Source organism: Myotis yumanensis, unplaced genomic scaffold, assembly GCF_028538775.1.
Source record: "Myotis yumanensis isolate MYYU_CA2020_CCGP unplaced genomic scaffold, mMyoYum1.0.hap1 SCAF_12, whole genome shotgun sequence".
Classification (NCBI taxonomy): domain Eukaryota; kingdom Metazoa; phylum Chordata; class Mammalia; order Chiroptera; family Vespertilionidae; genus Myotis; species Myotis yumanensis.
In genome coordinates, this window is record NW_027223763.1 from 26529281 (window position 1) to 26772445 (window position 243165).

The following is a 243165-nucleotide window of genomic DNA, read 5'->3' on the forward strand; positions in this document are numbered from 1 at the left end:
CAGCAAATTCCAACTCTAGCCTCACACATGGCCTGGTTAGAAATCTCTTTACACTTCACTCTAATTAAAAACAAAACAAAAACTTCCCTTACTCAGATTTAAGCCTAAACTACCGTCCAGACCCAAGGTTTTGGAGCTGTTTTTTGAGTTCTACTTTCCCTGCCCAGCAAATGCTGCTAGCTGTGTAAAACCTCAGAGAGGTACCTATAAACCAGTCCTCGTCGTCATGTCTTTGTCGTCTGGCAAAGTGTGAAAAGGGGGAAGCGGAAAGGCAGCCCAGAACACCTGTGGCCATTATGAAACCCACAGCCACCTCCCAGCCCTGCGTGGTTTTTATCCTGAACGTGCAGCATCTGTCAGCCACAGATGAAAACCCAGCAACAGAGGACCCAGAACGAGAGCTCGGATGAGTTGACTGAGGAATTAGAAGGATTTTGTAATAAGCCCATTAATTCTATCGGATTGAATTATCTTCCAGCTCCACACGGCCAAAGACAGCCGTGCTTGTCTGACATTTACACGGCTTTTATGGCTGCCTGGAGCAGGGATGCAGGCCTGCCCAGAGCGGGGAGGGGCTAGAGACCAGGCCTGGGACTCTGATCCATCACTTAGAGCTGAAAGGAGTCTTGACCAAACCAGTAAGCCCCCTGAGTCTCAACTACGTCAGCTGTAAAAGGCTTTCCCCAGGACCGCATTCGATTATGCGTTTTACCCTGAGTTCAGTCTGTAAAGAAGCGTGCAATAGTTCATGTTATCACCAATTTGGGAGAAAAGGAAAAGCAAACCTTGGTGGTTGAGGGAAGGTCACTTATTTCAATTTTCTTCATAACGTGAATGGAAACTCACCCGTCCCTCTTAATCTTGGTCCTTTGACTTAAGTCTGACCAAGGGAAGGGATGGTTTCAGCATCTAGGCTTGGAGGAGCTTGCAGAGGGACCCAATGAGATGCAACCTCATTGATGCCTTAGGGCAGTGATCGGCAAACCGCGGTTCTCGAGCCACATGCGGCTCTTTGGCCCTTTGAGTGTGGCTCTTCCACAAAATACCGACTTCTGCGCATGGGCCACGAAGTTTCAATCGCACTGTACGTGCGCGCCTGCGTGGTTTACCGACCACAGCTTAGGATCATATCTGAGACAGCCCTGCATTTCTCTGCATTCTATGAGGAACATCTTAATTACTCCTGCTGGACACCGAACAATCAAAACCGCCAACACCTCTTGGAAGGCAGAGTCTTGTCTTAAATGGTTTTCTTTGTTTTCACATTCATTGAATATAAAAATAAACGCTAATAGTCTTGCAATAATGTTAAATAATAAAGAAGAGACATTACAAAGTGGGATCTCAACTATGTAAAAACTATCTATGTGTAGAAGAAAAGACTTGATGAAAATGTTAATAGTGGTTTATGTGAGAGAATAGATAATGAATTTTATTCTGCTTTTCTGTATTTCCTAAAAATTTAAAAGGGCTCATCAATGATTCTTATAATAAAAGAAGATCCTATTCGAAAGTATTTTAATGCCCTAAAGGAAAAATCCATTTACATATTTTCACAAAAGCTTTATATGCAACTTCAATAAAAATTAACGACGGTATAATACTGAAAGAATTTGAAAATAAGATTTTTTTATGAATAGAGACTCCAAGTAACTCAATAAGTGCAATACAGATGAAAGTACATTAAAATACGTTTTTTACACCATAAAAATATCTGTGTGATCAGAAAAACATTGTTTCTGAAAATAGTACAATTATAACAAGGCATATTTGATACATTTAAAAGCACAACATGAATGTAAAAGTATTTGGGCAGCCTCCTAGGGTTTGTTATAATAGGGTTTAACTTACATTTATTTAGGCTCAAAAACATCAGCCTTGCTCAAGCACTGTGCAAAGTTGGGTTCCGTGGAGCTGTCATTTGGCAGGAAGTCTTGAATGTTTGTTACCTGAGGAAAGGGTTCAGTGGTTAGACATTAGGTAAAGCTTGGTTTTACATATTCAATGAGTCTCATCCTTGCCCCCCTTCTTGGAGCCTCAGATATACTAATTTTCATTATGAATCTCCAACGGGGGTGTGCAATATGTAGCGTTTGCTCAAAACATTTGACCAGAAAATCCTTTTTAGCCCCCACAAAGGGCACGTCACATTGAGACATGTGGTGTCACAGGCATGCGAAGATTTTATCTTTTCAATTTTTATTTTTGAGCCCACGGAGCAGAGTGAATCTCCATTGTCACAAAAGGGGTGTCTTATGAATTTGAAGCACACGTACAGATCCTCATAAACCACCTAATGAGTCATGTCACATGGAACCGAAGCCCAGTTCCCACCGCCGGGTCACATCTCATTCCAAGTGAGAAGCTCGCAGAAGCTGGGCTCTGAGGAGACAGCAGGAGACCAGAAAGGGCTCGTGAGCTTCCTCACAAAGGCAGTGCTTTGGCCTCCTTTGTGAAATGTCTGAGGAATGACACGCAGCCCTGCAACCCCTCCCACCCCCAGCACACAGACGCACACCCTCGGCTGGCATGCGAGGCGGCGTGCTTAGAAAGGGGACTAAAACCCAAACCACAAAACCCCACATTCCTTTTGAGGGCTGTGTGTGTACACACCCTGGCCCTTTGACCCCCTTTCCTTTCTGAACAGGGGTTTTCGAGGCTTTGAGTCAGGAGTCCTGGACTAAGATGCAGCTCTGCCTTGTCCCAGCCGCGTGATTTCAGCACGTACCCTCTCGGGGGCTCAGTTTCTTTATCTGTAAAATGGAGCTAGTGAACCCTGGATGGCAGTGAGGATAAAACAGGATACAAATGCTACGAGGCATTGGAAACACGAGACTTGGTTATACCATTGCAAGCGGAAACAGCCCCCTTTCTGTTTCTGAGATGGTGGGGAAAGTGAGAAAAAATAGGGGACGGGCTGGGAAAACTAATGGATGTTCCTTAAGCATCCCCAACTCCTCTCAGAGTCCCTGGTCCCTTCCCCACCTCTCCACTTCATCTTTGCGTTTCACCAAACAAAAGGCTCCCATTCTTTCTAAAGAAAACGAAGGCAGGAAAAGACAGGACACATGAAATAAATTACCTAGAACACTATCCATAGCCTTTTCCAGTTCTGATAAAATGTTTATGCCACTGAAAAATCCACTCAATTGAGCACTTTCTTTAAACATATGCCAAAAAGAAAAAGAAAAAAGCATTTGATTAGAAATATCCAAATCAGCCATTAAAACTTCTGAAGAAAAAAGTCCAATAACAATTAACCACAGCACTGAGTACTAACAGGCCAGAATCTGGGAAAAGTTGCCATAATTCTAAGGCAGGCAGAACCGCATTACGAAGTGTATCAAAATGGCAGAAAGAGTAGGAAGACCGGCATTGCATAATGTAGATTCCAAGTGGTTGTTTAAAAATGTTAATTATAGAAAGAAGGAACACTATTTCCATAATTTTGGAATGGCGAAAGCCTTTGTAAGAATGCCTCAAAGACAGAAACCATAAAGAAAACCGTTGCTTTATTTTACTATGAATTAGAAAACCATAAACACCTCATACATTGCCAGTGGGAATTTTAAATGATGCAGCCACTTTGGAAAACAGTCTGGCAGTTGATCAAAATGTTAGTTACCACATGATCCAGAAATTCCATTCCTAGGTATATACCCGAGAGAAATGAAATGTTTGTATAAAAACTTGTACATGAATGTTCATGACAGCATTATCATAATGGCCCAAAAGTGGAAACAATCCACATGTCTATCAACTGATAAATGGATAAAAAATTGGGTATTCCCCTACCATGTGATAATATCCAACCATAGAAAGAAATGAAGTACTGACACATGCTACAACAGGAATAAGCCAAGGAAGCATTATGCTGAGTGAAAGGAGGCAATCGTAAGAGACCACATACTGGTATGTATGTTCATGTATAGGCAGAATGGGCTAATCTTATTAGTCTATCCTGAATAGAAGTACAAATAGGTTAGTGGTATCAGGAGTTGGGGTCTGGGGAAATGAAGAGTGACTACTAATGAGTTTGAGGTTTCTTTCTGGGGTGATGAACATGTTCTGAAATTAGATGGTGGTGAGGGTTTCATAACTCCGTGAGTATACTAAAATCCACTAAAATGTATACTTTAAAAGGGTGAATTTTGTGGTATGTGAATTATTTCTCAATAAAGCTATTATTTAAAAAACATAGAGCTGTTATTAAGAAATAAAATGGCAAAGTTAATGACAAATGAAAAAAAATTGTAACATTTCACAGATGATTCATATCTATAATACACAAGGAGTTCTTATATAAAATTTGAAAATAAATAGGTTATTTTAGAAATTGGCAAAAGCTAAGATACGCATTTCATAGGAAAAGCAGCACAAAAGGTCAATAAACATTTTTCTGTTTATGCTCATTTTGGAATTTTGACGTTACCACGATCATTAGACCTGTTGCTAGATGTTCCCAGCGTGTTAATACTGAAGTTTATGCTTTACTATGTTGTATTGTGAGAAGGGTCCTTAAGCTTTATCAGAGCGCCAGTGTGTCTAGGGCACAAAAAGAGTCAGGAATCCCTGAACTAGGGGAAACAGGTAAATAAATATGGCATATCCGTATAATGAGATTCTACGCAGCCATGAAAATGAACTGTGTAGGTGAGGAGGTAAAGCAATGGGAATTCTCGTACAGCAGGAGAGAGTGGAAATGGGTGTAACCATTTTGGAGACTATTTGTCTAATGCTGAACATATGCAGACCCCATGACGTAGCAGTTGCATTCCTGAGCATATGTACAGCAGAGATGCATACATATATTTACCAAAAGACACCTAAAGGATGTTCATAGCAGCTGTGAGAGCCCAAACCTGGACGCAACCCCCATGTCCACCAACAGTAGAATGGATAAATCAATTGTGATATGTTCATACAAAGGAATACTACACGGTAGCAAGTGTGTATGCACTGTTGCTATATGCTAAAACATGAATAAATCCCTTTCATATTCTACTGAGTGAAAGAATATAGACATAAGAATAAATCCTGTATAATCCAAAGGTTCAAAACCCAGGCTAGACTCATTAAAAATTAGAAGTCAGGATAGTGGGTACTTTTGAGGGAGTGGGTACGTTTTAGGAGAGGATCAGAAGGTTTTTTGGGGGGATGCTGGTAAATGACCTATTATTTTATATTGGTACTGAATATAAAAGTAGATTCAATTTATGGAAAACACTTTGAGGTTTAGACTTATAATTTTTTTTGCATATTTCTGTTTTTATCTTCTGCTTTAGTCAAAAGTGTACTTAAACTGATACGGTAGGAGAATTTTAATGACATGAAAAGGAATTCATGTTGTCACATTATATTAAAAATACAGGTTGATACAGGTGCAAATTGTGTGAACAGTAAGCTACCATGTTTTTTCTCCTTGAGGTTCACCATGCATGTATGATTGTAAATGCATAACAAAACGTATCTTTAGGAGAATATACAAATACTAGTAAATGATGGGAGTAAGTGCTCGGGAGAGAGGAACTGGAAGAGAGATTTCTTTTTTAACTTTGGCCCTTTTGTCCCTTTTGAAGTTTTAACTGTGTATTTGTATTGCCAATTCAGTGCATAAACAAATTAATGATAATGCAGATTACAAACCTATCTGATTTCATTTTTGTGAAAATAAAGACCTGGCACTATCAATATCAAAATGATAATTGTGCTTACCTCTGGGTAAGGGGATTAAAATGATTTTTTTTAAATTTTATTTTAAAAACGTGCCTGTATTTTTTGAGTCTTGTAGTGTGGACGTGTATTTATTTTGAGAAAAGTCATGAAACTTTTTTTGCAATTCCGTTTTTATCACTGTTATTGAAGTATAATGTGCAAACAGTAAAATGCACGGATTTTTAAGTGTAGAGTACAGAGTTTTGCAAAGGGACTTACGATGCACTCCTGTCATCACCAGTGGTAGGAATCAATCAAGATGTAGAAAGCTTCCATCCCCTAGAAAGTCCCTCCATGCCCTGCGCAGGCGGCCTTCCCTCTCCCAGGAGGCAGCATTGCTCGAGATTCTATCACGGCAACTTAGTTTTGTCTGCTCTAGAAGTTCATAGAAATGGAGTTACACCCTATGTACTCTTTTTGTGCCTGGCTTCTTTCACTCCACATAATGCGTTTGAGATTGATTTATGCTTTGTGTATATCAGTAATTCATTATAATTTTTCTTAATGAAGAGTACATACTTGCTGCTTTCCGATCGAGACGCAATCATCTACGCACAGAATAATCCTCCACAGCCTCTCCATGCCTGCTGCAGGCTGGGGAGGTCGTGCAGCCTGCATATCCTGGGAGGAGAGACAACAGCCACCCCCACCCCAGGCCTGGCCTGCCTCCTCCCCCTCCTGGCGGCAGCGCCCGTCTCAGGTGAGAGCCACCCTGCTCGTTGCCATTGTTCTGCCAGTGACAGCCTCCCAGGCAAATGGAAAGCCGTCAACCTGAGGGCTGTCAACTGCAGACAAGAATTCCTTTCTTTGTCAGGCTGGGTGGTCTCCGTGGCTTCGCCATCAACCTGCACAAAAGATGATAAGCATCATGTGCACTTGCAGAACCACACTGCCACCACCCAACAGCTCTAACCGCACTCCTTTGTGAGGCCAGGACCAGGCAAATGTGGCTCCCCTGGCCTGTGGATAAATCATCAAGGCCCAGCCCAGCAACGGCATCCAGAGGACGTTTTGTCCACCCGACCCCACCACCTGCATGTTTCCTGAAATGTATTTGTCCCCAAATCTTAGTCATGGACACTAGAGGATCCCTTAGCACCTGGTCCAACCCTCCGGGGCTTCAAAAAGGGTCCAGACACAGGCAGGGACTTGTCCAAGGTCATACCACACAAGGATTGGGGCAAGGACAAGAACCCCTGCTAGGAGAGCCTTCTTTGGAATCCTAAGGTACTTGTGTTAATAAATGATCCACACACACACCCCACCCCTCCCTTAATAGCATGATGTAAAGCGTAATTTCTAACTTTCCAATAAAAAAGGAGTGTGTGTGTGTGTGTGTGTGTGTGTGTAAAGCTACCTACTTGGTGGATCTCCCTTCCTTGCCTTTGTGGCTAGGCTACCAGGACGATTTCATTTCATTTCATTTCATTTCCATTTCATTTCATTATAGAATAGTTTGGTGCCCTCTACTGGTTATCAGTAACAGCAACAACAGTTACCCTTTCCCTGAACCTCCAGTGCAGGATATTCAACATGCATCATTATTTCTAATTTCGAATCCAAAGAACAGACCGGTAGAGTAGGCAATTTTGTAGAAGAGGAAATTGAGGCTCATAGAGATTCAATTGTCTGCCCAAAGTTGTAGCCCAGTGGGACTCCAAATTCTTCCCACTTCCTCGAGTCAATGTAGCACTTCCCTCTTAAAACGACTTATAGATAACCTCAAGCCCTAGCCAGTTTGGCTCAGTGGGTAGAGTGTTGGCCTGCAGACTGAAGGGTCCCAGGTTCAATTCCGGTCAGGGGCATATGCCTGGGTTGTGGGCTCAATCCCCAGTAGGGGACCTGCAGGAGGCAGCCCATCAATGATTCTCTCTCATCATTGATGTTTCTACCTCTCTCTTCCTCTCTGAAATCAATAAAAATATATTTTTTTAAAAAGATAACCTCAAAATATGCCACGAAGTAGGCATTAACGCCCCTATTTAACACATGGGGAGGCCTGGGCTGGGACATCAGTGACTTGCCTGGGGCCACAGGGCCAGAAAATGCTGTTCCTAGTCACTGTGCCGGCTGCTGCTCAGGAGAGGCACGTGCAAGGTCTGCAAGAAACTTCTTTCTTGACAGCCTTTATCCAGAAGAGGAATTGGGAAGCGGCAGTGTTCCCAGTCAGAGGAACACAGTGTTCCCACCTGGGAATTCTCTGGGACTTTCTCTGTTCCAGGCCTTATGTGGTAAGGAGGTTCCAAGAGACTCAGGGACAAAGAAAACATATTTTCTGCTCACAGGTAACTCGCATCATGATTCACAGAATTCAACAGATGCTGTGCAATTAGTCCCTGGTGTGTGTGTGTGTGTGTGTGTGTGTGTGTGAGTGTGTGTGTGCGTGCGCGCGCGCGCACACACGCATGCACATGCAAATGAGTGAGTGAATGATTGCATGAATGAATGAATGAAGTGGCCCAGAGGTGGTCTAGGGTTAGGATTAATGCAGAGGCTGGGCAGGTCAGGGTGGTCGGGCTGGTATACTATTAAGTGATCAATTTCGACTTATTGTGAGAAATCTGTTCCTAGTAGTGACAGCAGTCCATAGACAGAAGCTGCTTCTGTGGGTGTGAGCTCCCATCCCAGGGATAAGCAAGCAGAGCTAGGAAAATCACACAACAGAGATGTTGTAGAGGGATTTCAATCAAGCTTGCATGTTGTTTTTTGAGCGCCAGTGTTAACCTTTAGAAAGTGGAAGGTTTCATATAAAAACCCAGATTTCTAGCTGCTCCTCTAACAAAATGGAAGGCTTAGCCTCATTGGACCTGCCTCAGCCCAGTCACAGCTGCCTCCTCAGCTCCCTATTGTTGCCCCCGGCAACAAGGATGACTGGTGACACCATTTCTCATTGCACATATGCTCTGTTTCCTTATTTTATTATAAAAACAAAAGTAAAAACATTTTTCTTATTACATCTTTGTCAAAAAGGAAAAATAAAAGACCAAGTCATTTGTTGTAAGGAAAATAGGCTCAACATATTTATCTGTGGAAGTGAAACTATTTCTGTATGTTTAAAAGGCCAGTGCCCAGCTAGCTTCACTTGTTTTCATTGCAAACGTGGGCCCCATGACAACCTGAATTTGCTTCCCTGCAGGGTCTTTGGTGCGTTCCTGTCCCAGAAGCGTGGACCTTGGGTGAGACTCTCATCCTGTTGCCACTTCTGTCTTCAACTCCGGAGAGACGTGGGGCCACGAGAGAAGGCCATGAGTGTAGACCTGGGCCTGGTGATCTGAAGGGAGAAGAAACCCGGCCCAGTGAGACCGCTGTGAATCTCCAACTCAGTGAGAACACAAAAGCCTGCAGCCCACCTCTGTGCCCGCCGCCCCACAAGTCCTTTGGAGATGTGGTACCTGATCATGAACCTTCTGCACTGGCCTTCCTCCCAGCACTTTCTTCCCATGATAGGGTTCCTAGCCCTTCCCTCCAATCTGGCCACACCCTGGCTCAAATTCCCTCGGTGGTGTGGGCACAGGCTCCAGATGTGGTCCGAACAGCCCCAAACAGTGAGACGAACACCTCCCTCAGCTCAGACACTGCTTTCGTTCTTGTCGCCTTGAACAGGTTACTTAACATCTCCATGCCTTCGTTGTCTCATCTATAAACTGAGATGAGTGAAAATACTCATTAAGTAGTTATAAAAATTAGATAAATACATTTAAAATGCTTTCAAAACCACGAGCACAATATAAGTGCTTGCTATTATTATTGTTACTATTGTTAGTGCAGTAAGTAATGGCTAAAGCTAGACAGCAGTGGAATAGGCTGTTCTGAAGTGGAGTATTCTTTACCACTGCAGGTGTATAAGCAGAACCAAGGTGGCTGCAGGGTTCAGCTTTGGACCTTGAATTTTCAGTACTGGTGAAACATCCAACTAGGCTTGGTCAGTATTATCATTCTATTTAATTCCACGGACATTTACTGAACAGCTACCCTGTGCCAGACATTGTGCTAAGTCCCGGAGATGTGAGGTAAATCAGACGGTCCCAGCTCTCAAGGACCTGAGAACCTAGTAAGGATAGCAGGTAAGTGCCACAGCACCAGCACATATGAGGTTCATAGGCAGCCAGAGGAGGAAGTCAGGGCAGGCTTCTCGGAAGAGGCAGTAAGAAACAAGGTCCCCTGGGCTGTATTTATGATCTGGGGGATGCAGAGTGTGGGAGATCCAGGAGTGACAAAGGGTTTTGGGTTCCAGTGCTGACAGTCATTTTTTCTAGGCCCTGTCCATAGTTGAATCATTTGGACCCTCCCACCCCTTATTGCTTTTGGAGAGAAAGTTCTTGTGAGTCTTTAAGATGTTTCCTAAATCCCTTTGCACACACGCAGACATTTTATTGATCAAATTTCCAATATGGTGTTTTTTTCCTTAATCCCTTTATCTTTTGGTTCACGGAGATTGAAATCTAAGTTTCTCCAGGAGTGTTTGCCTGGTCAATCACAGCAAAAAGAGACTGCATTTCCTGGATTACTAAATCAATACAGCTTAAGTCAACAGGATCAGACTAATTTCTGTGTTTCTGCATCCTTGTCCCAGACAGTTTCCCCCTTGGCGTGCTCCTTCTCACCAGATGTTCTCCTATTATGAACTGATGCCAACTGTGTTCAAAGTGACCACATTAAGGGGGACAGCCTCAGGGAATCAGGGTGAAAATGGAAATAAAAAAAGAAAGCCACACACATGTGCTATTTACTAGATAATAAAGACAAATATGTTCACATCCTGTCATCTCGGCATGAATAACCCCAGTAATGCTCTTAGACAGGAGGCCTGTCAGGAAACACTGCCAAGTTTCTCTTTCCCCTTCCTGGCTTCCATTCTTACCTGCCTGCTGCTCCTCACGCTTGGGTCCCGGCTTTCCATTCTTCCTGTGCTTTGTTAAGCACCCCTCTTTCAGCCAGGATCACAGTTGGTCTGGGAGATGAGAGAGGTACAAAGCAGGAAGATAGATGTAGTCACAGGTTTTCCCCGAGACTGTACACGGGGAGAGGCAAGAATGCATCCACGGGCCCATTCTCCTTGCCTGTTTTCCTTTTGTGCCTCATGGAGATGACTCAGGCTGCTGCCCTCTGGGCAAGCCCCACAGCCTCTGTCACCCTGTGAGAGGTACAGATCAGGGCATGCTCTCTTTTTCCTTTCTCTAAAGGCGCCTCGTTTTTGGCTTGGTTGAGGCGTCAGCTAACAATTCAGACCCAGTTACACGAAACTTTCTAACAAAGGCCAGGAAGCTAGAGGAGAGGGAGTTACCTATAAGAGGAGACCCAGCAGGTTGTCAAGAGTTACAAAACCAGGGCTTGTACAGCATCTCAGCTGTGCTTTGTTGGGGAGGAGGCTCTCGGGGCTGATTATTCTCAAAAGGTTACTCTGGGGAAGAACTGTTACCTTGTTCTTTAGAAATATTGCATAGCCCCAGAGACTCTTGGAGCTGCATAGAGTCTAAAAGGGTCACATGGGGTTCTGGCTCTCAAACTTGGTGCCCATTAGAAGTATGTAGGGGTAAAGGGGTGAGGGTAGGGAGGGTACTTTACGGAATTCCGACGCCCAGATCCCATCCCGGACCAATGATATCGGAGTCTCTCTGGGGGTAGGGCCTAAGCACACGCTGGCTCAACTCCTCGGATGCTGCCAGTGTGCTGCCAAGTTTGAGAACCTGTGAGCGGGACCCTTACTATTCATTGTGGTTAGTGGAGCTACAGCACACCAGGGAGCTTGTTAGCAATGCACATTCTTGAGGTTCCACCACAGACCTACTCAATCAGAATCTGCAGTTTAACAAGCTCACCAGGTGACTCGTATGTGCTTAACGTTTGAGAAGCAGTTACTTTTCTGGAAGCATTGGGCAATCTGGCAATAGTGGGCCCAAATTCTGTCTTGACAACTACCCATGGGGTCTGTGTAGTGGCTGACTCTTTTAAGAGGTGCCCTCTCTCTGGTTTGCTCAAGTCCCACACCTGACCAGGTTCATTAACTTCCACTGATCGCCTGGGCCCATTCACCACTATCTAGTTCCAGAACATTTTCATTACCCCAAAAAGAAAGCCTATATTCATAGGCAGTCATTCCCCAGTCCCCTCTTCCCTCAGCCCCTGGCAATCACTAATTGGCTGTCACTGTGAGTTTGCTTATTCATATAGTTCATATAAGAGGAATGCATAATGTTTTCAAGGGTTATCCATGTTCTAACATATACCGTACTTTCTTCCTTTTATGGCTGAATAATATTCCTTTGTATGGATATACCACATTTTGTTTATCCATCCACCATTTGATAGATATTAGGGTAATTTCAAACTTTTGTTTTTTGTTTGAACTCTGTTGTCAATTCTTTTGGGTTTATACCCAGTTGTGGAATTGCTGACTCATGTGGTATTTCTATGTTTAACTTTTTTGAAGAATAGCCAAACGTTTTATATAGCAGCATTTTATATTCCCTCCAACAATGCGTGAGGGTTCTAATTGGTCCACATCTTTGTCAACGTACTATTTTGTTTTTCTTAGTTCTAGTCATCCTATTGGGTGTAAAGTGGTTTCTCATTGTGCTTTTGATTTGCACTTCCCTAATAACTAAGATGAGTATCTTTTTATGTGTTCATCGGTTATTTGTATATCTTCTTTAGAAAAATGTCTACTTAAGCCCTTTGCTCGTTTAAAAACTGGGCTATTTGCCTTTTTGTTAGTGGGCTGTAACAGTTATTTATATAGGGTGTCCCCCCAAAATGTATATAACCTTTAACAGCTGATAACTTACTTAATTTTGAAAATTAAATATTAATAAACACTGACTTGGTAATCATTCAAAGTGTGTATACATTTTTGGGGACACCCTGTATATTCTGAATACTAGCCCCTTTTCAGATATATGATTTGCAAATATTTCTGCCATTTGTAAGTTGCCTTTTCACTTTCTTGATAGTGTTCTTTAATGCCCAAGTTTTCAACTTAGCCAGCTTATAGAATTTTTTATTTCCTTGCTTGTGCTTTTGGTGTTACATATAATTTGAGATTTTATCACCTGGACAAGATAGAGAGGGAGAAAGAGGGATCTGAGGGGAAAGGCAATAAGAATGGCTTGACATTTCTATCTCCAGTTCAACCAGTAGATCTGAACATTTATCTGCTTTATATAGGTTCTTCAGAATATATGTTAGTATTAACCCACCAGCCATATTCACCAGACCTTGCTCCTTCAGATTACCACTTGTTCCGATCGATGGCACACGCACTTTCTGAGCAGCATTTCAAAACGTACAAAGTGGAAAATTGGGTCTCTGAATGGTTTGCCTCAAAACAAGGAAAGTTCTAGTGGGACAGTATCCACAAATTATCTGAAAGATGGGGGAAATGTGTAGCTAGCGATGGACATTACTTTGAATAAAGCACTTTTGATTTTTCTCTTAAAATTGTGTTTTCTTTGGATTACAAAATCCGTATTATTAACCGGTTAATAATTAATCTGCATTTTTAACCAGTTGATAGCTAATCCGTATTATTAACCGGTTAATAAATAATCCACAATATTAATTGGTTAATAATTAATCCACATTATTAACTGGTTAATAATTAATCCACATTAACCATAATAATGTGGATTTTGTAATCAAAGAAAGCACAATAATTTCAAGAGAAACATCAAAAGTGCTTTATTCAAAGTAATGTCCATCGCTAGCTACACATTTCCCCCATCTTTCAGGTAATTTGTGGCTACCATCCCAACAGAACTTTTCTTGTTTTGAGGCAGACCATTCAGAGACCCAATTTTCCACTTCTTCGTATGTTTTGAAGTGCTGCTCAGAAAGTGTGTATGCCATCGATCAGAACAAGTGGTAACCTGAAGGAGCAATACAACAAAATAGCATACATATCAAATCGCATATATATCAACATCTGTGTAACTCCATCTATTGAAAAAAAATCCGCATTATTAACCGGTACACCTCGTATACCAACCTTGGTACCAGGCGCTGCATTTGCCTGAGCTCACACAAGTGAGCGTTTGAACGCAGGTGTTCTCCTCTCAAACCTAAGGCTCTGTCCAAAGGAAAGTCAGATCCATCATCTCTGGGTCTCTCTTGATTGACACATTATTACTACCAGCTGCTATCATTTTTGGAAGCTTACTGTGCCAGGCATTGTTTTGAAAGCCTACATCTAATCTTCCCAACAACCGGGAAGGGGTTCCGTAGTTATCCTCATTTTACTACTGAATTCAGGTTAAATAACTTGTTCAAGATCACGCAGATGGTGTCAGAGTAGGACTTAACCTAGGTCTGACTCCAAAGCCTATCTTCTAAACCACCAAGCGAAACTGTTACTTTAAAGATGACCAAGTCCCGAAGAAAACGATCTCGGCACCGCTTTCCCCCGGTTTATAAAACGGCAGCTATTCCCGGTCCCCGCCAGCGCGCAGACTCCGCCGCCGCCCCTCCCTCCGCCCTCCCATCGCGCAGGCGCGCTTCCCGCCGGGGCTGCTCGGGGGCGCCTGCGCGTGCGCGTGCGCACGGCCGGAGACCAGGTTCGCTGAGATTGGCGATGGCGGCGGCCGAGGAAACTTCACCGCAGCCGGCGGCTTCGGAACAGCCGGCGGAGCTGCCTGCCTCCGTGCGGGCGAGCATCGAGCGGAAGCGGCAGCGGGCGCTGATGCTGCGCCAGGCACGGCTGGCGGCCCGGCCCTACCCGGCGACGGCGGTTGCGGCTACCGGAGGTTTGGGTCCTGGCGGCGCTGCCCTCTCCCTCTTCTGGGGGACCGGGTGCCGGGTCCCTTGTGTGGCGTCGAGCCCCCTCGCGTCTGCGCGCACACCCTCCCGCTGTCCTGGGTCGGGGGGGTCCGCTAGGGTCTTGTCGAAGCGAGCAGTCCCGGCCCACGGGAAGTCCCGGCTCCCTGACTCCCAGCTGCGGGCTGGCCTCGCTGACCCCGGGCCGGCCTCGCTGTCCGCGGGCTGCCCTCGCTGCCCCCGGGCCGCGGTCCTTAGCGTGGGAAAGCCGCTGCACTCGCCGGCAGGTGGGCGCGCCAGTGCCCGTCAGCGCCTCGGCTGCCCCTGTCTGTTCTCTTCCTGCAGCTCCCAGGTACCAGAGGCGGTCCTTTGTAAAACTCTTAGACCTTCACCGTGTCAGTAACCTGCACCTGCTCCCGCATCCGTCCGCAAAGGGCGGCTGAGGGCACTTTCCGTACCCAGCCGAGGGCTTGCAGGGCGCCAAAAGGAGCCGACGGACATTAGCGACCCTCTTTGTGGGGCTCACCGAGGAGCACCTGTTGCGCTTCACGTGTTTCAAATGAGCTAATGTGATTTCCAGAGCTAACCGGGAAAATAGGGCAAAGTTTGGAATCTGTTTTAATGAAGTGGTCGTTGAGGACCAGAAAAGGAAAGGGGTTGGTTCGGGTTCATCCCAGTAAGTGCGCAGGCTAATTAGCTCTAGAACTCGGGGAATCTGACACGGGGATCGGGTCCTCTCCACCCCTCCAGCCGCCTCTGCTGCACTGGGCATCTCTCGCCCTGGTGTTGGGCTTGGAGGTGCTCAGGCAAGTCCAGGATTCGAACCAAGGCTGGCTGCTGCTAGTGCTGGGCCTAGGGTCACTCAGTGAGAGGTACCAGGCATTGAGGCCAGATGTTGCTTGTTTAAGAGATTTTAGGGAAGTCCAAAGCACGAGCCAGGCCCTAGCCAGTTTGGCTCAGTGGATAGGGCGTAGCCTGTGGACTGACAGGTCCCAGGTTTGATTCTGGTCAAGGGCACATACCTCAGTTGCTGGTTTGATCCCCAGCCCTGGGCTGCAAATGGGAGGCAACCAATCGTTATGTCCATCCACATCCGCTGTTTCTCTGTCTCTTCCCCTCCCTTCCACTCTCTAAAAATCAATGGAAAAATGTCCTCAGGTGAGGATTAACAACAACAACAAAAAGCATGAGCCATGACAAACCATTCAGATGGAAAAGCCACTGGAAACACCTTGAGTGGGCTCATAAGTTGTGTGGGGCAGGGCCTCAGAATCACAAGGGCTGGGCAGTCAGTATGAGCCAGGTTGATGGAGACTCAGATATGGCTCAGGCCTGGGAGGTGGGGGTGCGGGTCTCAGAAAAGGAACCATGGCCTCTGCTAGCACTTTTTGTTGTTGTTAATCCTCATGTGAGGATATTTTTTTTATTGATTTTTAGGGAGAGTGGAAGAGAGAGGGACAGACAGCGAGAAACATCGATGAGAAAAACACATCGATTGGTTACCTACTGCACAAGCCCTGACCAGGGCCCGGGCTGAGCCTGCAACCAAGGTATGTGCCCTTGACAGGAATCGAACCCGGGACCATTCAGTCCACAGGCCGATGCTCTAGCCATTGAGCCAAACCGGCTAGGGCGCACTTTTGTCTGGCAGAAAGCTTTACCCCTGGCTCTGGCCCTGATGCCAGACAATTCATTTCCTCCTCCTCTGTCCCTGGTTCCTTTCAAGTTGCTGCCCTAGCACTGAAGCTCAGGGAGAGTGAGTCCGAGTAAGTCTGTGCATGGGCCCTTTGAGAAGAATTGCCTGGGACTCCAGCAACCCTTCATCTTGTTCAGCCACAATCCCTGCTGGTTTTTACAGCCATAAGTTATGGGGACTTCTCTTCCTGGCACTATAACCCTGGGCTTGGGGCCTGGTGTGGGTCTGGCACCTCTCATTCCTAAGGGAGGACTTCCACAATTGAGATAATTTTCATCTGCCACACATGGGTGTGGGACCAGCCCTTTCTGAGTCTCTGCCCCTCCTACCAGTGTTACATGGCTGCTTCTTTAAATCCCTAGTTGTAGGATTTCCATTCAGCTAAATTTTAGGCAATTCTGAATGATGGTTTTCCTATAGTTTAGTTGTAATTTTTATGTGTTTGTGGGAGGATTCAAGTACCACATTTATCTACATAACCATCTTGACCAGAAATCTCTTTCAAGGTGCTATTTGTTTATTATTTATTTTTTAAATCTGCACTTGAGGGATATGCCTTTATTGATTTTAATGAGAATAAGGGGTGGGAGGGGGGAGAGAGAAAGAGAGAGAGAAAAACATTGATGTGAGAGAAACATTGATCGGTTGCCTCCTGTATGGGCCCCCACCCAACTGGGGACTGAACCTTTTACCCAGGCATATGCCGAAACTGGGAATCGAATCTGTGATCTTTCAGAGTATGGAAGGATGCTCCAACCAACTGAGCCCCACTGGCCAGGGCCCTGGGTGTTATTTTTTAATTGTAATTGTACATTCCTGTGCATGTTCTACATATATAATCAGATCATCTGTGAATAAAGACTGTTTTACTTCTTTCCAACCTTTATGCCTGTTTTGTTTTCTTGTCATATTGCACTAGCTGGAACCTTTAATGTTGGATAGAAGTGGTTATAGTGGACATTCCTTGTCTTGTTTGATACATATTAAATTTAAGGAAAATTTCTGTTTATGCAGAAGGGAGCATATGGGCTTACCTAGCTCACTTGTTGACCACTTTTACTTTTTTTTTTTATAGGCATGGCTAACATAAAAGCTGCCCCAAAGATAATTGATACACATGGAGGCTTCATTCTGGAAGAGGAAGGAGAAGAAGAACATACAGTTGGAAAAGTTGTTCATGAACCAGGTAAAATGTGTTTTCAGAAAATAGGAATCTCAGTGGGTCATTTAAAAAATACTAGTGTATATTTTTATTGATTTCAGAGGGGAAGGGAGAGAGAGATAGAAACATTAAAGATGAGAGAGAATCATTGATCGGCTGCCTCTTGCAGTGGGAATCAAGCCCACAACTTGGACAGGTGCCCTGACCAGGAATCGAACCTTGACCTCTTGAATTCATAAGTGGACACTCAACCACTGCGCCACACCAGCCGGGCTAGGTTGGTAATTTTGGGTAATGTGTATAATTCTTTGCAAATTGATGTTAAATAATTATCTTACACATGTTTTGGGTTCAAAAATACTTGATGAATTGATAGGGATTTTCCCCCTGATGTTATTTCCTTTTTCTTCTATCAAACATTTTTTTTAGTAAGTATAAGATTACTTAAATTTTATTTTGTCTTTTATGTAAATGGTGTCAGGCATAAAATACATGTCAAGAAGCTAACAAAATAGGAAAATGTATTCTAGTCACAAAAAAGAAAACTTAAAGAATTGAGAATTGATCTTTTTTTTTTTTAGGACCTGTTATGGAATTTGATTATGCAATATGTGAAGAATGTAGTAGAGAATTTATGGATTCTTATCTTATGAATCACTTTGATTTGCCAACTTGCGATAACTGCAGGTAATTACTTTATTTCAGACAATGTTCTCAATTGCTAAAGTTGAATGTTAACATACAGGCATAGGGTAAAATAGTTCATTTGAATTTAATATTTTATTTAGTAATGATTTTTATTTGGATAGTTCCCTAACATTTCTATGGTTTCCATTTTGCCAAAGAAATACAGGAAGTCTGTGCTTAACAAAATTAATATGTCACATAAATTGGAATGCCCCAGGTTCTGCCATAGTTTTTTTTTTCTTTCTGCTGGCCATTTCTCAGTAGCAGGTTCCTAACCCTTCTCTAAGGATCTCCATTTCTTGTCTCAGTGTATGTTGATGCCTTGGTCTGAGAACTGGGGCTGTTAATGAGAGAGAGGAGGAGACTAAAAGCTGCCCAGTCACTCTCCCAGTTCTTTCCATTCATTTTTTACTCTTCTGAACAGTCAGGGAAGAAAAGAGATGAGGAAAAATCACATTTTTCTGTCATTCTTTTTCTTCTTCTGGCCTTTATCCTCTTTTTATATCACCCCAGAATAATTCTTCTTTCCAAATGGTTCTGCTCCCTGCTGTTTACCTCAGCCAAGTCCTGTGTTGGTTTCTTTCACACCTAAGATCCTATCTTGGAATCTTACTTAGCTCTCTTATCTGTTTCCTACTCCTAATTCTTTTACCTGTAGCCCTAGATTAACTCCTCACCTGCTGGGAGGACCTGCCTTTTCAGCATCCCTGATACAGATATTGGGAGCCATCACCATTGACTTTTGTAGGTAGAATCCTTGGAAGATGGAGAGAATGGAGTTGTTTCTGGTTTCATGATCACATCGGTGACTGGATATGTCCTGGCACCCATTGGAATATAAATGATAAAATCTGTTCCCATTGACACACAGTGTCATTAGTGCCCACAGTGGTTAAGGTCCACATTATTGCTACTCTCCTTGAAGTATCAACAGCTTTTGGAAACTGAATTCGCACTTATAATCTATTTCCATGAGAAAATGAAAGCAACTGATGTACCAATTTAAAGAAAATTAGTGGTAAAAATATATTTGTAAAATTTACACATAATTAGGAACACAGTCCTCCATTTTGTTTCCTTTCAACATCTTTCAGGATTATAATTCAGTACAGTGTAGTTTACCTGTCTCCTCCTTCAGTTGAGACTTACAAATTACTTAGCTTTCTTAAAGGTATTTCCAGTTTTAAGTCTCCCTCCCTGACCTGTACCTCCCCTTCAGTGTTCATTACTTCAGTAAAGGCCAACTTCTTTCATTGGCTAGTTCTCTGCTATCCCGTGTTTAATTCCAAATGTATTTGGCTCCATGTTCAAATTATATTCCCATCCTTTTTCCCACTATTACCTTAGACTAGGCCCCCATCAGCTTTTGCCCGGACCACTGTAGTAGTGATCTTTTAACTGGTCTCTTCTCCCCACTTTTGCATTGTTAGTCTCTTCTCCATATAGCCTTTTATTCAAAACTCTTTGTTTTATTAATCCTCATCTGAGGATATTTCTTTCCATTGATTTTTTTTTTTTTAAGAGAGAGTGGAGAGGGGAATGGGAGAGAGAGAGAGAGAGAAAAAAAAAATCAATTGGTTGCCTCCCACACGCTTCCTGACCAGGGCCAGGGATGGAACCTGCAGCCCAGGTACATGCCCTTGACCAGGAATTGTACCCCCAACCCTTTGGTCGGGAGGCCTACACTCTAATTACTGAGCAAAACTGGCCAGGGCTCAAAACTCTTTAATGGTTCCTTATCCATTTGGAATAAAATTGTCTTCATCATTGCTTAGAAGGTCACTGCCTATCTCTGACCTTATCTCTCATCACTGCTCACCATCATGCACTTTAAGCTTTCTAGCCACAGTGGCCCTCTTGCTGTGAGCTCCAGTTGCCAAGCAAACTCTTGTGTTGGAGCCTTTGCATTTGCTCTTCTCTCTGCCAGAAATGTTCTTTCTCTGGCTACTCAGAATGTTCTGCCTTGTTAAGGGCTCTACTCAAAGAGTCCCCTTATCAGTGACTTTCTCTGAATACCCACTCTACCTGAAAGTCCTTTCTCTACCTTCTTATATTCCTTCATAGCACTTTTATCTGTCACTGTGTTTGCTTATTGACTGTCTTTTCCTTCACTGGGATGTAAACTTCATGAAAACAAGGCTTTGTTTTATTCTTTGCTGTATTCCTCATGCCTCAGACAATACCTGGCAGGTAGATAGGGAACAAATGAATGAGAGGAACTATGTAATTGACTGTCTCCACTTTTGCCTTGACTTTGAAAAGCTCAGAGCCAACTGGACACTTAATTGTGTTGGGGCAGATGGACCTTGCATATTTATTTTCCTTATCACCTGTCCATCCTGACTTTATGCTTTAATTTATATTTTCTTACTTATTGAGTCTTAGTTCTCATTTATATTTGCTGTACTCTAATGAGTTATTTAAAAATCTGTGGAAAAGAGGGACTTTAAGTAGAAAAGAAATTCTTAACATTTTCAATAATATGGATTTGTTGCTAATATAGCTTCTCAGAATATGTAAAGGATAAAGCATTTTTTTCTGTTAGAATTTTTGTGCTGCCCATTTGACTATGAGAGCTGCAGGGAAAAGTATTTTATATGTTCCTTTTGGTATGCATACCCCTAGGTTGTTGGGCTCTTTGAAAATTTAGTTTATTTTAATAGCTAACTTATATAATGGACTTAATTTGTTTTCAGAGATGCTGATGATAAACACAAACTTATAACTAAAACAGAAGCAAAACAAGAATACCTTCTGAAAGACTGTGATTTAGAAAAAAGAGAACCACCTCTTAAATTTATTGTGAAGAAGAATCCTCGTCATTCACAATGGGGTGATATGAAACTCTACTTAAAACTACAGGTATCTAATGAGTTCTATTCAGTCGTTTTATTCCCTGGGACAGGTGAAGTTTTAACAAGCAACTAGTTCTAATTAGTTTAGTTTTTGCTTTTAGAATTAAGAAGATCCTTTGCATTTTGTTGCTTTGCATGTGAATCACAGTTACTCATAATGACAATAGCATGTTTTCTTATTTTGCTTTTTGGTGCAGCAGTTTGGAGCAAATGTATTATCATTGAGTAATGTTAGGAGTACAGTTGGGAAACTAAAAAAGCTTGGAGTGAGAGGCAGATCCTGTATTCCTGCCACCTTCTGGCCCGAAAGTCTTTTTTTTTAAAATTCAGGGAGTTCACAGATGCCTGAAATCTATTGGGAAATACTCATCTGAAACCCTTTCAGGTGTCCAAGGAACTCTAGTATATTCCAGAGCGGATTTTCTCAACCCCTCTTGCTGCCATTGTGGTACAGGTGTACCAAGACATTGAATAGTCTTAGTTCCTGGGGCTGCAATAGTGCCCAGGCTGGGTGCCTTAAGTAACAGGCAGCCTCCTGTATGTACCCCAGAATGGTACAAATACTGTCGTATTCTTTTTGAGGCATTAATTCAGAACAATTTGAATTAAAATATACTAGAAAGTCCTAATATCTTTAAATAAAATTAAGCCACATGTAAAACCAAACACACACTGAATTTCACTGAACATAAGACAACTATCGATTAGAAGATTTACTATTTTATGTACTATCAGAAATGAAAAAGTGCTCATTAAACTGACTCAGTACTTCCTTATCCTTGGTGTTTTTATTTTATACTTACTGAAATAGTGCCTTTACACTTATTATACATTTTTGCTATATATCATGCTTATGTGTACATAGAAAGGAAAATGCAAGTACAACAGCTTTATTAAGGTATCCTAAATTTCTTTACATTGAGTGTCCAATTGTTCTGAACCACTTTTTAAAAATATATGTTTTTATTGATATCAGAGAGGAAGGGAGAGGGAGAGATAGAAATATCAATGATGAGAGAATCATCGATTGGCTGCCTCCTGCACGGCCCCTACTGGGTGGGGATTGAGCCGGCAACCCAGGCATGTGCCCTGACAGGGAATCGAACCCTCACCTCTTGGTTCATAGGTCCAAGCTCAACTGCTAAGCCACGCCGGCCGGGCCTGAACCACTTTTGACTCAGAATTGTTAAAGTACTGTTAAGCACATGGTGATGCAACATTTTTAGAGGGTTAATTGTGGAAAATGTGATGTTTTAGAACGTTTGAAATAAGAGTATATCACTTTTTATGTTAAGAAGAGATTTGAGTTTGGCTACATTGATTGATATTTTGGTCCCCTTAACATATTGTAAGAGATATTCTGAGCATAATTCTAAGTGTATATATTTTTCTCCTAAGTATGAATAAATTTTATAAAGAGTAAAGGTACATAATCTAACGTATTAAAAGTAGAATAAAGACTTTTAAGGTCACTCAGCTACCAAAGATTTAAAAAAATGCATATTCTAAAGATCAGAAGTTAGTCAAGTAGATGGAAACTATTATTAATTCAGGAGAAGAGTGGTAGTGATTGATTTCTTGTGGTGGGAGATTTTTGGAGGTTACCTCCTACTTAGATCTGATGTGACTAATTGATAAGTAAATAAGTAAATTTTGGGGGGTGAGTTTATCAAAACTCATCAGACCCCTGATTTATATGTCCTTATGTTGATTCAAGTGAAAAAGCTGAATGAGTCAGAGAAGCAGTTACAGTCAGAGGATAACTTTCCTATTTATAATCGAGGTTAGCATACATTTCCTGAGGGTCTCATAGGTTTAGATAGAGGTATTAATAGAGTTGTTTCTTATCAATATTTAAAATTCAAATAAATATTTATAAAATTGTAATTGAGTTAGATCATTCTTTGGTGCCGTGGATTTAATAATTATAACTATAATTTACAACTCTGAATCACAACTAATTTAAATATGAATTCTGTATTATAGATTGTGAAGAGGGCTCTTGAAGTTTGGGGTAGTCAGGAAGCATTAGAAGAAGCAAAGGAAGTTCGACAGAAAAACCGAGAGAAAATGAAACAGAAGAAGTTTGATAAAAAAGTAAAAGGTAAGTGGGTATATTTATATCCCAAAAGACTATGTTTTTTCCTGTTTAAAGATGTAATGTCAGCAGTAGATTGGAATGCTACTATGTCATACGTACATTGAAAAAGACTTAAAGTATGCTCTCAGGAGGTTGGTGTTTGGCACTCTGAGTCCAAGCCTCACAGTATTGCAATTCTAAAAAGCATGTAAACCCTCATTTTAATGTGAATAATGTTTTTATATAAGATCAGGGATGTATCCCTGTCAAAGATTTGGCAACAGTTCAATCTTAAATATAACTCAAAGAGTTATTAAAAACAAATATATCCATTAGCAAGCCTCTCTAATTGCTGAAAATGAAAAAGTCATGGTTAAGTCTTATCTAATTTGGCAGCTAAAAGGAACCTATCTAATATCAGCTAGTTTAATCCCTTTTATTTTATCTATATATATAAAAGGCTACTATGCTAAGGGTCCCTCTGCCGCTCCGACCAATCTCTATGACACGTATTGACCACCAGGGGGCAGATGCTCAACGCAGGAGCTGCTGAGCTGCAGTGACTTGGCAGCGAGGCTCTTGCCTGATGCAGCCCAAAACCAGAGAGGAGGGAGCCTGATTCCTTGCGGGGCCGTGCGATTCCACCTTTGGCCATGGGTTATATTGTTGCTGGGGCACTGTCGGCCCTGAATCTAGTTTACTACACACTTGCATTTGTGTTTCACACCCTGTGCGACAGCAACTTTGCAGAGTGCTCTCTCGCACTCCGGGATCCCTCGGGGGATGTCAGAGAGCTGTTTCTGCCCGATACCCACAGGCCAGGCTGAGGGACCCCATCTGCTGGAGGGACCCCGATCATTCCGCAGATGCCGGGGAGGGACTGCAGGAGGTTGGCTCCAGGGCGTGTCTGGCCCATCTTGCCCAGTCCTGCCCCGCCAGCCACCTTCTAATTAATTTCCTTTCAATGTGCATGAATCCATCCCCCAGGTCACTAGCATATGAATAAAAAACTTAGAAAGGTAGAATGACCTGTTACATAATTATGAGTGTTAGGACCAGGCTTTTATGACTGAAAGTCTGCATTGGCACATTAATTTCTCTGTCCATACATCTGCCTGTCCATGTGACTATCCATTCTGTTGTCCACCTATCTCTGTTTATTTGTCCGTGCATCCATCTGTGTATGCATATGTGCATAAGTCTTCATCCCTCTCTCCATTCATCAGTGTATCCAATAATTAACGTGTCAGCTGTGTTCTAGGCACTGTGCTGATATAAATGTTGGAGTCACAGTTTGTCAGAAGAAAAAGACCAGCAAATTTAAAATCATAATAGAGTGTGAAACGTACTGTGATAATGGTGAACATAGGTTGCTATAAGAGAACAAAGAGCACTTTTTGCTGTATCACAGAATCCTTAAAATACCTTAAAAAGCAGGCAGAAATGTTTTCATACAGTATTCGTAAGAACCATAGGGTGTAAAGTGTATATAGATAGCATGTATTTTATGTGTCTACAGGGTTATACATATACTATATTGATTCATATGAAATTAGTCTCTTAGCCATAAAAAATAATTTTGCTTATGTCTTTAGAATTTAGGCTTTGAGGGTGAATAAAGATGGCTAAGATATCTTAAAAACAAACCAAAAAAAAAAAAAAAAAAAAGCTGAATGTAAGCTGCCTTGTTTCTTCTTATTGTGAGGACATTTCCCTCATTTTCATTATAGGAGTAATTCATTTCAGTGCAGAAAAGTTAGAAAACTACAAAGAACTGTCCCATGATTCTGCTACCGTGAGGCAATTAGTAACATTTCAATGTCTGTTTTTCCAATTCTTTTCAATTCATAGACACCTTAGAAATATTTTTTTCATAAAAAATGGAAGCACTGTTGACATTTGTGAAGTTTATCATAACTTTATCAGAACAAATAACCTCATTATAAACATCCTTATATACATTTTTATATAGATTACAGTTAACTTAAAATATCAATTTGGCCCTAGCTGGTTTTGCTCAGTGGGTAGAGCATCAGTCTGAGGACTGAAGGGTCCAATTACAGTCAAGGACACATACCTTGGTTGCAGGCTTGATCCCTGCTTCTGGTTGGGGTGAGTGCAAGAGGCAACCAATTGATGTGTCTCGCACATCGATGTTTCTCTGTGTCTCTCCCTGTCCCTTCCCTTCCACTCTCTCTAAAAATTAATGGAAAATACTCTTGCATGAGGATTAACAACAACAACAAAAAATCAATTCCCGAATCAGAGGGTAAGGTAAGCATACTTTTATGGCTTTGAGAGAGATTTCCTATAGCAAACTATGCCATATAAGAGCATTTCACAGACGAATCTTCCCCAAATTAGTCCCTGCTGTACCAGTCTTCAAAAATACCTGCAAAGACTAATTGAGTGGATTTGGAATGACTTCTTTTATCTTTTTGATGTTTTACCCTAGCCCTTTCTCTCTTCGACATCAAGGAGAGCCTAGAAAGATAAAGTAACAAAAGGCATCTTGAGGGATAGAAAGAGGGGGCATGTTTATAAACTAATTACATATTAGTCTAGGATTTTTGTTAATCCCAGTTACCTGAATCCTCTCAAGTCTTCCTTCTGCTGCCTCTTTAAACCCTTTCCTGATGCTATTTTATTTTAGTGCAGACAGTAATATATGGATAAAGGAATTAGAAATTTGTATCTGCAAAGAGATGGAATATTTTTTTAAATTAAATCTTTATTATTCAGATTATTACAGTTGTTCCTCTTTTTCCCTCCCATAGCTCCCCTCCACCCAGTTCCCCCCCCCCCCCCGCCCTCACCCCCCCCCACTGTCCTCATCCATAGGTGCACGATTATTGTCCAGTCTCTTCCCGCATCCCCCACACCCCTTTCCTCCCCAAGAATAGTCAGTCCACTCCCTTTCTATGCCCCTGATTCTATTATAATCACCAGTTTATTCTGTTCATCAGATTATTTATTCACTTGATTTTTATATTCACTTGTTGATAGATGTGTATTTGTTGTTCATAATTTGTATCTTTACCTTTTTCTTTTTCTTCCTCTTCTTAAAGGATACCTTTCAGCATTTCATATAATACTGGTTTGGTGGTGATGAACTCCTTTAGCTTTTCCTTATCTGTGAAGCTCTTTATCTGACCTTCAATTCTGAATGATAGCTTTGCTGGATAAAGTAATCTTGGTTGTAGGTTCTTGGCATTCATCACTTTGAATATTTCTTGCCACTCCCTTCTGGCCTGCAAAGTTTCTGTTGAGAAATCAGCTGACAGTCGTATGGAAACTCAGGTAACTGAGTTTCTTTCTCTTGCTGCTTTTAAGATTTTCTCTTTGTCTTTTGCTCTTGGCATTTTAATTATGATGTGTCTTGGTGTGGTCCTCTTTGGATTCCTTTTGTTTGGGGTTCTCTGCGCTTCCTGGACTTGTAAGTTTGTTTCTTTCATCAGGTAGGGGAAGTTTTCTGTCATTATTTCTTCAAATAGGTTTTCAATATCTTGCTCTCTCTCTTCTTCTGGCACCCCTATAATTTGGATGTTGGTACGCTGGAAGCTGTCCCAGAGGCTCCTTACGCTATCTTCGTATTTTTGGATTCTTTTTTCATTTTGCTTTTCCGGTTGGGTATTTTTCGCTTCTTCGTATTTCAAATCTTTGACTTGATTCTTGTGATCCTCTAGTCTGCTATTGGAACTCTGCATAATATCCTTTATTTCAGTCAGTGTATGCTTAATTTCTAGTTGGTCCTTTATCATAACCTCGAGGGTCTCAATAGATTTCTTGAGGGTCTCACTACATTTATCGGCGTTTTCTAGAAAGTTCTTGAAAAACCTTAAAAGTGTGGTTTTGAACTCTATATCCAGTAGTTTGCTTTCCTCCATTTCTGTCATTTGTGTCCTGTTTCTTTGTCTCCAAATTTTTTATGCTTCCCTCTGTTGGTAGAGTGGCTTTGTGTGCTAGGTGTCCTATAGGGCCCAGTGGCTCAGCCTCCCCAATTACCTGAGGTGGACACTCTTGGTGCACCCTTTTGTGAGCTTTGTGCAGAGTCTTGTTGTAGTTAAGCCTTGATTGTTGTAGGTATCACTGAGAGGAATTGACCTCCAGGCCTATGGCTGTGAGAATCTGCTGTGTCTACAGTGGGAGAACTTCTGTGCTGAAGACACCCTTATGGGGCAAGACTTGCTTCAGTGGGGCTTTGGTGCTCACTGAGTCTGCCCCCTGAGTGCGTCCCTTATGAATCTGAGGAGTTGTAATCTGGATGGTCTCACTCTGTCCACTGGGTACACTGGCTCTTGGATCTCTAAGGAGGTGCTAATTTAGCCTTTGCCTGAGGCTACCCAGCAGGAGCTATGAAGAGATCTGCAAATTCCCCTTCCTTGTTTGGGGTTTGGAAGTGCCCAAATGAGGCCCAGCTGTGAAGCAATGCAAGCTGCTGTGGGGCCTTGGGCCTTCTCTTGGAAGTTCTGGGTCTGTCTGGCCCAGCTGCAGTTTGTTAGGTAATTTTCAGCTTGCAAAGGACCAGGGCATTCATATGCAAAAGCCTCTGCTGCAGCTTGGGTGGGGCGGAGTCTCAGGGGATCAACAGGGCGGAGTAAGCAGCTATGGCTGATCCTCAGCCCTGCCCTAAAGGGCCCCTCATCTCAGTGTCTCGGTAATTGCTTCAAGTACCTTTGAGAGAAAGCCGCCCTCGAGTTCCGAGTTCTGCCTGCTGCCAGACAGTACAGTTTCTCCCCGTATGAGTCTAGGTCCCCAGAGACTCACCCGGAACTGGAGTTGCAGTCGGGGGCTTGTGGCTCCCTCCCGATTAAAAAAGACAGCCGCGTCCTCAGTTGCCAACCCTTGCCGTGTGCGCCTTCGTACCTCTGCACTCCACCTCCGCAGCTCCTGAGTCTCAGTGTGCTTTTCTCTTTCCTTCTAGTTGTAGAATTTCCACTCAGCCAGCCTTCCTGTAGTTCTGGATGATGTCCGTTTTGTCTTTTAGTTGTATTTTTGAAGTGGTTGTGGGAGGCAGCAATTTCCGGTGTTTACCTATGCCGCCATTTTGGTTTCCTCTCGAGACAGAATATTTTGAAAAGGAGTGCGATCTGTAATGTTTTTCTTCTGTCTGTAATGTTTTTCTTAGGTACTATTTCTGTAGTTTGGTCAAGATGTCACCTAAAGTTGACTAAATTTTTATAATTTGACTAATAAAATATTATGGTATCTGTTTTATTTAATTTTTTTTCTATAAAAAGTTTTATTAAGGTAATTTAAACATTAGTATGGATAGAATATTTCTTTTGAGATATACACAATTTTCATATATATATACATATATATGTATGTATGTATATATATATATTTAAAGTAAACTCCCATATTATTGACTCTTTTCTCACCATGTTAAGTTGCTATTAATCACCAGATAAACCTACTATGGATTTTCCTCAACCTAGAAGAGTTTGTATCTGTGCTGAATTTTTTCTTAGATCCCTTAAGGCTGGTTTCTTTAATTCATTTCTTGTTTGGGTGAAGCATGTCTTTTTGTTTTGTTTTTGTTTTTAGCATTACAGCCTGACAGGTGTTTATTGTCCATTTTGTCAAATAACAAAGTGAAACATGTGATGCATTACAAATAAACTAATGATTCGTAATCTTGGTTCATGGGCTATTATATTTTACCCGATGTTAACATTTATGATTACTTTAAGACTTTTAAATTAGAGAATTTTTGAGACATTATCTGTATATTGCAATGTGTGTTTACCACCAAAAGTCAAATCTGTCACCATATATTTGACCCCCTTTAACCTTTCACTACCCTCCCAACCCTTTTCCCATACTGGTAACCACCATACTGTGGTTTGTGTATGAGTTTTTGTTCTTCATGTTTGTTCATTTGTTGCTTTTAGTTTTATATCTCTCATATTAGTGATATCATGTGGTTCTTGACTTTTTTCTGTCTGACTTTATTTTTATTGTTTAAAGTATTACATATACTAATAGTATTACATATATGTTCTTTCCCCCCCCCATCCCCCCCATTCCCCAGAACATGCCCTCACCCTCCTAGTGTCTGTGTCTGTTGGTTATGCTTATATGCATGCATACAAGTCCTTTGGTTGATCTCTTACTCCTCCCCCTACCCCTCCCTCACCGTCCCACTGAAGTTTGACAGTCTGTTTGATGCTTCTCTGTCTCTCTCTCTATTTTTGTCCATCAGTTTATGTTGTTCATTATATTCCACAAATGAGTGAGATCATGTGATAGTTATCATTCTCTGATTGGCTTATTTCGCTTAGCATAATGCTCTCCAGGTCCATCCATGCTGTTGCGAATGGTAAGAGTTCTTTCTTTTCTTACAGCAGCGTAGTATTCCATAGTGTAGTAATCCATTCATCTGCTGATGGTCACTTAGGCTGTTTCCAAATCTTAGCTATTGTAAATTGTGCTGCTATGAATATAGGGGTGTATATGTCCTTTCTGATTGGTGTTTCTGGTTTCTCGGGATATATTCCTAGAAGTGGTATTACTGGCTCAAATGGGAGTTCCATTTTTAATTTTTTGAGGAAACGCCATACTGTTCTCCACAGTGGCTGCACCAGTCTGCATTCCCACCAGCAGTGCATCAGGGTTCCTTTTTCTCCGCATCCTCGCCAGCCTTTGTCATTTGTTGATTTGTTGATGATGGCCATTCTGATAGGTGTGAGATGGTATCTCATTGTCATTTTGATTTGCATCTCTCGGATGATTAGTGACTTTGAGCATGTTTTCATATGTCTTTTAGCCTTCTGTATGTCCACTTTTGAAAGGTGTCTATTTAAGGCCTTGGCCCATTTTTTTATTGGATTGTTTATCTTTTTGTTAAGATGTATGAGTTCCCTATAAATTTTGGAGAGTAGGCCCTTAACGGATATAACATTGGCAAATATGTTCTCCCATGCAGTGGGCTTTCTTGTTGTTTTGTTGATGGTTTCTTTTGCTGTGCAGAAGCTTTTTATTTTGATGTAGTCCCATTTGTTTATTTTCTCCTTAGTTTCCATTGCCCTAGGACAGTGATGGCGAACCTTTTGAGCTCGGCATGTCAGCATTTTGAAAAACCCTAACTTAACTCTGGTGCCGTGTCACATATAGAAATTTTTTGATATTTGCAACCATAGTAAAACAAAGATTTATATTTTTGATATTTATTTTATATATTTAAATGCCATTTAACAAAGAAAAATCAACCAAAAAAAATGAGTTCGCGTGTCACCTCTGACACGCATGTCATAGGTTCGCCATCACTGCCCTAGGAGCTGTGTCGGTAAACATATTGCTATGATGTATATCTGATATTTTGCTGTCTATGGATTCTTCTAAGATTTTTATGGTTTCCCATCTTACGTTTAAGTCCTTTATCCATTTCGAGGTTATTTTTGTGTATGGTGTAAGTTGGATGGTCTAGTTTCATTTTTTTGCATGTATCTGACCAATTTTCCCAACAACATTTATTGAAGAAACTGTCTTGATTCCATTGTATGCTCTTGCCTCCTTTGTCAAATATTAATTGAGCATAATGGCTTGGGTCTATTTCTCTGTTCTCTGTTCTGTTCTATTGGTCTATATGTCTGTTCTTGTGCCAATACCAGACAATTTTGAGAATAGTGGCTTTGTAATATAGCTTAATATCTGGTATTGTGATCCCTCCAACTTTGTTCTTCTTTCTCAAGATTGCTGCAGCTATTCGGGGTCTGTTTTTCTTCCAGGTGAATATTTGGTATATGCTGTTGGTATCTTAATGGGGATTGCATTGAATCTGTAGATTGCTTTGGGTAGTATGGACATTTTAATGATGTTGATTCTATCAATCCATGAACACAGTATGTTCTTCTATTTGTTTATGTTTTCCTTTCTTTTTTTCAAGGTCCTGTAGTTTTCCGAGTACAGGTCTTTTATCTCCTTTGATAAGTTTATTCCTAGGTATCTTAATTTTTTTGGTGCAATGGTAAATGGGATTTTTTTGTTTGTTTCTCATTCTTTGAGTTTATTATTGGTGTATAAAAAGCCATAGATTTCTGGGTGTTAATTTTGTATCCTGCTACATTGCCAATCATTTATTATATCTAGTAGTTTTTTGATGGAGTCTTTAGGGTTTTCTATGTACAATATCATGTCCTCTGTGAAAAATGACAGTTAAACTTCTTCTTTTCCAATTTGGATGCCTTTTATTTCTTCTTCTTGTCTGATTGCTATGGCTATCACTTCCAGTACTATGTCAAACAGGAGTGGTGAAGGTGGGCATCCCTGTCTTGTTCCTGTTCTTAGGGGAAATGGTTTTAGTTTTTTTGCCCATTGAGTATGATGTTGGCTGTAGGTTTGTCATATATGGCTTTTATTATGTTGAGGTATGATCCCTCTAGTCCCACCTTGCTGAGAATTTTTTTCAAGAAAGGGTGTTGGATTTTTTCAAATGCTTTTTCTGCATCAATTGATATGATTATATGGTTTTTATCCCTTAATTTGTTTATGTGATGTATCACGTTTATGGATATGCAGATATTGTACCATCCTTGCATCTCTGGAATAAATCCCACTTGGCCATGGTGTATTATCTTTCTAATGTAATACTGGATCTGATTTGCTAGAATTTTGTTGAGGATTTTGGCATCTATGTTCACGGGGATATTGGCCTGTAATTCTCTTTCTTTTTAGTGTCTTTATCTGGTTTTGGGATTAGGGTAATGCTGGCTTCATAGAAAGAGCTTGGAAGTGTTCCTTCCTCTTAAATTTTTTGGAATAGTCTGAGGAGGAGAGGTTTTAGTTCTTCTTTGAATGTTTGGTAATACTCTCCTGTGAAGCTGTCTGGCCCAGGGCTTTTGTTTGCTGGAAGTTTTTTGATTACTGCTGCAATTTCCTCTATAGTTATCAGCTTATTCAGATTTTTTGATTCTTCCTGATTGAGTTTTAGAAGGTCATATTTTTCTAGGAATATGTCCATTTCTTCTAGGTTGACCAGTTTGTTAGAATCGAGTTGCTCATAGTATTTTTTTTTTTACAATCCTTTGTATTACTATGGGGTCTGTTGTTATTTTGCCTCTTTCATTTCTGATCTTGTTTATTTGGGTCATCTCTCTTTGCTTCTTGGTGAGCCTAGCTAGGGGTTCATCAATTTTTTTTTTAAAGGTCTCACACATTTATTACTGAACCAACCTACTATTGTAGAAAAAAAAAATCAACAGAGCGAAATCACAAGTCCATTAATTTTCCAATTAAAATGCCCCAACTGTCCAGACAGTAGCATCTTTCCAATCATTTAAAGGTGTAGGCAACCTGGATGTGAATCATCTCTCATGTGTGATTTCTCATAGGTCCAGTTTGGTTCTTCTCTAATGTCTCCTCTTCAAGTTGTACCTGGTTTTATTACCAGTTTTCATCTGAATCCATTGGGAAATTGGCCGATTTTGCTCTTGTTTCTTGGTCAGGAACCTCTTGATCCTGAAAATCTTGTGGGAAGACATGGTGAAGGAGAAGAGAACGCATGCACTTTTCTTGTTGTTCTCTTTCTAATTCTTTAAGTTGTAGAGTCAGTTCATTTATTACCAGTTTTCTTATTTTTTGAGGTAGGCCTGTAATGCTATGAACTTCCCTCTCAGGACTGCTTTCACTGTGTCCCATAGATTTTGGATTGTTGTGTTTTCATTGTCATTAGTTTCCAGGATGTTTTTTATTTCTTCTTTGATCTCTTTGATAACCCAATCATTGTTTCATAACATGCTACTTAGCCTCCAAGTGTTTGACTGTTTGTGATTGTTTTTATTGTAGTTTATTTCTAATATTATGCTATTGTGATCTGAGAAAATGCTTGATATGATTTCAATCTTCTTGAATTTGAAGAGACTTTGCCTGTGTCCCAATATGTGGTTTATCTTTGAAAATGTCCCATGTGACAAGAATGTATATTCTATAGCTTTGGGTTGGAATGTTATGAAGATGTCTATTAAGTCCATCTGATCTAATGAGTCATTTATGATTACTGTTTCTTTGCTGATTTTTTGTTTAGAAGATTTATCCAGTGATGACAATGGGGTATTGAAGTCCCCTACTATAGATTATATTGCTGTCAGTCTCTCCCTTGAAATCTCCCAGAAGTTTTTCTTATGTATTTGGGTGCTCCTGCATCGGTTGCATACATGTTTACTAGAGTTATATTCTCTTGTTGTATCAATCCCTTTAGTATTAAGAAGTGGCCTTCCTTATCTCTTGTTATGGCTTTCACTTTGAGGTTTATTTTGTCCGTTATAAGTATTGCTACCCCAGGCTTTTCTTCATTTTCATTTGCCTGAAAAATATTTTTCCATCCCTTCATTTTCAGTCCGTGTGAGTCCCTGGTTCTGAGGTGGGTCTCTTGTAGACAGCATAGATATGGGTCCTGTTTTCTTACCCATTCAGCCACTTTATGTCTTTTGATTGGAGCATTTAGTCCATTTACGTTTAAGGTTATTATTGATAGGTACTTGTTCGTAGTCATTTTTATTCTTTATGCCTGTTTTCCTTCTTCCCTTTCTATTTCTTCTTTTTACAGCATTCCCTTTAGCATTTTTTGCATTGCTGGCTTGGTAGTGATACACTCTCGTAGCTTTCTTTTTGTCTGAAAAGCTCCTGATTTCCCCTTCAATTTTGAATGATAGCCTTGCTGGATAGAGTATTCTTGGATTCAGTCCCTTGCTTTGCATTACTTTGCATACTTCATTCCATTCCCTTCTGGCATGATGTGTTTCTGTTGAGAAATCATTTGGTAATCTAATAGGAGATCGTTTGTAGGTAACTCCCTGTCTCGCTCTTGTAGCCTTTAAGATTCACTCTTTATCTTTAACGTTTGCCATTGTAATTACAATGTGTCTTGAGATGGCTCTTTTTGGGTTCATCTTGTTTGGGACTCTCTGTGCTTGTGTAACTTGTGTTCTTCCCCATATCAGGGAAGTTTTCTGTCATTTTTTCAGATAGGTTCTCTAATCCTTGCTGCTCTTCTTGTCCTTCTGGCACCTCTCTTATACATATGTTACTTAATTTTATGTTGTCCCAAAGCTCACTTAGGCTCTCCTCTTGCATTTTAATTTTTTTCTCCAGTTGCTGTTCAGATTGGGCTTGTTTCTCTGTCCTATCTTCTACCTCACTAATTTGGTCCTCTGCTTCTCTTAGTCTACTGTTAAAACCTTTCATTGTGTTTTTTATTGTTGCTATGTCACTTTTGATTTCCTCTTGATTCTTACATAGATGGTTGATTTTCTCGTCCATCTGGTTTACGAATTGTGTAACCATTATGCTGAATTCTTTTTTCTGACATACTGCATGCCTCTGTTTCATTTAGTCCCTTTGCGGGGAGGAGTGGTCCTCCTTTTCTTTCCTTTGGGGGTTGCTTCTTGTCTCTCCATTTTTTGCTATCGCTGAAGGGTCCAGGTGCCGAGCTGCACGGGGCTTGAGCTGCTGTGGCGAGCTTGGTGGGACATTGTGCACCCGAGATTCATGGGTGAGCTTGGGGGCCTGGGGGGCATGGATGCTGTGGGTTGGTGGGAGCTGTGTGCATGCTGACAGGGGCTGGCTCAGGGCTGGGGAGGCGCAGCTGCACACACCGGCAATCAAGGGCTGTCTTGGGATGCATGGGACCTGGGCCACCATTGCGGGTAGGTGGGAGGTGAATGCACTCCAGGACTTACAGGAGCCTGAGGCTGGGATGGCTGGAGTCACAATGTCCATGGATTTGCAGCTGTGGTCTTTGTCCAGAGTGGCTGTAGAGTCTCTGTTTTCGTCTGAGACCAGTCTGGGTGATGGTGAGGCTGGGCTCCTAGTCACAGCAGTTCTGCCCTTCAAGATGGTATGGTTTTTGTGCCAGTGCCGGCCACCTGGGAGTGCTTGCAGTGGTAGCAGGGCCTCCCCGTCTAAGAGAGCCTGGTCCGCCAGCACCTGAAAGTCTTGCAGGATCTGTCCTTCACACTCTCTCTCTCTCTCTCTCTCTCTCACACACACACACACCACATGTCCACACATTCCCCTTTCGCTCCCTCACTATCTCACTCTCTCTCCCTCACTGCTGCCCTGCCGGCCCCCATCTTCGACCCTCTCAAAGCATGGCTTTTGAGGAAATTTTTTCAAGTGATTATATGAGTGGTGTATTTTCCAAGTCCCTGCAAATCTAAGAATGTTCTGTTTCTTTTGCATATGGAAACCTAAGTTCTCTTGTTGTATGACATGACTCCACTGTCTTCTGGTATTTGATGTGCATTGGTCAGTGTGATGCCTTCTTCAATTACGGCTTCTTGTTGAGTTGTTTAGAGGTTGGTGCATATATATGTTCCTGCTCTCCTGACTAGGCTACAAAGGGCTGACAGTGGAGCACACATTGTAGAGACTGGAAACAAGGAGCTTACTATGAAGTTTGCTCAGAAGTCTCAGAACAGAGAGGAATAGAAGCAAGTCTAACAGTTTTTTGTTGAAAAGAAATTGGAACCTGGTTCCCTCTCAGTCTTCTGATTCTGATCCACAAAGAAGCTGATCCAAAGTTTACTTCTTTATGGAAAGGTAAGAGATTACATTACCTGCTTTTAGAATATGACCTACTTCAGTAGTTTGAGAAAGAATTGATCTTACTACAAAAGAAAATTAAAAGTATAAATAGTATAAGCCAGTGGTCGGCAAACTGCGGCTCGCGAGCCACATGCGGCTCTTTGGCCCCTTGAGTGTGGCCACAAAGTTTCAATCGCACTGTACGTGCGTGCCCGCACATGGTATTTTGTGGAAGACTCACACTCAAGGGGCTGCAGTTTGCTGACCACTGGTATAAGCTATATGTAAATATAGAGAAAGTTAGACAACAAAAGAATTTTGCCAGCAAATTCAAATTGTTGTAGATCTCAGATTCAAGGAGGCAGAAGTAGAAATGATGGCATTACTGCTACTCAGCGTGAGTGAGTCTTGAGGTGGCTCTTTTGGGTTCATCTTGTTTGGGACTCTCTGTGGTTCTGGGTGCGTAAGTGGAATGTTCTCTTACAAAATCAAAGCTGCATATGTTGTTTCGTCATTTCCTCCTTTCTGGTTCTGGGTGCATAAGTGGATTTCAAAAAAGGCACTCTGTGTTGGCCTTGATATTGGGTGGGAACTTTCATTGGTGCTCTTGTTTGGGACTCATCTTGTTTGGGACTCTCTCTGGTTCTGGGTGCGTAAGTGGAATGTTCTCTTACAAAATCAAAGCTGCATATGTTTCATCATTTCCTCCTCTCTGGTTCTGGGTGCGTAAGTGGATTTCAAAAAAGGCACTATGTGTTGGCCTTGATATTGGGTGGGAACTTTCATTGGTGCAAATACACAGAGCATGGTTTCTTTACACAAATAAGGCAGAGAAGGCTTTTCCTTAAAGTTATACTCAGCTTTCTCTTATTTAGTACTGGTAGAGGTTAGCCTTCTTAAAACAAAAAAGAAAATTAATTTTCACTCTTTGTTACTATGCACTATCCCTCCCCCCCACCCCCCCAAAAAAAGAGGTGGGTGGTTAAATTTCATTTGGGGCCCCTTCTAAGTTTGTGGACATTTTACATTTTGGGCCTATGGTTATATATAATTTACTAGAGGCCCGGTGCATGGGTTTGTGCACCAGTGGGGTCCCTTGGCCTAGCCTGCGGGGATTGGGCTGAAAACCTGCTCACCAACATCCCCCAGGGGTCCCAGATTACAAGAGGGCAGTTCTCGGGTGATGCACCCCGCAATCGGGCTCCCTCCTCTTTTCTCCCAATATTATGTCACTTACTCTCGGTATCTGTCTCGCTTCTTTCATCTCACTTTACCCTAGGTTTGGCAGTGACCAACGACTTGTGAGCATTTAGCTACAAAATGCAATTATTTAGCAAACAGGATTTACTTAGCCTGGAATCTAGTCAGCCTAGTGCAGGACCCTGCTCAATGTCAGGCTCCCACCCAGGCCCTTCTGCCCAGGCAGAGTCCTATGGCAGCGGGAACCTCCTCCTTCCCACCTGAGCTGCTCCTTTGCCTCCTTCCCTCCCTAGAGGTTGCCCACTGGCGCTACTGTCTGCCTGGAAGGAGGTAAGCTGCGGCCGATTTCCCAGCTGAGAGTGGTAGCAGGAAAATTTGCTGCCTCCACTGGAAATCGATATTAAGTGGATGGGCTGGCATGGGTGGCAGACATCGGGGCCACAGCCAGTAGGTCTCATCATTTAGCTAATTGAGTTGAAAAGTTTCTGTTAAGGGCCAGACCCACGACCTCTGCAATGGACAAGAGGCCCGGTGGGGAGCCAGACCCGAAGTGGGGAGCCAATGAGCTATAGAGACCCGGTGCATGGATTTGTGCATCGGTGGGGTCCCTCAGCCTGGCCTGTGGGAATCGGGCTGAAACTGGCTGACATCCCCCGAGGGGTCCCAGATTGCGAGAGGGCGGTTCTCAGGTGATGCACCCCGGAATCGGGCTCCCTCCTCTTTGGTTCTGGGTGCGTAACCCAAGAATTGCAGTTGCCAAGTCACTGCAGCTTAGCAGCTCCTGTGTTGAGCGTGTGCCCCTTGGTGGTCAGTGCGTGTCATAGCTACCGGTCGGACAGTCGCTTAGGCTTTTGTATGTATAGATGACTGTCTTTGGCCATCTCTCAGGAGAATGAAGGACACAATTCCCTGTTACTCTTCTTCAGTTTATGGAGGATAGAATAAAATCAAAGCTGCATATGTTGTTTCATCATTTCCTGGTGATTTTTCCCCCTCTAGCTAACAAGGGGTACCCCTACCTATGTTAAAACTTCCCACCTTCCCATCAAGTCTTTAAAAGCACCTGGCCGCCCTTAGCCAGCTAAGTTTACCTCCTAAGCAACACTCTTTCTTTGAATACAGGCTGCCTCTTTTACAAAAGGTATTAAACCAAATAAAAGGCAAGTCTTAGAGTGGCAGAAAGTAAATTTTTCATTGAAACAAGGGAAAACTCATTTTGGTAAAAAGTACAAACAGTCCCTAAGGATATCAGTAGCAAGTATTTTAATACATTAGCAAGTGAGGCAGTCCACAGCTTTCTGTGCTGTGAACTCTAAGCCCGGGGACTAGGAGGTTGTCACACCGTAAACCACTCTTGTTCTCCAGCTTCAGCTCGGCTTTCAATGCTGCTAGGCTTGTTCCCGCTTGTCCCCCCGCAAGGTTTCCTCAGCTCCCAAGTCCTATCACTTCTTTCTCTCCTCTTCTAGTCTCAGACCTTTCTGCCTTCTCATTCTCAGCAGTCAGTAGTTGATTTCTACTTTCCAAAGTTTTAAGTTGTTTAAATGAATGTGAAAAACATATTAATCTTATTTAAACAAGTTTTTATTTCACATGTTGTTCGCCATATATGCTTTTTTCTCTCCACAAGTATATTTTGAACTATTTAAGAATTACTTGTAGACACTGTAATTCTTATTGAGTATGTCAACATGTTATCTCCTAAAAACAATGACATTCTCTGCATAACTAAAAACGATCACACCCAGTAAATTTAACATTAATATAATGCTGTTATCTAGTGTATGTATCTTTCCCCCACTGTTCCAGTGCCTTTACCAGCTTTTTAGTTGTTGGATCTAGGCCCATTCAAGGATGATGCATATCTATAGTCTTAGTTCCTCAGTCTTTTTATCTTTCATGATATTGACATTTTTTAAAACTAAGAGTTGACAATTTCATTTTTACATTTCACAATACAAGTAACATAAACTGATAGAGGCTCCCTCTTTGGAGAGTCCAGGCCACTTGGTGTGCAGAATGTCCCTCCATTTGGGTTTATTCGCAGTTTGTTTCCTCATAATTAGATTCAGGTGGAACGGTTTTGGTAGGAACGCTTCCTAGGTGATATGTCGAGTGCATCACATCAGCACACATACCAGTTCTCTAAGAGAGTGCTACTCAGTTTGATTGCTTGGTTAAGGCAGCATCTGCCAGATTTCTTCAGCCACCCTTTTCCCTGCAGGGTGACTTTTTGACACTATGTGAACATCTTGTTCCTTAAATTTCACTCAGTGGTTTTAGTACATGGAATGATTCTTGCCTGAGTCAGTTATTATTAGGGTGCATGTAAATGGCGATTTTCTACTTGTTATTCTTTCTATAATTGCTATTTGACTTCTTTTGGAAAAGAGCATTTTTTAGTATCATTTGGATTCATGGATTCTTACTCTCAAACCAGTGTTATAATCCATATTTCTATCATTTATTTTGATGCTTGTCTCATATTTGGCCAGTGGAAGCCCCTTCAAGGTAGCTCCTGTTTTTTATTTTTATTTGTAAATAATTTCAAACTTACATAAAATTGTTAAGAATAGTACAAAGGAATACCTATATATCCTTTACTCCAGTTTACCTATTCTTAACACTTATGCCATTTGCTTCATTATTTGCATTCTATATACGTGTTTTTTTCTGTACCCTTTGAGTAGGTTGTATACATCATCACTCTACTCTTAAATACTATAGTATTACCTAATAGGAATGTTCTCTTACAAAATCAAAGTATAATGTTGATGTTTTTATCTAATCCGTCATCCATATTCTAGTTTTGTTAGCTGACCCAATAACGTCCTATATGATTTTTCGTTCTAGTACAGGATCCAGTCTAGCATCAGGTATTGGCTTTAGGTACCATGTCTAATTTTTTTTTATTCTACACCATTTCCACAGGCTTTATCCTTTATGACAATGTCATTTTTTAAGTCTCTTCTCTCCCCAAGCCCTGACTTCTTTAGAAATACTAATGTGTTTCATTTGGGACTTTTCTCATTTGTCCTGATGGTTAGATTCTGGTTTTGCATTTCAGGGATAGCACATAAATGATGTGTCTTTCTCAGGGCATCACATCTGGAGGCATGGTGGTGTTAATATTTATTTTTGATTTGATAAGCATAAACAAACAAAAATAAAATTGTAAGGCTTGCAAATATCGTTAACACTTCCCCCTAGAGTTTAGCAACTATCCATGGATGGTTCTTGCCTGAGCCAGTCTTGAGTATGATGATTGCAAAAATTTTCTAACTTTAGCACTCCCTCTGAATTTAACCAGCATCCTTTCCCCCATTTGTTTATTATTGGTAGGGGTTAATTCCTATTCTTCACAAGAGGTTCATTTCTGTCAATTATTTTGGTGCTCAAATTGTCCCAGATTTGGGCCAATAGGAGTATTATTGGTTTTTTTAAATCCTCACCTGAAGACATGTTTTTATCAATTTAGAGAGGAGGCAGGGAAGGAGAGAAAAACATTGATTGGTTGCCTCCCATATGCGTCCTGACCAGGGATTGAACCAGCAACTTAGCCATGTGCTCTGACCAGGAATCTGAACCGGCAACCTTTTGATGGCACTACAACCAACTGAGTCACCTGGCCAGGGCAGGAGTACCTTCAGACTAGCTCTGAGTCCTTTTGACATGTCTTTATAATTTGTTGAGTACTCCTTTCTGCTTTCTACACAAAACACATGTATATTCATTATATTTTTATGTTTGCCCATATACACATATATGAAAATTAAAACCTTGAGTTCACATTGATAAACCCCAATCAAAAAATATAGGGTTCATTCTATTTTCCTGACAGTGAGAAACATGATTCCCATTATCCTTACGATAGCTGATTAATGCCCCGTATGTAACTAATCTCCCATCACTGTTGCTGCCTCCTCGATAGGGAGATCCTCCTTACCTTTCTTGGGCTGCCCCCCTACCATGGATGCCTGCTTATTTGCTCCACTTAATAATGGTTTTAGGACTGGATTGTTCCAGGAAGGAAAAGAAGGGCAAGAAAATGACAAACATCAGTTTTTTAGTACTTTGTTATTTTCTACCATATTTTCCTAGAAATATCTAGTAAATACTAAAGGTATGACCAATCATGGCTACTAAGCTAGATTTGGGTTAAGTATTCTTTTTTTTTTTTTAATATATTTTATTGATTTTTTACGGAGAGGAAAGGAGAGGGATAGAGAGTTAGAAACATCGATGAGAGAGAAACATCGATCAGCTGCCTCCTGCATACTCCCTACTGGGGATGTGCCCGAAACCAAGGTACATGCCCTTGACCGGAATCAAACCTGGGACCCTTGAGTCCGCAGTCTGATGCTCTATCCACTGAGCCAAACCAGTTAGGGCAGGGTTAAGTATTCTTTTAGTGTTAATATTTTCCTTCTCTCTCTCTCTCTCCCCCCCTAAATTCACATAATGCTCAAATTTAGGCAGAGGTTAGCTTAGCAGTGATTGGGATGCAGTCAGATTTTGAGAGATTTTCTGTGGGGCGGGAAAGGGACAGTGGCCGGGATACCTTACACCAGAGCAAAGTTGAAAAGCAGGTATTGGTACTCAAACAGGAAACATTTTCCTGTCATCTGAAACCATGAGACAGCTGTGAAGTTCTGGTTAGTTTATCATTTGTTATTTATAAACTGCCCGAAGATAAAGTAATAAAAGGTCTAGAGGGCATTTCAGATGTCTAGAAAAATTAGGGTTCTTCAAAGTATGAGATAATAGGATAACAGGAATCAAGCTTAGATTTTGGGTGAACATAAACTATCTTAAGGTGTGTACGCTGAAGCTTAAAAATCGTCTCAGATCAAGTGCTTTTCGTACGGGAGGGATGAAAAGGCAGCACAGCTGTGGTTAACAATACGGACCTGAGCTAGACTGTCTCTGCCATCAGCTGTTTGACCTATGGCACACGTTATGTAACTGCTCTGTGCCTCAGTTTTCTCATCTATAGAATTGGGATGGTAGTTGTACTTATTTCAAAGGATTGGGAGGATTAAATGTATTTTATACAGTGCATAGAGCACTGCCTGATACATAGCTCTATAAATGTTTGCTTATGCTCATGATATGATAAAGACTGAAAATACAAAGACTCAGGTAGCATTTTGATATTACTTATTACAGATCTAAAATGGAGTAAAGAAAATGTGTGATTACTTGGTGCATGTTGATCTTTATGGTTGACATAAAAGATAACTATCATACTCTCCCTTAGGTTGTGCTACTGTCAGTGCTGGGCTTGATGGATCATTGGTTAGAATAGAAAAAAAGTAAACAACTAGAGACTGAAGTTATTAGAGGAAGAGACAGACTCCCCTTTGCTGCTGTGGCAACCTGTCTTCCATAGTCAGTTGCTTGAACAAATCCTGTTCTTTTACTCACCTTCTTAATTTGTTGTGTGGGGTTTTTTTTTTTGCTCTCTCTCTAACCCACACACTCCATTTCTGAATCTATTTCATACTACTCCAGAGGCATGAATGATTTAACAGGTCAACCTGGTGAGGTAAGTTTGTATAATCAATTTTGATTTGTTAAAGTTAAGGCAAACCATATTTTGTTTAAACATACCTAAACACCTGATGGATTTTAGCTGAATAGCACTACTGAAAAACTGTCATTTTGCCCAGCCGGCGTATGGCTCAGTGGTGGTGTTGACCTATGAACCAGGAGGTCATGGTTTGATTCCCGGCCAGGGCACATGAGGACTGTGGACTTGGCTTGATCTCCAGTGGGGCATACAGGAGGCAGCCGATCAATGACTCTCTCATCATTGATGTTTCTATCTCCCTCTCTGAAATAAAAAATATATTAAACACACACACAAAAACCTGTGTTTTTTTTTTTTTTCCTCTCTTCTCCCTTTAGAATTACGGCGCGCAGTAAGAAGCAGTGTATGGAAAAGGGAAGTGGTTGCTCACCAACATGAGTATGGACCAGAAGAAAACCTAGAAGATGACATGTACCGGAAGATTTGTACTATATGTGGCCATGAATTGACGTATGAGAAAATGTGATTTGTAGTTAAATGATCTGTTTTACAGAGTTTCAGGTTTAGATATAAGAAATTTACATTGGTCTTATTCAAAATTCACAAAAATATGTCTTTATAGGTGAAACAGTTGTATAAATAATGCTTCAGTACTAAGTATGTATGTTATGGCTTAAGAGCAAGTGTCAGTTAAGGTCTAGCACGTCTTGTTGTGGCTAAATACCGGGTCTGATAATTTTTTCTGGAATAGGGATGGGAGCTGAGTGGTACAGTATGTTTAAAAGTGTTAGGTGATAGCTAAAGTTCAGAAATATGAAACCAAGGCAAACCTTCTATTGGGGGTAGGAGGATGAGTTTTAGTAAAGGCAAAAGCTGGCTACACTGGGTTCTTATTCCAAGAAACAGGAATGGTGGTAAACCCTGCCAAGTCAGCAAAAAAAGGAGCTACTACTGGGACAAGTCCTGGTTAATAACAGGAATAAAGAATGAATTGTAGGGGTCTGATCATGTTTTCTGTATTTGTAGGGTTTACTATAGGCCCTAATATTAGTTGCTACATAGCCCTGTTTAAATATGGATTAAAATGGAAAAACAACCAGGAAGGTAATTATAGTAAGTTTGTCATTACTTGCTAACATTTACTGAGCACTTACCATGTGCCAGGAAACCATTATGCTAAGTGCCTTACAGATATTCTAATTAAATCCTGGGAGGGAAGACGGCTTGCTTCTTTGCTTATTTAGCACTTGGAAAGGAAATGATAACCAAAAACCTGACCAAGAAAGGTAAAAGTCAAAACAAAACAAGTCAAACCCAGAGGCTTGACTATAATTACTAATTATTCTCTTTATAAGTATTTAATACAGAAATGTTAAATATACTTTTTTGTGTTTTTTTTTTTTTTTAATATGCTATGCTAAATATTACAGCTCAATAAAAATTGTTTCTGAACGGGCAGAAGACCTTCCTGGGACAAAAAAAAAAAAAAAAAAAAAGCTTCCAGCTTGATGACAACAGAGTAACTAGGAGTTCAGGCTGCTGACAACAGCATTACTGCATTGGGAGATAAGGAGCCCTTGAGCCACATGGATTTAGGTTCAGATTCACTTACTAGCTGTGGACCTTGGGTAAGTTACTTGGACTTGGGCCGATTTTATCTGGGCATAACAACACATCTCTTAAAAACTTACGAGGATTGAATATGGTGAATCTGTAGAATGTGGAACATAACAGCCACTCGTTAATGAGCACATATTGACATCAAGACCAATAGTTATAGATTTGTCTGAGATATAGTCCTAGTCACTGTTTTTCATCATTTTAAGACAATCCTGGTATCCAGTTACTAATGACAGCCAGGTCTGCTCTGGTTAGGTTGGCAAGTTCACTAAATATTTTTCTAGTAAAAGCAAACAAACTTATCTTCATAGGAACTGCTTCCTGAGTAATTCCTGGAAGGGAAATTTAGAATCGGGGAAAACAAAAGTATATGTTCACTTTGACAAAAGATGGTAAATGGCATCTGAGTAGACTATATTCTATAGTCACTAAATGTATGGTAAACCAAAGAGGTCATATGTTAATAAGAATGAATGCACTGTAAACTTATGATAGGTTATCTTTTTAAAACTTATTCTGTGTTGCACAAATGCTCAAAAATACTACCATTTGTTTGTGTTTTTGTTTTTATAGATTTCAGAGAGGAAGAGATAGAAACATCAATGAGAATCATTGATTAGCTGCCTCCTACATGCCCCCTACTGGGGATCGAGCCCGCAACCCGGGCATGTGCCCTTGGCTGGAATCGAACCTGGGACCCTTCAGTCTGCAGGCCAACGCTCTAGCTACTGAGCCAAACCAGCTAGGACCAGTTGGGTTTATTAAATTTTTTCCAAGGTTTAATGAAAAAAATCAAAATGCTAGATAATCCCTTAAATTTGTATGTTATTTTACAGTGCAATCTCATTATCTTAGTTAAGTCTCAACACCATATAGGAAACAGACTCAGAAATAAGTTATTTGGACCAGGTTCTATAGAAACAAAATCCAAACCTAAATCTAATCCCAGGTATAGAGTTTTAGCTAATGTAGCTACTTCTGGAGGAAATGACCAGGACCTCTAAGATAATGGTTTCCAAACTACTTGTCTGCGCATTAGAATTGCACAAAAGCCTTAAAAACTATGGATGGTATGTGTTGCATCCCCCCGCCCCGAAATTGTGATTGATTTTAAAAATAACTGCTGAAGGTTGCCAGGTGACTTATGTTCAGACAGATTTAGGAACTGCTACTCTAAATAACTTTTTAAATACAACTATTTTAAGGGAAAACTTCAAATGGAGGTAAGTACACCTTCAGTAAGAAATCACTAATTTTAAAGTAGACTGAGATGATAAATCATGAAATACCAAAATATAAAAAACATATTTTTAGTTTTATTTTAGCCATGTTAGGTTATCCATAAGCTGTGAAAAGCTATGCTACTTGGTAATAAACCCATTGTTTCTATATACTACTTTGTAAGCTTGACCTCTAGGGTTCACATACCTCAAATCAGTTATCTTTTGTGCCTTAAGAAGAAAAAATGTCAATCAGAAAAGTTGTATCTGTCACATATAATACATCCTATGGTCATCGATCGTCACATTGTCATTAGGGAATATTTTTTTAGGGGTAATTACAGGCAACCAATGTCATATTCTTCACTGTCCTCCCTCTGTTTCCTTTAGAAAGTGAAAGGAGCTACATGAAAGCAAGCATTCAAACCATCCGAAATAAGACAAATTAGACTTTAAAAAAAATCTTGACATGAAAGGAAAAAGGACCCTTAGGCCTGTAGGGCACAGAACTGCTGGAACACAGCCAGGATGTGAGGGTCTAATTCAGCAGTGAAGAGCAGGTTCTCCAGGGTCACCATGTACTGCTGGATTATTTGGTGATGCTGTGGACACAAAAGGAGCATATAAGCAATCTTCCAGAATATTCCTCTCAGCAGCCCACCCACGTTGTGAAATGATGGGAATAACGGGCCCCTGAAAAGCCCCAACATTTGTAGAGGGAAATGAGGATGTTCAATAACTTTTAAAAAATGCAGTTCTGACCAGCTTCTATATAAATGCATTCATGCCTCATTAGCGATGCCTGCTGCTATCACTATTAGACTAGGTTAAGCTGGGTCTCTCTAATGAGAACAAAACAATATGACTTTAATAAAAGTAGCCCAGATAGGGATTGACCTAGGATGATTTTTTTAAAAGGTGGTATATGTTACAAATAGGAGTAGCACAGTTGCTACTGTTTAAAACCATGGTTCTGAAATGTAAGAAAAATTTTGGAATCTCTTTGTAAAAGAAAAACATTAATAGAGATTAATAGAGAATTACCCAGTGATCTATTAATCTTTTTAAAATAGCTAATCTTTTAAAAATAGCTCATTTGTCCTATTGGAAATCACTGACTTACTAAGCCTATGTTAGAAAATGAAATCTTTTCTATGTGTACCTATATAACTTGAATATACTCAGAGATCCCAAAAGAACTAGGGGTTGTTTTAATTGGCAATAACTAAATCTAGAGAGAATTTTTATTTGGAGATTTTAAAGAACTTTTTTTCCTTTTATGACTTCTAATTCAATAACTTTTCTAGAATAAATGAGGATTTGGGCTGTTAGTTTTGGAAGACACAGAATTAGTTCCACTCTCCTACCAAGCTTTAATGTAACCTTGCTTTTCTAAGGGCACTGTTATCATCAGATTTAAGGACCTTTGTTAATATAATTACTATTCCCTGAACATTTGTTCTCTGCATTTTGTATTAAGCTAGGCTTTCTAGCAGAGAATGGCAATTAGGAGTTGGTGATAACAACCAATTTAAGCCTAAATATTCTGAGCAACAGTAGGAGCAAATGGAGAGGAACTGAAGTACTTATGGGTATTATATAACCTTCTGACAAATTTTATGATTTTTAAAAATGTAGTATCTTTGCAGCTGAGAATAGTGATATTTATTATCTAATCAGATTCTCACAAACCTGTAAGAAGATCTGCTGGAGCCTCTCTATACAGTTTTTATACCACGGTGTTAATATGCTGGTCCCGTCCGTCTCACATCGTACTAAATGCTCAGTCAAGATCATGATAAAGCGCTGGAAAGGGGTTACAGAGTTAGAGGTGTTAAGAGTGAAATTAATTCTTCAGAAACAATCACACTTTTGACCAAGAGACCGTAAAGGTGCTCTCTGTTCTGCTGTCTTTATGATATGTAACTTTCATAATTCAACAAATACTGTTTACAAAGGCACACCAGTAATAATGTGAGTTAGTACATCCTCTTTGACAATATGTAAAGACCTTTAATGTCTAGATTACTTAGGACATAATCAGAAATGTTAAAGAGGAATCTATGCACAAAAATGTTTATCAAGAAGAAAAACAGTCATTAAATGATCAATGATTGGGCATAATGAGAGAAGTATTTAACATAAACATTCTCAGTTTTTAAAGCCTGGAAAAATGCTCATGCAAGAATGCTGAGTAAGTAACACAATTTGGAGATATACATGGTTAACCCCAAGTGCTCAGCTTTTATTTCCTTTGTATTTTTAACTTTTATAACTACAAATAACATTTTTTAAACTAAAGGAATATATATTTCTTTTTACATATCAATGACCCAAGCCAAAATACCTGAAATATGACAAGGAAGAGGTTCTTTTGTTCACTCTGGGCGGATTCCACTTTTTCCTGCAGTCTTTCTATTTGCTCTTCAAGAGCCCCATCTTTCCTGTCACTGCTTCTGTCATCATCATCACTTCTCTACAGAAAGCAAAGGAACAAAAGGAAAATGCCATTTAGAATGCTACTGTATTAAATCCCATCAAGTAAGGGAAATACTTTATTCTGTCTGATCAAATACTATTTGGAGACTTGTATTCTATTTTTTAAAGTATGTTTTTATTGATTTTTTTAGAGAGATAGAAACATTGGCGGCTGCCTCCTGCACGGCCCCCCCAGGGATTGAGCCCACAAACTGGGAATGTGCCCTGATGGAAATCAAACTGGTGACTTCTTCATTCATAGGTTGATGCTCAACCACTGAGCCACATTGGCTGGGCTGAAGGCTTGTGTTCTATAGGGAAAGTACTCACCCCGCCCCCAGACATCCCAAAGTCCTAGGACCAGAGAAATTGAGTGGCACTTGAATAATAGCAGTGGGAGTGTTTGCTATTATTAAACAGGAGTTATGCCTTTTACAAGATAATCCAATCGGAGGAAATGTTTATCAAATTTTTCCTCTAGTCAAGATGAAAACAACTTTGAGCTCCTGGAAAATGTACTTGATTCTTGTTATTCATCATAGCTATGCTTTCTGAAGTAGCTGTGAGTCCAGAATTACTACTGAACCATTGCTCTTAGAGGGTTACATTCTTGGGGAGCCTCTTGTCACATGTTCATCAAATAATTAATATATAGCTTTGTTTTATGTGTTTCTTTTTAAAGATATCTAAATCTTGCCCTAGCCAGTTTTGTGCAATGGTTAGAACGTCGGTCTGTAAACCTGATTCCCGGCCCCAGTTGGGGTACATGTGGGAGGCAACCAATCAATCAATGGGTCTCTCTCTCCCTTCCACTCTCTAAAACCAACGGAAAAAAGAGGATTAACAACAAAAATACATAAATCTTACAAATAATTATATACAATATATTGATTTCAGAGAGGAAAGGAGAGAATCGTTGATCAGCTGCCTGCTACATGCCCCACACCAGGGATCAATCCCGCAACCTGGGCATGTGCTCTGACTGGAAATTGAGCCATGACCTTCTGGTTCATAGGTTGACCCTCTGAGCCATGCTGGCTAGGCTATAGTATTTCTCTATACAGAAACACTAGCTGAGAAGGATTTAACATTTTCCTGACTCTTAGTAATATGACTAAATTTCTTAGGCTTTCAGCCTCTCGGAATGCTGACCACTTCCCCGCCCTCCACTCCCCCCACCCCCCCCCATCCCCGCACATTAATCTTCACCTGAGGATATTTTTTCTGTTGATTTTTAGAGAGGAGAGGTTTTAATAAACCAGTCATCATCTTGTAAGTCCATAAATTTAGCTATTTTTCCATAGCTTTATCACACACTACAGATAATACTTTTTGATGGAGCTTCCTCATATACAGATTGGTAAATTTCCTCTTCCTTTTTCTGGGTGTACATTGTTGATTCATGAACATTGGATTCACAACCAACAGCACTGTAAGTCATGCCTGGACAAAGCTAATCTAACCCATGTATTTTCCCCATCAGGCACATCATGGCCTCCTTGTACTTAGGAACACTAGACAGCCCTTCAGTCCTATGCTGGGGACCATTTTAAACAGTGAAATAACCAAAACGCCAGCATAGAAGGAAAACAAAAAGTACAAATAACGTGGCACTAAATAACACCATCAAGAGGACACTTTAAAATAGGAGAACTGAAACAAGGCAGAATTGAGTTGTTCAGTCTCAGCTGGGAACAAGCCCACTGGGCAACTTGGAATGTCCACTGCTCTGCATATGTCTGCCATGATCAGGAAAGCACCGTGAGTATTGAGATTATAAATAAGTTTTAGTGAGTAGGTGAGTTTGTAAAAATAGAAGCTCCAAATAAGGACAGAAAATGTATTCTTATAACTCTGCTATTTATTCAACAAAGTAGATGACCAATAAAAACCGACAGTGCTTTCCAGTCATTAATAAATCTCTATCTGCCCATTTGAGCAGTAACAGAAAGGTAGCTTGCTAATCTTTCACCCTCTAATGGGACACACAAAAACTGGCAGGCCCTTACATAGCTCAAGAGGCTCATCCTTGTAATAGTTGATAAATGGCTGTCTGACAGGCAATTCACAGCAGACTGTTTAAGACTCTGCTGGCAATGATGTGCTCAATATACTTCTGTTAAGCTTTAACAGTTGCCTTCTAACTTACCCTGATGAACTTAAAGAGTATTCACCAAGGTTATTTTTGTTTGTTTTTAAAGGCAGAAGTCATGATTTTACAGATTAAGGGAATAGGCTCAGATGTTACATGGCTTTCCCAGTGTCACAGCCATCAAGTGGCAGAGCCAGAAACTGACTCCAGGTGTGTTACATTCCAAGATCCTTTTAGCAAGAAGGTAGGCAGCACCAAATTTGGAAAGCCCATTTCTTTCCAGGTAACACTCTATTGGTGAGCCCCGTCTATGAGAGCCTCTTCTATTCCCCAAACAAAATGATCAGAACCTCCTCACTCTGCTTTTATCTCTAACACACCTGTTTTGGGGTCTGCCGAATTTTGAATATTTTCAAAGAGTTTCTGGTGTACGTTGACCTTTTATGAGTAGAAACAAGACTTACCCGTTTGTGCTGTCTTGCGAGTTTTTCTTTAGCTTCATCCAGCTCTTTCTGTATCTTCAGAACGTGTTTGTTCATCTTACGAATTGTAGAGTGCAGGATTTCCCAAACAAACAATCTTAAAGTAAAATGGCATTTGGTTACTGTATGCTAACCTATGCTTACAGAAAATAAGACCTCTCAACTTTTATAACCTACTCATTCTTAACGTCTGGTATAGCCTTCCACTCTTTAGGCAGAATTAGTCATATTGTCCCCATCAACATGTAAGCATCTATCACTACCCATTAGACCAGTGATGGCGAACCTTTTGAGCTTGGTGTGTCAGCATTTTGAAAAACCCTAACTTAACTCTGGTGCCGTGTCACATATAGAAATTTTTTGATATTTGCAACCATAGTAAAACAAAGATTTATATTTTTGATATGTATTTTATATATTTAAATGCCATTTAACAAAGAAAAATCAACCAAAAAAATGAGTTTGCCATCACTGCATTAGACTCAGGTGAGCTTCCTGAAGGCAATACTGGGTTCTTGTCATTTTTCTTGTTTCCACTGCCTACGAGATACACACATTGAAGAAATGTGTGCATATTCATTGAAATGAAATGGCAAGCCAGAAAAAACATGAACAAAACTACATGTTCTCATTTAAACACTAAATATTGGAATTTTCTTGAAATGAAGACCTAATCTGAGGCTCATTCTACATGCTTTATACTATTTAGCACACAGCCAATTCTCTTAGAACATTTAAGAAACTCATTAGTTGATAATAGCTGTAAACTGCTGGGCTTTTAAGAGTAAGATAAATATTTCGCCCTAGCTGGTCTGGCTCAGTGGATAGAGCGTCGGCCTGCGGACTGAAGGGTCCCGGGTTCGATTCAGGCCAAGGGCACATGCCCGGGTTGCAGGCTCCATCCCCAGTGGGGGGTGTTGCAGGAGGCAGCTGATCAACGATTCTCTCTCATTGATGTTTCTAGCTCTCTCTCCCTCTCCCTTCCTCTCTGAAATCAATAAAGAAATATATTTTTTTTAAAAAAGAGTAAGATAAATATTTGTATGTCAGCTACCTTATCAGCAAATTGCTAAAGTACCAGAATCACCTTGTAGGTGCTTTTAAGTGACTTCTTAACTACTTTTCTGTCTATAAAGTAGGTCTCCTTACCCCAAGACATAGAAGAATAGTACTTCCTTGTACAAATTCTGACTTGGATGACAGTTTTAAGTGGAAGATTGTCTTACTATATGTTTCGAATGTTAGCAGACAGGATTAAAAAAAAGAGTACTTTAACTCTGGAAAGGGTGGTCAGAGAGAACTTCGCAGAAATAGCTGAGCTTGGACAGAGCTCTTGAGCAATGTATCCATTCAAGAATGCATGTGTTTGAATTCCAGCTCTGCACTCAGCTATGCAACTTTGGGCAAGCTACTTAAGCACTCCGTAACACTTTCTACTTTGTAAAATGTGGAGGATAATGTAACCTCTTTTGCAGTGGTGTTGTAAATGATCTGCAAATGTAAATCACTCAGGATAATGGCTAACACATACTTGGGTAGTCACTTTTTTGCGACTTTGCAAGTCTGTTGCTTTCATTTGTGAATGCCAACTTAGCCAGTATGATAACCTTAGATCATATCCTTTCACCCTAAGGACTCAGTTTATTTCAGACCAGTGTCCTCTGCCAATAACAGACACAATGAAAAGGATAAATGCTTAGTGTTTAAATTTTTATGTCTTTTTAAGTAATTTCCCTTTGTTCCCTGTTTTGTGTTAATTCCTGTTGTCTGAATCCTGATCAATTATAAAGATTGGGGACTCAACTTCATGAATAAGAACCAAACTTAATGAAAAGTCTCTTTCCTTTAGGGGGAAATGGGTGTAGAATGAACCTTCTGCATTAAATCCAGGATTTTTATGACTGAGGTGAGACCTCCCTCCCTCACAGGCACCTGGGTGTCCACCAAGCTTCCCTCAATTCTCTAAGGATGTATATTTAATCTGTGACTATTCTCCCAGTTCCTAGTGTGCATTCTAGGTCCCCAATGGAGCTGGAATTCTTTTCCGTGTTCCATTGTCTAGCAAGACCCTGACACACAGCCTGATCTTCTCTAATAATCTAGATCCTTATCAGCATTTCTACTTGACTGGTTGAGTCCTGATTCAGCTTACACGTGTGTCCCTAAGAGACACTGCAACCTGACTGGCTGTATTTCCACTGCCCGGGTATCTGACCATTAGTATATATTAATATCAACCTGGTTTGGATCAAAATTTGTAGCTAATGTGTAAGAACACACAAAAAACAATTCTTAGAGAATAAGAACTTTGTAAAATAATTCATATTACCTAATAAAGTCACGAGATAGTTCTGAAGAGAAGATCCAATTTGCTACTGCAGCACAGTCAACAATCTGTGTACGAATCATCTTGTCTACTAGTACAGCAATCATCTACAATGAGAGAAGAATTCTTAGGATAAATCGCACTTATACATAGGCCATAATAATCCCACTGCTAGAAAAGTAAAATAGAATGGTTGTAAGACTTATTCTGCCTTCTCCTTAGCTCTGGTACTTATTGCAGGAATACTATAACACCAATAAAGATTGAGCAAAAAAAAGAAAAACTCTGAATGGTAACACAAACTTAAAAAAAATTTAGATAATACCACTCTCACACTTCAAAAATATAGAAATGTTTTATCATAAAAATCTTAAATGTATTCTGAAACCTATTTAAATGCCTCTGTATAACTCATGGTATAAAAACAATATATTAAGATTGAAAAATCTGGTGTGTGTTTGCAGAAACTGGTTAACTATTTCCTACCCTATTGGTAGAATCTTTAAGCAAGATTTATACTATTTAAAATGTGTTGAGCTCTGGGTGTTTGACTCAGTGGATAGAGCGTCGACCTATGGACTGACGGGTCCTGGATTGCAGGCTCGATCCCCGGTGAGGGGGCAGCCGATCAATGATTCTTATCATAGATGTTTCTATCTCTCCCTTTCTCTCTGAAATCAATAAAAATATATTTTAAAAAATGTGCTGGTATTATAGTCCCAAATCATAATACTTGCTCTTAAAAAAAACCCTCAACCAAATATCATTAATTCACAGCATTAAAAAAATTACATAGATTTAAAAACCATCCTGTAGACCAGCCGTGGGCAAACTACGGCCCGCGGGCCGGATCCGGCCTGTTTGAAATGAATAAAACTAACAAAAAAAGGATCGTACCCTTTTATGTAATGATGTTTACTTTGAATTTATATTAGTTCACACAAACACTCCATCCATGCTTTTGTTCCGGCCCTCCGGTCCAGTTTAAGAACCCATTGTGGCCCTCGAGTCAAAAAGGTTGCCCACCCCTGCTGTAGACAGTCAAATGTCATGTTTACAAACTGAAACAATGGTAATAAATAGCCTTGTTTTTATACCCTATACAATCGGAGCCTCAACATGTATAATTAAGTAGTTTTTACCTGTGGATGGTTCCTCCAGACCTCAAACATAACTCTTAGAACATGTAACTTTCCTTCATCACTTTCAGCTAGAGTTTTGAAGACTTCATGAAACCTTTTGATAGTGGGAGAAAAAAATACCACTTAAAAACTTATTCATTAAGCATTTTACTGTTTCAATGACTTTTCAGTATTAATTTACAGTGCAAAATAACCAAATGTTAACCATTAAGGATATATAGAAAAGGAATGATTAGAAATTCAGTTTGTATGTAATTTGTCACAAAATTTTAAGAGATTTACAATATACCATTGTTAGCCCAGGACTACAGTTTACTGTGTATCTAAGAATAAGTGAGGTCTAAGGAATCATCTCCAAACACTGGTGATGTGTTCTGTGTGACTCACATTCTGTGGGAACTCTGCAAATAATATAGGCTGAGACAGGGCGAGGAGGTCAGTTTCTCTGTTTGGCTGGAGGAATATCTGTATGTTCTAATTCTGGACTGACGAGTTAGAAAGCTTTCTTTAGATGTCAAACTGAGTGGCTCCCAAAAATGCAGTGGACTCTCATTTCTGCTTAAGTTTCTTTAGGAAGATGTCTAGACAGGGTGGGAGTTTCTTGACTATATACTAGTATATGACTGTCCTAAGGACCCAAGTTTTCCACTGGTTTCTCTAAAGGTCTATATAAAAAAATGCATTCCATGTATATATGTAAACTGTACACACAGATGACAGAAGCCATAGGACAAGGATTTTAGTTACCACAAACCAAAACCCATTGTATCAAGTTACATTGTAATACTAAGATCTTCATATTCAGCAACTGTAGGTAAAAATGACTATTCTGCTGGTATTCAAGCAAAGTTCAAAACCTAAAGAAAGGGGGTGTGTTCTTGTTACACTTACTTTGCAAGAGCACTGAAGGAATGGCTGAACGACTTGGCTGCCAAATGTAGCAGAGTCTGCACAAAAACCTCTATTTTCAATGGGTTAAAGCTGAATCCTTCATCTGAAAAATATTCCATAGTAAGACAGAACCTAAGTATAGCAATTCCTTGGTCCCTCACCTGGAATGCTAAACAGCTGGTGTGCTCACATCTAAACACCAAGTCAGACATCCACGTAACATCTGTGAGTACTAACAGGCAATAAAAGACCACCACTGATTTCAGATACTCAAGATACAAAACTAAGCATAATCGTAATTCTTCATTTTTTGGCTATTTCCCTAATTTTTCTATGTGATCCATTTCTTTTATAAATATCACATAGATTTCCTTGTTCTTATCTCTCTATATGGTAGCAAGGTAAATTCTATAATAATAAAAGCATAATATGCTAATTAGACCGGAGAGCCAAATGACCTTCTGGACGTCCTTCTGGACGAAGCCGGGCTTGCAAGGGCCAAGCCCCTAGCACAAATTTCGTACATTGGACCTTTAGTATATTAATAATAAAAAAAAAATTACAGTAAACTCTAAACACTTCAGTCTATGTCCTAAGAAGTCTGACAATGTCTAAATTTAATATACTTTTGACTTAGGCTTTCTAATTACATTTTCTCTAAAATCCTAAGTGTCTTAGAAAAATCCAAACAAAATCCCAGTAGTAAATAACCCAAAGACCATTAATGTTTTATTTTGATTAGCCCTTTTTTTATGCACGTCTTATTCAGATCTAATAAAAAAAATTTTTTTCTCCTGAAAGTTACCTAGTTGTCGCAGATTTTCATGTTTTACTGATTTGTCTGTATCATTTGTTCATGTGGTTTTCAAGATGTGTTTTACATGTGATAAGGCAAGTCCCTCTCAACACTTGTCTTATCCATTTATTGATTCAAGGAAACTTATAAATTATTTTGCCAACTTTCCTATTCTTCTCCAAATACCTAGGGATTTTCACTGGAATTACATGATACATAGTCAGTATTAAACATTATTATTATAACAGTTTAATTTGGAGAAAATATCCAACTTTGTAATACACCAAATCTTCCCAAACCTCTCTAAAGTGAAAGCAGGGAATGCCTAAAAATCTTTCAATGATAGTACTATATTGATTGTGCTTTGCATTTAGTTTATATACATAATCCAAGCTATTTCATAAGGATGTTAGAATCTCTTTTTATATAAGGGAGAAAATTCCTAGGTACTAGGTACAACTGACAGGCTGAACAGACTTCAAAGGAATATAGTGATTTATGAGCATCTAATGAGATTTAAAAGGAGCGCATGTTGCCAGAGTTATGTTCATGCTCTAACCTGGCCTATACATAGTCCTCTCAAGAAATATTTAATTCCCTTACCGTCATCATCATCCTGGTTCGGATTTGGTACATCTTTCAGAATGCTGAAGATTTCATCACTGGTTGCTTTACTTTTAAAGGCAACAGCTAAACAGAGGGCAACCGAATGTCCAGGAAGAGAATCTATGCACAGAAAGGGGGGGGTGGAGGGAGGGTGTAGGTCAGGTTTTAAGATTATTCCTGCAAATAGTTAAATTAACTGAGACACTAAAAACAATAGTTTTTTTTTAACAGAATACTCTTTATCCCAAGATCAATATTTAATCTGTACAAAGATAACACATGTGAAAGTTACATTTAATAAGTCAAGGCTTTTTACCTAAAATAAGGCATAATTCTCACTTCAACACTTAAGAACACTTCGCTAACTGAAATTAGCAGTACAAGGTGTGTTGATCTTCTTCAGGGATGAGAATGAAGGGAACTGTGAATACAGTTAAATAGTCCTTTGATATCCTCAAGTCCCTAGGCTTCTGTAAGCTGCAAAGCTGAGAATCAATATATTCCTCTTTCAATTCTGCCAATTCCCCTTTCCTGCGATAGAGCAAACTGAGTTTGGGTTTGAACAAGATGAAGGCTGCCAACTTAAAGTTTTTTCTTCTTTTTTCTGAGTCCATACACAACCCAGATGTTCATGAGCTGTGTTTACTACTGGTTAATATCTATCAAGTCCTTACTGTATGAAATTTGTGCTAGTGTATGCTGTAAGGCATCACCAGAGCAACACACTTTTAATGTAAGGTAGACGAAGGTAACAATTAAAAAGGAAGTTCTGACATAGAATATGAGTTAGTAGGCACTTGGAATGAATAAAGTAAATTACAATAGGTCACATGTACTTTGTGCTTTTCCTTGAAACTGGGAAAGAAAGTAAGTGACAGAAAAAAGAATCCCTGGAACCAAGGTGTCTATATTGTGGCTGGGGAACCAAGATATTCACAAAGGGAAGTAGCCACAAAGCAACACAAAACTGGCTTGTTGAAGGTTAAAAATATTTAGTCATGGAGGTTGGTCTAGACCAGTGGTCGGCAAACTGCGGCTCGTGAGCCACATGCGGCTCTTTGGCCCCTTGAGTATGGCCATGAAGTTTTAATCGCACTGTACGTGCGGGCCCGCATGTGGTATTTTGTGGAAGAGCCACACTCAAGGGGCCGCAATTTGCCGACCACTGGTCTAGACTCTAGGAAGGGAACAGGGTCCAAAGATAGAAAGGGCTTTCCAGCCTGGGGCAATAGCACAAAGACAAAATCAAGAACCAGAAGGATGGAAAAAAAGGAAGTGGGCCTGGCTAGAGTAGAGTTCCATGTGGGACGAACTGACAAATGAAAAAGCAGGAACAACTGTTAGCAGGGCCTTTAATGTTAAGCTGAGTTGTTTCAATGGGAAAGAAGGAAGCCTGATGTTTAACAAAAGTCCTTGATATTAAAGACTGTCTTATAATTCTGAACCAGTACAAGGCAGAACTCAAAACTCAGCACTTCTAGGTGCCTCATCAAGCTTTGCTCTTTCAGGAAAGCACTGTGGTTAAGAGCAAGGCTGCTCAGTCAGTAAACCTGGACTTGGATCTGGGCTCCATCACTCAGAAGCAATTTCACTCTGGCTTTGCCTCTTTGAAGCATTTTCCTCATTGTAAAATTGATATAATAAACATACCTATTTCTCAGAGTTGTTTTAAGAATTAAGGAAATATAGGAATATATTCAGCCATGGGAGTTTATTTCATGGATAACAAGCATAGTCTGAGGTGTAGGTGGAGAATAGGGAGTGCAGTTCGAGGGCAAGAGAGAGGAGCAAGTTTCAAAATACAAAGAATCTACACAACATGAAATGGAAGGCTCATGGAGGAGCTGTGTTTAGTGCCATCTGAAAAGACTGACTTGGAAAAACTCCACACCTAACTCTCTACCTTACCTTCATTAAGTGTGAAGCACAAAATGGCATATCAAATTATAGTCCCTCTGGCTTATAATGCAATCTCACTGGTCAAAACATAGTGTATGTATATATACTGTGCTCCCACACCCGAACTGGTATCAGATGATCAAGTTACATCTCGATTTTAATAAGTTCTGGCTATAAATTCATCTTGCTATGCTTAGCAATATTTAACATAATGTCATGACTATAACGTAATAACCAGTGTTAAAAGAAAAGTTACAAGCCAGTAATAACTAAGTGTATCACAATGAATCTTCAAAATGATGACAGAGCAGCTCCACCTGGTTTTGCTCAATGGTTAGAACATTGGCCTGTGGACCTAAGGGTCACAGGTCCAATTCCCAGTCAAGGGCTTGTACCTCAGTTGTAGGTTCCCCAGCCCCAGTGGGGGCACGTGTGGGAGGCACCGATCAATGTCTCTCTCTCCCCTCTCCCCACTCTCTTTCACTCTAGAAGTCAATGGGAAGAATATCCTCAGGTGAGGATTAAAAAAAAAAGGGCAAATAAAACAACAGTGGCTAGTAACGGATCACCTTTCAAATAGAGAAAATATAAACCCAAGAAAGAGTTGACCTTTTCCTCAAATATAACTGATGTCAGAGAATACTTGCATTGTTACTTTTTAAAGACAGGGATTTATTTTATTACTTACTGCTACTTTCATCTCCATACTTGTAAATGCAGGTTGGGTTTGCAGGACATAGAACTGAGAAGGTAGGAGGAACAATATCTAATATACGCTGATGATAAGACAACCTACAATACAAATAAGAGCTTCAGAAATATCATTCATCAGTCCCATTCTTCATTAACATCCAACTTATTTGGAAAGTCACAATCTCCAGCACCCTCCCAGTATAATGCCAACTAATAAAAGAAGGAACAATGGAAAAAGAGAAACATCACTTAGCAATCATCATAATGGTGGCAGGTCAAAAGAGTTGCCAGTGGAGGTTTGGTGAAGAATAGGGTGATGTGGAGGTTTGACGAATAGGATGAGTATAACCTCAGAATATTTATTACCCAAAAATCAATTACAAAGGGAAAAATGGTGAATTTAGGTGGAGAAGCCTGACAGATAGAGACATGACCAGGTAGTCAAGGTTAACATCTCCAGTGGTGGGATGCACTATGAAGAGCAACAACAATGCAAGACTTGAGTCTGGTCATGAGGACACAGCAGGGTGACCCAAGAAAGTGAGGCCTAGATTCTTTAAAATTGGTAAGGACATGAAAAATAGAATAATAACTGTTCATCACTGAGGAATGTGAAGATAATGACAACTAAATGCTGCTACATGTGTTCCTGGATAGGATTCTGAACCGGAAAGAAAAAAAGGCATTGTTAGGATAGCTGGCAAAATTTCAGCAGCATTCATGGACTGTATGGTAGTATCTGTACCAGAGCTGATTTCCTAATTTGAAGGGTGGTATGTTGATTGTCTTTGTTTTGGGGAAATATACAATGGATGGTTTAAGGTGACGAGATGTTATCTGCAGCTTGTTTCCAAAGGGTTCAGAAAAAGACCAATGTAATGGTGTACACATCGAGGAGAAAAAGGAGTGAGAACTAGAACAAATGTGGTAAAATGTTAATGAGGGAATCTGGATGAATAGGATAAAGTTCTTAGTATATTTTTCTCAAATAACAAAACAAAACAACCTTTTGGCTTAATTCACACAAAATCCAGATGTTATAGTTGCCTAATTTTTTTCAGCTTACATCTTGATTAAAAACTAACAAGGAAGAGGTGCAGGTGGTTGGATTTTAAAAATTACATTCTGGACATAGACCACAAATGCAGAAGAGAAAAATCCTCCCACAAAAATTAGGAGACCTAAGTTAAGGAGAAAACACAAAGAACTTACCTCATACATTTTTCTAGAACTTCTTTTACAAACTTTGGTTTGGGACTATCAGGATCTTGAGTAAGACAATCTGACCTAATGAGGAAACATAGTTTTCTAAGTTCTTACACTGAATCTGTACTTATACCTAACTTGTACTTAGCTAAAAATAGATTCTACCTAAATTATTTCATTTATGTATATAAATATAAAAAATAAACTAAATCTTTTAGACCATGAAGATTTTTATGTTATAGTTTTAAATATTAACAGTATCTTTAAAATTATGGTAGATTATAGAGAAAGGAAAGCTAAAATATAATACCACTTACCAATCTTCCCAGCTCCAACGGAACTGGAAGTTACTTAGATGATGGGAAAACCAATTAATAAACCTATACAGAGAAGAGAGAGGAAGGAGCACAAAAAGATGAATGGTTACAGTTTATACCAGGAACTTATGTAATCCTTCAGACAAATAAAACCCTATGTTATAGAGTTAAGTTACAAGCATATACCCCTATCTATAGCTGTATCTTCTGCCACTTATCCTTTTCTCTGCAAATCCTGTACCTCATCTTCTTAAAAAAAATAACAATTTCCTATCTCACTCCTTCTAATAGTGCTATCCTTTTTTAAGTGAATAATAGATATGACTTGAGTGCCTATTTTGTGCCAGGCACCTTATATGTTTATATAATTTAATAACTTCTGAGAAGTATATTATTTTTCTTATTACTTAAAACAGTGGCAAAAAAAGATTAAGTTGCAGATAAAACATTTTATAAATGGTAGAGCCAAAGCATTGTTTTTAACCATCATGACCATACTCTTTCACCACAAACAACAAAATATATCACTGAAGCTCCCTTGCCTCTAAAAATATATCTAATCTAACTAGATAGGAATCACCTTAGCAAACTGTATAACGCTGTGAAAATTTTAAGAGCCCAATAAATATTTGCTGAATGAGTAGCATAACTGGGATGCCCAATACAACTGGTAGTTTTACTAATTAGACTGGGGGGGAAATTCAGAAGACACTTTCTTAAAGTACATCTCTCATGTAGCTCTAATTTCAGTCACTGAAATTAATCAAGATAGTAGGTCAATGACACAGAATATCCCTTACTGATAATTTTCAGATATGGAATTTGAATAATGGACATAAAAGATCATGGAAATTGGAGAAATATTCAAAACCTGTCCTGATCTGATTTGGGAAGCTGACAAAGGTTAAGAAAGGTGGTACATAGATGTCATTCAAAAGAAGACAGTGGGCATGCAATGGCCACAGCTATAAATATCCAATATGGTCATTTGTATAAACAGTCTTGAAGCTGGAGTTATGTTGAAGCTAATTATTTTAGAAAGATACTATGTCTAAATAAAAATATATATGTGCTTATATATAATATATATATAATATTGGACTCTACTTCTACATAGAGGTTAGCATAAAGTCTACTATAAAAGCTTACATACCCAATAGCAGTGGGAAAAGTGTAACAGTACCAAATCACCAAACAAGTAAACAATGAACGAAATTAAAGAAAACTTTAGCACGGGCATCATTTCCTACTGAAAATTAGACTAAAAAGTGTAATGTGATATTTACAACAGGTATGAGGCGTTGTTTTTTTAATTTAAACTTTTTTTTTAATGTACATACAAAGGATTATTTTGGGGAGGCAAGGAAGAAAAATCAACTTGGAAATTCTTAAAAAGGCAAATCAAATTCTTTTATAAAGCACAGGGAGTAGAACTGGTTAACAACCAGTATAGAAATAAGGCAATTACTGTACCTGTCTACACATGTAGTATTCATCGTGTCCAAACGCATGTATAACATTTCAGTTGCCTGTGCAAGCTGTAAATTTGAGGATAAGGAAAACTATTCTCCACCCTCCTTCAAAATAAGTTGTGATAGAAAAAATAAATAGCATTTCCTAGAAGTCTATATAATGACTGATAATGTTAAAACATTTTTTCATGTAATTGATCTTTTTATTCTTTTTTAAAAAAAATATATATTATTGATTTTTTACAGAGAGGAAGGGAGAGGGATAGAGAGCCAGAAACATCGATGAGAGAGAAACATCAATCAGCTGCCTCCTGCACACCCCCCACTGGAGATGTGCCTGCAACCAAGGTACATGCCTTTGACCGGAATCAAACCTGGGACCCCTCAGTCCACAGGCCGACACTCTATCCACTAAGCCAAACTGGTCAGGGCTGATCTTTTTAAAAATAGCTTTGAAGTACCAATGTACAAATTTGACCTGTATACACCCATAAAAATCAAGATAATGAAAACTTATAAAATTTCTCCATGCTCCTTTGTAATCCATTCTCCCTTCTCCCCACCCCTACCCATTCTCCCAAGCAAATATGGGGTTATCGCTAGATCACTTTGCATTTTCTAGAATTTTGTGTAAATGGAATCACATAGTATAAATTATTTGGATTTTTTTTTAAATCCTTACACAAGGACATGTTCCCATTGATTTTAGAAAGAAAAGTGTGTTGGGGGAGGGGAGGGGAGAGGAAGGGAAAGTTAGAGGGGAATAAGAAGGGGAGGAGAGACATTGAGAGAGAGAAACATTAACTACCTCCCGAATTCACCCTAACCTGAAACTTAGGTAGGTGTCCTCACAGCAAATCAAATCCACAACCCTCTGGTGCTTGGGATGAAGCTCCAACCAACCGAGCCACCCACTTAGGGCTGTTTGGTTGGTGGTTTTTACTCAGCAGAATTATTTTATAATTGATTCATGTTATTGCAGGCATCAAAAACTCATTTTTTATTATGTAGTATTCCACTGTATAGACATAACAAAATTTGTTAATCTACTCATATACTGATGAGTATTTGGACTTTCAGTTTGAGGCTATTACCAATTAAGTTTCTATGAACATTAATGCCTAAGTCTTTGTATAAACTTGTGCTTCCATTTCTCTTGGATAAATACCTGAGTGGAATGGCTAAACTGCATGATACACATATGTTTAACTTAAAAAAAAAGTCAAACTGTTTTCATGAAGTGATTTAAACCTACAAGCAGAAATATTTAGTAATCTTTTAAAGCTAGGCCAACAAGAGTAAGTTTAAAAACAAAGGAAAGGATACAACTTGGGGTAGAGAGCCAGGCTGAAGTTTGCACAGTTCAATGAGAAGTGTTGTGTACATCACATCAATGTGAGGGGGTGCTGGAAGTTGAAACAGCTCTGCAAAGATCACCTACAAAAGAATCAGGAGTCAGAACCAATTCAACGGCTATCTATGCACGTCTACTATTAGAAATACCTCACTATTCTACACATAAACTCTAACTCCATGACATTTATAATGAGAGAAGAATCACTTTTTTTTTGGTTAATCCTCACCCGAGGATATTTTTTCCATTGTTTTTTAGAGGGCGGGGGAGGGAGGAAAAGAGAGAAACATCGATGTGAGAGAGACACATTGATTGGTTGCCTCCCACATGCATCTCGGGCCGGGAACCAAACCTGCAACCCAGGTGCTCGGGCCGACCCTCTAACCACTGAGCACAATGGCCAGGACAATACAGTAAATCCTCAATTTTGCAGATCTTGACTTAACAGACTTCGAATTTAATGGACAAAATTTCTCGTCTATGTCAGATGTGAAAATTAACACCCTGTTAATTTAAAAATGCTTTTAACCAAGATATGCTTATATTAAATGAACAGGGTTTTTGTTATTAGTTCATGGTTATTATTTTTTTAAATATATTTTCATTCATTTCAGAAAGAGGGAGATAGGAACATTAAACATGAGAGAGAATCATCAATTGGCTGTCTCCTACACACGCCCATACTGGGGATTGAGCCCAAAACCCAGGCATGTGCCCTGACAGGGAATTGAATCAAGGACCTCCTGGTTCTGAGCCATACCAGCAGGGCTAATTCATGGTTATTTATAACAAATTTTAGCAAATAGACCATATGTTGGAAAAACACTATAGTAATTTTACTGACATAAATAGTATATATCTACAACTATAATCTACATATTTAAAACCAAGAATCACCGCTTGTAAACAATGTTCTGCAAATGTATGTGATCACACCACAGTGCTCAAGGTAACTGGTTCTGTTGTCCTGGGGCGTAACTTTCTGCAGCAGTTTTTTTTAAAAAATATATTTTATTGATTTTTTACAGAGGGGAAGGGAGAGGGATAGAGAGTTAGAAACATCGATGAGAGAGAAACATCGATCAGCTGCCGCCTGCACACCTCCTACTGGGGATGTGCCCGCAACCAAGGTACATGTCCTTGACCGGAATCGAACCTGGGACCTTTCAGTCCACAGGCTGATGCTCTATCCACTGAGACAAACCGGTCAGGGCTCTGCAGCAGTTTTAACATGCGCTGGCTGATGTCTAGTAGTGCCCAGCCATGTGCATGCTTGCACTTACTAGAACTATTTAGTATAAATTTAAAATTACAGTAACACATATAGAAAACTTTTCTGTGAAATTAAAATTTTCATACATAATTTTAATTACACAAACATGTCTATAGAAGTAAAAACAGGCAAATTAATTTGTCAATTTTTAAGATATATACATATATATACATATATATATATATAAATATATTTATTGATTTCAGAGAGGAAGGGAGAGGGAGAAATAGAAACATCAATGATGAGATAGAATAATTGATCTACTGCCTCCTGTGCGCCCACACTAGAGATTGAGTCCATAACCCAGGCATGTGCCCTGAATGGGAACAGAACCGTGACCTCCTGGTTCATGGGTCAACACTCATCCACTGAGCTACACAGGCCAGGCTAATTTGGGGGGAAAAAATTTTTTTTAAATATATTTTTATTGATTTCAGAGAGGAAGGGAGAGGGAGAGAAAGAGATAGAAACATCAACGATGAGAGAGAATCATTGATCAGTTGCCTCCTGCAAGCCCCCTCCTGGGGATCATGACCACAACCTGGGCATGTGCCCTTGATGGGAACTGAACCCAGGACCCTTTAATCCGTTGACTGATGCTCTATCCACTGAGCCAAACCAAAATTTTGTCAAATTTTTAACGTACACATTTGGAAAACCTATTTTATTGTATAACAGACTTTCAGCTTTAATGGACACCCCCTCACCCAAATTAGTCCATTATACCAAGGTTTTACTATATTAATGCTTATTTGATAATCCCAGAGAACCATGTAATTGAATTCCACCTCTGGAAGTATAGGAGTTGATTTACTGAGGCACTTATCTATCAATTTTATTCTAACAAATGAAGTAGTAAAAACTCTTATGAGACTGAGGATGCAAACAGACAATAGTCAAGTCATTCCACTCTGCTACTTGAAACTGGTGCCCACAACCCTTTTGACAATCCAGGAATCATTTGCCAGGCCACTTGTTCAGAAACTTGTTTCCACCGGCCCTTGTGTGGACCACCTACCAAGAATTCTAAAGCCTGGTCTGCACCCCTTCCTCTGCCTCCCGTCTCCACACTTCCGTATGTGCTTCATTCTGACTTTCTACACATTTTGCACATTTTAACATACGACATATTTTGCACTTCAAATGACATGTCAGTGAATCAAATTCAGGGCATAAGCTTACTCTCAAATTCTCTAAAAGCTGGACAGCTGCTAAGAAAGCACACAAGTGCAGTATAAATAAAAAGTGAATCATAAATAATACATCGTAAGTATGCTCATGAGTATTTTAACTTAAAGGAGTATGTAACTAACAGTTTGACCCATGTGTCAAGTGAAAACACTTTTTCAGGACCTAAATCTCACAAAGTGTTCATATATACTACTAATATCATCTTTCTGTATGACTTAATATGGAATCAAAGCATTATTCATTCTTCCAAAACAGGGGTCCTCAAACTACGGCCCGCGGGCCACATGCAAATACAAATATTGTATTTGTTCCCGTTTTGTTTTTTTTACTTCAAAATAAGATATGTGCAGTGTGCATAGGAATTTGTTAAGTTTTTTTTTTAACTATAGTCCGGCCCTCCAACGGTCTGAGGGACAGTGAACTGGCCCCCTGTTTAAAAAGTTTGAGGACCCCTGTTCCAAAACAATTGGCTCTTTTTTTAATAAGAGTTTTGGTTCCCTCCCTCCCTCCCTCTCTTCCTTCCTAATATGTTTTTATTGATTTCAGAGAGGAAGGGAGAGGGGAGAGATAGAAACATCAATGATGACAGAGAATCACTGATTGGCTGCCTTCTGCACACCCCCCTAGTGGGGACTGAGCCCACAACCCAGGTATATGTCCTTGACCTGAATCACACCTGGGGCCCTTCAGTCCACAAGCCAACGCTCTATCCACTGAGCCAAACCAGCTACGCAACAATTGGCTCTACTGATTTCTAAGAATAGAGATTCATATTTAACCCTACACCTTGTGATACGGCAAATAATATTCTAGTTGGATGTATACTACTAAGAGGCCGGATAAACAGTTAAAAATAGATTATCTGCTAAAAGTAATACAATACTGTCAAGTATTAAAGCCACTTATATATCTGCTAAGTGGACAATGTATTGACAGAGCTAGAGTAACTTATATTATCCATGACAACTATTCACGAATGAAGATATACTATATAAATAATTCATAGTCAACTCAAAATTCCATTTGATTATTGGTTTCAACTTCCTCTTTTTCTGTACTAACATGGCTAACAGAGCAGCAAAACAGAGCAATTTCCTCGCTCCTCTGTTAACTTTCAATACCTGACAAGTAGCAAGAAAAAAAACAATAAACCAAGAGTAGATTAATACTTTAAGTCAACAGATTATGAAACTCAGAAACAAGCTCCATGTGGCATGCATACCTCAACTATATGGTAGTTCAAGGGGATCTTGTTCTTCCCTGGATAGCTCACCAGTTGTGCGGCACTGTAAAAGGTATAATTTAAGTTCAGTAAGTATACAAGATACATGAACAATCAAATAGTTTCAAAGCAGTTACTTAGATGAAAGGAAATCTGTAGGGAGCAGCTACAGCGGTTCTCAACCTGTGGGTCGTGACCCCTTTGGGGGTCGAACGACCCTTTCACAGGGGTCGCCTAAGACCATCGGAAAACACATATATAATTACATATTGTTTTTGTGATTAATCACTATGCTTTAATTATGTTCAATTTGTAACAATGAAATTGGGGGTCACCACAACATGAGGAACTGTATTAAAGGGTCGCAGCATTAGGAAGGTTGAGAACCACTGGGCTATAGGGTTAAGCCTTGGACTGACCTGTTGGCAAAGCCACAAACAAGTCCCAGCTTAGAGGGCACAGCCCTCTTAGCATAATTAGGCTTGACTTTATGAAGCTCCCTAGATCTTAATCTGGGTAGCTAATGGGCTGTGGGAGGTGTAGCAAGTGCTGCCAAAACAAGTGAAACTCACAAGAACACTGTAACTATGGTGACTACTACCTTGTTTACCTCTGGCTATAAAATAAAGGCTCAGCTTGCAGTCTGGATCTCTCTCTGTGGCCTCAGCTAGACCCAGCTTATTGTCTTTGTCTTTTTTTCATCCTTCACCGCCCCCCCTCAGGCTTGCCGAACCCTTGGCTGAGCTGGCTCAGCACAGAAATCTTTTCTGGAATCTTCTAGATTTCAGTTACTTCACTGCAGCACAAATTATTTTGTCTATCACAAGAAAATTTTTTAATGTATCCAAAACTCCTTGAAAGGTCAGGAGTTTAGGTAACAATACTAAGGAAGTATATTCAATATACTAACTTAAAAAGTTTTAATATGGCAGGCCACTCCCAAAAGACTATGTTTCTTTCCACCTTAAAATCTAAACCAAACTTTCCAAGGTTTAAGAAAATAGTAAAAGCAAACTTTTCCCAAGCTAAATGTCTAAATGCTAGAAAACACAGCAAAACCATTAGTATTCATTTATCCCCATAATATTCACACCAAAAATATTGTCATTCAAATTATTATGTCCATAGCATATTACAAATGTCCACACAAAAAAGCCGGCATCATATGCATTATTATAAAGCACTATAGCACTATAAAGCACTCAGAAAAGTACTATTTTGAGAAAGCAAAGTCGATTGGTCTTAGCAAGACAGGATGTCAGGAGATTTTTTTTATACTCTTAACATATATTTTTGCTCTTCTCAACTTATCAAAATTGCTACATTTTCTCCACTTTAAAAGTAACATGAAGAGAACCCTACCAAGTATTTCTTTCCTTCCAGTGGGACTTAATGATGCAGTGAAGATTCTCTTCTATCACAAATCTTTCCACGGAATGACTCCCTGGCATTACAGGACCCTGGAAAGAAAACCAAATGTATATACTACAGACCTAAAAAAGATATTTTCTTTCATTTATTCAACAAATATTTGAGAGCTTATGTTTGATACTATATTGAGTACTAGGAATAAAAGTTAAAAAGTGTGAAAGCTCTGTATTTTCAGCAAATGTCATCATCGTATTCACTTACATCTACAACAGAATGAGTGTCAGCTGCAATATTTTTTCTATACATCTGACACCACACTATCATAGCCCACCTCAATTCTTACGTGAAACAAAATAATTGTTGTACACCCTGGCCGGCTTGGCTCAGGGGATAGAGCGTCAGCCTGCGGACTGAGGGGTCCCGGGTTCAATTCCGACCAAGCACACATGCCTGGGTTGCGGGCTCCATCCCCAGAGGGGGGTGTGCAGGAGGCAGCCGATCAATGATTCTCTCTCATCATTGATGTTTCTCTCTCTCTCTCCCTCTCTTCCTCTGTGAAATCAATAAAGAAATATATTTAAAAAAATAATAATTGTTGTACATCATTAGCTCTATACTGTTTGATTTATTATTTTAAACCATAAAGGTGGATTACTTCCATAATAAACATGGAGGGAAAATTTTATTTAAAATACCATATAGACATAACAAAATCATGTATGCATTGTAAGATAGCCACATTATATTGTTTTTAAAAAGGTTAAAAAACATTATGTACATATTGTTTAAATTTTTATAAAAGTACATGCATAACAAATAGGTTCAAAGAGTTTATTATTTACTATTATAGACTCTTAATCTCTATAATTTTTTTTTTTTTTTTACATAAACTTTTCTTTCCCCCAAAGGCCAGAACAAAAACACCCAAATCCTCTTCCTTTTGAGAACAGTTCTTTCGTATTTTATGCTCTTCTGGGCACATTAAAGAGACAACATCAATTAAGTGTAAACAGTACAGGCAAAACAAATTCTGAGGTCCCATTCCAGTTCCCCTTGCACAAATAAATACTGAATCACAAAGATTCCAGCAGTCTTAAATGTAAATTAGACTTTCAATTAGACATACTAAATTAAACCATTACATAATATGCTGGCCAAAAGCATTTTACTATATATGTAATACCAGAGGCCCGATGCACAAAATTCGTGCAAGAGTAGCCTTTAGCAGCCCTGGCTTCCTCGGCCCTCACAGCTCTGGCTTCGTCCAGGAGGTTGTCCGGATGGTTGTTCTGCTGTTCGGCCGTTTGGTCGACTTGCATATTACGTTTTTATTATTAAAGACTAGAGGCCCAATGCATGAAATTCGTGCAAGGGGCTCAGCCCTCGCAGCCCCAGCTTTATCCAGAAGGTCATCCGGAAGGACATCTGGAAGGTTGTTTGGCTGTCTGGTCTAATTAGCATATTACCCTTTTATTATTATAGACTAGAGGCCCAATGCACGAAATTCCTGCAAGAGTAGGCCTTCCTTCCCCTAGCTGCCAACACCAGCTTCCCTCTGGCACCTGGGACCTGGGCTTCCCTTGCAGCCCCAGCTTCATCTGGAAGGATGTCTGGTCTAATTAGCATATTGTGCTTTTATTATTATAGATTATTATAGATAGGCAAAGTGGGTTGCAAACTGTTAGCTTCAAAAACATAACCAATTATCTGACAACTTTTTTTTTTTTTAAATATATTTTATTGATTTTTTACAGAGAGGAAGGGAGAGAGAGATAGAGAGTTAGAAACATCGATGAGAGAGAAACATCGATCAGCTGCCTCCTGCACATCTCCTACTGGGGATGTGCGCGCAACCCAGGTACATGCCCTTGACCGGAATCGAACATGGGACCTTTCAGTCCGCAGGCCGATGCTCTATCCACTGAGCCAAATAGGTTTCGGCTATCTGACAACTTTTTACTCCAAGTTTGATTTTACATATTTCAAATTTTCACCGGTCATTAGCCATTTATGGTAGGAGAAAGAAAATTCAAGTTTGACCTTAGGTGGTAATACTGGTTCATATGCCAATGGTTCTCAACTGGGGCAATTGTGCCCCTAAGAAGACATCTGGCAATGGCTGGAGACATTTTTGGTTGTCACAATTGGCATTTAGCCACTAAATGCTACTAGTAATTAGAAGGTAGGGGCCAGGGATGCTGCTAAGCATCCTACAATTCACAGGACAGAGCCCCACAACAAAGAATTATCTAGCCTAGTTGAGTTGAGCCTGAGAAATTCTGATCTATGCTGACTGGGATGCACTAAGCCAGCGATTTTTAACCTTTTTTGTCTCATGGCACATATAACTAATTATTAAAATTCTGCAGCACACCAAAAAGTATATTTTTTGGCTGATCTGACAACAAATTTTAAGAGTTATAATTCAGTTTCATTCACACTAGACCAGTGATGGCGAACCTATGACACGCGTGTCACAGGTGACACGCGAACTCATTTTTCTGGTTGATTTTTCTGTTAAATGGCATTTATATATATAAAATAAATATCAAAAATATATTTTTACTATGATTGCAAATAGCAAAAAATTTCTATATGTGACACGGCACCAGAGTTAAGTTAGGGTTTTTCAAAATGCTGACACACCGTGCTCAAAAGGTTTGCCATCACTGCACTAGACAGCTACTATTGTGTTGGCTATTGTCATTTTTTAAATTTGACAATCCAAGGGGAAAAAGGTCAGTGCTCATGACTAGTCAGGTAATGCATATTTTAAAAATGCTTGTGGCACACTGGTTGAAAATCATGCACTAAGCAACAGGTATGGTACTTCAGCCACTTGAGTTTTTTATTTTTTTATTTTATTGATTTTTTACAGAGAGGAAGGGAGCGGGATAGAGTTAGAAACATCCATGAGAGAAAAACATCCATTAGCTGCCTCCTGCACACTCCCACTGGGGATGCGCCTGCAACCAAGGTACATGCCATTGACCAGAATAGAACCTGGGACCCTTGAGTCTGCAGGCTGATGCTCTATCCACTGAGCCAAACCAGTTAGGGCAAGCCACTTGAGTTTTTAGTACGAATCTAGTAATAACTGTGCCCATGGCTTGGATATTAAAGTTCAAATGCAGAAGTATAAAATAATTAAAGCATAGTCACAATGTAAATTTTCATACTAAATGTCAATATTAAAAGTATACATTTTCTTAATTGCTCAAGTATAATGGTTGCCAACAACTTGACATCATAATAAAAAATACATGTTTCAAACTATAAAGTCAGCTTATACTCACCGTCAGGGTTTTTTAATTATTTTTTAAAAAGTGTAGGATTAGAGAAAGATGAATGATCTCTAAAACTGGGTATTTTTCTTGAAAAATAGTCTTATTAAAAATAATAGTTAGTGCCCCAGCCAGGTGGCTCAATTGATTGGAGCATCATCTTGTATATCAAAAAGGTAGTGAGTTGATTCCCAGTCAGGCCTACGGGCTATGTATGGGAGGCAATCGATCGATGTCACTCTCTCTCCCTTCCCCTCACTCTAAAATCAATAAACATATCCTTGGGTGAGGATTTTAAAAAAAGAGGAAATAGTAGATAAAATTATTGAGCGTTCATAATTTTTTAAAAAAATACATTTTATTGGTTTTTTACAGAGAGGAAGGGAGAGGGATAGAGAGTTAGAAACATCAATGAGAGAGAAACATCGATCAGCTGCCTCCTGCACACCTCCCACTGGGGTTGTGCCCGCAACCAAGGTACACGCCCTTGACCGTAATCGAACCTGGGACCTTTCAGTTCGCAGGCCGATGCTCCATCCACTGAGCCAAACCGGTTAGGGCTGAGCGTTCATAATTTATTGCATTCTGTTCTATTCATGTTATGTTTATTAATAACTTAATCCTCTTACAACTTTATTTAACACTACTATTATTATTCCGTTAGGAAACTGAGATAAAGTGGTAACTAACTCATCTAAGATCACACAGCTAGGATATGACTAAACCAGGACTGAAACACAAACCAATCTGGTTCTCAAACTTACTCTCTTTTTTTAATCCTCACCCAAGGACATGTTTTTTTATTGATTTTTAGAGAGGAAGGGAGAGAGAGAAACATCTATGTGAGAGAAAAACATCGACTGGTTGCCACCCGTAATGCCGACCAGGGATTGAACTCGAAACTTGGGCACGTGCCCTAATCAGAATCAAACCTGTAGCCTTTTTTGGGTACAGGGACAATGCTTCAACCAACTGAGCTACCTGGCCAGGGCTTAAATTTATTTTCTTAAATTACACACTGTGCTGTCTCTTAATCTATATAGACATGCTAAATATAATTTCTTGCATAATGAAGTGATAACATTCATTGAATTAAACTATTAACTTCATTGCTATATACCCTCTTAGATAATAAACTCAAATTTAAAATGTATCACAGGCATAATTCAAATACGATTAAACCATAAATACAATGCAACACAGGCCCTTTGACAGGAACTTTTAATTGGTCACATACCTCAGGATCATCCGTGTAATCAAACATTCTAAAGATGACCCTTGGCATTGGGTACACTGAATCCTCAGTGTGAGGAGGTGGTGTAAAAGGAGGCAAATTGTGCTGCAATGCTTCACACAGGATGCTGTCAAAGGCAAGATAAGGTCTTAGGATGTGCCGCTCCTGCCAGCGATCCTTTTTCAATTTCTGAATCTGGGCCCACAGGCAATCTAAATACTAAAGACATTAATTTTTAATAATTAATATATATTTGGAGGCTAGAAGAAATAACATGTTCAGTAGACAAAACCAATAATCACTACTTCTAAAATATAGGGTACAGAGAAGTAAGCTAATTTTCAATTAAATATAGTACAAAGGAATGGTGCTGTTTTTGTTTTAATGATGTTATAAAGTCAATATCTGTCTGAAGCTGTTACCCCTTATGTTCTTCAAATTGGGCATTTAAGAAAAGAAAAAAAAAAGAAGTCAACTGTATGATACTTGCAATTCTCCAGAACAGGCAATGATTCAATAATGTTTCAATTACATTCTAACATTTATTAAATATCTACTATATGCCTAGGGCTATGAGGAGGTGGGCCCCTGATAGGAAATGTGGAAACCTAGCTAAGGTATATAAATGGAATGACCTGAATAATCACAGAGATAAAAATCTACTCAAGAGCTGATTGTGCCTATATTTCAAGAGACTGAAATTAATTTACCTCTTCTTGTGGATGTGGTTTGTCAGCAGTCCACACTTGTAACATGGGCACATGAGTCTTTTGGCGTCTTCTAAAGATAAAATGAAAATCTATTATTTAGGTTTTTAAAAACATGGAAAGATGTTCAGTTGCAATGCCATTTCTAAGAATTCATGTCTCCCACAAATATATTTGCAGATGTATACAAAGACATCTGTACAAGGATATTCATTGAAACGTTTGTTCATAATGCAAGAGACTGGAATTAACCTAAATATCTCCAACTTGTAACTAGTTAAAGAAATTATGGCACATTAAAAGAGTGGAATATTATACAACTATTAAGAAGAATGAGCTAGAGCTATATGTGTTTATGCAAAAAATCCCAAGTTATATTAAAGGGCGGGGAAACAAGTAAAGAACAGTGTGCATATTGGACGACCATATAGATAAAAAGGGGAGAAGGGCTAGAATATTCATACATTTTAGTTTTTATTCTTTGGCAAACATCCACATTTTTTAAGAAGACCAGTACAACTTTTCAAAAATATAAAAACATTTTCAAAATCTGACATTTAAAGGCAGCTTAATATGATAAAAAAGCAGATTTCTATCTTTAGACTTCTTTTAGCTTTATTTGTAACCGACTAAGTAGATATTAACAATATCCAAAGAAATATCTATGAACAGACAGAAAATGAAACTTGTAACAAACATATTTTGAAAAACGTAAGGGGCACAAATCAAGTACCTACCTACCAAGTAATAAAGCCTAAGTTTACTAATAAGTCCTATTATTAGTATTAAAGGCTAAGGACCACTGTTATAAGGACTTGGTTTAGGATTTACCTACCTAAAATGCCTACATTGTACTACTGCACATTGTAGTATGTTCTCCACTGTGAAATCAATTAATAGTAAAGATGTCCAAACCTCTAAAATATTGAGTCAGTAGGTCTGGGGGCTGGGTTTAGAGCATATTCAAGTACCACAGGTAATTCTTAGGCACATTAGTATCTGGAACCACTGTGTTGAGATGTTTTATGCTTTTGCAATATGTACAAGAGTAGCTTAAAAGCAGCTATGTTACCAACTCATTTGCTCCAATGAAGTTTACAACAGTAGGGGTATGAGATTACCTAGAGAAAGCTTTAGGAAACACCACAGCTTATTTTTGAGAAATGCCATTCAAATGGTATTACTATTACTAAAGCAGATAACACATAAAACATTTATGCTATCAGGAAGATATTGTTTACTTAAACAAAGAGAACTATGAATTGTGCCCTTACTTAAGATAGCTTTCGGTGTTGGCAAAGATGCGGTCCATCTCTGCATCTTTCTTCTCATACAATTCCTTTCCAACCCAGGGCAAAGATGACAGAAATGCGTACACATACCAATCCCGTCGCACCTAAAGAATTTTTTTAAAAGGTAAGTTTAAAATATATGCTAGTTAATTTTCATTCATATTGTATTCTTGAATGAAATTCCGTGAAAGCTATTTAACAGGACTTAAGACATCTGTCTCATTCAGAGCATTTCTAGACATTTTAGTTTTACTAGACAGAATCATTTAACATAAGAGGTCATAAGAACCTATCAGAATACTAGTTGACTTAACTTTTAGATATTAAGAATTTATAGCATGATAATCTATTATCTGTTTTTTTAAGTAAGGTGTTTTTACTTTGAGAGGTTAAAATGAAAACCACTGACAGCTTCAACTGGTATGTACATTTTTTAAATTAAAAAAATGAGCTATAAGCATTAAAAACATTATTTTAAAAGGGTTACCAGTCAAAAATTCCTGGTACTATATGGACAAAACTCAACATACGGAGTTTTCTTACCTGAGGTACATCCTCTTCCTGAGTTACGCTTACAAAATTTTCAAACATAGCAACCATTGATGGGGCTGCAATGACGTGACAATTCACAAGATCAGATAAAAAACGAACCTGTTGGAGGAAACAATTTCTACTAAATTGAAATGTCCCTTATAATAATTACAAAACAAACTTGGAAGGTGCAAGCCACAGGTCTGAAAAACTCGAGCCCAAGGGCCTAATCTAGTCTGTTTTTATGTATGATTTTTTGTTTCTTTCATAGCCTATGGATTAAGAGTAACTTTTACATATTTAAATGCTTGAAAAAGATCCAAAACAATACTTTGACTTATATAAATTATATAAAATTAAATTTCAGTATCCACAAATGTTTACTGAACACAGTCATACTCATGTGTTTACATATTGTCTATGGTTGCTTCTGTGCTACAATAGCAGAGCTGAGTAATTGTGACTGAGATCTTATGAAGGACAGGAATCTGTGCATTTATAGGTTTCCATTCTATACTAATACTAAGAACCTAGACTGTGATATTCTAGCTTCTTCAATGTATAATCTTTTTTATTTCGCTGTGGTGCTGCAAAAACCAACAGATGTAAAGAATCCCATATTACAGAGAGAAGAACTAGGATTAAGAAACCATTGGACTTGGTAATGAACTCTGTGGTACCTTTAATGAGAATAGTTTCAAAAGAGCAGTTATTGTGATGAGCGTGGAACTGTATTTCAAGAGAAAGGACGAATTATTTGATTGTAGTTCACCTCCATCCCTGTCTTAATATACCAAAAACAAATAAACAAAAAATACCCCCCCCCCAAAAAAAACACCTATAAAACTTACCAAATACACAGCTTCATTATAATTGTTTGCTTTCAAAGATTCTTTAAGTTGACGAATCATGGCTTCTACAAATTCTCCACCAAAGTTGTAATTCCTGGCATTCAGCAATCCAACTAATGTTGTATAAATTGTCAACTTCTCAGGTAACAGACGTGCACTGATTTGAAAACCCAGTACAAGAAGAAAACCCCAAAATAAGCATTATGTCAAGTTGCTGGATTTTGTATTACATAAACCTTTTATCATTTTATGAACTTGGAAACAGGATTACTTCTGGCCGTTTTCAAAACTTCTTCAGAAAAGGCATAAATATTGAGAAGAGTTGCTGACATGGCCCCTATAATTTTTCATTTTAATTCTAATTAGTTAATCCAAGAGTTAAAAAAGTAATGCACTAGAATTATGAAGTTACCAAACAGAAAAAATATGTAACCAGTTTTTAGTCCAACATTTTTAGTGGAACTGAATAGCAATTCCATACAAAACAGTTTTCATGGTAAAATACCTGGGAAATACCAGGTCAAACAAGTTTCTTTAATGCAGAATCATTAAGGGGGAGATTCAGCATTTCTAAACTTAGCTAACCAAATGACATAAGATCAGAATTCCATTTTTAGAAACACTATTCAGAACTAAAACTAGTTTCAATCAAGCTTCTGTTAAATTATTGAAATTTTAAAATGGTACTCTGATATAGGAAAGTTCTTTATATCCCAGTTTGTTTTCTCCAAGTGTGTTAATTTTCATTAAAGTTATTTGAAAAGAAGAGGATTACAATAATAAATTAGGAAAAAGCAAATGTTACTTCCTAATTTAGGCAGCCTTTAGAAATTAGCTAAAAAAGAAAAGCAAATAGGAACTCATGATCATTCAGATTCTCATCTATTTTATTCTGTTTTTCTAAGGTACCTAGCAGAGAAGGGCAATTTAGGTTAAGAAAAAAAAAATCCTTCCATTGACAGTAATCCCTGCACTCCTAAAAAGGTCATGACTCATCTGAGTCTAAGCAGAAATCTACTCCATTCTAACAAATGCTTGCAAAATGGAAGACATCTTATGGGTAACTACAGCAAACTGATTTTTCTTAGTTTCTTAGTCCAAGAACATACCTTCCTAAATGCTAACCGGATTCCTTTGAAAAATTATAATTGAAATTATTTTTACTTTATGAGAGGTTAAATGAAAAACACTGACAGCTTTAATTTGTATGTACATTTTTAAAAAATATATTTTTATTGATTTCAGAGAGGAAGGAAGAGGGAGAGAGAAACATCAATGATGAGAGAGAATCATTGATTGGCTGCTTCCTGCATGTCCCCTGCAGGAGATCGAACCTGCAACCCGGGCATGTGCCCTTGACCAGAATCGAACCTGGGACCCTTCAGTCCACAAGCTGACACTCTATCCACTGAGCTAAACCAGCTAGGGCTGTATATACATTTTTTAAATTAAAAAAAAAGAGCTTTAAGCATTAAAAACATTTTAAAATAACTGAAATGACAACTTATAAATCATCTTCATAATTCAAGAATACCTAGATAATTTATAATCTATAATAATAAAAGCATAATATGCTAATTAGACTGGATGTCCTTCCGGAGGTCCTTCCAGACCAAGCCACGGTAGGTGGAGTCAGAGGCAGAGGCAGAGTTCGTGCATCGGGCCTCTAGTTTCATACAAAGTACAAAGATCCCCTTAATCCAGAAGTCATAGCTACTACTTTCAAGGCATGCAATTCACTCTATTTGAGAGCTGAGAAATTCTAGGTTGCTAATTCCACCACTAAGACAGACTGTTTCATGATTCCACGTTAGACTTTTCTCACTTTAATTTCCTCACAAATTAAATGCTGATACTTGTTCTAGCTAATCTAACTCAGAAAGATGATGCCTAATAATACTTCAAAAGCTTCTCAGGCTTCCAAGAATTACTTTAATTCTCAAATTTGTTTGGTAAAATACAAGTTAAATTCTGTTATATATATTTAAATGTACATGCTTAAAAGAAAATCTCTAAATGTGAAAGTATCTACTTTCTCACTTAAATAAAGTCAACTCAAATGATTCTCAGGTTGCAAGAAACGAAACATAAGGAAAATGCTCAATTTTAGTTCTATCTATTTCTGAAAAAAAGAGTTAACCAAAGGGCCACAGGTCATTTCATTTGTACAAATTCCCCAATAGAAGGAAAACTGATCACATACAGAACATAAACACATTTTTTAACATTTCCCAAAGCATTTAAGAGTAGATAATACATTATCACCTGGATTCATAAATCTTTTGCATACATACACTGTACAAAGAAGCCGTAAGATCTTGCTCTTGTAGTTAGGAATGTCAGCTTCCAAAACACCAGCCAAGCCTTCTAGGTTGCTCTCCAAAGAGCAGGCACTCTGTGGAGGACAGCATATTACAAATCTGTCAAGTACTTAGCAAGTAGTAAGTTAAAATTTTCTAGATGATCATAAAAAAAGTTAAAGTCTTACACACACAAGGCACTAAGACAGGTTTAATATAAATCAATTCAGGTAGTTACTGTTTTTTAGAAATCCATGAAAAGTGAATGAGTGAAAATTTAAAAGTAAGCAGTCTAAGACAGCAGAATATTAGAAATGAGGACATCACAGCTCTATTCTCTCTCTCTAATTCACTTACTATATAACACTGGGTGAATTACCAGGATTTATTTGGCTCTTCATTTATAAACTGAGAGACTATTCCCTAAAACATCTTGTGACTCATATTCTATGAAAAGTGCTAAAAACATTTATTCTCAATTATCTGCATCCCAATGTTTTTGATGCGCATACTCTGGGATACAGAGGCATGGCAATACAAGCTGTGCCTAAAACAGACCATCAAAGCTTGCAGCTGATGAAATTAATCAAAGTACTGTCAACTACAACCCTAGCCCATCACAGTTTGTACCTATTTTGGTGCATACCTTTTCTCCTACTTTGCATATTAAGGATTCCAAATGATCTTCAGTTTCATTTGCATCAGAGGTCTTTCTCCTTTTGTGAGTTGGTCCCCCTGTTTCAACAACATAAAAAGTTAACATTCCATGATAAATTCACTGTCACAAATTTCATTTAACTTTTTAAATGCTATACTATAGTCTCTTTTCTACCAGAAGCCCCACTTTTTACATACAGTAAAAACTCTTAACTGACCCTCCACTTCTCAAATTTTGCTAGTTAACCAACAGTCTCCATACCCAGGGCTACTATAAATTCTAGGAGGCATTATTTATGTTAAATTTTGTGTAAAAGGTGCCCCACAAGTGATGAATGCAGCAGCCCTCTGCATTTCTGTGGATGGACAGGAATGGTGCTATCCACTGGCAGAGCACTCTCTAACATCATGTACTGCTACTTCCCTTCTTTACATTTGAGTTGTTTATTGTTCCTCAATTGCCTATTCTTAAAACCTGTTAGTGTTAGGAATACTCATTGTCATAATAAAATTATTATGTAAACTGATAAAATATGGTGCAAAACCAAACTGAAGCTTTGGAAAGACTTCATTAGAAAATAAAGCTTTTATATTAGGTATGAAGAGGAAAACTTCAATAGATGAGAAAAGGAGAATAAAACATTAGAATTCCTCACAAGCTTTACAAGCATCTGAGCTCCTCATTCTTCAATTAATAGTTTTGGTTCTGTAGACCATGCAGCACACTAAGGTACAGTTTACTCCAAGCAATGGGAATTACAATTAGACATATATGCTCAAAGAAAGTCCTCAGCACTCTACCAAATAATTGGTGGGGGAAAAGCATGCGTTTTATAATTCCCTGCTTTAACTATTGATCCTATTATGTTCAAAAAACCTCACATCCTTTTGTGGAATAAAAGGATTCTTTAAAGAAGCTTAAAAGAAAATCTTCCAGCCTGGCCGGTGATGCTCAGTGGTTGAGCACTGACTCATGAACCAGGAAGTCACTATTCAATTCCCGGCCAGCGCATATGCCCAGATTATGGGCTTGATCATAGGTGTGGGACATGCAGGAGGCAGCTGATCAATGATTCTCTCTCATCATTGATGTTTCCATCTTTCTCTCCCTCTCACTTCCTCTCTGAAATTAGTAAAATATATTTTATCTATCTGTCCTTTCAGTTGCTAAAGAATTCAAGTTGAATGAAGCTGTGCTACAAATCATCAACCTTAAGCACTGGACTGTCTACTGTTCAGACTCTTGCTGTTAGTGATCTCTTACTATTTTGTTTAAAACTAACATACGGCCCTGGCCAGGAGGCTCAGTTTGGTGGAGTGTCATCCCGTGCACCAAAAGTTTGCAGTTTGATGGGGTCAGAGCACATGCCTGGGTTGAAGGTTTGATTCCCTGGTTGGGGCGTGTACAGGAGGCAACTGATTGAAGTTTCTCTCTCTCCCCCACCCCCCCTTCATTTCTAAGAATCAATAAAACATCCTTGGGTGAGAATTAAAATGAAACCATAACATACTGACCTCATATCCTTTTGCGGAATAACATACACTTAAAAAATTTAAAACTAATATTGCTAAGTATGGTACATGATGCTGGCTAGTCTCCCAATATAATTAAAAAAATTTTTTTTAATATTTTTATTGATTTTTAGTGTGAGGAAGGGAGAAGGCTAGAGAGATAGAAACATCATCAATCTGCTGCCTCCTGCACACTCCCCACCTGGGATCAAGCCTGCAATCCCAGCATATGCCCTGACCAAAATTGAACCAGTGACCTCTTAGTTCCTCCTGGGTTGTTGCTCAACTGCTGAGCCACACCAACTGGGTTATAATTTAATTTTGGACTTCCAACAATTAGATTATTAGGATAGCATGTAGACAAGGGAGCAGTAGTCTGTAACTGTGCTGGGGATCTGTATTAATAATGAAAATCTGCAGTTGGATATAGGGTTACCCAGAAGCAAGTTATACATAACTTCAATCTTCTCCAGACTTGTACGGCCTAAAGAACTAAGCCATTTTTACAAAGTTCACTTGCCATGGGACCATTTGGCTTGAAATATATGGTGATTATCATAAAATACAGCATTTGGCTATTCGAAGCATGGGGTGTTAAGTTGCTCCAATGACTGAAATGATCTTTGTTTTGCATACCACTTAAATGTTATGCTGAATAAAAGCAATCTGTTACTATCCAGGTAGGACCAGATGTAAAGGCCACATGGTAAAGCACTCTGTGTCTTGACTCCTCCACTCCTTAGTTATCATTATGATCTGGCTTAAAAAACCACTGAATACAGTTTTGAAGGGATAATGCCATAAGAAATACAACATGCATGCAGTATGACAGCTGAGAGATATTCTTGGAGACATCTTCCTGTGTAAAGTTGTGGACATGTGTGGCATTCTGAGATCAGTGACCTTGATTGTTTTGGTTAATCCTCACCCAAGGATATTTCTTCCATTGATTTTTTAGAGAGAATGGAAGGGATGGGGAGACACACAGAGAGAGAGAAACATCGATATGAGACATCAACTGGTTGCCTCCCAGTAGATTGAGCCTGCAACTGGAGGTATGTGCCCTTGACCGGAATCGAATCCACAACCCTTCAGTCCACAGGCTAACCACTGAGCCAAACCAGCTAGGGCATCACCTTGAATCTTAAGTATACATCAAATCTAAGTCATAAGATCTATAAAGGTTCCACTATCTGAAGAGCCAACTTTCATTCAAAGGTCTTCTATTTCTAGGATTCATTCATTGAATATAAGTTGCCTATCTGATGCAGTGTTTATGTAAGCTATTAGCCAGGATATTAAAAATAGCATTCTCCTAGAGCAGTGGTTCTCAACTGGGTGAGATTTTGCTCCCTAAGGGTCGTTTGACAATTGCTGGAGACAATTTTAGTCATCACAATTTGGGGAGTGTTTCTAGTATCAAATGGGTAGAGGCCAGGGATTCTGCTAAATATACTACATTGCACAGGGCAACTCTCAACCACAAAGAATAACCCAGCCTGATGTTGAAAAATTCTGTTCTAGGACGCAGAATGCTAATAGTGTTCCTTGGAACCAGATTCCAATAAGGTTGGGAGTATGTACAGGCTGAAAAATTGAATGAGAGCAGTTAGTTGTTTTAAACTTTAACCACTGCTTTCTTCTTTCTGCCCTACTTTGCCAACCCTTTATTCCACAACTTCCCTAAATTAGCTGTCCAGCTGGCTTATTCCCATACCAGTTTAAAATCATACCCTGGTTTTTAAAGCAACCCTCCTTGCCCTTTTCGTAAGTTTGAAAAGGAGGAAATGACGCTGTAGGGTCAGAAAGCAGGACTTCCAAAGAAAAGCTAGACAATGCAAGTACACAGTCCTATATCTGAACTACAACACATGTCCTCACATACCCTCAAAAAAACATATTTATGCTTGGGTAGCATGGCTCAGTGGTTGAGCGACTAACCTATGAACCAGGAGGTTCACTGTTCGATTCCCAGTCAGGGCACATACATGTCCAGGTGTGAGCTCAATCCTCAGTGGGGGGCATGCAGGAGGCAGCCGATCAATGATTCTCTTCATTGAGGTTTCTTTTTTTTTTTTTAATATATTTTATTGATTTTTTACAGACAGGAAGGGAGAGGGATAGAGAGTGAGAAACATCGATGAGAGAGAAACATCTGTCAGCTGCCTCCTGCACACCCCCTACTGGGGATGTGCCTGCAACCAAGGTACATGCCCTTGACCGGAATCAAACCCGGGACCCTTGAGTCCGCAGGCCGACGCTCTATCCACTGAGCCAAACCGGTCAGGGCCCTTCATTGAGGTTTCTATCTCTATCTCTATCTCTATCTCTATCTCTATCTCTCCCTCTCCCTTCCTCACTGAAATCAATAAAAATATATTTTAAAACAAACGAACATATTTATGGTAGCTCCCAAAGCAAGAATAGATTTTATATTAAAATGTAACTATGTGGCAGTTTTGCAAGGTAAATTAAAGTTACATATTGCCACTTCACTCACAGACACCCTTGGCTAGTATAGAACAGATGTAGCAAGTCTCTATTAAACCCATCTAAAAGGATCTTGGTACACCAAATAATTTTCCCCCTGTAAGATGATTCTAATTTTATATGGATATGTTGTCCTATACATTATATTCTTTTTTTTTTTTTTTTTTTTTTTTTTTTTTTTTTTTTAAATATTTTATTGATTTTCCACAGAGAAGAAAGGAGAGGGACAGAGAGCCAGAAACATCGATGAGAGAGATTGATCAGCTGCCGCCTGCATGCCCCCCAGTGGGGATGTGCCTGTAACCAAGGTACATGCCCTTGACCGGAATCGAACCCGGGACCCCTGAGTCCGCAGGCTGACGCTCTATCCACTGAGCCAAACCGGTTCGGCAATATACATTATATTCTTATTTAGAATTAGATATAAGAAGTTTTAGATCCATAAAGTAAAAAAAAACAAAAAACTAACAAGGTAAAAGGAGAAAGTAAAGTAACAAAATCCTACAAAATAGGGCAAAATAAAGTACCTTGACCTTGCAGATTTAAAGCAGAGGTAACCATCACTTCTGAAACAAGCTATACTTTTCCTGAAAGTAACAAATCCCTTTACTTCTATTCATTTTATTTTTCTACTAATGTCCCGGTGCACGGATTCATGCACACTGAAAGGAAATTAATTAGAAGAAATATTTTAATATCGCTATTCACGTCTTGCTAATGAAAAGAAAATAGGATTCTACCGAGTCTACTATCCAGGACTTCTGTGAGGATCAAATGAGATGAAGCACGTGAAAATGCTTCACAAACATTTGGTTAAACTGTAAAATGTTTGTACCTGGCTATAAATCAAGTCATGTTCCTGGACTGAAGAAACTTCAAGGAGGCTAGTTGCTAGGGAGAGGAAGCCGGGCGTTGCTATGTGACGTCATTACCCGGGGCCCACAGCAACCGTTTCTGGGCTGGGCTGTGGGCCGCATTTTGTGCTATGGGGTCTTGGCAGTGTTGGGTGCGATTTTGGTGGGGTGTTGCTCAGGGGTGGTGGCCTCTTTCCCACTTGGGGGAAGCCGAGTGTTGGTTTGTCGGCACCAGGTCCGTGGTGCCGTTTATTTTTAAATGGCCAGGATGTGTCATGGCAGCTCCTGCGTTGAGTGTCTTCCTCCTGGTGGTCAGTGAGCATCATAGCTACTGGTGAGACAGACACTTAGCCTTTTATATATATAGAAGACTAGAGGCCCGGTGCATGAATTCATGCACATTGAAAGGAAATTAATTATAAGAAATATATTGTTATTTGCCCTTTCTCTATAATAGAAGTGTCAACCAAATTCACGATTGACAATGACAGATCGAAACACATGCGTCCGATTGGTGCCAGTGAGAGCTTTATATGTATTGCACATGCCCAAGTCAACTTAGCCTTTTATAGATATAGAATAAACTTGCTTATTTAGACCTGCTTTCTGATTTAGCTAAACTTTTTCCAGCCCAGTGAAGTACCCCAACTTCTCTTTCAAGTAATTGTCAGCAACACAGCAATAAATATCAACACGAAGCAGATTATTATTGTAGATCACACAGGGAGAACAGAGTAAAATATTTAACTGCAGCAGTGTTTGACTATATTCTGCGCAGTGAGAAAACCTGAAGTCACTTTTAAGGTCCAAAATTTCTTACTTCTTTTCAGTTGGGTCAAGTTTCTAAGCTTTCTAAATCTCTGTTTTCTGGCTAATGAAAAGAAAATAGGATTCCACCAAGTCTCCTATCTACCTACTCCAGGACTACTGTGAGGATCAAATGAGATGAAGCATGTGAAAATGCTTCACAGACATTTGGTTACAGTGTGAAATGTTTCCACTTGGCTATAAAGCAAGTTGTGTTCCTGGACTGAAGAAAGGGGGAACAAGGAGGCTAGTCGCCAGGGAGAGGAAGCCAGGTGAAGCCAGGCATTGCTACGTGACGTCATTACCTGGATGGTTGGACACTTAGTATATTGGCCTTTTATATATATAGATAGTTAAGTGAAAAAACCAATTAGTCTAAAGAATGAGGATCTAATTCTAAGTAGCTTAAATGGGGCTAATGTGGGGTTTTGGCTAAGATTATGGGCAACCTAAATACTTTCTTAAAAGAACAAAACAATGTACTGAACAGTTATTATCCTATGCATATCCTATAATAACTGAAAAGCTTCAGAAATACTCTTAAAGAGATAATAAGAAATAAGTTAGATTTAGCACTGGACCAGTATCCATACACATTTTCACTTGGACTTCTTTTTCCTTGTTTATAAATTGACCTACAGGTGAACTTCGTTGGTATAGTTTCCTGTTTCCCTGGATCCTGGATAATTTAGTCTCCACACAGAGATACAATTTTAAAATCAACTTCTATGAGCTGATCCTCTGCTACTTATCTGATCTTACCTCCTATAACTCTCTCCCTCACTCACTCTGCAGCAGCTACACTGGCCTTCTGTTTTGTGAATAAGACAGGAATGTTCTAGCGACTAGCCTTAAGGCCTTTGCATTTGTTGTCCCCCATAGAGCCATCTAGTCTGCTCCCTTACCTTCTAAGGATGCCCATTCTAAAGTTTTTTAAATAATATATTTGTATTGATTTCAGAGAGGAAGGAAGAGGAAGAGAGAGACAGAACATCAATGATGAGAGAATCATTGATCAGCTGCCTCCTGCACACCCTCAATTGGGGAACAAGCCAGCAACCTGGGCATGTGCCCTTGATCAGAATTGAACCTGGGACCCTTCAGTCCACAGGGTGACACTCTATCCACTGAGCCAAACCAGCGAGGGCAAGATGCCATTCTTGGAAAGGCTTTCCCTGAGCAACCTATAGAAAACACAGCAACTCCTTTCCCACAGCAGTCTCTGCCCTTTTTACTTAGTTTTATTTTTCCCTATGTGACTTATTGTCATATGATACACTATATTTTACTTGATTTGTTTTCTATCTTTACATTGTTCACTGCTATATTGCCAGTACTGTAGTTAGGACAATGCTTGGAACTGTCGAATATTTGTAGAATAAATGATTATATCTCATCAAGTATATGGAAAGTCATGGCAATCAGTACCTGATTAAGAGCTGACAATAATCCAGAAATGCTCTGATGTATCTATTAAACTATACCTCAGCTTATGAGTATAACATAACCTACGATAATATTTAAGCTTCTAATATTTTTAATTTTTAAAAAATTAATAGATGTTCAACTAAAACAAAAGTATATAAAACACTTGATTCAGATGACTGGTTAGGGTAAGCCCTAGCTAATCATTACACAAATTGTGGCAATTTACAAAAGTTCCAGATTTGGTGTAGTAACCAAGACTATAAACTGCCCCTCCATTACTAAATTATTTGCCATAGTAAACTCTGATTAAGTAACTCCATAATTTACTTCTGAGTTTCTTGCAACAAGACCCGAATGGACAATGATTTAGTTGCCAGCTGGTATTAAAAGAACTAACTCTCAAGAAAATTATGCCAGCATCCCAATAACCAAAGCAAAAGTTGCGTTTTTACATATTCAAATCCAATTCTCCAAATTGCCCTCTGGAAACATTTTCTCTCCCAATAGGTTTACCCTAGAAGGGAGAAGAAGGAATGGAGAAAAGATGTATAAGAAAAGCAAAGAAAATGAAATAACTTTAAAAGGCTCAAGTTCTCTAAACCCCAAGTAATGACTTCAAGCATATTAGTTTTTGATTAATCAAATTCAAAGCATATGAAAACTGTATTTTCTGTGCCCCAAATGCACCTTATACAAAAAGCCCATGTTAAAAAAAAAATAAGTATGAGCACACTGCTTAGTGAAGAGCAACTGGACTTGCTCTCACTGGCATCTAAGCACTGCCAGCTGTGGCTCCATGTTCATTATAGGAAAACTCTACATCCCGGGGTGTCAGGGGAGAACAAACGCTTCAGCCATGCGCCAGCTGAAATCTGTTGTTTCCTTGTTAAAACCAAATACACGTGATTTAGGTTTACCTACTCCCAACTGCACCAACATTCAAGGAGAGAAATATGTTAGTGGAAAAAATTAATTCAATTAAAAAATTTTATTATTTTTTTTCTTACATCATTGACATCTGCCAATGTTTATCACCTCTTAAGCATTAACAGGTGATAAAATAGACATCACATGCCATTCATCACTGTATTATTTCATTTAACCATTACAGACCAGTAAGAGGTATGTATCATCTTCTATAGTACAGACTAAGGTTTAAAAAGGTGATATAACCTGGGCAAGATCACAAAGTTAAATGGTAGAGTCTAGCTTTAATCTTAAACCCTCGATTCCAAAGTCTGCCCACTTAACCACTACACTACATTCTTTTCAAAGAACAATACATTAAAATATTAATAGAACTAGGTTTTTTTTGGATGTGTGCTCTTGACTGATTATGTAATGTAAGCATCCTTTTTTCTGTTTTTAACTAACACAATTATTGTTGGTTTTTTTGATGCACCATGGTCTCCATGAGCACAACCATCCAAGTGGAGACGACAACCCGGACCTGAATCTCAACTCGGACCTGAATCTCTAAGAGCCCTCAGGCAGTTTCCCGCCGTCCTTACACCAGGGAAACAATTACAGCCTTTCAAAATGTAACTGAACCACACGCATGTGTTTATGAGCGACCTCTTGGGTGTGGATAGAGATCTCTTTCCCTGCAGCTGAAAAGATGGCAAATCCACAATGACCGGTAGGGGAGGAAGATCCCGTAGATCCATCAGACTTTTCAGTCACTGCTTTGTTCCTTTCCCTTAGTAATCTGCCCAGAGTCCTTTTCAGGTGCAGCTTGAGGGCCAAAACGAGGACTGGGACTAGGCACCGGTTCTCAACCTGTGGGTCGCGACCCCTTTGGCGGTCGACCAACCCTTTCACAGGGGTCGCCTAAGACCATCCTGCATATCAGATATTTACATTACGGCTCATAACAGTAGCAACATTACAGTTATGAAGTAGCAACGAAAATAATTTTATGCTTGGGTCACAACATGAGGAACTGCATTTAAAGGGCCAGAAGGTTGAGAACCACTGCACTAGAGGGTCGCTGTCACCGTCCCTAAGAGGCGGCCCCACAGACACAGGTGTGCTTCCCTCCCTGCTCCGTGGTGCTAAGGACCAAACCCAGAAAAGTCGTTAGAGACGTGGGGCCCCCCAAGGCCTCCAACCAGCCAACGACTAAAGGCGCTGGGGCGGGGAGCGGGGGGAGTAGGAGCTTTTCAGAAGTCGCCAGGCCACACTCCCGTGTGCTACCCTTCTTCGCTCCGTGGGAAGGCTTCCCGTCCCCTTCCCTCGAGACCCAAAGACCAAGAAAGCCAAACCTCGGCCCCCACCTGGGCGCGGCCCCGGCGGCCGGGCCCACGGTACTCACCGTCGTTCTCATCCCGGTGCCGCCGCCGCGACATGCCGCACGTCCCCGCGCTGCCGAGCCGAGCAGGCGGGAAGCACCGAAGGAACCGTCGGAACGCCGGCCGGCGCGAGGACAGCGGCGAGGCGCGCGGAGGGGCCGGCGCGCAGGCGCACTCGCTCGCTCGGGCTCCCGGAAGCGCAAGGCGGGGCTGCCGGCTGGACGCGGCGGTGTCTAGGGGCTCCCCAGGCCGCGGGCTTCAGGTCCGCACGCAACCGTCCCCTCGCGCTTCCTCTAGCGGCTCCCCTCTCCCGCCATTCGCTCTAAGTCCTTCCGGGGCCAGGAGATAGCGACACCTCTTCAGCCAGCCACAGCCTGGGGCTGCGAGCCACGCTAGCAGGCGGGCGGTCTGGGAGGGACGCTGTAGCCCCCGCCTCAATTTCAGACCCTCTCTCGGCGCGGGGGCGGGCTCTCTGGTTTCCCGGCGCCCCTTCCGCTAAAAGTCCCAAAGACTTCCGGTGCGGGTGGACGTCGCCGGCGGCCCTTGCTACGTAAACTCCGGGCGGGGCCTGCGGGAGCCTGGGTGGTGAGCCGTGTTAATTTTTAGGCGGTGACTGTTCAATGAAGAAAGACCTGCGAAAGGATCAGGACAGGCAGGTACGTGCCCACAGAACTGCCACTTCCGGGCCTTTGCCTCCTCGGGAAAGCCGGACGGAGAGATGGGGCCTTGCCCGGCGCGCCATCTTGATAAATGGCACCATTCATCCGATTGCTTAATCCAAAAACGTTGGTAGGAGTCGTTCCTGGGTCCTCCTTTTCCTTTACTTCCTACATAACAATGCATCTGTAGACCCTGTCGGCTCTACTTTCAAAACAAATCTAGACTCAGGCCGCCTCACTCCCTTGTTTACAGCTCGCCTGTGACTTGCCTCTGCGAACTCCGTATCATTACTTCCTCTCTCATCTCTGTGCTCCAGCCACTCGGACTTTCTTCCCGAACCTCCCATAAGCCAAGCTTGTTCCCACTTTAGGAAGTGATTCTCACTCTTTCCTTTGCCTGCAGATCCCTGCTGCCAACTCTGCATGCATGGCTGCTTGTCACTTTAGGTTTCAGCGCAAGCATCAGGTCCTTGGGGAAGCCTTCTCTGGCCACCCAGTCACTTTTATTTCACGTGTTGTATTTGCTGACATTCAGCGCCTCCTGTGTGCCAGGCAGTGTTCCAGATGCCGAGGATGCAGAGGTGAACAAAGGAAAACCCCTGCTTTCCTGGTGTTGGTGACCCACCGGGCATGGACAAACAATGCAATCAGAGGCAGCGAGCCAGCGGACAGTAGTAAAAGGAGAGGAGAGACGTGGTGGGAAGGGCGTTGCAAGGACTTTGGAGTTTATCTGAGCAAGTTGAGAAGCCTTTGGAGACTGGTCTGACTAGTTTTTTAATACTTGCCTTTCTGGCTCTTACATGAGGAGGCCAGTTAGTCTCCTTCAATAATTCAAGAAATGAGGGTGGCCTGAATGGGCTTGGTAGTGAAAGCGGTGTAAAGTGATCTGATCTGATTGTATTTCAGAAACAAAGTTGGGAGGATTTTCGGAGGGGCTGCGAGATAGTGTGAAAGAATAAGGAGTCAAGAAGAAGCCCAAAGATTTTTTTCTCTGAATAACAGAAAGACTAGAAATGTCGGTTATGCAAGCAAGGAAGACTGGGGGGAAACAAGCGTTTGGTTTTGAACAACCTGTTAGCCTTCCCGCTGAAGCTGTCCGGTAGACAGTTGGATGTGTGGATTTGGAGTTCAGGAGAGAGGCCCAGCCTGGGGATATAAATTTGGAGTCAGTGTATAGTATTCTAAACATAAATTTCCCTTTATTTATGATTGCTTGCCTTTTTCAAATATTTACACAATATTTGAGAAAATTAAGAACCCCCATGTATTTTAACAATCAGCTTCAGCAATTCCCAACTAATGACCAATCTAGTTTCGCATGTATTATCACAGTTATTCTCAGGAAATTTAGTTTTTAAATTCTTGGGACTAGATGAGATCACCTAGAGGGTGAGTATAGATAAAGTTCAGGACGGAGGGTAAGGAGAATCCCCAGCAAATGAAATTGAGAAGCAGCAGCTCTTATCACTGACAGTTTCATGTTTTTAAATGTAGTTACTTATTTAGCGTCTCTCTTCTCTTATTAGAATATAAGCTTCAAAAGAGCAGGGATAGTAACTGTTTTCATTAAGACCGGCATCCGCAACACTATTCTGTGTGCCGGGCATAGAATAGTTAAGAATGTCTAAAGGCGAAAGCTGAAAAGGATTTAGAGTGAGGGGAGGTCATTTTGGGATGGTGGGTAAGGTATGTGTGGAGACTGGAAGGCAGGGAAGGGCATGAGTATTTGTGGAACTAAGCAAAGCCTATTGTAGCCAGAGCAGGTTATATGAGGGAGAGTGTTGTTTGAGATGAGCCTAGATTGGTAGGGGAATTAAGATTACATATTCCTTTCCAGTCCTCAGTACATCCCTGCAAGGTAGATGCTGTCATCGAATTTTAGAAATTAGGGAATTAGAACTCAGAGAAGTTTAATATCTTGCCCAGGTTCACATACTTGCACTCCGCTACACCATGATCCAAAGCCAGTGGCTTTCCCAGTGTTTCATGTTGCCTCTTTGTTACCTGTAACATTTGCTTTATAAAAGAAAGAATGCAGTATGTTGGTTGTAGTGTGTCCATTTTGACAAGATTTGGCCACAGTAGCAATTTGTATATTTCTTCTGGCTCACTAAAATAGGTTTCTCTGGGTAGTTATTTCTTCTAAGAAAGGGAATTTGCATAGCTTAAACATATAGGGGACAAAAAAAGAACAAAGTGTTTATAACTAAAGTTATTAGCACACAGCTTGGTTGTACTGGTGCTTTTTTGGCATCAACTTACCGTAAGTTTGCATGGCTTGCCCTTGAATTCAGGTTTTTGCTCAAATGCTACTGCCTCAGACTTTACCTACCCTCTGTATTTTAAAGATCCCCTCCATCACCCTGGCTCCTTACTCTGTTTATTTGTCTTCATAGCCTCTTTTACCATCTGACTTTTAAAAAAATAAAATTATTTGCTTACCTTCTGTCTCTCCCCATTGGAATGCAAACTCCAAGAAAGTAGAGACTTTTTCTTTTGCATTCGCTGCTATGTCCCCAGTATCTAGAACAATGCCTGCTAAATAAATACTATTTATTGAATGAATGAGTGAATGAATGGATAGCTTGGGCTACGAGGCCCATGCTCGTTGGCATGATTGATTAACTACAAGTTTACTTCAAGTAGGAATCAAAGACTTGGACAATGCTGTTTCTCCCTTGCTCACTTCCTAGGAGATAGTTAACTGAAAGGAATCTGCCCCACTGCTACAACCAAACCAGATGCCTTCTTCGACTTCACCAGACCAAGGAGATGACCTGGAGACCTGTCTTTTAAGATTTTCAGACTTGGATTTGAAAGACACAAGTATTATCAATCCCAGTAGCAGTCTTAAAGCAGAGCTAGATGTCAATACAAAGAAGAAATATTCATTTGCAAAGAAAAAGGTAAAATTGCTAAAATCGCTGTTGATGTTTCAGGATCATGTGTGTATAGTTAATGCAGGTAGATCTGGAAGTAGCTCATCAAGGTTGTCCTCCAGGGTGTGGAGGGATAGTGAGACAGTAGGCTGTTGCCATGCTCAAAGTAAGTCTGGTCAGCACCATTACCAGTGATCTTAATTCAGTGCCAGGCAAAGGAGAATCATAGGCAAGGTGTGGCTCTGGAACACGTGTGGTGGGGTATAGTTCCTAGACAGATGGGCTGGATTCCTTTCTCCACCCAGGGTTATGGGAGGAAACTCAGGAGACCAAGTCATAGGGAGAATAGACAGGCAGTAGGGCAGCTGCTATCTGAGACTCCTGATCTGATCCAGCTGATGTAAAGCTTACTAATGAAACTGTTACTCTTCCACGTTCTTCTACCGAATAGTAGGATGCAAACTGGAAACCCCTGTGGAAAGATAATAGAAGAAATTTCACTGAGGCTTCCATTAGCCTCAAACCTAAGGTTATTTCACAGTGACAATTTGAAATGTAATTGCAGGCATTTGCCCTTTTTGTCAAAACCAAAGAAGTTCCAGCACCGTCTTATAAAGGCAAAGAAATATGGTGGAAATGCTGTCAGCAACTGTTCACGGGCCCCACCAGCATCCACAGACACGTGGCAGCACAGCACGCGGATGAGGTTTGGCACCAGACTGCTTCTGTTTTGAAGCAGCTCGCTGTGGCATCGAGCACCTCAAAGAGCCTTAAGTCTGCCGACAAAAGGAACCCACCGAAAGAGTGCCTTACTCGAAACCATGACGTGTCTGCTTGGCTCCCTGACATTAGTTGCTTTAGCCCTGATGAGCTGATAAGGTAAGAATTTCATTCTGTACTTTTGGTTTAATTTAAAAAATGTTTTTTCAGCCACAGTGAGATACCATTAAAATGGCAAGATCTTAAAGGCACAGAATTTCTCTACAGGCCTAAGCAAGAGTGACAAACGTACTGTGTGTAATAGAAGAGTATAGTCAATGCAGTAGCATGTACCCACACAGCTGGTAATGTTGCCAGGTTTCTTGAAAGCCATTCTGCATCTTATCTTTAGGGAGAAGTAAAGAACAGAAAATTATATTATTTTCAAAGAGAATAGGAAGACCCAGAAACATTAATTCCTCTTCCCTGAATAATATCAGAGCTTAAAAAGGTTTTTTGTTACCAACTGTGACTTTCTGAGCTGAATATGCTTTAGAAAGGATGTTAACTTTTAGAACTGAGACATAGGATTAAGAGGTCTAGACTCTGCCTTTGAAAAACTTACCAAATTACACTACAGAATTCTAGAGGACAGATTTCTGGTTTTAAGCAATTCCTGAATTTGGTGAATAGAAAATATTCAAATCTGATATTATTTTATCACTGGTATTTAGTGCCAAATTCACCTTGTTTATCAGAAAGAAAAGGAGAAAGGAAGAGAATTGAATTTGGAGTCAGACTTGAGCAAGTTGCTAAAATTTGTTGTGCCTTCATTTCCTCGCTTTTAAAATTGGAATAGTGTCTGCCCTGCCTACCATACAGTATTGCTGTATGAGCTCTATAAAATGATGGTGGTACAAGCACTTGTGAACTATAAAGTGCTATATAAATGTGGCTTTCTCGTTTAGATATGGCCCTGCACTTCAAGGAATTTGCTTTCTAGTTAGAAAAACAAAGAAAAGGGCATGAAACAATTAGCAGATGATATGAGACGGGCTATATAATTATTAGTTAAATTGTACCTGTATGGTTCGGATCAGTTGTTACAGGAGTTCAGAGAAAAGAAAATAGATAGGCTCTGAACTAGAGAAAAGGCTTTGGAGGAAGCTGAAATATGATGAGGGTATTGAAGAGAGATTTAGACTCCAGAGCTGGACGGGATCTTAATTATCATCCACTATAGCATTCTTTAAAATACATCTGTGCAACTTTATTGTGGAGGATGCTATCAGGTATTGAAAAGAGGTACTAAAGACAAATACGTTGGGGAAACACTAGTTTAAAATGTTCTTTATTACAGGATTTCTCAAAGCACACTTTTGGGAAATGCAGCTTATTTCATTTCTCCAGTTTTACAGATGAGGAAATCAAGGCTCAGAAATGATAAGTGACCTGCCCGGATCCCACAAGTTAGTATAAGACAGCACAGTGCAATAGAAAGGGTATGGGTTCTAGTATCAGAAATCTGGTGTTTTGAGTCCTGATTGTCACTTGTAGTTGTCTCACCTGGAAGGAATTGACTTCAGTTTACTTAGCTATAAAGTACAGATATGGTCTTCTTTAGAGCAAATACAGACAGATAGGAGTTGCTTCTCATTTTAGGAGAGCAATAGTGGGTACAAAATCAGGCATGAATTGCTCCACCTAGGCCTTCCCTGCGACGCTGCCTGATTATACTTTGTAAACTTAGGCCAGTGATTCACATGCCCCTTCTCTGTGGTTTTCTTTTTACAGTGGTGAGGGCAGTGATGAAGGAGAGGTGTTACTTTATTACTGCTATCGTGACTTGGAGGATCCCCATTGGATCTGTGCCTGGCAGACAGCTCTGTGTCGGCACCTGCACCTCACAGGCAAGGTAACACCTTCTTCCATACCCATCCTTCACTAGGCTGCTCTGGCCTCCAACTTGGATTGCAGAGGCTGTGCTCTTTATTTTTATTTTTTTTATTGACTTCAGAGAGGAAGGGAGTGAGAGAGAGAGAGAGAGAGAGAGAGAGAGAAAGAAAGAGAGAGAAACATCAGTGATGAGAATCATTGATTGGCTACCTCCTGCACATCTCCTACTGCGGATCGAGCCCGCAACCTAAGCATGTGTCCTTGACCAAAATTGAACCCAGGATCTTTTAGTCCACAGGCTGATGCTCTATCCACTGAGCCAAACCAGCTAGGGCCAGGCTGTGCTCTTTACAAAAAGATTTGCTGTTGAGTTGTTAGAAATTAGCAAAGTCCTGTGAGGCATTTAAGTAGAATACTAAGTAGCTATTAACATGGTGTTTTATAAGAATATAGAATGGCATAGACCAGGGGTCAGCAAACTTTTTCTTAAAGAGCCAAATAGTTAATATTTTGGGATTTGCACAAAGAAACTACTCAACCCTGCCGTTGTAACATGAAAACAACTCTAGATAAATAGGTAAATGGATGGGTATGCCTATGTTCTTTCAAAACTACATGCAAAAGCAGGCATAATTTTCCTTGGCATAGGGAAACGTTCTTGATATAGTACCTAGAAAAACATTCTATAAAACTATGCATAGAGGTGTGATTCCAAGTTTCTTCTTAATTTTCCTAGAAAATGCCAGGGCCTTTATCATTTCATGGTACTGACAATTTGCTATTTTCTTTCCCTCTAGAATGCTTTGTCCCTAGATCTTCACATGGCTCACTCCTCACTTCAAATCTCTGCTCAGATGTTATCTCCTCAGAACTCTAATCTGAAGAGGTCCTTTTGTAAGCCTCATCACTTTCTATCCCTTCTAGTCAAAAGAATTTACCACTGTATGAAAGTATAGTCTTTGTTTAATTTGTTATATCTGTCCCTTATAGAATGTAAACTTCATGAAGACAGGAACTTTATCTTAATTGATGTACTGTCAGTGCACAGGGCTTAGCACACAGCAGACAGTGTATGTTCAGAGAATGTTGAATAAAGGATTGAATGTGTGTAACAAAACCACAAGTGTTTGTGTGTATAAAGATGGAGAGTAGTAGACATCAAAGTGTTGATTATGGCTCTCTACCAGAGTATTATGGGTGGTTTTTCCTTTTTAAAAATATCCTTGATGATAACATATCTATACTTGTATATATATATATTATATATATTTTTTAAAAATTTAAATAAAAAGTGAATTAGGTTCCCTCTGGGATCCCCTCTGGTTATGACACTGTACTGTCTGTCTAATCTTTTCCACACATGTCCCAGGTTTTAATTCCCTTTGGCAATCATTTGATCAGTCAGTGACATTTTCCACATCCATGTTTTCCAACAGATAGTGGACTGAAAGCTTCATTGACCTCATTCAGTTCATCACCCAGTCCTGCCATTTCTACCCCTAAAATGTCCCTTAACTCCATTCACTCTGTCCTCCACTTCCACCACTTTAGACCAAGCTCCACCCTCTCTTACCTGGTCCATTTCAATAGCTTGCAAACTATTCTCCATTCTTCTATCCCTGCCTGTCGTTTAAGCTAGTCTTACACAGCAGCCAGAATGATCTTCAAAGGTAAATAAAAATATATTAGCCTCCTCAAAATCTTTCAGTGGCTATCCAGTGCATTTAGTGTAAAACCCAAATTGTTAACATGCCCTTAGGTTCCTGCATGATTTGGACGCTTCTTACCTTCTTTCCGCTTATCTGGTACAATTTTTCTTTCAGTTTCTTGGAGCCCACAAAATCTTTTTGTGTTTTTGGGCCTTTTTATAAGAAAAGTCTTTAAGGAACTCTCCCATACTCGGTTTCTCCTGTGTAATTTCCCCCTCAATCTTCACTTCTCAAAGAGATCTTTCTTGACCTTCAATCAATTTCATTTTTCCAAATATACTCTCTTATAGCATCTTTTTTAAAATTTCTTATAGCATCTTGCAGTTATTTTTATAGCGCTTGTCAATTTGTAACTTTTATCTTCATATCTGTGACCTCCCTTAGTCTATAAGCTCCAAGAGCGCAAGAACTGTATTTTTTTCCAACCACTATATCCCTAATTCTTAGTACAGTTCCTTGTGCATAGTAAAAAATTTAGTAAACATTTATGGACTGAATACATTTGTCACCATCTCTATTTAGAGATCATCTTAAAAGATGGGTAGTCTCACAGTAACACTGAATGTACAAAATATGAAATCAATCTCTTTCCTTGGTTTAGGGGCAGATTTTTATTCTTGGCCCAGCCTGAGATGAACTAGCAGTGAGGGTCCCTAACCACAAGGTGGCAGTACCTGCCTAGATTGTCGGTCTAAATTCTAAGGTTTCCATGATACATGATGTCCAGTTTACTGAGAGTTTTCTGCTGGTACGAGACTTATCAGAATATTGGCATTTAGGTAGGAAAGAGGAGAACTTGAAAATTCTGGAATTATAGAAGGAAGCTTCTTGTCCCTATTGCTATACATTCATTATTCCCGAAAGATACATAAGGGAATGCATTGGAGACTTGGGAAAGGAAAAATTACGAGATTTAGAGCCAATAAGATCTGGCTAATCTTTCCCTCATATGTCCCAGGTTTTAATTCCCTTTGGCAATCATTTGATCAGTCAGTGACATTTTCCACATCCATGTTTTCTAACAGATAGTGGACTGAAAGCTTCATTTACCTCTTTCTGATTTTGAATCCCAGATCTACACCTACCAACCTGTGCTCTTGGACAAATTACTTGACTTTTCTGAGCTTCTATTTCCATTTCTGTTGAGTGGGGATTATGACATCTGCCTTTCAGGAATTTATTATAAAGCTCCTGTCTCATAGTAGGTACTCAGTAAATGCTAACTGTTGCTCTTTATCTCTGAGGTTTAAGGCCTTTCTCACCAAGGAGCTACTTTGAAGGTTTCTGTTAAAGAATCCTAGTGATTGAAAGTCTAGTGGATGAGTTTAGAGATTGTTCTGCCCCAACTGTATAGGGAGTAGATGTGCTTGTTTTTATTTGGGTTCTGAGATTTAAAATAACAGGAAAGAATATACTAATCTACCCAAAAGACAGTTATGTAGAAGTATGTACCTCTTCATCATACTGTCACAGTAATAACAGCTTTAGGGTAGAGTTCCTGACTCATACTGCTTTAGTTCTTTTTCTGTGTAATCCCTTAAAAATATACAAGTTGAATCACCTAATCAAAAAACTCTCTCCAAATATGGTTTAGAGAGAAGTTTCAGGTTTAGTGGGAGAGTAGATAGTTAATATTACTCATAGTAAAAATAAATAATGTTTACACTTTAAACATTGATCCATCAATACTGTTAGACATACACAGCAATGGACATTCATTTTTAATGATCTCTACCCTTTTATAAGTTTATTAAAATAACAAGTAATAAAAATGTGTTATTGTATTACTATTATTAATACAATAGTAATAGTTATCTCAATTTTAAAATAAAGCCTAATTAATAAATAATTTTGTTAAATTGGGGAAAAAAGGTGTGTGTGTGTGTGTATATATATATATATATATATATATATATATATATATATATATATAAAAGCTGGTAATCGGTATAATAGTCTGTGCAGATGGCGTGTACTTCCAACTCTCTTCTCCCCACCGAGAAAGGCTTCACTAGGCTCCAGTACTCTCTCAAGGACTGGATGTGACTCAGAATCCTCATCATGGAACTCTGCACAGCCCCTACTAGTGAGCTGGCGTGGGCTTGTGAAATGAATCCCATTTATATCCATGCCCTGAAAGAATTGGATCAAGTGTCTCAGCCAATGAAGTATCATCTCTGGGCCCTGAAAAAGGGGAGCCTTTTAAAATTTTTAAATTCTAAGTAATGCATTGGGAGGTACCATTGTTATACAGGTAGTAGTAACACTGTAGGACCTTAAATTACCTCTCCAGAGAATACCATGATATAAGTGTTGCACTTTCTCTCTAGCACTTTTCTCTAGAGAGCTCAGCACCCTCTAAAGATGATCCATCTTTAAACTCGTCCAAGGATTTTGTCGCACCAAAACAGCTAACTTTAGTGTCCCCAGAGCATTGCCTCTTAAGGCAGGGGTCTTAATCCAATCTCTAATGTCTGGTAACCAGTGAAGCACTTCAAAGAGTACAGATTTGAGAAGCCAGAAAACCTCAGATGTGTGTACACATTCATTTGTCCAACAGATACATAGTGAATGCCTACTATGAGGCAGGTGTTCTAGGCACTGGTTATGCAACAGTGAACAAAACAGACACACACTCCTGCAACTTTGTGTTCCAGTGGGTGCGTTTGCAATGGTGGGCTTTCCCCAAACACCATGCGGAGATGCATTCACTCCCATTCCCAGTCCTCAGGTGTGCTCTGTGCTTTAGAACTTGGGGAATCTCTCCAGCAGTGGTTTTCATTGTTTATTCTCTTTTTTCCCTGTTTTAACAAGATGAAGAAACTGAGGTTCAGAGAAGTAAAATAATTTTCTCAGGGCACTTTGCAAGGAAGCGGCAAAATTGAATCTTGATTCTAGATCTGCTGACCTGGATTAAACTCAAAACGTGGTTCTCTGGCCTTTGGACAACTGGAGCTCCATAGCAAATAGGGCTTTTCAGTAGTTTCACTGATTTCATGCTCTTACTCAGCACACATTAACCAAGTACCTTATCTGAACTTAGCAAGTGCCATTTTAGAAAACACAGGTATCTTTGTGGTAACACTTTGGTGTCCACAGCGGTGTCTGCGTTTCCTCTTCAATTCACTGATACACTTGAGCCTGTTCTGCCCTGGGAAGATTTAAACTTCATTCCCTTTCTCTCACCATCTGTGTCTCAGGTGAGAATTGCTACAGAAGGAATCAACGGGACAGTGGGTGGAAGCAAATTGGCCACCAGACTCTATGTGGAAGTCATGCTTTCCTGCCCATTGTTTAAGCATTATCTGTGTGAGGATGATTTTAAGGTAAGAGACATTGAAAAGGAAATGGCTCTAGAGCCGTGCCTCGGTGCCTCTTCCTGCTGAAGGTATGAAGAGAGGGCAATATGAGAAATAAGCAGTGCCAGACAGCTACCCTTCCCCATTGCCAGGTGACAAGGCAGTGTGTGGGAAGGACTTGCTGGTTCCACTTCTTCCACTGAGTCGCCATGTGGTCTTGGACAAGTTAGTGCCCTCTGGGGACCTCAGTCTCCCTTCCTAAAGAATAAGGTTGACACAATCTAAATTCTGAAACTTAGACATGTTTGCTTACTTGGGAGACTGCCTGGCTATTTCGGTAAACCTGGAATGATCACATCAGCACTTCACACAGGGAACAAGGTTGCTCTTACAGCTCAGTTGCTTTATCATAATAGGTGATAAAGGTGGTGGGAAATACCTTGGTAGTGTTAATGCTGGTGGTGATAGGTAAAGAGAAGTCATTGCTCCAGGACAAAAGCTGGGATGTAATCTTACATGTTGAAATTGCTCAGTGGTGTTTCAATTTTAAATGCTTATTGCTATAGAAACACCTTTTCAGTGTAACATTTCTGAACATTGTAGATATGCGGTAAATAAGTACCAAATATAAGAATTCTTTTATAATAATACCATAGCTGTAGTATTAAGACGTCTCAAATTAGAAAACCTGTTTTAATGGGAAATGGGAATTACGGCCTAGATTGTTCCAGAAAATTCAACATTATTATCTGCTTTGTTTCTCATTGGCTAGTCCAGCAAAGGAGGAGCTTGCTGTTTCCCAGAGTTGCGTGTTGGTGTATTTGAAGAAATTGTGCCTATGGGGATCAGTCCCAATAAGATCTCCTACAAGAAGCCTGGTATGCTTGCTTTTAGAAGGACAAAACAATAGAGAGACAGATGTGAAGGTTAGACACGTCAGTCAGCTAGAGTTGTGATGAATCCTTTCATAAATAACTGTGGGGTGGCTAACATTTGGGTCATTTAATGTTAAATTGGTCTTCTTTTTGGAGACTCCCCCTCAGAAGGACCTTACTTGTTCTTGATGACGGTTTGGCAAGAAGTCGTTTTCTCTTGAAAGAAAACAGTTTTGGAAGAGTGCAATTCTTACTTGTAAATAGTTTATCAACTAATTTTTTGGTTTGATTTTAGGAATCCATTTGTCCCCAGGTGAATTTCATAAAGAAGTAGAAAAGTTTTTGTCTCAGGCAAATCAAGAACAAAGTGATACTATCCTCCTGGACTGCAGAAACTTCTATGAAAGCAAAATAGTAAGAACCAGAATTGAGTCCCCACGGTATGGCATGTCCCCCAAGGAAACGTGTGTGCCATCAGAGGTCAAGTCACATGGATCTCTTCCCACTGCTAGCAGCCTCAGAGAAAAACCCGAGCCTTTCAACTCAGGATCTGATGAGAAAGCCTAAGAAAATATGAATAACAGACATATTGGCAAATAATGTGCGTCCTGGATCCCAGGTGCCTACCCTTGACACATGTCAAGGATCTTGTAAACTTCACTATGGGCAGCCTCTCCAGTTCCCCTGAAGACTGGGAAGGTGACTGACAGCTCGCCAGCCATGTCCCTTAAGTTCCAGATCTTGAAGTTGAAAGGTTCAGAGTGTGGGATGAGAACAGCAACTAGCTGGTGTTTCCTTGCCAAGGAAGGGGGTGGGGGAGGGGAGGGTGTGTGGGACAGAAAAAAGCATACCAGGTATACTTTTTAAAATCATTTTCCTTCTATCCCACATTGTAGGGACGCTTCCAGGGCTGCTTAGCCCCAGACATCAGGAAATTCAGTTACTTCCCTGGCTACGTTGACAGAAATCTAGACCTTTTCAGAGAGAAGAGGGTACTGATGTATTGCACTGGGGGCATCCGTTGTGAGCGGGGTTCCGCTTACCTCAAAGCCAAGGTGAGTCACCCTCGTTGGGGCACCACAGGCCTGGCTGTGAAGAAGCATCGTCCACAGCATGTGTGGAGCCTCCCCCTCCCGCCCTTCATTCCCTCTCCCATCCTGGCCATCAAGCTTAGAGTTTATAAGTACAAAATATGAAGTTCTTAAATCTTAAGATGTGAAAAACACTCAGCAGTCTTAGAAACTCATCAGGTACAAATGGGAAAGATTAGTTAACGTTTCCCTTTGCCTAATACTTTTGCTTGATCCTGAGAAGAGCAAATTCAGTAACATTACATCTCCCAACAGGTGTCTTTCTATATTTAGGGGGTGGCAAAAATAGTTGAGCTTCCAGGATCTAGAGAGTGAAGGCCCTGACTGCTATCATCACCCATCTTCCCTCCCCCGGCCCCCCTCCCGTAAGCAAGATCTGGCCAGCTGCTTCCTTGCGCCCTTGGTCAGCAGTTTCTCAGTGTCCTGCAGTGGGAGCCAGGAGCCACCCTTGGGCATCCTCACCACGTGCCACTCCGCTGTGGAGCTTCTTCCTGGCCTCTGCTTGTCTCCTGAACCTCCTGCTGTTTTTCCACACATAGGGAGTGTGCAAGGAAGTGTTCCAGCTCAAGGGTGGCATCCACAAGTACCTGGAGGAGTTTCCTGACGGTTTTTACAAAGGGAAATTGTTTGTTTTCGATGAGCGTTATGCTTTGTCCTACAACAGTGACATAGTGTCAGGTAGGTCAGCACAAGCCTAGAACCTAAACTCACGATCAGGCACTCTCGGTGTGAACCATGCTGGAAGGCAGGCCAGCACTGATTCTGTGAAGAATAAAACAGGGAGAAGGAGTGCCTGGCACCACCACTGCCCAACAGAGTTGGAGATGTAGCGGTACAGCAGAGTCAGGAGGCCTATGTGGGGATCCTGGCTTCACCATTTACTCGTTAGACAAGTCCTAAAAATGGAGATAATGTCCCTTCTCTCTCTGCCTGCTCGGCGATGAACTAATAGGCTAAATCAGGGTTCTTTACCTGGGGTCAATTTGTCGAATTCAGGAATTCTGTGAATTTGGATAGGAATTAGTAATTTATTTTCATAATCTCTCACTAAATGTAACACTACCATCAATTATGAATACAAGCAACAAATCAGTATTAGACGTACCTGTGACATCAGTAGAAATCAGTATTTTCATAGATTACAGTTGCTACCTATATCTCAAAATCGTATTTGTTCATCATTGCTTCACAATGGAAATAGCTATTAGGCCCACCACTAATTCTTATTATTTAATCTGCTAATATCTTATTATATTCCAGATTTTAAAAAATATTTTAATATTTTGTATTTCTATATAATTGGTTTCCTTTGTAATCCTATGTAGTTTATTTTACGCATTTAAAAATATATATTTCTAAGAGTTCATAGTCTTCACTAGACTGACAAGTAAATCCATGGCACACAGAAAAAGATTCCCCTAGTTTAGATGGTCTGTGGACACATGTGGTCTTGCACTTTTGCATGGTGGGTGGGGCATTCCAAGGTGGGAGCTGAACCTAGGGCCAAGGCCAGAGGCAGGGGTGGCCACAGGAAGCGGTGGTGACAGGAAATGTGTGGTTTGACTAGTTTTGAGTCCACACTAAAATGTGGTACCAAATGAAGGCAGTCCGTGAAGAATGGAAATAGTCCTTTAGGAAAAGGGCTCTTGATGCCACGGTCTTGAGCAGGAAAGGTCACGGGCAGACATCCCTAGTGGCTATTGCAGTTTTCTAGAGTGGGGATCAGAGACTGAGATTGCATGACTACTCGGATAATAAATAAGATATGAGTTGGATTGTTCTCTTTCCTTCTTAATCTTTAATTGTTTTGGATAGTCTTGTATTTGTGTCTGTTATTGAAAGTTATTGCACATCTGTTTTGGAGTTAGGTGGAGTATAAAGGGAAGAGAGAAGGCCCAAAGGTAACTTAGATAAGCTAGGTAAAGAGACTTGAAGAAGGATGGTACCATTGGTAACAGAAGTCAGCAAAAAAAAAACCCGCTGAGATAGTAGATAAGTATGAGTTTTAGGAATCCCAGTGGCAAGTGTCTGTTAGCAACAAACAGCAGGAGAACCTCAGGCCTGGGGAAGAGGGATGCAGAGCTGAGTTGAGATGTGGGATCATCTGCATTCAGGTATGTTGTCTCCCAATGAAAAAGGGAGTGATCTAAAGGAAAAAGACCGTTGAGCAAGAGGGTGGTTGGCTAGCTTTGAAATAGTTAACCCTTTGCACTCCGAACCATTCTGGACATTGGCTACCAGCTATTCGACGCTACTTTGCGGCGGAAACGTGCATTTACAGACCCTCGTATTATTTAGTATAATTTTGGAACCAAGTAACGTATTATAATGATATTGGACTTATATGAATTGGGTGACATCGAGGAATGTATATTTGCAAAAAACACAATATTTTATTGTTTATAATTTTGTACAGTATGATAAGTTTTGTAACACTCCCCAATATGCATTGCAGGTTGATTAGTGCATGTTTGACAGTAATAAGTGGTTTGACGCCTGCCACCAGGTGTTTTCCTGTTAGAACACACAATGCAGTCCCGTTTTCTTTGTCCCACATCGGGAATATGTCGTTTATTGTTTAATCCGACACAAAACCCGCTGACATTTCTTGTATATATCTTAGTAATTTTACGATATTTTGATTTAATTTCTTGTGCCATTTCAAGATAAAACTTCAGAGAAACATGCATGTCTCAAAAAGTTGCGTTGAAATAACTCAATTCCCCGTAATCACTAATAAACTGCAATGTCCCCTGAGAGGGGACATCCGAGTGATATGCTAGAATTCCGATGTCCCCTGAGAGGGGACAGCGGAGTGCAAAGTGTTAATGAAAGAGAGAAGCATTCCTACTAGTATTTGTTTTTAAATGGGAAAAGGAAAAGTGGATCCGTGAATGCTGGAATCAGAAAGACAATTTCCAGAAGCAACCTCTCTCCCCAAAAAGTGGGGATGAGGAGTGTTTTTTGTTATAAGATAGGAGACTTACTATTTAGAAATCTTCCCCAGATGCAACAGGATATATTTGATTCTAATGAGCTAAGAGTTATATTTAGGAACTGGAGAAGTGCATGTGCGCATGTGTGTGTTTATAACAAAGATTGTTCTTCTGTCCCCAGAATGTTCATACTGTGGAGCCCCATGGGACCAGTATAAACTCTGCTCCACTCCCCAGTGCCGCCAGCTCGTCTTGACCTGCCCTGCCTGTCAAGGACAAGGACTCACAGCCTGTTGTGTCACATGTCAAGACAAAGGGAGCAGCCCGGCTTCAAGCCCTGCTCAGCACAGCTTTAAAGAGGAATGTGACTGTACAGCCCGACGGCCACGCATACCCAGTGAGCTTTCACAGCAGGCGCCACCCCCGCTGAGCCCAGAGCCAAGACCTGATGTTGCTGAGGATGGGCCCTGCTTGTGTGAGCGGCACCAGCAGCATTTCCCTGAGGCTTCACAAAGCTAGGTTTGAGGCAGCCATGTATTTGGGAATATCCAGGCTGCAGCAACAGAGAAATGGGGAACTTGAGTGCTGGCCAGTGACACCATGGCACACTGGTCACCTATTGGCCACTTAACCTATATAATAAAAGCCTAATATGCTAAGTGTCTGGTGGTCTGGGCGGCCGTTCAACCAATCAAAGCATAATATGCTAATGATCTGCTAAGGCTGCTCAACCGCTCGCTATGACGTGCACTGACCACCAGGGGGCAGACATTCCGACCGGTAGGTTAGCTTGCTGCTGGAGTTTGGTCAATGGGACTGAGTGAGATGGGCTGGACATGCCCTGGAGCCCTCCCACAGTCCCTCCCTGGCTGGCCAACCTCCTGCGTCCCTCACCAGCCCCGACCGTGCACCAGAGGGGTCCCTTGGCCTGGCCTGTGCCCTATTGCAATCCAGGACCCCTCAGGGGATGTTGGAGAGCCGGTTTTGGCCTGATCCTGCAGGCCAGGCCGAGGGACCCCACTGGTGCACGAATTCATGCACCATGCCTCTAGTACTTCATAAGAGGAGAGAAGAGGGAGTTGGTGCTGACCACTTACCTGAGACATTCTGACTCAGAAGATGCTAGAGCACAGAAAAAGGTGAGCTGTGTGGGATCCCATAGCAGCTAAGGAATAGAGCCTTGAGCCTGGCAACCAGGTCATGCCTTTTCTGTGCCAGGTGTCAGGGCTGGTAGCAGTCATTTTTCTTGTCATCATACCTGTCTGTCCTGATGGTAAAAGTGTAAAAGCTGTGACCCTGGAAGTAGACTCCTTGGAACAAATCCCATTAGTCACCTGCCATCCACCCCAACCCTCACCTCACCTGTTAGCCTGCACTAGACCAGGATCTGTAAACTATGGCATTTGGCCCACTTCTTGCTTTTGTAAATAAAGCTTCATTGGAATAACCACACCCATTTTTTTTTTTTTTTTACATATGATTTAAGACAGAATTAAGTATTTACAACAGAAAAGTTATGGCCTGCAAAACCTATATTTATTATCTGGTCCTTTTCAGAAAAAATTGCCACCTTCTGGTCTAAACCAACAGCTTGACTGATGGAACAGATGGTCATAAAGATGTGGCTCACCTTCATTTTTTATTGATTTGGTTTTTAACAGAGATTTTCCCCTAATAGTCTCTGTTTTCCTGAGTATCCACCACACTTTGCTTTTAAGTATTTTCTTTGAGGGATTCAGGTTAGCTTGATGACACATGTGGGCAGTTTTTACACAAGTGCCTTGGGATACAAGACATCCTGAGTGAGGTCATCAGCACTGCCGTGGTTTCCCGGCCTTGTCAGTGTGTGTCCCTGTCACACAGGTCCCAAGAAACACATACGCAGTCATTCATAGACCAACAGATTTAATGTTACATTGCAGTTTCCAGTGATGCAGAATACAGCTGCAATTGTGTTTTAAGGAGAAGCCGGTGGTGCCTCTCCTGGGCCTGTCTGCAGCCTCGTAGACAATTCCACAGAGGTGGCTCCACCTCCGGTTACCCTGCACCGTCCACGGCTTTACAGTTCAGTGTGCAAGACTTTTCCTTTCTCGTCAAAAGCCTCTCTGCCCAGTGCTCTGCAGCAGTCTGCTCGTCAGCTCTTTGGCCTGGCCTTTATCAGGAGATTTGTCCTATCACTCATTGAAAGTAACTTCCCAAGCAACAGAAATACTAGCTTGACTGGCACTGTGGTATGTTAAAAGGCACAAGGGCATTGTGGCTTCACATTTTTGCTGGATCCCAAGAAGTGCCATGATGTTAAAAGGATGCAGCAGAGATATCAAAATTACGTTTTCAGAATCATCATCTTGGGATAGTTTGGCCAGGGTTTCCTAATTCTTTACTATCTGGGTCTTCCCTGTTGGCCTTCAGAGGCTTAACTTTTTAATTAAGATTAGCAGTGATGTGTCTAGTAAGTGCTGCCACAGGTAGTTGCAAGTCTGTCAGCATAGACTGGAAATTTATCCCTCTAACATTTGACTTCAAGTAAGCCATTAGCCCACTGTGCAATATAGAAAGGTGTTTTCAAGTATTTGGCCACAGGTTTTCATATCCATCATAAGGTTAGCATTCAATAAAGGAAAAAATTCTTTCTGACTCCGGTGTTAAATTGTAAATAAACCCCAGATGCCATAAAGAACACTCCAGGAGCTGTTTGTTGCCTGGGATTGGTAAAGACAGGATGGTTTTTGAAACTTGGAATTTCCTCATATCCAGCAAAAGGAATCTCGTGTTCTTTGATTCCTGGCAGAGCTCAGTGGCTTTAGTCTTTCTGTCTTTCTTGAGGGGGAAAATTGTGTTCTTGATCCATCAACCAATTTGGCAACTTTAATCTTGAGGTTCTTCAATTTAAAGAAGGGTTAATAAAAAACCTGTTCTGCTGGCTAAATAGCTAAGATCAAGTTTGTAATAAAGTATTGTATAATGCTTCTACACCGTGCGGAAGAGTGTGCTGTTTGTTCGTGCATCAAGCATAGTCAATACACCTGAAACGCCATATAGCAAGGCCACCAAAACCAGGCTCTCAGGTAAGTCACTGCTGCTGTAACATCATCTTCAGGAAGATCTGCCGGTCCAGGGGCTTCTTAGTTTTTAAACAATAACCAGACTGAACTTCTGTGACTAAAGAAAAACTTCACATTAACCATAATTTATAAAATTTCAACTGTAACCACTAGATATCCTAAAACCTTTGTGCATAAAGAACTGAACCACAAAAGGGTTTGTGCCAACATTCTGCCTTCTGGCTTCCACTGCAGAGCACAGATTACCAGTAGAACGTGTCCAGTTCAGAGGCGTGGTCATCACCGCCACACACTAGACTCCACTCCGGCACTTGGGAATGATGGGCCCAGTTAAGTCTGCGAGCCTCCTCTTCCTCACTGGAAAGGAAGGGAGATGAGATGTAAGCCAGTTGTCCCTGTGGGCCAGGAACCACCTCTGTGGCTCAGAAAGCGCTGTGAGCTTCTCGCTAACGCTTTGGTTAGCAGAGTGAAGCCAGTTGTTTCTAAAGGGTACTTATGTGTAGTTGTGTAACGGCCCTCCCACTTGTCAGCGTTCACTGATGAGGGTCTGTGGTAATGTAGATTCATTCATAAATTACTTCTAAGTCGCTGACCTACAGGTATAAAACGCCTTTATCCAGCTCCACTGCTTTAACTTTACTTACAGAGGCCCTGCAGCGAAGATCCTTAGTCCACTTCAGATGAGTTAAGTCAGTCTTCTTAGTAAGACTAGGGTCTTAACTGCTGGATACATTTCCCTTGGCTTTCTCAGAGTTCCTGGCCTCCCTCCTGCCTATGTAAACAACAGTGTCTACACTAAGATTCCTCTGCATTATCTGTCCCCTCAGGGTTAACCCTGACATTTTCCCAGACGCAAAACATAAGCTCAAACATGATCACAGAACAAAGTAGTTAAAAGCCATAAAGAAGAAAGAAGAAAACACTAGCCAGGAGGTTACAGGTTGGAGGCATTAGCTTATAGGACCACGGGACAGGGAATGGGGTTCCCTTGGTTTTAACAAGGGAGAGTGTTCTGAAATGAATTAAGTGTCTGCAGATGAAGACCAAGCAGCAAGCTAGATCAGCCATGAGAGGAAGAAGTCTAGAGCTGGAAGGTGGCCGTCAGGGGGCTGCTGGTGTGGCAGGAAGCGGAGGAAAAAGGTCTGTTTATACTTAGATGTCTTCCAGTTCCCGAGCCGAGCCGGTAGACCTGCAGCCAACAGATGGGTGAATACGAGCTGCAACAAGAACCGAATCAGCTTGTGCAAACACGGAGCCTATAAAGCAGAACCACCTAGGAAGGTGCGGTACTCGGGTCGTGGCTGGGAGCTGGGGGAGGGGCGTGGGGCACAGGGCACCCAGTATGGGGCCCAGAGTTCAGCTGGTGCCTGAGCTCCTGCACACCCCTTCGCCCCCATCTGGAGAATAATAAATGCAAATCAATGGGCAATCTCCTGATGAGAAAACACTGGAACTATCAGAATGTCCAACAGCTTGGGGGTGGACGTGGAGAAACAAAAACCCTAAGAGTGGAAGAGGTTCACCTGAGGTGACCAAAGGGTTTATGATTCAGGGGTGGGGAACATCTGGCCCGTAGGCCATATAAGGCCTGTGAAATCATTTGATCTGGCCCTGCCAAGGCATTAGGGATTAGTTAATTAAATGTTTGACCAAGTATAGCAGGCTAATTTTTAAGTTGATAATTCTGTATGGCCCTCGAATGATGTCATAAATATCCAAATGGCCCTTGGCAGAAAAAAGGTTCCCCACCCCTGGTTACGTGAACAGACCTTTAGGCATGTCCATGTTACCTGTGCAAGCATGCCTGGCAGGGCAGCCTCTTTACACCTCTTTTGCATGCAACACCTCATTGCAGCCCCTCCACTCTTCTGGAATGTCAGTGTTGTTACCATTTCCATGTTATGGACGAGGAAAGAAGGGCAGAGAGAGGGTACACTTCCTGCTCAAAGCACTACAGCTGGTACCAGAGAGAACCAAGGCTTGTGCCTCAGTCCAGCACCTCTCTCAGTACCACCCGAGCCCTCCATGTGAGTTTTACATATCCACAGCTCATCTGGTTCTCACAGGACATTAGCTCCATTCCCCTGGACAAGGAAAGAGCCAGGATCCTGGAAGCTGGTGGCAGAGTCAGGACTGGAACCTGGTCCCCAGCCCAAGTTCAGGGTACAGAAAGGGATGCCTCCCATGTTTCCTTCCCCGCTACATGCCCTCACTGCGTACACTGGGCTGGGTCTGTCCTAAGTTCCCCTGCACTGATGTCGCAGGGACTGGGTGAGGCACCCACTTATTCAATATTCTTTCCCCCCATTTTAAGGAAATTGAGGCCAAAGAGAGGGAATAACATGCTCCAAGTCACGAGAATAAGTGACAGAACTGGGAGTAGAAGCCGGGTCTCCCAATATCCACCTTCCATTCAATCTGCTTTTTACTTCCACTAAAGCAAACTGCTCTGTGTTGCTTATCATTGCAACATCAAGAGACTCGTTTATCAGAGCCCAAAGGAATCTTGAGTCATCCGGACCAACCTCCGTGGTGGCTTGAGCTCCCTCCATCACTTCCCGCCAGCCTTGGACATCTTCATAACGTCTTTGGGGAGCTTTTACATGCATTTATATACACAACAGCACTTACTGAGTGCTACTGCGTCCCAAGCACAAGAATCAGAACTAAAGATATTGCTTAACAGGGTCCAAGATATACCAACAGTAAGTCTGATAAACTATTACAGGTACCCTGGCAGGTCTCTACCAAGTATGAGGCACAATGCATGAAGTGGTCAGATCTTCAGGTGACATTCTGCTGAATCTTACAGGATAAAGGGGTAGTGGTGGGAAGGGAGCAGGAACATTAGGAGTAAAGGCCCTCTATAGGGATGCTTTTGCTTGGGTCACTCAGAGGCATTCTAGCTACCTGGAAGGGTTGGTACTAATATGGCAAGAGGATGGCTCATCAGGTGTGTCAAGAGATGAGTCTGGCAGGGCCTCACCCAGAGAGGAGGTGGAGAGCACAGGTTCAAGGACTGGACTGCCAGTTCGAAGCCCACTTCTGCCCACTGCGGGTAACCTTACCTACTCTCTAGGCCTCCTTTCCTTAGCACAGAATGGCGGTAACAATAGCACCTGCCTCAGCTGGTTGCTGGCAGCCAGTGGGAGTAAGATGGGAGTGTGCACAGCAGTGCCTGGCACACAGCGGGCACCTTTAAGTATTAACTACGTTGTTAAGGGACTTGTGAGCCATGTCAGGGAGTTTAGGCTGAGAGCAGTGGGAGCCCAGAAAGGGGTCTAAGCAGAGCCCGAAGGAATCCTGACAGGACAAGGCTCGGGATGAGCACTGTGCCCGATGCCAGCCCTGGAGGACCAGGTAAGTGTGATGAGGACTTGACATGAGGCAGCTGATAGGGGTGGCGAGGAGGTGACTGGCTGGGGTGGGGCTGTGCACAGAGAGAGGCCCAGATTTCTGGTTTGAATGGCTGCGAGGAAAGTAGTGCCTTTTCTGAGATGGTTTTAGGGCAGTGGTTCTCAACCTTGGCTGCACATTAGAATCACCTGGGAATCTTTTTAAAATCCTGATTTCTGGGCCTCATCCTCTGGAGATTCTGTTTCTTTGTTATGGGGTGAGGCCACAACATTAGTAACAAAGAAACAGAATCTCCGGAGGATGAGGCCCAGAAATCAGGATTTTAAAAGGATTCCCAGGTGATTCTAATGTGCAGCCAAGGTTGAGAACCACTGCTTTAGGGGAAGACGATGATTTGGGGTGTGCTGTGCCAGGGGTGCTCGTTAGAAAGGTCTTTCTTGAGAATACGGTAAAAGAGCGACGTTTCTAGGAAGGGATGTTTTCTGGTTTAAAACATGTTACACCCTCCCCCAACCTTAGCCTTCCCCCCCCACCCCCGCCTCCCCTCCCTCCTCGTCCCACACACACACACAACTGTCTTAACTTGGAGGCTGCAATTCAGATTTAATTAAGTAGAGAGAACCTCAACAGCAGATTTACAGGACCTGACAGCTAGGCTTAGCCTAGGTCTGAGCTATAAACAGTGTGGAGATAGGACTCATCTGAGATCGCCATGGGAAAACGTAGCGAGGGATCCACGGCTCCTCCCAGATGCCGCCATGCCCAGGTCCCTGCTCTCTCCCACAGAACACAGCGTGGGAAGGGTCCCAGGCAGGCTGCCTGTCTGCAGGGGCTCTGGCTGACCCATGGCCTTGGGGACTGATATCCCCCCAGGAGGAGCCCACCTGCCCAAGCCATAGGCCGGGAGCTGGCACAGAGCAGGTCACAGCGAGAGGAGACTGGAGAGGCTCAGGCACTGCTCACAACCACAGTGGCTGGGTGGGGCCCACAGGAATATTTTATGATAAAAATATTCAGCTGGAAAACACAGAAGCCTGTCTGCTTCATCGGAGCATCACGGGCGAGATGAGGGACTGTGCTAGAAAGCAAGGATTTCTCTCTCACAGAATCCTTTGTTAAAGAATGATCTCCCTTTTTCTAATGCACTGTCAGAATCAGAAGCATTTCTTTTACCAAAATTAGCAGATGGCCGCAAATTTGCTTTTAAAGCTAGAAATCCTACATCACCAACTAGCGCTCTGCCTGCTGTGTGTAATCGCCGAACCGATGCTGCTCTAGTTGCTCCTGTGGGAGACCCCGAGGGGAAAGCTGCACAGTCTCCGGGGTAACCCAGAGGCCCACGTTTATCACCTGTCACTCCTGCCCAGGAAACTGCCACAGTCCCGCTTCCCACCTGCTTTCATCACCAAACTCCTCAGGTTGGCATTAAAGGCCTTTGGCTCACAGCCTCCCCACATGTACTGAGTCCCATTCCTTGTGAACACCTCGCATACCTGCCGATCATCCTGCCTTTGCCCATGTCATTCCCTCTGCTTGGAACGCCCTTCCTCCCTTCTCTGTGAGTTCCTATTTTCTTTTTTTAAAATATATTTTATTGATTTTTTACAGAGAGGAAGGGAGAGGAATAGGGAGTTAGAAACATCAATGAGAGAGAAACATCGATCAGCTGCCTCCTGCACACTCGCTACTGGGTATGTGTCCGCAACCAAGGTACATGCCCTTGACAGGAGTCGAACCTGGAAGCCTTGAGTCCGCAGGCCGATGCTCTATCTGCTGAGCCAAACCAGTTAGGGCATCCTATTTTCGGTTCTAGGTCTAACTCCCCATACTAGTTCCTCAGTCCTCTTAGGTTTTTCGTCTCTCCTGTTCTGCACACTGGGCCCTACCACCTCGCCTTTGCCTGGGCTAGCACCCCATCAGGAACGCCTCCTGACCTCCCCCACAACCTCTCTCTTCCTTTCCAGGCTGGCTGAAGGCCCACCCCAACCAGGATGCTTTGTTTAACTGGCCTTTGTCCTCACAAATCATGTCCTCATTTTACTTGGATACAGTATGCAGGCATGCTTGAATTTTTAGGCACAACTTTGAGTCTTTTCTCCCCTAAAAGGTATAAAGGTTCCTGAGTCAGGGAACTAGTGTTTCTGTTGCCCCTTGCGTCACCGAGCACACGCTCACTAACCACGGGTGTGACTTGACTGAGCCTCTGCCTAGAAGGGCAGCCTGACCCAGGCTTCACTTTCTCTGCAGGGAAAAGGAGGGATGGGCCTGAAGTCCTTCAAGCTCAGGCCCTCTAGGGTCCTGCCACAACCTCGAGAGATCCCTGGTGCTAGGAGTTGGGCCTGGATTTTGGAATCACAGACTCTCAGGACTGGGAGTGTCCTCCAGAGCATTTCATTACATCTCCAGCTGATTTTGGTATCTCACCCCACCCCCAGCCCCTACCCCACCTTCCCTGCAGCAACCCTGATCTCTAGTCATCTGGAACCTTCCTTCCCCAGAAAAATAAAAAAAACCTCCAGACCATCTTGCTACTGGAAGACCTGAGCTGGATTAGCCCTGAGAGAGGCACTGAGGGGCACACAGGAAGCTCAGCCTAGGCTGGGAGGGGAAACAGGAGAATATTGCATAGCACAACAGAACGGAAGGCTTGCAGTGCTCCTGAAGCCAGCTCACCGCTGGGCCAACAGTTCAGGGTAGCTGTCAACTCTGTGGCACCATCATAATTGCAATTCTTAGTTACGAGTGTTAGTTCTTATTTTATTTCCAATCAGGGCACTTCAGATAAACCGGGACACTGGCTGCATTTTTTTGTTTGCTTTATGGACTTTCCTGGACCTGCAGCTCTAGAAAAAGTGGCAAGTAGCCTCTGGGCTGTGATATCTTTAAGAGCAAGAACCTGCATCTTCAACACCCAGGGGCCGATAGGGCTTTGACCGGTGTTTGTTGAATTGGCTCACTCGATCTGCAGTGTGTGTGGCTCTGAGGTTATCTAGGCAGAGGTTCTGCGAGTGCCTGCCTTGTGCACACTCACCTACACACTCCTCTCCAGCCACTAACCTCGCCTCAGGTTCATCGCCATGTGCTTTAGAACTAGGCTCTTTGTATTTCACTGAGTGTTAAAAACAAAACAAGCAACAAAAGCCACATGTAAAGCAGGTTTGAATTTGATGAAAAAACTCACTGAATACATTGCCCTTTAGAAAACATATTTCATAATTCAATCTCAGAAAGCAACTTTCTTTTTTTTTTTAACTCATCATGCTTCCGTCTCGTCTGTAATAAGAATAACATAATTTGGATTTTCTTCTTCCTGCCTTGTCTCCAGCAAACTCATGGCTAAATATAATAATCAAATATATTAACGTATTAGGCCTACTCCTTTTCTTGGTTGTTTTTTTCCTCCACTTTTCCTATAGCCTTATCAGACCCACTCTTTTTGGGACACTATATCAGGTTCTTTTAACAGCCAGCAGGAACACACATAAGTAGCTACACACAGAGCTTGGGAACAACTGGCATCTGGAAAAGTCAGTGATGGATGTCACTTTTCATTCAACTGACTTATTGGGTGTTTGCTCACAAGAAAGACTGTGACATTTTCTTTTCAGAACAAACTATATCTTTAACTGAGATTCAATTACTGTAACCTGTTTACTACGAAGTCAACATTTTCAACTCTTATCTTAAAAACAAAGAGAAGTCTCCTAGGCTTGGGGCTATGGTAATAGTGCTGGTTGGGGGCTGTGGGACCTGGGGCTGGAGCCAGACCGTGACCTGGACAGAATTCTTGAGTTCGGAGAAGGGTGTTCGGAGGAGGAGATTCACGGTGAGCCTGTGTTCTTCCGCCTTTCATTTCAGGAGCTAATGCACTGAGGGTGCCCTCTGGGCCTGCCCTGGGCTGAGCTGAGCTGAACTGAGCTGAGCTTTGCTGCCGGGAGGAGAGGGCCCAACCTCGGCTCCCTGACACAGGCTGCTCACAGCCCAACGAGGAGACAAGGCACAAACACACAAAACGAATGCAACCAACGTGAAAGTCGGAGTCAGGCTCACCAAGAGGACCCCCTGGGAAAGTTATCCATGAAAACTCCCCCCAGGACAGGTGGGGAGGGAGCACATTTTTACTCACCAAGGTCGTTGTTGCTCATCATGGCGTTGGAGGCCCGCAGCCGGGGCCCCTGCTGGGTAAAGTGGTAGCCGAATTTCAGAAGCGTTGTGTTTTTTTCCAACATGCTCACGATCTCCATTTCCACTTTGTTGCCCAGGGGCTGGCTCTTTGGTCAAGAAAGAACAATAGTCACCAATCATTCCATTTGCAAGGCACCTATCCCTTCTCTACCCACCAGAAACCCTGAGTGGTGGGCGGGGACTTTATCCCCACCTCCCCGAGCAGGAAATGGAAGTCTGGAGCAGGTGAAAGTACAGCCAGGAGGAAATGAGCTGGGATTCGAACCCAGGCCACTGGACACCTACGATAGATCTTTCCACTGGCCCACAGCAGCATCCTAGAAGGACTGAGCAGAAGGACCTTCAAATCATCTAGTCCCAAGGAAATTTTAAAATCCTGCTGCCCGGGCTGTTGCCCATACTAATTAATCCAGGATCACTAGGAGTGAGGCTCAGACGTATGTGGCTTTTCACACTCCTCAGGTGATTCCAATGTACAGCCAGGTTTGATAATCAGTCATTTAGACTCATCTGCAATTTACAAAGGAAGAAACGGAGGCTGAGAGAGGGAAAAGGATTTGCCCAAAGTCACACAGGGGGTTGGGAATGCCAGAGTCAGCTTCCTGCAGCCTGTTATGTCCCTTACCCCCAAAGCTATAGTGATCATCCGACAAAGATGAAAGAAAGGGAAAACCCTTTAAGATTTACTCTTAGAAACTTTCGAATATGCAATGTAGGATTATTAATTCTAATAATATAAGTCATGCTGTACATTACACCTCTATGACTTATTTGTTTTATAGCTAAAAGTTTTCACTTTTTAAAAAATATATTTTTATTGATTTCAGGGAGGAAGGGAGAGAGGGAGAGAGGGAGGGGGGGAGAGAGAGGGAGGGGGGAGAGAGAGAGAGAGAGAGAGAGAGAGAGAGAGAGAGAAACATCAATAATGACAGCAAATCATTCATTGGCTGCTTCTCCCTACTGGGGATAGAGCCTGAAACCTGGGCATGTTCCCTGACTGGGAATCGAACCATGACTTCCTGGTTCATTCGTCGATGCTCAACCACTGAGCCATGCTGGCAGGTGAAGTTTTCACTTTTTGATCCCCTTCGCCCATTTCACCCACTCGACCCCCATCCCTGGCAACTACCAATCTTTTCTCTGTATCTATGAGCTTGGTTGTGTTTTGTTTTTAGATTTCATATATAGGTGAGCTCATATGGTATTTGTCTTTGTCTGACTTATTTCACTTAACATAAGGCTCTTAAGGTCCATCTATGTTGTTGCAAATGGCAAGATTTCATTCTTTTTTATGATGGAATAATATTTCATTGTGTACACACACACACACACACACACACACCTTTTTTATCCATTCATCCATTGGTGTGCATTTAGGTTGCTTCCATGTGTTGGCATTGTCAATTGCAGTGAACACGAGGGTACACACTATATCTTTTCGAATTAGTGTTTGTGTTTTCTCAGAAGTGGGATTGCTGGATCATATGGTAGTTTTATATTTTTTTTCAGGAATCTCCATGCTGTTTTCCATAGTGGCTGCATCAATTTACATTCCTACCAACAGTACACAAGGGTTCCTTTTTCTCCATATCCTTGCAAACCCATGGCATTTCTTGTCATTTTGATGATAGCCATTCTACCAGGTGTGCAGCAATATCTCATTATGGTTTTGATATGTGTTTCCCTGATGATTAGTGATTTTGAGCATCTTTTCATGTACCCATTAGCCATCTGTATGTCTTCTTTGGAAAAATGTCTATTCAGATATTCTGCCAATTTTAAAATTGGACTGTTTATTAAACTTTAAATTTAAATAATTAAAATTAAATAAATTTTAAAATTCAGTTCCTCAGTTGCACTAGCCACATGTCAAGTGTGCAATAGCCACTGGCTACCATGTTGGTCCTGCAGATACGGAGCATTTCCATCGTCCCAGAAAGTTCTTGTGGAGGTGCTGTCCTAGACTGTGACCCCTGGGATAGCACACAGGACCCAGGATCTCTAGGTCAAGGTCAAGGCCACAGGATTGAATTGAATGGAGGAAACAGGAATAGGCTCGATGCATAGGAGGGTTGAGAAGATACATCAGCCCAGCATCCGAAGAGACAAGCATGGAACCGTGGTTGAAATCTTGATGGAGAACTCCTCCCAGGTTATTCTGAGTTCACCAGAGCTTGTCTGGGTTCAGATGGGGCTGAGATGCTGATTAGGGCAAACAGAGGGCCATTGGTGAAATTCCACCAGACTGTCTGGCAAGGCTCCTGAAAGGGCTGGGAAGAGCTCTGGCCTGTCCTCAGAGAACTCAGACCAGCCCTGCGCTCTGGCTGGCTTGGACTGGCAGCCCATCTCACCCCCGCCCATTTTGAGCTGGAAGCCTGGCCTCCCCTTGAGGGCACTTGCTGGGAGAGCACTGCGCAAACTCACAAACTCACGGTGGGCTAGTCTGAGAAAGCGCGGAAGCGCAGGTCCTCCCTGACTGGAGGGGCTGCCAGGGCTGCTTCTATAAAGCTGGCACTTCAGGTCACTCAGTTCAGAGTACAGAGCACCCCAGTGCAGACTGCCCCCATCCAACCTCCCTACATCCTGGGGAGGAGGGCCGGGCAGGCAGGAACTAGCACCCCGTCTCAGAGATGAGTGAACGGAGCCCACGTATAGATGGGAGCTGGACTGTGCTCCCTCTGCTTAATGACGGAGCCAAGGCTTGGCCTTAACCCGGGGCTGGAAGGACTTCAGAGGACTCTGTAGGCCCACATTCTCAAACAAGCATCCACTGTCCCTGAGACACACGCAGATGTGTGTGTGTGTGTGTGTGTGTGTGTGTGTGAAGATACAGGATTCTTTTAGATAATTGTGGCCAATCTTCCTGGCATGTTAATCTTGGACCAAAACCACTATTTTTACATTATGGAGTAAAATAGAAAACATGTATGCATCTTAACAAGCTTTGTACTTGCTTCATTCTCAGGCTGTCCCCTTTTCTCCAGGGACTCTGAGACCAGAAGGCCTCGATCATCTCATAGATGAGAGAAGAGGCCATTGGGGATGAGGTTAGAACTAAAACTCTGGTTCTTACTTATTTTTCAAATACTTGTTAGTTAGTAATTATCCTATCTAATAAGGGTAATATGCAAATTAACTGTCACTCTGTCACAAAGATGGCAGCACCCAGTCCTCTCAGCCCCACCGGAGTCCCCCAGTCCTGAGGGGGGCGGCCGCTGAGAGCGGACAGCGTGAGCAGCCTGAAGGAATGCTTGCTTCATCGCCATGGCAACGAGACAAGTGTTTCGCACCCAGCCACAGAGGGCCTCTGGCCAGGCCGGGTGTGGAATGCTCACGTTGTTGCAGGCCGGGCTGAGGAGACCTTCCCCTCACCCCCGTGCACGAATTTCATGCACTGGGCCTCTAGTTGTATGTCATAAGCACCTTACATACGCTAACTAGGAACCTATGGAATATGTACTATTGTTGTGCCTTTCATCTTATAGGTGAGGGACATAAAGAATAGAGGTATTAAGAAATTTCCGCTGAATCACAGAGCTAGGCAGGTGCAGACCAGGATTTGAATATGGGCAGTTTGCTCCGTGTTGATCACTGTTTTCAGCTGCTAACTTTTGGGGGGTAATTTGTTACACAGCTAGAGATAATTGGTGCACACACATAATGTTGAGCAAAAAAAGCCAGACATAAAAGAGCACATGCATGTGATTCCATTGATCTGAAGCTTAAGAACAGGCAAAACTCATCTATGGTGACAGAAAGCAGGATGTGATGGCATTAGGAGGGTATCGATTGGGAAGGGGCATGAGGGAGCCTGCTGGGCTGCTGGATGCATTCTGTCTTGATCTTGGTGGGGATTACACAGGTGTATACATGTATAAATTCACTGAGCTGTCCTGTTAAGACATATCTGCTTTACCATATATGCTACACTTCACTAAAAAAGTAAATTTAAGTAAGAAAGAGAGGGAATAAGGGAAGAAAGAAAGGAGGTAAAAAGTTGTTCCTTGCACGACCTAGAATCTCTCCCAGAAGTCGGTTCTCCCCACCCAATCTGTCCACCACCAACTAAGTCTAACTAACAACAGACATATCACCTCCCTCTGATTGAGAGAATACTACACGGTTCAAGGATCAACACATTAAATCCTCTCACTACGCTAGTACGTTGAGTATCAGTATTAGTCCCATTTTATAGATGAGGAAACTGAGGCATGGACACATTAAGTGACGTTCCTGAGTTACACAGCAAGAGCAGAACGGGGGCTTGATCCTTTGTTTGACTTTAAGTGTCAGGGATCTGAAGACAGGTCATGCTTGGGTCAGTCTGTCTCTTGTCTGGGAAGCTCCTGGTTTTTCAGGACAGACTGCCGTGGCAACCTGACACGGAGCGAGACGGTTGTTGTCACAAATCTTTAGTCTAATTCACTCTGATCTGTGTAGGAGAAGGGTGTTCTCTTCACCATACATTTTGTCTCTCACTTCCCCTAATTTTATCTCATTTTTCCCTGAGAAGTGAGGTCAGTAAAGGAACACAATTGGCATGTGGGTGAAGGAACAGTGACACGGCCTGTCCTCTCACTGAGGTTGGATTACTTAGTTAATTCCAGGCTGAATTACTTCAAATCGCAGTGAAAATACAGATGTGAAAAGGATGCACAGACCCAGAGCTGCTGCTTCGGAGGTAAATGTAGAAGGAACATCACAGCAACACAGAGAACACAATTAGTCGAACAGTCTTGCTCTTTTGGTTTTCAAGTGTTTTTCTTACTCCTTGCAAATCCAAAAGTATATTCAGTCTCACTTAACATAGTTAGCCAGCTGACATAAGTGTGTAATCTAACAGTGAGGGGTGTCGCCAAGTGTGAAACCCTTCAGGATTCTATTCCAGTGTATCTTTCATTTTCTCTCTACACTGATTTTCATTAGGAAAATAATCCAATCTTGGAAAACAAGAAAACACAATCCACTTTCTTTAGCTTTTTTTTTCCTTCAAAATATTAAGCACATCCTGTCAAACATTGGAATGAAACGTGATCAATCCAGCCAATACCCCCGACCTTGCACATATCTTCATTTGGGGAGGGGGTCGTGTTTCAGGTGTTGTCTGCTCAGAGGGGCAGGGAGAGCACCCTGAGCCCTCAGGGTCCTGGGGAAGGACCTGCTGGAGGGAGCTCAGTCAGGAGTGAGGAGGGTGAATTGAGGGGCCCAGAGAACCCCCATTTGGGTATGACCTGCTGGGAGTGGGCGGGGCCTGCAGACACCCCATCTGTAGGGTCGACCCTGTCCATCCAGACAGGCAGCCAAGCCTGTCTGACAGGCAGGACCTCTCAGCTCCAACCCAGCTCTGACTCTTCCTTGATCTATGACTTCGGGCAAGTCTCATCCCTTCTCTGATCCTCAGTTTCCCCACCTGTAAAAGGAGGGCAGGACTGCCATTTTCTCAGTGTCCTCAGCTCCAGGTCTGCGCCCCTCTGCCCTCTCCCACCCTCACCGCCTTCCCTGCCCCTCCAGCCCTCACTGCTGGCTCTGGGCAACTGCAGGCAGCAGCAGAGCAGAGTCTGGAGATAAAGAAAGACTGGCCGAGTAAACAAAGAGCCTCAGAGTCCTGGTTCCAGAATGTGTGTCACCGGGTAGAAGGCCCCAAGTCCCTTTCCTTGGCCATATAAGGAGAAAGGAGAGCAGCGACTCACTGACACAGGTGACAGGCACAAGGGCTGAGGAGAAGGCTGCCGCGTCTGAAGGCCTCGGGGACTAACCAAGAATGAGGAATAAATCACATGCCACTCAGCACCTCCTTTTGGCCACACTCCCTAGAAGCCTAGGGGCTGGGGCACCTGGTGAGAGGCAGTCCCCATGCCCAGACCTCCTAACGCACTGGGAGAGGCATGGGTGGCCTCCCTAGAGCCTGGGTGGCTGAGCCCCCTCCTCAAGACAGGCCTCCTCCCAGTCCTCCTCCTCCCCTGCCAGACCCCACTCAGTCTCCAGACTCCAGCATATGGGAGCACTTCCCCCAGGTCCCCTCATCCAGGAGGTCATCCCACCTCTCTGGTCTCCCAGGCCCTGATGCCCTCTTCCCGCTCCCATCCAGCAGAGAACCATGTTCCCGAGCACAACTTTGGTGCACAGGGCAGTCTACAACCCACCTTCCCTCAGCATCCATTCAGAGCCCCTTGGACTCCCAACTCCCTTTCTGCCCTTCCTCCTGGGGTACCATTCATTATGCTTGGATGGGCTCCTTCACTTTCCCTTCTCCTCTTTGTGTGATTCCTGCACCTGAGATGCCATGGTCTCTACTTCCCATTCTGAGATACTGTCCACCCTAAGGTTTATCTCAAACTTCACCTCCTCCAAGAAGCCCTCCCTGATGCCTGCTCCTGGCTGACACGGCCCACCCCGGTGGACCGTAGGGCCCTCTGCCTGTGGCCTGCTGGAGTACCTCACCTAATGGTCATTTCTGCTCTATGCTTCCTACGCAGCGTGGAATCCCTGGAGGGCAGCGAGAGAGCCTCATTCACACAGTGCCCAGCACTGCTCTGGGGTGCAGCCAGCACTCACCAAATGCTGATAGAAACCAAAAATGAGGCTCCCAGGCTGGGGGTAGGTGTGAGAATGCTCTGGCCTCACGCCAAGCGAGTGCCATGTGAAACTACAGTAGGGTTCAAGAGCCCAGACAGGCTCAGCTCATACACTTTGGAGTCGCCTAGACCTGGGTTCTAATCTTGCTTCTGCCACTTACTTACTGTGTGACCTTGGGCAGGTCACATAGCCTGCATGGGCCTCAGTTTCCTCGTTGACAATACCACAATGGGTTGTAATACCCACTCACAGTCTGTGTGAGCGTTAAATGACGTAATGGATTCGTGGCACCTGCTCAGGAAACTAACTCTGAATAATGGGTGAAGTCCCTAGATGCCTCTGGAGTAATTACAGAAGTTACCGGCCACCTAGTTTAATCTGTCATCTCTTCAGAAGTGGAGATTTTATGACCCCATTTACAAGGGAGGTAGTGAGGCTCAGGGAAGTGTACCAGGTGAGGGTGATGGCTCCATCTCTGGGCTCAGGGGGAAGGGGGGGGAACAGTAGTGAGAAGGAAGGTGGGCAGCTCGTCCCCTGGCAGCTGCCATCACAGTGACCTGAGCCCAGTGGTCGGGGCCCTCTGTGGCCGGCATTCTGCCCCAGGTGTCAGTTTTCAGCTGACGCTGGGTAGACCCTGACTCCCTGCACAGCTAGGCTCGAAGTCACATGACCAGCTGATCCCGGGCCTGGCCCAGAACTGCTGCCAAGCCAGCTGCATGCCTCTGTTCCATCTGCTGTGCCCCTCCTGCCTCCAATAAAGCAGGGTCAGCAATGGCCAAAGGAGGGACATAAGAGGTGGGGTGGGTAGGGGCTTGGAATGGGCGATGCAGCAGCAAGGCCACGGCGTGTGAGAGATGCAAGGAGTCCAACCCAGCAGATTCACGTGACGTGACCGGGCTGCAGCAGGCTCATGCGGCCTTTTTATATGAGTGAGAAAAAAGGACCCTCACTGGGGACAAAGCCCCACACCAAGTCCTGGAGAGAGGAATGCGGGTTAGACTCCGAGCCCTGCCTGCTCCTTGTGCAGTGAACACGCACCGCCATCCAGGGCGGCCCTGCTTACCAAGCACCACTGTGGGCCAAGTTCTGAGCTCGGCCCGAGATGGAGATGACACAGCACCAGCTTCTGAGACTCTCACAGGGAAGCCAAGGTCCCAGGAGGACACGGGTGTGAGGGGGAACACCCACCTCGCTCTGAGGGGCCAATTTCCACAGTGTAAATATTCCCACCAGGGGCGGTTTCAAGGTTCCGAGGTGCTACTGCTGTAGGGGAGTTGGGAAGAGATTTGAGTCGGCTCTGGCACGCTGGTCCCAGCTGCCTCCAGACCCCAGTGGGAGAGGAAGGGGCTGCAGCCGAACCCAGAGGAAGAGGAGCTCTCCAGGCAGAGAGTGGTAGGGGCAGGGAGGATACTCCAGCGGGGAGAAAAGCAAGAGCGAAGACGTGGAGGTTGGAAAGTAAGCAGGGAGCACATGTGAAGAGCTTTGCCGGGGTTCCGATGGACAAGGGACCACAGACGTCTTCTGGAACCTGGTGATATTTCAGCTCTTGGCCCGGACAGGGGTCACAAGCGTGGTGTGATTCGTTCAACTGTGCATTTACGTTTCATGCACTTTTCTGTTTGTTTGAAATAGTTTACAATAGAGATGAATATCTCAGTCAGGGATAACCACTACTTATAATTGTCGTATTTCCTTCCCATCTTTTTCCTATGCACACATTTATATGACCAGAAAGCAAACACTGTCATGTAGAAAACAAAAGCTCCCTATCCACACACCATAAAGAAGACAGTGTGAAAGTGTTTCAACACGTGATGGGTGGAGTGTGGGTTTCGGAGTCACCGAGTCCTGGATTCAAATCCTGGCTCCTAAAACACGAACGTGGTGGCCCTGAGAATGTTGCTTGTCTGAGCCTCTCTGAACTGTTTTCTCTTCTGCAAAGTGGGAGGGGGAATACCCACCTCCTGCAGGGAGGCTGGGAAAACCAGAGCTGGTGTGTGTCAGGTGCCTGGCACGGAGCCTAGCCCACAATGGACCCTCAACACATGTAGCATATAAGATATCTAATATGTAAGGTACTGTTATCAGCTCTGTTTTAAAAGTCAGGACTGAAAGAGTTGCCCTGAAAATAAATGATTGGATCACAGAAGTTATAGAGAAACGATAACCCCATAAGGATAAAAACAAACCAGAATTTACCCAAAGAATAACTTCGATGGTAAGGAGACTCAAAAGCCCATTGAGTGGGGTGCGGGGGTGACTGATGGAAATGGGCTATTAAGCCTGGAGAGGGAGATTCCAACGGTTATAAGATTAATCCCAACAAACAGGACTTAAAGGGAGCCAATTTCTACAGGAGATCAGAAAGGGTAGACGGGTGAGGAGTGAGCTCCCCAGCACTAGGGGGACACACGCGAAAGCTGCCAGAGCCCTTGGAGGGAATGAGGAAGGAAGGTGAGCGTGGTGGAGGTCCCCTGAAGCTGGGCTCCGTAGCTTTTACTATCAGCAGCTTCTACTCCCTCCAGCAGCAAGCAGGAAAGCGCAGGGCGGCGAGCTCCTGCAGCGAGGGACTCGAGGGGACCCTGGCTCAGCTCACCTGGTTGTCAATTTTCAGTTCCACCAGAGAAGTGTTGTGTGGAAGGGCTTCCACCAGGCGCAGGATCCCCGCTCCGGAAATGAAGTTGGATTCCACATTCAGTGTCTTCAACACCTTGTTCTCCTTGAGCATCTCAGCAAGGGCCTTGAGCCACAGGAGAAAAGCCAGGGTACCTGTGAGTCACCTTAAGCAAGACTGGAGCCCCTCTTGGGTAAAACCTAAAATATCGAGGGAAACTTGCCGGGAGCCAGAGTCCCCCGTACACCCCTGCTGTTCAAGCTCGGGACCAGGCTCGCCACACTCCCTTCACCAAGCACAGCTCGGCTCCCAAACCCCTCCCAGAGCCTCTGCTGGATGCAGGTTCTCCTCTCCTCTTCAGCCTCAACTCTCGCTGCTCCCTTACGGCAGGGCTACTCCCAGGTCCCTGTGCACGCCCAGCGCTCTCCCACTGTTTAGCCTTTGCTTCTCCTGTCCTTGCCGACTGGAATGCCCTTTCCCTTTTGCTTCACTCATCCAAACCCTGCTGTCCTTCAAGGCCGTTTTCAATGCCCCTTTCTCTGAGAAGGGCATTGCTGACACCGCCAGCTCGCTGTGGCCTGTCTTATTGGGCCGCATAGAATTTATCCACACCACCTTCATGGAACTTGTATTCCCTGGTTTAGGTGGTTTCTATATTGATGTTGTCTCTGCCATTAGACTTTCTACCCTCTGTGGGCTGAAAATCACTGTATTCATCCCACAGTGCTCATCACCGTCCACTGAGTGACTGGTGGAGTTCCAACCTCCCCAAATATTCTCACTGTCTCTTCTATTTCCCCGTTGGCATCCCATGGAGTCACTGTTCTCTGGGTCTGAGCAGCAGAGAGCGGAGAGGGTAGCCTGGGAAACCACCCACGGGGCTCAGGTAGCCCCAGCACGTGTGGGAGGAATTTGGCCAGGGGCGTAGATGATAATCAGAGCCTCTGAAGGAAATGAAGTCATTAGCGTTGGTGGAAACAGTGTGTGGTGGAGGAAAGGAGACACCAAGCAGCAGCTGATAGGCCAGGATATACAACCTGTGGCCTGGCTGTCTGCGATGGTGAGCTGAGCCAGGAGTGCCCTTCCCACCGCCCCTGCTTGCTGAGACCGTACCCAAGGCTCACTCCCAGGAAGCCTTCCTTATTGAAGCCATCACTCCCCGCTCAGCTCGCCCTGCGCTGTACCCCCAGGGGGCATGTCCGCTTTCTCTGTGACCCTCCTGAGGGGAGGGACCCAGTCTGGGTTCTCTCCCAGCATCCCCCTTGCCTGGGCCTGCCAATCAAAATATTTAATAACCATAGGCAAGTCCACAGGCTGATCCAAGGGGACACGCTGGTGGCTGAGCAGGTGCTAGAGGCACTGCCATGCCAGGTGTCAGCTCTGTTTGCTGGACCGGAGTGAAGAAATTGGGGGCCAGGGGTGGGTGGGAGAAGAGCTGGGGCGGGCAGTGGGGGGACATACAGAGCAGCCTGATTTACCAGCCGGCCCAGAGCATCCCAGTATCCAGAGTGGGTATACTGGTGCGGACGGGCTGACTGACATCCGCCTTTGTGTTGAATGTGTAAAAAGAAAAACGAACCCAAGGCTACTTTATAATAAATACAATTTCATTTGAACAACAGTATTTTTAAGATAGAAATAAAAAATAATGAATAAAATTGGTCATCAGGACCCACTGAGGAAGACGATGATTTTAAAGATGGAGAAACCGAGGCGTAGTGTGGGGCAGGCCCTTGTCCAAACCATGCTGAATGCAGAGATCCAGCTGTAGGGTCCATGTGAGCTGCATTTAAATCTCAGCTCCCCCTTCCACTTGCTCTGCAACTTTGGACAAAGCAAGTTTCCTGAGCTCCCTGCACCTCAGGTTCTTCATCTGCAAAGTGGGGAGACCTGCACTTCCAGGACCAGGGGTGCTGGTGGAGATGAACTAGGACAGTGGTCGGCAAACTGTGGCTTGGCAAACCTCGGCTCGCGAGCCACATGTGGCTCTTTGTCCCCTTGAGTGTGGCTCTTCCACAAAGCACAGGCTCTTCCACAAAATACCGACTTCTGCGCATGGGCCACGAAGTTTCAATCGCACTGTACATGCGCGCCCGCACGTGGTATTTTGTGGAAGAGCCACACTCAAGGGGCCAAAGAGCCGCATGTGGCTCGAGAGCCACGGTTTGCTGACCACGGAATTAGGATAACGTACAGGTGGTGCCCGGGTACCCACCATGCCATCCACGTCCTCTCCTGCCTCTCGCCCAATGCCCCTCACCACACCAGGCGAGGTTCTTCCTCAGTGGGATATGGCCAGTCCCGAGGCCACAAGCATCAGCCCGTCTGTCTATGTGCCGCCCACCCTCAAGGCAGCGGAAGAGGAAGGTACATACATAGGCCACGGGGTCATTGCTCCGCGTCCCCACGATGCTGAACTTCTTCACATACGAGTTGCCTTTCAGGGCTTCTGCGTACGCCTTGAGGGTGGGGATGGGGATGTTCTGCAGAGAGAAAGGCAGGCGGTGAGCAGCGGCCCCTGCCAGCAGCAGGCTGGTCAGAGGGCTGTAACTATGCGCAGCCTGATTTATAGCAAAGCTCTGACCAAAAAGCTAAATGGGCAAAGGATTCTGGCTTTGCTCCACGGAGCTGGGATTTGGGGAGAACCTTCTGGCAAACAGATTGACAGAAACCCTTCCTGGAAGTTCAGACAGGACCCACTGCTTCCTCTGTGAGCACAGAGACCAGAGGGGAAGGGAAAAGCAAGGCAGTGGGTGCGGAGGAGTGTTGTGCTAAGAACTCGGGCCTGGGCTGCGGGTCTGGGCAGGGGCTTGGCCTCTGCCCCAGCAAGTGGCAATGTTTCTGGTTTGCTCGGTGACTATGGGAGGGTCTCTTCCCTTCTCTGGGCCTGATTCTGGAAAACAGGTGTGTGTGTGTGTGGGGGGGGGGGGGGGTGCCCTAGATAATCTTTAAGAGACATCTGTCCCAGAGGTCTCAGACCTGCCACACACCAGAGGTTCCTGGGAACTTTTACAAAATGCTGAAGCTCAGGCTGCTCCAGACCAATACAATTAGAAACTGGGGAGCGGGGTGGGTCTGGCATATATCTTTTACTTTCCACAGGTGGATACACTGATCTAGTCCAGCTGCCTGATGTGCAGAGGGGAGAATGAGGCCTGGGGCGGCCGAGCCCTTGCTGAGGCCCCACACTGAGCAGAGCGGGGTCCCACCCCATTCCCTCCGAGCCGCCATCCGCTCCAGGACGCACAGATCTGAACCGGGCCAGTGTCTCCCTCCAGGCACATGGCAGGAATGGAGGCCCTGGCTGTGTCTTAATGGCTCTCTCATTTCAGAGCGTCACTTTAGCTCCCCATGGGAACAGAGCCTGGGAGGCTGGGGGGAGAACACTCCGGATGCGGGTTTCCAATCTGATCGTGCCGTGGGGCTGGCAGTCACTTAAAAGAAAGTGGAGAAGAAAGGAAAGAGGAGCCTGGAGTGAGGGGCCTGCTTCTCGTCTTGCTGCCACCCCCTCCCGGAACCAATCCCCCCGGCCGCCAGGCTGAGCAGGTGGGCAGGCAGCTGGGCTGCTTCTGACTTTCTCCTGCAGCCTGTCCAGTGTAGGACTGCCTGTCCATCTGTCCCCCCTGTGCCCGTGGTGGTCACATGGGAAATGTCCGGAGAGATATGGCTGACAGCTTGGGATATGGCTTCAGACCTCTGGGCCCACAGCTCCCTCTCCGCTGCAGAATGAGGCTGAGCGCGTGCATGATACAGCGCAGCAGTGGCTCCGGGCGGCGCCTCCCAGGCTGGGGGACCCCGAGAGCCTGGTGGGCACCAGGCTTTTCCAGCCGTAGATGCTGCACAGCCAAGTGTGTGTGACTCACGATTTTATCTCAGAGAAGCTCTGTTTTGAGTAACAGGGTGGGTTTCCCGAGTTGCAGCTGGGTTGGTCCCGGATGAACATCTGGGCCTGATGTCAGTTCTCGGAAACAAACCGGGGCTACGGATGTGCTCATTTGCACTGTCCACCCCCCTGGAAGGTTTTGCCCCTATTCCTGACCCAGAGGGGCCGGGAGCCACACAGGCCTGTCCTCTCTGCACTGCTAAGCGGGCTGTGGGCATCACGGTGACACATGCAATAGCTCCCCCTCAGGTGCAGTGGGAAGACCGGGACTTACCCGGATGTTGTTGAGGTTAACCTCTTCGAGCTTCGGGTCGTTGCTCTTTATCCGCTCCAGCGTTTCCTCCACGTCTGTTGAGTTTGGTTCTTCGTCGGGCACAGGCTTGTATTGTGTCGGCTTAATCACACCTGGAGTGACCCATGAAAGGGGGTGTCTCACAGAGACCGGGATCACTTGCCCTCAACACAAGCACACTCAGGAGGAAGCAGAGTTCAGGGACATGTGTGTGTGTGTGGGGGGGGGGGGGGGGGGGGGGGGGAGCCTGCTTGGATTGTCTTTAATGTCCTGCTAGAACTGGGCGCTTCCTTGAACTCTCTGCACCCTGGGGCCCTCACCTTGTAGCCTGTCAACAGGGGTTCTTGTGGGATGAAAGGAAGCCTGGGTGGGAAAGGAATATATAAGCCTTACGGGGGGTGTGTTCGTGATTTTTTGGGCATCCCCATTTCTCTCTGAGTCCAAACGCCAGCTTGGAAGGTGCCTGGGCAATGAAGATAATGCAATATTGGCACAGGAAGAGACAAACGGACTCGTGGAACAGGAGAGGCGCCCGAGACAGACGCACGTGGATGCACGGAAGTGTAGGATCAAGGTGGAGTCCCACACCAGCGGTGGGAAGACGCTGTGCAAATTACGGTGCTCGGACAATGAGAAATCCATTAAAAAATGAAAATCTGGTCTCACCTCACACCACACACAAACATGAACTCCAGGTGGACTAAGAAGTTGCATATAAGAAGTGAACCTCTACAACTTTTAGGAGAAAATATAGGCAGATATTTTAATAACACTGGGATGGAGAAGGCCTTTGTAAACAAAATGTAAGCCCCGGAGGAGTGAAAGGAAAAGGTGGATAGATTTGGCGACATAAAAATGTAAAAGTTCTGCCAGGAGCCAAAGAGCAGGAGCGGGAGGAAGCAAACAGTATGAGGACGACTTCACTTCCAAGGTGGCCTCGCTGGAGGGGGGGGGGGGGGGGGCTGCATACTCACTGTTGAGTCCCTCCTTGTTCACGATGGAGCTGCTGCCCAGGGCCTGGTAGTACTGCTGGTTGCTCATGAGGGTGTGCATGCCCAGGATAGCTGCGGGGACACGGAAGGGCCCATGACTCGCCCCTCTCAGACAGAAGGGCCTCCCGGGCACGGACACTCCACACCCTCGAAATTCTTGCTCCCAGAAATGGCAAGAAACTCTTGCATGAAAACTTTTAAATGTCATTTGCCTCTATTTACATGAATGTCAAACCTCTATCACCAGCCTAGACTTCTCTAGTCCCCGGCCTCAGATTCCTAGATGTCCCCTGATGTCCCACTGACACATCCAACCCAACCTGGCCAACACAGAACTCAACTTCCCCAGCAACAGCCTCTCCCCTGGGATCACCTTCCACCTGGTCACCCTGCCTGTCCCCCAGGGTAGAACCTCAGTCCATGGCACCTTCACCCAGTCCCCACCCTTCTAACCAGTGTCTCTCATCGGTCCAACCTCCTGCTCCATCACCTTTGTCTTGGTTGAGGTTCTCCCATTTCTTGGCTGTACTGTCACAGCTGTGTAGGCGCTGGTGTCCTGCCCCCCCCTCCCACCCCCAGCTTCAGCACAGAGCAGCCAGCAACATCTTTCTGGAAATGCAGATCTGACCACATCACACCTGTGTTCAAGCCATTCTTTCATCCATTCACTTACTAACATTTACTGAGTGCCGACCTCATGTGTCCAGCTCCAGGGGTGAGGGGGGCAGCGGGGAACGGGGAGACAGGATCCCCACCCATTGTAGCTTACTGTCTGCTGGGGACAGGGCCGCTAAGCAGGGACCCACACAATTAAAAACACAGGCACAGTGTAAGGCAGGTGTGGTAAAGGAGGAGCTCAGTGTGTTCTGGGGAATGGGACGGGAGTGATGAGTGCCTGTTGGCCAGTGAAGAGAAGGGAGGCAGGACATTCTGGGCAGAGGGAACGGCGGGTGGGAAAGCCTGAGGCGCAGGGCCAGGCGTGGGCTGAGATGAAGTTGGACATGTGGGGGACGGCCTAGCGCCCCCTCACCAAGCCACTCGCTCTGGGCCAGAGAACACGCTGCACGTCAGTGATTCTCGTTGGCTTGTGTATTGGAATCACTGGGGAATCTTTAGAAATTCCTGACACTCAGGCCTTCCCCCGACCAATTAAACCACAACCTCTGGGGCTGAAGCTTCTCAGGTGGTTTCAGGCGGCAAAGTGGGGGACACCGCCTGACACCGTCCCCCGAATCCTCCCAACAACGCTTGGGGGCAGACTGTATTCCAGTAGCCAGGCGGGATCCTGCAGGGTCTTCCAGGTCTGGGTAAGGAGTTTGGGTGTCTTTTTCTAGGTATAGACACTGGAGGCCTGAGCAGGGCGTGAGCTGGTCTGACTCGAGTTCAGTGTGTTGCTCTGGCTGCCTGGAAACTAACTACAGCAGGAGGGAAGGACAGGGGGGAACCATGAGGCTGTTGCAGTCATCGGGGTGGGTGGGTGGTGGCTTGTGATCCCCAGGCCTGGCTTCACCAGCCCTCCCTGGGCTGGCCCTGCTTTCACAGCCTGTCCCTCCCGCACACCCTTTCTGCCCCAGGGACAGTCGCTGCTCAGTAGTTTCTCCTGCTTCTGCCAATGCCACCCCCCCGCCCCCCTTTGCTGGCAATTCTCTCATTTGCAGCGCCCACTGCTGAAATGCCCCTAGTCGTGTTGCTAGATGTAGGACATAAAATTAAAGACACCCAGTTAAGTTGGAATTTCAGATAAAAGATGAAAAATGTTTTAGTATAAGTAGGTCTCATTTCGTCTTTGGGCTACTTATATTAAAAACTTACCTGTTGTTTTTCTGAAATTCAAATTTAACTGAGCATCCTGCATTCGACCTACCAACTCTACCTCTCCATCCCTCAAGACTTAGAATAACACTTCCTCCCCCAGGAAGTCCTCCTGGATTCTTCCCTCTCCCCTGCTAGTTCTCCCACAGCACCTGGTGTCCTTATCCCAGCACATAGTATACCAGGAGTCAAAGATATCTGGGTATCTGTGTCCTTCCCCTACTGGACTATAGACTTCTAGAGGCCAGGAAAGAATATAATCTCTCTTCTACCTCTTCCAGAATACAGTAAGCATCTGGTAAATATTTGCTGATGCTTTTTTAAAATTCCCCCAGCCATTTCATTAGACGTGGTTTCTAGCTAGAGAAAAAATACCAGAGCCCTTAGGGAAGAGTCAGGACTGGTCCTGATTATGCCCCCAACGCTGTGTGACCTTGGGCAAGTCCCCTCCCTTCAGCCTTCTCTGTCCAATGAAGGGGTGAGACACGGTCGTGGCTGGACATACAATTCACCTGGGAACTTTGAGACAATACCCCTGCTCCACCCTGGACCAACTAATCCCAGTCTCTGGAGGTATATTTTTTAATCTCCCTGGATGGTTTTGATGTGCAGTGGGAGCTGAGAACCACAAGATGAGCTGATCTCAAAGTCCCTTCTGTTTCTCACATTCTAAGAGTTTTCTCTGCTAAAATAGACCTGCCTGCTCATCACTAAGGAGACTGGTAGGGAGAGAGGCATCTGCATTTCACGGGCCCTCTGGGCTTTTGTTCAGGCCGTGGCTACGTGGGTAGTGGGAGCTGAGTCAGCGGCAGGTGGATCGGAGCACCGTGCATCGCCTTCTGGAGCCGCCCCTCCAGCTCCCACACAGGGAGCGGCTCGGGGTGCCTCTGGGCTGCTGCTGCGACTGCAGGTTTGGGAAAACAGCTTGGAAAGGTTCCTGGGAGTCCCAGGACAGACATGGCCACATGTGGCTGTCTGGTCTTGCTTAGAGTGCATAGAGAGATGGAAAGTGTAAAATATATTTTGTGCTCAGAGGATAGCTTCCTGTAACAGTCCAGAAAGGCGGGCAGAGGTTACAGAAAGTGCCAGGGACCCGAGGAAGGAGACCTGGGCTCCAGTCTGGTCTTGGTACTAATTTGCTGGGTGACCCTGTCACTTCTGCTTTTTGGGCCTCAGTTTTCTCTCCTGTAAAATGGGGTGTGCTTGAAAGCTGGTCTCTTACCCTCACATAGGACTTCACAGCCACATCACATCTCATCATTTTATCCTGCTTGATTTTTCACAAGCCTCCAGGGCAGGTGCTGTGGACCCTCCACTTTCCAGCAGGCTCGAGAGGAAGTGGCTTGTCAAAGACCATCTAGCGAGGACTCTCGGCTTCTAAGTCAGCATTCATTCCCACACACGCCTCCATGCACCTGGTCACCAGCACCTCTAAAGTCCTAAACTTCCCCTCTACTTCTAAAAAATTCTAAAAACAGATAACATGTATTCTAGGAAGTGATAAATGTCAATAGCAGGCCCAAGAAGAAATAAAACCATTCTGCAGCTCTGAGGAAAGTTGGGATCCAAGAGAGAAAAAAAACAAAGGAAGGAAGGAAAGAAAGAAGAAAGGAAGGAAAAAGGCAGGGAGGGGAGGAGAGAGGGAGGGGAGGAGGGAGAGAAAAAAGGAGGGAGGAAGGAGGGAGGGAGGGGAGAGGGAAGAAGTACGGTGGGAGGGAGGGAGGGGGGGAGGGAGGGGAAAGGGAGGAGAGGGAGGTGTGAGTGATGAAGGAAAACAGCACATCAACATTGCCTGCTGCTTTGTTCCTGGTAGATATTGGCAAGGCTGGATTTAGCACGGGGGAATGTGGTTTTTTTAAAAATAAGTCAAATCTTCCTCAAAACTCAAAAAGGACTATTTTTGAACTCTGAAAAAGAACATCAAGTTCTCCTTCCTCTCTCTGCCTTGGCCGGGTTCACTCAGTTCATAATCGTCATTCCACTAAGGGTGCAGAGAGATAGCGGCACACATCCCTGGCCTCGCCAGCGGCCCACGGCTCAGGCTGGTGCAGGGCAGACGCAGGCATCCTAGGAACAGGTGGGAGAAGCTGGCTCCGGCCCAGGACCGGGCGCAGCTGCATGCCCGCACCCTGCCTCTCCTAGAGCACCAGAAGCTGGGGCAGGGGCTGCCCAAGACTGCCTCTGAGAGTCACAAGAGCCAGGGGGTGCCAACTGCCCTTGGGGTTGCCTGGAGTTGGCCCTTCTGAAGGACGAGTCCCCCTATCCAAATTCCTTCTGGGTCCGTCCCATCTGAAGGGTCCCCAAAGGCAAGCCAGGATCGCATCCCTAACTGAGGAGGGGAGGCACTGATAATGCCAAGTGCTTGCAGGTGACTCCCAGTGGCCCCCAAGCCACAGCCCAAGGCCACACGCCAAGAATTCAGTCCTGTCAGAGGCATCTGTTCCCCACCCTTTTCATGTTGAGGACGCTTTTCATGTTGAAATTGACATGCTTCTGCTCTGTCCTCATCACATCCTGGGCCCGCCAAGGGCCGGGACTGGATCTGATTCATTCATACGGTAGGAGCTCAATAATGCACGTGACTCCATGAGTGAATGAATGACGCACAAACATGAAAACAAGTGAATACATGAGCATTCACAGGCCCTGCCTGACCTGTGTCACACCCGAGTCAATGTGCCGCCCGCTGGGGGTCCCGCCTGTTCCTCTCATCACCAAGTACCAAGCCTGTGCATGTGCATCTGCAAAGCAAGCGGCTCAGCGGGCCGCCTCCGCCCCGCTCCCCTGTTCACCCCACCCTTCCTCCTCAGGATCAGCTTGTCTCTGGCCTTAGCGCCCCAGCCCAGCCCAGCCCCCTCCTGTACCGTCCTTTTCCTTTGCGACACTCACTCTCCCTTGCCATTTCCCACTGGCCTTAGTGTTAGCGTAGGCGGCTCTGCCTCCATCTCTTGCAGCACTTTTGAAATTTTGGCCTCTGGTCCAGCACTAGGAATAGCTGGTCTCTCGGTGGAGCCACCTCTTATGCAGTCCCATGGCTCCACCTGGCCATCGGCCTTACCTAGGGCCTTACCTGGGGCCTTACCTGGGGCCTGCCTTCTATAACCCCGCCCCCCCCCCCCCCCCGCCCCCATCCTCTAAACACCACTGCCTCTCTGCCTACACCCCTGCTTTCATCTGCTTCTCCAACATTCCCCTAGTCCCAGGTGTCAGCGCCCTAATGTGGCATCCAGAGCCTTTCTTGCCCTAGCCGGTTTGGCTCAGTGGATAGAGTTTTGGCCTGTGGACCAAAGGGTCCCAAGTTCGATTCTGGTCAAGGGCATGTGCCTTGGTTGCAGGCTTCTCCCTGGCCTGGGCCCTGGTCAGGCTCTTGCAGGAGGCAACCGATATCTCTCACATTGATATTTCTCTTTCTTTCCTTGTCTCTTCCACTCTCTAAAAATCAATGGAAAAATATCCTTGGGTGAGGATTAAACAAACAAACAGAGCCATTCCTACTGTGGCCCCATCCTCCCCCAGCCACTCCAGGAGACTTGGCACCCCCTCTCACCCACCGTCTGTGTCCACCAGCCCCCCAACCCGGAGGGCTTTATCCAGGCTGCACCAGTTGGTGATGATGCGAGTGGGCCATCGCACCAAGCTGCCTGGGTTCCAAGCCCACGGGCAAGGCATTTAACCTCACGGTGCCTACTTTCTCCATCTGTAAAATGGGCACAATGAGTCTTACTTCACAGGGGTGTTGTAATCAATAAACAAACAGCAAGGCATTGGAAGCAATTCCCAGCGCACCTGGGACGGAGTTGGAGGTCAGCAAATGTTCAGGCCCTCCTTCCCCCGAGACACTGTCACCTTCAAATGGCTGATACACAATGACAGGCACCCACACTGAGCCAGTGAGCACCCGCGCTGACTTACAGCCCACCCCCCCGCCCCCGCCTCCTTTCTGGACATGGGAAGGGTATGGTATCATGAACAGATAATAATAATGAGCCACACCAACAAAAATAAAGACACATAGTTTCAAGAAATCAACACAGAAACTCAGCCCAATATTGCAGTTCTATTTTGGCACAGAAGCTGGCGGTTCTGACAGTGGAGTCATTTGATAATCCCTCTGAGCTGACTAATGAGGTGGGTGATGTCACGGAGGGTGATCGGGGGAGAAGGACCAGGATAAAAACAGCTCCAGCGTGAGTCAGCGTGGAGGTGCTGCACAGGGTGTCAGCCACCCACCTCCCTGCTGCACAGATGAACCGGGAGTCAAGGGGACCCCCGACCAGGGAAACGGTTCGGTCGAAATATGTGAGCACGATGTGGATCTAATATGACTTGTGTGGTTTTGACAAAACCAAACCTGAACTTTAAAGCAAACCAGTTACGTTTTCTGAGTTAAGTGTTCCGTTCCCATCAGGGCAGGATGGGTGCTCACTGCTTCTGTATTTCATAGTGGACTGGAAACCTCTCTCTCTCGGCCCTGACACCCTTCAAGCCACTGCCCTTTGGTCTTTCCCAAATTCCCTGCCTGCTGAGGAAAGGGTGTTTTGGACTCACAGTCTACACACTGGCTTTCTGCATTCGCCACTTGGTCCCTGCAACCTGGCTTTGGCCACCAGCACCCGAGGTCACCCCTCCTGCATGTTGGAGTCTTCCCACTGTCCCGCCCCACATGGTTCCACTGTAGGTGACAGCCGCCCCCTTTCCCACTTCAATCCTCTGCAACAAATGCCACCAGCACCCATGCACAGCTCCCACGAGAAGCCAGAGGATGTGATGAGGCAGGAGACCAAGTCCCCCAGCACGGGTGGCCTCACCTGGCCTCCGGCCTCACGTACCTCTGCGTCTCAGGCCAGCCCCAACCCTCCTCTGTCTCCCTAGCTCTTGCATTAGGTTCTGTCCATTGTGATTTGACCATCGGCTCCCAGCCCATTTGTGGCTAACTGGCCCTCACCTCTCACAGGCTTCTACCGGAGCCAGGACACTTGCCTGCAGAGCCCCAGGCCCCACTCCTGTCAAGCCCTCTGCCTGGAGCTTGACAGCTAACGATGCCCACATGACTATGCTAATGCTGCCACAAGGGCTGCAGGTGGATCCCTTGCAGAATTCAAGACTTTCACCGACAACTGTTCCCGCCTGGGTGGCCCTTAGGCACTTTGAACTCTAAAGGTCTCAAACTGAACTCAGCATTTCCCCTGAGCCTGCTCCTCTCCCACTGGTGTGGGCTGAATTGTGTCCCTCCAAAACCCCAAGGTTCATGTCCTGATCCCCAGGACCTTAGAATTTATAACTGTATTTGGAGATAAGGGCTTTAAGAAGGTGATTAAGTTACAAGGAGGCTTTTAGGGTGGGCCCCAATCTAATCCGACTGGTGTCTTCAGAAGAAAAGATTAGGAGTCACCCCACACCAGGGGACACAGCATAGAGGGACACAGTGAGAGGTGGCTACTGACAAGCCAATGAGAGAGGGCTCAGGAGAAATCAAACCTGCTGCCACCTTGAGCTTCTGACTCCCAGACCATGAGACAATAAATTTCTGTTGTTGAAGCCGCCCAGTCTGGGGCATTTTGTTATGGCAGCCCAAGCAGACTACTATACCTATGCTCATTAATGGCCCCAACAGCCACATACTCTCTGGAGCTGGCAATCTGGAACCTTCCTTGACTCCTCCTCAACCTCAGCCAGGCAGACTCAACCCCATCTTTCCTCTTCCCTTCCCACTTGTCTGAGTCTCTCCCCGCCCCACCCACCCTCCTGTCATCATCTGGGTGATGGTTAATAGCCCCCAAATCTGCAGAATCAAAAGACCACCCACCCACCGGCCAGGGAGCACAGTACAATGCTGGGTGGGGGGCGGGGACACACACGCATGGGGACTGTTTGGTGTGGCCAGATCTGACTCTTGGTGGGCATGCGGGGCAGAGACTAGACCATAGAAAGGAGAGATGCTGAGGTGGGGAAGGGCTCTGAAGATCAGGCCACCTGCTGGAGTTTTAGGGGCTATTTGGGAAGATCACGAGGAAATACACAGGAAGAGGGAGAGTGTTGTGCAAATACGAGATGGGAGTTTTCTGAAGGTGCAAAGTGGTAAAATCAGATGGCTTTGCTCCAGCCCTTGTGAACCGCCCAAGCCTGAGACGCCCACAGTCCTGTCTGCCCCCCATTCTCTCTTCCCAGGTGGCATGGGCAGGATTTGATGCCGATGGCATCAGGGCCCATGCATGGCAACAACAGATGCTTCCATAGTGTAATGAGTGTAGGTGGTTCTATTTTCCTCATTTTGGTTTTTGATGATGGACCTCAGTTTTAATATTCTTGGTCTTCTCTAGCCCTTGTTAGAGAGAGAGAGGCTGTTAATGTTGAAGTAAACCACCCACGGCTCCCTGCAGACGCAGGTCAAGTCCTTCTGGAGGACATGGGAGCGTGTGGAGCGCCTCTCACCTGCGATGTCACAGAGCTCCGCGTCGGAGGCGTTCGCCAAGGCCTCCTCCAGCTCTGGCTCCAGTGTCACACTTTCCAGCACAGGATCCATCGGCTTCTGCTTGGGGACCCAGACCTTTCCTGCAAACACATGAGTGTCCGTTACAGGGCGGGCAAGTACGGCAGCACCGGTAGCCTCCGGCAACCCTGGGCCTTCCCCATCACTGTGATCCCTTCATGCTGAGAGTCCCTTGAGGTTTTCCCCTCTGGGGACCAGTGCAAACTTCCCCAAGAACAGGAATGGAAGATCTCCCACAAAGAACCTTTCATTTTGAAAAGTACACCTTTATAGCTTGGTCAAACTAGACTGTTTGCTATTGAAAACATGGGTCATTAATTTAAATGACCTGTAAGTAGAAAAAAGATTTTTTAAAAAGTCGAATGCCAGTGTCTGGGATATCCTAACTAAGCGTTCTCATAGGAGAGAAAAATTTAGAAACATTTCTAAACAAAATAAATAAAATATGCTCAGATTATTAAAAGAGGACTAGGGAGCAAGAAATGTCTCCTTGCCTCATGGGATGTGATATTTTTAAAGTGTCAGACTCAGAACTGAATGAGGAGCAAAGAGGCGCACAAGGATGGTCACTGCAGTGTCCACCCAGAGGGACCGCTGGAGAAATCCTGGGGCATCCATGCGATGGAGTCCCAGCAGTTCTTACAAAGGATGGGGCTCTCTACTTACTAAGAAGGAAAATGCCAAGACAAAAGGTGGCAAAAGCCAGTTTACAAAATAGCATGAATAATTTAATTCCAAGCATGAAAAATTACATAGATAGTTACTGAGTGTTTCCTATGTGCTAGGCACCTTTCTAGGGGCTAGAGGACTAACAATGAACAATTTACAATTTAGTGAAAGGAGACAGGTAATAAACAAGCATGTAAAGCTATTAGAGGATATTATGGGGAAATATAAAGCAGAGGAAATGATTAGGAAGTTCTAGGCTGGGTGTGAGTGAGGGGCACTGCTCCTTCAGGAAGGTGGTCAGGGTGTAGGCCAGGCTGAGGGAACCCCCCCTCCAGGGCACAAATTTTGTGCACTGAGCCTCTAGTTTCATCTGTAATAGCATCCAAGGGGGAAAAAAATAGTGAGAAATAAATTTAACCAAGGAGGTGAAAGACTTGTGCATGGAACACTACAAATCATTGCTGAAAGGAATTAAAAATGACATACATGAATAAAAATAATCCCGAGTTCATGGACTGGAAAACCATATTAAAATGGCAATAATGTCCAAATAATCTACAGATATAATGCAATTTTATCAAAATTCCAATGGCTTTTTTTTTCAGAAATGAAAAAGCCAATCCTCAAATTTATATAAAATTGCTAGAGGCACCAAATAGCCAAAACAATCTCAATAAAGAATGAATTTGGAGGACTTAGATGTCCTGATTTAAAAACTTATTACAACATAAAGAAGGGTGGCATTGACATGAGGATAAATATAGAAACAATGGATAGAACTAAGAGTCCAGAAATAAACCCATACATAGATCTATGGCAAATTTATTTTGGGGTGCCAAGTCCATTCAATGAAAAAGGGAATAGTTTCTTCAAGAAGTTGTGATGGCCCTTCTGGTGGCTCAGTGGTTGAGCGTCGACCTATGAACCAGGAGATCATGGTTCTATTCCTGGTCAGGGCACATGCCTGGATTGTGGGCTCAATCCCCAGTGGGGGGCATGCAGGAGGCAGACAATCAATGATTCTCTCTCATTATTGATGTTTCTATCTCTCTCTCCCTTCCTCTCTGAAGTCAATAAAAAAATATTTTTTTAAATAAGAAGTTGTGCTGGGACAACTGGAGATCCACATGCAAAAGGGTGAAGTTGGACCCCTATCTCATAGCATCTATACAAATAAATGAAAATAAATCAGTGACTTCAACATAATGGCTAAAACTATAAAACTCTTAAAAGAAAAGACGTAAATCTTCATGACCTTAGATTTGGCAATGTATTCTTAGACATGACAATGTATTCTTAGACATGAAAACATAGATCCATTGGACTTCATAAAAATTTAAAACTTTGCCCGGTTGGTGAGGCTCAGGGGTTGAGCATCAACGCAGGAACCAAGAGGTCACTGATTCGATTCCCAGTCAGGCATATGCCTGGATTGCAGGCTCAATTCCCAGTAGGGGGCATGCAGGAGGCAGCCGATCAATGATGTTTCTCTCTCACTGATGTTTCTATTTCTCTATTCTTCTTCTCCCTTCCTCTCTCTCTAAAAATCAATAAAACTAAAAACTTTAAAACTTTTGTGCATTAAAGAATATTATCAATAAAGTGAAAAGACAACATACACAATGGGAGAAAATATTCACAGTCACATATTTGATGGGGTCTAATATGCAGACTATATTAAAGAACTTTAACAACTCAACAAGAACAACAAAACCCAATTTTAAAATGGGCAAAGGATTTTTAGACATTTTTCCAAAGAGTATATACATATGACGAACAACATGTGAAAAGATGCTCAACATCCTTAGTCATTAGGGAAATGCAAGCCGAAATTGCAATGATACCACCTCACACCCATGAGGATGGCTATCGTAAAAACCAAAAAAACAAGGGTTGGCAAGGAAGTGGAGAAAGTGGAACCCTTGTATATTGCTGGTGGGAATGTAAAATGGTGAAGTTGCTTTGGAAAAGTTTTTTAGTTCTTCAAAAAACTTTTTCCCCCCATATGATCCAACAAAAAGAACTGAAAACAGACATAAATGTTCATAACAGCACTAATCACAGTAGCCAAAAAGTGGAAACAACCAAAAAATTCATCACTGGATGGGCGGTTAAACAAACTACAGAATATTATTCAGTCATAAAAGGGAATGAATAACTCTCAAAAACAAGATGCTAAGCGGAAGAAGCCAGACACACAAAGTCACACATTATGTGATTTAATTTATAGGAAATATCCAGAATAGATAAATCCATAGAAACACACTGGTGGCCGCCGGGGGCTGGGGGGAGGGGAGAATGGGAGTAACGGCCGATGTGGTACAGGGTTTTATTTTGGAGTGAGGAAAGTGTTTTCGATCTAGACAGAGATGGTGGTTGCACAACATTACGAATGTACTAAACGCCACTGAATCCGTCACTTTAAAATGGTCAATTTCATGTTATGTGACTATTACCTCAATTTTAAAAAAACCTGCTCACTTTCATGACTGACTGAGAATAGCCTGAAGCAGGCGAGGATGGAAGCCGGGAGATAGTTAGGAGGCTCCTGCCATCGTCCAGGTGAGAGATGAGGGTGACTTGGACCAGGGTGGTAATGGTAGAGGTGGGAAGGGGTAGAAGGTGCAGAGAGAAATGTCCAGAAGAATATTCACTAAAATGGGATCAGTGTCTATCTCTCAGTGGAGGAAATTACTTTGAGTTACTTTTATTGTTTAAATTGTTCACAGCAATGGCCAATACACAACAAAATCATCTGGGGGGGAATGTATCCAGAGTTGGATCTGGAAAAGGGCAAAACATACAAAGGAGACAAAGGGGCTAAAATGGAAATCAACTGTGAAAATGACGGATACAATGCTAGGATGAAACTCAATAAATAGTTAAGACCTATGGTTTCCTAGCTCCTACAGCAGGTGCCTCCCAGAGGTACAAGAAGGATTCAGACTTCTTCCCTTCCTTCATCTTACTAATTGCATGTGGGTGTGATGACTGGAGCTTCAAGCAACCAGAAGGGCCATGAGGACAAGAACATATTGCAGGAATGAAAGATTAAAAAACTGGAAAGGGTGGCCCTAGCTGGTTTGGCTCAGTGGATAGAGCGTTGGCCTGCAGACCAAAGGATCCCAGGTTCTATTCCGGTAAAGGCACGTACCTCGGTTGCAGGCTCCTCCCTGGCCTGGGCCCTGGTCGGGGCTCGTGCAGGAGGCAACCAATCGATGTCCTTCTCTCACATTGATATTTCTCTCTGTCTTTCCCTCTCCCACTCTCTCTAAAAATCAATGGAAAAATATCCTTGGGTGAGGATTAAAATAATAATAATAATAATAAACCGGAAAGGGTGTTGATTCCTAATACTAGGCAAGATGCCTTACTAGCCCTGGACTGCCTAACCCTGCAACTCTTGTAAGTGAAAGAAAATTAAACTCCACTTTGCTTAAGCTCTCTTATTTTACTTTTCCCCCTAGCACATATAGCCAAACAAATCTAATTCTAAGGAAAATATTCTGCATGGATATTTTATTCTGACCCCTGCCTGAGTCAGCGTGACTGAAGTTCACATTCCTCAGGGTTTTGCACCAGTGTAAGGCTCCTACCACATTCTGTTGGGTCTTACGTACTGGGGTGTTGTTTCGCCTCAGCCTAGCCAGCTCTAGGCCCAGCGTGGGCGAACGCTCAGCCAGGGCAGGACTGAATGGCCCCACGTCTGGCTGTTGGAGATGGAAGGTCTTCCCCACACTCTCTGTTGAGACCCCCACTTATTCAACCTACAAGGACTCCAACAATCACCAGGAAATACTTTATGGAGATGACATGATGGTGGGGGTGACAGTGATGACGATGAACCTTTTAAGCTTGTCATTATACGGCAATAGAATAAATTCCAGAGACCCTCTTCGGGTCGGCCTGGTTTTTCACGAAAGCAGTCAGGCTCTGGGAGCCGAGAGCACTGTGCCAGGCTCCAGCCAGACTGGCATCCTCTGGAGCGGCAGGATTGGTTGTGTGCCGCCCAGATCCCCTTCCCCACACCATCCCATCCGCAGCTCCTCCCCTGGGAGAGTGATGGGTGCCTGAGCAAGTGGACGCCAGCAAGGACTCACCAGCCGTCCACCAGGCCTGCTGCCGACCCTCTCACAGCCTCGGTTTCCTCGTTTTGCAAATGTGTGGGTGGGACACTGTTTTAGGGCCATGAAATCCAGAGATTCTGTTCTCTTTCTCTGCTGTGCTGAAACCACTCCTCATGGCACAAGTGCCTTGCTTAAGAACATCTCGTGCCACATTCTCAGCAGGGCACACCCAGCCCTTCAGGTCAAGGTCCCAGTCATTCCCACCCCTTGCCCTGCCGCCACCTTCCAGGCCACACAGGCCTCCTTCTGGGGTTCCCTGACCCTCCAAGTTTTCAATAAAATTTGGTCTGAGCTCCAACGCCAGGGTTTGGGATGGCTCAACGTCCTCCCCACCGTGTCGACTCCTGCTGCCCTTTTCATTTTATTATTCATCCAGCAGATACTCTGCAGGGTATTGTGCCAATTCAACAGGGATACAGAGCCAATAGCCACGGACCTGGACCCGAGGCTCATCTCACTTACATTCTTGGGGGTGGGGAGAATGAAAGAGACTAAACAATTAATTACACAATTAACCAATTAATTTAAGAAATATATATTGGGTGTCTACTATGTGCTAGGGTTTGTTAGATGTGGTTGCAACGAACCAGATAGATGTGGTCCTTGTACTCATGGGGTTTATATTCTTTTTTTAAAAAAATATGTTTTTATTAATTTCAGAGAGAGAGAGAAACATCAATCAGTTGCCTCCCGTACACACCCTGACTGGGGATCGAACCTGTAACCTTTCAGTGCACAGGATGACGCTCCAACCAACTGAGCCACCAGGCATTATGCATTTATTTAATTTGAACTCATTCACTCATTCACCAACTCTCTACTGAGCCCTACTGTACACCAGGCCCTGCACCGGGTGCTGAGAGTATCATGTGAGCAAAAACAGCCAGAGTCCCTGCCCTCATGGGGCTTACAGGCCAGTGAGAGAGACAAATGATACAGAGATTATGATAGCGTGGGAACTGCTATGAAGGAAGCCCACAGGCCCCCGAGGTGGAGAATTACCAAGGGGGAGCTGAAGGGACTGCACGTCCTGAACCCAGGAGACAGGAAAGGCTTCCCTGAAGGAGGGGTCAGGACAGTTGAGACCGAAAGGGTACTCATAGCTAATACTTGCATAACACTCACTATGGGCTGGGTGCTACATATCTTACCTCAGTCCTCATGACTGGTAATATTATTTTCAGTGACCCCATTTACAGACCAAAAAATGAAGGCACAGCAGGTTTAACAGTTTACGCAAGCTCACACAGCTAGGAAGTGGTAGTGCCAGGATGGCAACCGAATGCACCCTGCTCCAGGCTATTTCCAACCATGATGCCTCTGACAGGGCAGGAAGACAGCACAGAGGCAGCCAGCAGGGCCAGCATCCCAGGCAGAGGGAAGAGGAATACCTGCACACGTGGTGAGGTAGAGGGGTGCTCAGTAGGCCTGTGGGAAGCAGTGAGTTGAGCAAGGGCGGGCATGAGGGAAGAGGGCGGTAGAACGGTTTGGAGAACAACAGGAAGCCCTCGAAGGGCTGGGTGGTCAGGACTGCCTCTCTGTTCCTCAGACACTCCTGGAGGCTTGCCATAGGCTGGGGCAGCGTCACGGAGGAACGGATGGAGGAAGGAGTAATGCACTTGCCAAAGAGAGGAACTTTTGGGAAAAAGCAGGGATGGTTAGGGGAGACAGGGTATCTCTTGTTCTTAGTTTGCACAGAATGGGCCTTGTTTAGGTCTCATGTGCTGATATCATGATTAACAATTACTTCTATCATTTTCAAAAGTGTCTAGATTTGTATAAAAACACTAGTGGCCCGGTGCACAAAATTCGTGCATGGAAGGGGGGGGGGGGGAGTTCCCTCAACCCAGCCTGCACCCTCTCTAATCGGGGACCCCTTAGGGGATGTCCAACTGCCGGGTTAGGCCCGATCCTAAACCAACAGTTGGACATCCCTCTCGCAATCTGGGACCGCTGGCTACTAACCGCTCACCTGCCTGCCTGCCTGATTGCTCCTAACTTTTCTGCCTGCCTGCCTGATCACCCCTAACTGCCTCTGCCCACCTGCCTGCCTGATCGTCCCTAATTGCTCTCCCCTGCCAGCCTGATCTTGCCCCCAACTGCCCTCCCCTGCTGGCCTGATCTCGCCCCCAATTGCCCTCCCCTGCCGGCCAATTTGGTTCTGATTGATCGGTTTCTATGCCAGTCAGCGTCAAAAGCTCCACCTCCTAGACAGCCATTGGCTCCTCACAGTTCACCCAGATTTGGTTCTGATTTGGTTGGTTTCTATGCCGGTCAACACCTCCAGGCCTGATCAGAGAGGTGGGGCTGATCAGCAGCCCCCGCAGAGCCCGGAGAGAAACAGAGGCGTGGCTGCTGGGGAAGCCCGGAGAGAAAGAGAGAGGCAGCGGCTGATCAACAGCTGCCACGGAGGCTGTGGATCAGACCCTGCCTCTCTCTGGGCCTGATCCGCAGCCCCCTTGGTAGTCAGTGCTGGGTCACTGAGCCCGCACCAGTGGCAGTCAGTGCTGGGTTGCCACGACAACCCTCCACATACTGGACAACTAACTTCCAGTGTTTGGTCAAGCCTTTGGCCAGTCGTTATGGACCCTGGGCTTTTATATATTAGGATAAGCAGGGCATCCCAGTTAAAGGGGATTAAGGGGGGGAGTTATACTGGTCTGGTTTAACTGAAAACTTCCCTAAACCTACATCATCAATGCTTTTGGAGTTGAGTTTATGTTTTTTTGGCCAGGCAGGGATGTAGGCAAGGAGGCCCAGTCACAATGGGCCCAACACAGGGCCTGGCGTACAGTTGGCAATCAGCGATTCATGGAGAGGGACATATTGATAAGAGCAACAAGCTTCAGTACCTCGCTTTTCCCCTGTGTAGGGGACCAGATCTTCTCGGTCCTTAAACTCCTTTGCTTGCTTTTCCAAGTGATCCAAGAGCTCCTCCCTTTTAAAGGGGCCCGTGGGCGCTTTGGTGGTCTGGTCCTTCTGCCTCAGGCCTGCAGGCAGCAGTGCGTTCTACAGTGGAGGTGGCAGCCCGGGCGACAGAGAGAGGAACAGAGAGAGAGAGAGAAAGAGAGAGAGCGGTCAGCTGCTGAAGGCGTGCATTTCTCCAGAAACTCATCCCTGAACAGTGGGGCTCAAGTCACTCATTTACGTGTAAGGAGTCTGACACCTGGTAGGGACAGGGACATGTCTAAGGTCATGCAACAGGCGCGGGCAGAGCTAGGCTAGGTCTCTTGATCTCCTTGCGTTTCTCAGCCTCTAATGTTTTCTGAAGACGTGAGGGTGAGGCGTCAGCCAACATGGGGCTGAGCACAGAGGGAGGCTCCGAGAGCATCTGTTGAGTGACAAATATGATTAAGCTGGTGTTTGGATGCAGGAGGATATTTATAGCCGTTGTGTATAAAGCAATCGGGGAGAGAAGAAGGCCAAGGGGTGTGAGGTAGCGCCCTGGATGCAGAGTCAGGCAGGAAGAGGCAGACCCCCAAAACACAATCGGTAAAGGCTCAGCAGGCAGTGAGGTGGGAGAGGTTGGCACGGCAGGCGAGGCTGGCCAGGTGGGGGAGGCGAGCTTTCAGGCTGCGGCCCCGGAAGGCCCGACCAGCTCCTTCTCCCTTTCTGACAGTCAGTGCTCATGTGATGCTGGCTGTTAAATATTTTGAACGTCGCCCCTGGAGATGGGTCTCTGAAGAAAGATAGCATCGACCAATCATTGTCGTGTCTCCTTCCAACGTGGGCATGCTTCCAGGTGTGGGCTTCCTATTAAAGCAGATTCCTAAGTAGGGTGGGCTTGGCTTCCCTTTAACGCAGCCCCCAATACCTTAGGCATTCAAAGTTTTTTTAAAAAAAAAGTTTATGCTTGCAAAGATGCTTAGATTGTCTGATGCATGTACCCATCCTTCAAGGGGAAACTGAGGCTCAGAATAAGGAAAGATTTGCCCAAGGAGTTTCAGGGACAGGTCTTCTTTAGATTTGGGGGAGGAGGGCAATCTTCAGTTCTAATCATTGCTCTCTCCCCCTTTCACTCGAAGAGGTGGTGGTGAGGATACCTGGAAGGCAGATGTGAGCAGAATCTCACCTCACTTCCTGCCACACCCCCAACGTGGCCTGACCGGACAGCCATTCCATCTCCGATCTTTGTACATCAAAATGCACATCTTCAGTCACTCACCCACACCAAGGCTCCTTTCCCGAAACCCCTCTGAGAGGGGAGTGATATCAGGTATGTGGGGACAGCTATGTGCACACAGAGGGATAAAGCCTGGGAGGGAAATACTACTGTTTAACTGCAGCCTATATGTTTTACAAGATGTTTCACGGCTGTTAAACCCCATAGTGCTATTCCGGTAAGAGCAGTGCCTGTGAGATCAGGGGACCGGAGTGGCCCCGACTCTGGGAGACTGAAGGTGAGCAGGTCTAGCTCAGTGCGGGGCATGTATGGGGGCTCGGGGCATGGTGCTGGTGTACATGCAAGTGGATTTAAGCCACAAGTCAGAAGAGACATTTGGGAGTTGGAGTATGTTGTGAGTAGATGGCCAGTAGGTAGAAAATGAGCCTTGACGGATTAGGGTGACTATTAAGAACCTAAGAGATGTCCCAGTTTTCCCTAAGCAGCAGTCCTCAGACACTGTCCGCTGTGATATGCGGGATGGGTGATGGTCACAGGTGAGCCACGCATCTGCGGGCATGCCCAAGGTGAGATGGCTCTCCTGTGGCTAGCTAGCTGTGTGGTCCATTCCTTCTCCCCCATGGCAGGGCACTGACTGTGACTTCACTGAGGGAGAGAACAACCTAACTGTCTCTCTGTGACCACCCACAGTGAGTAACCAAATGCTCGGTGACATGCCTGGACGCCCCTCAAGCTCATGCCCTGACTTGGAGTAGTGATGACACATATGATCCTGGGCCAGTAGCATCTCATTGTGCCTCAGTGTCTACAGCTGTAATACATGAATGTTAGTCACTCAGGGTTGTTGAGAAAATTAAATTAGATAATGCAGGATCAGTGCTTAGCCCAGTGCCAAGCACTCAAAACTACTTCTTATAACTATTGTTCTATAATCAGATAAAATACATTTTTAAAAGATATATTTTATTGATTTTTTACAGAGAGGAAGGGAGAGAGATAGTCAGAAACATCGATGAGAGAGAAACATCGATCAGCTGCCTCTTGCACATCTCCCACTGGGGATATGCCCACAACCCAGGTACATGCCCCCAACCGGAATCGAACCTGGGACCTTTCAGTCCGCAGGCCGACGCTCTATCCACTGAGCCAAACCAGTTTCGGCAGATAAAATACATTTTAACAGGAGACTTGGTTACCCACATATGCATGTTGAACAGGGAAAGAATTATCAAATATATCTTAAGATTCAAAAATGAAAACACACAAGTACAAAATAAATTAAGCAACAAAAACAAGTGCTTTCCCAATGATCCTCATAGATTTTTGTCTGTAAAGGGTTGTGGTGGCAGTTAAGATTCCGGGACACATTCTGGCCTCTGAAAGGCTCAGTATTGTGATAGCAGAAAACCATGAGGTTGTAAATGAGAGGAAAAGGGTTTGCAAACTCACATCTCTTCTCAAATGTATCTAAGAGGGGCCACTGATTTAGTTCAAGTGGGGTTTTCAATCGCGGCACAATTGCTATTTGGGGCAGGGTGATTCCTTGTGTTGGGGGCTGTTCTATGCCCTGGAGACTGTTTAGCAGCATCTCTGTCCAGTACATGACAGTACCATCCTCCTCCCTACGTTGTAACAACAAAAATGTCTCCAAATACCGCCAGATGTCCTCTGGGGAGCAGAATCACTCCTGACTGAAAACCACTGTGTTAAATTGAAGCCCATATCATTATAAGAGGAAAATAGACATGTTTTTAATATTTTTAAAAACATTATTTAGCCTGATTGGGCCAGGCACTGGGCCTCTAGTATAGTAATAAAGATGTTTTAGAAAAAAAATTATTTATATAGCATGTTAAAATATGGCTTTATTTATTTAAACCTCTACTGAAGGCAGTTGATTTTTTAAAAAGAAACAAGAATGTCAAAGGCCTTTTCTAACAATTCTTAGCTTATAGAATTCTTAAAGTAATTATTGAGAATATCAGCCTTGTTAGGAATTAATTTTTTCCATTAAATGATACGTTTAATGAAACATGACATGATTTTCAATTAAAATCAGAGACAGCTGCATATTTTAAAGTCCTGATTATTTCTCATTTTAATTTATTTTCAAAAATGGCATGTGACCTCACATGATATAACAAAAATTAACTCAAAATGAATCAAAGACCTAAACATAAGAGCTAAGACTATAAAAGTTTTAGAAGAAAACATAGGCATAAATCTCTGTGACTCTGTGACCCTGGGTTAAGCAATGGTTTCTTAGATATGCCACTAAAACAAACATCAGAAGAAGAGTAGATAAATTAGACATTCTCAACATTAAAATGCTTGTGCTTTAACGGACACTGTCAAGAGAGTGAAAAAGACAACCCACAGATTGGAGAAAAACTGCAAATCATATATCTAACAGAAGTCTGGCATCCAGAATACATAAAGATCTCCTACAACTCAAAACATTAGACACATAACCCAATTTAAAAATGGGCAAAGGATCTGAATAGACATTTCTCCAATGAAGACATAAAAATGGCCAATAAACACATGAAAAGATGCTCAACATCACGAGTCACCAGGGAAATGCACATCAAACACAGAAAGAGATACTGCTGCATACCCACTAGGATAGCTCTAATAAAAAAGATAGATAACAAATGCTGGCAAGAATGTGGGGAAATCAGAGGCTTCATTCACTGCTAATGGGAATGTAAAATGGTGCAGCCTCATTGGAAAACAGTCTGGCAGTTTCTCAAAAGCTTAAACATGCAGTTATCATCTGATGCAGCAATTCCACTCCTAGGCATATACCCAAGAAAAATGAAAGCTTTTGTCTATGCAAAAACTTCTCCAGTTCATAGCAGCATTATTCGTAACAGCCAAAAAGTAGAAACTCACGGTCCATCAAACAATAAATGGATAAATAAGTGTGGTACCCATGCAACAGAGTACTAGTTGGCAATAAACAGAAATGAAGTACTGATACCTGTTACAACACAGAGCAGCGGTTCTCAACCTGTGGGTCGTGACCCCTTTGGGGGTCAAATGACCCTTTCACAGGGGTCGCCTAAGACCATCGGAAAACACATATAAAAATACATATTGGTTTTGTGATTAATCACTATGCTTTAATTATGTTCAATTTGTAACAATGAAATTGGGGGTCATCACAACATGAGGAACTGTATTAAAGGGTCGCGGCATTAGGAAGGTTGAGAACCACTGACATAGAGGAAACCTGGAAAACATTGTGCTAAGTGAAAGAAGCCGGTCACAAAGGACTAGTGTCTGATTCCATTTATATGACATGTCCAGAATGGTCACATCTATAGAGACAGAAAGTAGGTAGCAGATACCTAGAGCAGGGGAGGTTGAGGGAAAACAGGGAGTCACGGCTAATGGGTATGGGTCTTTTTCTTAAGGTGATGAAAATGTTCTAAAATTCATTGTGATGGTTGTATGACTATACTAAAAATATTGAGCTTTCTTTAAACGGGTGAATTTTATGGCATATGAATTATATTTTTAAAAAAGTAAAATTGGCATATGTTATCTAAAAAAAAAAAGCTAGTGCAATCACTAAACTAAGTGGCTGAGGACGGCTGAGGACAAAGGCTCTGTGTGTGCCAGTGGCCAACAGTGGTGCAGAGACTGGCCGGGGGAGAGCTGGTCAAGTGATAAAGTGGTGTCCTGTTTTATAACCAGATGTGCCTTAATATGTGAATATGTTTTGTGGAGGAGTTAAATGGGTAAGAAAATACTGCCTTGGATTTGTCATAACTATTAGAACCTAAAATGGACTCTCAGACCCAGGCATCCAACAGGTGAGGAGAGGGTTCCCCCAACCACGGGAGCTCTGACCAGCAGAGCATTTGGTGGACGTGTTTGCGTAGAAATGTATATTCCTTCCTTTATTCCTTCTCACTCAACAAACATCCGGGGAGTAAGTATTGTGTGTCAGGGCTGTGTGCTAACAGGTAAGGCCAGGACCCCACAAAGCGCTCTCTAATTGGGATTAACCAGGGGGATGGGAGGTAAATGGAGGAAGTAAAGTAAAGAGAGAAAAGTCTCAATGACAGCATGTATGGAAAGCAAGGTATTGCTTTAGACTTTACAGTTAATCAAGACCCTAAAGGTGGGGAGGAGTCTGCTTTACTGAATAGCAAAGAATCTACACTAATAAAAGAGAAACATGGTAATTGGCGTACGACCGCTACCCTTCCCATTGGCTAATCAGCGTATCCTTATGCAAATTAACTGTCAGCCAAGATGGCGGCCGGCAGCCAGGCAGCTGGAAGCGAACAGGAGGCTTGCTTCAGTGAAGGAGGACTCCAACGTTCCCGCAGGCCTCTGAGCTTCAGTTGGAAACATAGTAACATTTACAGAAGATAAACAAAACTCCAGAAAGCTCCTGTCAGTCAGCCGGGATCTCAGAGCTGGAGTCGCAACATTGTTTCGAATACAGAAAACAAAGGCCAGGAACCTGCTTTCAGCCGAGCCTCAGAGAGAAAGCCAGCTCTCAGCTCCAGTGACAGCTATAGAAGGTAAATAAATGCCAGAATAAAAAGAAAAGAAAAAAAGGAGAGGTTTGGAGCTCCAGTCGCCCGCCAGCCTGAAAACGGCTCTCAGCCCCTCACCCAGACTGGCCAGGCACCCCAGTGGGGACCCCCACCCTGAAGCAACAAGATGGCGGCTAATTTGCATACTGAAGGCAGGCGGCAGCAGGCAAGGCTGTCTGCGGTCTGGGACCCGGATCTGTGACCCTGCCGGGTGGGATCAGTGGAGCCTCGAGGCTTCCTGGCACCGGGATCAGCGTGACAGGGGGCAGCGCCCAAACGCCCTGATTGCCCTGTGGCTCTGTGTGTGACAGGGGGCAGCGCCCCAACCCCCTGATCAGCCCTGCTCTGTGGGTGATAGAGGGCGGCGCCCCAACCCCGATTGCCCTGCGGCTCTGTGTGTGACAGTGGCGGCGCCCCAACCCCCCCACGGGCCCTGCTCTATGTGAGATGGGGTAGAGCCATACCTCCCCATCGGCCCTGCCCTGAGTGTGACAGGGTGTGGCGCCTCAACTACCGCCCCCCCACGGGCCCTGCTCTGTATGTGACAGGGGGCGGTGCCCCAGCTCCCCTATTGGCCCTACTCTGTGCGTGACAGGGAGCTCCTCAACTCCCTGATTGGCCCTGCTCTGTGTGTGACAGTGGGCAGCTCCCCAACCCCCTGATCAGCCCTGCTCTGTGCATGACAGGGGGGAGCTCCCAAAACCCCTGATTGACCCTGCTCTGTGCATGACAAGGGGGAGCTCCCCAAACCCCTGATGGGCCCTGCTCTGTGTGTGACAGAGTACGGAGCCCCAAGCCCCGATGGTCCCTGCTCTGTGTGTGACAGGGGGCAGCGCCCCAACCCCCTGACCAGCCCTGCTCTGTGCATGACAGGGGGGAGCTCCCAAAACCCCTGATTGACCCTGCTCTGTGCATGACAAGGGGGAGCTCCCCAAACCCCTGATGGGCCCTGCTCTGTGTGTGACAGAGTACGGAGCCCCAAGCCCCGACGGTCCCTGCTCTGTGTGTGACAGGGGGCAGCGCCCAACCCCCTGATTGGCCCTGCTCTGTGCGTGGCAGGGGGTGGCGCTGCAACTTCCCTATCAACCCTGCCTTGAGTGTGACAGAGGGCGGTGCCCCAACCCCCCAATTGGCCCTACCCTGAGCGTGACTAGAGGTGGCATCACAACCTCCCGATCCGCCCTGCTCTGTGCATGACAGGGGGCGGCGCCCCAACTCCCCAATCGGCCCTGCTCTGAGCCCGACCAGGGGCTGCACCTAGGGATTGGGCGTGCCCTCTGCCACCCAGGAGCAGGCCTAAGCCAGCAGGTCATTATCTCCTGAGGGGTCCCAGACTGCGAGAGGGCACAGGATGGGCTGAGGGACCCCCTCTCCCCCCCGAGTGCACAAATTTTTGTGCACCGGGCCTCTAGTAGTCTATAAGTAGCCTCCACGTTGCCTGTAAAGGTTGTATACATCTATGGTGCCTGCGGGTAATTGGAACGATCTAACTTTAAGGAATTTAAGTCCATGTCTCCTAATCTTAAAATGTGCACAGAGTATATTTGTTGAGCACATACTTTCTTTACAGTTAGTTAAAGGCAAGTATCAGTCTGGCTCCTTCAGGACAGTCATCAGCTGCCATTAGGGGACTCTGTATTCATATGCACACGTCACATGTACATCTTCAGTCCAATGGGTGAGATTGGCTTGGGAGAAAGCTCCGGTACATAGGACTCTAGCATGTGTTCATGTCCTTACGTACAACTGCACATTTACTCACCTGAGAAAGACAGTGACTAATGCCTGGATGATCTTATCATTTCCGGAGAGGAAAGTTAGTGCTGGTTTTAAGAAGGAGGAATTTCTAGATGCTCTCTGATCTTAGCCTAAAGTCATAGCTGTTAGATACTCAGAGTGGTGGAGACTGGGCTACACTGGGGCTTTTGATGCCCCAGCAATGTATTTCCATGTAAGAACGTGGGTGATGTCGGCCGGCATGTCTCAGAGGTTGAGCGTTGACCTATGAACCAGGAGGTCACGGTTTGAGTCCCAATCAGGGCACATGCCCGGGTTGTGAGCTTGATCCCCAGTTGGGGGCATGCAGGAGGCAGATGATCAATGATTTTCTCTCATCATTGATGTTTCTATCTCTGTCCCCCTCTCCCTTCTTCTCTGAAATCAATAAAAATATATCTTAAAAAAGAATGTGGGTGATGTTATTAGATGTACTCTTTATGTGAAATCTCTTGATTTTAAGATTGACACATGATCCAAATATTTTCAAAACAATGTTCAGGCCAAATAAAACACATCTGTAGACCAGACTCAGTCCACTCTGCCACATCTGATCTAAGGTTCCTATCAGAGTAAAATTCTATGTAGAGACAGTCAAGATATTCATTCATTTATTCCATAAATATTTGTGAGTGTCTTGACCATATCAGGCTTGCTCTAGAGGAAGAAAGGGGTATATACATGGGTTTTTATAGTAGGGTTTTTCATGTTAAAAACACACTAAAAGTTTAATATGTTCTTGGAAATAATACTAGGGGGAAATCAGGCAATCTCTTCTTGTAGTGCCTTACTCATGTATTTTTAAATGGTCACTTCCTTTTCAATGTCGTGAAATTAAAACTGGGATGTGCAGCTTGACAGGTTAACATCTTGGTCTAATTTTCCCAGCCACACTCTGGAGCCCAGTTGTCCAAAGGATGTTGGAAACTTTGATAAATCCTCAACTGTGCTGTTAGTAGTTCTAACACCCCACCAACAGGTGCCAGTGAGGCCAAAATATCAAGTATCTGCATCGTTATCATGTTATCATGGCTATAGATAGTTAGGGCTACGTGAGAAGCGTGCCGGCTAGAACCATTGAGGGCTTGTTCAGATATGTACACATGCATAATATGTGCACACACAGGCAACACACATGCACATGTGCGCGCACACACAACTTACTAAAAGAAGCACTGACTCCTGGCAGCTCAGAGCTGCAAAGCCCTTAGAGGGCCTCTGGGCTAATTCTTTTATTTTTCAGTTAGGGAAACCAAGGCAGAGAAAATTAAAGCCACTCGCCCAAAGTCACACAGCTTGTTAGCCACACAGCCAGGACCCCTGAGCTTGTGTAGAAGCCACACTGTATATAAACAGCATGCCCACGGATCAGTATGCATGGTTCAGACGGATGGCTAATCATATGTAAAATGCACCCCCCAACCTTCACAGTGACAAATTTATCACCTTCCCCAATTAAACAGCTATGCCTAAGAGCAAGGGGATAGAAAATGTGCCCCTGGGTCTGGGCTCCAGGAGTCCTGGGTTTCTGTCCTGCGACTGAGCCAGACACAACCCCTTAGGAGAGGATGGACCATGCGCTACAACCTCACCGGCTACTGGGAGCAGCCAGGAGCCAGGAGGGGCAGGGCCTTGCCTGAGGTCACACTCTGGACTGAGAACCAGGGCTCTCGACTTGCAGGCCACAGCAAACTTTCCATCCCAAGCCTGCTTCCTCTGGGAACAGATCCTGGAAACAGGTGTGGCACCATGCGAGGACCAGGCTCCTCTCCCAGTGTAAGGGAGCCAGCGCTCCCCTCCTATCAATCTAGTCTCACTTTACAGGCAAAGAAACTGAGGCCCAGAGGCATGGAGGTACTGTCCTGGGTGAGAGAAACCCAGGAGGTTTAACTTCCCAGAATTCCCATGACTCCTCTCCCCATCCTACTTCAAACCAGCTCAGCGTGCCCCTACCCGACGCCCGACCCCTCCACCACCGCAGCCAGGCCGAGCGTTTTACAGAAGTCAGTCATCCACTTGCCTTTTATAAGGTATTTTACTGTCTCTCCCTCCCCCCTGACCCCATTTGTTTTTTCTTTTTTTTAATATATTTTATTGATTTTTTACAGAGAGGAAGGGAGAGAGATAGAGAGTTAGAAACATCGATGAGAGAGAAACATCGATCAGCTGCCTCCTGCACATCTCCCACTAGGGATGTGCCCGCAACCCAGGTACATGCCCTTGACCGGAATCGAACCTGGGACCTTTCAGTCCACAGGCCGACGCTCTATCCACTGAGCCAAACCGGTTTCGGCCTCCCATTTGTTTTTTCAAGTGATCTGGAGAACTTTTATTTTCCAGTTATCTGCCTGGTGTGCTTCCCTTGTGTGAAATGCAGCCCTCTAGTCCCTCAGGCCCCATCCAGATAAAGAGCGCTCAGCCCCTGCATTGCCAACCAGCAGCTCCCAGAACCCACTAGAAATCATTCGGTGGCTTCAGCAGATTTATTGTCACATATGGGGGACTTAACCTGACAGCGTGGAGGGGCGGAGGGGCCGCACCAGTCACGCCCCAGACACAGAGGGGACAAGCAAGGTGCAAACCTCTAAGAGGCCCTCTCTGCAAACATATGCCCCGCCCCAACAGACACACTCTGGGCATCTTCTCTTTTTCTCCAGAAAGATCCAGGCCTTTGGCTCAACCATCACGACCTCGCTGCAGGGCTGCTGAAGCCCAGTAACTGCTATTTCCCACAGTCAACTTTATACGGCATTGTGCTGACTTCCAACGGCATCCTTGTGGCCCACGCCCAGTAATTGGTGATGGTGGGATGTACTGGTCATAACAACACACTTTGACTCTCTCTGGCATGCATGGCACAAGGTGGGGCCAAACCTTCCCTCCCTGGCATTCTCCTGACCCCCCTTTTCGGCACATTCCCTGCTGTGTTGGCACTGGGCATCCTGAGACAATGAGTGTGTGATCCTGCTCCATAGGGGCTCACAGCGAGAGGGAGACACACCCACATGTGAGCAGTTTACTCTGTCCCTCTCCACCCACCGGCTTCTTGGAGGAGCGGATACCTGAGCTGTGCCTCAGGGGACCGGATAAGAACCAGCAAGATGAAGATGAGAGAGGAAAGTGGTGCTACGGTGAGATAGAGAGCACAGCATAGACAACGGCATGGCTGGCCGAGGGGACATGGTTTGCTATGGGAAGGCTTTGGTGATCCCAACGATTCAGGTTTCTGATCTGTCTCCATCCCACGGGCACCACCCTCGTTCAGTCCATCATGCTTTCCTGGGACCATCAGATCCACCTCCTGGCTGGTCTCCTTTCCTTGGGCCTCTCTACCTCTACTCCTTTCCCCTCCCATCAGCCAGCAGACCTCACCAACATGAGCATCTGACCCTGTCTCTCCCCAACACATACGAACGCTCAGCACCTCCATTGACCTAGGGCAGTGGTCGACCCCTTCCAACTCTCCCATCCACACTCGTCTTGTAGCCAGTCTCACTCAACTCATGCATGCACGCCCACACGTGGTATTTTGTGGAAGAGCCACACTCAAGGGGCCAAAGAGCCGCATGTGGCTCGCGAGCTGCGGTTTGCTGACCACTGATCTAGACAAGTCTCAACTGGGCTGACTGGGCACTTCAGGTCTCTGCCACATATCTGTTCCATGCCAGTAGGCTTCCTCAGGAATGTCCTTATGGAGATGACAAAAGCACAAGAAAGAGCAAGGCCTCTCGAGTGGTAGACTTAGAAGCACCGTACTTGCACTTCTGCTTCATTCTATTACCCAAAGCCAGGCACATGGTCAAGTCCAGAGACAGAGGCAGAGGACACTTCAAAGTTAAATGCCCAAGGGGGTGGATGCAGAGAGAGTAAAAGATCATTCAACCCATCAGCAAGAACTATCAATTCTACCTTAGAAATACTTTCCACACCTGTCCAATACTCCTTCTATCTTATTGCTACCAACACTTCAGTTCACCATGATCTCTCTTACCTATCACCACCTGACTGCTCTGTCCAAATCTTTCTTGTCCATTCCTTCTCAGACCATTCTCAATGCAGCAACGAGAATGAACTTAAAAAGAAAACCTGCTCTGACCACTCATTTAATTAAGTCTTCCAAATGGTTTCCTATTGTTCTCAGGATAAAGGTGAAAATCCTGAGTAAGGCCTGAATTGTTTTCAATTTTCAATTGAGGGGTTATTTTAAAGCGAATAGGTGAACCTGGTGAAAGGGAGAGAGTGAAGAGGGAGTGTGGGAAAGAGAGGCTTTGTAATGACTTCCATGTGAGGACAGCCTGGGACCCCTTTCTCCAAGCTCATCTCCTTCCAGACTTTCTTTCACTTTATGGTTGGAACACACCATAATTCCCTAACTTGTACACTATTTCAAGACTCCGGGGTCTTACTTGGACCGGTCTGTGTCCAAGTAGAGAAGTAGATTTCTTTATCCCTCCTTTTGGTACGGCCTCAAAACCCTCTGCCTTATCCCCTAAAAAAAAAAAAAAAGACAGGAGAAGAGCGCAGATTGGTTTGGCTCAGTGGATAGAGCGTCGGCCTGTAGACTCAAGGGTCCCAGATTCAGTTCGAGGAGAGAGAGGAGAAGAGAGGAGAGAGAGAGAGAGAGAGAGCGAGAGAGAGAGAGAGAGAGAAGAGGGGTTTTGTGGGAGGAGGGAGAGGGGGAGAAGGGAGTGGAGGAGGAGGGAGAGTTTTATATAAGAGACTTGAGCATTGGGTATTTGTGGGGGTTGAGAAATGAATGGAAGAAGCTTTACTGTCAAGCAAGCATCCCAATCCTAGTGGAGGTCTAGGGTCTAGGGCAGTGGTCGGCAAACTCATTAGTCAACAAAGCCAAATATCAACAGTACAACAATTGAAATTTCTTTTGAGAGCCAAATTTTTAAAATTTAAACTATATAGGTCAGTACATTGTTATTAACTTAATTAGGGTACTCCTAAGCTGGGCTTTGCTAAAAACGTCCTCAATCTGACTGAGGTACGTTCGCTGAGGTCGACCCCTTCCAACTCTCCCATCCACACTCGTCTTGTATACTTGTTTCAGATAGAGGAGTGTGGATGGGAAAGTTGGAAAGGGTCGACCTCAGCGAACGTACCTCAAAACAATGTACCTCCCCTCCGCTGCGTATCCTGTGGCCTGCCTGCGCCTTGTCTCCCGTCGCCCCGACCGACACCCCCCACTTCTTCTCATGCTACTTCTTCAAAATAGACTCGCCCAGGCAGAAAACCAACTTCTGTGCATGGGCCGAGAAGTTTCAATCGCACTGTACGTGCGCGCCCGCATGTGGTGTTTTGTGGAAGAGCCACACTCAAGGGGCCAAAGAGCTGCATGTGGCTCACGAGCCGCGGTTTGCCGACCACTGACCTACGGGATCATGACCAAATTCATCAGCCAGGCACGGAGAGCTCTTTATGGTTTGACTCCAAACTACTTCAGCCTCCTGATTTGCTCCTGGCTTCAAGTGTGCTATGTTTCAGCCACTGCGGGCTACTCCGCATTCCACAGTCACGCCCTGCACTCTACACTGCCATGCTTTGCTTGGGCTGTGCCCTCTGTCTGGAATTCCATCCCTCCTCCTCCCCTGCATTCATCTTTCAAAACCCTCCCTTTGGGCACCCTGTTCAGCCTTTGCAGTGCTTCCCACATTGATCTGGCAATTCTGTCCAAACTCCCCTAGGCATCTAGCCAGGTCTTCTATAATGCTCATCCTACTTTGTGTTGGAGCACATTTATACCATATCTCTCTCCCTGAGGAGACTGGGTGCCCCTCAAAGGCCAGCAGGAATGCATCTTAGTCTTCTCTGAATCCCCAGCACCAAACACTGGGCATCCATTTCCAGCTAGGAAAAGGATGGTATTACTTGGACACCCTTCAGGTCAACATGACACCTGCTGCCTCAAGCAGTTTGCCGGGTCACCCAATTGTGGCCCCAAGCAGGTTTGGAAGAAGGAACACATTATGAAAGGTATCAGGGTAGGGGTGTCCAAATGGGACCAGAGTTCACTAATGGGGGTTTGGGGAAGTGCCAAGCTAGAGAGTAAGACCTTTGTAATGTTTTCTTGGGGGTCTGGATTTAATTAAACCCCTACTGACTCCTCTCACTCTTCCTTAGAGCTTTTGGCAAAGCAGAACATCAGGCCACAAAACTGAAAGCCCAAATGGTCCGTAATAGCATGTCTCTCCTATTTCAGTAATAAAAACACTCCATTCTTTTAACTGAGCACACGGACACTCAGATTAAAAACTACATTTCCAAGGCTCCCTTGCAGCTAAGTTGAACCATGCATGGAACTAAGTTCCTGTCAAAGATATGAGAAGTGCCCAGTGGCAATGTCCATTAACCTCCCTTAAAACAGGCACTTGAATAATGGCTTTTCTCCTTTCCTTTTCTTTTTCCCCTGTTCCTCTATTGCAATGCCTGGAATGCAGTGGTCATGGGAGGCCTACAGTCCAATCGAATGCCCAAATGTGGTTTGTTTGGTCTGTGTGTTTGAACGAGCTGCCAACATTTTAAAATAGGAAAGTTGTACACAAAAATTCAGATTTCCAGTATCTCTTGAAAATCAGATGTCAACAATTGGTGAAACGGAGTATTCAGTGTCCTTCAGTCAAACACAAACTCCCGTTTGCCTCGGTCCCCACCATTCCCTGTTGTCTCTGACACAGAGACTAAGAAGCAGTGGCCATTTACCGCCGGCTTTGTTGTTGCTTTTCTTCCTGGAAGGTTAAGTCAAAACTTTCTTAGGTACACCTCTCCTTCAAGAGGGGAAAAGTAAAAGATGACCCAAACTGGTCCATCTTCCTTCCTTCAGGTTTATTATCTCCTAGATGTTGTGGGTATTTATTTGGTTTGCTGCCCCTCAAGTAGAAAGTGCTCACTAGAGTGGGAGAGATGGGGAAGAAACTGCAGGGGTTGGGGAGACTGGGTTTAAACCTTATCTATAGTGATGGTTTTTCTTTTTAAGGGTGATTTGAATCAAATAAGATAAAAAAATTTATATTTGTTAAATTTGGATGATGGAAATATAAGTATATTCTGTACCCTCCTATATGTTTAGAATGTTTCCTATTAAAAATGTCAAAACCGAAAAGGAAATGGCCCGGCATCCTCTGTGGCAGGTGCTGTGCTGGGGGCTTGGAGGAGCTGGTGTCGGGAAGGCTTTGCAAGGGAGGGGCGGGAGGTTCAGCCTGGAAAAATGAAAGGATTCCATCTTGACTGAAGGGTTCCAGGTCCAAGAAGGCCCCCAGCAAGTGGCAGCAAAGAGGAGGGGGATGGAGGGAAAAGGAGGGCATTCTGGGAGGTCAGAGAGGGGTGAGGGGGAGGTGGTCATGGGGTCAGAAGACAGAGGCAGGGTGGGGACGCACTGACACCTGGCTCCACTCACCCTCACTGCCCCCCACCCCCACCCCAGGCCCATCCTTGGCTCTGTGAACAGCCCGCAGTGTTTCTAAGGATATGCGCCTATTTTTAGAACAGAGATTTATTTCTTTCTATTTCAACTGTTTACTTCTGTCCCAGGCTTGTGAATCTGCCGGTTTGTGTTACAAGGGAGAATCACGGCCCGTGGACCAAACTTGGCGGCGTCCTTCGTGGCCAAGAGGGCCCTCGGCTCACAGGTCACGATCTGGGGCATCGTGGGGAGGATGCCAGTATGTTGTGGAGTCTGGTGGAGAGCCCTGTGGTGGTGCAGGAAGTCCCCGGCTCTCCTCTCGGCTCTGGGCTGACGCGTTGTGTGACCTTGAACAAGTCCTTTCCCCTCTGTGGGCTTCAGGGTTGTTGTTGTTTTGAGTTTCCATCACTGAAATGATCATGATAATACTTACCTCATAGGACTGGTATGAGTTGGATGGGATCCATGAAACATCAAGTGAATGACACATGTCCAAGGGGGACTCCTGAACTCAGGGTTTCTTTACTCGCTGTATGTGTGTATACGCCGGGTTGGGGAAGGGAGAGTGAGATAGTCCCTATGTGTGTTTCTAGCTCTGAGACTGCAGTTCTAGGTTTTCTCCTCCATCATTTCTTCCTACAGTTCACGGCCCCTTTTCTCTGAACTCTTGATCCATCATGGGCTAAGGAGGGCAGGGCTGCTGAAGGTGGTCTATCACTGACTAGCTGTGTGACTCTGGGCATCCGCTTCCTTATCTTAGCATGGTGTTGACCCCAACCTGTGAGGCTCAATCTCATGGGATCCTTGCAGAAGTTTTATGTGACGGTTCCCACAGCACACTGAGCACAGCACCTGGCATGCAAGACGGCCTCACGAGAGAACAATAGTCATTACTCTTACTATTGCTATTATTATCTCTGGCTTTGCAGGGGGCCTGTCATTTTCCATGGTTGTTTCTGTGGTTATAACGTGTCACAGATTCCCAATGGCTGTCTTCAAAGTCAACTCTCAGGATGTAATTTCTTTACAAGGTTGGAATTATCTCTACCATCTTCTCTCCTGCAAATACTTTGATTTTTTTACTGAAATACTTTAAAAAATAGTCTTCCTTTTCCCCAAAGCCTCGTGAATAAGCAATGTTAATAAAGTATTTGTGTTGGTGGTTTCCTTCTTTTCTTGAGATTAGTATTTATAGTAACAATAACATAACTTCAAAGGCCATCGAATTGAGAAAAACAAGTTGCTGGTAATGCCCCGGCCGCTCCCACACGTGTGTGCAGCAGGCGGTGGGTAACGGCCCAGGCTACCGGGTGACGCCTGCCGAGTGTGGAACCCCAGCTCCACCGTGTTGCATCCTGGGCAGGTGACTTCATCTCTCTCAGCCTCAGTTTCCCCATATTTAAAACGGGGATGATAACCAAACCTCTCAGAGGACTAAAGGAGATAACCCATGGGGGGCTTTGCCCACGGCATACCCAGGAAATGTTAACTACCTGGTGACCCTATAGAAACGTGTGCGCCGCTCCCGGCACAGGTCAGCGTGACTTGCCGTTCCAAAACGTCTGCATGCATTGCCTGTTCTCCCCACTGCCTGGTACAAGGGCGATCTGAACCGAGGGGTTGGCTCAGCTTCAGAGCAGCATCCACTTAACTCCAGAGAGACGAGAAAGGGCAGATCCTCTGGGGGAATCGGTCAGCAGCGGATACTTTTAGCACATGGAGCATTCCTCCCCCGTGGGAGTCCAAGTGCAACAATCTCATGATAAGCTCGAGTTTTTCCAGGCCGCAGAGAGATAGGAAGCTTCGGGGACTTTTTTCTTTTTTTTTTCCAAACGTACACAAGTCTAGAGCCCTCTGCTGCAAACACAGCCACTTTCCAACTCCGAGTACTCCACTCTGTCACATGACACTGGGGCTTAACAATTGCATCACTGAAAACATAACCCCCTGAAGCCTGAGCTGAATTCAAGTAACAGGACTGCCAGGACTTACCGGGGTGATCACGTCGTAAGTTATAAATGTCTATTTGCTATGCTGTACACCTGAAACTAACATTATATTGCATATCAACTGCAATTGAAAAAAAATTAAAGACGGTCAGCAATTGCTCATAAAATCATGGATGGTTAGAAGAAGAATTGTGCCCTGGCCAGTTTGGCTCAGTGGATGGAGAGTCAGCCTGTGGACTCAAGGGTCCCAGGTTTGATTCCGGTCAGGGGCATGTGCCTTGGTTGTGGACACATACCCAGCGGGGAGTGTGCGGGAGGCAGCTGATCGATGTTTCTCTCTCATCGATGTTTCTAACTCTCTATTCCTCTCCCTTCCTCTCTGTAAAAAATCAATAAAATATATTTTTAAAAAAAGAAAAAGAATTGTAATTATGGGTGGTGATTGATGTTAGACTTATTGGGGTGATTATTTTGTAATATATACAAGTACAGTGGGGCCTTGACTTACGAGTTTAATTCGTTCCGAGACCGAGCTCGTTAAGGAGCTTGTTAAGGAGCTCGTTAACTCAAATTACTCTATCAACTCAATGCAAAAAATTGGCCAAGAGACAGCTGGTATCTCAAAACACTCGTTAGTCGGGACACTCGTAAGTCAAGGCCCCACTGTATTGAGTCATTATGTTGTAGACCTAAAACTAATATGATATTATTTATCAATCTCACCTCAGTTTTTAAAAGGAAAGAAAGAAAAAGGTCCGGATGCTGAGAGCTAGAGGGGTGTCCGAGGGCCTGAGGCTGGCTGCAGCCACTCTGCAGAGAGGAAGACAGACCCAAAGCATGTGCCTACGTTGGAAACAAAGCCAGGAGTGAACATGAACATCTGCATCTCAGGTTGTTTCCAGGGAGAAAGGAAGATGACTACCTACAGCGCCGTCCCCAATAACAAACCAGAGCACATCTGTGGCTCACACTGCCTTCCTGGAGACTCCCACGAAGCTTTCTAGAGGTGCGGCTAAGATGTGAACACTTAGATAATGTCATGGCTCAGCCACTGTCTGGGTTTGGGACGTGAACAAGTTCACCTCTCTGTTTTCTTTCTTTTTTTTTTTTTTTAAATATATCTTTATTTCAGAGAGGAAGGGAGAGAGAGATAGAAACATCAATGATGAGAGAGAATCATTGATCGGCTGCCTCCTGCACACCCACTACTGGGGATCCAGGCATGTGCCCTTGACCGGAATCAAACCCAGGACCCTTCAGTCCGCAGGTCGACACTCTATCCACTGAGCCAAACCAGGTAAGGCACCTCTCAGTTTTCTTTATATACACTGAGTGGCCAGATTATTATGACCGCTCCATCAGTACTTCATTGACACTTCCAAAAACACTGAATATTGAAAACTTCCTAAGCAAATACTCTCAAGGTTTTATTATTATTATTATTATTTGCATAACTAATTCACTTCATTGTACTGATGGAGTGGTCATAATAATCTGGCCACTCGGTGTATATTGATTGCGGAGAGAGAGAAGGGCTTGTTGTTCCAGTTATTTTTGCATTCATTGATTTTGTATGTGCCTTGACCAGGGATGGAACCTGCAACCTGGGTGTATCGGGACGATGCTCTTATCGACTGAGCTACCCAGCCAGGGCCTTCTCTCACTTTCTTGTCTGTAAGGGGATGATAGTGGTGTCTGCATTGTAGGATTATGATGATGGTTGAATGATTTAATATTTTCAAAGTGCTAAAAACAGTGTCTGCACATAGAAAGTGCCATGTAAGCACTTGTGAAACAAAAATGAAAACCGGAGGATATTGTTCTAAGAGTTCACGTCGTAGCTGTGCCGATAATAGTATAACAGAGAAGACGGTGGGCCTGGGTCTGGCCCGGTTCTGTGTGGACGTGTGACCTAGAGCAATTTCCTTTCCCTCAGTGGGCTCAGTTCCTGCTCTGCAAGTGGGAGGGTTGGACACCTGCTGGCCCCTGTGCCCATCCAGGCCGGCCGGCTCCCATGCCTCTCACGGTCCGCATACCTTTGGCCTCTCCCTGTGCTGTGACTGCGGAACCTGGGCCAAGGGCGGGTGAAATGTGAGCTGGAATGTTTGTGCTCTCAGAAGGGAGGGAGGCCCACTAGATCTTTTCAAAACTCACATACTGACTTGGAAATGAGGTAACAGAGACACTCCGTGAAGGGCCCGATTGTGCGGCTGGGACACAAAACCCACTGGCCTCGGTTATCTCCTATCCTCTCTCCAATTTCTCCTTTCTTTTCCTTGAACTTAGAGAGAAAGGGGTCTTTGAAAAAGTTCATTTTGAAACCACAGGTCTCACATTGCCCAACCTACTCCCCCATCCAAATACACGGTTACCTTCCTCCCTGCGAGAAATCCAAGTCTCCACGCCTGGTCCTGTGACACCAGGCGCATTGTCAGCGCTTGGAGCCCCAGAGTCTCCATCCTCCAGTGGACACAAGCATCCTTTCCTGCCAATCACCTGGGAGAAGGGCTCCAGGGAGCTGACCGTGTGGGCCAGGTACCCTGACAGTTGGGGCGGGGGCACTGTGGGAGCTCTTTGCCAGTCCCCAAGTGAAACAGAGCTCCCAGCTGGAAACCAAGCAGTCCCTGGGGGCTGACCCTGGGTTCGGTTCTGAGAGGGCTTCTCCACCTGTCCCCTCCCCACTCCCAGCTCTGAGCTTGCCTCTGAGCCTGTCATCATCTGCCCGATTTACAGTCACAGCCTAATCTGATCTCATTCTCATGCAACAGCTCAGGGCAACTCCAACAGCCCCAAAGGCCAGAGGCCCCAGGTCTTGAGGACCCCCCGCCCCGGGGGGAGGGGGGCGGGTGGCTGGGCATCAACCTGGGAACAGCAAAGATTCTCCAATATGTTGGGAGGGTTGTGGAGAGAAGCAGAAAGGAACTTGTTGTCAGAAAAGAATTCTGCCACCCCAGGCTGGGCAGGACAACAGGGCTCCCATGTGAGCCCCTTCCACCTCCCACTCATCTCCCTGGCATCTTCCCTGGCCCATCTGTCCCGATCCTGAGACAGCAAGCCCACCAAACCCTCCACAGAAACATACGGAGACTCCCTGCCCCTAGTTCCCTTCTGTACAAGACCCTTTGCTCACGGCCTTCACTCGGCCTAGAATTCTTTGTTTTTATTCTTGACTTAGAAAAACCCACGGCCCAGTTCCAATATCGCCTGTTCTGTGAAGCCTCCCGCCAGTAAGGATTAGTCCTCTCCCTGAGCTCCTGTCTGCTCCCGTTTAGAACGGAGCGGACATATGCTGCCCACGGGACTGAGCGCCTGCGGGACAGAATCCCTGCCAGGCTCCCCTGTCGGCAGCCGGCACGGGGCCTGGCGCCTGGAGGGAACTGAGCCATGTTCACTGCATTGACTACAAGTAGCACATCCCCCTTTGTTCTCACTTTTTAAAGCCCTTTGTTCTTGCAGCAATGATCTAGGATAGAATTAGAACAGAATAATTTCATAGCAACAAAGCTGGAAGCTTGATTGTTTCTTGCCCTCATCACTAATTTTTACTGAAACCCAGGCTAAGAGGGAGCCATGGTGCAGGGGAAGGGGAGGCACCCAGGGCTCCCCAACAATGCTGCCTTCTAATCAACTTGAGCATCTTCATCAGGGGAACCAACTCCTCACAGCTGGGCGGGGTGGCCGGGAATAGCAAGAAGACAGAGGGCTGCTGGCGGAAGTTGTCATTGGGTCTCTTCCTGCCAGCGTTTGGAATAAAACTATACCATCCACTCTCCTGGGTGTCCAGCTTGCCGACTGCAGACCTTGGGACTTGTCAGCCTTCATAATTGTGTGAGCCAATTTCTTATCAGAAATCTCTTTCTTTATGGATATATGTCTTATTGGTTCTGTTAGAGAACCCTGATGAATACAACACACATACACACACACACACACATACACACACACACACACACACACCTGCAAAGGCAATGCTATTCCCATATAATGGCCAAGAAGGGAATTGTAAGTGGTAGCTTCAGGAAGTCTGCACCTGTCCCTCCGCAGGTGGTAATGGTGGCTGTCCCTGTGCCTGTGACAAAGTGGTTCCCGTAAGTGCCTACTCACATCAGGGTCCAGCTCATCCAGCTCATTTTCCAGGGTCCTGAGCTCGTCCTCTGTTAGGGCTCCGAGGATTTCATCTTCATCCAGGTCGCGGTATTTCTCTAGTTCTCGTCTGTACGACATTGTGAAGAACTTGTCTTTGTCTTCTGAGTTTCCGTGCTGATATAAGATCTACCAGAAAGAGAAAGATCTTAGAAAGACCCTTCTTGGATCTGCTCTCAGGGAAAATAAATGCTTGTCATTCACACGGTGGCCCTGGGCACGTTTTATGAATCGCCAGGATAATGATACTATAGCAGAATACTGCACTAACTTGGACTAATTCCATAATAAAACCACACAAGGTGCAAGTCCTGAGGGCAGGTAATTTGATGAATCCTAGTTAATTGCACTGGCATGACCACTAGTTATGAGTAACTGGTTATTATAAACGGCTGATGAGTGCCTGAAAACTATTTTATTCTTCAAGTAGTTTAAATACTTTTCTGTACAATCGTCCGCCCTTCAGCCCACACCCCGATGGAAACCATGAACGCTGGCAACTCTGCCAAAGCTGTTCTTATCAGAGGGGGGTATCAGTGGTTAACTGAGCACCTGCTTCCTGCAGGCCCTTCACCTGCACTGTCTCATCCAATCCTCACAAGAAACAGCCAGCAGCAATTGTTAACTCTTACTACCATACGTCAACTCATGCGTTAAGCAATTCATAAGGATTTCCTCATTTAACCTCTGAGGTAGGTGTTAGCTGTTATCTCCATTTTGCAGGTGAGGATATTGAGCTTAGAGAGGTTGAGAGACTCCCAGAAAATCAGGACACTGTGAAGCAGCAGAACTAGCATTGGAAGCCGGGTCTGCTGGATTTCCGAGCGCATTGCTCTAGCCATTGTATTCCAACACCTTTTTCATAAATCACGGAAGTCCTGGCCAGAGGAGATTGCCTCCTCCAGACCCTGCATATTACTCCTGAGGGAGCTGGCTCAGAGGGAGAAAGTGATTGGCGTGGGGGGAGGGGGATGGTCCAGGGTCCTTGCAGATATAATTAGTTTAGATGAGGTCATGGTGAAGGGCGGGCGGGCCTCGAACCCAACATGACTGTGTCCTTATAAAAAGAGGGAGTGTGGGCAGCCAGGCATGCACGGAGACACCATGTGAAGATGATGAAGGCAGAGATCGGGGTGATGCTCCCACAAGCCAAGGACACCAAAGACTGCCAGCAAACCACCAGAAGCTGGGGCGAGGCTGGGACAGAACCTCACAGCCTTTGGAAAGAACCAACCTTGCCCATACCTTGATCTTGAACTTCTAGCCTCTAGAACTTTGAGACAATAAATTTCTGTTGTTTAAGCCACTCCGGGTGTGGTGCTTTGTTATGGCAGCCCTAGCAAACGTATACAGTCAGCATCACCTTCCTCACAGCAGTTTGTGTTTTTAGATGCCCCCCACCCACCCCATGCAAACAAAACCCACGGCTCATCTGTGAAATGACTGATGGAATTCTCCAGAGTAGAGAGAAACAAAACTAGGGAGAGACAACCAACTAATCAATCAAAAAGGTGGTATTAACTGTTAATTAAAAACAATGAAAGTAGTTAAAAATAAACTGAAACTGAAGTCCACTAAGCTAACAGAAATGTCTCCATTTCAGAAGGCAGAGATACGTGTTATTAATGTGGGCTTGTGCATGTGTGGGCATATTTGTAGAAGAAATCCCAGTGTGTGACAGCTGGCTTGATAAGAAATACAGAAAACCCCAGGGCAACCTTTTCTCTAAGAATGGCTCGCTTGGCCTGCCGTCTTCCTCTAACCAGACCCCAAGAATGCAATGTTCAGGCCATAAGTACCCCCACCTCCCCTCACTCATTTCTATTTACTTCCAAAGAAAGCAGAAGCAGCTGACAATGTTCTGGTATAGATGAAAAATCCTCCCTGAAGGCTCTCAGAGAATAACCTAATTTGGCTTTTCCTAAGTGGAGCCAGGAGAGGTCTCCATCCTGGGGCCAAGAAGAACACTAGTCAAGGGCTTAGAATCTTCCAGAACCAACTCATAGAGCTACCTCTGAACGAGTGTCTCTTAAGTGGGTTGCAAAACACGTTTTTGGTGCTCAAACAGGTTTGGGTTAATGAAGTTCCACAGGACTCTGGGCTGCAGGACTTCTAAAAAATTCTGGTATGTTCCACACACTGAACGTCTCCAAGAGGCTGGGTTACAAGCAGAACTTCCCGTCCTTTTGACCATGAAAACATGTCTCTGGAAAACGGCTCCTAGAGTTGGACTCTCATGAAACGAAGTTGGGAAAGCAGCCTTAGACTCACCTCTGGGTCATGAGAGAGGAGCCACTCGGACTCACGCAAGAAGGGACATAGGCACAGGACCAGCTCGGGCAGGGCTGGCCCAGGAGCTGGCTTGGTTGTTATCTTTGCCAGCTGATTCATTTTCTAGATAATTTGCATGAAAATCCTTCAAAAAGTCATGGACAGACACTGAAGAGAGATGAACCAGGAAGAAGGAACAGGGGAGAAAGGAATCTATATCGAAGCCAGCTTGGAAGAAAGGAACCGGGAGGGAGCAGGAGGAGAGAAGTCGGTGGGACCGCCAGGGAGGCCATCCTGAGGCTGCCGTCATTAAATTTCCTGAGGATCAAGCCTCGCTCCTAGCACACACAAGAAAGATAACCATCCACTTACACACTCAAAAAAATCCCATTTCAGAGGACTTTAAAAGGCTCTTTCTATTGTCAAGTGTCCTGTGAATATTACAGAGCGATGCGGCACTACGTTAAATAAGCTGAGAGGCACGGAGAACCCCTAAGGTAAACTTCGAAGCTGTGAGCTTTAAGCCACACTCACCCACTTGGCTCCCAGGCATGGTTTCTCTAAAGCGAGACTCTCCTCCTGTGGTCGATGACGGGGAACTGGAGGTGGGGAAGGGCGGGGCTGGGAAGGGGGTGAAAATCCCGCGCTACTAGAGCCCACTGCAAGCTGGGCCTTAAAACACGGCATGGAAGAGATGGTACGTTACAGCTGTTAATAAAAGGCCTCTGTCTCCTAATAAAAAAGCTGTCATGGATGGACACAGGCCTGAGATTCTGAAGACTTTGGTTGGAGTGAGAGTTGTGGTAACTCCCCGGGGTGCCCTTGCGGGGCTCCTCTCCTCCCCGCCTCCGTTTGCTCATCTGTAAAGTGAGCATCAGTGGCCTGGGAAATTCTGCTTGTAACCCGTCCCGCTCGGAGGCATCCAAGAACTGGATCACAGGGGAGATCTCAGGGCCCTCCTGGGGGGTTAAGACGAGAGGCCAGTCGAGGGGGCTCACCCCTGATTTTACCTGATCGGTTTATTGGGGTTTCATGTAAGAGTTCCCTCGAAGAAAGGATTCAGCTGCTAAAATAAAAAGTTGCGAATCTCTGGACTGGGTTTCTTTATCTGTATAGTGGGAGGGTAAGAGTACTCCCCGCTAGGGTGTTGTGAGGAGTAACTGGCAACAAGCAAGTAAGGCATAAAGCCGGGGCTGGTGCATGGGCAACGCAGGCTCACAACTGGGAGCCCTTATCATGAGGCTGCTGCTGGAGTCACCACCGCCCCAACCCTGCTCCCCGCACACACCATCGACGGTAGATTCCCTCAGGTAGACCTGTGTCTTACTCGTCCTCACGTCCCGGTGTCCAGCCCTGTGCCTGGTGAACGTACTAGTAGGGAACGAGCCCATTTGGGTTTGGGTCTCAAAAGTGTCCTTGGAACTTTGGGCAAGTCCCTTCTCTTCTTGGATCCTCTCTTTTCCCACCTTTAAAACGGAAAGATGTGACCTGGTCTTGGAGGGCTGGGAGCCCGAGATGGGGAGGGAGCGGGAGGAAGAGGGAGGAGGAGGGTGATGAAGCTGCCAGGGCCCCCGGCATGGCCCGCCCGAAGCAGAACAGTGCCCGCTGCCTGCTTCCTAAACCGGTCCCGGTCCCGGTCCCGGTCCCGGTCCCGAGTAAGAGCTGGTGAGGGAAGTAAGGGGCAGCTCAATAAATTTAACACCCATTTAAAAACTTAAGTCTCTCAAAGCTGGTGTGTATATCACACTAAGTGCTTCTGGCCACCCTGCTTCTCAGCAGCCTTAAGCTGCTGCTGCTAAATATGAAAAAAACAATTTACAAGCTGTGCCAGGAAATAAAGCTGGGAGGGATGGACAGTAAAAACCAGCGGGTCAAGGGCTGAGGCCATCCATCAGCGGCTTCAGAAAGGAGAGGTCGGAGACGGGGACGCTCCTGGAGAACCAAATAAGCCTTTAAATCTCTCACCGAAGTGGGCCCTGTCACTCCTGCTAATGGCTTCTCCGGCCTCCGCCCCTGTGGGAACACTTGGAGGAGGCGCTGGAGTAGCATCTTGATTTATGGCGTACACTTCCCTGAGGGCAGGAGGAGCTGTCACAAGTTCAAATGAATATTTTCCACTTATCCCATCTTCTTACTTAGCCACAGTGAACATCTGAATAGTGGGCGAAGAAAGAGTGATTAACAAAGTTGATTTCATACCCCATCTCCTCCTGTCTTTGTCTCTTCTATTTTGGAATTCACTTTGTTGTTGTTTAATCCTCACTCAAGGATATGTTTCTATTGCTTTTATTGAGAGAGAGGGAAGGAGAGTGAGGGATGAGGGAGAGAGAAACATCGATGTGAAAGAGAAATATTGATCAGTTGCCAATCGGGGATCGACCCCACAGCCTGGGTATGTGCCCTGACCAGGAATCGAACCTGCAGCCTTTCAGTGTATGGACTGAAGCTCCAACCAACCAAACCACACCGGCCAGAGCTGGAAGACACTTTGGCTAAAGGGTAGTGCCCTGCGCCCTCACCACTGAAGGCTGTGCCTCTCTCTTCCATGGGCTTCAGGGACACACGCCGGCCTGAGAGTCCCTATTCCTTTGGAAGGAGCTGTCTCTCCCAAGCCCTCCTTCAAGGGGCACCTATGAGGGGCAGCCATGCTTTATATCATCACCCCCCACCCCCAGCAGATTGGACAGAACAGGTGCCTGATTCAAGTCAATGACCTTGAGGTGGCCTGGACAAGAAAAAGGATGAGTTGGCTGAATACGAGCTCCTTTCCTCTTTGGCATTTGTATTCATTTCCCGGGGCTGCCCTAACGGAGACCACAAACCAGATGGCTTAAACAGCAGCAATTGATGTCTCTCCGTCCTGGAGGCTAGAAGTCCAAAATCTAGGCGTTGGCAGGGCTGGTTCCTTCTGAGAGCTCAAAGGGCGAATGTGTTCCATGCCTCTCCCCCTGCCCTGGGAGCCTCAGGCTTTCCGAGGCTTGAGCTGGCCGGCTCCCAGTTCTGTACATGTCTGTGTCCAAATGTCCCCTTTATATAAAGACACCAGTCGAATTAGACTAAGGCCTTTCCTCACGACCTTATCTGAACTTGATCATCTACAAAGACCGTATTCCCAAATAAGGTCACATTTATAGGTAGAACTTTTGGCGGGAGATAATTCAACCCATAACAGCACTGAACTGGGACATAAAGAGGGGATAAGGCAGGTGGTAGGGGAAGCTGGGAGTGAAGAGAGGTGAATGTGTGAGAGCTGAGGCCATGAGGTAAGAGCCGTGTGGGGAGTGAGAGTCTTCATAGGGGAGTGTGTGAGTTCATGGGCTGAGAGAGAGATGGAGAACACGGTGTCCCCAGAAGTGCCCAGTCCCTGCTCCCTCAGGCCTGCATTGCTATGGCTCATGTTGGATTCCCGAGGCCCCTGTCCTCCCACAGTCCTTAGGAGGCCCCCCTCAAAGCACTCAGGTACCTTGAGTGAGTCCCTGCTCCTACAGCCAAACAAGAGGAGAGCTCAGACTCTCACCCTCTGCTTCCCTCCCTCCTTTCTGTCCCTCCTTCTCAGTCTCCTTGATGATGGATTCTTCTTGCCCAGCTGTTCCCCTGGGCTCTTCCCTCTTCTCACTTCTCACACTCCCCCGGGGTTCTTATCTCCCATGTGAGGTCTGTTACCAGAGATAAGCTGATGACTCAGATGGTCTCTCTCCAGCTCAGGCTCCCTGCTGGGCACGTCTCCTGGCGCCCCTCAGGCTTCACGTGCCTGACCCTGAGCATGGCCCACCTCTCCTCCACCACCATCTCCTCACCTGGGTGATGGCCCCTCTGCCGTCCATCAGTCACCCAGGCCAGACACCTGGGGTCAGCCTGAACTCCCCCCTTCCCACTCCTGAGCTCTGGTAGGTCCCCACACCTGTCAATCCTTTCTCTTCCTCTTTTTCTCTCTATCTCTGTCTTTATCTTTTTTGAATGTTATAGTTTTTCTTAATTGTGCTAAAACATATGTAACAAAATTTTAATCATTTTAAGTGTAAATTTCTGTAGCATTCATAGTGTTGTGCAACCATCACCACCAGCCATCTCCCCAACTGAAACTCTGTCCCCATTAAGCACCAACTCCCCATCCTCCTCCACCCTCACCCCCAGCCCCCTGCAACCACCACTCTACTTTCTGACTACTCTACGTGCCTCACCTGAGTGGAATCATACATTACTTGTCTTTTTGGACTAGAATCCTACCTCTGTAACAGCCTTTGTGTCTGTCCCTCCTCCCTGGCTCATGGGGCTGGCCTTTTTAAATCTATGTTATTACAACAGCTTCCCAAAGGGTCTCCCTGCCTCCATTCTCCTACCTTCCTGTCCAGATGATCTTCGTGAAAATCAGTTCTGATGCTGCTCCCAAGCTGAAAGCCAACTTCAACAGCCCCCATTATGTCAGACAGCACACTCCCCAGCCTGGGGCTTGAAGCCATTCCAGACCACTCATCCCTGAGCGCCCTGGAATTTCACACAGCAGCCCCAGCCTCCTTATTGGTGCACCTGGCCTCTCCCCACACCCTCCGGTGCAGCCCTCTGAAAGCAGTGCTTCCCCATCTTACAGAGGAGACCGTGGCTCCCACACCTCTCAGCCCCCAGGCGGGGCGGGCAAGGGCAGCAATCACCTCTGACCTGCTCCCCATCTCTGTGCGCAGCCCTGGCCTGGCTCCCAGTCAAGGCACCACGACTGCAGATCAGTCAGGAACACAGTCCTGGGGACAGTCCCCCAGGAGCAGGGTGGACAAGCATATTCTATCCCAGGCCAGCGATCCGCAGGGAAGAGAGTAAATTGGCCTCGACCAGAGATGGTGGGGGTGGGTAGGTGTGAAAGGGGTAGATAGCAGGTAATGGAAGCTTTTGGGGGGCTTCCTCAATGTTTACATTTTAAAACACTTAAAATGCGATGCAATAATTATACCAACAATCACTCCGCTGCGCAGAGACCCTTGCAGCTTATGAAACAACAACCACTTTCAGGCCTGCAGGTTCATGTGCCCTGTAACCTGGGTGTGTTGTCACCATGAGGCCATCAGGACAGACAGGGAGAGGGAGACAGCCGGACTGAGGGCTGAGCTCTCCCAGCCCCCTAGGTCCCAACCCCCTGCCTTCCCGCTTCCCCAGGGCGCCCTGCGTGAGGCCTGAGCCGCTCCCCCTGCCCTGCCAATTCTCCCAAGTGGCTGCCCATGGAACTGGCCAGGTCCAGTGCAAAATGAGGCTGTGGGGGCCTTTGTTCAAAAATGGGGGGAAAGTGCTATCAAAGGTACTGAGACATGAAGTTTTTCCTTTCTCTCCTGGTCTCTCTCTCGATCGATCACGGCGTTTTTAAAATGTACCATTCAATGTCACTGTCTACACAGGTGCCCGCGAGCTACATCGCAGAGCAATTCACACCAAGTCCAGTGGCTGCCAGCTGAGCCAGGCATCTCCCCAACACATGAGCCTAAGTGCCTGGATCAGGGGTAGAGATAAGAGGCTTGCCCCCCAGAGTTGCCAGCTGAACGCAACGGGGGGGGGGGGGGGGGGGGCGGGGGGGGGGCGGGGGGTGGTGGTGCAGAGAGCCCCAATGGAAGCTGAGTGGGGGTGGGGAAGAGAGGCTAGTGGGACCTGGGGGTGACGGGAGGTGAGGCAGCTGGAGTCTAAGAAACATCGCCAGGAAGCAAAGAGGCAGCAGGAGGTGGGTCCTCCTGTGAGCCAAGGCTCCAAGCACTGGTGCATATGCCTTTGTCAATGGGGCCTCATTTAAAAATAGAAACCCAAAGATAAAATGAAGAATTTCAAGAAAGCCTCTGCAGAGCTTTTAACCAAGCATGGGTTAAACGAGAAAAGGGCTCTGTGCAGCGGCATAGCCTACGGCCCTCTTCCCAGGATACATGCCTCGAAGGCCCAGGGCCAGGCTCAGCCTTTTCTTACCTGACATGGTTCTTTTCCTCCCTATTTTCTTCCAAATCACTGGGATCCCTGTCCCCTGGATCTATAGGAAGCTGGGGCCATGTACAATGGCAGAAGGAGCTCAGGTGGGAGTGGAGCTGGTTACAAGTCCTGACTTTGGTTGAGGACTTGCTGTGTGACCTGAAGCAAGTTGCTACACCTCTCTGGATCTCCGTTTCCACAACCTAATTGAGTGTTTATTGAAGAACCTACTTTGTGCAGTGTGGGCTTTTGTGGGAGAAACAGAAATTAATAAGGGAGTCCCCAGCCCTTCGGAAGCTTACAGTTAAGGATCCCTGGGGTAATGTCAAATGCATCGTCTCTTCATCCACTACCCTCACAGGGTCATTAGCTCCACTTTACCAATGAGCCTCCTGTCGGGTCAGCCTGGAAAAGGTGAAAGCTCGCACTCGGGTCCTGCAGACCTGGGCTAACACCCCGCTCTGGCTCTTACTGGCTTGGCAGCCTTGGGCACGTCACTCATTGTCTCATGGATTTGTTTGTAAAGTGAGGGCACAACAGGCACACATAGCTCTCTCAAGGGTGCTATGAAGGGGAAATGGTGAAGGATGATGCAGTTCAGCTTGCTGGTTTTTATGCCCCTGCCTCAGTCCCACAAAGCACCAGCCCAACAAGGCAGCCCCACAAGCCCTAGATGGGCTGAACAGCCATGGAAAGATCTGGGGGTTATCAAGTGACTGTCCCCCCAAATGTAAGTCAACAGTGTGAGGCCTTGGTCCCAAGAGTCAGGCTGCTATCTCTGCTGCATGAATGAAAGTACAGTGGCCACAGCAGGGCTGATGATGGTCTTGTTGGGCTTCATGCTGGAGCTCAGCTCTGGGCTCCTACTTTTGATTGGAGAGCTGTTTGTGTGTGTGTGTGTGTGTGTGTGTGTGCGTGTGTGTGTGTGTGTGTGTGTGTGTGTGTTTTAATAAGGAATTGGTTATACAGTATACAGCCACAGTATACAGCCAAGTGTGCAAATCTTAAGGGGACAGCTGACTGAACTTTCCCATAGGCACACACCTATGTAAACACTCAGATGAAGATATAGGACATTTCTAGCTTTCTCACACCCCCTTCCTACCCCATCTCCCTAAATGGTAACTACTATTCTGACTTTTAAAACCGTAGATTAGCTTTGTCTGTTTTTGAACATCACATAACTGGAAAAGTACAGCGGGTATGTGGCCACTGGGAGTTGACAAGTTGAGATTTAAGGCCCTTCAAGACCTGCTTCTATTATGAAAAACATGTTTGGGGCCACTGAGTGGACAGAATGGGGACTCGGAGACCAGCAGTCTTTAAAAGACTGTTCTCAGGCCCATGTGCATCTATTTTCCCTGGCTGATCTCATTCTCTTAGTCACATGGGAAAGCACCTTCTGAAAAACCAGAGAAGCTGAACACGGTGACTCCATCTCTCTCTGCAGTTGCTACGAGCTCCCTCCCGGGCACACTGAGCCTCGAAGGTCCACAGGTCCGTCAACGATGTCCAGTGAGTGGAGTCAGAAAGGCCCAGTGTGTGTGTTTATTCTGCATCTCTTGAGGTCATCATGGTGCCTGAGTCACTGCATCAGTCACTGTAAGTAACAGGTTCCAGGAAATGACTTTGAGATCATCTCTCTGCCCCCACTGCCCTGCCCACCTGCCCTGCGAACCATGTCACTCTCCATTCTCTGGCTTCTTCTCCGCTCATCTCTTCAACTTCCCTAGTTCCGGCCACTGTGCCCTCCCATCAACCTCTGTCTCCTGTGTCATCTCTCTCCACACCAGCTTAAAAGGCGTCTAGCAACCAAATGTCTTAACACAAATGGGAGAGGCCGTCAGAGTTCTGCCATCAGAGGTGTCCTCCCATTGAAACCCCCGCGCCAAGACGGAAAGCTACTTGAGGGCAAGCATCTCTGTCTCCCTGGCCCAACACAAAGCCCTGCACCTCTCAGGGGCTGAAGGCAGTTAGTTGAATAAATGAATGAATGCCTAGCAGGATAATTCGTTTTGACAGTCGTAAGTCAAAACCACTGGCAGATAAAAACTGGCTTGTAGAAAAACTTGTGGAGCTCACCCCTGTTCTCGTCCATTTTACAAGCACAAACTTTATCACTTTGCCTCACACATTTATGAAGAGTGGTCTTATAATTTCTAAAAAAAACCCATGTGAAATTAGCACTAACAATGCCAAAAGGCAAATAGCAAATCAGGGAAAAAATATTTGCTGCACATTGAACAAAGGGTTAATTTGTTTAATAGAAAGAAAGAAGGAAAGAAGGAAAGAAGGAAAGAAAGAAAGAAAGAAAGAAAGGAAGGAAGGAAGGAAGGAAGGAAGGAAGGAAGGAAGGAAGGAAGGAAGAAAGAAAGAAAGAAAGAAAGAAAGAAAGAAAGAAAGAAAGAAAATAGCCCAGCAAAAATTTAGGAAGAGGAAAGGAACAGGCAATTCCCCTAAGAATACAAATGGCTAATAAGCCTATCAACAGATTCGAAGCCCACTCGTAACTATAGAGAAGTCAATTGAGAAATGAGACATCAGTGCTCCTCTACCGGATTGACAAAGAGAAAAGTCCTAGACCTTCCAGTGTTCCCAACATGTGGAGGAGACCAGCGCTCTCACACAGAAGGGATCTACATTGGTGCACTACCCTCTGTCAAGACAAGGTAAACCATATCTATCAAAATGCACCCACCCCTGACTCAGCAATTCCACTTCTAAGAATTAACCCACCAGTGTACTCACTGAACAAAGGGAGGCAAGATGAATTGGCACGTGCCCCACTGCATGCCCCTCCCACCAATCGTGTGCCCCATCCTAGTGTTCCATCACGTGCCTGACCACAGGGGGGGCGGGGGCATGTGCTGCCCTGTTCTGTGCACCTCCCCATGTGCCCCATCATGTTCTGAGTGCCCGCATGTGCTACATTTAAAACAAAGAAAAACAAAACAAAGAACAGAAAGAGACTTTGATTTGGAGTCAGGGCTTAGCGGAATTCATTTATAGACTTTAATAAGAACACTATCTAAATGCAACAGCCAAGGGAAAACTTTGGGATAACTGGCGCTCATTTTGGTGCTCAAAGTATGAATGTGTATGCAGGGTGAGCATCACATTATTAGGTGTTTATTAAAGCTTACTAGGAATTGTTAAGCTTATTACTGAATAAGCTTATGAGAGCTCATTAGAAACAAGGAGTTTATTAGAAATTCAGAATCTCAGGTCCCTCCCAGGCCTACTGAGCCATAATCTGCATTTTTAACGAGATTCTGAGTGACTCAAGCACTGGTATAGAACACCAGGGCTCTCATTTCTCAAGTTTACCAAAGCCTGGACAACAATTGGTTTTTTCTGGAATATACACTCAACTGGATGACCTGGAGCAATTCTTATTGGGATTCACTGCCCTATCTACAAAAATGGAGTAATAAGACCCGTCCTTCCTCCTTACAGTATTACTGAGTTTCAATTGAGATAATGGATTTGTTCTACTTATTGTGATGGGGTTGACAGGGGCTGCAAAGTCAGTGAGGGACCAGAATAGGTGTGGTTTCTGCCCTCATGGGCTTGAGGGTTTGGTGGGATGGGAGAACACGTGTAGAAGCTGGTTGATGTTGTGTTACTGTCATAGTTATCACAGGGCTTTCCTATGCTTACTATTTCATTCATTCATTCATTCATTCAGTGGTCAGTCATTTATTAAAGTATAAAATGCACGCTGGCTGGGTGGCTCAGTTGGTTGGAGCATTGTCCCATACATCAAAAGGTTAATTTTGATTAACCTTATGGGTTTAATTCCTGGTCAGGGCACATGCCTAGGTTGTGGGTTCAATCCCTGCTTGGGATGCAAATGGGAAGCAACAGATCAATGTTTCTCTCTCATATCGCTGTTTCTCTCTCTCTCTCTCTCTCTCTTTTCCTCTCTCTAAACATATCCTCTGGTAAGGATTGTAGGGAAGGGGCAAAAGAAAGAACAAAAACCATAAAGAGCTCTGAACAGAAATAAATGAGCCATAAACTCTATCCTCAAGGAACTAGTCCAGTGGTTCTCAACCTTCCTAATGCCACGACCCTTTAATACAGTTCCTCATGTTGTGGTGACCCCCAACCATAAAATTATTTTCGTTGCTACTTCATAACTGTAATTTTGCTACTGTTATGAATCGTAATGTAAATATCTAATCTGCAGGATGTATTTTCATTGTTACAAATTGAACATAATTAAAGCATAGTGATTAATCACAAAAACAGTATGTAATTATATATGTGTTTGCCGATGGTCTTAGGCGACCCCCAAAGGGGTCGCGACCCACAGGTTGAGAACCACTGGTCTAGTCAAAGATAAGGATGTAGGTGGATGACTCCACTTAGAGCACACTATGCGGATTCTCTGAGGTCCATTCAGGGGGCCGTGGGAGCACAGATGAGGCAATAGGAGCTTGGCTTTAAAGGGTGATTACAAGTTCACCATGTTCAGAAGGGAGAGACCAGCTTTCCAGGCAGAAGGAGCAGCAGAGACAAAGGCAGCGAGGTATGAAGGGGTGTATGCTTGCACCATGACAAGAATTTATGGCAGTGCCAAGAGATGAATTTGGAGAAGTGGTTTGGGGCCAGGTCTTAGATGATCCTGGTGTTCAATGCTAAGGGACCTGGTAGGAAATGGGGAGCCCCCAAAGGGAAGGGAACAACACAGTCATAGCTACACTTCACGAAGATCTTTTCACAGCAGCATAGAAGAAAAGACTTGAGGTGGAAAAACTTTACAGTCTCTGACAATGACTCGGGAGAGAGGTGGCAAAGTAATGGATTGGAGTGGTGATGGGGGTACGGAAATGAATGGGAGAGATATTGAGGAAGGTAGAATTGGCAGGATTTTGACCAAAGGAATGGGGTGGCAAAGGGAAAGGTGGTCTCTGGCTGGGCGTCTGGGTGAATGGCGTTACTGTTGACCAAGAGGGGGGACACCAGAGGAGGACTGGGTGATGATGAGCCCGAGCCTGGGCCTGTCGGTGGTGAAGCGCCCTTGGGATGTTTTATTGGCTTTGTCCAATTGGCAGGAGTCACCGGAGAGCAGTCCTGCCTGGAAACATGAACTTGGGAGTTGTTAGTTTATAGGGGAGCTTGGAGCCATAGGGTGAATGGGATTCTAGGAGGGTCTGGAGTGAAAAGAGAATAGGGTTGAGAGTGGCACCAACATTTAAGAACGGGCAGGAGAGTCCAGGAAGGAAGTTGAGTGAGGCCAAGAGGCATTTCTGCTTTCCCGGTTCCCATAGGCATGGAGAGTGAATACCCAGTGGCCACAACTCATCATCCATCAGAATCATCCCCAGGAATGTCCTGGGGTCACCACCTTAGGAGTTCCAGGGTGACAAGAGGCTCGGGCTAAGACCTTGAGAAGGAGAGCTGAGACAGGACACAGGGACCGGGCTTGCTGCCCCCTCGCCCCCTCTCCTCCCTCCCTCACGTTTCTCCTCATGCACAGTAATGCCCAGCCCTTTCACAAATCTGTTTTTCTCTGAGGAAAAATCAAGAGGATGTAAGAAAAGAGGAAATAAAAGAAATGCTTGAGTTTGTTTAGTTTTTTAGATCAGACATGAACCTAGCACCTCCTAACATCAAAGAAAACCTCCCAGACATGACCAAGGTTGACTCCAAGGAGCTCTTTCTTTCATTATCATTAAGAGCAAAGAGAGTCAGGTCCTGTCGTGATTAACCAAAGGTGGATTTTACAAACAAAACAAAGAGAGGACATGGCCCCTGAATCAGGCTGTCTGATTCCTGTTGTGCCGGAGAAACAGGCCTGTGGCTTTAAACTGGTAATGTCTCCTAGCAGCCAAATAATTGATCTATTTGGTGTTCTGGCTTTAAGCAAAAAAGTGAACCGGCCTCTTTAGAAATGTTGGCAGCTTGGCTGGTCCATTAGTAAGACCGAAAAATCAAAACATTAACTGGAAAAGGCCATTATGACTGGGCTAAGCAGGAGTCATCAATAGATGATGTCATTTCAGAAATAAGCAAGCCAATGTCACGAGGCCCCTGGGCAGAGTCAAACCATCCTTCACGGCCCATCAGCACCCCCCTTTGCAGACAATGAAGTCTTCCGAGGGGAATCGGAGCCAGACATAAATGGGCCTCATTTTACCCGTCCTTTGCTCAGCTTCATTCTAGAGCCGGTGACATTCAGCAGGTTATTAAGGAAGGTCCTCGTCCTCCCACGTGCATACCCCTTCGATTCTCTTCTCCCCCTCTTCCTCTCTCCTGGTCCTTCTGTCTCTTCTCACACGCCTCATCCCAGGAACACCTGCCCCTCCTCTGTGCCCTGTCTCCATCTCCTAATGCCTTCCCTCTCCCTTCCTTTCTCACCCAAGCTTTTAGAAAGAGTAGCAGGCTGTCTCCACCTCTTCAGCTCCCCTTAGCTTCTGCCTCTTCCCCTCACTAACACTCATAATATTACTGCAGGCCAAGCATTGGGCCGAGGGCTTTCCCTGCATCATCACCCTTCATTCCCACAGCAACCCCTCTGAAATGGGTACTACTATTAACCCATTGTACAGAGGAGAAAACTGAGGATCAGATGGACAGGCAGGCTCACTAGCCCCTGTAGGGCAGTAGCAGATCCCACTTTTTAAGCCCCTGCAGTGCCTTGGCCAAAGTCACCCATGACTCCCTGCCAGTGGCCCCTTCTCAGTCCTCTTCTCAGTCCTCATCTCCGCTGTCCTAGTGCAGCAGCTGGCACTGCCAACCCCTCTCCTACCTTGGCTCTTGGGAAGCCACTTTCTCCCACGCTTTCCCTCCTCCTCACACAGTGGGTTCCCCCAGATTGCATCCCGGCACTTCACTCTTCTCCTGTTAAAACGTCTCCCAGGAAACTCCAAGCCCCTTTGATTCCAAGTCCACTAGAGACCATCTTGCCCACCTCCTCATTGCTCATGCTCAGTCTGAGTGGCAGAGCTGGGGCTGGAGCCAGTGTCCCACCCTCCAGGCAAGTCCACTTTTCCTGACTCAGAGCTGCCACCACCTACTCCCTGTTTTAGTGTGGTTTTTGTTTGCTTTTGTTTTTGTGGGTTTTTTGCTGAGCAGTAGCAAGCAGCCCTGCCCTGGAGGAGGGAGAAGGTGTGAGACCCTGATAAGGTGGGCGGAAGCTATTTTTAGAGGTCAATGGCTTTCCTCTTAGTCTGGGAGAAACACGGGTTTGAAAGGCTGGCTCATTAAAGGGATTTAATACACTGAAGGGCAGTCTCCGCTCCTTGCTTTCACTCCCTGCCTGTTTGCTGTGCGGCTGGAACCGATGAGAACCTTACTACCTGTCCCCATTTCCCCTTAATTCGACCTGTGAGGCTCTGAGAAGACACTAGAGAAAATATACAACAAAGTAAAATAGGAACAAAAATGAAACTTCAGGGTGAGGGTGCTATTGCCTGAGCAAGGAAAAGTCCTGGACAGCAGCAGATCAAAGAAGAGGGGGCATTGGTGGGGTGCTCACTGATCCCCAACACCTGCCTCAGCAGCAGAGGGGTCAGGAAAGGAATGAGAAAGGCTGGTGGGGACCGCAAACCTCCTGGCCGGCCCATCCACGCGTGACCTTGAGCAGGGGGCTCTGCGGCCCTTCAGGAACAAAATGGCTGTCACCCTGGGAGAATTCTAGATGGGGATTTTTGGGGTGCTCCCGCTGAGGCCCAGGACTAGGCTAGGGTCTAGTTCTGTGATTAGGGTGCAGACGTGTTTGGGCCAGGTCATCTCCAAAAGTCTGAGAGGGCAATGGTGGAGGCCAAGAGCCAGGTCCTAACAGCAGAAGGAGCGGGGGGGGGGGGGGGGTGCCTGCCCCGCTTGGAGTCGCATCATAATCACGGCAACTGAGGCGAGGGCCTGCCCAGTTCTTTGGTCTGAAGCTGTTGGAGTCACAGGCTGCTTTGCGAAGGGGGTGGCTGTTACCCCGCACGATGCCGTCATCACCGCGGGGCGCCCTTCTCCGGCGGATGCACGGCCCAGCCTAGCTACCCCGAGGGTCCCCGTAGGTCCCCGAATCCGACCCGAGTTGGAGGGTCCGCCAGATTCCGGGTCTCCGAACCCCTGCGCCCTGTGCCCCAGCGTCCCGGGCAGGAGCAGGTGAACAGGTTGGGGGAGCGCCGTGGTCCAAAGCATGTCCTGCTGCTTTCACGGCCCAGGCTCCTCGCTTCATCCCGGGAACCAAACCCCGCCCTGCAAATGGGGAAACTGAGTCCCCGAGAACGGAGAGGGCTCGCCAACGGTGCCCATGAGTTGGCAACAACCAGGGCGCTCCTGCCTCCAGGCTCCTTCCCGGGCCACCTAGGCGCGCGCATCGTGGCGCTTTAAACCTCTCCGTCTCCCGCAGTTGGGGAAACTTTTCCTGCCACAAACAGGCGCAGCCCGAACCCGGATTCCACGCCCGCCCAAGCCCCCTCTCGCACCCCCAAACTGTCGGGAGCCGGAGCGGGGGCGGCGCACGTCGGCGCGGGCACCTGGAGCCCAGCAGGGGAGGCCCCCGAGCCCGGCGCGGCTCTCCGCTCCCGGTACGGACGCGGCGCCTCGGCGCAGGGAGGGCGCCCGGGCAGGGCCACCCGCGCCGGCGGAGCGGACCGGCGCGTCGGGCTCCGGACCCCCGGCCCCGGGCTCCCCAGCCCCGGAGGCAACCCGAGGCGGCAGCTATTTATAGAGGGAGCCACGCTCAGTCCCTCTTGGCGGCGGCGGCGACAGCTGAATATTTTGCCCAGATATGGCTGGGGCCCCGGCGCGGGGGGCAGGGAGCCCCGGGGGCGCGAGGGGGACCCTGGCCGGGTGGGGGGCTTACCGGGCCGTAGAGCCGCGGGGGAGAGTGCGGGCGGCGGGCTGGCGGGCAGCGAGCGAGCGGAGCGCGGGGCTGGACGAGCTCCGGTGCGGCCGCGGGCGGGCGGGCGCTATGCTCGGGGGTGGAAGCAGGGGCGGGCCGGCTCCGCGCAGTCACCGCGCCCCGCCCCGCCCCGCCGCCGCCCTCTCCCTCCTTATCTCTCCCTCCACTCCGGGGCGCCGGGGCCGCCGCTTGGAGGCTTGGCTCGCGGGTGCAGGGCACTCCTGAGTCTCGGGATCCCACTTGTCCCAGGAGTTAACGTGATGGTAGATCATCGAGAAAAGGTGGGCGGATTCTCGGTCCTGCGGGTCTAGGAAGGTTCTTGGATGGTGCAAAGCCAGCCAACCAGCTGCTGCCCTTCACCGCCTCCGACTGAAGCAACGACCCGCCACTGAAGCAACGACCCGCCACGTAACTAGCAGCCCAGCGATAGCGCTCCTTTCCTGGACGCGTAGTTCCAAAGCGCTGAGAGGATTGTCTCTATACTGAGAGAACGGGGGTCCCAAATAACGAGGTAAAAGAACCACAGCAAAACAAGCCCCACGTTCTTAAGAGGCTAACATGTTTTCCAGAACAAACCACTTAAACCCAACACACTTTAGGTGTTTTAAAATGGCTCATAAACAATTTGTATGGACAGAAGGTAAGATCTCTTTGGGTTATGATGGGAAAGTTTGTGGAACAAATAATAGTAATCCTGGGGTATGATTGCCAATGAGAAACACTCTGTTTAATCTCATCTTCCACTAAAATGTACCTCTACATTACAAAACCCATAAAGCTGTAAGAGAATGCTCTTTGCAAGAGATATATTTTAAAATAAAGCAATGACTTAACATTCCAGATGTTTTTAAAAACCCTTTTGTTGTGGAATCTAACATGTGCATACAACCCAGGTGGGCAGGTTCAAGAATTTCTGTCTCTGAGAACACCTGTTGCAACCACCACTCAGTCAGGAAACAGCATTGCCAACAAGCCCAGAAGCCAACGTGTGGCCTTCCCTTCACCACTCGCTCCTGAAGAGGATTACTTTCTTGACTCACAGTAATCACCTCCTTGCTTCCCTCTTCCCTCCACATTTGGCTTCATTTGCTCAATTCTATGTTGAGAGATTGTGTTGTTTCCTGTGGCTGTAGTTTCCTCTCATTGCTAGAGAGCAGTGGTTCTCAACCTTGGCTGCACATTAGAATCACCTGGGAATCTTTCTAAAATCCTGATTTCTGGGCCTCATCCTCCGGAAATTCTGTTGCTTTGTTATGGGGTGGGGCCACAACATTCGTAACAAAGAAACAGAATTTCTGGAGGATGAGGCCCAGAAATCAGGATTTTAAAAAGATTCCCAGGTGATTCTAATGTGCAGCCAAGGTTGATTACTGCTGCTGTAAAGGGATACATACCCAACGCTGTACCACCATTTGTAAGTATGCATTTCATTCTTCATGGACGTTTAGGTTGCTTGCAGGTTTTGGCTATTACAAATAGTGCTGCTGGGAACGTCCTTTACCGGTACTCTCCTTCTGCACAAGTCCATGCAGCAGCCACACTTGGAATTAACGAAAGTGGAAACATTCCTCCCCATTTCTGGTACATGAGATGTGGTATCTCATTGAGGTTTGAATTTGCATTTCCCTGTGTCCTACTGGGTTGAGCACCTCTTCATGCTTACTGGCCAGTGGTTTTTCTCTTTTGTGAAGTATTTTGTTCAAAAGTATTGCCCATTTTGTTTCTGGATAACCTTTTGTTTATTGAAAATGTTCAATATATTTTCCCACTACATATATACAGGGTGGGGCCAAAGTTGGTTTACAGTTGTTCATATGGAAAATAATACAATCCTATGTAATAGAGGTAATATGCAAATTAACCCTCACTCCATCACTCCATCACAAGATGGCTGTGCCCACAGCGGAGGCGGGGTTCCCATAACGAGTTGTAACAAGCAATCAGCAGGGACCTGATTCTGCGTGGAGCTGGGCCGGGGTGGGACCTGAAGCTGTGCCCCCCACCCGGTGGGGCTTGACGGGGGGCCTCAGGCCATGCCCCCTGCCCTGGGTTGGGGGACCTGAGGCTGTATCCCCCACCCCGTCACCAGGCTGGGGTATCTGAGGGTGCACCACAGGACCTGAGGCTGCAGCCCCCACCCGGCACTGGGCTGGGGGACCTGAGGCTGCGCCCCTTGCCTGGTGGGGCTGGCCGGATCTGAGTTTCACGCAATTTCAAGGTGCACGTTGGTGGGCGGGGACTTGACTCTGGGTTCCACGGCGTGCCCCAGACTCTGACAGGAGGAAGACTTTCATATACATTTTACTAATTTTCTTTCATCTCTGACACTTCTATTATAGAGAAAAGGCAAATAGCAATATTAAAATATTTCCTCTAATTAATTCCCTTTTAATGTGCACAAATTTGTGCACTGGGCCACTACTTATGGACATAAGACAATGGGGGGGTAGGGGAGGTCAGGGGATTGTCAAGGGCGGGGGGGAAAAAAAGGACACATATGTAATACCCTTTGTAATACTTTAAGCAATAAAAAAAAATACAAAGGCAAAAAAAAAGCTAACTTGAATGTGTAATATAATTGATAAATAAAATCATGTCAGATATAGTTTCTAAAAATCCAAAAAAAAGAGAAACATGCAAATTAACCATCACTCTGTCACTCCGCCACTCTGCTACACCCACCAGCCAATCAGAGCGACTATGCAAATTAACCCAACAAAGATGGTGGTTAATTTGCATACGCAGGCGTGGAGCGAAGACTGAAGACGACTGAAGATGGTGGCAGCCACGGAGCTGAAGCGAGCAGGAGGCTTGGGTTGCTCCCGATGACAGAGGAAGCCAAGCTTCCCACTGGCCCTGGGCTCTGCTCAAGGAGGGGCTGGGGGCCTGGGTCACCAGGGGCTACCCAGGCTTCCAGCCCGCCCTGGGCTCCGCTCAAGGAGGGGCTGGGAGCAGCCGGAGTGGAGAAGCCAAGCCTCGCTGCTGTAGCCGGACCAAAGGCCTGGGTCCTGGGTGCCGCAGGAAAACCGGTGCCGGCAGCCAGGGGAAGGAAGGCCTATTGCGCGAATCTTCGTGCAACGGGCCACTAATAATAATATAAAAGTAAAATCTGTTTCTCGTACTCACAACTGTAAACCAACTTTGGCCCCAACCTGTACAGTATATATTCCTCCACTCTGCTTTGCCTTTTCACCTTCATAATAATGTTTTTGATGAACAGGTGTTCTTCATTTCAGTACAGTCTAGGCCAGCCGTGGGCAAACTACAGCCTGCGGGCCGGATCCGGCCCGTTTGAAATGAATAAAACTAAAAAAAAAAAAAAGACTACCCTTTTATGTAATGATGTTTGCTTTGAATTTATATTAGTTCACACAAACACTCCATCCATGCTTTTGTTCCGGCCCTCCGGTCCAGTTTAAGAACCCATTGTGGCCCTCGAGTCAAAAAGTTTGCCCACCCCTGGTCTAGTCTATCAACTTTTCCTTCATTGTTAGCACCTTGTGTGTCCTGTTTGAGACATCTTTCCTACTCCTAGATTATAAAGGTATTTCCCTATGTTATCTTCCTACATTAACCTTTCACACTTAGGCTTCAAATCCACCTGGAATTGACTTTGGAATATGGTGTGAGGTAGAGGTCAAGTTTCATTTGTCTGTCTGTCAAATTGTCCTAGCACATGATTAATTTCTTCAGTTACATCAACAATGCAATTAATTGCTTTATTTAAAAAAGTAATGGTAATGCTTCTAAAGTCAGGGAAATAGAAACCACCTCTTCATTATCTGTAGATAATTTGAGAATTTTAGTTTATTTTTGTAGGAAAAGAAACCATTATAAAAAAAAACATTTATACTACTTTATTTCACTTACACATTTATGTCAGACTTTTTTACTTTATCATAAATAATTATTTAAATCACTGGCATAAGCATTCCTGAATTTTGAATCACTTTCATTATAAATGTTAAATATACATTTTAAAAAGCTAGAAAGATAATTTTAATGCTTTATACAAAGAACTTAAAATACCTGGTCTTTAACTTCTTTCTTTTCTTTCTTTCCCTAGATTTCCTCACACAAAAAATAAGCAAATGACTTCAAGTGTTTTACCTTCAGCCTGGTGTTCTCCCTGAAATCCACTCCATATCTCCAATAGTTTGTGCATATCTTTACCCAGAGGCCTATTAGCTTAAACTCAGTATGTTCAAAACCAAAATTTTAAGCTTCCCAGTCACACTGAGTAATGGTCACCATCCTAGCCTCTCAGACCTTAAGACTTGGCAAAACTTTTTTTTTCTCCTTTTTTTCCTGGCATCACTCTTTGACAACTCTTTTTCCTTATCTTCTATATTCAAGATGGCATTCTAACCAAGTCATTCTAACCAAGAACTTCAAAAAGCCTTTAATATTTTTTCTTTAGTCCCATTGCTCCACTTTAGCCAGGGCCTCCCCTCCTCATCTTTAGGCCACTGCTAAGGCCTCCAACCTGTCCCTCTGTCAATCCATCCTGCCTGCTCCTTAGCAAGCACACCCATTACATGTGCCTGATGTGGGCAAGATAGCATTCTGTGTGCTGTGGAGGATACAGACAGTGGTGTGCTGGAGTCCACTGTACCGGCTGCAAGAGCCGCTTGGGTGCATCTCCCACCAACTCCACACTCAGTGATGTCACACTGTCAGCTGGAACTGAACAGCGGATGGAGTATTTACAACATAGGAGTCATCACGCTTTGCAGATCAAGGTCACCGACCACACCCAATAGAACTAGTCGTCAAACATTTACCAGCACATCACTGCTCGAGAATACCAGTAACCCTGGATGAACATGCATGGGGTTCGGGGACCATATAAAGGTCCAGTGTGACTGGCATGGGGAATGGTGTACAATGAGGTTGGGTAGGGAGATGGTAGAAGGCCTGGGTCTTCAGTCTGGACTCCCTGCCAGTGGTCGGCAAACTCGTTAGTCAACAGAGCCAAATATCAACAGTACAATAATTGAAATTTCTTTTGAGAGCCAAATTTTTTAAACTTAAACTATACAGGTAGGTACGTTGTTATTAACTTAATCAGGGTACTCCTAAGGCAGTGATGGCGAATCTTTTGAGCTTGGCGTGTCAGCATTTTGAAAAACCCTAACTTAACTCTGGTGCCGTGTCACATAGAGAAATTTTTTGATATTTGCAACCATAGTAAAATAAAGATTTGTACTTTTGATATTTATTTTATATATTTAAATGCCATTTAACAAAGAAAAATCAACCAAAAAAATGAGTTCGCGTGTCACCACTGACACGCGTGTCATAGGTTCGCCATCACTGTCCTAAGGCTTAGGAAGAGCCACACTCAAGGGGCCTGACCACGGCCCTGGGCAATGAGAAGCCACTCAAGACTGGGGGGAGGGGCATACTGGTGAGCCTGGCTGCCCCTCCTGCAGCACCACTAGCAACGCTGGTGTGCTAAAGACTCGGGATAGTCTTCACAGGGTCTGGCGACTTTGGGACACCAGGGTAGAGTTAAGTCACAAAATTCTCAGTCTAACTGGAGAAGAACCCAGCACTGCAAGGAAGCCAACATGAATAGAAAGGGAAACGCTTCATCTTAAGATCATAAAGCCTAGAAATTAGGAGGTAGTCAGTTTTTATATTGATAAACATTTTAATCTATTATTATAGTAATAACTCAAGTGCAATTTTTTTTGAAAATTCAACTCTGTTAAATACTACTTATTAAATAGTTTTCACCAAACATAACATATTCTTTTCAATCCCCACAGCAGTCAGAGCCATGTAGCAGAGATAAGATTTTTTTAAACCTACTACATTTTGTTATTGCTAGAAAATCTGAATTAGTTGTGGAGGTCTCAGAGCAGCGATTAATTAATTTTTGAAAGCTCTACCAAATATTCTGACATATAATCATGAATCCAGATATCCGTGTCTGGCAGGGATGTGTCCACTAAATAGACCACCGCTTTCTGGTCCCAAGGGTTAGCACTTTCTATCACTGTCTGCACCAGTGCCACCAGAGGTTTCTTCTCCACATGATTCCGAAACACCATGGAAGCCTCCTCAGACCACTGGTTGCACTTCACTCCTAGGAGAAAGAGCAGAGCAGTGAGGGGTTAAATGAGCCTTTCCCTGCCCCACTATAATGGAAAACTACTTAGTCAATTCCAGAGTCGCTTAAACATCCCAGGCTGGACTTGCCTAGCTGAAAAACAGTTGCAGAACCGTCTTGAAGCAGTCCAGCTTATAGTTTTCTATTCTAATGGGTTACTTCTGTAGACCTTTTTCTACAAACACAGCTTTATTTGAGGTTTAATGCTGTGTTATAAAATGAAGTTATAATAACTACTATACATTTCCCTACATAAAGTACATGCAGATTTAAACTGATAATAGACACAAATAGGGGGAATAAAATATCAATGATACCAATAACATTTCTCTTATTTATAGATTTTTTTCCTGATGAATGAGATATAGTAAAAAAGCATTAATATACTAATTTTTCAAAATTTTATTATACACAACATTAGGGCAAAAGCACCGGATTGAACATCTGGAGACTCAGTTACTATTTCCAGCTCTTCCTCTATCAAGTGGTCTGATTTGGGGCAAATCAGTTTATTTCCCAGGCCTTGGTTTACTTATAAAATAAACTGGTTGGATCAGATGAAATTTAAGTCCCATGCATTTCTAAATCCCCATGACTTTTGTTTGTTTTGTTAGTCCTCACCTGAGGATATTTTTTCCATTGATTTTTAGAGAGAGTGGATGGGAGAGAGGAAGGGGAGGAAGGGAGGGAGAGAGAAAGAAAGAAAGAGAGAGAGGGACATCGATGTGAAAGAGACACATCCATTGGTTGCCTCCTGCATAAGACCCCACCAGGGCCGGGGATCGAGCCTGTAATCCTGGTACATGCCCTTGACCGGGAATCAAACCTGTGACCCAATGGTGCATGGGCTGACACCCTAAACACTGGCCAGGATGTCGCAGGTTTTTTCTTAATGCTACAATAAAAGTGTAAAGAACCTAAACATCCGACAATAGGGAAATAATGATCAAACAGAATATTTTGCAGCTATTAAGATCATTATTAAGACCATCAAACAACCGCCCCCAAATTAGGGGGGAAATGCTAAGTGAAAAAAGCAGATAGTAATATTGTACCTATACTAAGATTATAGCTTTAGAAATAAACTCATACATGAAACCATCGACAGAAAGGAATGTGGAAAAACAGAAATAGCAGGTGTAGTTGGAAGGCATGACTGAGAGACCATTAAAAACTATTTCCATTATGGTCGGGAAGCTGTTTGTGCTAAAAAAAAGTTACCTCAATAGGCCAATGACTCTGTACTCAGGACAAAATGACAATATAAACATATAAACAATGCTGGGGAATGAGTTCAAATTCCACAGAAATTACCTGCTAGTTGAGCCGTGACTGCTTGGAATGGCAGCTTTCGGAACATGTCCACTAGGGGCTGTACTTTTCTGATGTTGACTAACTCGTGCTTGCCATAGTCCAGCTCGTACACGGATACCAGTCCATTGGTCAGGATTCCCTTTAATAGCACCCTGTGCCACCTACGTGTGCAAAGGATTGAAAAGGAAGAAACATACAAAATCAACACCTGCTTTGGTTAAGGATAACATTTTACAATAAAAAGAAAAATGAATATAAATGATGATAATCAAAATATAGAACTATACTATCATAGACGTTTTTAAAGAGATTGCTTCTTCTTTTTCCAAAGGTTACTATTCTCAGCTTTATCACTGGCTCATTTGGTGGAATTCTCTCACTCCAACAACCTTTATCAGGCCTCATGAAGCTAAAGGAGAATGAGAGAATCTACTGACCACCACTAAGCAGAATGAAACAAATGCCATGGAGGGTGATCAGGACAAGGCTGGTAGATCCCTTCATTCTGTCGGGGAGACCAGGATGGCCACACGTTGGGGGCAAGGCACACGTGTGGAAGACGGGAAGAGGGAGGCAAGCAGGACCAGGCCAGGCTGAAGACATGCAAGAGAAGACAAGCACAGGGGACACTACAGGGCATGGTGTGTTGGATGGAGCAAACACTACAGTGGAGGGGGAGGTGGGGCGTGGGGAGGAACGGAAGAGAAAGTCATTTTGGGAAGGGAGGTGGGGAAGAGATTATAAAAAGTAATGTGAAGTTGACAATTTTAATTATGCCAAGTAAATGCATTGAGAAACAAAACAAAGAAATCTAACCGATTGCTTAAAGGGTAGGAGAGTATGGGGGAAGATCCAGTGTTCAAGGTGCCAGAAATTTACACAAATATACTTTTCCCCTCTGGGCCTTGTCTCATTAAAATGAGAAAAACCTAGACCTCCAAGTTCAGGAATGAAGGACCATGTTAAAGTCCTAGAGTCTTGCTCAGATGATTACACCGAGGTGAGGATGGTTGTTCATAATGTCTGAAAGGCAAGTCTCTGCTCCTGCACGGTGGGCGTCGGGGCCTGCCTCAGGGGGCAGACCTGGACACCCTCTGAAACACGTGTATCAAGTACAAGCCCCGTGAACAGCAAGCACCTCACTGCAACACTGCTGGGCGGGCCCAGACTGGACCCATTCCCCAGCAGCGTGCACCTAGTGGGAAATAAGTACAGGATACCTACACAGGTGCCATACGGGTGAACTGCAGTAAGAAGGCTACAGAAAGGCTTCTTCAACACTGATGGGGCACTGCTGGGGGAAATTCCATAAACCTTCAGATTAGGCCAAAGCGCAGCACGCAAAAATCCATGAGTTGCAGAGACAACGGAGACACAAAAAGGTACCCTAATAAGTACCTAAGAGCTTTGCGGGCCAGACTGCTGAGCCGGAGTCCCACCTGAGCTGGACCATTTTCCAGTTGCGTTACCCTGGGCTCTTTGTTTATTCTCTGAGCCTGTTATCTCATGGGTAATATTTAATTTTAATTCACTTGCAGGAATAATATATACAAAGCACTTAGTACTTTATGTACTTGACCTTTTAGGCACTTTGAAAATGGTAGCCATTATAATTATTATTAAAATGAAGATAAGCTGTGTAAATATAAGAACTTCAGACCAAATTAAAGAGAACTTTTCATATATGGAAATGCCAGCTTGGTGCATGCTGCTAATTTACTTAAGTGCAAAAGGAGATTAAAACATTTGGTTTCAGCCAATAGCAATGTCTTCAAATTGTACAGGGCAAATGGTGGTGTCTGTGCTGTTAGTCTACAAGTAAGAGGTGCAGAGGAGAGAGCCATCAGAGAACTTAAGTGTTGGACTTTTACTCAGCTTCCAACTTTCAAAACTAATAGCTTAAGTAAAGGCTAGATTTCCAATTTCAGTGCAAGGCTGCTTGTGAATCTCCTGGAGAATCTGTTAAAAACACGGACTGTGGGGTTCCACCCCCAGCGATTCTGATTCAGGGTGTCTGGAGTGAAGAAGGAGAATCTCCATTGTTAATAGGTTTTCTAGGTTATTCTTAGCCGAGATAGATTTGGAAACCACTGTAATAAAAAAAATGCATCCAAAATTCCTACTTCTTAACTTACCTTACTTGGAAACAAGGTGTATTAAATAGTCCTGGGTTGTAAGCAAGATAGAAACTCTAAACATTTTACATTGTTTCAGTTCATAAAGTAAAAAAATCAGGGAATCTTTTCTTATCTATGACACCCCTTGTTTATCTGGGGGACAGATTAACTGGCTGAAGCCCAAGAGTCCTGGGGTAGAGCTGTTGGGCACATGGGGTGAGGGGGTCGGAGTTTAACGTCCCATACTACAGGTCTCCTCCACACAACCCTTGCCTCCAAGTAGAACCCCCCACTAATTATCGTTAATCTGCCCCTCAGATAACAGGTAACAGTAATTTGATTTTAACTGTGATTAAATTATCCTGCAAAGAATTCTGAGGCAAATTTATACCAACAGTGTTTCCGTTGTTATGAATTAAACATATTTATGCTTATTGTTATCAGTAACTTGACACAGTAAAAATGCTTTTTGGAAGATGAAAAACTTGCAACATGTTAGTTGAATGCTTTTCAGAATGAGTTACTATACTTTTAACTTTTAAGAGTGAAAAATGTGGGAGAAAAAACCTACATAACAAAAGAGAATGATAAATTATGATTTCTCTGTATGATGGACTATTTACTTAGCCATTAAAAATGTTTATGAAGAAATTTTATTACATGAAAAACTGTTCACAGGATTGTCAGGTAAAAGAGTAAATACAAAATTATACATAATAATAATAATAATCCAGCTGTATAAGTATGTAGAGTAAAAACTAAAAGAATTCCATAAGTCATTGAAGAAATACATAAGTAGTGTCTGGTTGACTAATTTTCATTTTGTATACTTTTCTGTATTTTTAAAATGTTCTACAATAAATATCTTATTTTTAAAATTAAAAGGTTATTAAATAAAAATATTTTCTGAATAAACAAATATATTTTCTAATAGAAAAGTAGAAAAAACACTTAAACCATCACTTCAGATATGGTTAGGTTTTAATAGGTATATGATCACTAGATTTTTAGATAAATGATGTCATTTTAAATATTAGAAAATTGCATAATTCATTAGTCTCATTTCACATTCGAAACTCCCATTCGTGCTGTTCAAAGCCCCCCTGCAGGGATTAAGGAGTCTTGTTATCACTCTACACATTTCTCTTAGAAACAGAATAAAACGCTGTGTCCGGGGACCTACTTATTTTCCACTTTGGCGGCGTACACTTGGTCTTTCTCCACTGCCACGCGGCGCTCCTCAGACACACTGTAGTACAGGATCATCTCCTCCATCAGAACCTCCAGCTTATGGATCTCCTGCCACCGCTGGATGACAAAGTAGCCCGGGTGGCAGGCCACCGGCACGTACACATCCATGTGTTCCCCTGGCTTTGCCAAGTGCACGGGAGGCGGCAGCTGCTCCGTGGAGAAAGAGCTGATGTGATCCACCACGGGCTTTTTGCTGACTTCCACGAGGCTCTTTCTGATATTCTCCCCGGTGTTGCTCTCAGTGATGGTGTGCCCGCCTCTGCTGTTGGGAGAGCCAGCTTCACTGGCGAGGGCACTCAGAAACACGTCCTTCTGATGCTTCCACAAGTCTGCGTTTGTAATCTGGCGGTTAATGCTGCGGTGAGGATCAGGGAAGTTCTTAGGAGTAAATAAATAAACGTGGTTGACCCCTCTGGTTTCATCCATTTTTGTAACCTTTGAAAAACGTAAAAAACCAATTCAAGAAATCCAAGTTTACACTGAACTCCGAGAGGTGGTTATAATATTTACATTAAATATTAAAGCACAGTATTTTGCAAAAAAAATCCCCACCCCAACTTGCTCAAAGTCATTTTATTTAAGGTCAGAGGAATTATCTATCACATCTGTAGCAATAGATAAGCTCTTAAGTAGTCTAGCAACCAGCAACAAGCTTATGGAAGTGAAAAATGTACTAACTTCCAAATCTCTGAGAATACCTTCCAACTTGCTAGAGGTCATTATTACTGAGAGGAAATGATTTGATATATCATGATTACATTTTTAAAATTAATGACATTTTAACACACTCAAAATAGAGAGAAGAGTATGAGGAATCCGCATGTGCTCATCACTCAACTTCAATAATAATAAATAATCACAGCAATGGCAGAGCGTCCAGCAAGCATTCTGCTTAAGGCTGGTGTCCTCTCACACTGGAGGGAGGAAAAAGCTTTGACATTCGCCATACCCTCCGGGACCTCTGGTCTAAACTCCTTATTTGGTCCTAATATCTGCCCTCAGCCCTCCCCGCTCCTCAGTTACTTGAGGGAAGAGGGACCTCGGGAGTGAGAGAGGAGGGAAGCTCCAGGCCAGAGGGGCAGGTTGCACCTTTGCCCAGGAGACCTTTGACTACCTAGCTACCTCTTCCTGTCAGCGGAGTGAGTGTCTGCCTGGGAACACCAGACACTGACAATGGGCTATACTGCTGGGTGACTGACTGTTCCAGTCTTCTCATCAGCTCCTCTGGCTTATCTCAGAAATGACAAACATGAGATACTTCTAGCACATCTAGTTTTTATCACATCAGGCCAGGATTGAAAGGCGGAGACCAGGCCTGAAGACAGGGAGACACCTGCAAGGCAATCCTGCTGCAGTGATTTACTTAAAATTGTTTTTTTTTCCCCTGGCAAGATGAATCTCCTTAAATTCATCATCTGGAGTGCTAACGAGGTACTGACTGCTAATTCATTTTGATACTTATGATACAGAAGTACCGTTTCAAAAATCAACCATAAAATATTTTTATTGAGTACCCAATGCTCTGAATTTAGGGGCTGAAAAAATAGCTGAGAAAACAATATTCATTATCATGTGTCAATTAAAGAATATAAAATGATACATAATTAAGTGAGGAACTGTACATTATAAACCCAAAAGGAGTATGAAGAGAGGAAAATCAGTGTGAGCTAGAATAATTTAGAAATCTTCATGAAGGTATTTCTCAAGGACATTTCATTATTAAATTTTCATATAAAATGACAACACAATTTGCATTAGTTAAAACAGAGAAATATCATTTTGCATTTCTATTCTTGGAAATATGAGCAATGTTTTTGATATGAAGGTGCAAAAGTGTAAAAAAAAACAAACTAAATAAATCAAGCAGTTGAAGCAAACTTTAGGAAAAGAGGCAAAAAACAGGATTATAAGCAAATAATTTGTTTATAATCTATTAGAAAAAAAGAAATAGAGGACTTAAATGATTTTTAGAAACATTTGTCAAGACATATATGGAGATCCCTCTGTTGGGGATTTAATTCCTTATCACGGTACAAAACAGGAGCAGAGAATCATGTCTGCTACCTCGATAATAACGGGAAAATTATATAAAGGGTTTTAAAATAGTGTTGGAGATACAGAGTAAGTGCTTTTTAAAAAATTTACCTTTATTGTTGAAAGCATTACAGATGTCTCCCCTCCCCGCCCTCCCTTAACCCCTCTAACATGGCCACTCCTCAGAATAAGTTCTTACATAAAAATGAAATCTGAGCCCTAACCGTTTGGCTCAGTGGATAAAGTGTCAGTCAGCCTGTAGACTGAAGGGTCCCAGGTTCGATTCCTGTCAAGGGCACATGCCCCAGTTGCAGACTCGATCCCCAGTAGGGGGTGTGCAGGAGGCAGCCAATCAATGATTCTCTTTCATCATTGATGTTTCTATCTCTCCCTCTCCCTTCCTCTCTGAAATCAATAAGAATATATTTTAAAAAATTAAACCATGAAATATCTTTTCACTACACATGTAACCAATCTCAGGTGTGAAAGCATCAGTTTACAGTAAGATAAATTCTTTCACACAAAAACAAATGAGCCCTTCTGGCTGACAGCTCCCTTTCTAAATGTATCGAGACCAATAAGATAACTAACCTTAATGCTACAGTCCGAGCAATTCAAAACAGAATCTCTTAACCAAAGCACAGCATCCGGCGTCCACATGCCAACAGATTGTGGAACATCTGCTAAACAGCACCTGATGGCCTGAAAAAGAAAACATGATGGAAAAGCAAGCACACTACCTTAAAACAGGTACTTGTGAGTAACGTCAATATTATTTTCCTACAAGTCAGATGTTGCCAAGATAGAAAGCAAGCGACAGCAATAGCTAATAATGACAATCACAGTGCTCAGGCTAGAGCACCTGCTTTCTTCCTGGCTCTGTTTATATTATACTATTATCTTTACTCCTATTACCAGCCAACGCTCATACCAGGCACTTCACCTACTTCTCACCCTACAATAATTCTCTGCTTGACAGGCCAACGTTGTGACCCTATTATATATAGGGTGAAACAGATGTGGAGAGACCATCAGATCACAAAACCGAGAAGACAGGATTGGGACTTATGTCTAGGTCTTCCCTCTAAACCCAACTTAAACAAAAAAAATGAAGTGTCATTTGGATGAAAATTGAGTCCTGTTGGAAAAATCTTTTTGGAGGCGCATGTGCTTCATTCAGCATTTCCTGAGCACTCGTGGGTGCCAGGCAGTTCTGCTCACCTTTGGGAGGAGGTTGTAATGAGAATGAAGAAAAACTGAGACCCATCAATAGCTAAAAGCCTCAGTTCCCACAATCCTTTCGCCTTCCCGCACCTCTGCACAAGCTTTTGTAGAATGGCTACAGCAGGTGGTAGTAAAAGGTGACCTCAGGGACCCCTGCAGTCTCATGGAAGCCGTTGAACTGATGGAGGCAATTCTGTGAGGGGAACAAAACCTACTTCCTGGATTCCTTCTTTCCTCTCTGGGCTACATCCTCCCTGTCATATCCTCTTCTTTCGGGTCTGAGTCTCTCAATGTGTCCCCTGGATGAGGTCACACACTCTATACCTGCAGGGGCCAGGCAGGTGATGAGGGAGTGAGGCGGCCAGGTGGAACCAGCATACTGGCCCTCCGGGGAGAATGCCACTTCCCAAGCTCCACAGAGTACTGTCCCATAAAGGAGAACACTCAATATTGTCTGATTTTCTAGTTTGTCAAGTGTGAAATTATCTGATTTTTAAATTCTGGCAACCAATTCACATTTTAAAACACTAAGAGCCAAGAGGCCAAACCAATATTCATGAGTCAGCTTTGGCCAACAGGCCATCAGTTTGCTGCTCTTAGACCTTTTGGGGAGATGCTGTCAGCCAGAGGCTTGGCCTCACTGGCTTTTAAAGTCCCCCCAACTTCACATCTATTAAACAACGAATTTGGATAAGATTAATAGAAAAAGTTGTCATGGCTTTTAATGCTGTAGCTAAAGAAGGTCTTCGTGACTTTCAGACAGTCAGGAGCAGTGGGATGGAGCCCCCGTCTCCTTCCCCTCCGTAAGGCTGGCCCAGGGGGATGTTCTAACAAGGGGTATAGAGGCCAGAGGTGCTATCAAGGGAAAGTAGCACTTAAAAGTCTAACAATTTTTAAAATTATGGCGGAGCAACAATAGAAGTGATTTTGAAAACTGGCTTGATCCCAAGTTAAACAGCTGCTCTGTAATAGTCATTTTAGAAAAGGCAGTGGTAACTGGAGTGAGAGAAATAAAAGCCATGCTGATTATGAACAAGGGCTTTTTATTCACTGAGCTTTGATGGCATAAGATATCTTCTTGCACATATAAGTCAAGCAGCCTTTTAAAATTACAGAATGTTGAACAATTTTATTTTCAAAAAAGATTAATTTTTATACAAAATCCTCTACTTCTCCTAAAGATAGGAAATAGCCCAGTGAGCCTGGCTCAGTGCTAGCGTTGACCTATGAACCGGGAGGTCACGGTTCAATTCCTGGTTCTGACATGTCCAAGTTGTGGGCTCAATCCCCATCATGCAAGAGGTAGCCGATCAATGATTCTTTTTCATCATTAATGTTTCTAACTCTCTCTCCCTTTCCCTTCCTCTCTGAAGTCAATAAAAATATATTTTAAAAAAACTAAAGGTAGGACATAGTTCTAAACAATTTAAATTAATTCAAAATTCAATTTTTTTTAACAATAGAGGAGAAACAGGCGGAGGTTAATCTTTTTACTAAAACTTATGGGGAAAATATCATATAAGAAAATGTTAAATATAAACATATTTCCATAGATAATGTGTTCTAATCAAAGAACTCTGGAAGTAATTATTTACATACAAACCTTAAAGCTGTGTAGAAGTTGGCATTGACTAAATTATTAAAATGGAACCTCTAACTGGACAACATACCCCAATGACCGAACATACTTGAAAACAAACATCAAACAATGTTCTATAAGTCTGACTGGTATTCTTGTCTAAGACAGCTGAATTTTATATCTGGAAACGAGTGAACAACCACATTTGGATCATTTCCAATTTTGTTACAAACTCAGATTTCAATCATTATGAAGATCAAAACTGATTGGGCAACTCACAACATGATTACAAACATATTCAAGTTTCTTCCAGCAAACCTCCTGAGCTTGTAACACACAGTACCTGAGATGGTATCGAAACCATTTCTCGTAGAAACCGAGAGGGAATTTCCCTGAGCTCAGATACTTTTACGGATGTCACGGTGCCGGAGTCCAGGAATTGAACATCCAGAGTCCGGCTGCTGTGAACGTTCATGATCTGCAATGAGACAAGTTGGCTCATTAATGAGCACATCCCAAAGGTCAAAACGGTTCTGTGCCATGACATTTTGTTCAACTCTAAACTGCAAGTAAAAGCAAGAGACTTCCGTTACCAAATTATCTCTTACTTTAAAAAGTACTTACATGTATTCTTTTAGAGTAGATTGGATTTCAACATCTTGTTGTTAATTTATTTAGTCAGTACCAATCACTAAACTAGTAATAATCAGTAAAATTAACAAATATAGTAATATTTACTATATTTTCAATTCTAGGACACTACTGACTATAAAACAATTTGACACATTATGTATTGCTGATTATAGGATGCAGTCTGCTCTCCACAATCTTAAAATGTGAGAAAAAAAAGATTGTGTCTTAGCAATGTGGAAATAAAGAATAAAGATAATTCAGAGTCCGAATTTTACTTTTAGCAAGTAAATGCTATATTTTTTTAAACCATAAATGGTATTTTGTAGCTTTGTCATAAAACCCAATGATAATTATCTTCATTTGCTCTAACTAAAAATTTGAAACTCAGAAAGTCATAGAGAGGTAAAATAAGTCCAAATTAGTGATTCAAAAATGGGAAAATTACACATTAAATCAAGGCAACATTTGATTTATAAGAACCTAGGTGAATCTTTAAATGCCCATAATTTCCCTTAATAAGTCATTGTGACATTTGGCATCATTGAATACACTGGCCAAATGCAGCCCCATGAGGATGGTCATCTGGGCGGGAACTTCATGCCTACACTGCACTAATTGCCACCATAGGAATGGTGGTGCCTTCAACATAGTGACTGCCATGAATAACTGAACCAGTCTTGGCATGGAAGTCAGATTTCCCAGAAGTAAAGCCTATTCACTGCCCCAGAGAATACTTTATTAATACAATTTTTAAATCTCTTAAGATATGATAAACACAAACAGTACAATGAGGCAGCCTTCTAAAATGTATTTATTCAAACATATACACTGAGTATTTATATTAGTAGGAATGTTATATATTGAATACTTATTATATCCAGGCATAATTGGGCCACAGAGATATACTTTCGCATCTTAAAGAGTTCCTAGTCTCATAAGAGATAATACAAATATATAATCATAAAATAATGTAGTACAGGCAATAATAAAGTTAGAAACTATGAGAACATAGAGGATGGGCACCTGACCCAGACAGGAAGTAGATGTTAGAGCAAGCTTTCAGGAGGAGAAAATGCCTAGAATTGGCATTTCACATATATCCTATAAGTGAATAATATATACATATATATTCTATAGGTTATAATTATCCTTTTAGTCTTTTATCCATGCTTTTACAAAAAATTGATTTACAAAAATTAGAACATATGATACTGTAGAAAGTGAATGCAGACCACTCAGGATGTGTTTAGAGGAAGAATAATGGCAGGGAGATGGACAACCACGAAATGAAGCTGACTGGATGTATAGAATAAGTTAAAAATGCATAGGTACTCAAATTGATGTGTCAAGAGCAAATATATCATTTAAACACATGATCTGCTTTTCATTAATCAATTTTCCTTCCTTAATTTTCTATGTGCATCACTAAAAGAATAAACACTTTTGCTATCTCAAAGATATTCAATACACAATTTGATAGTAATAAAAATAGTACTAGATATGATTCTAAAGATTTGAGCATATGCTGAAAAGTTATTTTTACCAAATAGGCATAGCCTGAAGAAACTGAAGTTGAGAGATAATCTACAAAATTTTGCCGCCCTTTAAAAGGCCATGAACAACAAAGACAAGGCAACTGCCAGGTTGGAGAAAACTGAGAGGACATGACAACTAAACACAACTTGTGATCCTGGGCCAGACAAAGGGCATTTGAGGGACAATCTGGGAAATGTCAGTAAGTTCTGAAGTGTAGTTAATAATATTGTGTCAATGTTAGTTTCCTGGTTTTGATATTGGTTATATGCAAGATGATAACATTTGGAGATGGTCAGTAAGAGGCATATAGGAACTCTGAACTATTTCTGCAATTCTTTAAAAGTCTAAAATTATTTCAAAATAAAAGTTTAAAGAAATTAGTATTTGTGCATTTATATATTATACACTAAACATCACAAACTTTAAAATTCAAATAATGCCATGTTCTTCTTAATGAGTCATGTTTTTGAAGTTTATAGCTAAGCACAAAACTCTTGTTCCTATAACCCAGATCTCAGCCTTCTGAGACACATTCGCATTAATGACAAGAATTACTTCAAAATCGCTGCATTCGTTAAAGTAGACATGACCAAGTTTTACTGAAATAAAGGGAAAATCAGTATAATTTAGTTTTCAATATATTGCTTACACAGTATTAAAAATCAATAGAGCAATGGTTCTTTCCTTCTTAGGGTTAGTTTCTTTGAGAATCTTACAAAAATTATAGATATTTTCCCCCAAGATACATAATACACACACACACACACACACACACACACACACACAATTTGCAAGAACCCTGAAAGTAGAGGTCTCCACACCTAGATTAAGAACCTCTGTAACAAAGGAAAAACAGAGAAAATAAAATGAAGCCCAACTTCTCCATTTTAACAATTGGGAAAATTAGCTATGTTTAAAAAAAGACACAAAGAACAGAAAGAAACAGTAACCACAAAAATAAAAAATCCATCTTTGAAAAACATGCAGAAATACATGATAAAATATAACAAACCTTTCAAATTCATAACTGAGCTCGTAAGAAAATAAGACACTCGTTAGGGACTGGAAATAGAGGAGTGTGTGAACAATGAAGCCAAAGCCATTCTGGGCAGGAGGGAGAGAGGGTTTGAGATGCTCCAAGAAGCTGGAACTCTCAAAGGGTCACAGCGTCAATGGAAGGGTGACTGTGGAGAGCAGTTAGGCAATCATCTCATGAAGCTGAAGGTATGTGTTTCCTATACCCAGAACTGCCTTCCCTACACATGTGCCCTGGGGGATATGCACAGGAAGGTTCGTGGTGGCATTGTTCATAACAAACCATTAGAAACAACCTAAATATCCATCATCAGGAGAATGGAATGACAATGTTGGCATATTCACACATGGTTACTTCACACAGCAATGAAAACAAATGCACCAGAGCTGCACATGTGGACATGGATGAATCTCACAAAGAATAAAACGCATGTCTCAGAAGAACCAATACATTTTACTATTTATATATATTTTAAAAACATTTTTCATCTAGTTATACCATGTTCATTTATTTTTATTATAAATATTTATATTCATTTCTTTATTTCTAGTACCTATATATGAAAGTATCTAGATAGTAAAAGTGTATGTATATAGATACAAACATAGCAAAAGTAAAACGAAATGAATAGGAATGAGAAACACCAAATTCAGGGGTGGCAGTAGAAGAAAGGGTTTGAAGACAGGGAGCATTGGCCATCTTGGTCGTATTTTATTTCTCAAATTGCTTTTTCCATTTTTTTAAAAAACTTGTCTGTATGTTTGAAATATTTCATAATAAGTTTTATAAAAAGTCAAGTGACGAATTTTTACCTCTACTCGCAACCATTTTCCTTTGCAATGGAAGAGGCAGATCTTCCCACAGAAGGGTAAGGAAACGAAGTACTCTGAGGTCATGTGCTGCAAAACAGAATGCATGACACTTTATTACTCTCAGCAAAGAGCATCTGCTACACCACTAGGGAAACAGCCAGTGGCACATGCAATCCGAGGATACAAGCCCAGGGTCACAGAACTTCTGCCTCGCTTCTCTGCACTTGTCGATGGCAGCGATCTACGCTCCGTCCTTGCACATGGCTCATAAATCAGCCTTGTTAAAATGTCTAAAAAGACCAGGAGGGAGGTCAGTGTGATTCATGCAGGCTCTGGCGCCATCAGCTAAACATGAAGAGGGAGGATGAATTCGACAAAGAGCAGAACAGTGAGGAGGCTGGGCGAGCTGTCAATACGGTCTCTTTATTCATCACTTAACAGTTAGATTCAAAGACAGGATTTTAAAATATGGACATCAGAGCCCATGAAAGCCAACACATCATAGCTTTAGGTCTCTTCATCCTCCTCTGCTCCACCCTTGAAGCTGGGGACCTGCCGCGGTATCTTACTCTTCCCCACAGGTCATGCCTCCACTTGGGTTACAAGAGCACCAGGGACTATCCAGAGTGCTTGTCACCACCATAGGTTGTAAGCACATGCATGCAAATGAGCGCTGGCGTCAGCCTCTCTGGATATGTCAGATTTCTCCAAGATAGACTAGCAAATCAATCCTAAGTAATGACCTTGAGATCTATCTAAAACATCTCTAACACAGAAAGAGGCAAAACTATAGATTTAATGCCTTAATTCTAGGCTGTAGTCTGAATACAGGCTTAACCGGATTCAGCACAAATTTAGGAAATACCATTCTATGTAAAACACTGGATTAGGTACTACAGCACCTAAATGAAGGCGCTTACCAGTAAAGCTCAGTCTCTGCCCTCAAGAAGCCTACACTCTAAGACAGTGATGGCGAACCTCTGACACGCGTGTCAGAGGTGACACGTGAACTCATTTTTTGGGTTGATTTTTCTTTGTTAAATGGCATTTAAATATATAAAATCAAAATAAAAAATATAAGTCTTTGTTTTACTATGGTTGCAAATATCAAAAATTTCTATATGTGACACAGCACCAGAGTTAAGTTAGGGTTTTTCAAAATGCTGACACACCGAGCTCAAAAGGTTCACCATCACTGCTCTAAGACAAACCACTATCCAAACAGCTAAAGTTCAGTGCTGCATAAGTGCCACGAGGCCTCAGGGTGCTTTGTAGGTTAGAGGCCAGGGGTCACTTCCAGGGGCGAGGGAGTCAGGGTGGAAGTGGCATTAGGGTTTATCACTCAGAAATCACAGCATATTCTGCATTGTGACTATAATGTCCTAATGGAGCTAAGGAAATCACTTACAGCGGTTCTCAACCTGTGGGTCGCGACCCCTTTGGCGGTCGAACGACCCTTTCACAGGGGTCGCCTAAGACCATCCTGCATATCAGATATTTACATTATGATTCATAACAGTAGCAACATTACAGTTATGAAGTAGCAACAAAAATAATTTTATGTTTGGGTAACAACATAAGGAACTGTATTTAAAGGGCCAGAAGGTTGAGAACCACTGCTTAGAACCTTAAATCAAAACCTCTACATATCCTGATTCAGAAAAGACTACTAGATTTAAAGGGTAAGAAGCTCATTAATAAATTTAAACTGCAGAACCACATTTGCTGAGGTGGTAGGTTCTCAGAGACCATAAAGAGCTTGGGGGAGATGATGCCAGAGGTCTTATTCTCCTAAATTCCATGGTTTCACTGCTGCCCAAGGCAGAGGAGCCAGCTGGCTCTGGCAGACAGGCAGGCACTGTAGGATCATCACCTGCACCTTATCAGTAACAAATCTATCAGTTGCCGAGCACTTACTTAATTAGCCAGGCTCTGTGCTCATTAAGCAGGCTTGCAACTTGTTCTCCTGACAATCCCACATGTACACAGTTTTACCCTCATTTTATAATGCAGAAACTAGTGTGTGTGGGGAAGGGTTTTGTTTTGTTTTACACTGGCAGTCTGTGGCTATTACCCACTATTCTACCTCAAACTATTCAAAAGTTACTCATATGTACATAAACGTAGAGGCCACTTATTTGCAATTTCAGGACTAACTTTACAGGTAGATGACGCTCTGACATACCTTACAATGGAAGTAATCCTCTATCTTATGCAGAAGGTCATTGAGCTTGTTCAGCCCCTTACAAGGCACCTGGCAGTAGAGTGTGCCATCAGAGCAAATATTAGTCACTCTGACATTTGTGTACATGGCATCAACCTGGAACGAACAAGGACATGCCAAGGAGGCTTGAAAATAGAGCATAGTTCCTCCCTATGTAAGGGGTATCTATCTAAAAATCTTCTAAGTTCACCCCAGCTGGTTTGGCTCAGTGGATACGACCTGCAGACTGAAGAGTCCCGGGTTCAATTCCAGTCAAGAGCACATGCCCAGGTTGCAGGCTCGATCCCCAGTAGGAGGCATGCAGGAGGCAGCCAATCAATGATTCTCTCTCATCATTGATGTTTCTATCTCTCCTTCCCTCTGCCTTCCTCTCTGAAATCAATAAACACATATGTAAAAATCTTCTAAGCTGGAGGATAAATAGGACAGAATAAAATCCATAACTTAAATGTAAAAACTAATTTAGGTTCCTCTCTTTCCAAAAGAAATATCTGATATCATCTGTATCAGGCATATAACAGACTTTTTGCATACATTAACTTATTAACACTTTCCATTGTCTGAAAAGCTGAGAATATCCTTCACTTTAGTTTATTTTCTCTCCATTAATTTAGAAAAAGAATTATTACATAAAACATATTTTTTCAACATTACAGAAATGGAAATAAAAAATTATCACCAAATCAATCCCATTATCACCTACTTTCTAATCTGTGTCCACAGGCCACAAGAGTTTTATAATTTAAAAAATGTTTAATCACAGTAGAGGTTTAATTTAGTCATCTTTAGTCAAATCATAATATAAAAATAATTCACTGTTGTTCTACTCATTAAAACAAATATTTTCCCAACATTGCCATGAAGCTTTTAAAATGATCATTTTTAACATCTCATCCTATTCTTTACAGTGGCTGTTTTATAATTTATTTTTGTTTGTTTTATAATTTATTTAAAGGTTTTATTCTTCACATTATTAAAATGTTAAAGCTAATATATAATAATAAAAGCATAATATGCTAGTCTGGACGAGGCTGGAGCTGCAAGGGAAGCCTGGTGCCGGGTGCCAGAGGGAAACCGGTGCTGGCAGCTGGGGGAAGGAAGGCCTACTCTTGCACAAATTTCGTGCATCGGGCCTCTAGTTCTTTAATAGACATCTTCATTGATTTAATTTTCTCGTCTTTTGTAATATCCTCCCCTATTGTCTTTGCAAAATAATTTCATATGAAGTTATTACATATATTATAGAAACTAGAAAATAAAACAAAGATCCAATTCCTAATAATTACTATTATGGTTTTGGCATGTTCCTCACTTCCAGCCCCTCTGCCCCTTTTTCTCAGTATGTATGTAATCTGTCTGTATCTAGCGTTAGCCTAAAATTTACAACATCCTTTTCTGATAACTTCCTTTCCTATGATATGTATAACAGATGATAGCAGTGGTCACAGTGGTACCTGAAGGTGAGCCTCGAGTGACTTGTCACATATGGCCTTTAAGCAGGTGGCATTGATATTGATATCATCTTCTCCTGAGGTATCATACAGAATAACAAGTGGAATATCAGCTTTTTCAAGAATTTCCACTGCAAAGATCTTCCCACAAGTTAAAGATTCAACCACCTTCACTAAACCAGGATCATCACTGAGAGCTTCCAACCCTGAAAAACAGTGAATATTTTAATTTCTACTTAGTTAGAAGAATCATTTTAAGATGGATAGATGGATTGTGGTTTTTATTTATTTACTTATTTCAGAGAAGAAGGGAAAGGGAGCGAGAGATAGAAACATCAATGAGGGTATCATTGATCGCTACCTCCTGCATGCCCCACACTGCAACCCAGGCATGTGCCCTGACCAGGAATTGAAACATAACCTCCTGGTTCATAGGTCAAGGCTCAACCACTGAGCCATGCCAGCTGGGTTGTGTTTGTTTTGGATACTTATTACAGTTAAGACTCTACTACAAAATTCTTAAATTTTATGGGGAAGCTGTGTTTTACAATCTCATTTAAATAACCACCTTTAGGTTTTAAAATATATATTATAATGTGGATGCCTTTTGGAATACTCACACTAAAGCAGGCAATTTAAAACAAGAAGAAAAATTGACCATGAATCAGAATTTCTACCATAGGAGAAGTAACCTTCACCTTATATACGAACATATATTTTTTAAAAATCTAATGCATAAAAAATGCTATCAATCATGTCTGCCCATCATGTATTTGTAATGTTCTTTCCAAAACTATATCCTTGACTTTTTTTCATTTTCTAATTAAATATACACAATTATTTTTCTTATAAAAATGAACATGCATTTATTGGAAATTTAGACAACCGCCCTCCCTTCATTCCTTTCTTCCTTCCTTCTTTCTTTCCTCCTTCTTTCTTTTAAGTATACCATGATGACCCTAAAGATACCAAGGAACTTTCTGACTTATTGTAGAAAGATTCGATAGTGTTTATCATAATATGGATAGAGAGGAATTTTGTTTTAGTCTAATTACTCTTCAAATTCTTTGAAAATTGTAATCCCATGTATCGTATATGTGACAACTTTAAGTTAATCATTAAACTAATTAAAACTAGCTCTCACCTCCCCAATGGTACTATAATGTCTATTTCTATATTTTTTGCCTTTAGGTCCATCAGCAAAAGCTCACAGGATCCCTCAGAGCAACATTTCTCTCATTCTTGTTCTGTTCTCCACACATATGACTTTATCGTTCTTATCAATTGCTCTTTCGTTTCAGCATCCTCAATCTTGTCCTATGCTGACACATTCTTTTCAAAACGAACTCCCACAGGTTTGTAACAGGCTTTTAAAATAACTTGAGGTTTATCCCACAGATAGAGCCAAACCCAGCTCCTCTGACACAAAGATTTACCCTTCCTGGGAAGGAGGGATTTCTTCACAGGGCTAATTCTCATGAAAGAATTTTGATCATTTTCTGAATTTAGCTCAGCCTCTCCTGGCATGATGCATACATATTTCAATGTCTTTCTTCATCACTAACATGGCCACTGTATCCTCCATATTTCCAGTTTATCCCTACAATGTCCCTCTCACACATGTGCATTCCTCTATGCTCCTTGAGGAGGAAAGGAAAGAACAGTGACTGCCAGAGAGTGCACATGACCCGTAGCCAAACTCATGCTTGGGAGCATGGAAGTGTGTTACTTGGTAGTAAGCAGCACCCAGAGTCCATCTCGCTAGGAATGAATGAAGCTGGGAGTCACTTCAAAACAGTTTGAACAACATGATTTAAACTGATCAAATTCCATGATACAGGACCTCCAGCAGTTGTTACTGGAAATTTAGATAAAAAACAACAATCCTTTAAGATGGCCAACAGACATATTTATAATAAAATAAAATATGTATGTTCTATATAACAAAAATATAATAAAAACATTACATTTTTATAATGATCACATCTGATAAAGATTATATTAGACATGATATTTATACCTTTCAAAAAATAACACATTATAACACCTTCGGATATTTAGTACATTTTAGGATTTAACCACAAAGTACAATGGTAATAACGTATCAAAATGGAAAGAGCTTTCAAAAAAGTTCCTCTTACCTGCTAGCTTACACTTTGTAGCTTGGAATGAGAGGGAACAGAACCTTGGGTTCAATTTGTATGCTTTGCTCTTTTCAACATTTTCACTAAATCCATAGTCAACATAGCATACCTAATGATAACAGAAACAATGCTTAGGTTCAAGTAAAATTCTTTATCCTCACTTCTTAAAAAATCACTTGAGGTACTTAATTGGTTCTATTTTATTCCATGATCACCATTTAAGTGGGGCCACACTGCCTGGGAAATGCCAGGAGAGGTGCCCCTGGCTTAACCTGGAAGAGAAAGGCTGGGGCTGGGACCAGGGAAGCCAGGGCTCCTGACTTCCAGCCGCACTCCTCTAATGCACTTTCCAACGGGGAGGAAACGGAAGCCTGCTGAGCTCTGATGCTCTGTTGTTGCCAGCTTCTCGGCAGCAAACCCATCTGGGTCTGCCAGCCACGACTGCCCCTCCCTTTTATTAACATCATAATGCTTATTCCTTCTTGATTTACACCCTTTCACCAAGGATTTGTATCCTGAGGCAGCGCTATTTGTTCCTAGAGAGGGAGTCACTCTGATGGTATTTATCAGATTCTAAATTCCCAAAGCAGCATCCAGGATGGCTGCTCTCAGATATTATGCTTCCAGGGACCGAGATGCTTTCTGTCGATGACAACAACGATGCCATGGCTGGGTGACACTGAATTCTACACATACAAACAAACGCTTGCTTGTTTTGTTATTTTCCGGGTATAGAGTTGGGTAGGCCTTCATTTAGCTCAGCAAAAGGCCCCAAATCTGCTGGACAGAGTTCTGTGTTTGCAGAAATCTGCACCACACTTCCTCGCCATTAGAGCAGATCATTAAGAGCCTGGATAGTATTTTTAAAGTATGAGCAGAACCTGCCCTTGAAAAGGACTCTATAAGCAAAGCCCTTTTTTGAGAAAAAACATTAAGCTGTGTTTTAGAATGATAAATAAGAATCTGAGGGACACCGGGAGGCTGCTCCTCTAGTTAAAGCAGTTGACTGTTATTACAAAAACAAAATAAAGCAAAGCCCAGGGCACAGAAAGACTAGGTAATCGTTTTACTTTCTGCAGCAAATTAATGTTCACAGTTTCTTAGTTCTTAGATTATGGCACCAAACACACAAAACAAAACTTCCTTCAAGCAGAGAATCTAAGGAAGATAAGGCTAGAGACCTGCCTTTCCCTGACCACCTGATCATTGGATCGGTGGAGCCTGTACATGGCCTATTGGAGAGAACCGGCTCTCAGAGTCCATATCGACTCACTGCTCCCTCGGCCTAGATCTCGGCAGGGGCCCTACTGCAGGCAGCCTGCCATTTCAGCAGACAGGTCCATGTCTCCAGTCTCAACTTAGCACCTGTTCTTCCTCCCACAGGCCTCAGGATTCAGGCAGCTTTGTTTCCTTTAATAGCTACCACCGCCTGCCACGTGGATTCTGCTCTTCCCAGACCCAAACTGGAGATACCATGACCTGACAGTAGGATAGAATATGTGATCGTGATTCCTGGGAAATTTAGAATATATTCCTAGCACTGACAAACAGACTGAAGAATAACTGCTCTGAAATCTTCAAAAGTTTTCTGTCATGTTGAGAGCTTTTCTTTTCTTTTTTTAAATCACGATATCATCTATTTGTATGGCAGCTGACGACTATGAAACATCTGCCCATGGATTACCCAGCTTGACTCTCCACACTCTGTGGATGTCGTGGATCAGCACAAACAGGCTCAGAATCCTATCAGGCCCCAGTCCATTCCTGGTTCTCTGGCACCATCAAGTGGCCAAAGATCTCACAGCACCACCTGAGCAATAACCAGCAGACTCTCGAGATGTGAGTCTGGTCAGGCAAACTGGCACCAACCTCATGTTCCTGTTTCTCATACTCAACAGTCGTGGGGCCTGCTTATATTTTCATCCAAGTACAATTTACACTGAGTTAAAAATGCCCATTTAAAGTATAGTTTGATGGGTTTTGACAAATGTAGATACCACACAATCAAGATAATAGACCATCTGCCGCTCCAAAGAGTTCTCTTTCTCCTTTGCAATTAACCCCCCTCCACCTCCTGTCCCAGGCAACCACTGATCCAAGTTCTATCATACAGATAAACTTTCCCCATTCTCGACTTCACTAATATAGAATTATTTAGCAGTTCATGCCTTTTATTGTTGAACTAGTGGCCTGGTGCATGACATTTGTGCACATGGGGAGGGGGGTTTCCCTCAGCCCGGCCTGCACCCTCTCCAATCTGGGACCCCTTGGAGGACGTCTGACTGCCTGTGGGATCGGGCCTAAACCCGCAGTTGGACATCCCTCTTGCAATCCGGGACTGCTGGCTCCTAACTGTTCACCTGCCTGCCCGCCTGATCGCCCATAACCACTCTGCTTGCTGGCCTGATTGCCCCCAACTGTGCCCCCCTTCTGGCCTGATCACCCCTAACTGCCCCCCTCTGCTGGCCTGATCGCCCCAACTGCCTGCCCTGCCGGCCTGCTTGCCCCCAACTGCCTGCCCTGCCGGCCTGCTCGCCCCGGACTGCTTCCCCCACTGGCCTGCTTGCCCCCAACTGCGCCCCCCCTGCCGGCCTGCTCGCCCCCGACTGCCCCCCCTGCTGGCCTGCTCACCCCTGACTGCCCCCCTGTGCCGGCCTTCTCACCCCCAACTTCCCCTCCTTGCCTGCCTTATTGCCTCCAACTGCCACCCCCTGCTGGCCTGCTCACCCCCAACTGCCCCCCCTGCTGTCCTGCTGGCCCCCAACTGTCCCCCACCTGCTGGCCTGATCACCCCCAACTGCCCTCCCCTCCTGGCCTGATATCCCCTAACCGCCTCTGCCTCAGCCCTGCCACCATGGCTTTGTCCAGAAGGACGTGCAGAAGGTCTCCCGGTCTAATTAGCATATTACCTTTTTATTAGTATAGATAGTATGCCATTATATGGATAAACTATAATTTATTTATATTTATATATTCACCTGTTGGTGAACATTTGGGTTGTTTCCAGATTATACTCTTAGTAATAAAGCTGCTACAAATGTGTGTACAAGCCTTTTTGTGGACCTATGTTTCCTCCTGTGTAAATATTTAAGGTCCACATGGTAAAGAGTTAACTTTTAAGAAACTAGAAACTGCTAGCCAATTTTCAGATTTTAAAAGTTAGTTATCAAATTGCTTAAAGTTTTACCTCGGTAGATTTGGTTAAGGAATTTCCTAAATTTCTCTGTGAATGGCAAACGGTGGCTGGGTGGTCAGGGTACCTCCTATTGAACAAACTGGGCAGGAAACAGCCAGCCTCCCTTTCTAACCTCCTGACCCTGTATTTGAAGGCAGGGTTTCAGGGGAGAGTACCTGATGGACTGATGCTCAGATTCAGAAAGAAGCTATCTGCACTTAGGGACACAAAAGGGATTATCTGCCAGGGGCTGACACTAGCACAAGGAACGTTTTTATTTATTTTTAATTTATTTGTCCATTGCAGTTAGCATACAATATTACATTAGTTTTAGGAACACGTTTTATATTATGGGACAGAGACCATAGAAACAGAAGTGTATTTCTGTGCTTGTAAAATCGAGACAAAACAGTGTTTTCAGGGCCAGAGAGTTCTAGTTCTCGGTCTCTGCACTGAGGGAAAGAGGAGGCAATGGGGAAAGGCTGACCACCAGGGACACGCCAAGTCTTGGAGTCGCAGAGCCTGCTGAGGGGAGAGACTGGTGAAAGCCGACTAAGAAGGCAGGCCTCAGAGCATGTCTAAGTGCTATTTGGGGTCCTCAGCTGATGGCAGAAGAGGGACAGGAAGGCTGTGATCTCCTCTGATCTGTACTGTTTCCCTCACTTTGAAGTACTGACCTTGACCAGATACTCACAGAACTGTGATCAGTATTTATTCTTTTTCCCAGGCAATGAGAATAAAGGGCTCTTCCTGATTACATCATGGGTTACAGACACTTCCACGGAGAATTTTTTGTTGTTGTTTTCACTAAAACTTTGAGATAATATAACTACCACTGACTTAAAAGCTGACAGTGAAAATCTTTTATAGATTATCTTTTCAACCTCTGGAGTAAATAAAACAGTTTATTGTGTCCTTAGGGTACACGATCAGAAGCAGCATTTTTACTTGAAAACTCCTGTGCTTGTCTTCAGAATTCTACGACAAAGTAAACAAGTGCTTGCCTTGATTCTGTTCCCTTCTGTCGAGGTGATCTGGGCCCGTAACCAAGCGTCCTCCTCGGCATGGACAGCCAGTAACTGCCCAACATGCACAGTCTGGACTGGTGTGATCCTCGGGGTCCTACTGTAATAATCCTTCATTTCATCTTCCATTAATTCCTGAGCAGCAGAGTAGTCTTTGCCCACATACCTGGATTAAAGAGAACACAAATGAAGCAACACAGGAGGAGGCAATCTATAAGAATTCATTCAGACTTGCTTACATCAACAGGAAGAAGAACATGTATTTAGCAAACAATTGTATCTAACAAAGGAAAATGTAATATTGTGGCACTCATGCAAACAAGAACAAGGTTCAATATACCACACAACAGAGCAAAAAATGCTCAAGCACATGCAGTAGTTGGGGCACCTTCAGGAGGATAGGCTGAGAAAAGTCTCCAGGGAAGAGAGGAAGACACAGAATATGGAGACTCCAATGGAAGCCAGCCAGCAAGAGTGGACAGAGATTTTGAGTAAGACTGCTGGAGAGCTTTGCAGACTACTGGAAGAGAATCCAGTTGATATTTTTGCCTTAACTAAGGCTGGGTCTAAACAAGGCCCAAGCTCTGAACACCAGTGAAATTTTACTACAGAAAAACAAAGCTTTAAACACAACCACGTGACAACCCCTCCCCACCTTACTGAACACATTACAACAAAATGTTGAGTTCTGATACCCTTAGAAGGGGCAACATGTTATAGCAAAATGCCTCTGACATTGCACTAGTATGCTTGCTGAGAAGTATGTGTTCAGGATATGTTCCTATCTCCTTCTACAATTTTCTGCTGCTGACAACTGTAGTCACCTTGTCCCAGTTCATAATACCAAAACATACTATTTCCTTTCTGCCACAAACAGGCTGTTGGAGTTTTGCCCTTCAGTCCTCAGAGACAATTCCATCAAAGGCCTCCTTCCAGGATGCAAAACCTGATGAATCAACATGGCTCCTGTAACAGGAGATGTCAGCCACATGATGAAGGCTTTTTAGTTAGAAGGCTAGGCTATCACCTAGCCAGGGAGATGGGGATATGCCATAAGTACATTGTTCTTTGTATTGTTCTAGCTCTTACCTAGAGTCCAAGTGGTTCTACTGAGCATTGAGATACTATTCCTTTAGGAGGGTTTTCATGTATTCTTATAATTATCACCAGAACAGAAGATACCCAGTCATCCTACCCATTACTAGAGAGGGAAAAAAGCTTTAAAACATCATACACAATATGGAAAGAATGCTTCTTTTGAGGCAAGGACCATTTTAAAACCAACTATTACATGCATACAGCTGACTCCAGAGACAGCTATAGAGCTGTCACACTTTGCATTTACTGAGCTTGAAGAATGTGAAGGCACTGCCTAAAATGCAGCTGTACCCTGGCTCTGAAATTCCACCCAAGTGCTCATTTCCTGGGACTGGAGTCTCACAGGGCCTCCCTGCGGTGCTGCTCCAGCCCTGGGAGCTCACTGGCAGAGAGAGGCCTGAACAGAGCCCTCGGGCTTAGTTGTTGACCTCGCACAGGCTCCTGCCGTGGAGGAGGAAGGTAGTGAGAAGCAGTGTGCGATCTGCAGGCAGATTCTGCAGCAACCAGTGGAGAAGGATGGGTACACAGCTTGGTGGAGTAGGTGGATAATGTTACAGTTGGTATGACAGTGGTTAGTGGCAAGAATGAGGTCATACATTGTCCCCAAATTACCTAAGCAATTGGGCAAAGAATGTATGTAGGACAATTTAGGTATGTCATAAATATAAAGTTAATTTTTGAGACCAGAGACAACATCCCATACTTGACTTGAGGGTTCTGCTATAGGACCTCTCCGGAGTCACAGGTCTAGTTTCCAGAGCTTCCTGCCTTGCCTGAATGAAGATGTGGGTGTATAACAGGTCTCAGCCCAGCTGGGACCTGCTGTCTTCAGGACAGTGGGGGTGCCAATGATCTAGGGTCAGCCCCATGGCAGGCATTACCCATCTGCTGAAATGTGCAATGCTAACTCCAGGATTCAAGTTTACACTGGAAAAAGGGAAAGGGATCTAAATAACCTGAGGACCCTGGGCCGAGTCATCCTGGAATAGACTGGAACCTCCCTAGAGAAGTCCTAGAACTGATCCAGATTTCTGCCAACCCTTTAGTAAGAACATCAGAAATCACATGATTGATCCAGCCTAAGGCTGATACCTCCAGAGATCCAGCTACACCAGTTTCCATTTTTGTTATTGTTGTTAATTCTCACCTGAGGATAAATATTTTTTTCCCATTGCTTTTTCAGGGCAAGAATGGAAGAGAGAGGAGGGGGTGAATGAAAGAGAAACATCAACGTGAGAGAGACACATTGACTAGTTGCCTCCCACATGCATCCCAACTGGGGGCTGGGAAGTGAACCTGCAACCCCTTCAGTGCATAGGCCAACACCACTGAGCACACGGGCCAGGGCCCAGTTCCCATTCTTATTCCCAGTCAGAAACTGCAAATTAGAGTTTTTCAATATTTTTTACGTATTCTATATTTTCTCCAAAACTCCATGTCAAGTACCTAGAGCTGGACTGCATTTTCTATCTCCAGTTATCATTAGCCACTCAGGTAATGACTCCTCCCTCCCAGGCAATGATATCAAAAGCCTCAAAAATCAGAGCATCTTTGGGTCCAAGGTCTAATCTGATGCATTATCCTAGGAGGTGGTGCTTAGCTATTTGGACTTTTAGGAAATGCTACAGAGCCCCAGATTAGTAGCATTAACTACCCAGTGGGCGACGTGCTTTTTCTATGGATGAAGTATCACTTTTGACATGGTTACCATTATGCTTTCAAAGTAGAATTTTTCTCAAGTTCACACCATATTATCATTTCAATTTTTAAAACTGTTAGTAATCCTTTCTCTCAAGAACAGTTGTATATTTTTGAACATTTAGCACATATTAAGAATATATGTAGATCTTAATTTTTTTTTACCATGTTTGAGGCCAAGCATCGCTGTCTAGCTATGGAATTGTGCTAGACAGAGATAGTTATGCATCATTTGCTTTAAGCAGAGGGAACGACAATAAATAGATATTAATTTTTAAGTCCTTTGATTTCAAGTTGCTCACCATCTAGTGGGCAAGACAAATGTACTTATATATCCATAACGTAGAAGAAATAAAAATTAAGTCTCCTAAGAGATACAAACAAAAAAAGTTCTGGTACTTGAGAGAAATGTGAAAGATATAAAGAAAAAAAAGAATATATTAGACTTTATTATACCTCTATAGAACTTAGACTATATTATTATTCCTCAAACCCCAGCACCCACATGAAAAATAAGCAAGTAACAACAGTACACCAGGATCCTAAAAATTTAGAAAATAAAACTTGCCTGATGACCACTTCATTTGTGTTGCTCAGTTCAACCACCAATACTGATGGGGATGCCTCAGTTGGAATGACTAGCGGAGGAACTGTTACATTCTCCAAAATGGTATCGGCACTTTCGACAGCATTCTCTTCTATCTGCATATATTCTTCTTCAATCATGGACCTGAAAGCATAATCGCCCTGTGCGTGCCCTGCATCCATCAGGGTTTTGTTAGCGGGCAGTGGAAGTTTAGCATAGAGAATGGCCTTCTTGCGATTTCCAGATATGTAGTCTATGGTGCATACATCAGAAAGCAAGGCAAGATTTTTTAAGGCATCCTCGGGGAATTTTACTTTGTACGTGTCCTCAAATGCTTTTGGAAGTGCACTGGCCCAAAGACCATTTGAGTATTTCACCAGCAGCTCTGAGACTTTCTCTTTAAAGTCTCCTGGCATGACTGTGGGACACCCTCTTAGTGGAGCAGGTAGTGGAGATGGAGGCACTTTTTCAGGGTCCGGTTCACTTCTCAAAAGCTGCTTTCTCTTAGCTGGATAAAGAAGCAAGTCTTGACCACCACTGTAAGGTCTTTCCACCTGAAATTTTTAAAGAAAGCAAATGATAGATAATTCAATGACTATAAACAATGTGAAAACACAGTGCTAAAAATTCATTTCAAATTTAAGAGCAACACTGTTTTAAAATTAATCAAGAGAACACAAACGAAGTCAACTACGAAGACTTTAATGCATTGCCTTTACCTGCAAATTACACCACGAGACACATTTCAGAAATAAAATAGCATGAATTCCCCTGGGAGGTATCTGGCCTCCAATAACCCTAGGAAACCATGAGTGGTCCTGCCCTGTGTGCTGCACATCTCATTCAGTTCTCTCTGCCAGATCCAAAGCAACAGTTTACAAAACTAACTGAACGCGAGGTGGAACAAAGCTGTGAAGAAGTGTCAGACTGTCAGAAATAAGCCACAGGGAAGAAAGCTAGGAAATATTCAGTTAAAACAGAAGTACTGTCTCTCCTCTTCCTGCAATAGCCTGAGGAGACATTCAGCTTTCCATCATTTAGAAAAAGACGCTCTAGAGGTAAGGTACTGTTTCCACATCCACCACAGTTCAAGGTTAGCTGCAGTTTTTGGCATCCTAGACACAAATGCTCATACCTAATGATTGACAGTTTCATCTAAACCAGTGGTTCTCAACCTTCTGGCCCTTTAAATACAGTTCCTCATGTTGTGACCCAACCATAAAATTATTTTCGTTGCTACTTCATAACTGTAATGTAAATATCTGATATGCAGGATGGTCTTAGGCGACCCCTGTGAAAGGGTCATTCGACCGCCAAAGGGGTCGCGACCCCAGGTTGAGAACCACTGAAAAAACAGTTCTACTCAAAGTTGAGAGACACAGACTATAGATAAAAAGGTATATTATATTTCTGCTTTATGTTCCACTCTCACTGCTGCACAGAAAATTACCATGCAACAAAGATGGCTTTAGTGTTGAAAAAAAGCAACCAGAAAACAAAGTCAGTTGTTTAAGAACCTTAAATTTAGTAGGAAACAACTCATTTTGGGCAAAGTTTTAATATCAAAGAGACATTTTCCACCTACAATCCTAGCAAGAAAAATTCTGGGGCTTTGCATATACGTAGAGTAGGTAAGGATGAAAAATTTTCCTCAAAAGCCATAAATTTAAAAAAAAATTAAAAATATTTTTTAAAAGCCACAAATTAAGCCACACTAATAGTAATTATCATAGCGTATAAAATACAGTAACCAGAAACAACACAGTAAGAAGAACCTATGAAGTTAATTTTTAAAATTGTAGCTCCAAATTTGCTTTCTTTATCAAAGCTTAGTAATGAGTTATATGTGTATCTTGATTCTAAAAGGGCTTTAAGTTTGTTGAAGACATGCTATAAGAACATGATTGTCTATGCATTTTAAAAATGAAACAATATGTAGTCCAAGAAGGAACTCTAGGCCCTGAACCTACAAATCGAGCATTGTTGGTAAAATCTCAAAAGTCCTCCTCAGATTAGGGAATTCTGTGGAGGTACATCAATATTGCTAAACCTGCACCCAGTGAGAAATCCTTCCCAGAAAGGAGTAAAAATGAAATGAAGTGACTAGCATTCTTGGGAATTCCTACCATAAAAATAAACTCCACATTCCACATAAATCGGGGATATCATTAAGCATTCTTGACTTTATAAATAGGGTGACAGCCATATTTCCAGAGTCTGACTTTTCACACTATACAGCCTAACACATCACACTGCCCTCTAGTGTTCTTAACACTGAATACAGTGCCTGGTACATGCAGGTGCACAGTAAATGGTGTATGAACAATCAGGATGGATCAGTGTATGAATCTTGCCTGGAAAGCGCTTGGGACTCAAGCAGGTGTCAGTGGCCTGAAGGAAAAAGTGATTATAAAAACATATGCTGTCTTTAGGCCAGGTGCTTATAAAGAGGGAGTGGTCTACACTTTGCTCAACAGGGTTTGGGCCAAAAAATATTTTAATTTAAATAAATGAAAGGCCTCTTTCAAATACTAATCATCATGCATATTTAATTCTATAAGCTTCGAAGCAACAATAGCAATGCTACCATTCACATTGTTGAACCTATTCTGTGTAAATAAAGCATTAAGAAATATCTAAAAGTTACTTTGGTTTAAGACTCTAGTAATCCTATTCTGGCTAAGATTTCTATTAAATTATGCTGATCCATCATTTTATAATAACAGACTCTCAGTGGGAACATGTATGGAAATTGATGTCAACTCACTTTTCAATGTTTTTTCTCCAAAGAAGTTTGTAAAAAATTTAAATCTCAACCCTATATTAATTTTAAAATAAAAAGAATGTATTTCTTATAAATAATTAAAATAATGAAGTATACGTTTAGTTACATATATTAGTATAGTTATACGTAATATATATTAGTATCATTACATATACTATATACAGTTATATTGTGATATTAGTAATATAATATCCTATCTAATAATAGACAAACATGGTAATTGACCATACCTTCGCTACACCTCCCATTGGCTAGTCAGTGCGATATGCAAATTAACCACCAACAAAGATGGTGGCGAATTTACATACCGCAGGCAGGGCGGGACAGCGCCATCTCGCCTGCCCTTCCACCATCCAGGCCTGCTATCTGCGATCCTGGGCGGGGGGGGGGGGGGGGGGGGGGGGGTCCCGTATGTAACTGGACCTGGGGCGGCCGGGTGGGGTAGCAGTGATCCGCTGGTCCACCTGGGCATCCCGTCCCGTGTGCAACCCGGGGTGGGGCCCCAACCCCCGGATCCGCCCTGCCCTGTGCACGACTGGGGGGCAGCACCCCAAACCCCCGATTGGCCCTGCCCTGTGCGGACCGGGGGCGGCACCCCAACCCCCAGATCGGCCCTGCCCTGTGTGTGACTGGGGAAGGCGCCCCAATCCCCTGATCGGCTTGCCCTGTGCGGGACCGGGAGCAGCGCCCCAACCCCCTAATCGGCCCTGCCCTGTGCGGGACCGGAGGCAGCACCCCAACCCTCTGATCAGCCCTGCCCTGTGCGGGACCGGGGGCGGCACCCCAACCCCTCAATCGGCCCTGCACTGTGGGCGACCCAGAGAGGCGGGGCAGGCACCTAGGGATCGGACTGCCATCTGCCACCCAGGTAGGCACTTAGGGATCGGGCCTGCCATCTGCCACCTGGGGAGCGGGCCTAAGCCAGCAGGTGGTTATCTCCCGAGAGGTCCCAGACTGTGAGAGGGCACAAGTGGGGCTGAGGGACACCCCCCATCCCCCCACCCCCCACCAGTACACAAATTTCTGTGCACCGGGCCTCTAGTATTATATAACAAAATAAAATTTATTCAGCTGAATGTCTTTAAAAATGCTTAGGAACAAGCATATATAATTTGAGGCTAATAAAAAAAGTTTTATTACCAGTAAGTTCATTATTAAAATGGCAAAGTTAATAAGTATCTATTGGTAGCAGCTCAATACAAAATGGTATACCTTTTATCACATATTAAATGAATAAAAAATAATTCAAAACAAAATATATAAAAACAGCCATTATAACACACAGTCCTTAACCCTTGACATACTTCTATAAGAACAGATGTGTGTTAATCTTAGGGTAAAGATTAATGAAGCAATATTATGTAAAGTGCCTCAGGCTCCCTGACTAAAAGGTGACATGACTAATAACCCAAACCTGAAAGTGGAGGAGGCATCAGGAGGGAGGAATAAGGAGAAACATACCGTGCAAATATGAGGCCAGTGCTCACACTGTTGTACGATTCCTTGATTAAGTTCTTCTTTATATAACTCTTTGTAAAAATGTGGAAGCTTAGACATCCAAATGCCATTGCTATGCTTGTCTAGCATTTCCTTTATGCGGTTTTGAACCTCATCCATTTTGTAAGTGTAAGAGGCAGGAGGCGTGACATTTGGTTTTTCAACAGTCTGATTTAAATTATCTTTAAATTAAAAAAATGATAGAATTAACCAAAATGCTTGCTTTAGCTTATTCCCATTACCTAATGATTGTGCTTTAGGCTTTGTCATACTTCAGGCTTGTGGGGTCTAGGAATTTAGAAGGGAGCAGTATTCGGCAGAGCAGGACCAGGACAACTTCATCCCAAGTTTTAACCATGAAATAACCAACAGGGTCAACAGCCACCCACAGAGGGAACCTGGTCCCTTTATTTCGCAAGGGTACTTCATCTAATTTAAACTTTAGAATAATCTTGCTTCATAAAGAATAATGAAATTGCCTGGCCGGTGTGGCTTAATAGTTGTGCGTCAACCCATGAACTAGGAGGTAGCAGTCTGATTCCTGGTCAGGGCACATGCCCAGGTTGAGAGCTTGATCCCCAGTAGGGGGCATGCAGGAGGCAGCCAATCAAAGATTCTCTCTCATTGGTGTTTCTATCTCTCTCTCCCTCTCCCTTCCTCTCTGAAATCAATAAAAATTAAAAAAAAAATAATAAAACTTATTTAATCAACCATTTTCTAACTGTAACTAAGGAAGGTTGAATTTAGATAATAATGGTTTATTTGCAATACTGAATTTAAGCTATATTCCACAAGGCATGAAGATAAAGCCTTAATAGTAAGATCAAAAAATATTTTATAAAAAATAATAAACTGTCCAGCTTTTAAGATGTGATCTGTCTTCCCCTTTATTCAAGAGAAAAATAATCTGGCAATACATGAAGTTCAAAAAATGATCCACTTACACTAATCATCCTGGCCTCAGTTTATAAATATAAGGTTTGAAGCACACAGATAACTATTGATGTTTTTTTTTTATTTCCCCAATTCATATCATTCATCTTTCATAAAGTGTTGACTAACTCTCTTACTCATTTAATTTTTATTTAAAATGTAGAGTGCCTGAGTTAACATCTTAAGACATTAAAGAAATTTGAGTGTTTATAATAGTTGATAGTTCTGTTTTTTTAGGAACTATTAGATTCATTCCAAATCTTATTTAAATTTCACTGGAATACAGATCAAAGTACTTTAAAAATTACCAACTACAAGCAAAATATGTTCACATTTCAATCATATAGGATTTCTGCTGGGATTCAACAATTTCACTTTAAACTGCCTGGTGTAGACACACGGGCTGGTTTGGGGACACTGGCCTCTGAAGAGGCCAGAACACCAAAGAGCGAGCTGTTCCTTGAGGATGGCTGGATGCTGACTGCTTTACCCACCACAGGGCAAGAGACCTAGCCTTGCTGAGACTGTTTGGCTCAGTGAATGAAAGGGTCCAGGGTGCCCACCTAAGTTTCCTATTGAAGGCAGAGCTAATTTATTTAAGTTCTTCCCAAATTATAATATAAAAATACCAGAAAAAAGATGAGTTTCTCAGAACTGGCCAGACCCCATTTAGAGAGTCAGCAGCTGATGCACAGTTGGAGTCTTTGCAAACACACCTGCTCTGTGCGGCCTCTGGAGCCACCTAATGTCAGACCAATCAAGGAGGTGACCTAGGCTGTCAGCAGGCAGGTGTGTCCCTTATCACCCTCTCACTCATAAGAGGGTGAGACTTAATATACATAAATATGAAACTTAAACTCATAAAATAGTTTCAGATACCCTGCCATTTAAAAGCTGGGACCCTACACCATGTGCAATGACCTCTAAGCATCTAAATATGAATATAAATGATTCCTCAGGTTATAAACTCCAAAAGGTCTGTTAAGAAAACAAAAGATGCATATCAGCTGCCAAGTGAATTGCAATCCTCCTGAATAAGTCCCTTTGGTTCTGCAGGAAAAGTTTATTCTGATTTAAAAGGACTTACAACCAGTCTAAAGGGTATATAACTTTATTGAGTATAGTAGTCATGTTTCAGGAAATGCATATGTAAGAGTAACTGACATAAAAAATCATATTGTTTAATTAATTTCTAGAAGAAATACTGGAGATGTGCTCTTACAGAAAAATGATTTTAATTCAGTAAGAATCACACTTAAAGCAGCAAATCCTTTAAAATTTGTGCAACGTAAGTGCTATTTCTGAAAACAGTGTGTCCCTCAGGTCGGGCTATAAGCAGGAGATTTACACCTGGGTTTGAGGAGACAAGATGAGTGGGTACATTTCTAACCTTCAGATTCTTTGACTTTATATTTTGTCTCCAACTGTTTTCTTAACAGCCCCCTTTGGATCTTAAAAGCTGAGGAATCATTTATATTCATAATTAAATACTTAGTAGTCACTGCATACAGCTTAGGGTCCCAGCTTTTGAATGGCAGAGTATCTGAAATGATTTTATGAGTTTAGGTCCCATATTTATACACTTTAAATCTTATCCTTAATGCATGAGAGGGTGACAAGAGACACAAATATCTGCAGGTGGCACTTGGAATTGAAACAGAATAAGTCTAATGTGAGGAAGGTCTTAAGTCAGAATAATGATGACATCCTTGGAGGTATTATTTTCTCTTTACATCACTTCAATTCATAACTTAAAGACATTAAGAAAGAGGGGAGGAGAGATGTTCCAAGCAGGAGAAGGTGAAAGCAAATGTCAAAGCCATCAACAGATAGTTTTCTTAGGGCTTTGAGGCTCCAGAAGCCAAAATCTATCATGAAGCTAATGTTTAGGGAACGTACCACTCATTTCCTTAGAACAGGTTCTTGAGAGATGTATCTGTAAAGGTGGTGGAAGGGATGCTTTTGGACTAAACCTAAGGTATAAAGAAAGTGAATTAAAATTAAAATAGCAAAGTTAATACCAAGTTTTAAACACTATACTTTTCATTAAAGTCTTTGTGGCACTGAACAGTAAAACAAGTCATTAAAATATTTCACAATGAACTGAAATGCAAATATACCTGATTTCAGCTTTCGTGTTTCATATTCACCCAAAGAAAATGTATTAAAAGCTAAATTTAAACTAGGATTATAAAATAACTTGGAAGTCAGAGTTCCAATTAATCACTTTTAAGGAACAAGTATACAAAATAATTTTTAAAAACATGCAAAGAATGAACAGTTGAACATAAAGACTATTTTTGGAATATAACTAAAAACTGAAAGACTTGCATCACCAGATATTCAAATGTATAATAAAGTTACAAAAATAGTTGAACAGATAAGTAAAATTGTAGAAAGCTTAGAAACACTCAAATTACATTACATCTTAGCATATGATAACAGTGGCATTTCAAACCAGAGAGAGGATTGCTCGAATAAGCACCTACGAAAAAATAAACAAAGATTCCCCACCTCATACACTTACTAAAATAATTTTATATGAATTATAATAAATATATATAGCAAGATTTTTCCAAATATGAGTACAAAGAAATAAACCACACACACAGACTGCAATAATTTGTGTTCATGTCTGTCTCCCTCACTAGACTCTAAGTGTCGTAATTACCTGTGTTCCCAGTGCCTAAGGACAGTGCTTGGTACATGCAAGGAAGGGTGAATGTTGTAGGAATGAATAGAATGATATAGAATTTGTAGTTGACTTTTTTTTTTCTTTCAGCACTAGAAAAATATGTTATTTTCTTTCTCCATGGCTGCAGATGAGAAATCTACTGTCATTAAAACTGGTATTCCCCTACAGGTGATATGTCATTTCTCTCTGGCTCTCTTAAAGATTTTATATTTGTCTTTAGTTTTCAGAAGTTTAATGATGGGGTGTCTTGGTGTGGGTTTCTTTAGATTCATCCTATTTGTAATTCTCTAGGCTTCTTAAATCTGTAGGCTTATGTCCTTAGCCAAATTTGAGATATTTTCAACCACTAAGCCTTCAAATACTCATTCAAGTCCCACTCGCTCTTCTCTTTCTGAGACTCTGATATTACAAACATTAGGTCTTTCTTATTTTCCCCATAGGACCCTAAGGCTCTGCTAGCTTTTTCTCCCCCATAGGCTCCTTGGGCTTTGCTAGTTGGGTTTTTTGGTTTGGGTTTAGTTTGATTTTTTGAAGTCTGTTTACTCTGCTGTTAGATTGGGAAATTTCTATTGTTCTATCTTCAAGTTTATGGATTCTTTCTTGTGTCATATTCATTCTGCTACTGAGCTCATCCAGCGCATTTTTTATTTTGATGTTGCATTTTAAGTACTATAGTTTTCATCTGGTTCTTTTTACTATGTTCTATTTTGATGAATTTTCTATTTTTTCCCCCAAAAATATTGGCAATTGCTTAGAAAACACTTATGACAGCTGCCTTAAATTCTTTGTCACACAATTCTAACATCTGATTCATCTTGGTGTTGATGCCTGTTGATTATCTATTCTCATTCAAGTTGTCATTTGCTTGGTTCTTAGTACAATGAGTGATTTTTTTTGTTATTGTATCCTGGACATTAGGACACATGTTAGGAGACTTTGGATCCTATTTAAATGTCCTATTTTAGCAGGTGGTTATCCTGTTTAGGTTTAGCACAGTTCTCCTGGCCCACTTTTGCAGGCGGTGGGCCATTGATAATTTAGTTTTCAGGGCTATATGGTACTATTCTGGTCTGGTACATGCACCTGTTGCTGTGGGGCTCCTGCGTGATCTCTGCAGGTGCTGTCCATGGGAGCAGAATGCACTTCCTGGGTCTGGTGCTGCTGGGTGGGAGGGGCAGAAGCACACTACGCTGCAGGTCAGAGAACATCAACTTGGGTCCACTATTTAGGCTGCTGGTGGGGCCTCCCATTCAATCATTGCTGGTGCTACCTGAAGATGGAAGGCGCATACCTGGGGCATCCAATGCCGCTAGGTGAGGGGTAGGAGACACCAGATTGTGGGGTGGAGCATGGTCTTCAGACCCCACAATCCAGAATGCCTGATTTTGCTATCATTTTATCAATTCAATTTAAAAATAGAACTTAATTTAGGCATGCAATCAGGGGAGACAATCATACCTCAGCCACATACTGAACCTAACTAATGCTTTGGGTCAAGAACCAAATTTTAACTATGTATTTTCTAGATCTTATCCAAATTATAATAACCATAAACAACATTAAATATATACCATTATGGCAAATATTTAAGGATTACTTTATTTAAAAATGCCAAAATATAAAAAATTACAACCCTTTTACCTAACTTAAAAAATTAATTCTTTCTAAATATTCTAATTATTAGGGTGGGAAAGTGCCTGTGTGTGGGGGGAAACTATATTTTGCACAAAATGGGATTTTTGAACACTGAATTAAAGAAATTTGATACAACAAAATTTGTTTTATAAAGGCACAAATAGATGCAAGAAGGTAATACTGACTCATCTATATCAGAAATTGGCAAACTTTTTCTGTAAAAGGTCCTATGGTATATATTTTAGGCTTTCTAGGCCACTGTCTCTGCACTACTACTCAACTCTGCAATTGTGCAAAAATAAGCCCAGACAATACAGAAGCAATGGGATGTGGCTGTGTTTCTATAAAACTTTATTTACAGAAAACAGGCAATAGGCTGGGTTTGGTCTATGGGTTGTAGTTTGCTGACCTGAGTGATCTTATAAAACCTTTAACATTCAGAGTCAGAAAGGAAATTTGAGATTGCCTAGTTAACATTTTCACTGGACAAATGAGGACACCACAGCCCCAAAAGATCAAATGATTTCACTTACTTCCCTTGGCTTGTGAATGGCAGCATCAAACTCAGACTTTAAAGCTGTGTTATTATTGCCAATCCAGTATTCTGATGCATGGCTATATTAAGCAATTGTATGATTATGGATTAATTTCTGGAACACAGTCTAATGTGCAAATCAACAGATTTTATTTAAAACTTACAAAATGTATTATAAGAAAGGTTCTCAGAAAAAGTTGTAAGTAATACTGAAATGGCATCTTAGAACAATTTGTGAGAGCTTTTAAAATGAATTTTACAAGGAGGGATTACAAAAAATGTAGAGAAAATACAGAACGGAGGTATTCAGAGAAATACATTCATGCAGCCATGAAAAGTGGATTTACAAATAATGATGCTACATACAAATAAACTTACATTAGACAAAACAAAGTATATACATTTCTAGCATTTGTTATCCTAGGTTCACTAAAGTTCTTTTAGCCCAACAAAGAACAAATACCTGTTGTTGGTAGGCATGGTCACATGCCTCTGCATGGGAACACTTTGGAACACTTCACTTCCAACATGTGTGTGTGCTGTGTAAGGTGGTAATTCAGCCTCAGGCTTGACTCCAAGAGAGTTTCCTCTGTCTCTTGACAGAGCTGCATTAGGCTTTCTGCTGATGGAAAAATCTGAAGAAAATCCTGGTTGTCTGAGAGTTGCTTTTGGTTTTCCTATGAAGTTAGACATACAGAATGGAATCATTTAGCTTCTCCAAACCCTAGTTTCATTATGTCACTCCCCTGTCCAGATGTTTTCTGCAGGTCTCTAATCTCAGAGCAGTATGTAAGAACGTGAGGAAGTTGCCACTTGAGGGGTGGTCAGTAGGGGAAGAGTAGATTGGTGAGTATTTAGCAGATGAGGTTCTTCAAAATATGATTTCATCTACTAGACTAGCTAGTTACTTTCCCTCTACTTACCAATTAATACTTATTAGCAACCATCTCATGTTCTTACAAATGTACCACACTCCCCCATATTTCAGTCCTCCATCCCCTCTCCATCAATTTAAACTCTTTCCCTCATTTGAAGTCTGGGTTCAAATCTCCTCTTCAATATGAAGCCCTCCATTGTCATTCTCAAGTAAACTGCTTGCTTGAATTTATTGTGGTGACATTGCTTCACAAAACCATACAAGTTTCAAGTGAACAGCTCAATAAAACATCATCTGCACACTGTATCTTGTGCCCATCACCCCAAGCAAAGTCCTTTTCTGTCCCCACCTTTCCTCACTTTGCCACCTCCACCCACCTCCAACCCCCTTTCCCTCTGACTATCATCACCTCTGTCAGTGTCTATATGTTATATATGTCTATAGGGAATTTTGTTTAATCCCTCTTCCTCCTTTCATCTAATCTTTTGTACTACCACTGAGCTATTTCTTGAGAATTTAGTTTTAGAACTGATTATAAGCTCCTTGAAATGAGTATTCAATAAACACAGGCTGAGCTGCCTATATAATACCTCTGTCTACCATATAATTCATATTTTTAAAAAAGAGAATTTATACTAAAAGGCATGATTTGCTAAATAATACATTAAATCATAGGTTCTTGGTTCATCCAACATGCTGGATGAAGCTTTCCTGCAAATAATCTAAAAGAATAACACCACATTTTGCTGTAAGTACTCTCTGTTATCTCACACTGAGTAATTACTTCATTTAGCAAGTCATGCTCATCATGTTCACTTAATTTCAAATGAAAATATTAGCTTCAGGATTTCACCCTTGACATATAAATGTTAACAGATATAAGTTTATCATGAATATAAGCAATATTCCCAGAATTCCATATGTCAGTGTATTCATAAACAGGCTTAAAATTTTTAGCATGTGAAAAGACCATACCTTCCAGAAAAAACGGCATGGTTTTCTTTAATCTCATCTGACAATTAACTTGCCGCCCAGTCTTTCTTTTAGAACTCCTCTGACGAGCCACAAGCTGAGCAATTCTTGCAGTTTCTGTGCAGGCCACAGCATAACAGGTAGTCTATTCATGAGAGGCAAAGTGAGAGGAGAAACATTTCTCAGACACACCGGTGCCTAGAGGCCATATTTTTTAAAAATATATTTTTATTGATTTCAGAGTGGAACAGAGAGGGAGAGAGAGAAACATCCATGATGAGAGAGAATCATTGATTGGCTGCTTCCTGCATGCTCTCTACTGTGGATCCTGGACATGTGCCCTTGACCAGAATAGAACCTGGGACCCTTCAGTTCGTAGGCTAATGCTCTATCCACTGAGCGGAACCACCTAGGGCTAGAGGCCAATTTTTAAAAGTGGATCTCAGTGAGTTTACATGTCCCAAATCAAGCTGTATGCAAATCACTCTCTTCTTGATCACGTTGAGCAGAATTATATTTTCTACATAGAAATCAAGTACAGTCTAACATACTGAATGATCTTCCTTGATTAAATTCAAAATTTTATTTATTCCTTAAACAGGTATTTATGAAGCATCTACAATGTGCTAGGTACTATGGGAATAACAAATGAACCAAAAGAAACCTGTGGTCTACACATATTATCTAAGATAATCTGTGAGATATATTTTACTCTATTTAATACGATGGGAAAACAGAGGCTCAGAAAAGTTAGCAACTCATCCAAGTCACACAGCTAGGCGACCTGAATCCAAAGTAGGTACTCATAACTGCTATGTTGCACTACCTTTCAAAGACCACTGCAAAGATTAGCTGGGTGATTTAGGGCAAATCAGTTAACCTCCCAATCTCAGAATTTGCAGCTATAAAAAAGGGTTTTACAGGGCTTAGATCTGGGGTTTTCAAAGTGTTCAGTAGAGCCACAGGATTCCATGGAGTTGCCTCAAGGGCCTCACAGTGGCAAGGTGTGAAGGTTAGGCAGGCCAGGACCCTCTGCTCCTACTTAAAACAGCAGCTCAGCTTTTTATCTTAAAAAACAACAACACAAAAACTTGTGCAACATATAGGCTATTTGAAAAAATATTTGACAAAAGTATGTAGACCATTAGGATTAGATGATCCCTAAAGCCCCATCTAATATGTAAGTCTTTGATTCTAAGTTGAACTCAAGAATGGGAAAGCAAAAATAAGCCAAAGCATGTTCCTACTCTTTGGCCCAGTATTTCTATTCCTGAAAATATGTTACAAGAATATAATTCAAAAGAAGAAAAAAATTACATACCCAAATATGTGCAATAGGGTCTATTCTAACAGTCAAAACCTGGAAACATTAAAAATGCCCCAAACAGGGAAATAAAAGAGTAAATTATAGCTTAGTAACTCTATGAAGCATTATTAATTTATTAATCCATTCAGACATTTTATCATTCATACATTCAACACATTTAGTAAGCACCAACTATTAGGGATGAAAAACAATCTCTCATCCTCAAGAAACTGATGAATGAAAGAGAGAAGGACAAAGAGACTAAACAGAAAACACTGTGTCAAGTAGGATGTTGGATGTATTACAAGGTGCCAAGTGGACAGAAAGGATGGCTTAAATCTCTCTAGGAGAATCAAGAATGCTGAAGAAAGTTTTATTTATTTATTTATTTATTTATTTATTATGATATATTTTATTGATTTTTTACAGAGAGGAAGGGAGAGAGATAGTGAGTTAGAAACATCGATGAGAGAGAAACATCGATCAGCTGCCTCCTGCACATCTCCCACTGGGGATGTGCCCGCAACCCAGGTACATGCCCTTGACCGGAATCGAACCTGAGACCTTTCAGTCCGCAGGCCGACGCTCTATCCACTGAGCCAAACCGGTTTCGGCGAAAGTTTTATTATTAATATAATATTTAATTAATTTATAGCTGCTCCTTATAAACATTATTACAGATTAGGTGAACCTCCCCTTTGACCACTGCTGATCCTGGGACCCTTTTCCCTCCTCTACCCACTGCCTCCCCTGTGCACTGCAAACAGGGGAACAACTATAATAAGTTTTGGTGAGAAATACTTCATACGTGTTTGATGTATTTACATTTATAGAAATGTACCCAGAAAAATGTACTGTTTTGGGGGATTGGTGTTTTGCCTGTCTTTTGGGTGATAGTTTGTCCATATCTTCCACACTGTGCATTGGGCAGATACCAAGAAGTGAAACTGCTGGATCACAGGGTATGCACAAGAAAAAACTTACTTGCTACCATCAAATTTCCCATGTTATACATAAAATACTCTCCCAGAGAATATAAATATGAATACATAATATTATTCTAGAGAAACTAAAGGACTTGAATTATGGAATAATATGATCACATTGGTGTGAAGGCAAGATCAGATGAGAGAGAGAAAGGACGAAAGACAGGGAGAACTGTTGGGAGGGCCCTGTAATAATCAAATGCTAAATGATCAATTAGGGATTGAAGTGGAGTCCAGATAGTAGGAATAGATATGAGTGAGGTCAAATGATGAGAATTTAAAAGCATCTGTTAGTTTGGCAATCAGGAGGTCACCTAATCACTAGGGAGGTCAGTGACCTGGAGAAAACAGTTGTAGCAAGTTCATAATGGGTGGGTGTGACATTTAGGCACTTAAGATTTCCAGTACAGTTACTTTGGATATTGAGACTGAATGAACTTTAATTTTAAAATTTCTTATTTAATATGGTTAAAATCTTATTATTTTTACAACAAAAGAATTTGAGGGGTTAACCAAAATAATCAGAATCTAGACTGTGCTTTTTTAAATTCTCACCTGAGGATATATTTTTTTAAAATTAATTTTGAGAGAGAGAGGGAGGGAGAGGGAGGGAAATATCCTGAACACACCCTGAACGGGGATCAAACCTGCAACCTAAGTATGTGCCCTGACCGGGAATCAAACCCACAACTTTTTGCTGTATGGGACGACGCTCCAACTAACTGAGCCACCTGGTCAAGGCTTAGCTAGCACTTTTCACTTTGACTTCTATCACAGTGATGAGACTGAAAGTGCCAGAGAGGAAATTAAGAACTGGTGTGACTTTTCTGACATGCACAAGTACCCCCTTACCTCACCAGATCTACTGGTCTCTATCCTGACCACTGCTGGCACACTTCTCAGATAGGCTTCTAGTGACGGGTAACCTAACTGCTTGAAGGGGATCCAGTCTCCAGTCAAGGATTTGTACTCTCCTTGCAGCCGAGGCAATGCTATTCCATTCTTATGAGACTGTAGAACAGCTCGTAGCATTTTTGAAACCAGATCTGCTTCCAGCATCTTCACCTATAAGAGCACAGTGCAAGATTACTGTGAGATGACTCATTAGCCTGTGATTCAAGTAGATTTTCAGAGTTTACACTTGTTAGACTATTCGATAAATTGTTACTGGATACTTTCTGTGCTATTACAATAGAGAGCAATAACTGCGATGGTAGAGAAAAGCACAGCATGTTAGGAGGACACAGGAAGTCAGAAAGCCACAAAGACTAGCCTGTGAAGGGAAGATATCAGGGAATGTTTCCCAGATGAGGGGAGCCCGAATGGAAGCCTAAAAGACAAGCTGGAATCAGCCAGACAAAGAGGAAAAGGGTGTGTGGAGGGGGGGTGGCCAGGGGGATGGAGAGATATCAGCCCCAAGTAAAGGAAACAGAAAGTGCAAAAGGTACAGCAGCGAGAGAGAAGTTTACGGTTGTTCTGAGAATTCCAAGTAGTTAAGTGGCTGGACATGATTGAACAAAGACTCCAAGCTACGTAAGGGCTGAAGGATAGGGATGGGAGAGGTAGGAAGAGGCAGACCCAGAAGAGTCTCTCATATTTGCTAATATGCTTGCATTTTTGCCAAAAGTAATGTAGGGCCTTGGAGAGGTTTTAATAGGGGGATAAAATGATTAGTTCTGCATTTTAGGAATATCACTATTCTGTAGTGGGGAAGATAAATTAGAAGAAGAAAGATTAATGACTTGTAGGAATACTTAGAAATGTGGATGACCTCAAAACAGAGCCTTGGGAATAAACAAAATATCAATTTGAGAGGTAATTAGGAGGTGAAGTCAACAGGAATTGATTAGCTGGCTTGGATGATGAGGGAGTTTCCAAATTCCCATTTTAGAAGCATGGTTCATAGTAATGACCCACACTGAGGTGAGGTAGATCTGCAAAATAAAGTAATAGAGTGAATTAATTTTAGACATAGGAGTTTGGGATGCTCACAAGGCAGCCACACAGATATACTTAGTAGGAATTTAAGTTAGTTGTCTGAGCTGGTTATAGATTGCTGGCCTTCAGCATATACGTGGTATTTCATAACTAGGGAGTCAATAACAAAGTTAAAGATGGACCTTTGCAAAAGGCTGTCATTTAAGAAGTAGGCAAGGAAGAAGATCATATAAAAGGCTGAGAAAAAGGGACCAGAGAAATAGAAGTAGAAAAGGCAGAGTCACAGTGTTATATAAACAAAAAGAGGAGAGAACCAAGAATGCCATGTTCAAAAGTGTCATCTGCAGCAGACAAGTAAGAGAGAAAAAAGCAAAGCGACTGCTGCATTTTGGTACCTAGGAAATCCATGAGGACCTTGGCTAAGAATCTGCATTGATCAGTAACAGGCATGTTTCAAAATTAACCACTCCCATTTTATTTAGACTAGTAGTAAATAGGATGAAGATAGATTAGGAGAATGACATTTAAACAGCCAAGAAAAGTGGGAAGCATGAAAGGAAGCAGAAAGGTAAGCCATGGACAACTTGTTATATTTTCCTTCAACAGTGCTATCCAATAGAATTTTCTGTGATGATGAAAACGTTTTATATCTGTGTAGTCCAATATGGTAGCCAATAGCCACATGAACTACTGAACACTTGAAATGTGGCCAACATGACTGAGGAAATGGATTTTAATTTAAAATAAATATAGTTATTAGATACCAAATTGAACAGCAGAGAATTCTGTTAATTTCCTCATTTGTCCTTCTGAAAAAGGAGACAATATTAGCTCAAGTGTGGGTTCTTTTAATTATAAATATGATACTCAAATGACAGCAAGGTTTAAGTGACAAATATTTAGACCTAAGTATTCCTCATGTGCTTTCCTGCACTTAACATTAACTTTTTTAAAAATTGTCACCACCAGCACCAACAACATTTAATTAATACTATAGTCTTGGAAAGTCCTATACTAGGTCTATATTCTTTACTCTCTATAGATAGATAAATAGACACACACACACATACATATTTATACATATATCAAAATCTTCATTTAGGTATAATTTACATACAATAAAATTCACTCATCTTATGTGTACACTTACTGAGTTTTGAATAATATACACACTCATGCAATCATCACCACAATCAAGATATAGACATTTCCATCACCAAAAAAGTTCCCTCCTGTGGGGTGCATATTATGTAAAAGTAAAATGTACAACAATAGCACAAAGAATGAGAGAGAGAAACTGGAAGAATACCATTAGAAGGTTCTTATACTGTACATGAAATAGAATAATATTATTTGAAAGTGGAATGTGATAAAGACATAAATTGTAAACACTATGGCAACCACTAAAAATTTTTAAGACAGTATAACTAATAAGCCAGTAGTAAAGATAAAAAAGAATAAAAAATTCTATCAAAAAGCAGGCAGGCAGAAGTAAAAAAAACTTAGGAAGGAAATAATAAAGATGAGAGGAAAAAAAGAAAAATAATAACAACAACAAAGAATAGACAGGGCAATTAGAAAACAGCAAGCAAAATAGTCGATTTAAAACCAACCATACCAACAATTATATTGAATATATTGACCAAAATATTCCAATACAAAGTTACAGATTGGCAGAGCGGATGTAAAAGCAAGACTTACCAAATACTAACTCAAAGAAACCTATTTTAAATATAAATACATGGGTTACAAGTAAAAAGATAGAAAAAGATATGCCATGCTAATACATAACTATATTAATATCAGAACAAGGAATATTGGCAGGGACAAAGAGAGACATTATATCATAATTAAGAAGTTAATTCAACAGAACGACATAACAATCCTAAGTGAGACTGCACCTGACATCAACTTCAAAACACATGAAGCAAAATGTTTTCAAAATTGAGCTGAAAGAATAAATAGACAGATTCATAGTTATTGGTAATTGATACAACCAGGAAACAAAAACATCAGTAAGGATATAGAAGAGCTCAACAACACTATCGACCAAACTAATCTAATTGATATTTATAGAATACTCCCCTCCAACAACAAAATATACATTCTTTTCAAGAGCACATGGTACATTCACCAAGATAGAATATATTCTGAAACTTAAAACAATCCTTGACCAATCTACGTATAATAACTGAAATTACACAAAGAGTGTACTATGTCCAGATCAAAATTAAATTAGGTGCCAATGACATTGATATATATATTGGTAAATTTAATAACATACTTCTAAATAACCAATGATCAAAGGGAAAGCTCCCCAAAAATCAGAAAATATTTTTAAATAAATGAAAACACAATATACAGAAATTTACTGGTTGCAGTCAAAGCAGCATTTAGAGGGAAATTTGGAGCATTATATTGTTACTAGAGGCCCGTTGCACAAAGAGATTTGTGCAATAGGCCTTCCTTCCCCCGCCTGCCAGCACCGGCTTTCCTCCGGCACCCGGGACCCAGGCCTTTGCTCCGGCTGCAGCGGAAAAGGCAAGCCTCTTCAGTCTTCAGTCCTTATCAGTCTTCAGTCTTTGCTCTGCGCCTACATATGCAAATTAACCTCCATATTTTTGGTTAATTTGCATACTCATCCAGATTGGCTGGTGAGCGTAGCAGAGTAACACCAATTTGCATGTTTCTCTTTTATTAGTGTAGATGTTAGAAAACAAGAAAGGTCCCAAATCAGTGATCTAATCTACAACTTTGAGAACAAAAGAGAGAAAATTATAACAAAAGTAAGTAGAAGGAAGGAAATCATAAAGATGAGAATAAAATAAATATTAAGATTATGAAACAGGTCTATAACGGAGACAAAACTAGTATTTTGAGAACATCAATAAAATGGATAAACTTCCAGGCCGATTATTAAAGAAAACACACACATTACCAATAATATGATTGAAGAGGAGGGCATCAATTCATCAGGAAGTTATAACAATCCTCAGCACTTACCACCATCACAATAAATACTTTATTGAATTTTACTGGCTATCTCCCCAACTTGAATATAAGGTTTGTGAAAGCAGAGATTTGTAAGGTCACTGCTGAATTCCTCCTGCCCAGGCCACAAGAGGAGCTCAATAAACATTGAATGAATGAATGAATGAATGAGAAATTCTCCATCTACCTAACACCACTGCTTTCCTCTCCTACTCACTAAAATATATGCATGTGAACTATTAAAGGAATAATCTTTATTTTAAAAATTACTTGCAGGGGAAAAAAGAAAACAAATTATTTGCAAATTTTAATGACTGTTATCAACTGACTGAGACAGCCAATTGTGTCAGCAAGCTGTCATTGAGAACCATCAGGTGGATGAATTCTGGGCCTTGCTACTCTGAGCCAGTGTTCTCTGAGGCAGGCCCAGGTCAAGGCCACAGCAGACTGCACGGAGTCTATACATTCCGATGAGCAGTGAACACTGCTTGAATACTGGTGTCTCACACATATTCCTGTTTTTCCAACAGTGTGCAGACACTATTGGGATTCACAAACCCAAATTCATATTAAATTCACAACAGCTTTGGGTAGTGATGTATTTTATCAACCAATAGACACTAGAAGTACAACCACTAGTGTGTGAGGTTTCACAGTGTTTTTTACAAAGCTAACAAAAAGGACCTTATACTTGGGAAGACTTGAAAGCAATGCTTGACCACAGGAAGGCAATCTGAATTAAGTATCCTACCACTCCTCGCCCCCCCCACCCCGTGACTTTTTTAAAAATATGCTATTTTCATGGAATACTATAATTCTCTATTTGCATACAACTTTTGGAGGGAAGAGCAGTCCCTTAGACTATAAGACTGAGGATCCCAAAGCTAGTGAGAAGCAGTTAAGCACAGTAAAACCTGGAACAGTAGGTGTGATTTTCTGTCTTGTTCAGATGTATGCCTTGTTCTCGTGCTTTGCAATCTGGTTTGCAATTCCTACATTAGCAATATCACTTTAGGCACTGAACAAAAGGAGAGATACAACTAAAGCTTTTAAAAAGCATTATCTTTTTCTGATCTACTGTATTGCTTCAAAATGCTCTAAGTTTTGGCATATTTTGAGATTTCCTGAAGATGGCAATTATACTTGAGAACTTTTACAAAATGTGTAGTATATGAGAACACTTTCCTCTAACTATAAACATCTAGTTTACTATCTTGAATGTCATCCATTAGAAACAAAAAGGAAGTTTCTCATGGAAATTTCAACTCTTAGTGTCTCAATGGCAAAGCTTAGGCATCCCTCAAAAAATTAGGTTTGAAGTTTCTCTAAAGTGGCTTCCCAAAATTTTAAAGTTGCCAATTTGATCTTTCAAATCTCTTCCCCATTATTTCTATTTTCTAAAAGTGTTGTAATAAACACAATTTAGAGTTTAAGAGAATTCAACTTACTTAGATTTTAAGAATGTTATGTACGCCTTGGTGGACCATAAGGTAGGCTAGGTTGGGAGAAATAAGGTTGGGTATCTCTGTTTTAGCCCACAGGTTCTCAGATTAAAATTCTTAAGGGTTTCCCTAGACAACGAAGGGGCTTAAGGGAGCTGTTTCAGCTGAATAAGAATCCTAAACAGCAGAGTAAAGTGGAGGTGGGTCTGGAGAATTAATCAGAGTATTTTTTATTTCAAAAACTGACCAAAGACCACCGTCAAGAAGGAAGAAACGGGCCACAACAGATCACAACATATTGCACTTGGCTTTCGCTTCCTTCCTCTCACTCTTTTTCCTCCTTCTTTCTTTGCTTCTTTCTGAATGACTAGTTCAAGGGTAGAGTTACATGTGCTTACCACAATACTTAGCATTCAGTAGTTACTTAATTAAAAACATTTCCCTAGAAGCATGGTGTGGATGGGAAACTACCTGTGAATACATGGCTAGGAGTGCAATGATATAAGCATTGGCATACTACGAACAGGAAAGCTTGGTAAGAAAGCCACTGGATCTCCTCCAACATCATCCCTCATCTAAACGATAGGCAAAAAGTCATTTACTGCTTCGGCAAATGGTCTCTCAGCAGGGATCCCCTGCCAGACTACACCCCCACAATGTCCCTAGGCCTTGCCTGGCCAAGGAAAGCAGCACAGGATGGTGGGCCCAACCTCACCAAGGGGAGCTGAGAGACACAGGGGGTTCTAGTGGGCACCTTCACACCATCTCCTCCAAGCTCTTCAGTTTACAAGTAAGGAAACTGAGGCCCAGGGTCAATATTCCAGGTCTCACATATTTTTATGGCCAGAACCACAAGAATCCAGATCTTCCGACTCCCAAACCTTCGGCTTCTTCTCAGACAGCTGCTCCAAATGTAGAGTGGAATATGCTTCTGAAAGTAAATCTGGCTTAGGGTACACTGGCAGCAACTCTGGGTTGTGCTCAGCAAGTAGCCCTTAAAGTGGCATGAAGCAGGGATCTGCCACATTCGGATGGAAGAGTGTGGCATCCAAATTCCAAAGAATTGCAACTACTGCAAAAATTCAATGGTGGCAGTGGATACCTTTTATTCTTTCATCCTGTTCCTTTTCTCTTTGCTACACAATCAACTAAGAGTACCACAAATTGTTGATGTGTACAAGAAGTGGGGCAAGAAATAGGGGAGAATAATGACAACTTTTAGAAAAGCAAGATTTAAACAATTTCAATAGCCTAAAATAATTCTCACATTCCAAAGTGTATTTTGGAAATTCACAGTTTTTCTCTTTCATACACCTAAAATGAGTCCTGAGAAACAGTCTCATTCTAAAGAACCTGGTTTTGGCCAGTAAGAGAAATACAAGTATCACATGATCTCACTCATATGTGGACGCTAATGAACAAAATAAACTGATAAACAAAATAGACCCATAGCCAAAGAAGCAAGGGACAGACTGACGAATCTCAAAGGAAAGGTAGGGATGGGTGGTTGGTTGGAGAGAGATTAACCAAAGAACTTATATGCATATATGCATAACCCCTGGACATACACAATAGTGTGTTGAAGGCATGGGAAGGGGAGGGAAGGGGGGGGGCGGTAGTATCTCCTCAGGACATATACTTCTGGCAACTGGATGCTCTTATCCTTGAAAACACTATTTTAGCAACAAGCCAGGGTTCTAAAGTCCAGAATGTCTGTGCTGAAAAGATTTTAGACATCAGCCCAAACCCTTCATCTTACAAAATAATATAGTGAGCCTAAGAGAAGGAAGGCTTTTGCCAAAGACCCTCCACATGACTCATCTTGCAACGGTTTAACATGTTATTATTTATCCCCAGGTGTAGTCTACCTGTTACCACCTGAATCACTCCTTTATCAACTTTTTAAAAGGAAAGATAATAATTAATGACTCAGATGGTGACATACTTCCACACAGTATCTTTAGGAAGCAGTTTTCTTTTTTATTATTGTAATTTCAAACTCCAAATTATCCATGCATGACTAACTTCATACTATCTATATATATAAAAGCCTAAGCAACAGTTACGACCGGATGACCAGATGACCGGCTGGTAACTATGATGCACATTGACCACCAGGGGGCAGACACTCAATGCAGGCGCTTCCCCCTGGTGGTCAGTGTACTCTCACAGGCAACCTTCCTCAGCCAGCCAACCTCCCACGGTCCCTCCCTGCTCCCCCACCCCGATCAGCCCCAATCAAGACTGGGCAAGATAGACCTGATCGGTCCCAATGGCTGGCCAGGCCGAGGGACCCCACCTGTGCAAAAATTCGTGCACCAGGCCTCTAGTGAATATATAAACAAGGGCTTTACATAAATCTATATTTGTACTAGAGATGACAAACTGGTTTATTTAGGAGTTTGGGTCTTAATCCTATTTATGCTACTTATTAGCTGTAACCTTGTGAGCAAGTCACTTCGGGTCTCTTTTTTTCTCATGGAAGATAAGGAAGGTGGACAAGAACCATGACTCTCAACCTTCCTAAGAGTCCTTCGAGCTCTAAAATGGGGCCCAAAGGCCTAATGGGAACCATGGGTTTGTTTCCCCTGACAAAGGTGCATGATGAAAATACTTAATTCCCTTTGGGGTCACACTGGGTAACTTGTGCTGATTAGAAGCTCTTATTGGCAAGTATACGCACACAAAAATCTTTAGCTAAAAATGATTTTTAAAAAATAGCTTGTTTGAAAGACAGAACTTTAAAAGAAGTGGCCCAATGGGGAAATAATAAAAAGAAAGCACTAAGTTGGAGTACCGGGTGGAGAAAGTAGGTTTTACATAAAGAAAGAAAAACCAATTCACACAAAAATGAAATTAGATTTCATTCCATACACCAGGACATTTCCGTCCTTCCTGCATTTATCTGCTGACCCTGAAAGTGCCCAGAAGCAAATCACTCACTCTACATCAAATACCAATTTTTGAAAACAGCACTTGATCAAAAATACAGCAGGGACTTAGAGTTGGATTATTAAGTGTTTTTCCTTTACATTCAAACTAAGTCTCTACACTCGATTTATTGCACAAAGAACATAAAGAGAGGTCCTTCAAGAAGTTTAAGTCTCTTGGTACAAAATACAATAGTTCATTCAGCCACTTTGAACCAGTACACTTAAAAGGGCATTAGCAGGGATTACATTTCATTTCCAGTCTACAGGGACTGAAATCCGAAAACACCGCCAACCGCTGCCTCACAGTCTCACTGGGTTCACTAGCAAAGAGGGAGGCTGAGTGCCACCAAAGGGTCTTGTACCAGGCACAGGAGATGTGGGTTCTAATCCAGCTGGGCCCAGGAGCAATTCCCTACACTCAACACAGTACTTTACATGTAACTGATGCTCAATGAATGTCAGCGGAGTGGAACTGCAGAAATCTCCACCACCTGCCACTTTATATGACATAGACCAGTGGTTCTCAACCTTGGCTGCACATTAGAATCACCTGGGAATCTTTCTAAAATCCTGATTTCTGGGCCTCATCCTCTGGAAATTCTGTTTCTTTGTTATGGGGGTTGGAGGGGGGGCACAACATTAGTAACAAAGAAGCAGAATTTCCGGAGGATGAGGCCCAGAAATCAGGATTTTAAAAAGATTCCCAGGTGATTCTAACGTGCAGCCAAGGTCGAGAACCACCGACATAGAGGATTTAAAGATGTGTTCCTGCTTCCAAGAAATTGAAATCCGATTATGGAAATGATGGGAAGTTTGGTGGGAGGGAGTTAACGTTTCCTGGCTAGTTACTACAAGCCAAAGAACTTACAGTAGTTATCTCATGAAAGCTGTGCAGACTAAGTTAAATATTTCCACTTGATACATAGAAAACCAGGCTCAACGAAAGTATGTAATCTGTTCAAGATCACAGTTAGTAAGAGGAGAGGCCCAGACAGATTCCAACCCAGGTGTGCAAAGGCCATGTTTGCAGGAGGCAAAGCCTACACATCAATGCAGCCCATCGGGGCAGCTCGGGGGTACGTTGGGGACTTGTGTCTAAGTTCCACTTTCTGTCATTAAGGCAATGCTTATCAACTAGACAGAATACTCTTCTGCAGTTTTTCTACTTGCACAATTTGGGGGCGAGATGGGGGGGGGGGGGGGTAAGCTGACCTAGATCAATGGTTTCTTTTGTAGGACAGTTATCAGAATCCTTTGAGGCCCTGGACTTTTTTCTAATATAGGTATTTCCCCTTTTCTGCTCAAATAATGGAAATTATTCGGGAGTGATACCCTCGGTTATTAACGGAAATATATTACGTCCCTCAGGTGGGTCAGAGCAGAAAAGTTGTGCGGGCTGCCAGCCTCCTCCCACTAAGTGGAAGCTGGGCACCGGACCCTGCGGGATCGGGGCAGGTTCGGCGACAGCTCATCCACGGATTCGTGTTTCCTTCCGAGCTCGGGGCTCTGTGCCCACCCTGCGCTCACGGTCGGACGGAATGGGTGGTACTGGTCCCGCATTACCCTGGGCGGCCTGCACGGGCCGGTCCCAAAAGGGAAGCCCGAGTCGCTGTGGAACTGAAAGCTCCAGGTGTAAATCGCGGGCGTTCACCCCGGCTGGGGCTCGGGTCTCCCGGGTCCGGGCAGAGACTGCGGAGCCGAGGAGCTGCCGGCGGCGGCCGCGGCGGTCCCGCCGGTGCCAGGAACCACTTCCCGGTCAGCGCCGGGCCCGGTGGCCACACCCCCGCCGCCACAGCTCCCCCGCTGCTCCGAGTTTCCCCGCCGCTGGAGGGTCCGTCCGGCCTCCCGGGTGCCCGTCCAGCCGGCCCCGGGTGCCCGGGGGGAGGGGTCCCACCGGAGATTTAAAACACAGCGCTCTGGAACCCCAACTCCCCGGCGCCGGGCCCGTTTCCGGCGGTCGGGACCGCGGCATCCCCCGCGGCTGCAGCCAAGAGGCCGGTCCAGGTCCCGCCCGGGCCACTGTCCCGCGGGGGACACAGGTGCGCCGCGCCGGCCCCAAGCTTGTCCGACTTCGCCGGGCACCTGTCGCACCCTCCGCCGCAGGACGTGCGCTCACCTGGTTCCGGGGGCCCACGGCCGGTCCCCACGCCTCCGGACCCCGCTCCCGCCGCCGTCTCCGCCCGGGCCACAGCCGCGGCCGCCGCCCACTTTCGGTTTCCCCGCACCGCCCGAGCTGCCACTGCGGCTCGGGAATCGCCGCCAACCCCGCCCCGCTCCGCTCCGCCCGCCCCGAGAGCACCCCGCCTCGGTGTGCGCACGCGCGGGCTCCCCGGCCGCGTCGGCCCAGGCCAGCGTCCCGCGAGGGAAGGGAAACCGACGCCGCCTAGCGGTTTCTGCGCGGGCCCCTGCGCGGGCCCGGGGCGCAGACTGCGGGGTGGGCTCAGCAGCGCCTCCTCCTGGGCGACGCAAGTACAAGCGGGCCGGGCGGGCTCTGACGTGTTCCTGCCGTCGGACATGTCATTCAGCTCTTGCTTGTTTAATCTTTCTTCAGCTACACAGCCACCCAGCCGCTCATTTCCTTTAGGTCTTTTTCAAGCATAGCTCTTTCGGGGAGGGTGGCCACAATCTCAGAAACGTCATTCTCCTTCCCTCAGGTTCCCTGTCTCCCTTCGCTGCTCTCTCCTTAGCACACTGAACGTTTTACTGTTTTTTCCTATCTACGCTCCTTCTCAAGTTAAAGATCTAGAAGCACAGGGATCTTTGTCTTGTTCCCTAGTCTAATCCTGGAGCCTAGGATAGTGCCTGGCACATGATAGGGGTGACATAAATTATTTGTCAAATGCATTCATTCATTCTAAAACTATGAAACACCTGATATTTATTCATTTATTTCTTCTGCACATGCATTATTATCAACACTTACTGGGCATATTGGTTATATTCCTTAAACCAACATATGACCCAGCAATTCCATTCCCAGAGTTTACCCAAGAAAAATGAAAGCATATGCCCATTTTAAGACCTGGACAAGAATATTCATAGCGGCTTTAATCCTAACAGCCCGAAATGGAAACACACGAATGTTCATCAGAAGGTGAATAGACAAACAGTATATACTGAACACAAACTTTCATGGAGTGCCTACTATGTGAAGGCCTGTGCTTGAGGAGCTTCTGATTCATGAATGAAACAGTAGATTGGGAGTATATCATGGAAGGCCTGATCAACAAATGCTCAGGAGTTTGGGCCTTTTCCCTAACGCGGTGGGGAACTGTGCAGTGTCTTCTCTGAACACCGTTCTCTTTTATACTTCCACATCTAGCCCCTAAGTCTGCCCGATGTCTCTCCCTGGCGCTCCTTGCTGTCTGATGCTGTATTT

At 43.4% G+C, this 243165-nt stretch overlaps 6 protein-coding genes and 1 long non-coding RNA gene across 13 annotated transcripts; 2 read left to right on the forward strand and 5 right to left on the reverse strand.

Moving 5' to 3' along the window:
- Positions 1-13367: 13367 nt before the first annotated feature.
- LOC139020470 (uncharacterized) lies at positions 13368-14063 on the reverse strand. Its single transcript, XR_011473318.1, has 2 exons — positions 13700-14063; positions 13368-13580 (listed from the first exon to the last, which is right to left on the reverse strand). It is a non-coding gene; the product is annotated as an uncharacterized lncRNA (long non-coding RNA).
- A 202-nt stretch (positions 14064-14265) lies between these two features.
- On the forward strand, positions 14266-43419 carry XPA (XPA, DNA damage recognition and repair factor). Its single transcript, XM_070431117.1, has 6 exons — positions 14266-14453; positions 17235-17345; positions 17903-18008; positions 20705-20870; positions 22850-22967; positions 42579-43419. Exons 1-6 carry the CDS (start codon positions 14282-14284, stop codon positions 42725-42727), a joined length of 822 nt encoding a protein of 273 aa, XP_070287218.1. The 5' UTR covers positions 14266-14281; the 3' UTR covers positions 42728-43419.
- On the reverse strand, positions 32297-32428 carry LOC139020471 (large ribosomal subunit protein eL39-like). The gene has a single exon (XM_070430108.1). It carries the CDS (start codon positions 32426-32428, stop codon positions 32297-32299), a length of 132 nt encoding a protein of 43 aa, XP_070286209.1.
- A 1698-nt stretch (positions 43420-45117) lies between the features above and the next one.
- On the reverse strand, positions 45118-88632 carry NCBP1 (nuclear cap binding protein subunit 1). Of its 3 annotated transcripts, XM_070431108.1 has the most exons (23): positions 88114-88632; positions 78698-78786; positions 78046-78146; positions 75752-75908; positions 74913-75020; positions 74352-74473; positions 73081-73150; positions 72374-72589; positions 67844-67941; positions 66482-66545; positions 62768-62878; positions 61443-61507; positions 59970-60032; positions 59659-59733; positions 58442-58545; positions 55852-55974; positions 54453-54555; positions 53562-53655; positions 52423-52526; positions 50076-50190; positions 47389-47517; positions 46734-46847; positions 45118-45643 (listed from the first exon to the last, which is right to left on the reverse strand). In XM_070431108.1, exons 1-23 carry the CDS (start codon positions 88145-88147, stop codon positions 45530-45532), a joined length of 2373 nt encoding a protein of 790 aa, XP_070287209.1. In that variant the 5' UTR covers positions 88148-88632; the 3' UTR covers positions 45118-45529. The 3 variants fall into 3 exon arrangements, with proteins under 3 accessions (XP_070287209.1, XP_070287211.1, XP_070287212.1); XM_070431110.1 differs by lacking the exons at positions 78698-78786; positions 88114-88632 and having other exon boundaries at positions 78017-78128; XM_070431111.1 differs by lacking the exons at positions 75752-75908; positions 78046-78146; positions 78698-78786; positions 88114-88632 and having other exon boundaries at positions 72374-72497; positions 74913-75004.
- On the forward strand, positions 88448-105583 carry TSTD2 (thiosulfate sulfurtransferase like domain containing 2). 3 transcript variants are annotated; one of them, XM_070431114.1, is made up of 10 exons: positions 88448-88746; positions 91443-91655; positions 92194-92507; positions 94122-94242; positions 99133-99258; positions 100004-100109; positions 100420-100520; positions 101003-101161; positions 101737-101875; positions 104315-105583. In XM_070431114.1, the coding sequence occupies exons 2-10, from the start codon at positions 91491-91493 to the stop codon at positions 104650-104652; spliced, it is 1569 nt and encodes a 522-aa protein (XP_070287215.1). In that variant the 5' UTR covers positions 88448-88746; positions 91443-91490; the 3' UTR covers positions 104653-105583. The 3 variants fall into 3 exon arrangements, with proteins under 3 accessions (XP_070287215.1, XP_070287213.1, XP_070287214.1); XM_070431112.1 differs by having other exon boundaries at positions 88449-88746; positions 100402-100520; XM_070431113.1 differs by lacking the exon at positions 88448-88746 and adding an exon at positions 88781-88879 and having other exon boundaries at positions 100402-100520.
- Positions 105584-106021: 438 nt separating this feature from the next.
- On the reverse strand, positions 106022-183280 carry TMOD1 (tropomodulin 1). 2 transcript variants are annotated; one of them, XM_070431116.1, is made up of 10 exons: positions 183168-183280; positions 166112-166279; positions 145048-145204; positions 137342-137461; positions 129080-129169; positions 128088-128218; positions 126306-126413; positions 123913-124056; positions 114682-114826; positions 106022-107555 (listed from the first exon to the last, which is right to left on the reverse strand). In XM_070431116.1, exons 2-10 carry the CDS (start codon positions 166229-166231, stop codon positions 107491-107493), a joined length of 1080 nt encoding a protein of 359 aa, XP_070287217.1. In that variant the 5' UTR covers positions 166232-166279; positions 183168-183280; the 3' UTR covers positions 106022-107490. The 2 variants fall into 2 exon arrangements, with proteins under 2 accessions (XP_070287217.1, XP_070287216.1); XM_070431115.1 differs by lacking the exons at positions 129080-129169; positions 183168-183280.
- Positions 183281-187067: 3787 nt separating this feature from the next.
- Positions 187068-242039, reverse strand: TDRD7 (tudor domain containing 7). 2 transcript variants are annotated; one of them, XM_070431120.1, is made up of 17 exons: positions 241903-242039; positions 231335-231547; positions 228194-228335; positions 226805-227018; positions 223376-223449; positions 220508-220725; positions 216244-216815; positions 212859-213045; positions 208677-208788; positions 206539-206741; positions 205046-205180; positions 202861-202947; positions 199187-199321; positions 196632-196742; positions 193939-194441; positions 190639-190799; positions 187068-189300 (listed from the first exon to the last, which is right to left on the reverse strand). In XM_070431120.1, the coding sequence occupies exons 2-17, from the start codon at positions 231539-231541 to the stop codon at positions 189080-189082; spliced, it is 3282 nt and encodes a 1093-aa protein (XP_070287221.1). In that variant the 5' UTR covers positions 231542-231547; positions 241903-242039; the 3' UTR covers positions 187068-189079. The 2 variants fall into 2 exon arrangements, with proteins under 2 accessions (XP_070287221.1, XP_070287220.1); XM_070431119.1 differs by lacking the exon at positions 205046-205180 and having other exon boundaries at positions 241903-241974.
- Positions 242040-243165: the final 1126 nt, after the last annotated feature.

Coding starts and splice junctions, on each gene's coding strand:
- XPA (XM_070431117.1), top strand. CDS start 14,282: ATGGCGGCGGCCGAGGAAACTTCACCGCAGCCGGCGGCTTCGGAACAG. Junction 14,454..17,234: donor GGCGGTTGCGGCTACCGGAG/GTTTGGGTCCTG, acceptor TTTTTTTTATAG/GCATGGCTAACATAAAAGCT. Junction 22,968..42,578: donor GTTTGATAAAAAAGTAAAAG/GTAAGTGGGTAT, acceptor TTCTCCCTTTAG/AATTACGGCGCGCAGTAAGA.
- LOC139020471 (XM_070430108.1), bottom strand. CDS start 32,428: ATGTCTTCCCACAAGATTTTCAGGATCAAGAGGTTCCTGACCAAGAAA.
- NCBP1 (XM_070431108.1), bottom strand. CDS start 88,147: ATGTCGCGGCGGCGGCACCGGGATGAGAACGACG. Junction 66,546..67,843: donor TGGAAGGAAAGAAATACTTG/GTAGGGTTCTCT, acceptor TACCTTTTACAG/TGCCGCACAACTGGTGAGCT. Junction 62,879..66,481: donor TGAACTACCATATAGTTGAG/GTATGCATGCCA, acceptor ATTCTTTTGTAG/GTGATCTTTGCAGAGCTGTT.
- TSTD2 (XM_070431112.1), top strand. CDS start 91,491: ATGCCTTCTTCGACTTCACCAGACCAAGGAGATGACCTGGAGACCTGT. Junction 91,656..92,193: donor ATTCATTTGCAAAGAAAAAG/GTAAAATTGCTA, acceptor ATGTAATTGCAG/GCATTTGCCCTTTTTGTCAA. Junction 101,876..104,314: donor CAACAGTGACATAGTGTCAG/GTAGGTCAGCAC, acceptor TTCTGTCCCCAG/AATGTTCATACTGTGGAGCC.
- TMOD1 (XM_070431116.1), bottom strand. CDS start 166,231: ATGTCGTACAGACGAGAACTAGAGAAATACCGCGACCTGGATGAAGAT. Junction 137,462..145,047: donor CTACACAGGGGAAAAGCGAG/GTACTGAAGCTT, acceptor ATGTGTTTGCAG/GAAAGGTCTGGGTCCCCAAG. Junction 129,170..137,341: donor GGAGCTCTGTGACATCGCAG/GTGAGAGGCGCT, acceptor GTGTCCCCGCAG/CTATCCTGGGCATGCACACC.
- TDRD7 (XM_070431120.1), bottom strand. CDS start 231,541: ATGCTGGAAGCAGATCTGGTTTCAAAAATGCTACGAGCTGTTCTACAG. Junction 223,450..226,804: donor ACCATGCCTACCAACAACAG/GTATTTGTTCTT, acceptor TTTATACCTTAG/GTTTAGTCCAAAAGCATCCC. Junction 196,743..199,186: donor TGGTTTCGATACCATCTCAG/GTACTGTGTGTT, acceptor TTTCTTTTTCAG/GCCATCAGGTGCTGTTTAGC.